This window comes from Drosophila arizonae, chromosome 3, assembly GCF_054131065.1.
Source record: "Drosophila arizonae isolate 15081-1271.41 chromosome 3, UAZ_ARI_1.0, whole genome shotgun sequence".
NCBI classification, from domain to species: domain Eukaryota; kingdom Metazoa; phylum Arthropoda; class Insecta; order Diptera; family Drosophilidae; genus Drosophila; species Drosophila arizonae.
In genome coordinates this window covers 29,638,598-29,846,256 of record NC_142923.1, presented here as the reverse complement: position 1 = coordinate 29,846,256, position 207,659 = coordinate 29,638,598, and the positions used below count along the sequence as shown (strand labels likewise).

At 39.7% G+C, this 207,659-nt stretch overlaps 24 protein-coding genes and 1 long non-coding RNA gene across 43 annotated transcripts; 11 read left to right on the top strand and 14 right to left on the bottom strand.

Annotated features, from left to right (window-relative positions):
* Positions 1-8,520: 8,520 nt before the first annotated feature.
* Positions 8,521-14,143, bottom strand: swm (Zinc finger protein swm). 2 transcript variants are annotated; one of them, XM_018003560.2, is made up of 6 exons: positions 14,003-14,143; positions 13,162-13,409; positions 12,630-13,083; positions 10,107-12,572; positions 9,667-9,795; positions 8,521-9,586 (listed from the first exon to the last, which is right to left on the bottom strand). In XM_018003560.2, exons 2-6 carry the CDS (start codon positions 13,218-13,220, stop codon positions 9,347-9,349), a joined length of 3,348 nt encoding a protein of 1,115 aa, XP_017859049.1. In that variant the 5' UTR covers positions 13,221-13,409; positions 14,003-14,143; the 3' UTR covers positions 8,521-9,346. The 2 variants fall into 2 exon arrangements, with proteins under 2 accessions (XP_017859049.1, XP_089319805.1); XM_089463679.1 differs by having other exon boundaries at positions 14,087-14,110.
* On the bottom strand, positions 13,445-16,728 carry LOC108611885 (acyl-coenzyme A diphosphatase NUDT19). The gene is made up of 3 exons (XM_018004712.2): positions 16,597-16,728; positions 14,003-16,539; positions 13,445-13,485 (listed from the first exon to the last, which is right to left on the bottom strand). The coding sequence occupies exons 1-2, from the start codon at positions 16,690-16,692 to the stop codon at positions 15,559-15,561; spliced, it is 1,077 nt and encodes a 358-aa protein (XP_017860201.1). The 5' UTR covers positions 16,693-16,728; the 3' UTR covers positions 13,445-13,485; positions 14,003-15,558.
* On the top strand, positions 14,309-15,545 carry Ctu2 (Cytosolic thiouridylase subunit 2). Its single transcript, XM_018004711.2, has one exon. The coding sequence runs from the start codon at positions 14,309-14,311 to the stop codon at positions 15,518-15,520; it is 1,212 nt and encodes a 403-aa protein (XP_017860200.1). The 3' UTR covers positions 15,521-15,545.
* Positions 16,729-16,834: 106 nt separating the features above from the next.
* Positions 16,835-18,365, top strand: LOC108611886 (acyl-coenzyme A diphosphatase NUDT19). The gene is made up of 4 exons (XM_018004713.2): positions 16,835-17,077; positions 17,132-17,328; positions 17,391-17,733; positions 17,941-18,365. The coding sequence occupies exons 1-4, from the start codon at positions 16,982-16,984 to the stop codon at positions 18,343-18,345; spliced, it is 1,041 nt and encodes a 346-aa protein (XP_017860202.1). The 5' UTR covers positions 16,835-16,981; the 3' UTR covers positions 18,346-18,365.
* On the bottom strand, positions 18,347-20,059 carry LOC108610212 (uncharacterized). 2 transcript variants are annotated; one of them, XM_018002168.2, is made up of 3 exons: positions 19,901-20,059; positions 18,974-19,839; positions 18,347-18,875 (listed from the first exon to the last, which is right to left on the bottom strand). In XM_018002168.2, exons 1-3 carry the CDS (start codon positions 19,973-19,975, stop codon positions 18,767-18,769), a joined length of 1,050 nt encoding a protein of 349 aa, XP_017857657.1. In that variant the 5' UTR covers positions 19,976-20,059; the 3' UTR covers positions 18,347-18,766. The 2 variants fall into 2 exon arrangements, with proteins under 2 accessions (XP_017857657.1, XP_017857658.1); XM_018002169.2 differs by having other exon boundaries at positions 18,974-19,833; positions 19,901-20,020.
* A 33-nt stretch (positions 20,060-20,092) lies between these two features.
* Positions 20,093-21,228, top strand: LOC149270026 (uncharacterized). Its single transcript, XR_016268953.1, has 2 exons — positions 20,093-20,988; positions 21,055-21,228. It is a non-coding gene; the product is annotated as an uncharacterized LOC149270026 (long non-coding RNA).
* Positions 21,184-22,961, bottom strand: LOC108609685 (uncharacterized). The gene is made up of 2 exons (XM_018001408.2): positions 21,856-22,961; positions 21,184-21,791 (listed from the first exon to the last, which is right to left on the bottom strand). Exons 1-2 carry the CDS (start codon positions 22,751-22,753, stop codon positions 21,334-21,336), a joined length of 1,356 nt encoding a protein of 451 aa, XP_017856897.1. The 5' UTR covers positions 22,754-22,961; the 3' UTR covers positions 21,184-21,333.
* A 124-nt stretch (positions 22,962-23,085) lies between these two features.
* On the top strand, positions 23,086-24,386 carry MSBP (membrane steroid binding protein). The gene has a single exon (XM_018002176.2). The coding sequence runs from the start codon at positions 23,360-23,362 to the stop codon at positions 23,972-23,974; it is 615 nt and encodes a 204-aa protein (XP_017857665.1). The 5' UTR covers positions 23,086-23,359; the 3' UTR covers positions 23,975-24,386.
* A 197-nt stretch (positions 24,387-24,583) lies between these two features.
* On the top strand, positions 24,584-28,328 carry LOC108610211 (acyl-coenzyme A diphosphatase NUDT19). The gene is made up of 6 exons (XM_018002167.2): positions 24,584-24,943; positions 25,007-25,251; positions 25,308-25,574; positions 25,635-25,716; positions 25,787-25,994; positions 26,063-28,328. The coding sequence occupies exons 1-6, from the start codon at positions 24,842-24,844 to the stop codon at positions 26,266-26,268; spliced, it is 1,110 nt and encodes a 369-aa protein (XP_017857656.1). The 5' UTR covers positions 24,584-24,841; the 3' UTR covers positions 26,269-28,328.
* A 17,030-nt stretch (positions 28,329-45,358) lies between these two features.
* Positions 45,359-49,305, bottom strand: tj (Maf family bZIP transcription factor traffic jam). The gene has a single exon (XM_018002159.2). It carries the CDS (start codon positions 48,873-48,875, stop codon positions 47,340-47,342), a length of 1,536 nt encoding a protein of 511 aa, XP_017857648.1. The 5' UTR covers positions 48,876-49,305; the 3' UTR covers positions 45,359-47,339.
* A 10,185-nt stretch (positions 49,306-59,490) lies between these two features.
* LOC108610215 (alpha-tocopherol transfer protein) lies at positions 59,491-66,034 on the bottom strand. 5 transcript variants are annotated; one of them, XM_018002171.2, is made up of 6 exons: positions 65,894-66,034; positions 61,156-61,321; positions 60,976-61,070; positions 60,040-60,384; positions 59,806-59,984; positions 59,491-59,742 (listed from the first exon to the last, which is right to left on the bottom strand). In XM_018002171.2, exons 2-6 carry the CDS (start codon positions 61,289-61,291, stop codon positions 59,625-59,627), a joined length of 873 nt encoding a protein of 290 aa, XP_017857660.1. In that variant the 5' UTR covers positions 61,292-61,321; positions 65,894-66,034; the 3' UTR covers positions 59,491-59,624. The 5 variants fall into 5 exon arrangements, with proteins under 5 accessions (XP_017857660.1, XP_089319731.1, XP_089319730.1 ...); XM_089463605.1 differs by having other exon boundaries at positions 65,932-66,007; XM_089463604.1 differs by having other exon boundaries at positions 65,788-65,943.
* Positions 66,035-67,085: 1,051 nt separating this feature from the next.
* On the top strand, positions 67,086-73,918 carry Top2 (DNA topoisomerase 2). Of its 2 annotated transcripts, none has more exons than XM_089465798.1 (5): positions 67,086-67,195; positions 68,422-69,003; positions 69,068-70,336; positions 70,552-72,678; positions 72,740-73,918. In XM_089465798.1, the coding sequence occupies exons 2-5, from the start codon at positions 68,446-68,448 to the stop codon at positions 73,079-73,081; spliced, it is 4,296 nt and encodes a 1,431-aa protein (XP_089321924.1). In that variant the 5' UTR covers positions 67,086-67,195; positions 68,422-68,445; the 3' UTR covers positions 73,082-73,918. The 2 variants fall into 2 exon arrangements, with proteins under 2 accessions (XP_089321924.1, XP_017857630.1); XM_018002141.2 differs by having other exon boundaries at positions 67,120-67,432.
* A 278-nt stretch (positions 73,919-74,196) lies between these two features.
* On the bottom strand, positions 74,197-76,982 carry RanGAP (Ran GTPase activating protein). The gene is made up of 5 exons (XM_018002158.2): positions 76,531-76,982; positions 75,781-76,462; positions 75,217-75,709; positions 74,923-75,111; positions 74,197-74,623 (listed from the first exon to the last, which is right to left on the bottom strand). The coding sequence occupies exons 1-5, from the start codon at positions 76,643-76,645 to the stop codon at positions 74,294-74,296; spliced, it is 1,809 nt and encodes a 602-aa protein (XP_017857647.1). The 5' UTR covers positions 76,646-76,982; the 3' UTR covers positions 74,197-74,293.
* Positions 76,983-77,068: 86 nt separating this feature from the next.
* Positions 77,069-83,949, top strand: LOC108610198 (general transcription factor 3C polypeptide 1). Its single transcript, XM_018002138.2, has 6 exons — positions 77,069-77,301; positions 77,372-77,918; positions 77,984-78,731; positions 78,994-81,036; positions 81,099-82,483; positions 82,745-83,949. Exons 1-6 carry the CDS (start codon positions 77,214-77,216, stop codon positions 83,709-83,711), a joined length of 5,778 nt encoding a protein of 1,925 aa, XP_017857627.1. The 5' UTR covers positions 77,069-77,213; the 3' UTR covers positions 83,712-83,949.
* Positions 83,950-84,470: 521 nt separating this feature from the next.
* On the bottom strand, positions 84,471-85,509 carry RpL24 (ribosomal protein L24). Its single transcript, XM_018002178.2, has 3 exons — positions 85,425-85,509; positions 85,198-85,273; positions 84,471-85,132 (listed from the first exon to the last, which is right to left on the bottom strand). Exons 1-3 carry the CDS (start codon positions 85,427-85,429, stop codon positions 84,746-84,748), a joined length of 468 nt encoding a protein of 155 aa, XP_017857667.2. The 5' UTR covers positions 85,430-85,509; the 3' UTR covers positions 84,471-84,745.
* Positions 85,510-85,584: 75 nt separating this feature from the next.
* LOC108610219 (membrane-associated progesterone receptor component 1) lies at positions 85,585-86,449 on the bottom strand. Of its 2 annotated transcripts, none has more exons than XM_018002175.2 (2): positions 86,364-86,449; positions 85,585-86,310 (listed from the first exon to the last, which is right to left on the bottom strand). In XM_018002175.2, exon 2 carries the CDS (start codon positions 86,298-86,300, stop codon positions 85,671-85,673), a length of 630 nt encoding a protein of 209 aa, XP_017857664.1. In that variant the 5' UTR covers positions 86,301-86,310; positions 86,364-86,449; the 3' UTR covers positions 85,585-85,670. The 2 variants fall into 2 exon arrangements, with proteins under 2 accessions (XP_017857664.1, XP_089321927.1); XM_089465801.1 differs by having other exon boundaries at positions 85,585-86,302.
* A 57-nt stretch (positions 86,450-86,506) lies between these two features.
* Positions 86,507-95,380, top strand: LOC108610203 (uncharacterized). Of its 4 annotated transcripts, none has more exons than XM_089465799.1 (7): positions 86,507-86,619; positions 87,103-87,661; positions 91,970-92,101; positions 92,207-92,640; positions 92,699-92,771; positions 93,504-94,769; positions 94,830-95,380. In XM_089465799.1, exons 2-7 carry the CDS (start codon positions 87,134-87,136, stop codon positions 94,965-94,967), a joined length of 2,571 nt encoding a protein of 856 aa, XP_089321925.1. In that variant the 5' UTR covers positions 86,507-86,619; positions 87,103-87,133; the 3' UTR covers positions 94,968-95,380. The 4 variants fall into 4 exon arrangements, with proteins under 4 accessions (XP_089321925.1, XP_017857642.1, XP_017857643.1 ...); XM_018002153.2 differs by having other exon boundaries at positions 86,550-87,047; XM_018002154.2 differs by lacking the exons at positions 86,507-86,619; positions 87,103-87,661 and adding an exon at positions 87,670-87,903.
* A 661-nt stretch (positions 95,381-96,041) lies between these two features.
* Positions 96,042-96,566, bottom strand: Vm34Ca (Vitelline membrane 34Ca). The gene has a single exon (XM_018002180.2). The coding sequence runs from the start codon at positions 96,484-96,486 to the stop codon at positions 96,121-96,123; it is 366 nt and encodes a 121-aa protein (XP_017857669.1). The 5' UTR covers positions 96,487-96,566; the 3' UTR covers positions 96,042-96,120.
* Positions 96,567-97,569: 1,003 nt separating this feature from the next.
* LOC108610217 (uncharacterized) lies at positions 97,570-99,201 on the bottom strand. The gene is made up of 2 exons (XM_018002173.2): positions 98,760-99,201; positions 97,570-98,298 (listed from the first exon to the last, which is right to left on the bottom strand). Exons 1-2 carry the CDS (start codon positions 98,852-98,854, stop codon positions 97,713-97,715), a joined length of 681 nt encoding a protein of 226 aa, XP_017857662.1. The 5' UTR covers positions 98,855-99,201; the 3' UTR covers positions 97,570-97,712.
* A 1,520-nt stretch (positions 99,202-100,721) lies between these two features.
* Positions 100,722-204,964, top strand: LOC108610201 (uncharacterized). Of its 8 annotated transcripts, none has more exons than XM_089466053.1 (10): positions 100,722-101,193; positions 106,454-106,969; positions 109,995-110,338; positions 145,830-146,096; positions 171,213-174,370; positions 199,447-199,554; positions 200,435-200,633; positions 200,699-200,877; positions 202,095-202,266; positions 202,321-204,964. In XM_089466053.1, exons 5-10 carry the CDS (start codon positions 173,162-173,164, stop codon positions 203,490-203,492), a joined length of 3,039 nt encoding a protein of 1,012 aa, XP_089322179.1. In that variant the 5' UTR covers positions 100,722-101,193; positions 106,454-106,969; positions 109,995-110,338; positions 145,830-146,096; positions 171,213-173,161; the 3' UTR covers positions 203,493-204,964. The 8 variants fall into 8 exon arrangements, with proteins under 8 accessions (XP_089322179.1, XP_089322185.1, XP_089322178.1 ...); XM_089466059.1 differs by having other exon boundaries at positions 106,354-106,969; positions 202,324-204,964; XM_089466052.1 differs by having other exon boundaries at positions 106,354-106,969.
* Positions 111,537-116,929, bottom strand: LOC108610208 (dietary and metabolic glutamate transporter-like). The gene is made up of 6 exons (XM_018002163.2): positions 116,714-116,929; positions 116,469-116,656; positions 115,949-116,395; positions 115,509-115,884; positions 112,076-112,314; positions 111,537-112,015 (listed from the first exon to the last, which is right to left on the bottom strand). The coding sequence occupies exons 1-6, from the start codon at positions 116,760-116,762 to the stop codon at positions 111,881-111,883; spliced, it is 1,434 nt and encodes a 477-aa protein (XP_017857652.1). The 5' UTR covers positions 116,763-116,929; the 3' UTR covers positions 111,537-111,880.
* On the bottom strand, positions 118,511-120,659 carry LOC108610207 (dietary and metabolic glutamate transporter-like). Its single transcript, XM_018002161.2, has 6 exons — positions 120,427-120,659; positions 120,147-120,340; positions 119,634-120,080; positions 119,200-119,575; positions 118,896-119,134; positions 118,511-118,803 (listed from the first exon to the last, which is right to left on the bottom strand). The coding sequence occupies exons 1-6, from the start codon at positions 120,473-120,475 to the stop codon at positions 118,633-118,635; spliced, it is 1,476 nt and encodes a 491-aa protein (XP_017857650.1). The 5' UTR covers positions 120,476-120,659; the 3' UTR covers positions 118,511-118,632.
* On the top strand, positions 132,732-137,165 carry Tehao (tehao). The gene is made up of 2 exons (XM_018002156.2): positions 132,732-134,258; positions 135,691-137,165. Exons 1-2 carry the CDS (start codon positions 133,213-133,215, stop codon positions 137,027-137,029), a joined length of 2,385 nt encoding a protein of 794 aa, XP_017857645.1. The 5' UTR covers positions 132,732-133,212; the 3' UTR covers positions 137,030-137,165.
* Hacd2 (3-hydroxyacyl-CoA dehydratase 2) lies at positions 143,574-145,397 on the bottom strand. Its single transcript, XM_018002164.2, has 4 exons — positions 145,042-145,397; positions 144,607-144,958; positions 144,203-144,548; positions 143,574-144,135 (listed from the first exon to the last, which is right to left on the bottom strand). Exons 1-4 carry the CDS (start codon positions 145,153-145,155, stop codon positions 143,811-143,813), a joined length of 1,137 nt encoding a protein of 378 aa, XP_017857653.1. The 5' UTR covers positions 145,156-145,397; the 3' UTR covers positions 143,574-143,810.
* LOC149270025 (uncharacterized) lies at positions 146,103-184,342 on the top strand. The gene is made up of 2 exons (XM_089466077.1): positions 146,103-153,622; positions 183,959-184,342. Exon 1 carries the CDS (start codon positions 148,047-148,049, stop codon positions 148,344-148,346), a length of 300 nt encoding a protein of 99 aa, XP_089322203.1. The 5' UTR covers positions 146,103-148,046; the 3' UTR covers positions 148,347-153,622; positions 183,959-184,342.
* Positions 204,965-207,659: the final 2,695 nt, after the last annotated feature.

The following is a 207,659-nucleotide window of genomic DNA, read 5'->3' as shown; positions in this document are numbered from 1 at the left end:
GCCTGTAGCATTTTAACTCCCAGCATTTGCATTTGGTCGATCTTATGAAGTGCTCACATACATATGTATGTATGTATGTATGTATGTATATACATTTGATTGTGTGTACGCATGGGAGGCGCTGCTCACAATTTTGGGATATAACTTGTAGAAGCATTTGTATGCCTGTGTGTGCCTTTACATGTGCGTGTGTATGCCTGGGAGATGAACATTGGCGTGTGCCTCCCTCAACTTAGAATGGTGTGAACGATTTTGGGTTTTATTTGAAGAGGCGCGCTTATGTTTAAGTACCTGATTTCACTCAATGATCGTGGGTTTGCCTATCAGAATGAATGTTTTTTAAAAATGTGGTACCTGATTAATCCCAGTGGGCAAAATGGGATGTGTTTTTTGAACCCTTGCACTTGTGCATACATATGCAGGTCAATTTGGCACCTTTTTAAAGATATGAATACAGGTAAACAGGTCAAATAGACCCTTTTTACAAAAATTGCATACCAAAATTGCCCAAATTGACCCTTTTTTAAAAAGAGACATCCGTTAGATGTCGTAACCGTAAACAATAAATAAATAACAAAATGTACTATATGTTTATGTTTTATATTTATTTATTCAAATGTATTATTGTCGAATAATTTTTAATTTGTTTTTACTTAGATTACTAGTTTTACTAACTATGCTATCTGTTAACCATTTACAATTTTTATACTCATTCACGAAAGTGAATCAGTATATTGGTTTTGTGCAATGTCCGTCTTGCTGTCCGTCCGTCTGTCCGTCTGTCCGTCTGTCCGTCCGTCCGTCTGTCCGTCTGTCCGTATGAACGCAATCTATTTCGGCGCTATTGAAGCTAGAGACTTGAAATTTGGAACACATACTCGTGTATATCTCCGATTTATAAAGTGTTAAAATTTTCCCGATCCGCCCACTAGGGGCGTGGCAAATCGGAAAATGCATTTTCCGATATACCAGAAATCATGTTTGTTGAAGAGCTAGAAAGCTGAAACTTGGTATGTAGGTCCGCGTTGACCACCCAAGATCACGAGCTATGGCGGATATATCTACGCCCATTGGGGGCGTGGCAAATCGGATAAAACTGTACCTCCTAAAGTTGTAAACCTAGAATGCTGAAATTTTGCACGTCAGATAATGGTATGATTCTATAAAGTCTGAAGATAAATTATAAGTCTACGCCCGTTGGGGGCGTGGCAAATCGGACCTGAAGATATAGTGATTTTTTAAATTTTCCTATATTTTGGACACTATTGAGGGCAGAGACCTCAAATTTTGTATATATACTCGGACTGATCACCCAAGACCAAAAAGTTTTGTCGGGGGCGTGGCAAGCCGCAAAAGTTTATATCTCCTAAAGTATAATAGCTAGAAGCTTCAAATTTGGATAGTTGAGTTACTGGTAGCCTCCTCTATCGATTCCCAAAAAATAATTTTTACGCCTCTTTAGGGGCGTGGCATATCGAAAAATACCCTGTAATTTTCACATTTTTTTAGGGTAAGCATTCAAACTTTGCAGTTAGGGTAACGTTATCTCTTTCTAAAAACTGACCAAAAATGAGGTGTCTACGCCCAGTTGGGGCGTGGCAAATCGGAAAAACCTGTATATTCTACAGTATTAGAACGAAACTTAACTATTAAATTGTTGATGGGATGTGAATGAGTATTCCGCAGTCGGTAACGCCCGACTGCAACGTTCTTACTTGTTTCTTATTAAAATTAACACAAATTGATTAAGCAAGAATTTTCGATGGTTAAAGCAAGGGTGGCTAGGGGAAAACCATTCATTATGAGAGATTGACTTAGCTGTAGCGTGCATGCAGTGCAAAACAATTTTTTCTTTAAGTTTTGCTATGAATGGCTTCTTTTCGAAAATTTTCTTAAATATTTCAAAATGAAGTTTTATTAACTCATAAAAATGATCAGAAGGGGCTTTCAACTTAAGGTATTGGTTTATGTAATGGAAATTTTTATTGAGTATTAAATACTCAGAAGAACACTGCATTTCATCCGAAGATTTTAAGAGATTTGAAAAATTTCGCAATCAGTTTTTTGTAATAATTTGTAGAGAAGATACCCAGCAAAATATCGTAATGCATTTTCATTGAAAACATTCTGAATATTTGCAATGGTTGCATCTAATGACAATTCAACCTCAACATCTGGATCTAAAGGTTCTTGTTCTACAGATGAATTCGTGGCACACTGCTCATGAAATACTGATAGATTTGATCCGCTATCCTTTATTATATTAGCTAACATCAGATCTTCATCTGGAATACAATTTCCAGAAATAGAAGTAGATGTCAAAATTTTCATTGAGAGCATTTTAGATATAATAGTATTAAATTCAAAAACTGTTGGGTTTGTATTAGTTGCTCCCCGACTTCTAATTAAATAAAATAAATTTTCTAAAGGGTCTTGGTTCAATTTGGATGTGGCAACAAAGAAAATATCACTGCTGTCGTTCCAAATATTTTCCGCTAAAGCAATTATAGATGAGATTGTAATAATCATCCCATCAATACAATATACTTTTTGTGGATACTTTAGGTAATGAAAATAATCTCTCATTTCCTGAAGATATTCATGGACATTATTGTTTTTCCTAAGGGCGCATCTGTAAGGATTACTATCAAATATTACATGACTGTTTAAGCAATCAAAAAGGTTATTAATTTTGTCAATGAAGATTGCTGTTGCAAGAGCACTATCTTTACAATCAGCAAACCCGCCTGAATCTACAACAGTGCGTATCGCAGCAGCTACACTGTGGCTAAAAACTTGTGTGGCAAATTTGACTTTCATTTTCTCAAAACAATTTGGACTGACATGTTTTGGAGTCAATTTCGGGCATAGGCGCGTCAAATTTTTAGTTTCAATTTCATATAATTTTCTAATTATATTCCACGAAACTGTGCCCTGAGGTGTCGAAATATTATGTCTTAAAAGAATATTTCTTAGCGATTTAACAAGATGTGGTGCATCGAATATCGCAAATATTTCTTTCTCGTTAATAGAAAAACTAGGGTTGTTGATGCCTATGCCCCATCTATCAAAAACGGCCCTATTATTGGAACCCTGATCACAAACAATGGCTTTGACCTTAAGCTCCAATGCTTGTGACAGTCCAATATTGGCCTCAACTTTAGACTTAAGATCGGAGTATTTAATTCCATTAGCCGAAACAGTATAGCTTAACACATATTTCCAATTTTCAAAGAGACCCCTTATAAGGAAAACACAGACCTGTTGACCTAAAAACCTACTTCTCTTCTCGCCATCATTTTCAAACCCCTGTATCTCGTCAAGAGATGAATTGTACTGCAGACCTTTCTTTATTTTGACTTCATCAAAAACTAAAACTGCGTATTTTCCCTTCTCGCTCATTTTTTCAACGATGCTCTGCAGATTTTCTAATAATTCTGGATTAAATCCAGGTGCTAAGTTCTTAAATAGGGCCCATCGATTTAACGATTTCTTAGATGGGAGTCTTAAATGAAGAACGTCTCTAAGATAATCGTACGCTCTGGCAGAGTAAAAATTAATATTTTGTGCGAGAACCCTTTCAGCACTATTATAAAAATGGTTATTTTTCAAAAGCATTTTGCATAATACTTTTGATTGTTCGGAAACATGTGAAAAATTATTAATTGTCGTGAAGACATTAGCAGGTTTCCTGACCTTGCGAATTCTACAAGAAAACCGCCTGTATGTAGAAGCCCGTTTAAAAGCATTAAACCTTTTTTTTAACTTAATATACCTTTCCTGTACTTTTTTTAGATCTACTCCACTTTCATAGCATTTTTTCCTATAATATACTTCATTTTGTTCCCTCTTTATACAATTTAAGCAAAAGGAACTCCTATTAGTGGCTAAATCTTGCCACAATTCATTTTTTAAATTGTTGTCAAAGGTTAGGAAATTCTCTAATACTTCCTCCTCAGATTCACTTCCAATACTTTCATTCTGCTCTTTCTCTGCTTCATTGTCTATTAAAATATCCTGATCATTGAAAACTGAACTATTTGGCAAGAAGTTTGGGTCACTTAAATTTAAGGTTGGGATTGCGTTGGCTTTTAAATTACGCTTACCAATGTATTTCCGTTCGAAATGCCTGTTACATATTTTTGCTCTTTTCCGGTTGAAATTATTGGGTAAATTGCATGCTTTTATCCATTGGTTAAAATTAATTTCATTTGATGGAAATGAAAATAACCTGACTGGAGAATTTAAAGAACTTTTTCTATAACTTGCACCACACGTTTGTATTACACATTTTTCACTACCTCTTCGTAAATCTTTTGCGCCTACATTTTTTACAGCAACGCTGGAATTAATTGTAGCACTTGTTTCAGCCATAGTCTTAAGAAAAACTTTTATAAATTTTGGCTAGTTTCGCAACAATATGATAAGCACTGAACGTTCGTTTCGGAAGTTGAGTGTCAACTAAAGTGACAAGTGCACTTCCCACTACTTTTTATAGCTATTTTGAAACTTTACGACATGCCTCTTTTTAAAAAAGGGTCAATTTGGGCAATTTTGGTATGCAATTTTTGTAAAAAGGGTCTATTTGACCTGTTTACCTGTATTCATATCTTTAAAAAGGTGCCAAATTGACCTGCATATGTATGCACAAGTGCAAGGGTTCAAAAAACACATCCCATTTTGCCCACTGGGATTAATCAGGTACCACATTTTTAAAAAACATTCATTCTGATAGGCAAACCCACGATCATTGAGTGAAATCAGGTACTTAAACATAAGCGCGCCTCTTCAAATAAAACCCAAAATCGTTCACACCATTCTAAGTTGAGGGAGGCACACGCCAATGTTCATCTCCCAGGCATACACACGCACATGTAAAGGCACACACAGGCATACAAATGCTTCTACAAGTTATATCCCAAAATTGTGAGCAGCGCCTCCCATGCGTACACACAATCAAATGTATATACATACATACATACATACATACATATGTATGTGAGCACTTCATAAGATCGACCAAATGCAAATGCTGGGAGTTAAAATGCTACAGGCAGCAAGAGCTTCGCACACAGGCATACAAATGTTCATAGTACATGCAGCATACTGTAAGTGTGTGTGTGCATGCTCGTCGTGAAAACATTTTCATTATGCGCACCAACGCTTTCATACCCTTCCCACAAATAATAACGAAAACGCATGGCAAACGGTTTGAAAAGTTCGGTATACTCTTCACACATAAGGGTAGGCATGGGCTCTCGCTGCGAAGAAATTTCAATTTGTGAGCGCTGCTTGTGCTCACATGCATACATACATATACATATTTGAGAGAGCAGAGAGCATCGTGAGAGAGAGAGAGCAAGGGAAACATTCAGCGCAGAGGGATCTTTTGTTCAACAGTCGACCATCTCGGTCGAGCGCATGAAGCGAAATGATTGTGCTTTCGTATTTTTTCGTAGCCCGAACCCAAAAAGTGAGGAGCCGAGCAAATACGAAGTGTCTGGGAGATAACTCCCGAAAAAAAGTGTGCAAAACGCTTTACACTACTTGTCCGGTCTATGTGTTCTCTGGTTAGTGTCGTCGCTAAACAGGATTTACTAGTAGTGCTGCAAAAAAATCGATATTCCGTAATATCGATATTCACGATATTTTCAGAGAAAAAGATCGATAAAAACGATATATCGAACACTTCTTTTAAATGTTAATTTTCTTGCTTAGAACCTATTATAATATTTATATTAATTATGACTTCTTAATGGATAAAATGGCAACCATTTCAAGATTAAAATAAAAGCAACAGCATCAAACAAAAACAAATTTATTCAACCGAACAAAGTCGTATAACAAATTATTTTTCATTAACTTAAACCTAAAACAGCAATTCATTAAAGCTCAAATTCACTATGCTCCTTAATATTATATTATAATAATAACAAAAACAATTGCCTCCATGGCAGTTTGAAAAAGAAAAGAAATTAAGACAAAACCCATTGGTTTTTATTTAAAAAAAATAGTTTGTTTACTGTTTCCGGTTTTAATGACGCCCTTCTGGAATTAGCAATCATTCCATCTTTGCTAAACATCCTCTCGCTCTCAGAGGACGTTGCCTCATATTTTTTATTTACGAAGTGCAAAATGCTACCGGACTTGGGTGCCAATTCACTCTCTTGCAGCGATGGATGCATGCGTGTTAAGTGATTTTTAAGGCTTGTGGTATTTCCATTTGTTTTGCAGACCTTAAAGCAATTTCTGCACACCGCACAACCATCCTTTCCTTTTTCAAAATATTTCCACACTTCGGATTTTTTGGGGCTCCCACGGTCTTATTTTCTTCATCGGAGTCCACCCTCGCCGCGCCTAAAACACACAAGCTATGATTCCAAGCTTTTCCAATAGGATATATCAATTGTACTTACGTTTTCTTCCCAAAAACTGATCAATTTTTTTTCTTTCTATTGCAATTAAATTAAATCAATCAATTTGTATACAATTTAGCAAAATTAAATAAATGCGCTTCTTACACAGTTAAAACCAACGCCAAGAACAACCATTTTTTCGATATATCGATACTAAGAAAACCATATCGATTTTTTGCCAAAATTCGAAAATATCGATTATAACGATTCCGATCCGATATTTTTGCAGCACTATTTACTAGTCATAAAAAATGGGTCGTAACTAGTGATGTAAATTTGAATGAAAACATCGATGTCGATGTCCATCAATATTTTCAAAATCAAGCATCGATGTTGGATTAATACATCGGATTGAAAGTTCGATGCATCGATCTATTTTTATTTATTTTGACTTTTTTTGGTGCTCTCATGGCGTTATAATTATTAAAAAAAAAAAATAAATAAATAAATAAAATTAAATTTAAAAAAAAACTAAAAAGTACTCAACATTATTTAACAGACATAAAAATATAACAAGTAAGAAAGCTCTAGTCGAGACTGCTCGACTACGAGATCCCCTGAACCCTTCGAGCAATTGATATTTCAATAATTACACACACACGCACGCACACACACAGGCATACGCACGCACGTATAAACACGCATTGGCTGCAGTGCACCGCAGTGACTTACTATGGGAACTTAATTGCTTAATAACTTTTTTTGTGGATGTACTTTCTTCATGAAACTGATCGATCCTGATCATAACAGAAAAGTGCGTGTATGTGTCAAAGCACAAGTCTCTAGTCTTTGAAATTAGCCATTTACAAATATGTGGATGATGGGGTGAATATAGGGGTGGGAGTACATTTTAACAAAAACGAAATTGTATAAAATTCATATAGGTACACATTTAAAATTTGGAGTCTCTAGCTTTAAAGATGTAGGAGACATAATTTTATATATTTTCGATAAGGTTTTTTATCGATCAAAATAACGGGATGAGCTATCGATTTTTTGTGATAAACTCGATATCGGCGCTATATATACGGGCAATTAAAAAAAAAAACAAATTGAAGTCCATAGCTCTTGTATCTTCTGAAATCGACACGTTCAAACATACGGACAGACGGACGAACGGACACCCAGACAGACGGACAGGGCCAAATCGACTCAGCTCGTCGCTTCCTTCTGCCTGTTACATACATTTCAACAAACCCATTATACCCTGATTTTCCATTTTCAATGGGTTCAGGGTAGAATAATAAAAATGAGATTTCATAGCAATATTTTGCTTAAGGCCTAACTTTAAAATTTTTAACATAGGAGAGATATTTTCTGCTTTCATAACAGTCTTATACATTTCACTAAAATTAAACAGAATGACATATTATTTTAGAGGGAACAGAAGATGCCATACCAACGGAAAAAAATTGATTGCAATTTCAAATAAAAATTCATACCTTCCCAAAAAGAAAAAGGTTGCTTTCAAATGGGGTTAACTGCATTCGCAGATAATGATGTTTTGCAAAACATCGATGCATCGTTCAACATCGGTATCAGCGAAAACATCGGTAAAAATTTGTTTTTTACATCACTAGTCGTAACTGTGCAAAAATATCGATATATATTTACGCTTAGATTTTCGTATTGCAGCCTAAAGGGGGCTATCAACAGACGAATTTGTTACAGGAACATATTCGTCGAATTTGCCTACTAACTATGCGAACATTTGCACAAACATGTTCGAGAAAATAATTTTAAAACAAATTTTGGATTGTGAACATGCCAGCGAAAGAAAAAAAAATCGAGCTTAATGGCAATAAATGTTTATTTAAAACAAAAGAAAGTACCTGACGAACACATGTTCGTGTAACAAATTCGCGTGTGGATAGCCCCCTCCTTTAACAATTTGTATATTTAGTATTGAAGCAATCGTGTTTCTCTACGATAGTAATCGTTAATCGCTGTGCGTCATAACTTATCGAATTTGATTCGAATCGAGTTTAATAGGCACCTTAAAAAGGCATGATACAAATTTGTCTAAGCGAGACCATGAAATATCTTTTTAATTGTGACCATAATTAGTAGTATTTCACTCTATTAAATGAAAAGAAACACAAAGTTTATGTTTTATGTGAAATTATTAGCAAATACGAAACTATTTTTTTTATTTATTATACTCTCTCTAAAACTTTGTATTCACTTCTATCTTTTTTTTTATGTTGTTTCTTAACTTTGATTTGCTTTTACCATTTTTTTGCTTAGTAATTTTTTTTGCTTTTGTTTTTTCTTTTTTTTTTCTTTTTAAGTGAACGTAAGGATAGCAGGAAAAAGTATGTAAATACAAAGTAGTACCTATATATATTTATATTTATATATAAAGATGCTCAATCAATTGCATAGTTTTTTTTCGTCTTCTAATATTGTTAGTTTTTTTTTATACGGCTCATGTTAATTGTGGACTATAAAGAGGCGCTTAGCTAATTGCACCCTTTGATCGAATGCAATTTACATATACATATTAACTCATATATTCCGTAATTATTAGTAATTTTAAGAGCGTTTTTATAATTTAATTTAAGACGTTTATAGATTATTTAGCTCTAGGATTAGCACATAGAGCCACCAACAGTTCCAAATGTCGCGTGTTTGTGTGGATTGGTGTGTGCGGCAGCTTGCCTTTTAGTCTAGAATATTGTACATTATTTTAGCATGTTTTGTTTTGTCTTGAAATTTTGTTTTATACAATTAACGATGTTTACCCTGCATGCATTTACATTCGGATATATGTATATATATAGTTATTTATATATATACATATCTAAATATATGGGTACTTGCATGTTTTGCATATAGAATAACAACAAATAGAAACACAATGTTTTCCTAATGATTATGAGCCACGTAGAGCCGCTAGACTGACACTAAGAGCAGCACATGGCGTTTAATCAACGACGCCAGGAACGATCCTCAGACTCCTCATCCTCCTCTTCATCTTCGAGCCGCAGTTCTGGCAGAGTATCGCTGCCCAGCAGAGATTCGCTCTCGCTGACCGATGAATGCAACAATTGCTTCGGATTATCCATCTTATCACCAGATGTTGAAGTAGTTAACGCTCCCGGCGACTTGTCAGCCGGTGCGCCCATGGGTACAACGGCGGGAGTTGACACCACTGGTGCCCACGATATCTGCAAATTTTAATTGGGGACGATAAGATAAGATGTAATCTAAAGCTAACAATCAATGTCGACCGTTAGTTGAGACTCACCTGCAGTCGCTTATCTTTGTATATTTTGCCACGGAGCACTGCTTGCTCGGCATTCAGACGTGTAGCGTACGAGATTATTAATTGGGGTATCTCACGGTCCACATCGTGTTTGGATATCTCGCCGAAATGCTAATAACGGGTGTATGGATCAGTAAAATGAACTAGTGAATCTGCTCAGTGTCTAGTGAACTATTATATATTCATAATGCATTCATCATTCAATTCTACTTGGCTAATGTAAACTCTGAGAACTTCTGAGTTCACGTATAATGATATTATGAGGGATTATAATAAATCAGCTACCCAGGTACGGTCGATCACTTACCATATAAAGAGTCGTAAGTAAACGATTGATTTTATAATATATGAATATAAACAGCACTACAATTCACTCCAACTCGAATAGTCTAGTGATTTTGTTTTTTGGTTGCAGCACTCACCTTAAAGTGACCCAGCACAAAATCAGCTTCCTCAGCGGCAAAGCCAGTGACCACAATTGCTTTTGGTCGACGGTCGACGCGGGTTGGCCCCTCGGGATATGTGGCACGTTTACGTGCACCGCCACCGGGCAGCTTGGCACCACCACCGCCAGACAAGGAGCCACCTCCAGTTGAAGCAGAGAGCGTGCGCTGCAGCTCTTCGAGACGCTTCTGTATAGCCGTTGTATCGTTGCCCTCCTGTTGCTGGGCAATTAGCTCGAGCTCCATATCGAGCAGTTCTTTTTTCTGTTGCTCTTTGGTTTTCTTCACGGGAAGCGTTTGCTGCTGTTGTTGCTGCTGTTGCTGGATTTGGGCCTGGAGCTGATCCTGATCAGCATGCACATCTTTGCGCAGCTTATCAATCGTTGCCTGCAGAACTTTGATCGTTTCCAACGTCGGAGCACGCTGCGCATCTTGCTGATCCATACGCTCAACCAGCTCCAGCGCTGTCTTCATCTGCTTCACATAGCTCTGGAGGAGCTCCTGTTTACGCTTGCGCAGCCCATTCGCTAGCTGGTGCATTGCCTTTTGTTGCTCCTCCTGCTTTTTGCGTATTGTCGCAGCATTCACTGCCGGCGTTAGAGCTCTTGCTACACCAGTTGCTGACGCATTGGCCGCTGTCGCGTTTGCATTGAGCTTCAGACGCATAGAGGCGGGTGCTGCGGTGCTTGCCAGTCCCTGCTCCGTAGTTGGTGCTGCCAGTGCATTATTTGTTTCTCCAAGGGGTGTGGCCTGGTTGGGTTGACTGCTGTTGTTGTTCGTGTTCGTTATCTTGGCGCTGTCTGCATTAGGTGTCGGCATTGCAGGCACGTTATGCAAATGATACTGACTCTTGCGATTCACATTCGGGTTGCCCGACTCATTGACGATGTTATTGTTATTGTTGTTATTATTGCTACCGCTATTGCTGTTGTTGTCATTGTGCCAGAAAACCTTGATGAAGCGATTATTGAGCACTGCCTCCGTGCTGCGATAAGCAACATTTGCCTCCGCATGCGTGGAGAATGTTACGATTGCCGCCTCCGGGTCGCCTTCGTATGACACTTGAATATTGACAATTTTGCCAAACTTGGCGAAATGATTGTTCAGATGCGCTATAGTGTTCAGTCCACGCGGCACTTTCCGCAGCTCCAGGGAACTATTGTGCTGTTGCATATTGGGATTGACGCGAGGTCCTAGGCGACTATTGATTGGCAGCTTGCGCATTTTGCTGGGCACATCGGCTATGGCCACACTGTCCTCCAGCTCGAAACGCCGTTTTCCCATGTCAGCAGCCAGCCCACCGCCCCCGCCGCTTCCTACCCCACCTCCAACCCCACCATCCATTACTGGTATGGGTATTAGTTGACGCTGCAACGGCGTTGTCACGGCTGTCGGATTAAAAGGGAATGGCATCATGGGCGGAGGCGCAGGTACTTGCGGCGGCTGGCCTGGCTGGCGCGCATAATCAGCAGGATTGGGCACACCGTGCGGCGCACAGGCACGCACATTTCCACTGAAGGGATTAATGCTTGATGGGCCACCCTGGGGCGGCACGGGTAGTGCCTGTGGTGGACCACCGCCAGGCTGAGGCACGCCGGGCACCCCAGCAGGGCCGCCACGTGCCCAAATCTCAGGTGCATCGGGATTGTACTCGCGCATGGACATCATCAATGCTGAATTGTTTATACCTTCGAATACCACAGGATTAATTCCATGATCCCAGGGGCAGGTCTCGCCGCGCACACAATATCCCTTTTCATCGAAGTCGCGGCAACGTTGACGCCCCATTGCAGCAACAGGATGCGATACGGGCAGTGGCATAGGCGCAGCAGGGGCTACAACGGCAGCAGAGGAGCAAGCCGCTGCTTCCATGTTGTTTGAGCTGTTGTTAATGTTGTTGCTGCTGATGTTGGCACCACGTCGCGCATTGCGCGATTCGGGTGAAATAGAACGACTGCGTGGAGAGTGGCGACTCTTGCCGAATCGTTGAGTGCGCTCATCCATGCTGCTGTTGTTGTTGCTGCTATTGTTGTTGCCGATTCGTCGCCGGTCAAAGTTGTTGGTGCTGTTGGTGCTGTTATTATTGTTGCTTCGTCTATGTCGTTGTTCACTCGTACCACCCGGCGGCGACTTATTGCGGAACTGACGCTGGCTCTTCTCGCGCTCATTGATGCGACGATCTCGCGACCGTGATCGCCTAAACGAACGTTCATTGGAACGGGAACGGGAACGAGATCGAGAACGCAAAGAGGCGCGTCGTCGGCGACTATCACGAGGCTGATTCTCCTTATCAGCGGCATAGGCACCAGCTGGACCGCTGCTGCGCAGAGGCGGACTAGCGCTGCGCACAAAGCCTGATGCGTTGACTGAGCTACCTCCACTAGTACTGCTGTGATGATGATGCATTAGCTGTTGCTGCTGGCTGTGAGAGTCTTTGGTTTTGTGCTGCAATCAAAAGGAACCCATTAGAATCATTGACGGAGTACAGTTGTCTTTACCTACATCGAAGGCTATCTTGGTGCTGTGTGTACCCGTGGTATTGGCATCTGTTGGCATTGCGCTGGACGCTTCGATGGCGGTTTCTCTGCTGCTATTATCGCTTCTTAATTGCTGTTGATTGTTATCGGCTTTTATCACAATGTCTTTTGGCGCGGTTGTTGGTGACGGCGACGGCGGTGATGAGTTAACAACAGCCTCAATCTCAGCTACACCATCTAAATCAGGTTCCAGCTCCAGTTCCGCGATGTTAGCTGTTGATACGGGCATTGGAGTGGGCATTGATAAATACTCCTCGCTGGCAATCGCATCGAATAGACGATCGACGAATCGTGTCGTCTCCTCTGAAAGAAACACATCCAATTGCTCGATCATGATGCGTTTGAGATCTTTATCCGATTTGTCTTTTTTCAGCAACGCGATTACATAGCGCGCCAAAGCCGAGGAGTCAGCATCGCAGCTAATCAAATGCAAATATATAGTAAAAACAAGAAACATTTAATAAAATGTTATTATCGAATTCAATTCAATTACTTACAGTGGTTCGAGCACAACGCTCAACCAATCCTTGAGCTTATCCGAGTTTTCCAATATCATTTTATTGAATGGCCCCAAATGTTGTATGCGTTTTGATTTATACGTTGGTCTGCGCTGTAAATTTCCTTTTTTTTGTCGTTTTAGGGGGCCGAAATATACTTATTTTTAATATGACCTTTGCCACACTCTGCTCACTTTGTCTCTGTCACACTCACTGAAGGGTGTGCTTCGTACCAACTGCACTATACGCTATACGTATATATATATATATATGTGTATGAATGTATATATATATATATATATATGTTCAATATTAGCTAAAATGCTGCAAATACACAAATATATTAGCATGTTATTTACATACGTAAAATTTAAGTAAAGTACTCGCAATACTTCGAATGTTAAAGTTTATTATACACGTTGTATACTATTTATTACTGTTATTGTTATTATTATTGTAGTTGTGGCACAAGGGTAGTACTAGTGGACTTCATTCACACTTATAGTAGGCTGTGCAAACTTTTATTTATTTTCCCATTTATTTTTACTTTACTTTATTGATATAAGTTTTCTTCTATTTTTTTGTCTGACAGCTGGCTTGAAGGCTCACCACTATGGCAGCCATTTGTTTGTGGATGTTCCAATAAGAAAGTTTCTCGATTTTGCCATCCGATACTTTGCTTGCGTACTACAGCCACACACACGCACACACCCATATACGCATATGCGACACACACATTACATTTGCACTCACACATGCAATGGCAGCAGCTAAAATTTTGCGCTCAAATTTTAGGCATTTGCTTTGCTGTTTTCTATATTTCGACACTTTCCACACATACCATATGCACTTAATTAAACTTATACAATAGCTTTTTATAATAAATAACAGTTTTTAATAGTTATTTTTATATTTTTCACTGCACTTTATTGCTAGTTGCAAGGTTGCTTTCTTGACAAGTTGGCTACTGCATATCGCACTCCCAATCGATACAATTCGATATCAAAATCAAAAGCACCTCTGAATGCCTCTAACCGATATTTTTAACGATAGAATCGTTTCATATATCATACCTAACTCGTGCACGCGCCTATTCTTTTGTGAGTAGGTTAAGTTATATTTCAGTATTTGTTGAAATTTATCTATAATGTGCAGCATTGGCGAAGATGACTTTGGCGATGAAGGTGGCACGCATGCAATGTTGCCTAGCTGCTCAGAAACTGGCATTGTTTTAAGGGCTGGCAACTGCAGCAAGTGCGGCCAAAACTCACAACAGCTTTACAAACTAAACTTTCGATCGGCTGAATGTAGTGAATGTTTTCTCAAGTATGTCAGGCACAAATTTCGCGCTGCCTTAGGAGCTGCGAAGGTGCTGCCACGCAATGCTGAAATTTTGCTGGTGATTGATGGTAGCTCAGAGTCTCTGGTGCTACTTGACATGGTGCACTTTGCTCAAACCCAAAATACGTTTAAGCGGTTGCACTGCAATGCCCGTGTTCTTTACGTTGATGCCCATTGCGCGCCCATAAAGGAAGAAGAGAGTCCTCTCCTAGCTCTTAGCGGGCTGCAGCGGCGTTATGAACCCTTTGAGTTTTATGTAATTCAATTAAATGGCGACCCCCAAAGCTTGCAGCTTCTTAAGGACTACACAGTTCGCCAGTTGGACTCGATTCTGGATCAATTTAACAGTTCGACTTCCCGTCAGGACTACATGCAGCAGAAACGTAAATTCCTCGTAGGTGGTGTGGCTATGAAGCTGAAATGCTCACATGTTTTTGAGCCCAGCATAAGTCCCAGCTTGGCTACACAGCTTCTGACATCTGTGGCTCTGGGACGCGGAGCAAGCGTTGCGTTGGATGTCGCCTTGCTGGATGATCGTCTGATGGGAGATGTCAAGTTGTTGCGTCCCTTGAAGGATCTCAATGATCAGGAAGTGCAGTTCTATGTCCATGCAAAAGAGCTTCAAGCATTTCGTGTGCATGATCCTAGTCATTATCCATTATCCAGTAGCTTGCAGAGCTTGACTAGGGACTTTGTGGCCAATCTTCAGTTGAATTATGCATCGACAGTGTCGACAGTTTTTCGGACAGGTGATAAAATTGCCCCTAAACGTAATTCCGAAGAAATTCTGGCTTCATACTGTGCACTTTGTCAATCTCTACTCGATAATAACGTCTCCGACACTTTGCTGGCAATTGAATACTCACGTGCTGTCTCCGAAGTCGGCGTAGAACTAAAGATGAAGAGCAGTTGTGACGTGTTGGAACAACGAGTCTTAGAGCGTTTGAAGGAAAGAGAAGAGCTATGTCATGCATGTCGGAATATACAAGCAGAGCTAAGTAGTGGTACCTTAATCTAATTAAATCGAAGTTTATGTCAAAGTATTTAACTATCTTTTTATAACTTGGCTAGCTGCGCATTTACACGCTTTTGCAGCGGATAATGTCCGTCAAGTGGAGGCACATTGCAAGCAAAGTCCACATGTTGAAAGCTGTATATCATATACCGATTGAAGCGCTTGGCTACAGCGTTGAGTTCACTAATAGAGCACGGCAATACTATGGATTCGTTGTAGATTTCTGGCTCCGGCAAGTACAACTCATCGCCTGGAAGCACGCCAATGAGACAGTCATTTGTGCGATAATAGATGGGCTGAAGCAGTGTAGATCCCTGTGTACTGCGGTCATATGCAAATTGTAGCAACTCTTGCCAACCTTGAATGCTCATCAGACGCGCCGTCTCGTAGAGCAGTATGTATGGTAACCAAATAAGACCCTCTTGACTTTGAAGCCAGGCGTCGGAAGGCTGTATCCAGTAAGCCGCAGCTACTTCAGTTGGTTCAAGTAACAAGTCCACGTAGCAGTTCTCCAAGGCAGCCAAATAGTAAACAGTATCATATTTGCGACTCGAGGCGGATGCTGGTGTACGCCAAATGGACCACTCGTTGAGAGCCCACAGGTCTGGGATAACAGCCAAATGCCGACACAGCACAAGAAATTGCTGTGCATCATTGTGCACTCGCTGCTGCCAATATTCCCGATCGAACAGTTGCACCGGTACCTGCGCTGGCTGTCCACCATTCAAATTCTTGAGATTCTTGCGACACAACAGAATGCCCACTTCCTCAAAGGTTTCTCGTAGCGCTGTCAGGCGAAGTGAGATATCACGTGAGAGCTCTACACCTTGGGTCATGAGCTCCGGTCTACCCATTGATTGCCGGCTGTGCAATAGCTTTAGCTGGTCCCGGGAAACTCCACATTCTTGGAAGTAGATCAACCAATCGGCAGATTCATCTGCCTGGGCATCGAAGACGCCTCCAGGAAAGACACAGTGATTAAGTGCATAAGATGTGCGCTCTGTCCGTTTCATTAGCAATACCTGTCAGTGGAAATCTTTATGTAGTTAAACATGAGTAATACTATTCTTTAGTCTTACGTTATAATCGTATTTCTTTTTTGTATGGAACACTTGTTTGCTTGCCAGTATTAAACTAGCTGAGGGCCTATATTGGATCTGATCTGTGGTAGCCATACCAGCGATTGGCAACTTGTCGTGGCGTTTGTAGCACTAAAAACTAAATAAATCATATTTTATTTTCAACCTTTGCACCGCGCAGCTGAAGTTCAACAGCTGACCAGGTAAATTGGGGATATCGATACATCATATTGTTGACATCAAACAGCTGCCGGGTCGACTGACGACTGACGGTTGGTAAGCTATCGCCAATCGATAGTTGAGTGCACTGGCAGCTTTACCATCAGCTAGATCGATAGATCTAGCTTGAATTCTATTTGTTGTTATTGTTTTTATTACCTAAACTATGCCGAAGAAAGTTGTGGATAAAATTCGTCATTCAGCTAGTCTAATACTTCTGTCCAGGGATACTAAATTTCCACCCAGCAGCTCAGATTATAATGTATGTATATTTTGTTATATATCGCAAAGTCGTAACCTATTTAAATATTTTCAGGCGCTACTCTTTACGCGTAACTCCAAGTCGACCTTCATGCCCGACGCTTCAGTGTTTCCCGGTGGCGTTTGTGAAACTGTGGATAGCTCTCCAGTTTGGCTAAGACACTTTAGTCGCTACGAAGGGAGTGCTGAGAAATTAAAGAAAATATGCAAAGGAGCTGCGAGTACGAAGGGCTCTAATGAAAACCTTAATGCGTAAAGTTGCAAAATTGAATAGTTTATCAAATTGTTGCTTTATTCTTTATTTTTTGTTATAGTGATGTTTCACTACGTTTGACTGCATTACGGGAGACTTTCGAAGAGATGGGTATTTTGCTGTGCCGCGATCGCAAATCTCTGACCAGAACCGATGGCTATGCACAATTCAATGAGCAATTTGATCGACAGCATTGGCAACGTATTGTCCATAACGATGCCAGCAAATATTTGACGCTCTGTGAAGAGTTGGATGTGGTGCCCGATCTGTGGTCGTTGCACGAATGGTCTGCCTGGCGCACGCCATCTACTTTCCAGAAGCGGTTCGAAACCGTCTTCTTTTTAGCTGCTCTCCAAGCCCAGCCGCAGGTGCTAACAGAGCCTAATGAAGTGAAGGATTATAAGGTCTGAACATAACAAGAAATAGAACAAAGCAACAGAAACTACCTGTGGGTAAATGAGCTCGATCAATGATCAGAGTTACGTCTACTCGCTAGCATCAGACTAGACCTGTCTTGATTAGAATAGAAATAGTAATTAGCTAGTATTTTTGTTTCCCAAACTTATGTATATTTAATTTCCTATCTTATATGTATATGATGACCTCAACAGTGGCGTGCTCCTTTGGACTATCTGAAAGCTGCACACAAGAAAGAACTCTGGCTGCCTCCGCCACAATATTACGAACTTTCACGTTGTCTCAACTTTCAGAAGTTGGAACAATTGCGCCTGTTTGCTCAGCACCGTTCATCCGAGAGAGACGTGGTCATCCATCCAGTAATATACAAATGTACAGATGGCTTCGTTCATCTACTACCCGGCGACGACTTGTATCCCTTAGATCCGGATGCGAGTAGCGAAAAAATTGAGACCGGAATATCAATGGCAGAGTTTCGCGCGCTGGCCAAAAAAAATTTGCATCGTTCCGAGCATAAAAATCAGCATGAATCGCAGCTGATCGTCAATTTTGAGTCAGCGGATGGTCACGTTATGCCTTTAGATCCAAAAACTCATTAAATATATGTAATAACAAATAACTTTATTAACAATTTGTAAGTGTAACATGTGTGTAAAGCATCTGTTGCAAGTGTTTGTCCACTATAAAAGACAACAGAGGCTCAATAGGTGCATTTGTTAGTTAAAAGACAAACTATTAATTGTTAAGTTTGAACTCCAAAATAAAAAGTTCCACTTATGCTTTCAAATAATCAAGAAATGGAACAGATTTTATGCGCTTGTTTTCTGGTTTCCCAACCAGTTGAGATTAGAGTAACAATATTGTATATCATATCACTTAGTTCAGAATATTTCTATAGCTGACCATAGAATCTTCGATAAGCCGATAATAAGATAAACCATTGGCCCAGGGGCAAAACTTCTACGTAGATTATTCAAAGCCAAAAACAAGGCAAACAAAGTTTTTGATCAACAGGATCATCTATTTATCGTCTTTTCCATACCAAAGCTGATACAGATAGGAGGCTTCATCGGCATGATCATAACTGCTTTCATATTCCTTTGAAGATGGCTTATTTGCCTCCTTGTGACTGCAATGCACAGCGATAGGATAGAGGGGGTGGGAGAGAATAAAGAGAAAAAGAAACGGTTGTAGAGCCGAACAATTATTAATAATTTTTTCACCTACTCGTAGGATATATAGCCAGGTTGTTGCCAACGATCATGTGGACTCTCCGGCTGCTTGTGGGAGGGGAAACATTTCTTGCATTCGACCAAGGCACGTTCAATGTTCTTCTGTGTGCTGAGCAGCACGCCAAGCTTATTGTCGATCTGCCAGGTGCTGGCGCCTACATGTTCCACCGTGTGCCCGATTGCAGCCAATTGGCGCTGCTGCGTGCTGTTTATGGAACGCAATCCGTGTTCCAACTGGTGCACCTTGCTGGCTGTTAGGCCAGACAACGCCGTCAATTCATCCAGATGGCCGACTTTGTTCTCAATTAGTCGTTGGGACTGCTCCAGCTTCTTCGCCACTTGGACGAGGGCCACTACTTCTTTGAGCACGGACTGCTTGAGCAAGTTGTCCAGCGCTGAGAGACGCAGAGTCACGGATTTGGCAGCCTGATCGAGACTACGCTCATGTTTATTCTGATTGGCATCCACCTTGGAAATCAACTGCTTGATATCCTGCTGGCCACGTGCAAGATTCAAGAGAGCCCAATCCGTTTTATTCTCAGCTGCCCGAATGCTACTAGTCAGGTTACGAATTCCATGGGCCGTAAGATGAAAATTGGCAGCTGTGCTCAACTCGAGTCTCTTGAGGCCATCTTCCAGGCGTTCAATGCCGGCGACATCCTGACCCAACAGCCTCAGCTTACCCTCAATGCCCTTCTGCGAATTACTCATGGCCTGCGCCTTGTTGTCCAATTGTCGTAGAACCTTTGTATTCTCGTCCAAAATGCGACGTATGGCAGCGTTGCTTGTGTCCGGTCGGCTATCCCCATGATTGGGAGGGGCTGCTTCTGCCGCTGCTTCACCTGCCTCTCCTTCCTGTTCCTGGTGAGGGATGACGCAGGAATATTGAGATTTGGCTATTCATTTCTTCAAAAGATCTCACCTGATCCTCTGGCTCCTCCTGAGCCCTGCTGCAGCTAACCAGGCATACAATGAGCAAAACTAGTTGTAGTTTCATGGTTTTCTGCTTATTTGATTCGCTTCGAACTGCGCCACGTTGGCGTGGGTCATGGCTTAAATAGTCAGCGTTGTAACGGAGTAGCACGTGCCGGTTGCACTTTGACCCTATCAGCGACAGCGTAAACTGCTATTATATTCTATTTGATATAAGTTAGAAGTTTATTATCTCTCTTAAGGGACACCCAATATATATTTTGATTTGTGATATCAAAACTTACGACAGCTTCCAGTCTCCATTCTCAATCAGCTACTGCTGCCCTTCAATCTTTGGCGCTTAGCTCTCAGAAACATTAAAATCAAATAGTTCAACGACATTTCGACTGCGAAATAGTTCTGAAAATATGTGTTTGGGCACGTCTTAATATTCTACTATGATTGCTTCTACGTAAAGCCCACTTGATATAGAGCTTTAAGTGAAGGTGCACGAGACGTGCCGAATTTTAGAATTTCCGGCTGCGTGCAGCTGCTGCTGCGTCGTAATCCAATCAACGGGCTCTAAAATTAGTTCATTCACTAAAATTTAAGGCATTTTAAATTAAATAATTATACACTTATATAACTTGATTTGCAGAACGTTGAATTTGTTTCGGACATAGGAACAGAAATGTACTGCATAATGGTGTATGTATATATGTATATACATATGTATGTACGTATAGCTTAAATTTGAAAACATTTCATAGGTACTGGACATTCTAGTCCCGCGTCACCAACGGCATAAATCTGATAACAGTTTATGGAAATGGTTGCATTTGTTATTTATTTTAATTTTTTGTATATAATATAAAGGATTGTTTGTGGAACACTATTCTGATATACTTAGAACCCTTTGTTTGTCGATTTAAGCAGTAAGACAGAGATATTCTGAAAATGTAACTAACAAATGTACAATAGATATACAAAATTGTATTCTTATTCTGTTCTGGCAGCCTTAAGAGAGTATTGGCCTTAACTTTGCTGTAGATATCAAACCAGTGGAAAAAATTTCATGTCACCATGAAGCGTAATTATGTATGTATAATCTGGAGTAAATCAAGAAAGAGGGTCAGCATTATTACCATTCTCTCTGCATTACAGAAATACTAGAGGTTATGTATTAATATACACTAACCCTGGAAGGCTTTCGTTTCTTATGGAATATAAAATATTTTGCTATATGACATAGTATTATAGATAAGTTTTATTTGATATCTCATATACAAAATGTATAATATAATAATAAAAACATCTATATTTTTCGATTTTTTACAATTGTCTAGAAATATTTATACATATTTGAATATTGGCTATATTATATAATTATTCGTCTGCCGTAAAATATCATTCATCAAATTCACAAAATATTAAGTTGAGGTCTTAGTAGCCTTCCGATGGGGAGTTGCTGCCGTGCCAGAATGAATAACGTCCATTTGAAGACACGTCGTGTGCTTGAGGAGAATAGGATTTAGCTGGCTGTGCTGGTGGAGAGGAACCCAAGTGGCGCGGTGGATGCTGCGAATATTGATTCTGGACACATGGCTGCGGATTAGGAGCAGGTCTCTTGCGCTCGGAACCAGATGCAGGACCGGACTGATAATGTTTGTGTGACTCTGAAGTCCAGACTGGGGGATTGGGCTTTGGCTTGGACACGACCGCTGGAACGGATTGATAGGCAGGCACAGTTTCCCAAGGCAGAGGTTGCTGCCAGGAGACGGAACTGGAACTGGTGTGCTTGGCAGGTATGGCTACATAAGAGCTGTAGTTGGGATTTCTAGGTTTGCCGAGTATTGGCTTTGAGGAAGGTACTTGGGCATAGACGCTGGCGTAGTAAGAGCCTTGAAGACAGATAATAAAGTACTTGATATTTAAATTATATAGATTGTAATGCGTTAGACGTACCCTGCTGATTGGGTTCCTTATGGCTCCAAGCCTGTGATCGTGGAGGGGGAGCTACATCTGCCGACTCAACTTCATAGGAGGGATGGGATGAAGAACTAGAATGTTTGGCATAATGAGATTTTTGACGTTGATCGCATGCCTCCAAATCCAACTCGATTCTCTTTTGGGAGACTATCAACTCTCGAAGAGCACTTTCAATTTGCCAGGAATTTAGCGGCTTTAGCTGGGACAGTGCGTGTGTTAACTTCTCAAACTGGGCTTCCTGAGTGCGATTCAAGCTAATCAGCTTACTAGTCAATGTGATCAACTTGATATTGGAATCCTCGCTAATCTCCTTGAGGCGCGCCAAACTCTTCAGTTCCACCTCGATGTTGATTTGGGATGTCTCTAGGCTATCAAAGGAACACTGCAGTCCATTCAATTGTGGCAGTACAGCGCGCGTTATTAATTTTGTCAGATCTAATATATTGTTTTCAATGCTGTGCGCATTCTGTAGTACGTGTTTCTGATACCCATCCAGTTTCTGCTCCAGCCCGCTGATTTGTTGCTTCGTTGAAATCTGCAGACGAGCCAAGCTTCCCAATTCCTTGGACACACGATCAGAATGTATACCAGACTTAAGTGTGATGTTATTCAACGCCTCCTGAACAACCACAGATTGTGCATCGAGAAAAAGGTTGAGTTTGTCCAGTTGGCCATCTACATTTTTGATCGCATCCAGCCAGCCACGTTGCTGTTCGAGGCTGTTTTTAATGTTTTCGTTTGTGGCATCGATGTGACGGAGAAGCGCTTTGGTTTCATTTAACTCCTTTGTGTTCTCTGCAAGCATTCGCTCGATACTTTGTGCACTTCCTGCACAGATGCAGCTCAACCAAATGATGGTTAATGCAAGATTCATAACTGCTTTGACTTACAAGTGACAGACGCATGTGCCTTGGGATGAAAGCTGCTCGCCCTTAAATACGCGAACCTATTGGGCAGCTGCGGTAGCACGTGTCTGTCAGCATCTTGAACTATCTAGCAAGTGAGTTTTTTGTGTTGTGGGCACATAATAAATGCATATTATTTGGGCTGTTTCTCGTTCATCGAAGTTTTTTGAAGAGTCGGCACGAATTTAAATGTCAGTGTTGATAAACCCATGTAGCTGTCATCCGTTACATTCAGGAGCAACAAGTAACCGCAGCCGATAGTATGTAGCTCTAGTGCCGATAACCGATGATTCCTTGTCGATGATTTGTTGTCAGCTGTCAGCACTACCTTTTGCAGCTGTTTAGAGAGTAGGCGCTGACTGGGTGAAAAAGAAAAATATATTTCTTCTAGAAAGAGAAGTCAACATATACTGTGTATAATAATAAATGCAAAAGTCGTTTATTTGTATTAGTGGTGTCCGAATTTCGTTTTACATTTCATCATTAAGTACGCACTGCTGTAAGTAAAGCGAAAGACGTGAGCAAAGTTCAACAAAAAACTTTCGGAGCGACAAGAAGCAAAGCAAACTTGCAAGATGGAAACCCAACAAAAGCAACAAAATACGATCGAGGCTGATGCAACAGCCGATACGTCATTTCTGGGTGCCGCATTTCGGGAAATCTTCTACAGTCCGATGAATCTGGCATTGCTGTCCATCATTTGTTTCCTGGTTTATAAGATAGTGCGTGATCGCTGCGAGGGCCCGGGATCTCGGGACTCGGCACAGAAACCGGCGGAGCCGCAGTTGCCGAAATTGCGCCGAGACTTCACTATCAAGGAGCTGCGCGAATACGATGGCAACCAACCGGATGGTCGTGTTTTGGTTGCGGTCAATGGTAATGTCTATGACGTCACAAAGGGCAAACGTTTCTATGGACCTGGGGGACCATATGCCACATTTGCCGGACGCGATGCATCACGAAATTTAGCCACTTTCAGTGTGGTACCCAACGATAAAGATGAGTACGATGATCTGAGCGACCTTAACATGATGGAAATGGACTCGGTGCGTGATTGGGAAATGCAATTCAAGGAGAAGTACGACTTTGTCGGTAAATTGCTGCGTAATGGTGAGCAGCCGACGAACTATGATAACGATAGCAACGATGAAGATGAGAATATCGACGGCGGCAGCAAGAAAGACAACTAAGTGGCAAAACGGGAGGTGTATGAAAGGCATGAAAAACTTTTGCTGCTTAACGATGATTAGCACAAAAGGCGACAAGTGGCGTTCGACTTGGCAATCTAGTTAGAATTTTACACCGAAACACACACACACACACGCATCCCTTACACCCTCAGTGTCATAGGCAAGCTGTAAAAACATCTAGACCTAATAGAAAACTATGTTATAAGATTTATATGTATGTTAAACAAACAAACAAACCCAAAAAAAAAGGAATATATATAAAAAAGGTAAAAATTATTGTTGGTATATTCAAATCAAAATTGTTCAACAAATTGTATGCTTAAATATGTAGAACAGTAAAGACACATAAACCCTGGCACTCATCGTAAATGGTCTACAAAATCACATTAAATAAAGCCAGAATAACATGAAATGTCTAAAGCTGATTAAATATATAAATATATATGTATATGTATGTACAAATGTACTTGCGAACACGTTGAATGCAAATTCTTTACTTAATAGTTGCGAGGGCTGGCTATTAGATTGTGCATAGGCTAGTCAACCGCTTTAGTTGACTAAATTGGTAGCAAATTAGTTAAAATACACTGGAGTTCCATAAAATATCTTTACATGTACATTTATATGTACATACTATTATCATAAACAATTAATGTATTTACATAGGTGCAGCTGTACCCCCGCCCTAAACATACATATGTATGTAAATTTTGAGCCACTCGATAGCTAAGTAATCGCATAGCTATCGATATCGTTGTTGTCGGCGCAATAAGGTAATCCAATCAGTAGCTAGCAACAGGTTGTATTGATAACGAATCAAATACTCGAAGCAGTCTAAAAACCTAAACTAAATATTAAGTAAAAATCATGCAAGCCAGCGGAAGCACAGCGAATTCGAGTCCTAGGTGGCGTCTTTCGGCGAGCCTCATCATAGTGACGCCCGAAGCAGCAGCTGGCGAGGATTACAATGTTCGTGGCAAATCTGCAAAGAATAACTATTGCCTTTGTATATTTAATTTTGGCATTCTTTAGGTGCTCATGTTAAAGCGTACTGATGCGACAGCCATGGCTACTAACCAAACGGTTTTTCCTGGCGGATTGCTGGAAGTGGAGGCGGATGAGAGCGTTGCCTGGCTTCAGTACTTCGAGGAGTTTGGTGTTTTTCAAGCGTCGCTGCGTGGTCTGGTCCTGATTAGCGAACAAAGGCCAACCATATTAGCTCCACAGGGTACAGGTTGCTATGATCGTTTCTTTAAACGTTCTAAAATTTGGGCGCGGTGAGTACAAGGTGCAAATTATATGCAAATTCTATCTAATCTCTGTGCTTGATTAGGGAGATAACTCTGCGCTTGGCGGCTTTGCGTGAGTGCTTTGAGGAAGTTGGAGTACTGCTGTGTCGCAATCGAGCTCAGGTTCATCAAACGGCTGCATTTGCTCAGGCAGCACAGCTGGATGCAGATTTTCTGAAGACCTGGCAAGCTCGCGTGCACAGCAACCCCAGTGATTTTTTGGCCCTATGTCGACATTTAGAAGTAGTTCCCGATTTATGGGCGTTGCACGAATGGTCAGCCTGGGCGAGTCCCGCGTTTGTTAAGAACGGGTGAATCATTCAACGAATCCAAATTTTTAATTTACTATAATGAACATTTTTACTTTTTAGTTATGAGACTGTTTTCTATATGGTCTTCCTGCAATCGCAGCCAAGCCTGCTTATAGAACCCACCGAGGTGAAGGAGGGTCTAGTAAGCCAAGCAGTTCTTCAATCTATATGGTAATCGTATCTTAATCGTATATTTATTGAACAACTTGCAGTGGCGCTCACCTCTTGAACTACTACGATTGCATCAAAATCAGGAACTGTTTTTATTGCCGCCTCAAATCTATGAGCTCGGTCGCCTGTGCTCCATCAACGATTTTCAGAAGCTATGTCACTTTGCCTCGCAGCGCGGTCAACTGGGCTGCACAATGTTTATGCCAGTGGGTTACGTATGCAGCGATGGCATGGTATTTGCGTTGCCAGGTTAACTTTAACTTTGCATTTAGCTTTAGGCTCAAGTGCTAGCTTTTAATTTCTTCGATTATTTGCAGGCGACGACTTATATGTGCCGGAACCACATTTGGTCACCAAGCCCATTGAGTTTTCTGGAACTGTTGCCGAGCTGAATGGCCGCTCCAAACATTTGCATCGCTACGAGTCTACGACAGCAACTGATTTTCAAATACATATCAATATTCCAACTTTGAATGGGCATCTGGTTCCTAAGCAACTACCAAATGAAAAGTGCAAGCTATAGGCCTTCAAGTTTAACCTAAAAATGAGCATTTCATTTTAGTTTTTGTTAAGCTAAATACCAGAGTTTCATCTAAAGTATGTATTTAAATAAAAAAATGTAAATATTAATGTAAATGTAAGGGCAAACCATGCACACTGTAAATATTAATATAATTGTATATAGAGTATGGAAGTTTAAAGTCCTTGCCATTTATTGTCCAATGGTATTTTGATTTAAAAAATAACAGTCAACAAAATTTAAGTATTAAATAATGCAAAACATATATGCTATAGATAAATATATATGTATATGAAGAATTTGAGTTTATACTTTTTATTGTAAGTGGCATATGCATATGCATTTTAATTTGTTTCAAGTTAGGATAATCTAATGCATTTATTTTGTTTTCTAAATTGTATAGAACATTACTAGTTTATTATTATTTTTATTGTAGTTTAAAATATCATTTTTATTTTAACAAATTTAATTAATTATTTATTTAAAATTAAATTTTAGTGCGTAATATACATAGTTTTATATAATTCAGATTATTTATATTTTAATCTAAAGTTTCCCATTTCATGATGTTAGCATGCTTTTAATAATTTGTTTTTTATTTCCCAAAGATCTTTCCTTTTAGCTTTTTCAGGCTATATTTATTTGAATAATAATTTCCATTCCCAGTTGCTTTAATGCTTTTTAGCCCTCCCCACTACAAAGCTTATGCTAGGCAAGAGGTCAAAGAAAATGTGTGACCTCTGCTTAGCATAGATAAGGATTCTAACTGTGACCCGCAGTTAACGGGGAGCAGCGACAAATTGTTATTTTGTTATTATTTTAAGCGGATTTGGTAGGTCGTCAAGTGCTTCAATTTAATTAGACTTTTATAGACGTAGCGCTTATTTTTAATTAAAAGAAATGGTTTAGTTTAAGCTTAAGACTAACATAGGTTAGGTTAGCTCAAATTCACTCCAGTAAATCTGTGTGCAAATGTACTTCAAAGGCGAAAAGTCGCGTATATATGTAAATAACTGTATACATTGGCATATATATGTATATGTATATATGTATATCAAGTGGGGGACGTACTGCGTCTAACCGCAAATCAGAGCAAGCAGATAATTTCATCCCATTAAGAATGCATTTAAATCAATTTGCGGTCCAACCCTCGGCTCAGTGCCGCCACCTGTCGTGTGACTTTGTGCGCTTTACCAGCCAGTCAGTGAGCCAGTGAACCGCCACCCGCCAACCCACCCATTCTCTCATTCAACTACGCTTAAAAATCAAAAACTCTCAAAAGCAATCCCACTCCCCTCCCGGTTTCGTTCGCTCCTTTTCGCTCCCTCACTCCACCTGCTGGGCTTGGTGCGTGTCTGGGTAACTGTTTGTTGTGCATTGTGCGAGTGTGCCCAGCCCTCAAAAATCTCAAGTTGCCGTAGGGGAGACTCTTCGGCTGCTGTCTGTGTCGGTAACAATTACTTCGTTTAATTTAACCTTTTGTGGGTTTTCCGGCGTTTATTGTTCTGCTGTTGCCGCCGTGTTCATTTAATATCGATTAATTATGCTATTATGTTCACAGGACGATAGCATTATCAAACAATTAACATGGCCCCGAAACACTATTTGGTGTGGTTGGCAGCGCCAGGGAGTGCCAGGCAGAGCCGGGCAACAAAGCTGCTCATAAATTAGAAAATAAATTAAAATATGCGACAAACGTCGTGCAGGCAAGCGAAGCAATGAGTTATGAGCTCTGCTGCTGCTAGTGTCTCTAAAGCCGCTTAAAATGTAATAAGACGCATGCCTGGCTTGGCAAAATTACGCCAGGACGACAGGTGCGGCAGCTACTTGATTTATGCTGGAGAAGGTGGACATATCCGTCTCCCACACTCTACTGCCTGGCTAACTGTAATTGAATTTTGAGCTCATTTTCATTTTCATTTCCGTTTTCAGCATAATGCTGATTTACGTGGTCCACTGATAAGTGTCGTGCCAAGAAATTGGCTTATTAATTGCCAGCCAGCTACGTCTAAAATGCATATCACGTACTTTTCCTTTCGGCTAGTTGGCTTTGTCAAAGCAAAGCCCAATTATAGTGATTATTGCGGATAGGCAGACTAGTGAGAGCAGCGGACAGATAGACAGAGAGTCAAGAAGGAGCACGCAGCCGCCAGCCGCCAGCCGCCAGCCGCCAGTGCTGCAAGTGACATGAATACCAAAAACAGTTGGTAATCAATGGCGCATCAAGCTCAAAAGTAATTGGCAACGCGATGCGGCATTGACAGGCATTAAAGGAATTGTCCGCCGCCACAAACGACTTCCCACGGGTCTAACTAAACACACTTGTAAGTAAAGCTCCTCCCCCGCAGGCCCAGCCCACGTAAACAGTTGGAGATTTATTTTTATTGTGCGCATTGTTTGCACTCGACTTGAACCAGGCACACACACTCATGCATACATACATATGTATAACACCCACCAACACTGCCTCGACTAAATGAGTATTACCGCAATAAATCGCCACAATTCATTTAAGGGCAATGCCGGCCAACCCTTAAATCAGCACCAAAGCAGCTGCAAACTGTTGATGAGACACACACACACACACACAAACGCATACATTCATACACACATATGTACATATATAACCGTAGAGATCTATGCCCCACACGTGCGGCAGACCGTGAACCTGTAACGGCATTTTCAACTCTCATGTCAAATTGTCACTGGGGACCCAAGGAGGAAGACGAAACATGCGCTAAGCACCAGCCGGGGGGCGATCCAATTGCTGCCAGCTTGTCGTACAAATTGCATCAATTGACTTGCGTGTTCAACATTATGTGCAAATTGTGGGTGGCTGCCGTCAGTTGGACTAATGTCCTACACGATTTTCTAATGATTTCTTTATTTAGCTTGGCTGTAGACAGCGATTTTCCGCGAGAGGAGAGAGAGAGAGAGAGAGAGAGAGAGAGAGGGAGAGGGACTATCGACTTGCATTTGCTACATACGATCCTTTGATTAGTTGGCAGCGCGGATTAAAAGTGTTTTGAAAATATCGTAAAAAGTTGAATTTCGACTCGATGAGACGAGTTGCATTGTAAACAAACATTGAACATGTAACACGAACAACAAAGAAGCGAACGAAAAGACCAAAATAAACACAAAAGCAACTATGAAACAAGCCAAACAGGCGAGAGCAATTTGCAGGTGTCATCTGAGCTTGCAGCGAGAATGTAATGGAAGTCCTTAGCATATGCATCCACACACGAGTCACTCGCCCATGTATGTGTGCATGTATGTATGCATGCATGTGTATAAATTTGCAACTCTGCATGTCGCTTGGAATGTGAGAGTGTGTGCATATGTGTGCATATGTATATGCATCTATGTATGTATGTATGTACATATTTGCGCTTTCCACAAGGCATAGCTGTAAGGCACATTCCATGTTGCTGTAAGTGCGAGCGAGAGTGCCTGCAGGGCGTTGCTATACTTTATTAAATTACGAATTATGCGCTATTGGAACAATGTATTGTTCCTTGCGTTGTCTCGCACTAATTTCTATACCGTTAACCGGCATACCTGCCTGGGCGCCATTATTGCTTTTTGTTTTGCTTGTGCATCTGTTGTTGTACTAGGGAGTCGGTTGCCTCTGCTTGCAGTTCACTTTCCAGTCTGGGACCTGCGCAAAAGCTGTGCTGGGAAACTGTTTTCGGTAGGTTGCTCTTCTTTTTTTGTTGTACATTGGGGTAGGTGGTGTCTGCTGGTATCCCCTAAGCAGCCCTTCCCCTGCCCGGCATTATGTTGTCACGGATTTCAATTGCATTCCATGGAAAGGCTGCACACACACACAGATAATTACACATACTTGCACATTCGTTTGCCATGTGCAGCATTTGCAATTTTGTTAGCGACGACGCGCCGTCACTTTTAGCAAATTTCCATTGTCTGCGCAAAAAATTGTGACCTTGTAACTTGGTTTTAATTGCGATTGTGAATGCATTTTTGAGGCGCTACGTTTGAAGTCTCAACAATTGAACAAAATAATGCAAACAAAACATGAATAAGCAAACCTCCTCTATTCATATTCTTATCGCTCCACAGACATCTCGTCTAGCAAACTTGTCCAACTGTCGAAACATTTGCTTCATCCAATTGAAGGCATTTGAGAAACTGGCCACATAGTTGAGAGACCCTTTTCAAAAATCCATCCAATTTGCCCTGCATAATGCGTAACATGTGCGTCTCATATTTCCTTTAAACGGTGATAGGTGGATCCGGGCGCTGGGCGCTGGGCGCCGGGAGCTGGGAGCAGCGTTTAAGAAACCATAAATTTGACGGCAATAACGGATAAAGTATGTTTATTTCGATATTAGGCTAAGCAGCAAACGAAGCTGGTCGTAAAAGGGCTACATAAAAAGAAGTGAAGAATCTGATAGATTGAAGTATACCCTATATTTAACAAATATTTAAATATATTCAAGTTTCTTTTTTGCTTAAAATTATATTACTTAAGAAATTTATTTTTCATTTCATTTTCTTATCGACGTTGTCGAGGAAACTTTGCAATCTCGTTAGCTAGTTATAATTTTGTAATCCCATAGACTGTTAAGATAGCTGTCATTTATATTAAGGATAAGCACAAGAAAATTGTATTCGTGACATGGTCTATTATTACAATTGAACAATTAAATATATGTAGACATTCAAACCCAATATACCCTTGCTCGCCATTTTGCAATAGGTATTGGGCATAAAAACGGTTGCAAAAGAACTGCGACATTGTTAGGGGTAAAGATTTTTCGACTTCCTTCTTAAAACTCTTTAACACTTGATTTCACTTCCTGACTATGTCATGCACAGAGTGTGTGTGTGTGTGTGTGTGTGTTGGTGGGTGAGTGGTTTGGCATATGAATATGAATTGTAATAGATTTAGATAGGGATCAGAGCCAAAAAGGGAACCAGTGAATGGAACAGCCGCACCGTAAAATCTAACAAATTGATAAAGAATAAAAAGAAAGATATCTTTGGAAATGTTCTTTTTGGACAAAGCTGCTTAGCAGCCGCAAAGAAATATTGTAAAAACTTGAAAGAAACTTGCTGAAGAAAATTAATTTATTTTTATAATGAAAAATAAAGAAAAACTTAAGCTAAATGAATTTTGGAGAGTCAATTGAAATAAAAAATAATTTAAAGCCTGAATATAAGTATATCAATATATTTGTGTGTGTGCGCAAAATCTTTTTAAGCGGGAAGCATATCGAATTTGACACTCAAAAATGAGGCGAAAAAGAAATGTAAAAAAAAATATAGGAAATATAAAGTAAAGACGTTGATATAAATTATATGGCACTTGCCACGTGTCGTTGATTGTGCAACAGCAGCAACAACAACAACAACAACGGCAATCGGTAAAGTGTGAAAAAATGCCGGCAATGGGGCTCAAGGACTCTATAATATGGCCAACACGCCCATCGCCCATCGCCCATCGCCCAGCGTCTTGTCTGCCAGTTGATGCGTGAAATATTCCTTCTTTATTTTCTCACTCGGCTCAACAGAAAATTTAATTCGTGCGGAAATTCAGTCAATTTAAAGGCGCTACTCACAGTCGCACACACATACATGTCGCAGGAGGGCGACGCCCTTGCGGCACGCCCACTTCGCCCACTTGCTGGTGGAAACCAGCAGGGTTCATTGCATCCCTTTTGGCAGAGTCCGGGCCGCTTAATCCGTTTTATTGTGGCAATAAAACTACAATACAAATTGTTTGAATGAGATTGAACAACATTTGAATTGAACATGAAATGAAGCTCGATTCGGCTTCTGATCTAAGGATTCCTCAGCAAATGTCGATATTTATAGATTTTGTGGCAAAAATGAAATTGGGTCTCGTTGGTGTTTTTACTTTTTTTTACTGCCACTTAATTTATGTTAAGAGTTGAATATGTCTGTAGGACGATTTTGCTAAACAGAGAATGGTCAGATTTGAGGACGTCAATAAACCATTTCTAGGACTTTAGGTAGAAATGCTGGGTTGACAACTAATTACAGAGACACAGCTGCAGATGCAGATACAGAATGTTCAGGAAAGAGTTGATGATTTCTCTAAGAAAGTGTTACGCTGCAAAAGACCTGACATTGGAACAATTTACCCAACTCACAAGAAACCTACAATTAATTATTTATCATAATTAAAATGGCACTTGATAACGATAGGACTTGTTCATACTTGAGAATATTATATCGGCTTTCTGGGAGGCGGCTCAAAACACTTTAAGGAAATGCAGATACTAAGATGCATTTAGAGTTGCTAACACGAGTTTAACAATTGAAACAAATAACTTGAGTTTCATGTTTGCATGACTGAAAATTTCCAGTGGCCGAAGTCTGATCATTTGAATTTCATCTGGCACAATGTAAACATATTAAAAGTTGCTTCCTTGATTACAGTTTGAGATGCACTGGATGGGAAGCCCCATTAAGAACGGCCAATAAAAATTGGTCGGAAACAAGGTCAGAAGCACCAATGGACAACGCTGGCCCGGGCGTTCTTTTATAATCTACATGTTTATGGCTATTTGCGTTTTGACCTCCGCTAAGTCGAGATAAGCCATAATTTGATTAACTCCCCCTCCTCTGCTCACTGGCCGTTGGCTGTTGGCCGATTCCGAAGCAAGGGGTAAAAATGCGTTAAGTGAATAAAAATATGTAAAACATAATTCAAACAATGTTTTTGTCCACAGCCCCACACCGAGAGAGAGAAAGAGAGAGAGAGAGCAAGGCAGGCCCATAAAATGGGATGTGTGTGCATCATAAACGGGTTGCGACACCCGGAGAGATACGCGCCCCTCGGCAGGTCGCCACTCCCCAGGGCCGTTACATGTTTTGGTCAGCTTGACCAAGCGTGTCCTTGTTTAACCAGCGATTATGGAAATTGTTATCCCGTCCAGTTGGGAGGACGGCAAAGATTTGCTCTGGCAGATAGGCCAAATGACACGTAGCCGAAACCCGCATAAAGTGGGTGACACCCTCTAAAAAATATTTGTTCACACATGTGGGCAGGACTTGAACGAGAGGCGAGCCGGAGGGCAGCCGGACAGCTGGGAGATGAGAGCTGAGGCATGTCCCTGACTTTAATGCGAGCTGACCAGAGGTCCAGTTCGCTGCAGTCACGTGTAAAGTTTTCCTTTTTCTTTTTTTGATGTTACCACACACATAAATTGCATTTGGCGCAGCGGAGAGGAGTCGGAGGAGTCCTTGGGTGCGCTATTTAAAATAAATCAAGTGGCGAGATACCAATAGCCAAATTGGCAGCCAAGTCGAAGCTCCATAAAAATAATCATAAACGTTTATCACATCGGACCGAACCAAGCTGACGAAATCCTGTGAAGACGAGCAGCGAGCGAAATGGACTTGATGGAAAAGGATAGCGAAAATTTCAGCTCAACTAAGGAACGTGACGTATCGAACTGCTTTCCTTTGTGGGTCAGCGTAAAAACTTTCGGGAGGTAGACAAAAAACCAGCCGTGAATAGTAATATCCAGGGAAAGCTAAAGACGGATGAATCGCTGCTCGAATGAGATTGATATCAAAATTGTGTTTAAAGTTAAGCAAGAGGCAATCTATAAAGAAATGAAAGTATATTTCAAGTATTTCTAATATTTGAATCCACAACTCGGAAAATAGAATGAAATGAATTCCAAGGCCTTTTTTTACTTTTTCGCTGCTGAAAATAAAGCTGAGCAACACGGCAAGAGAGCGCCACTGATGTTAGTGGGAAATGCCCGAATAGGAGATACTTTAAAGCATGAGGATTCTAATTGAACATTGCTATATCCTTCAGCATAAAAACCGTAAATATAAACATTAAATTTATTTGCAACTGAACTTCTAATTAAAGAATTTATATAACATTTGAAACATATAAGTCAATATCTTATATGTATACGTAGAACTTGAAGCTTGGGAGTCGGCATTATTGAAACCAAAAATAAAAGATCGATTATTTGAAGTAAACTTGATCTGTAAATGCAATCGCATTTTAACCATTTCCCTAGCTCAATACAAACGGACGAGAAAATATATACTTTTTTCTCATTCTGATAAGGTATATTCAAACATTTCAAACATAGAATAGAATCAGTTGTTGGGGGTAGGAAGTGAAATTCGATAAATTAAATAAATTTAAAAATGTTACAAATGAATTAAAAATTTCACAATGGATGCAATGAATGTAGAGTATGACAAAATAAAAAATTATATTTTGTAAATACAAAATTTTCATAATGTTTGTAAGAAAATCAATGAGAAGCACAGCCATAAATACAGAATAATCAAATGATCTTTAAATTATGTGCATATTTACCTTTTTAAATTATAGTCTATAGCATTTATTCTTTGCAGGTCAAAGTTATCGCACTTCATTCTATGAATTTGCCAGGAGTGTGTTCTCATAAATCCAATAGCGAGTGAGTCTGAAGGAGAGGAGTATGTATATGAGCCAAACGTGTATAGATATATGGGAGGAGCTGCGACAGTCAAGCTCTGCTTGATCCCCAGCCCTCTTTCAAGAACAATTGCCCAAAATTGCACTTAAGTGTTCTTTAATTTTCCAGTTCCGGCTGCAGATTGTGCGTGAGTCTGGTCACATTGTTGTCGAAACAATGTGCACTTAATAAGCGCAATGCAAATGTGATTTTACCTATTCACACACATGACTCAAATGCGGTGCCAAGTTAACCACACACACACACACACACACACACACACACACACACTCACACCCACGGTAAATCTGAGCCTTCTGGTTGGCAATTAAATGTTGGCCAAGCTGTGAGATCCCCCCCCCCCCCCTGCTGAAAGCTGAAAGAGCCAGCGGTACATTTACATGAAATGAGGGTCATTAAGTTGCCCAGTTCGACAGTTTATCGATGGGAATCGGCTCGCCCCCTGCTCGAGCTGTTGTTGTTTTTCTGTTTCTGTTTCTGCTTCTCTTTCTGTTGCTGCTTCTGTTTGTGCTTGTTTTTGTGTGCTAATCTCTTAATGCGTTTAGCGCACATTTCTATTTGCTTAATGAATTGTTACCGAATACATTCATTTCCCTTCCCGTATACGCATTCGCATTCGCATTCACATTCACATTCACATTCATTGATTCATTTATCCAGCTCATTGCTGGGTCATTTGTCGACGTTTGTCCCTTTGACTTTACGAACCGAGGCTATCGAGGGCTGGGCCTAAACTTTCTGCCTGGTTTCAAAACGGGCCAAACAGTCAGCTCAATTAGGCTGATTGGGGCATGGTCAGTGTCAAGTTGGGGAGCAGAGGGCAGCTGAAAGACCTGAGAACATATCCAATATTAACTTGAAGTAAAGTCAAACCTATCGTATAACACTTTCTCAACAGTGTTATACCAGTTGTAAACGCATTCACCTAACCTTTCAATTCAGGGCTCCACAATTTGAAGTGTATAACAGTTGTTACAGTCTTAATTAAGTAAATTTTTCACATTTTTTGGGTACTGCATGCCGATAGTCGAAGCTCCAATATTAAATTCTAAAATCATTTCCCAAAATTCCCGGAAATGTTAACTGAAATTTTAACAATAAAAATGACTGTTTGTATAACAGTTTTACCGCAATTGTTGTAAAATCATTTCCATAGACTCAAAGGTAAAAGTCAAACTTCTTTTTAGAACCTCTAACATTTGATTTGTAACTTATCTAATAGTCATTTAACAATTCCTCGCCCCTCTAAAGAGAGTATAGCTGAATGCATAATGATAAGAAAACATAACATTTATCAAGTAAAGGTTTATACTGTCCGGCATACTTCATTTGCCGGCATTAACGCTAAGTAATAATTTTATAATATGTATGACAAAACCTATAGAATAACTGTTTTAGTCCCTCCTTTGTTTTAGTGATTTAGAGTTGTTTTAAATGGCCCTAAACATAGTAGCCAAGGCTGTGTTGCAATTATAGCCAGCTAAAGCGTGCATTGCTGCATGAATCAAACCGATTTCCATGGAAAGGAAATCCCTTTGGTTTCCGTCTTTTACTCTGGTCGCTGTCGCTTTTCTGGATCACGCTTCACTGAACAGAAGTTCGAAAGAAAGTGGTCCAATTATTCAGCCACATATGACAGCAAGTTCTGCGTGCGTGTGTGTGTGTGTGTGTGTGTGAGTATCCTTTGTATCCTTGGTATCTTTGTATCTTTTAACTGCAGCCGCAACATATCTATAAACAATACTTTTATTGCCTGCCGAGGACGAGGTCGATGTGAGCGATATGCAGCGATTGGTTACGGCATAAATTACAATCAAAATGAATTGATATGCGTGTTAATAAAGCCGGAGCCGGCTCGGAAGGGGACGCGGCCGCCGTACAGCAGGCAGACGCTGCCAACAGAGTAGGCAGGAGACGCAGGGCGGGGGCTCAGACAGGAAGTCTGCAAGTTTGGCATGAGCCACCACGAAATGGCGGCATTTCGATTTTACGCTTTTATGATTTCTCGATTTTTGTGGAGCGAAGACCGCACCAGCACCAGCAGCCAGCCAGAGCGAACCAGAACTCTCTCCTACATGGAAGAGAGTGTGAGTGCAGTCGGTCTCTTAATTAATAAGCTCCGTCAACTTGTGTGCGTGTGTGTGTGTGTGTGTATGCGTATTTGTATGCTAAATATTTGCCAGGCATAAATTAAAGAGTCCCTGCTTATGTGCGCAGGTACAGTTGCCGCAGCAATTAGCAAACCAGCTCTGATTGAATTGTTCGCTGATTGTATAATTGTTGATGGCCGTGCTCTGCGTGTGTGTAATTCAATATTAATTAAATCATCAAATTGCATTTTGTGCGAGCACAATAAATAATGCTGATCTCTGCAATCGATTCGCTATAGGGGCACCAGCTACACAGCGCAGGGTATATACAACTTATGCAAATATGAATTGATACCGATCTGAGCTATTTAGATACACATTCCTGATGTTTCTGAATGGAGTTTTCTTCATTAGATATTATATATCTAGGGTTAACTTAAGTCTATTGCTCAAAATTGAACTGTTATATATTAAATATTTATTATATTATATATTGTATATCGTTAGTGGAGTTAAGAGATTACAATTTATTTTTCCTGTCTTCCGATGTTAAATGTAGAGAAATACCTGCTCAAAGGCGTTTTAGAAATTAAAATAATTTTCAGATTATTGAACCTTTGAGAGATGTCGTGAGAGATTTTTAAGCGCCTTCTATTCTATGGACTTCCATTTGTGGATTAGCAATGCCTAGCAGTTTTAGATATGGGATCTACAAATCGACTTCTAAATATATAGGTCTATTTTGAAGAGTACCGATAGAGTAACGATATTTCATAAAACGTAGGAAAATAATGCAGTGGTTCGGATCTTATCCTTGATACACTCGTCATTTAAGACGCGTTAGAGAAGTCCCTAAAACGCATTAATTGTACCTTTTTAAGTATTTAGAGGAGAAAATATAAACGGATGGATATAAATCATGAAATATAGGAAAAAGAAAGTAAGAGATAGAATATAATATAAATAATATAAATAATAATCTATATGTAGGTTCCATCATATTTAAGTCGCCCATTCATTCGTTCAAATTTCTCTACTCTAGATATTATTTTTTCTCTGCCTACCTTTTGATTTATTGCACATTCAGCATTAAAAACAATTTGCACAAATCACTTACTGTTTTTTCAACCTTCTTTTTGACTATATTGTGCTGTCGAAATGGAAATGCAGTTTATTATAAACATTTTATTCGAAATGAAAGGGAAAAGTGAAAAAAAGATGCGGCAATTGTAACCTCATTAAGTGCTAAAATTGTTGTCAGAGCGTCGCGGGCATTTTTTCTCCTAGTGAAAAATAAATGTAAATATATTCATATATTATATATACGTAGTGGCATATATGTTTCCATATAATGTGAGTAGTATTATTTGCCGTCGTTATCAGTTTTTAGTTGTTTTTTTAGTTTTCCGCTCGCGGTTCATTGACCGGCACAGACGACCCCATAGAATGCTGACACGGGCAGTTCATACCGTGTTTAGTTCCTCCGCACCTCGCTCTGCTCCACATACGTATTTTGCAATCGTAACGTGTCTTTCATTTAATCAGCACAATTCGCCAGGTCTTATAGAGCGCTGCTCGTAATACCCATCTCTTAACTCTCCGAGCGCCCGATGCCCAGTCAAAGTCTAGAAGAGCAAACCCGATGACTGTTTGGGATTGTTTACGGCGGGCAGGTTTCCATTGAATTCGAATTGTTTATTAGACACTATCGTGGAGCGATTTGTTTATGTTCCCACGAAGATCTAACACTTGTTTTCCCTCATCATTTTCCTTCTCTTTTCGGTAGCATGCGAAATGTAGACACGACTTGGTTTGTAAATAAATAATTTACGCTTTATAAACAACAATAGCAATAGATGAAGAAGGATTCTTATCTAATAGATCAACATACTTTTCTAATAATAATACTACTTCTATATACAAATTGTGTACTATGGGAAAAAGATTATTCTATATATCATAAGGGATTAAACCAATGCACTAATGATTGTCCAAGTCCATAGCATGAGCTACTAGTTAAAAGGAGCTAGACCTGATTTGGAATAGTTTTAAAACTACAGTTGGTAATGCATCCAGTGGGTAATGCATTCCATTGAGGAGTTCCTAAAGCAACCTTGAAAACTTCGGAGCTCGGCCGTATGCTGCATAAGTTATTCATTGAGGATCCATTAGATTAGATCCATTAGTATATCACTCCAAGCTGATCCCAACAAATGCACAGCAATAAAAGGCCTTTTGAAATGATGATGGTTATTCTAAATAAAAAACCTTGCGATTTCAAATACTTCTGGTTCTTCTCACGACTTCCATCAAGAAAACAGAAAACCTTTCAGCATCTATATCGAATAGAGATTTACTCTAAATACAATTTAGTCTGTAATAATATCTAAAATTAAATTAACTTAAATGGTATTCTCTATTTGATATATAAAGAAAACATTCCTACCATATCATATCTTATTCATTTAAATAACAATTTTATTTATGTTTCCTTTTTTTTTTTTGTATCTTAGAATTTTTATAAATTCTTTTGATATTAGACTTTTTTCAGGTGAAATATAAAATATTTGCATCTTCTTTTCTAGGAATTTGGAAATGTTACCTAGTTTATATATATATATATATATATATATATATATATATATATATATATATATACATATATTATTCTTTATCCAGATGTAGAACTGTGCTCATTACTCATCTACTCTTTGAGCTTTACTTTTGTCTTTATAGTTTTATTGCAATTTTTTATATAAGACCCAAAACTGCAAAATTGGCAGAAAGCAGACACCCAAATGAAAAATATATATGAACATATATACATACATGTATATCATATATAGCCAAAGAATAATAAAGCAAAGCAATTATGCATATATACTTATGTATATGCATATGCACATCAATGCACCTGCTACTACCTGGTTGTGGCATCAAATTTGGCTGCACAACCTTCTGCATAGAAGGTTGACCCAAAACGGGGCTCTTAAAGTAAGCCAAATGAAAACTACGCCGAGAGACTACATTTTGGCATGCAATTGGGTTCAATCTTCACATGCGTAGCCAATGAGCCGTGGGCAAAGCCCCAAGAGCAGACTACAAAAAAAAAAGGGAAACATAGGAAGGAAAGAAGTAGGAAAGCCCAAATGTGATTTAATTTATTATTACAAACGTTAAAAGGAGTCCAGTTCGAAGACTTGCTCGATTTACGGCAGCGCATCAATACTGAGCGGAGAAAGTAAGAGAGAGAGAGAGAGGGAGGGGAGAGGGGATTGACTGGCAAATGAGTTCCATTTATATCATTGGTCATTACGGAAATTATGCGACTCTGTCCCGTGCCGTCCCGTCTCGTCCCGTTCTGTCCTGTCCTGTCCTGTCCTGTGCTGTCCTGGCCTTGCTCGTCTCTGACCCGCACGGAAGCGGCTATAAAGCGATAAAGATACATGGCAAACGGAACTGGATATCGCCTTTGGGGAGCGACAACTGCACGAAAAACGAAGACAACGAATCAAGTAAGAGTGCCGCAGTCGGGTGCAACCGACCGAGCCATACTCGCTCAGCTGCTTTCTCCATTGTCCGAAAGAGATGTAAGCTTGATATTCCTTGACCATAGACGGGCGAAGCAGGCACTAAACCAATACACCAAAGTCCCATCCTGTGCGAGTGTATAAAGAACGAAAATGTAAGAAATGTGAGAGTTTGAATGACACGGAATAGTCCAGTCCAGTCCAGCCCAGCCCCGTGCAGTTCAGTTCAGTTCATTGGTTAGGGCAAGTCGTAAAAAACAGCAAAGCAGCCCATCAATAAAAATGCAAGACAATGCCACACAGAATGGGGCGCAGCGGAGGCAGAGAACAGAGTAAAAAGCATCGGAAAGCGTGTCAGACATGGGGCCAGAGTGAAATGCTCACAAGTGGGTTTATTTTCAATGGGTTTTCTTCATCTCATACAAGATGCCAGTCGGAGATATGAATATACAAGAAAAAAAATTAGATAATCGTGCTCGATTCAAACATTCGAGATAACAATTGGGGCTTACAATAGTAAAACTGTTATACAAAGTTCTCATTGCCAAATCGTATGGGATTTTAACATATTTTCATAATTTCTACATTAAAATAGATCGTTTTTAAACTGTTCTATGACTGTTATAAATTGCATTTGCCACTTATCGCTTATCCGTTCGGTGTATCTATATGTCTATGCCGAGTAATACTATAGTGTATAATACTTCTTTTTACGAAGAAAACTACAGCCGAAGCGTATTCTAGATGATGTGCGTATAACTGAATGCAGCTCTTATACATGTGTTATACAAGTGGCATACCTGTGCGGCATGTTTATTAAATCTGGCTTCTTTCTTCATCAGTTTTCATGGATAGAAAACATTAGAAATCCTTGATCGCCTCCCCCGGAGTTATAGAGCTCCGCAGGCTCTTGAGCGATGCGACGTTTGGCTCGGCTCTCAAGTGTATATCAAACAATAATTATTGAATTCTAATGCAAATCGTGCGCAGAGTCGCAGATGCCTGCGGCTAGAGAGTGGCTCGAGTGCTTGGCAGGATGTAGAATGGGCATGGTCAGGGGCAGGACGCAGCTCGTCACGAATGAAATTTATAGACACGACTCAAAGTGACAATGACAATCGAACAGGACTCGAGGTCCGGTATAATCACAGCCAAAGGGCGAGTGTGTGCGGAGGCGGTGACTGGGCAAGTTGTCAACATTTATTACGCACATACACACACACACACACACACACACACATCTTGATTATGCTGCGTACTGTTTTTATGCCTGCAGTGCGACGTGTTGACGACTTTGATGAGGTTGGAGTTTCGGGGTTGTTGCGTTTTTTGTTGCTCTGCTCATCTTCTACCTTTTTTATGCCTCAAGTGGACGGCGACGCGCTTAAGTGGCTACCCGCCACCCACACCACCGCCGCCTCGCCCCTGCCTCCCACGTCGCCAAAGCACTCCTCGCTGCGTTTTGTCTTAATTCAATCGATAGTTCACACATGTAATCGCATGATTGGGGGCTTCCTGCTTTATATTCCCAGTCTCTTTATTCTTCTTGTTGTCTATTTTTATCGTGTTTGCATGCCGCACACGTAGCGGCGACATTGTCGCAGGGCGGTGTGGTGGTGGGGTGGTGCTGCTGTTGCTGCTATTGGGCGTGGCTGTGGGGCTTACTTGTGCTGGTATTCCACATTTTTGACTTTAACCTTAAATCGTTAAGACGTCTGCATTTGGCCGCATCATGCCTCGACAGCTCTACACATATCAAACTTTCCCCTCTCTCCCCTCTTAGTTTGCTTTGGCCACTCATTAGGCTAATGAAGCGCTCCACTTGCCTCATTCTGTGGCATGCTTCAAAAGCTCATTAGTTCATTAGTTGACGCTTTGTCCGGCAAAAGTTTGCTGCAAAAATATGCTCGTAAATCTCTAGCATTTGGAGAAGGAGCAAATCTCTCTAGCAGCTTCACCAGCAGCAGGAGCAGCAGCAGCATGAAAAAGCGAAATTTATCGCGCCAAAGGACAAGTGCCAAAAAGTTTTATCCAACGCTTATCAATCATTGACGTATGTGTGTGTGTGATGGGGGAGGAGCAGTAGACCTTTCGTAGAGGATGAATTACTTTAGCAAGAATTCGTATTCGTAAAAGTTTGCTAAAAACTTGCAATTCGATTGGAATGAAAAGGTTACTCGATAACGATTCACATATTGCGCACGGATTTCTATATGAAATAGATAAGATAATTGATTAATCTTACTAGAAACGACCTGAAATGACCAATTATGTATTGAATAAAATAAAATATCATGACTGAAAATTTGATCATAAAATTATATGAAAATATAAAAAGAAATCTGAAGGAAACGAATTAAATATATAATTTCCTTATCTTTATCTATATTTATTAATTATAATATATATTGTTACTACAAAAGATGTTATGTACCGTAATTTCCGTTTGACACATTTCAGGATTTCATGGTTCCATTTATTATTGTATTGACAAATGAACTAGTTCCTGATTGATTCCGTTGAAGTCTATTAAGTCGAATGTCTATTCATTGTTTTTTGTGGCTGCGTTTAAAGCGATGCATGCGCCGTATTCATGCAGAAAGGAAAAGCAAATATAAAGAAATAAATAAAGAAAACAAAAAGAAAAGTGTAATTCGACACTTCCTGCTCGACTGGCAGAGGCACAGCTATAGCCAGGGCCAATTGGACGAGCTTGTAGCCAAGTAAAAACCCAAATGAAATCTAAATAAAATGGACAAAACATATGCTATATACATATACATACATATATGCATATATCTGTGCATGCGATAAATCAAATTCGACAAAATTTTTGCGCAACTTCAACGCGTCGACGAATCCGTCTCCATTACATAAAGACGAGCCGAAGATGTCCATGGAGCTTTTTTTGGGGTTCGCTAGAACACAGGAAACTCGCAAAACGTGGAGACATAATAATAGACACTGGGAACGACTATCAGATACTCTTTAAAGCATTTGCAATTCGATAAGTGGAAGGCAGGGCGATTTAAGCAGAGGAAGTGAGCAATCAAATGCTTGCCAATTACAGCACAGAGCGACAAATTTCTAGATGTTTATAGAGTACTCAATGCTGAAATAAACGAACAATTCGAGTCATGGGGAGCTTCAACCAGTTGGTCAGCCGATATCAAAATAAACAATTGGAAAATTCGGCTTGGTGTATTCCAAAAACTTTTATTAATAAACGCGATCTACATCTTGTTGTCCACTTCACCGAATTACGCTGAGCCTTCGGCCCGCTTCTGGCCTGAATTGTTTATAAACAAACGAGGCTTATGCCTTCTGTTCTTTATCCATAGCTGAATGTTAATGATTGTAATCCAATCCGTCCATCGCCCGCTCATGAGCATCTGGTGCTGCACATTACGGCCTCAAGTAGTGCTCTTTCTTTATGATATTCGATTTGTTTGTTGACACAGTTTTGGATCGACTCGGGCTCGGACTTGGCATCCGCTATAGATGCTGAAGCTGGAGCTGAAGCTGGATCTGAAGCTGGAGCACAGGCTGTAGCTGTGGCTCCGTTTGTTTACTTTGAAGTATCGAGTTTTGCAACTGTTGCTGGTGGTCGTTCGCTTTATCAATTGCCGACAGACCACACAAAAACGTAGTTCCATGAAATCGGTCGATCGATGTCTCAAAGTCAAAGAACAACAATTCCTTATCGCCTGTTGGGGCCTGATGCATTTTATATTGAGTGCATCAAATGGCAGTGTTGTTTCCATTTGCCCCAAATAGGTATTAAGATCTGGATTTATATCATTGAAAATCTAGGTGCTTCACTAAAAAGTACAACCCCCTATTAAAAATCTAAGCTGAACCAATTGATAGAAATTCAATTAGAAATATCAAGAATATCATTACATAAATTCTTTTAAAATTCTTCTATATAATGAAAGTTTACTTTAGTTACCAACTGAAAATGCACACATACATACACATGCACTTATAAACTCGCGCTGTGTGCAATGTGGGCAATATTATGAGAATTTATTCGTTGAATAATTTCTTTTGTGGACATACAATCTTTATAAAATGTGTGTACATTCCAAAGCACAAGTCTCTAGTACTTGAAATGCGTGTTTTACAAATTGGGAGCGAAGGGGGCGTGGTATCCAAAATCTGTAAATTACAAAATCTTTGTATCCATTAACTTTATATACAACGCAAAAGGTCTAAAAGTGTTCAAATTAGGCTGAAAAAGCCAAGTCGATTTTTCGAATTTTCTCGATAAAAAGTTATCGGATGAGTTATCGAAAAAATATGATAAACTTGTACTGCCTATGGTATACACGAGTATGCATGCCAAATTTCAGCTCTCTAGCTCTTATATCTTCTGAGATCCTTTTGCTCATACGGACGGACGGACGGACAGGCGTATATCGACTCAGCTCGTCGTCCTGATCAAGAATATATATATACTTTATGTGGTCTGCGTTGATTCTTTCTGCGTGTGACATACTTCTCACAAAACCAATATACCCTGATTTCCCATTTTCAATGGGTTCAGGGTATAAAACGTCGAAATGCTCAGCTTCGTATATATGCTTTACCTAATTCTTAAGTAATTCAATGCCGTTGATAGATCTGGCACTGGATTAATACATTTGTACAAAGGGTCAAAAATCCAACTTCTCGCGATTTTTTTTTTTTGCATCTTAGATTATTTATACAATATACGTCAAAAATTCAAACATTTCGGAAATATATATACAACATTTACCCAAGATCGTTTCATATATCAATAAGAAATACATATTAAAGATCAAACAGCTCTGTTTTATTACTTCTGATATTTATAGACGTATGCTGTAAGAGACCAAATAGAAAACGCAAATTTTCAGAGTTTCAACTTGCCGTAGATTATTTATAAATACCTGAAAATAATATGCTTATCAAATCAAATAGATTTTTTGTTTTGTTTTGAGTTAAGAACACATTGATATGGTTTTATTTTTTGTAATTTTTTTTATGTTTGCATTTATTACTAAGTTTTCATTATGCACACTTAAGAACTATTCACAATTGTTGTCGTATTCAGTATCGTATTCTTCAACATGATTTTCTACTCAATTCGTTTTCGTTTATGTTTTATTTTGCTTTAATTTGTATAGAGACATACATCGAATCGGTAAGCTTAGAATTTATACAATTTGCTTTGTATTTACATTTTGTTTTGTGTAGTGATAGATTTTCATTGAGTTAATTACATGTATTAGGACTTGGTTTAAGTTTAATCAGCTGCTTGAAGTGCTTGTGTTTAAAACATAATACAACCTTTATTAGTTTATAGTTTATGCTGCCTTCGTTTTATTGCGTTTGCAGGGTATTCAAAGAGCGGATGTGGGCGTGAATGTGAGTGTGGGTGGGGCTGTGGGGCTGTGGGTGTGCTATATGGAAACCAAATGAAAGCTTCTGCTATGAAACACGCTATACAGCTATTTAGTCTAACCCTATATATTTATAGGGTATACGATATTTGTTGTTGTTGTTGTTGTTGTCATCGGTCATCTTAATGCTAGAAAAAACTAAAGCTAGAACTAATCAACAAATAAGCGTGTGTTACTAACTCGTAATTTGTAATACAATGTTGCGATCGATCGATCGATCGAACGATCCGATTGATCATTAATCAGTAGCTGACAAAAATGTTTGTTTAATGTTTGAGTTACTTTATTTATAATCAATAATTTGAACTACGTGTTCGGGATGTGCGATCTCCATTCACTCTCTCTCTCTCTCTCTCTCTCTCTCTCTCTCTCTCACTATACGAAAATGATTATCAGCCAAAGGTTCGATTTAAATCGATTCGTGTCGCATCGATCGATAACTTAACAAGAACTTACAAAATTAGTTTGAAAATCTTTTATTGTCACAAATTGAAAGAGAAAATGTTTTTGTTTTTGCGTTTTGCTTAAATGAATGCTGAGGATTTTAAATGTTTGAAAATACCTTTTTTTGCAGTCGGTAATTGAATCGGAGGTACGCCTTCAAATAATCCATATGTGTGAAAAGAACCCCAATACTGTTATTTCGTATATGTGAACCATTTTCATTGAGTTTAATATTCCGAAACTCCGAATGTAATGTTAAATATAAAGTCAAATATGTATATATATAATAATAAACTTCATCATAGTCAGTGATTGACTGATTTACAAATTTAATGATAATTAATTTGAAAACCTATTCCTGAACTTCAAAATCTATTAGATTAGTAGAAGCTTAGTTCCCGTAAATGGTGTTATCATCTTTCATAATTATTCAATTCTAATTATATACTAAATTCCTATTCTATTTAGATTTTATAAAGTTTGAAACAAGAAAATTGAATTTTTACAGTTTTAGTAGTTTTTTTTTTTTTAATTTATGAAGGATCTGAATATTAAAAAAACTACTTTTTTTTATTTATTTCTGAAATAATGTTCCTCAATATATATATTTTTTAAAGCAATTTTCTTTTTTTAGTAAAGGTTGATTCAAATAATATAAAAGCCAACAAAAGTATTTTAAATATCTATTATTGAGAAAATTTTGGATTAGGTTTTTGATTGAAACGCAGATATGTTTGAATTTGAAAGTTGAATAGGGTTTTCATAAAATGTGTAAATACAGTGCAAATCCCGCAAAGATGTAAATCTGTTTCAATTGAAGTTTAGCTAGGACTATATGCAAATCAAGGAAAAGGAGAATAGAAATGTTGTTGGGGAACCTTTTTCACCTGTGGACTATTTCAAGGCGTCATTTACCAGTTCTAATTAGTTTACCACCTGCTGGGGCGGCCACTGCGAATTCGGATGCGGATGCGAATGTGGATGCGGATGCGGATGCGGATTAGAGTGCGAATGCGAGGCACGATGTTGCTGCGACTGCTGCAACGGATGCGAGTTGTTTGAGGTGGAAGCTGATGAGGCCGCCGCCAGTTGGCGTCATAGGTAAAACTCTGGGGAGCTCTGACTATCTGCGCCGCCGGCGGCGCCAGCGCTCGTTCTCTGCTGCTGGAGGCGCTGCATTAGGCTGTCGCGCTCCTGGCAGACACGCGAATACTCCAGCTTCAGTCGATGCAGATCCTGGTTGAGCTGACGATTGGCCTTCTCCAGTTCGTGGCGCTGATGCAGGCGCTTGGAGCGACAGTTCTGGGCATAGCCACGATTCTTGAGCGTGCGGCGCTTCTGCTTCAGCCGGACCACCTCCTCGCGTGGACAGCCATGCAGTCGCTTGTTCAGCTCCCGCACCGTCAGAGTGGTCAGCATGTCGTCGTTGATGCAATCCTCCAGCGTGGCATTGCTGTAGGCGCCGGAACAGGTGTGAGGCGAGTTATTGGAGCTTCTCGTCGAGCTGGCCGAGAGCGGGCGATACGGCTGCAGGATCGATCGCACACAGCCCCGCGAGTTGGAGGCGCTGCTGGCGCCGCTGCTGCTGCCCGCCGAGGGCACATGTGGTCCACAATTGGAGATCGTTGGATACAAGTTGCTGGGTGGAACACTGGCCGGGCCCGGGCTGCCCGCACACGAGTTGGCGGAATTCGAGTGCATATTGATAGGCAGAGCGTGCTCCAGACTGTGAAAGTGCGGATGTGTGGGGTGTTGTGCCTGCGCCATATGCCTGATGGCATGGTGATGATGACTCTGCATCAGTGGATGTCCATGATGATGTGCAGCCGCTGCAGCGGCCTGCATGGCATATTCCCGCTGACGCTCCCACTCTTCGGCCTCTTCCTGAGAGCCCGGACAGGCAAGGGGGCGCAAGTCCAAGGGCTGTTGCTCGGCACGCATCGAGTTAGGTAGCCACATCATCTCCTGGCTTAGACCCACTGTGGCTACATTGGTGCCCGAGTTGCTGCTGCGTCCGGCATGATAATGATGGGCATATGCCTGGCTGGGGCAGCTGCTGCTGCCGTTTGGGGAGCCCACCACGGGCGGCGTCTCCGGTGGAGTGGAGGGCACGCCAACAGGTACCGTCGAGGCAGCCGCAGCGGCGGCAGCGGCAGCTGCAGCAGCTGCTGCGGTCGTTGTCGACCCGGAAGTTGTATTAACCAGTACCGCTTGCCCGCCCATCGGACCGCCTACATAGCCCTCGGGAGGCGGACTGAGTGGCTGCAACCGACGTTCGTCCATGTGCCACTGATGGTGGCCTGAAAAGGAGCGCAGCTTAATGTGCGATACAGATGCCAAGGGCTCAGCGCCGACCGCCGCATCCGGAACAGCGATAGGGAGCGGCAAGGGTAGTGGCAGTGGCAACGTATCCGTTTCATCATCTACTGGCGGCTCATTTGTCCATTTTATGGGTTGAGGCGGACTATGATCCTCGCGCTTCACATGACCGATGGCGGCGGCGGCTGTCGAGGAGATAGTCACAGGTGTTAGGGTTGTCACGGTGCTATTTGTGGTATTGTTGACCCCCAAGTGATCCAAGTTAAACTCCTGCACGTATGTGTCGGCAATGGTGGGATCCTCCATTTTCATTGGATCGCCGGCTCACATGCAACTCGATTATGGGGTGGGATTGAATACGGGGTATATCAAGGGGCACACTCACACACACACTGGTCACACTTTTTATTGTAGGTCGCACTGCACTTGACTTGGCTTGGCTTAAATTCGAGAAACAATTCAAATTTGTTTCAAATTTGTTGTCAATATTTGAAAATTTGGCGCGCCCGCATTTAATTTTTGTTTTATATTTTCTTATATTCTGTTATTTTATTTATTTTTATTTTTTGCCGCTCGCTGCGTCCAGTTTCAAAGAGTTAACGGTGGCGACTGAGTCTGAGTCTAGCCGCATGCTCGACTGCAGGGTGGCCCTGGCCGCGGAATGGCCGACGCGCGCATCGCTTCTAGAGTGTTCATATGTATAGACGCAAAAACTGTCAAAGTGTGTATGTGTTTGTGTGCTAAAGAGCAACAGCAGTAGCTCCACACACTGTAAGCTTGCACGCCATTCGCTGTTGAGCTCCTGCTGGAATTGCAAAAGCTTGGCCACATCAACAACAACAACAAGCTTGCCACTGAGAGAGAGCGAACATAGGTCACCCTTTAACCGTTAAAGTTACACGCGATTTGCCTGTGGCACTCTCTCGTGTGCATGTGAGAAAGCCTCTCATCTGATGCACAGTGTCACGCTAATTAATGAACACGAATGAAATATTTTGCATTAAAATGATAATGATTTATACTCTGTTTTGTAAATGTCTGCTTCGTGCATAAGTACTCTTGAAATATATATTTGAACTATCAGCATAAATAAAATGGTTTAACAGCATCAATTACAAAATTATCTTATACATAATTTTAGGTGAACAATACTTGCAGCTTACTCTATTTGAATACAATTGTATGTTATTATCTTTTCATATATATTTAACTGTGTCAAAAGCAGCGAGCTTAGTCTGCATTCTGTGTAGCTATTCTGCTCTATTGACTATTGACTCACTGTAAAGGAATATACACGAGCATATGGAAAGCTGCGCTCTCTTCTTTCGTTCGCAGCTTCGGCTCTGTTTGCTCGATTTTTGTTGACTTCGTCGCTTGTCGTCGTTTGCTTCGATTTTGGTGGTGGCTATTGTGGAGCTTGTTGTTGTTGGTTTTGTTCTTGAAGTAGGCGTTTTTGAATTGCCATGGAGCACATAAAAAATGATACACACAGATGTACACTCAGTGAGCATATAGCTATTGAGCACTCATACAAACTCACCTTATGCTGCCACGGCTCCGCCCACTTGCTGCTGACCATGGCTTGTATGTGTTTGTGTGTGTGGATGTTTGTGTGCGCGCATATTTATGAGAAACTACCACAGAAATTCCTACATAGCCGACTTTCCAGTTGGCTGGCAAACGTTTCGGTTGGCGCTTGCATTGGAAATGTAGCAGGGCACCGTGTTGAGCCATCCTGAGGGCCCTCCACTGCTTCAGTTTTCCAGTGCATAAGTCAATGGGAGATATTTTAGTGTTGATAAGTCGCTCGATTTGTTTTGCTTGGAACTCTTTGCATATACATACATATGTGTATATGTATATGTATCTATGTATATTGTAGCAGTATTTGTGTTTGCTTTGGCTTGGCTTCTGTAAAGGATTTTGGACTGAACTGCACAGGTGCATTCTGCTGACTCGGCAGCAAATTTGGTCGCTAGCTCAGAGTTGGCCCTATTCCTTTTGGACATGGGCGTTGAGTGTTTTTTCTTCCGCTTGTTATTTTTATTATTTTGTAATTTTAATTTAATTCCTTTGCTGTGCAAATGTTTTGGCTACCCGAAACTAAACAGATTTTATGTTTCGCTTATGTAACATTATTGTGAGCTCTGGGCAGCTGCGAGCTCTGGGATACCGTGGCTTTTATGGTCAACAAACTTTCGTGCAACAAGTTTTTTTATAATGGGCGGGGCTTGTCACAGAGGGACTCTAAATTTGGGCTAACAATTGAATGATAAAAAGCAAAAGAAAGTTAAAGTCAGTTGGGATCGAGTTAAATTTGCTGCCGTGGCGTTTAGTACCGTGGAAAAAGAAGGAAATATTTTTGGTTTGTGTCTAGAAAGTTGGTCAACTATGTTTCTAAAAGTCTTTGCCTTATAAGATGATATGATGTATTTAATGTTAGTGAAATTAACAAATGTTTGCAAAAATTGAGTTAAACCATGCGCAATTTTGTTTACTTTTCGTATTACAACTAAAAATAATTTTAAAACAATGTTTTCCAAAAGATTGGGTAGATTGGGTGATATCAAAATTCATTTATGTTATGCTCATTCTAGATTTACAGTATTAATAATATTTTTAGCACGTGGAAATACACATATATGTATATGCATATATTTATGCATAAGCAGAAAACGACTTATATGCTTGTAGGTCTATGGCTACGATTTATATACCCATATCTACTATATACAGAAGGCAAAAATATATATATTTTATGGTAGGTATACATGTTTGATAATTCTCGAAATCGACAAATAGTCAGAAAAATGGATATACACTTACATTCATAAGTTATGAAGTAATGGGAAATCAGAGTATAATGGTTTTGTTGAAATGTATGTAACAGGCAGAAAGAGGCGGGACAGACCCCAATTAAGAATATATATATTCTTAATTATATATATATATTCTTAATTAGGATGACGAGCTGAGTCGATTTAGCCCTGTCCTTCTGTCTCTCTGTCCGTCCGGTCGTCTGTCCGCATCGATCTCAGAAGTTGTAAAAGCTAGAGACATGAAATTTTTTTTAAATGTCCGCATATATAGCGCGGATATGGTGCTTATCTTTAAAAATCGAAAACTTATCTCATTAATTTTTTATCGATTAAAGACCTTATCGAATATAATTATGTCTCCTACACCTTTAGAGATAGGTTCTCCCAATTTTATATGTAGACTTATATGTATTTTATAGAATTTCGATTTTTGTTATAATTTACCCTCCTGCCCAATATTCACCCCCTCACCCATATATTTGTAAGCGGCGTATTTCAAATACTCAAAACTTGTGCTTTGGGAAATTCACGCATTTTAATAATACAATCACAATCGAAAAGATTCGTGAAGAAAGTCCATCCACAAGAAAAATTATTAACAATTAAAATTCACATAGTAAGCCCACACTGCACCATGCGTGCGTGCCTATGTGTGTTTGTGGGTGTGTGTGTTTCTTGTGTAAGCAGAAAGACGCAAAGAATAATTTAAATATCAGTTTCTCGAAGGGTTCAGGGGATCTCGTAGTCGAGCTGTCTCGACTAGAGCTTTCTTACTTGTTTTCTTAGCTATCTATGATATCTACATATCTGAGTTAATCATTTTTTCAAGTAGTGCATTTTTTCAAGCATTCCGTAGCTTTTTCTTATTCTTAATTGACTTTCATGTGAGCCGTCCAAACTATCTTCCCAACTGCACACAAAAATCTGGTAAGCCGCAAAAAACTGACCACAAAATCTATGTATGTGGTTGTTTAAGACTGGAATCTTACCCTTAGACCAAAACAATCACAGAACTCCCGTCTCTAGTAGAAGGGGCGGGAAGCAACTGTGCCCCGCCAGCAGGAAACATAAAACAAAATCAAATCAACTGCCGCCTCGCCCAGTTCATGCACCATATCACACACACAAATACACACAGACACGTATTGTCGAGAAGGGGCAGATCCTTTGGGTTTGGATTGCTGTGCCATTGCAGCTTGTCAAAATTAAATTGAACACAATCGAATTATACTCCTGAGCATGCTCCATTTGTCTTTTTTTCGTATACCCTATAATGCTGTTGGGATATGTAAGATAAGTGCAAAGTGAATGCACATTCAAAAGTATATCAGACAAAAAAAAAAAAAGAAACAAGTAAGAAGGCTCCAGTCGAGACTGCTCGACTAGGAGATACCCTGAACCCTCTAAGCTGATATTCTAATTATACTGCACCTCTTTTATGCACACATACATACACATGCATCCACACGCACGCATAAGCCTGCGTTCTGCTAACTGCGCAGTAAGCAGCGACTGCGCTTGGGCTGCGCTGCAGTGTGGGCAATATTATGAGAATTTATTTGTCAAATAATTTCTTTTGTAGACGTACGATATTCATGAAACTTTCAGAGTGTAATCATATGATGAATATGTGTGTACATTCTAAAGCACACAGTCTCTAGTACTTGAAATGCGTTTTTTACAAATTGGGGGAGAAGGGGGCGTGGTATCCAAAATCTGTAAATTACAAAATCTTTGTATCGATTAACTTTATATACAACACAAATTTGAGGACTCCAGGTCTAAAAATGTTCAAATTAGGCTAAAAAAAACAAAATCAATTTTTCGATTATTCTCGATAAAAAAGTTATCGAACGATTTATCGAAAAAATAAAGCAAACTCGTACTGCGTATGGTACACACGAGTATGCATGCCAAATTTCAGCTCTCTAGCTCTTATAACTTCTGAGATCGACGCACTCATACGGACGGACGGACAGACGGACAGGGCTATATCGACTCAGCTCGTCACGCTGATCAAGAATATATATACTTTGTGGGGTCTGCCACGCCTCCTTCTGCCCGTTACATACTTTTTCACAAAACCATTATACCCTGATTTCCCATTTTCAATGGGTTCAGGGTATAAAAATCTTAATTATAAATTATTACTAACTGGACTTAACTCAGAAGACAAAGAACTCTTAACAAGAAGAAATTAAGGCGATATATATACCATTAAAACGAAACTCAATAAAAACAAAATGCAACTCGTATTTACCAAAGCAGTCGATTAACGGAATATTCATTAATTTATAAAATAATACATTGTGTTAGTTTTATACCTATTTCATATATGAATATAGTTTGATTGGAATTTGATCACTGAATTTAATTTTAAATGGTTTTATTGCAAATTTGCCTAGGCGCGCTCTACAAATGATTACAGGGCATATAGCAGTCGACTCACACTTAGCGTATTTTTGTTCATTCCTCACTTGGCCCCATTTTACTCCGAGTGTCTCGCCTCTTTCTCCGGGCTGCCGTGATTTAAGCGTTGCGGTTAGCAATGTGAACGAGAGTCAACATTTATTTCGGTTTCGGATAGACAACAATAACTGCTGCACTTATTCATATTAAAAAGGGTTAAAGGTGTGCAAATATTTGCTGGCGGCCAATTAAAATATTTTAATAATCAGCGCAAGCCGAAGCGGCCGGAGTGCCAAACGGTATTTCGCAGGCTAACCAGGCCAAGCAGGTGGCGGGCAGCAGGCGGCAGACGGCAGGCGGCAGGACACGTGTGTCCTTTTAAGGGAGAAGGGAAGTCAACTGGCAGAGATATGGCAATTGTTCCTTTATTTACTCTTTGCCCTCATGCCGAAAAGTATGCTGCGCTTTTTATTGAAGTTCATTCGCAACTAATTCGCGGCTCAAGTGCCGCGACTTTTGTCTGTTGACTAAGACCTGAAACTAGAGATGCGAGCGTGAGCCACTGCATGCACGAATGCAGAAAAAAAGGATTCCGTGAAATTAAGAATCTGAGCATTTCCTACATCCACTATAAAACTACGATTTACTATTTGTGTACATGATGTATAATGTATGATATACTACGAAGAAATAATTTTGATTATATACTATACAGATTCATATATTATATAGAGTTCTTTACTTTTGTTGCATATCTTTCTCGAGTATAATAAAGACAATATAATTTGATATACGATCGAGATGTATGAATTCTATTAAATGAACTCTTTAGGTTAATTCATGATGCGTGTCTTCGTGTCACGTCACAGACTCATCCCCTTCGTATGCCCCATTTGCAGATATGTCTGGTTGTGTGCTCGTATTTTATCCATTGTCATGAGCTATATCCAGTCAAATATTTGCATGACGAGTCCTTTTCAATTGCATTTCAATTGATTCCCGCATATTACGTGAAATGTTTATTACGCCGGATTAGGCAGCATTAAAAGCGCATAGTTGTCCTCCTCCCTTCTCTGGTTGGATCTTTACTCTGCCATATGATGTGATTGATTGTCAGCCAGTCAACCACACACACACGCGCACACACTCATACACACACTCACACACAGATACTCTCGCTTCATCTCCTGGAGTGCAGTTTAAACATGACGAAACATCGTGTTTTATCACAAATGATTTCTGGTAAATCAACAGAAAATCGATTGACAGTGTTGACAGCGTCTGAAACAAAATGCAAAAAAAAAAAAAAAGAAAACATGTATAGCTTCCCCCTTCTGCTTGCCCGCCCCCTGTCGTTCCTCTTCTTTCCACGTGAGCTGCAACCAGCGGGTTGACTCGTCGCGACGGGGCGGATTTAATGAGAAAGAATGTGGGGGATGCGCACGAACCGGGGGAATCGATATTGAATGAATTTATTTATCCAAATATACACGCTCTGCACGGCCTAGCAGTTGTCTCGCCTGCTTCAGGGCCTGATAACTGTTTTAACTACTATACACAACTGGAAAACCTAGTGTTACGCATTCTTTCAGATGGCAGACAGATGTGGATTTTGCGTAGCTGTTATAGGTAACTTTTATACACGAGCATAGAAACTCTTGTGCATTGCAATATTATATTAAATTGAATATATTAGTACACTTTACAAATTTGGGAAGAAAATTTAGTGAAACCAATAGTCCCTCTTAAGACCCTGCCATACTTGTATGTATATATACATATTTTTACCTTTGTATATCCTCTTGAGGCTCTCAGGTGATACTGAGCCCATAAGTAGCTGCAAGAATCTCTTTCAACATTTACTTATGTATATATAAAGATAATTTTTTTTATACCTTTATTTTAATTAAATTTGGCGATATTTTATTATTAGTATGTCTGAGAGCTTTACGGCTTTAGGTATTTGGAAAACATTAGTCACGTTCTACACATAACTGTCAGATTATTGAAATTTGTATATGTCAAACAACAATCTCTTATCCAACTACTTCACTACCATACTAGTAACTTCAATAAGTTAGTTGACAAATCACATTTTCGGTATAAAAGCCGCATATGTTGAGGGTTAGCTTAGAAATTGCAGAGTTATACGCCCATAATCCATGCTTCTGGCTTTCAGAAACTCTGTTATATTTGTGATAAGACTTTTACTGTATAATTTTGGGTTCCATTTTAATAAGAAACCTTAAAACCGCTTTAAAAGTGTGTGTGAAGGATGATATACAAGATGAAAGAACGGATATAAAATCAGACTATGAAACGGAATAATGCGGGCTAGCAGGTGCTCAAGATTCCTTCAAGTTCCTTTAAGTCCGCATATGTTTATGTTTTCGTCAATTTAATTTCAACTCTAGAGTAATATTTGGATTGATTAATTAATAAACACGTTATGTTCAGCAATCGAATGACGGTAATTTTTCTGCAATGATTGAAAGCCTTTTATATAGATAACCTGACGTTAGGTTATTCATAACTGTACTAAATGATTTTATTTTGTTGGCCTTTGTTAGATCCATCGGTTATCTTTTATAATCAATCTGATTTTTTGCTTGAAATGTGATTCGATGAACTTGTTAAGTAATATATCTTCTTCCTCTGCCATACGCAACAAGTTTTCATTTTCTTTCGATATTATAACAGACAATAATACTTTGCTTAGGACCTTAGCCCTAACCAGTTTTGCCACACTTCAAAAATTAACCATATTATCCAAGGGCCACATTTGTGGGCGTTACCCAGCTGTCAAGTTGTCAGTTGACTCTGACATTTGGACGTGGTGTACCTGACCTTTTCACACACACACACATGGAAAGAGAGAGAGAGAGAGAGAGAGAGAGAGAGAGAGAGAGAAAGAGAGGGAGGGAGCGCTTAGAGGGTTGACAACCCTAAACTGTGTGCGTGTGTGCCTTGCGCTTTTGTAATTGTTTCCTAATGAGCTCTATAACCACTCGTCAATCCGTCACCCCGTCACCCTATCAGCCCGTCTCAACGCTCACCCCTCCCCGACCGACCCATCCATCAAACAACGTCGTTGGCTATCATCGGGCGCCGTTTATCATTCACTCATTGGCACAGAATCCAACAAAGGACAATAAATTATGGCCAGCGATTTGTAAACAACATGAACTCAGACAAACTGACCTCGGCTCGGGGCATACTCGCTTGTAGACCCTGCACGGTCCCATAAATAAACTGCTGGCCAAATATAATTGAAATATTTGCTGTCAAAGTGTTGACTTCCGCTCCGGGCCCGGCTCCGGCTATGGCTGCGTCTACGGCCACGGTCTTACTCTCACCCGGAGCGAAGGTGTAAACTGTATGAATGGCGCCTCGTTATGACCCTGGTTAACACACACATACACACACATCACACACAGATAGTCGACAACAGCATCCTCATCGATGCTTGATAAATGTTCGGAAAATATATCTCTTTACAGCTGCTCTACACTTTGCCTGGGGACAAGTCCTGTGCGTGCCGAAGTAATCATTGTGGCTTAACTTGGAATTAAGTTATAAACGCTGGTGAGCAAAGAGCACTTCAGTGAGATTATTTTCATATGGCACATGGGATTACATATAGGATTATAGTCGTACTCAAGAACATCAATTTACTAGGAAATAGACTAGTTCTCAAGTTGATCTTAAATTAAATTAAATTAAATTGTCATATTTTTACTCAATCCATCATGATTGCTTAGCGATTCAAAAACTAATTATGAACTCCAATGTTGATAGTATTAAGTACAATATAAAATATAGTCAAGAATCCGATTGTCGATAGATTGCGAACATAGATGACTTGCATATGCATGATGTGCAACAAATATATTTTATATTTTAGTTTCGGTTTAAATAGTCTGAAATGTTATTGCGAAATGAATAAAAGATTTTCATCAATGTAGTTTTCTTTTCTATGTTTATAAGAAAAATTCTTTTTAGCCTTAATTATTCTATTGAATTTTAAGACTAAGGGAAATGGATGCCACATTTGTTACTCTAACAATCAATTCAATGCAAATATTGAAAAGAATATCCACCGTTTTGAACAGCTTTATCTATTACCTGCATAATTAAAGCCAAACTCGATTCACGATATTCAATCTTTTCTTTAAGAAACTTTCTCTTCGACTTTTGCATGTGACATATGTTGTTTGGAAGTGCACACGGCTTCCCCTGCTCCGAATACCCTTCCTGGAAACCCCGCCCCAGCTATTGACGATAAAATACAAATAAATTTTTGTGTTCGGCAGCCATAAATTATATTCAGTTCAGCCTGGCCACACGTGTTACACGGAGCTGAGCTAATAACGGGACACTGTCCGTCTATTTGCCCCACCCCACCTACATCTGAATGTAGGCTATGTTTTCTATCTGTTCTTTATACATATTTCTTACTCTCTCTCCCTCTCTCACTCTCTTCCACTCTCTCGCTCTGTTTTTCTTCTTTCTGCATCTTTGTGTTTTTTGGGATACTTCTCCCCTATAAATATTTGAGCAATAAATTTTTTAATCTTGTCGCTTTAATCGCCCAAATGGCGCACACATAGAGATTATGTCCGGGGCTCTAGTCCGGCGACCCCTTGGCACCAAAATCAATTTCACTATCGTTTGACCATTCGCTAGGGGTGGAGTCAAATTTTGTTACTAGACAGCTTCCGTTGCCCAACAAAAAATTCAATAAAAAAACGAGATATATACATATATATATATATGTGTGGATATGGATGTGTGTATGTATTTAGCATATTTGTGAGGCGCAAAAATATTTATGTGCTGTGCTGCATTTGATGCGTTGTCCAACACTCAATTACCATAACGGCAAATCACGGCCAGTGCTGTCTATCTCGCTCTAACGCACTTTTGCATATAAAACACATAAAACGAACATGTCGTAGAGGATTTCTTGACCGGAACCAATTTTCAATATGGACCGGTTTCCTCATTTGATCTCCCCGATTCTTTGTTGTTGTGTTTATTTTTTTCTGGTGGGCAAATGTGCGGCGCATTAAATTTTATAGCATATGCCAGACCTAACCTCAAAGTGTTGGGGCTGCCCTAACCTCATAATGGATATTTGTGCATTTTGATTAATATATGCCAAGCGTCGTAATGGCTCATAAGACAAATTGTAAATGTGTGGACTGGGCTAAATTTAGGCGAATGGTGTGCTTGAGTCGAGGGTACGAAGTATGCCTCGAACAATTGAAACAAATAGATAACATAATTGCTAATTATGATTGGTGGTTTGCTCAATAGGAAATCTACAAAGACCTATATGTGTTGCTCGAAGAACAGTTCCGGACATGTTCAATCATGAACTTGAGTATATCTGATGGGCTTCATTAGAAAATATAACTAAAAAACTTTGCGATTAATGCAAGTCTGTCAAATATTATTATACTTGATATTATTACTATTATGAAACAATATTTATGTGGTTCATTTGTTAGTTAGGTAACTACTAAATATTTTAAGATTAAACTGATATGCATACATATAACTCAGACACAGACTCAGTTGCCTGCATAATACTCGTCCATCTACAGTAACTTAACCGCCCGTTTCTGGATTTTAGCTATTGAGATTACTATAATAATAATCTGTGCTTTTTTAGGACATATAAATATATATTAATATATTTTGTTTGTTTCTTTATTTGATATGCTTTGAATGTACCTATCGAGTATTTCAAAGTTAAAATGGGATTTTATCAAATGCACCTGCTTCCCTAAGTCTATGAAAGTACTCAAGTTTTCAAGATCCAGTGCGTTTAGCTAAAAATAAAGCCCAATTGTTCCATATCCTTTTGGATTTCGCTTTCCGCGCACTGTTGCTCCAGCATATCCAACCAGAGCATATAAGGATAATCCTCATGTAGACCGCCATACCTGGGGTATATATGAAATATATTTAGAAAGTTATATAGTTAATTATATTCATGGAGACTATACCGCTTGGGCAGGTGCTCCGGATATATATGCTTATGCAGGGAGCTCATATCGCTGCCATGTATATAGAGTTTTTCTCGCATGGAGGCGTTGAGGAAGGGCTTAAAGATCTTAAATGCCGCATTGAAGAGCCAGTTCTGATTGACTATGTGCAGGGCCGCCGTGCGCAAGGGCATGGATGTCTACAGTATACATAATATAGAAATGGATATAGGCAAACGTATATGTCTCACTCACTACTAGTAATGCAATCATCTTCTGTGCCACGCTGGGACTCAGGTGCAGCAGATGCTCGAGTGCGAGGTCCTTTAGATCAAATATGGCTACGCCGCCCATTATCTGGGAAATGGGCTCAAGGGAACCCAGTTCTTGCAGAATTATAGTTGCGCGAAATATGTCATCCACAGTCACGCGATTTGGTCGCCAGCGACCGAACCGGTAGATCAGTATGCGATGTCCCAATTGATCGCGATATGGGGTCACAGTCAATATATCATCGTCGCCCAGATGACGCAAGTCCAAGGGACGCACTTTCTCATAGTATTTTTTGTTGTCCTCGCGGAATTTGTAATAGTTGCAAAGCTGTTTAAGGGGGGGTAGTCGGATAGTCGGGCATTAGAAGACAAAAGGTATAAGGAATGCTAAAAGGCATTACGATTGACTGTAGTACAATCTAAAATTCAAAATCCAATAGCTAGCATAGTCAAGCCACTCCCCTAATCATTCTGCATCAGGTGTCAGGTATTTTGTATTACCCGTACCTCCTTGTCATTATCGTTTTCTAAGCCCGATGTCAGACTGGCCGCGATAAGCGATGCGCTGCTATAAGCGATAATTATCGCAGCGATCTGCAAAGCGATGGCACGCAACGAAAACACACGTATCAGAAAAGCTTTATCACGCGATAAAGCGAGAAAACGACTCAGGAATGCTTTCTCGCAACTCGCTTTACTTCTCGCTTTGGCTCTCTTCTCGCTTCGCTTGCACTCTGACCTGTTTTAAGCGACTACATGTAAATCTGCATGTAGAGCTTTCTCGCTTATTGTCGCTCCATATTATCGCATCGCTTATCGCGGCCACTCTGACATCAGCCTAAGATATTCAGTAAATACTCTATTACAGCGATGTCCCAACCACTCAATCACAATTAACCTATTCTGTAGGTAAACCTACCAATCTGTAGCTATTCTCTATTTTCCAGTAGCGAGTACGCAGAAATTTTTGCAGGTACTTGTCATCGTTCCGATGGGGCTGACAGTCCTTGTGCTCTATTAAATACAATTTTTTTTTTTATTAGCGCAGGTGCACATATATATTTGCAAACTGTGCATGGGTATATACTTATTTACATACCCAATATATAACTGCGAAATGCATCGATTTTTTCCTGCTTGGTCTTCGGGCATTCTCCTTGCTGCTCAGCTACGAGGCGTACGGGCTCTGGTATTTCCTCCTCCGTAACGTTCAACTTGTGCTCAATGGCGGGCATTTTCCGACCGGTGCTACTCTCAGCTGAGGCCTGTGAAAAGAAAAGTCGCATGAATTGCTTTTGTATATATAATGATTAGTTACTTTTCAATCAACAAATAAAAGAGAAACTTAAAGAATTTCGACACTAGAAGCTTTCAATTGTTTGATCTCTTCAAATAATTAAATAAAACCTTAATTCAATACAAATTATACACTTTTCACAGCTTAAATATTTTAATACCCAATAATAAGTAATTTTCAAATTAACAAACAATTACAATTTTATAATAGGTCAATTAGAAATAATCGTTTTTCTCCGTTAAACGATACTGGTCGTCACGCTATCATATCTAAGACAGCCCTTCAAACGCATACTTAAATGTTGCTAGACTAAATGTTGCCAAGAGCGAATGTTGCTATGCTAAAATGTTGCTAGACTCTCAGCCCTGCCAAATTTTGGTTGGAATGAATTTAGCTAAGCGCTTTCGCTAACTGCGCACTGCTCTTATATGCTGCTAAGCCTGATGGCTATCTGCTAAATAATTATTGCCCCAAAATCTTGCTCATCCTAATACTGCTATATGAAATGTGACACCACATGCTATTATTATTAAATCCTACTAAGATGTCGCTTGCTGATGAGTATCTCGACTTCATTTTGCGAGCGTTACGCAAATTTGAATTGCATATCACTTATAGTTATTTCAGTTGCATTAATTAGCTGCACGTTAGAGCACAGAACGATATATTTTATATTCATCGACACGTATTTCACGTACTCGTGAGCAATATTTAGCTTTTCCCTGGAAAAGTGTGCCTACAATTGTGCCGCCTACAATTGAGTTTGACAATGATGACACAGTGAAGTCTGACTTTAAAGTAGAGTTTCATATCCTCCGCCAGTGATTAGTAGCACGCAGTATCGATTATAATATAAGCTGCTTCGATTAAGCAGTCTTCGAACGATTCGTATTAATTTTTTATTTAAGCTTAGGCAGAGAGTATCCTTCATGATCGAATGAATTTAATTATATATGCAGCTTGATTGAAAATTGAACGATCCAGTAAGCTGTTTACCATGTTAAATATAAATATGCTATGCTTTGATCGTGCAGCTACATTCGACTTCGAATTGGAAACTGAACTCGACGTATCGGACCAAATGCCCCATACAACTCATAAACACAAGCAAATAAAATGCGTGATAACAAAATGAGCCAGCGACTGCGACAGCGATTATCGCTTTGACCCAGTGAAGAAAGCCTCTTCCTGAACCCAAGCGAACTCGATTGCTCAATAGCCCTGATAAGAACCGTCTCTGATGTCACTCCAAACTTTTATACTTTTATACCCTGAACCCATGGAAATTGTGGAATTGGGGTATAAATATAAGAGGTAGAGACAAATTTGAAATTTTATTGCAAGTCTGTACTCGATCTTTTTTTATTATTATTATTATTTTGTATTAATATTGAAAATGAGTTAAACAATTATGAGTTAAAAATTATACGTTAAAGTCTCTAAATTTTGAATACAGATTCGTTTAATTTTAACAATTTATTGTAATATTATTATCACGGTCTTTAAGTGAAGATAGTTCACCTACAAGATTAGTTATTAAGCAATTAGTTCCCATAGTAAAATTTTACTGCAGCCCATGTGTGCGCTCGTATGTGTGGACGTGTGTGTGTGTGCGTGCCTACTTTGTCTCTTGTGTAAGCAGAAACCAAAAGAAGATATATTTAAATATCAGTTGCTCGAAGGGTTTAGGGGATTACCTCGTCCAGCAGTGTAGCCTAGATATATTTACTTGTTATTTTAGACTCTTACATACATATATACATAAGTATGTATATATGCTGACATTTGTGGAATATTGCGCTGATTGATTTCGAGTGTAACAAATATTTCTCTGAATATTGACATCTTTTAGTGATTGCAAATTGCTTAAAGATCAGGTCGAGCCGTTTTGCATTACAAAGTGCATTTGGCTAAACAAAAATTAAGTAAACCAAAGTCCATACAACTACATACGTAGGTAGGTGTTTGCATTAGCTAGAAAATAACACCTTAGATGTTAAATAAAAAACAGGTATCTTACCCGCGCTTAAAATATGAATTTTGCATAATATATATTTGAAAAATACTATTCGCTTTTAAACTGTCGATAATTTGACGTTGTTACTTAAGCATAGGTTGACTACCAAAAATAACGAATTTTCAGTTTTACTGAATACACTGATTTTAAAAATTTCGGACTAGTTACTTCTTTCCTTTTCATTATATGGCTTGGCTGTTCAGGGTTCAAAGATGAGAGTATCTCTCAGTCGGGTTTCCCACTTATTTCATTCAAAACAAACAATGTAGTTGTTATCGGGAGTGCCCGGTCAGAATTTACCCTGAACCTCGGCTAATCTGCGTTTCCAGACACTCTATATAGCTCGTATCAATGCATGTACAAAAGAAAACAAAAGCTGTACACGCTCGATCCGAACTTGCACCTTTGCAATAAAATATTATTTTATTTTACAACAAATTGTCAATCGACGGCTCGATTTCATTAATAAGCTTTGTTTGCATGTTATGATTCTATAAAAATCGATAAAAAATTATATGTCTACGCCCACTAGGGGCGTAACAAATCGGACCTGAAGCTATAAGATTTTTAAAATTCTGCTATATTTTGAGCACTATTGATGCTAGAGATCTGAAATTTGTTATATATACTCGGGCTGTCTATCCAAGACCAAAAGGCTATGGCAGATATATGTCCGCCGACAAGGGGCGTGGCAAACCGCAAAAGATTATATCCACTTTAAGAGCTAGAAGCTTCAAGTCTATAATAGTGTTACTGGTAACCTCCTTTATCGATAACCCGAAAATAATTGCTACGCATCATTAGGGGCGTGGCATATCAAAAAATACCCTGTAATCTGCACATTTTTGTAGCATAAGCATTCAATTTGACAGTTATTATACCGATAGCTCGTTTTAAGAACTGACCAAAAATGATTTATCTACGGCTACTAGGGGTGTGGCAAATCAAGAGAAATTAAATTGCTAATGGGGTGTCAATGAGTATTCTGCAGTTGCTAACGCCCGACTGCAACTTTCTTACTTGTTTTAATATTATAACTTATTGTGAATAGTATTGGAACTAAAAAATAATATATAAAAGTGTAGATTGATTGTAAACTTGTCTACTTAAATATTTGTGAATGGGTTTTTAATATGTATAGGTATAAGATTAGGGTTAATAGTTATTGAGGATAAATAAAAAGGAGGAAAAAACCCCGTGAAAAATAAACTAAATTATTACTAATTGTTAATGTCAAATCATTTACATATCTACATATATAAGAATTTTATATATAGTTTTTCGTAACATTTGAGCTAGCAAAATTAAATAATGAAATCGAATGTAAAATTCAAAGCTTCTATTTCCAAGCATTTAAAAGTCTAAGCATATATTTCACTGTGTTATTTAGATTAGATAGTGAGAGACGGGTGGACAAATGGAATGAATAAGGCTAAGTTGCCCCGATAATATATTGTACATGTATATTCTTGATGGGATCGCCCGCGTCGCCCTCGCTCATTTTAATGTAATGCCATGGTAATCCAAGCTAATTGAAAATATGATAATAAGACTTCCGTTTGGGTTATTATGTTTAATTATTTTGACTCGATAACTTTTTAACGTCACTGCGGATGTTTCAAGAGTAAGTCCTACAATTTTTAAAATTATGCATTTTCTATTTCTAGGCTATAGATTATAGCATTGGTGTACAAATTTAAAAAATCGAAATTTAGATAAAAATATGAAGACTTAGTGAAGTTAAAAATGGCATAAACGAAAAACTTTTAATAAAGAAAAGTAGTCAGGTATAGTAGTTTTATAGGTTTTTAATTGTCACGTTTCAAAGATTTCAAAAATTAAAATTTGAAAATCATGCTTAACTGAATTAGTTTTATTGTCAAAGGTCAAATTAGGTTGAGGATCTACGGAATAAATAACTATCCGAAATAGAATCTGTCTAATACAAATAATAAATGTATTTTAACATGCCATATACGAAATAAAAAACTTTCTTTGCAGCAATTACGAACTCAAACAATTTTGAACACTCTTGTGACAAAGCAAAGATCAAAGGCTTAAAGATCACATTCATATTTCTTAGTACGAAACAAAAATATATAAAAATCGAATTACGTGATGAATTGTTTGCTTGTTTATTTTTTTGTTTCGTGCATTATCGAGTTACAAATTCCATGTCTCAGGCTCAAATCGCAAATATTGACTGATGCGCTTACTTTTAAGATTCTCAAGTGAACTAAAATGCACTTGGAAAGAAAGGTTAAGGATTAATATGTCGTTATTTTGTTCCCAGAATGCAAAATGTTGATTATGACTCAATTTGCTGAATTAAAAGTGAAGCAACACTGAATGCCTTCATTTTATTATATCCGAACATAATATACATATACTGAAAAGACCAGCTTAACCAGACGAACCCATGCAAAAATTAATTATTTGTAAAATTTTAATTGTTTGTTGTTGAATTATTGGTGTTCACCGCGCACAAAATATCTTCTGATATTATCTCTTCATTATAATTACTTTATACTCTAGATCGTAATTGAAGCGAAGCAACTGACAATTCGAAATGTTGCACTAAGACTGACTCAAATATCGTCTAGAACAAAACATTTTATTCGCCTAGCACTCTCAAAAAGACTCAGAAACCCGGTTTCATGCCTGCCAACGAGTTAAATTAAAATCATCAAGTTCTATATGCAGTAAAATGTTACTTTGCAACGACGCATTTATACACTACTGTATTAAAAAAGAAAAAAAAAGGATTTTAAAATTATTTGTATTAAAAAGTTAATTATTGAGGGATTTACTCTACGGAAACATTTCCACTTCATTAGGGTACATTGTAAATTGAATATATTACGTTAAAAATGTAAAATATTTCAATCACTTTTTACATTTATCTTACAAAGTCTCTACCCACAAATGTTTTAAGTGTACTGGAAAATAGTTCATAGTCAATTTAACTCATTGTTAGGGTAACTGCATGTTAAAAGATGTCAGTGAGAGTGAAAATAATATGTATATATGTATGTACATACATATATGTGACATTAACTGGCAGTAAGTCGGAAGGCTAAAGATGGAGGCCAGAAGCTGATAATTATGTTTCCCATTCGTGTGTGTGTGTGTATGTGTATGGGTATGGATACACTTGTAATAAAAGATGCTGTGCAAGTTCAATGAGCTTTAATGACGTCACGCATGTAAGAATATACAGCGGAGTAACTGTCATGAGCGATTGCTAACAAGTCTCGCAGCTCTTATTGCTTTAACATATTTCAAGGTATTTTGCGCATCTCTCTGATAAATCTGAGCAAAAGAGAAGAAACGAGTTTCAGTTGCAAGTGCAACGAACATTTTGTTGCCGCTGGTCAAGGTCAGGTGAAAAACTAGTTTGTTTTCTTCTTTTTTTTTGCCGGCCACGTATATTGTTGTATTTTTCCAATTTGCATTAATTATGAAATATGTTTTACCAACGACAGATGGCTAATTAACTCATACTTTGAGAAAACTAACTCAAAAAATCTAGAGGTTATTAATTTTGTATAGTATGATGCCATTTAATGTAAGGTAGTTAAAAATAATATTATTTAAATATAACTGCCAGAAACGAATATCGAATAAAATAAATTTCTATGCCTCAATTTATTTATTAAGCAAATGGCAGCACTCGTTTTTTGGCTGTCGCAATACAAATTTAGCATTGCCCTAGGTCTGGCAACATTCGTCAGAAACTAATCGATAAGTATCGAATGTAAGTCTGTACTGATTACTGCTTGGCGACGAACGACGGGTTTTCGTGTGGCCAAGAAATTTTCACAGGTCTGATTTTAATAGTAAAGTATATTTTTAATTTATTGTTACAATCAATTTATTGAGTGTGTTAATAGTTAATAAGTGTTTGCTGCAAAAACGTGCAGTAAAAATCTAAATAAACCACAAACCCATATAAATTAAAGTTCGGCGGCGGCGTCTACTGTGTGTGCACAAATTTTGCAGTGGCTGCCGCGCGTTGGTTTCATTCGAGCGACCATTAACTTCTCAATACTAACTCAGAAGGTAAGATGAATACTGTGAAACATAATTAACGTGAATAGTGAACGTGTTGGGGGAATATTTCTATAGTTTTTTTTTTTTTTTAACCGAGTTTGCCCGTTGGCGTCGAATTTGCAAATTAAAAATGGCGCTGCCGGTGTAGATATAATTTGTGCGTGAGCTGTGTATACGAAATACCTTCACACAAGCCACTAGTTTAAGTGTTTTAAAGGGATTAGGAAAGCATTACATATTTAAATATTGCTTAATATTAATATTAAAACTCCATCAGGGAAACCGGCACAATTTCTGCACACAGATACACACGCGCACACAGAAACAAAGAAAGACCCTCACATAAATTGGCGTAGTTTGGCTTTTTATCTTTTCCCTAAAAGTATCTTATGCGGATGTATAGCATTGCATAATGCAAAAAACATTTCTGAATATGTATATCTCAGCCTCTTTATTTTTTCGCGTTAGCAAATCATTTCTGAGTTGTTTTTGTTGCTGCATTAGCAGCCGGCTCAACTGTCCCGCTAAAAGACAGGGCTGTTATGCACACACACGCATTGCCCGCGCCTTTTTGCATGTGTGGCGACTACGCTGCGTTCGCATGTCATTAGAAAATGTAGTATAAGTAAAAGCAAGAAATCCTAAATACTCTTGATGTGAATACATAAATTACATTGGACCATTTTAAATAATATGGCGTATATTAACCCTAACGTTTGTCTAGTTTTCTGCGCGCAAACTAACAATTATTGAGTTAGTTAAAAACCTATAAAGAGGACAGAGGTGGTTGCTATATTTAGTTATATCTTTTTGTTTCTTTTCTTTCCGACCGACTGGTAAGAACGTTTTGTATTTCTTTGTTCCGTCTTGCTTCCACTTATGATTAATCACAATTCACACTGCGAGCTTCTATTCGTAAACACATCAATACCGTTACAATACAGTACAGTTATGTTATTGTTTGTCAGACAATGATTTTTATGATTTCTGATTTTTAGCACGTGCATCATAGGAGCAGCAACATGGAGAACGGCAAAGGCGCCATGTCCATCGAGCAGATGTATCAGAAAAAATCGCAATTGGAGCACATCTTGTTGCGTCCAGATTCGTATATTGGCTCGGTGGAATTTACAAAGGAGTTAATGTGGGTACACGATGCAGAAAAGAATCGCATGGTACAACGTGAGATATCGTTTGTCCCGGGTCTCTATAAGATCTTCGATGAGATACTTGTGAATGCAGCTGATAACAAGCAACGTGACAAGTCTATGAATACGATCAAAGTTGATATCGATCCTGAACGGAACATTGTATCCATTTGGAATAATGGACAGGGCATACCCGTAACTATGCATAAGGAAGAGAATATGTATGTGCCCACAATGATTTTTGGTCATCTGTTGACCTCATCCAACTACAACGATGATGAGAAGAAAGTTACAGGTGGTCGAAATGGCTACGGTGCCAAATTGTGCAACATTTTCTCAAATAGTTTTACTGTGGAGACGGCCACAAAGCAGTACAAAAAGAGTTTCAAGCAGACCTGGGGTAACAATATGAGCAAAGCTGGTGACCCAATTGTAAGTTAAATACCGATTTTCCAAACTGAATTTCAAGCTAATTAAGAAAAAAAAATCATTTCAGATTAAAGACTTCAATGGCAGCGACTATACACGTATCACCTTCAGTCCAGATCTATCGAAATTCAAAATGGAATCTTTGGATAGTGATATTGTTGCGCTAATGTCGCGTCGTGCCTACGATATAGCCGCTTCCACCAAGGGAGTGTCGGTTTTCTTGAATGGTACTAAGGTTCCCGTGCGTGGTTTTAAAGAATACATTGATTTGTTTGTCAAGAATACCGATGATGATGCTGGCCAGCCCATCAAAGTGGTCTACGAGGCATGTGGCGAACGATGGGAAGTTGCCTGCTGCCCTTCAGACCGTGGCTTCCAACAAGTTTCCTTTGTTAATTCGATAGCAACTACAAAGGGCGGACGCCACGTCGATCATGTGGTTGATAATGTCATCAAGCAGCTAATTGAAGTGCTCAAGAAGAAGAACAAGAATGGCATCAGTATAAAGCCATTTCAAGTACGCAACCATTTATGGATATTTGTGAACTGCTTGATCGAGAATCCCACATTCGACTCGCAGACCAAAGAGAATATGACACTGCAAGCTAAAAGCTTTGGCTCGAAATGTACGTTCTCCGAAAAGTTCATTGCCAATGTCGCGAAGGCGGGCATTGTGGAGTCGGTGTTGGCATGGGCCAAATTCAAGGCCCAGAATGATATTGCCAAAACGGGTGGCAAGAAATCCCATAAGATCAAGGGCATACCTAAATTAGAAGATGCCAACGAGGCAGGTACCAAGAACTCTATCAATTGTACCCTCATTCTCACCGAGGGTGACTCAGCCAAATCATTGGCCGTGTCCGGGTTAGGTGTGATTGGACGTAATTATTACGGCGTCTTTCCATTACGTGGTAAGCTGCTGAATGTGCGAGAGGCTACCTTTAAGCAGCTCACAGAAAATGCTGAGATCAATAATCTATGCAAGATTATTGGCTTGCAGTATAAGAAGAAATATTTGACCATGGATGATCTGAAGACGTTGCGTTATGGCAAAGTTATGATCATGACAGATCAGGATCAGGATGGCTCTCATATTAAGGGCCTACTAATCAATTTCATTCACACTAATTGGCCGGAATTGCTGCGCTTGCCCTTCCTCGAAGAGTTCATAACTCCCATTGTGAAGGCAACGAAAAAGAACGAAGAGATTTCATTTTATTCACTGCCTGAATTCGAAGAATGGAAGATGGATACGCCCAATCATCATACGTACAATATCAAGTACTATAAGGGTCTCGGTACTTCGACCTCTAAAGAGGCTAAAGAATATTTCCAGGTGGGTCTTGTACTACTATTAATGATATTTATTGTATTTGTTTCTAATTGTTCCACAGTCACCAGCCAATAACGCATTACCATTTTCTCAATGCTTTACTTCATTACTCTACCTTCATTATACTCATATATTTTCTCGATTGTCAGAAGTTTTAGAAATTCTTGATGTCGATTTGCTTTGTCAACAATAATATAATATTCTTTAATCATTTAAAGGACATGGAACGCCATAGGATTCTGTTTAAATATGATGGTCAAGTGGATGATGATAACATTGTGATGGCCTTTGCCAAGAAGCATGTGGAGTCTCGCAAAACCTGGCTCACCAATCACATGGACGAGGTAAAGCGTCGCAAGCAGTTGGGTCTGCCAGAGCGATACCTCTACACCAAGGGCACCAAGCATGTCAGCTACTCAGACTTTATCAACCTGGAGCTGGTACTGTTCTCCAATGCGGATAATGAACGCTCCATTCCTAGTCTAGTGGATGGCCTAAAGCCTGGTCAGCGTAAGGTGATGTTTACGTGCTTCAAGCGTAACGACAAGAGGGAGGTTAAAGTTGCTCAGCTATCCGGGTCGGTGGCCGAAATGTCAGCATACCATCACGGCGAGATGTCCCTGCAGATGACTATAGTAAATTTGGCGCAGAATTTTGTCGGATCGAACAATATCAATTTGCTGGAACCTCGCGGTCAGTTCGGCACACGTTTGACCGGTGGTAAAGATTGTGCAAGCGCTCGTTACATCTTCACATTGATGTCGCCTCTTACACGACTCATATATCACCCATTGGATGATCCTTTGCTGCAGTATCAGGTGGACGACGGCCAGCGCATTGAACCCTTGTGGTATATACCTATTATTCCAATGGTCTTGGTGAATGGCGCCGAGGGCATCGGCACCGGTTGGTCCACTAAAATTGCAAATTACAATCCACGTGATATGATCACTAACTTGCGTCGCATGATCAACAATGAGGAACCCTTGCCATTGCATCCATGGTACAAGAATTTCACGGGTACTATGGAATATGTGTCCGACGGACGTTATGTGCACTCGGGTAATGTACAAATCCTGCCTGACAATCGCATTGAGATTACGGAGTTGCCAATTGGTGTTTGGACACAGAACTACAAAGAGAACGTCCTAGAGGTTCTCTCCAATGGCACCGAAAAGGTTAAAGCGATCATATCTGATTACCGTGAATATCATACGGACACAACAGTGCGATTTGTAATTACTTTTGCACCAGGAGAATTTGAGCGTCTTCGGAGCGAAGAAGGAGGCTTCCATCGCGTCTTGAAGTTGAGCTCGTCAATATCCACAAATCAGATGCACGCGTTCGATGAAAATAATTGCTTACGTCGCTTTCCGACACCCAAGGACATTTTGGTGGAGTTTTATAAGCTGCGCTTGGAATATTATAATAGACGTAAGGATTACCTGGTAGGTCAGCTGACAGCGCAAGCAGATCGGTTAAGCGATCAGGCACGCTTCATATTGGAAAAGTGCGAGAAGAAGCTGGTGATTGAGAATAAACAGCGCAAAATGATGATCGACGAGCTGATTAAGCGTGGCTATCGTCCGGATCCCGTGAAGGAATGGCAGCGACGCATCAAAATGGAAGACGCCGAGGCGGCTGAAGACGACGAGGAGGAGGAAGAGAGCTCAGTTGGGACCAGCAGCAAAAAAATTAAAAAAGAAGTGGATCCCGAGAAGGCATTCCAGAAGCTAACAGAAGTCAAGAAATTTGATTATCTGTTGGGCATGTCCATGTGGATGTTGACCGAGGAGCGTAAGAATGAGCTGCTCAAGCAACGCGATCTCAAGATAGCGGAATTAGATAATCTAATGAAGAAGACTCCTAGCCATCTGTGGCTGGATGATCTCGACAATCTCGAACAAAAACTCACCGAGGTCGAAGAGAAGGAGAGATTAGAAGAGCAAGGTATTAATCTCAAGCAAGCCAAGGCTATGAAGGGTCAAAAGCCAGCGGCGGGTCGTGCCAAGAAGGGTGGCAAATCAGCAGGCAACGCGGACATCTTTCCCGACCCAATTGGCGAGCGCGTCGCATTCAAAGTCACCGATGAAATTATTAAGAAATTCCAAGCAGCCACAAACACGGCCGTCAAGACAAAGGAGCGGATGACCAAAGTTAAAGCTGTTAAGAAGGAGGAAACAACGGCCGACAAAGAGGTGGACGATTTCGATTTGCTCGTCGAGGGCGGGGCCCCAAAAACCTCGCCAAAGGCCAAGAAAGCACCTAAAAAGGAACCCGCAGAGAAGAAGCCGAAGAAGCAAAACGGCGATGGGCTTAAGCAGGGTAAACTGGACTTTAGCAAGGTAAATTAAGCGTGGTAGTTGTAATTGATCGATTAGTAAGTTACATATCTATTTCTATTAGGGCAAGAAGAAGGAATCACTCGACAGCTCTGGTGAACTGGCCGAAGAGGTTCCACGTGTTGAGCGTCCAGGTCGCCGTGCAGCCAGCAAGAAGATCAATTACTCCTTCCTCATTTCGGATGAAGAGGGCGAGGAACACGACGAAACCAACAACGATAACGACGATGATATGGATGATTCGCCCATTAAGCGTCCAGCTGCTAAACGACAACGAGAAGATGACAGCAGTGGAGGAGCCAAGAAAAAGGCTGCGGCCAAAAAGGCACGCGCTTTGGATAGCGAGAGCAGCGACGATGATGTTGTTGGTGTGGACGATGACGATGATTCCGATTTCGAAGCATAAGCCAACATACATATATACATATAAATATATATATATAAGCATTAAGTGTTAATGCTCTTAAGTGGCCGCTCGCAGATCTACTCCTGGTATCTTGTTGCAAATATCTTACCAAAAAGTAAAGCAGAGAGGGACGAAGAGAACACATGCACAGAATGCAAATTTTATTTTTAGGGCAACTACTTTAATAAGTAAAGTAAGCAAGTATTTCTTATATAGCAATGCGAAAAGTTTAAAAAATTAACTACAAAAAATACAGAAACCAAATCAATTAAGGGAAATTTTAAATAACATTGTAACCGATGTTCCAAAAATGTATATCCCACTTTTTTTTACACTGTTTAACAACTTCGCAACATTCTATCACTGTAATTTTAACAATGCAAAACCAAGCGATAATCCACCAATACCATACAAAACTCTCAATCTATTATGCACACATATATACATATATATATTTATATTTATATATATATATATATATATATATATATATATATATATATATATATATATATATATATATATATATATATATATATATATATATATATAAACATAGTGTGTAGTCACATACAATACCATATTTTCCATGTAAATAAAATGTATTTTACGCAGGCATCTTAAAAAAATATTTCGAAATGTGTATTAGGGAACAGGGAAAGCCTGCTACATGGTTTTTTTTATTGAATATAGAATTTGTCAACGTCAATAGTTTTCTATTCCATAGTTATATATTCATTTGTTTCGATGATATTTTTATTGTACTTATACGGACAGTTCTTTATTTATGAATCTATTTAAACTATATTTTGAAAATAAATCCTGTAACGTCTTTAAGTTATATTATTTTTTATTTCTACATAGTGATATGAGTTCAAATTCCTTCTATGAGAGTAGAGTCTGGTGAATATTTTAGATAACTATCATATATTTCTTAAACCGTATTAGTTGCAAAGACAAACAATTAATGGTCATTTTTAAATTAAAAAGATATTTAATAAAATAATATACACCTAGAATTGTATCTTGTGGCCTTATTAGGGTAGAGGTGATTCCCTTGATTTAGGCTGGATACTTATTCTTTCTCGTCCGAAATGCATAGAAAACGAGAGTCGTAAAATATTAGATATTATATTTTGTTTTAAATACTTCGTATATTTCAACGCATGAAAACATATTTTTCTTCTTAAAATCTTACTCTAGTGTTACTCGCTAAACGTCGAGTTGATCAAGAAATGTTTTAAAGGTATTCTTAATGTTATCATTGGCAAAGCTTTCTTTTTTGATTGCCTCGCGGAGAGCGTACCGGCAGCTTTTTAGATTGTATTCGCTCTTGAAGCGCTCCTCGCTGCGCAACAGACCTAACTGAATGAGGTAGTAGTCCAAGACTCGCGATTCCTGCTCTGTTTTGATGGCGTAGTCAAAAGTGGCCTGATAGAGTGATATGGCCAGCTCCAAAGCAGCCGGCGACGTTTGAGCAAGATGTCCGCACTTGAGCGTCGTAAAGATAAGCAACAGCAAGTGATTATCCTCGCTAAATAGCTGTAAAGAGAGTAGAATTGGTTATCTAATTGATCGAAAGTATTTATGTTTTATCTAATGCCTAATGATTTCATTAAGGATAATGGAATTTTACAAATGTGCCTTGGGGTTTACCTAGTCTAGTCTATGACCCAATCGATACAAGTCGAAAGTCATATAACAACTTATACCAACTGATACTCATTCGATTTTGTGAATCCATCTCTTTGCTTTGTTTGCATAATGCAATTAATTTGAATAATGAAATTTATTGGGCTTTCTGTTCCTATCCATCGTGCCCTTACAGACACAGCGCTTACATTGATTATGTTGTGGAAGGCCTCCAGCTTATTATTGGCCTCCAGCGAGTCGAATTGCTGCAGTGTGCAAGGCCGTTGACTTAGGCAAAACTTTTCGGGAGTGCAGGCTTCGGCAGGCGATTTGTTGCCATTCTTGATGGTCATATCGAAATTGTTAGGGGCCTTGTTGCAGTTGCTGTCGTTGAAGAGCTGTAAAGAGTAAATCCATTAATCCAGTAAAGCCATCAATCATTAAGCAAGCCTGACTAAACATTTCGTTGAAATGTAGTCGAGCAGGTGGTTTATCTGTATTACCTTGGTGGTATAAGCGTTGGTGGTCACGTAGGCTTCGTCGTCATCTTCGTCTACCTCTTCTGTTGTATCGTTTGGATCGTATTCTTCATCATCATCTTGGTCATCGTCGTCGTCTTGGTCATCAGAAGCTTCATCGTCGTCGCTGTTCTCGGGTGTCACATTGTCATCATTGTCAGCGCCATTTTCCTCGCCCTCCTCTTCGGAAACCACTTCGTCCAAAGACTGTAAGGCAGCAGCATTCTTGCATTTGGCCATTTGGGCAACGATTTGCTCGCTCCCATGTTGACCAAAGCAATTGCCATCCAGATTGAATACACGCAGCTTGGGTTTGTGCTGTACGGCCGTCACCAGCACCAGACCGCCATCATAGTTGATGTCATTGAATCCCAAATCGAGAAGCTCTAAATGCTCGTGGTTCTGCTCCAGAGCCTCGGCGAAATGGTAAGCGCCATCGGTCTTTAGCAAACAGTCGCCAAAGTTGATTTCACGCAGTCTGCAAGGGAATAAAAATGAGAAATTTGAGGATGGAACGTTTGGAAATAGCGATCCGATTTTTACACTTACAGCGGAGTATGCTCAAAAACTTCGGCGATCTTAGCAGCTCCACGAACACCCAACGTATTGTCATTCATGTTGAGGATTCGCAAGTGGGGATTCTGCTTAAAACTACTCGCAAGTGCAGCGACGCCAACGTGATAAATGGAATTCTGTGGAATTGTAATCTCTTCCAGCGTTTGCAGTACTTTGAATGTTTTTGACAAAGCCTTGGCGCCGGCATTCTCCAAGCGATTGCGTCCCGCCACAAAGACCCGCAATTGCAGCGGTGTACCCGCCTCCTTGGCATTCTTATGGAGATCGATGAGGGCAATGGATAACATTCTTCCGCCCTCAGGACCAAGGCCACAATTATTGAGGTACAACTCCTGCAAGGAGTAGCAGACGGGCGAACGTAGGAACTTCTCCAACCCGGTCATTCCGTTTGGACCAAGTGCGTTGTCGCTAAGATCGAGCACTGTGAGCTTGGCCCCAGCTGCAATTAAACCAGCGCCCAAATGCTCTAAAGCCAGTGGAATCTCGTCCTTGAGACGTCTAGTAAAGAGGTTTTTCCACAGAGCTTTGCGAAATTCTGGATGCTTATGGAGCGCCTGGCCAATAGCTTGCGCGGCTTCCACGCCCAGAGTGTTGCCATCGAGATTGAGATAGTGAACTGTGGATTGTTTGTTGAGCGCTTCAACTACGGCTTTAACTGTAGATGTTTGACAAAAGTGATGAAGGTACATATTACATTTTAAAATTTTTCATGGTTCAGCTTACCATCTTCGGCATTATTCCAGGTCTTGCTCTTATCTTGGAAGGAAATGCCCTGCTCCTCGTTGAGCTGCGCAGCCATACTGGCGAAGCTGAAGTTCGACATGGACGCGTTAGACATTTTCGCTTTTTATCTATTTATTAATTATTATTTCTGTTAAAACTGTATTTTTTCGTATTTTAATTCTTGTTTTTTGCAAGCTTGTGGAATTTGCGCTAACCTCGCAAAAGAGCGCTAGAATTGACAGAAATTGCGGCGTTTGTTTGCAGGCAGCTGCATCTTTTTTGACAGCTGCTGGCTGCGACAGTAGCTTGGTCTCACTCTAACACAGCCGGCTTACGTATTTTGCAACACTGCAAAAGATCTTTGCCAGTAGAGTTTATTTGAGATTTGAATTTACTCAGATAGACAGTTAACTAAGCTATTACGGATATATGCTATTTTTGGTCAGAATAATTGTGTGCTACTGTGAACAATGTGATTAATTTCAAGAAGTATTTTTTTAATGTAACTGTTTTGTTCATATAGAAACCGAAATGTGCAGCAGTTCATTTCTGATCTGGTTCTGAACGGAACGGTGTAGCTCTAATAGAAACAGCTGTTTAATGTGACGCACTAATCAATTGTATACTGAATAAAATTGAAATGCAAGTAAAGTAAATAATATTCACATTTATAAACATTGAAAATGTGTGCCGCATACGCAAGTGGCTCCTGGATAAATGCTGTTTTTGATGAAATTGCGCTAGAAGGCTTGGACGGCACCACATTACCATGTAAGTGAAAATATAGTAACTGTTGAAATGTATAATAAATACATAAATATGTAAATATGTTTATATGTAGCTCTGTGGCCGCTGTTGTCTATAAGACTGTACGGCGGGAAGTCCTTGCCAGATAAGTTGCATCAGCAAATATGGATGCTATTATTACGGTCGACACGGGAAGTAAGCTTCTTCATATTGCCCGAGGCGAGGCCGTTAATGCCGCTATATAAGCGCACCAATGATCAGGATGTGGAAATCGGAATGCCTGTAATACCAGAGAGCTGTCCATTTTTGCGCCTGCCTTTCGCTCCCGTACAGGATGGCAATATACGGGGCAACTGCAAGGACTACAAGACCCGCCGCCGTATATCTGTGGGCGAATTGAAGGCATTGTCTGCTGCAGAAGCCACCGAGAAATATCAACAAAAGCTGGTCGTAGTAGCAAACCAGGAGCTGCGCTTGAAGGCGCTGAAGCCAGCAAACATGCTGCTGCCCCGCGAGCTAACCGTGCAGCATTATGTGTTTCTTGAGACTGTGGGACGTTCACGCTATAATGGAGAAACCACACGGGGTCCCTGGTCGTTGACCAACTATTTCAGTGACCCCAGTTTTATATTCTATTTGAAGTGAGTTGCCAAATAATGCATAACAAGTGTATTTTCGTCTCAAATAATATTTATTGCCAACGCAGAAATGGGTTGCAGAAACAGCAACTGGTTGTCGGACAGGCCTATACGGAGCGCCATAATGGACGCAACTTGATCTCCAACTTGGTCATGCTGCCACGTTTCTTTCGAATCTACAAGACCTACACTCAGGTCACCATGGAAAAGTTTTACACAGAGATCAAAGCGAGCCCGCATCAGTATATACCTAGCTGCGAAGTATTGGAGCGTATACCGGATCTATCCCATTCAAGGCTTAAGAAGCTGCTCGTCTCGCACACCTTTCGCAAGATCTTTGAGACGGCGCTCATCTATCCGCCAGGTTCAGCGGGCAGCGGCTCAAAACCCCAATCAAAAGGCAGAAAAATGTCGATTGTGCGTCTTCGTAACCCCAACATGGAGTTTGATGATCTCAATCAGCTCGACCAGACTGAAGAGCGGGAGGACAAGGCGCCCGATGAGTTGCTGAGTCAGCGACACGCCCATGTCAATATGCCCCTCGAGCTGGAGTGCTTGCGTGCTATCAAGCACTTTGGTACGCGGGGCATGAGCACCCTCGAGCTGGGTCAGTATGTGTCCATCAATTTTCAAATTGCACGAGGTGTTATCAAATATCTGATACGGAAAAAGAGAATCAAGAGCTATACAGAAACATCCGGCAAAAGTCGCATTACACGCTTCGTGGCAGTTGGGACTCAAGCCGAGGCGATTTACAAGGAAAAGGAGGAGCAGCTCGAGAAATCGTTGTTGCAGCTCCAGTGCCAAGACGAACCGGTAATGTAGAACACGATTCGATGTATGATATATCTTAGCTTAAAATTCCAGCAAATGTTAACTTTTTGCAAAATGAATATTTTTTGATTTCGGAACCCTGTGGACACGCCCCCAATGGGCTTAGATCTTCTAGCAGTTTGTCCTCGCAAGCTCAGGCATCTAATTGAAAGCTTCTGTAGAAAAGATTTGGCACGTCCCTTGTGCCTATTTTACGTTTACCTCTTATAAACTCAACTGAAACCTATTTTCACTCCTATTCCAGACTATCCCGAAAAGCGTGGACATCACGGTCAACGATGTGCCCAGCATCAAAGCCAATGTGCGTGTTATGGAATTCTCGCTGAAGTTGTACAAGGGCAGCGATAAGGAGACGCCACGGCACGTGGCACGCAAGATAATAATCGTGCGGCAAATCGACAAGAACTGCATTGTGAACACCATTGACCTGGCGCGCGCCGTCATGGAATCGGAGAAGAACATTGGCACACACGAGAAAATATGTCGAAAGTCGCTGTTTCGACTGCTGGAGCGAATGCAACGTATGCGCATCGTGAATGTCTACGAGGTGACCTTAGAGTACGAGCAGAACGTGCGTCTTTATCGCCTGGTCACCCATCCCAAGATCGATCTGCAGCACGACCAACTCAAGCGCGAGGTGTTGCGCTTAAAGAACAACTTCCACTTGATAACCGAGGAGCGGCTATTGCGGCCTGCCCAGCTGTTGCGGGGCAAGGAGCGGCGCGAGCAGATGGAGCGCAAAAAACTACGCCTTGAGCGCCAGCCCCAAGACGTGCCGAAGCCATCGGCACCCAAGCTCCTGGTGGCCTGCGTCCTACACGAGTTCCTCTTCTACTTGCAGTGCGAGCAGCAGCGCGGTCAGACGCCGTTGCAAATGAACGAGGAATTGCTGCAGCGGTGGCAGCGCAGCGAGCCCTCGCTGATGACGCGCGAATATCTGGAGGAGTGGCAAGCCACGGAGTCAGAAGTGTTGCCCTATACGCAGGAGATTAGCTGGCGCACTTTTATCCCGCCCTTGCCCAACTACGAGAAGCCGTCGGGGTGGCTTTACTTCATGGATGCTCTGGAGCGCATGCCACTCTCGCTGATGCTGCGCATCTTCCGCATCGACCGCGATGTGGTGGAGAAGCTGCGCCCGCAGCTGCAGCACCCGGTGCGACAGCACTATCTGCTCCAGCAGCTGCAGCTGCAGAACTTGATCCCGCGATTCACGCTGCAGCAGCGTTACGTGGGCATGCTCCGTCTGCTAAACAACATGGGCCTGCTGCAGGTCAGCGAGCGGCAGGCGGGCCGCGACTCGCTGCAACGCTGGGTGTATCTAAACAAGCGTACCAGCCTGCTGGACACCACCACGAGCAGCGGGCACAACTACAAAAAGATTAATCCGGACCTCACCTACGAGCGCCTCACTTACGAGTTCACCAGTCGCGAGCAGGTGGCCAACTATTGGGCGAAGCTGCAGCACGTGTGCATCTACACCAAGCTGGGGTTCCTCAAGCACCGGGAGCGCAAGGTGGGTGGCAGAAAGGAGAAGCGCCTGCCCTCGCTCAGCTTTGTGCGCACGACCGACTTTGAGGAGGCAGAGAAGCTGGATGATGGCAGCGTGCCAGGGGATCAGCAGGGTGCTGCGGGCCTCAGCTCCTCGCTCTTCGCGCACCAGTTTCGTCACTGGTCGTGGGTGAAGCGCAACTCGGTGCCAGCCCCACGCTCCACTGCATCGAATGGCCGGAAGGCAACAACATCGATTCCCACGCGCAAGCGCCTCAGCTTGGTTCGGTTGAAGCCAGTGCCACGATTTGGTAAGACACGCGGTGCGAGCTCTGCGGAGACGCGCAAGCGCAAGACCGGACCACGCGACGACATCGATCGGGACGCGTTGCGCAACATGCGCACCTTGCGCGTCACGTGGTGTCCTGCCGAGGACCGCATTCTCAAGATGGGACGAGCTGTCTATTTGTTCATTGACGCTCCGCTGCCCGCCCTGGCTCTGTACAGCGTGGGCATCATTTGCCGGGACGTGATTCGCAGATATCTGAATATTAATAACAAGACAACGCAGGCCTGTGTGCGACGGCTGCAGTTCCTCATCCGCATGAAGCGCGACCAGCCGGATGTGCGCAACTGGATCTATATGATGCAATCCCACCCGGAGTTCAATGCCATCTACAATGAACGCTTTCTTCCGCAGCTCAAGCAGGAGTATCCTGCGCGCAGCGAACAAGTCCAAGCGCTGCTCATACACTTTGTGATCATACTGGAGAGGCTGCATCGCTTGATCATTAACGAGGTAGGCAGTTGTCCCACTTGAGTAGTATCTAAACCAAGCTAATCCCCTTATTTTCTGTTAAGGACTGCGTCTATCGTCAATTCCTGCTGCCCGACAACCTCGAGGACTACCGCAGCCGGTTTAGGGAGTGTGTTGGCTCGAATGGGGAACAGGACATGCTGCTCTATGCCAATCCCAAAACGGAGACTGATCTTCAAATAACTGTTGTCTTCTGCGTACAGCACAGCCTCCTGTGCTGCTCGAAGGATAAGACGCTGTTCAATCTGCAAGCCTTTGAGATCTACAAACACTATTCTGAGGACGTCTTGAATGCTGCTTTCAAAAAGGCGCGTGCAGATTCCCTTCTGGTGGCCGTCAAGCGTCGCCATATCCAGCATGTGCATCGCCTGATCTCTGGCCCTGGGCATTTGCTTAGCTCCAAGTACAAGTACAGACTAGTGTGCCAAAAGTACGGATACCTGGTCTACGAAGCCTATTACGCATTCGAGCGTCGTTTCCATGAATCTCCTGGCTTGACCAGCCTAGATTTGCCCTCGCCCAACTTTGCGCAGCTGCTGCTCCTGGGCGAATGGGTGGCAAATAATTGGTTGAACTTGACTCTGCAGCTGCCCGTGAATATACTCAATGTGGATACGACCAGCATGCCAGTCAAGACGGCAGGGTCCGCGTCCGATCGCATTTTGGACCACTATAGCAGCATATTTGACAATGCACCGCAAACGGAGTACTCCAAGCGGCTGGAGAGTGTTTGCAGTGGTCGCCCGGCCTCTCGTGTTCGCTTCCACCCCGCAAACCTTACGTATCGTCTACAGAGCAGCATCTATAATCAGCTCAATAAGCTACCCATGCGAACCATGCACTTCTTCTGCGCGCTCGATGCACTAGGGCAATCCGTGAACATTAGCTGTGCGCGACTGGAGCACGGGGAATGCCCCTTCAGCTGCATAATGCACAGTGGAAACTATCTAAATGCCGTGGAGCGCATCATCTACGAGCATCGCGCCATATTGCGTCAATTGGTGGCCGATGCACTGCCTCAAGTGGCGCTGCAGTTACAGCTGGATAGCTCCACATCTAGCAGTACCACATTGACCGTCTCCACAGGGAATCTCATAGCACTCGTGGAGCAATTAGAGCAGCACTGGCGCCAGCTGCAGCAGCCGCAGGAAGTCAAAGATCTGGGCAAGCGTTTAGCTGACTCCACGCTACACAAAAAAACAGATTGGCATTCGCTCTGCAGTGCGCTGCTCACCTACGAGGCCGGCAAGGAGGACAGCGGAGAGCGTGCGCAAGATTACGAGCCATCTCTAAACAAGGAGGAGCGTGCACGCGCACAGGACGTCTTTGTTGTGCACCTGCCCACGATCCACATGCAGGAACTGGAGCATCCGCAACTGCAGGCTAGACAAGATGAACTGCGCAAAGCTGTACTCGACAAGGTGGTCAAGTAAGTGATTTGCCGCCGCTTGCTCATCCCCAATCCCATCGGTTCTCTACCGTGCCCCTCCCTTTGCATTTTCCTAAGTGATTCTCTTTTGCTCTCAGCTCCAATTTCTTTCTCCATATCGAATGCGTTCCTCACTGTGATTTCAATCACAGAGGATATTTATATATCGTTACATTTAAGTAATCTTGCTGCTCCCACAGATGAGACATCTCACTGCCATCTTTATCTAGTCTCATATCTCATCTTCCTGTTTACTTTCAGAGCCTCCTTCTGGCGATATACCGACAACAGCTTCGAAACGCTGCTGCCCACGCTGGAAGGGCTCAACTATGAGGCACAGGCCATTCAGCAGGTGAGGGACATCTTGGAGCACATACAGGAATATCCATTGGGCGTTGAGGGCGTATCATTGCGTCGCAGTTTCCCCTTGGGCGAATTTCTGCTTGAAGCGCTGCAACAGCTGGAGGCGCATGATCTGATCAAGCGCGTGGGAGTTGCCAGCTACATGTACGTGCATAAGGCACACATGCGCAATTGGGTGGTGCACACGTTCCACATAAAGCGGCTGGAGCGGGAGCGTGTCCAGAATCGGGTGTCTGCTTCGCCGGCAACATTGCCCGGGGTGGTGGGACAGAAGAGGCAGATGGTGGATCAGAGCTTGGATTTGCAGCCAAGTTGTAGCAAGAAGGCCAGACTGGATGAGGAGCCGCAGCAAAGCAGTGGGGAAGACACGGATAGTGAGGAGGCGCTGTTGCAATGTGCACGACGTTCCAAACGCATGAAGAAATCTGAGACGAAGACGAAGACCGAAATGAAGTCGGATTCGGAAGCCCTAAGGGATGTAATTGCCATCCGGCCGCATCCCTGGATTCGAGTGAATGCTTCGCTCAATCGCCGCGTCCTCGATCGTTGGATGGGTGCCTTGCTCAGCGAGTGCATAACAAGGAATGGCTGCACTGTGCACAGCTTATTCCTTCGCTTTCCCCATCTACTGCCTGTCGACACAATGCTACTGCTGGAGCTGCTCTGCGATTTGGGCTGCCTTCGGCTCGTCGAACTGGAGCCGCCGACGGTGCATCTGGAGAGCTCCTACGACGATGACTTGCAAGAGCGCCCTGTTACGATCCTCTACGATCCCAAGTACACCTACGTAAAGGTCCAGACAGATGCCATTGGACAGCTGACCAACTTTATAGGGCTCAAGAAGTACACCTCGGAGTTTATTTAAAATATAACTAACTGTACTCCCTAACAACCCTAAAAAATGGATTCTACTTTAAGTTACGTTTACGAGTGGAATAGAAGATGAAAGAATGGACAATTAAAAGAGCAAGAAAAGTAAAATAAAATATACTAAGAGGTACATATGCATTGCATATATGAATGTCAAACCTGAAAGCCTCAGTATGTTAACTCTAACGTTTGATAAAGGAATAAAATATGTAATACGTTTCATATCATCCAAATTTTGATTTTTTCTATTTACATACATTTACTTAGAGGTCCAAATAAAAGAAAGTATATTTGAGCGCCAAGTCTATGGGATCTAAATAATATTGCAGTTTATTTGAAAAAAAAAAAAAAAAAATGCTTATCGAATGGGAAATTTTTCGAAGGGATTTGGAATAGAAGCTAATGAAAATTTTGTGGACGTGAGGCTTCTTCTCGACCCGAATCCGAAGATAGAGCGTTTGTAGTTCTCTCTCCACATGTGAAGCAATACCATGAGCAAAATAGTTTACTCATGGGCTCTACTATGTTAGAGGGGCCTGTAAAGTGGAATTAGTAATGTGTTCGTCAAACCGTTTAGTAAAATAAATCTTAGACAGCGAATAGTGCACAATTAAATGTGGTTTGCAGTACTTAAAAAAAGTGAATTGAGGTAATCTTGCATATCAGACACGATTGTATCTGCTCCAACCATTGCAGTCAATCTTCCGTCACAATTTGTATGTACGAAGCTACATAAAATGTAATACGTCTGTAGTTTCGATTTCATCTACGTTTTGTCTTCTAAAAATTTATTTGATTATCGTTCGCTTTTTCCCTCGCATTTTCGTTTCACTTTTTGTCCAAACAAAAAATACGCGATGGCGTTTTTTTTTTTTTTACCACTACAAAAGTGCATTTGTAGCTTTTGTTTTTTAATTAGCGTTTCACTAAAATTTTTTCTTAAATCATTTTTGATGTAAAATCCGCGTTGCACTTCACTTGCACAATCGAGCAGCCAGTGGTTTTTCTTCTACATTTTATTGTTGTTGTTTACCGCTTGCCACCGACGCGAGGGGCCGACTTTTGCGTCACCTTGGTGGCCTTCTGCTTGGGCGCTGATTTCTTGGCGGGTGCTGGCGCGGCGGCCTTCTTGGCTGCCTTAGCGGCGCGCTTCTGCTCCTTGGCTACCTTGATGGCCTGATCCCGTTGGGCCTTTCGCACCTCGGGTTTCATGTTGCGCTTAGCCATAATCTCGGCAAGCGAGGCACCGACGATGGCGCGCTGGAATTTCTGTGTGCGGCGAGTACGCTTCTTGGACGCCTCCTCCTCAATACCCTTACGGTGTTTACGGCGGTACAGCACAGTCCAGGTGACTTTACGGGGATTACGCTTCATCAGGTAGGAGCGCTCGCACTTCTTGTCCAGAAAGGTGAAGGTCTAAAAATTTGATACATATTGGATTTATTTGTACAAGTTGAATATATTGTTGTTGTTTACTATACCTTGCCATCGACTTTGACCATGGTCTTGCCATGGCCGGGGTAGATTTTGTACCCACTGAATGCACACAAGCCAATTCTGAAAATAAAATGTTTTGTTTAAGCATAGTCTGAATAAATACTATAGCATAACACCAAGGCACATATCTAAATGTCATATCAAATGCAAAACAATTATGGCTGCACAGTGATGTACGTATATTTTGAGAATTAATATATTTTCTACGTACTTCATCTTGCTGGTCAAAAGTGAAAAGAAACGGAAGTTGATGCGCAATTTGACAGCCGCTGTCACATCTGCACAGCTGATGCCCAGTGCTAGTTAGGTGTCAAAGCGCAGGGTTGTATTTGCAATGGTGCACAAGACATGGCGCCTATTTAAACACGTCGTTTTTTGACTTGATATATATTATATATTTTTATTTTGTATGTGATCGAGGCTTGTAACAACAAATTTTCGTAATATCAGTTACATGTTATATTGTGCCCAACTGTTGTTCAATTTGGCTCTTGCTGTCTTCTTCATTTTCCCCATCTACGGGTCGTTCGTCTTCATCGTCATCATCATCGGAAACCAAACGGCCAACAAGTGGATATTTTTCGCTATACTGTTGATCCCACTCCACTAAAGTGCTTCTTTGCTGTGCTGTTAGGTCACGCATATAATCGAATTCCTGATTCTCATTTCGTTCCGCTGTGAAGTTGATCAAATTCCGCGATATATCACATCCGGCCCATTGGGGATAAGCTCCAGTCTGCCCATACACTTGCTTAGCACACGATACATCGTATATATTGTAATTAACCGCGACTAGAATACGTCCATCCTCACGAGTGCCATTATATTTGAGTAACTCTTTAACAGTAAAATCACGTCGTAGCGGTGGTAACTGCGATTTTTCGTTGTCTGTCCCGTAACCAAAGAAATTACGAACGCGATTCAAATTGCGACGTTGACGTGATATGTTCACCACTTTATAGAAAACGAAGGCCGAGACGAGTAGTAGCGTCAAATTGATGGGAGTATCCTTGATGGTGTTGTATACATTATAGTACCAGGGTAATTTTGCTTCGAGCGACTTTGTCTGTCCATTCTTCTCAGACATGTCTGGCGAGCTGCTCAAATTAAGTAAATATATTTTTAATTTAAAAAAAAAATCTTCACTCACCCAATGATCTATGATCTGGTATCTACATGTAAAGACAGAATAAATTTGTACTCCAGAAATAATATATGACAAGTTGAAGAAGCCTGCTTTAATTGAAATTGAAATTTGAAAATCTGGAAAAGGGTAAACAGAGTTGTAGTACGAGTTAATATTACCGTTTTCCAGCACTGGGCCGACAGCAACGCTGAATCTGCAGCCCTGCTTTCCGTGAATTGTCATCGCAGGCGAGCCCGCAGTATAGTCAATAATTTCGAAAGTAATATACGAGTACATCTATTTGCAAATCAACGAGTCCAAAATGTGCCTAATTTTGTGTGACAATTTATTTTTCGTGCAATTTTGTAAATTTACCGCAATTCAATAATTATTGTTTGTGAAAATATGTAAATTAGTATCAGTTATTGCGACGCATTCAGCATTGATTCGTTTGGCTTGTTAAGTGGCAGGAAAATGGTTGCAGATATTGTAAACAATATACGATGGAATGCGACAATTGCGTAGCTCGTGATGAATTCATGCATTGCATAAAAGCAGGCAATTTTTTATTAAATTAACGTAATATATAAAAAAAAAAAACTTTTTCACACTATTTCCTGTGAGGTCTTGTTTTTATAAAGCCAAATTTAGCTGGCAAAAAGCTAGTTCCAAACTAGAGCAGCACTTGTTACATGCACTTTTATTTTAGTGAGTTTGCTTAGCTTTGTGATTGCACTGCTGTTGTTAATGTTTTTTTTTTTAGTTTGACATTTTAACGTACATGTATTGGCAATATGGATCTAGAGGAATTTCTAGCGCTAGAGCGCCAGCAGTTGGAATTCGATCGCCAGCGTCTGGCTGCAGCTAGCAACACTCTTCAGAATGGTGCAAACAATTCGCAGGGCGTTTGTCCTGCCACCTTGTTAATGCAAATGGAAGGCTACAAGCCCAAGCAATGTCAGCGCATGGCCAACAAAAGCCACAGCGAGTGCAATGAACTCGAAAAGGCCTCGAGCTCGGCCTTAGCAACGCCTAACCGTAACTCCGACCTGCAGCTACAGTTGAGCGTAGAGGAGAACTTGCCGGAACTGAAGCTGGAGCAGGAGCCGGAGCAGGAGCAGGAGCAGGAACAGCGGCACCAAAGGAACCCATCCGCCACCTCACCACTTAGCCTAAAGTCGGCCAAGGAATTTGTGAATCAGCGCGAATTGCTTATTGGCAGCGCGCGACAATATAAATCACCAAATACGACGTATCGTAATTTGGAAAGCGAGCGACCGCAGAGCGTGAATCGTTTGCCAATTGGGAAGCGAGCGACCGGCGTAAGTGATTAGGCATGGATAAGAGAGAGGGACGGTGTCTGCGTTTTGGTGCTTGCCAATTTCAGTTGTTCACGCTCGATTGGCGAGACGCCCAAAACGTAGCGCTCGTAAGATTATCCATAACTATGCGAATGTCTTTACGGCTCGTTGAGCCGCTACGAGTGCACGGAGCAGCGCCCACAATATTTGGCTTTAGTTGTCAGAGGCTTTTCAAAGTGAATCGAGTTGGGCTTTACCGAATTGTGAGTGCGTTTTACCTAATTAAATGGGATATTTTGTTGAAACACGACTCTTACATTTGTTCAGTCTGTTTAAATAAGTTCAAATAATGTTTAGGATATCGAAAGGAAAACGAGAATTGAATACATATATTGATTAATAGTCAAGTTGATTCCACCATATGTGTCTGTTGGACACATTTTTAGAATTTAGAGACTGTTGCTGAAAAATCTCAATGAATTCTAGCTTTTCTCTATTTCTGTCGACATTTATTTTAGATACATTCCAATTTGCCCGCTGTTTATTAAGGTCAGAACAGTGAGTATTAAATTAGGCGCGCTCAGCTTTATTTGCTTCGGATTGAAATATCACCAGAAATATAGTTGGTTTTCATTTTTCACAATTCACTTTTCAATTTTGAATTTTAAATTTTTCATGCTTCGGTTTCGCTTTTCAGCATGCATGTTCATAATAATGGCAGCTCATGAGCCTTGCGAGGACAGCAGAGTCAACATGCTCTATGGTGGGCTAACTGGGCTAATGGGTTTTTCGACTTTGTTATTTTGTCTTAACACAGTCACAGTTTCAATTATTAAATAATTCAATTTTTAACTTTGAAGCGTAATGTCCTTCATGCGTTGGGCCTCATGAAAGCTTAATGCCCTTTACACTGTTACTATTCTTGTTTTCTATTGTTGCTGTTGCTGTTACTGTTGTTCTTGTTGTTGTGGCTGTTCTTCGTGCTCCAGTTGGCATTTTGGCTGAGCGTTAGCGCCAGCTCGCCTGATGAATTTCGTTTGCGCAGCTCAGTTGTAATTTGAAGCTCGTTTGTTGCGTTTGTTGCTATTTTATTTGTGGCCTGAACTTGAAAAGCTGCTGAACAAATAAACTCGTTTAATTATAACAACCAACAACAACAACACACAGTCATATAGGTGAGCAGCAGGCGTGGCATCAATACAAATTGTCTCTAATTAAAACGAAATGAAAAGTGTAATGAAAATGCCTTAATTAAAGCAACGCGCAGCTATAAAGAAAACCAACGTAGTTCCAGCAATGTGTGTGAAATACCGGTAGTATAAGAGAGTGAGGCAGAGAGAAAGAATTTTATATAAAATGCAGGCAAAAAAAAAAAAAAAAGAACACACGACTGGAGAAATTGCTGCGTTTTAAAAAATATTTAGCATGGTTCGAACGTATACCCTGCCTAAGTATGGGCATATCAAATGGTTGAAGTGTTAAGTTCTTAATGACAATCGTACAATTTATGAAAGCAGAATAAATAGCAGTTCACTTCATTTTGTTGTACATCAGTTTAGTTAACTTAATTAGCAACTTCGAGCCCCAAGTTGTGTGAGCCCAATCTTCGCATAAATCTATAAATGATCTAAGCCTTTTGTTATTAAGCCTTTTTATGATTAATGCAATTAAAAGATGTATGTATGCGCATGTAGTCTATATCTCCTCATGCTATTCCCTAAATATTTGTACATAGTAGGTTTAGATGGCTTCGTGGTTGCTTTTTAAGCTTTTTAAGTGCTTGCATTTTTTAGCAATTTTTTGCAATTTTTTGTTTGTTTGGTCAGTGCATGAAAACTGAAAGCGTTTGGTCATGCAATTTCCGTCCACAAAGTGCATTGTGCCATATTTGATTTGACGTGCCGCGGCACTTGCCCCTAGGCTCGGGCACTGCGGCGTGTTTAGGGGCTGGTCATTTCCGCTAAAGCATTTCATTGCCAATAGCTAATGACAATTTTGTATATGGATGATTGATGAGGTGAGCTAAAAGCTCATCAATACTCCTATAGGTCCCTAGCAGTCACAGGGTCTGGAGCAGGAGCACGAGCAGGAGCAGGGCTCAGGCCACTTAAGTCATTAAAGCCATAGAGAAAGGAAAACGAAGAAAGGGACGCGACCTGAACAAGGTCAGTTATATGAAAGTCCCCTAATTAATTGTTCAGCATTACGAGTGCGCGTGTGTGTGTGGGTGAGTGTGAGTGTATGCGAGGCCTCTATGCGATTTAGATTTTTGTCATATCGCTGCCCGCAGCTAATGAGTCGTTAAAGCTAATTTGGAAAGCGTGACACCAGACGCTTTTCACTCCCACTGCAGGATATTTTTGTTTTTAGTTTTGAGCGCCACATGCTTAAAATTCCATGAAATGGCCTTGAACTTATGGTGTCTGGAGTCCGCAGCATAAGCAGCCCCAAGAGGCCAGATCCTGCTGCTCGCTTTTACACGCATTTTCCTCGGCTTTCGCACTTTTCGCGCCCACACTAAAACAAGTTTACCCACTTAGTTAACCTAATTCGAACGGGACACGCAAAGTGGCGCCCCAATGAATGGACGTAGTAAAAGTTTGATAACGCCAACGCAATGGCTGAATAACTGGAATCGTCTACTTAAATGTATGCCAAAGCCTTTACTTTCTATACAAAAGTCGTTGGCTCTAATTTGATTTATAAAATCAGTGGAACAGTAAAATGATTTTCCCTTCTTGTCTCATGGAATCAGAGATAGAATCAGATATCCTATAAGGAAATGAGAGATCATACTGTGAGACGAAAATATAAAACTTTCTGATCATATATATTTCTGTTGGCACAAGCACTGACACAGTTTTCCAGATGAGTCGGCATTGCTGTCTGTGTATATAAAACGCCATTTGCTCCACTGTGCCAGCGCCTAGGTATTTTAGATCAACGCAACTTAAATGCAATAAAAGAAAATGTTCATGCCCAGCCCATACTATTTATTTGCACACTTCCACTGATTGGCAGAGCACTCCTTTAGCTACGCGTCATATTTATAATATATTTATATATATTTATACACGCCTATTTTCGTTGATAGTTTCCTTGACCTGAATAACAAAGTGCTAGAGTATGCAAATTACTCAGCGAGTGTTGACGGAATGCTAGACTAATAGACCAATCCCTAGCAGTTGGAGAAGTAATTCTCGCTGCAAATTAGCCTTTAATTATGCTAAGAGCTGAAGCATTTAATCAACTGGCCCAAGTTGTCGCTGTCAAGTGATGAAATTGTTAAAACTAACTTTAATTAAGGCGAACATCAAGCTGAAGTCGGCTGGAATGCAAGCACCTAGTTCATATTGTGGAACGCCTCAAACAGCTGAACCTTGTTGATAAACACTCAAGGGGCATTGCCTTTGGCTTGGCTGATGACGCAGCTATTGCTCTAGCTCCTGCGACGCCCCTGTTCATAATGCTCCTTGCATGGCAATACCCTGTACCGACGGGCTTTAAAGTTAATATCAGACTTTTGGCTTTGTTTAGTGAATAAATCTTACACGTATTTCAATTACTTAGCGCTATATGCTTTGACTCCATTCTATGTTATTGTATCTGTGCTATATTTATTGTGTATATCTACTTAGGATTTCTGCTTCTTTATCAATGAATATTTCGTCGGTTTCCTTATCATCAGTAACAATTCCATCTTACCTACCTTTCATTTTTCTCTCAATCTGTATTTAGGCCTATTAATGAATGTTCGACTCTTTATGTCTGTGTTTTTGTCTTTCTTTTTCTATTGCTATTATATTACCAATTATTCTTAAACTGTTTAAAGTGTTTCATTTGAGATTGATGCAGCTTATCTAGGATATTTGAAAGTCAAGCATCTATATATCTGAAAAGTTGCTTATTTTCTATAACAAAAAGTAAAATCTTATGCCAACGCTGCACGCGATGTTCGACGTCGACGCCGCTGTCAGCGTCGCCGGCATAAAAATTATGTGGCAGAAGGTGCTGGCAGTAGGGAATGTGCTGCCCTCGCTGGAGCAGCTCCCGTCGCAGGCAATAGGCTGACCCCAAAAGGCAAAGGCAAAGCCAAAGGCAAAGAACTACGACTGGGCAATAATTTGCAGCTCTCCCTCTACTAAAAAGCGGCTCTCATTAGGCTGCCCACGCACCACCGTGGCGTACAAAATGTACACGAGCTTTCTGCTGGTGGTTAGTGGTGTCGCCAAAAGCTGAAAATGATTTATATAACGCACACAAATAAATACAAATCTCGCCGCATAATGTGAATGCTAACTGAGCGCGCTCTCTCTTTCTTTCGCACAGGATGATATGGAGCAATGGGTTACGGACACATTTTATTCGTATTTTCCCGGCTTCAACAATGAAAATCAGAAACGCCAAAATTATTTGCGTGAGCGACAGCGCGAGAATCAGCAGAACTTGCTTAAGCACCAGGTAAGTGCCATGAACTATAGACCATAAACCATATCGCGCCATCGGGTATGTTAATCCGTGTTGGATTTATGTGACAGCCAGTAAATTGATTTGTGTTGTTTCTAGATGCTGCACCCGCCATTGGCTAAACAGCGAAGACAGCTGAAGCCAACCACAGCAACGCCAACAGCAACTTCAGTGCCGGCCGGAGAGGAGCTGCAGACCACGGCGCGCTCCAGTCAATCCAGCACAAGCACAAACCATAGCCGAACGGATAAGACTGACCTAGAGTTAATTGTAAATAATAACCCCAACTATGTGCCGCCGAAAATACGTACGGCCACGACACGCCAGCAGCTGCTCCATGATCTTGGCCACGTTGAGCTCTCCAACATTGTCTCAGGCGATGGCATCAACGAGCGCAACATGCGCAGTGCCGAACTGGAGACGGCTCGCAAGAAAGAGTACCAGCGGGACTTGATGCAGCAAATCGAAGAAAAGCGTCGGTCCATTGAGATGCTACGAGAAAAGGAACGGCGACAGGAGGAGGCGCTGACCAGGTGACTATTGTCGAGTACTTTACCAGCCATGCTCAACCACTCTCCTATTCTTGCCTAGGCGCCTGGAGGCACAGCTCAAGACGATGCACTTGGAGGAGCAGCTCGAAAAGGAAAAGAAGCGAGCTGAGAAGGTTGGTTTAAAATCAAATCTGACGTCTGTCCCCATAGATGGCTTTATTCTGATCTATATGTCTACAAATTCGTTTGGATCAAACACCCCAATATTTGTATTTGTAGGATTTGTAGGAATTTGTTGTCTGCATATTAATGTCAACTTTTTAACATCTTGCCTTAAATATTAGAATCACGCTCTTTATTTTATACACTTATTTCTCACTGATTGCGATCATTAATATTAAAACTAAAATTCTACTTTAATGTCCAGATAATATAATTTCAGATTATATTATTCGATTTAATGTTCTACCTACGTAATTCCAGCATTCATTTGCTTCAAGTGAATTTTAATTAATTTTGATTATATTTCACACATTTATTTTTTTAACGATTAGAATTTAAAAAAATATTTTTTATTCTCACATCAGTTTCGATTTCTTAAAATAATTAATCTAAACTTTTGAAGGAATGAGAAATATTTTCGATATCCAGTTCCTATCTTATTTTCCATTAGAAATTCGTTCCGTTAGTTCTATACTATCTAAGCTCGTTTCATAGCAAAATATATCTCACATTATTTGAAAATAGTACCGAAATTAAAATTATTCTGCAATATATTATCCATTCCGATATGTCCGTTAAATTAAAATTAAACAATTTGTATTGCTGGCCGCTTGATTGGGTTTCGTATATTTCTTATGCCGAGTGATTTGATATTAAAAGTAACTGATGAATCGCTTCAACAGGCACGTATTGAGACGGAACGGAACCGTTTGATGCGCGAAAAGCTGCTGGCCAAACTGGAGGAGGACGCGCAGCTGTTGCATGCGAAGGAGCTGAATAATTCAAAGGATATCAAAGCCAACAGCACCAACAACAGCATCAACAACAACACCAACATCAATAACAACAGCAATAATAATAACAGCAATGCCAACACAAACAAGGTCTACAAATATTTCAGCAATTCAGCACGGCACGAATATCGACGCGGCCAGCCGTTGCCGCCGGGCGTGGAGCTCGATTTCGAACTGCCTCAAATGGCGAAGATCGAGCGCGAATGCTTCCACTTGTGCGAGAAGATCTGCCCGCTCTGCGACGAACCGCTGAAGAGCTATGAGAGCTGTTGCCTGCGATGCCAGCGCAAATTGGCCTTGAAACTGAAGCCGCCGAGCAGCGAAGCGCCGACAGCAACGAGCGATGAGGCGACCGTGGAACCGGCTGCTGCAGTCGATCACAGCTGCCAGAATAGCTACGCGCTTGTGTGCTTGAAGTGTGAGCGCCTGTACGCCATGTGTGGCCAGTGTCTGGTGAAGAGCGATGTCTGCCGCGCCTGCCAGCGAGAGCGAAATGTCTGCATGAATTGCCGCCGCAATCTGTGCTCCTTTTGCCTAGAGGAGATTGCCTGCGGTCGCGATGCCGAGCGCACGCATATTAATGAGCAACTGGACCGGGAGCAGCCAACAGAGGATTCGTTTCGCGTGCTGGAAGTCAATTGCCCGCCGGCAGCAGAGAACAATTGCTCTAACCTAGCGGATACGACGCCGCCGCCGTACTCCTTTAATATATCTCCCAACTCGGTGTTTCACGAGGACTATAAGCCCACGCCCGTGAAGCCATTGCAGCTGGATCAGGAGCCGCTGCCCACCGTCTCGGGCAGTGCGAACAACAGCTTCGAGGTTGACAGCGCCGATGAGCAAGCCATGAAGCGGGTGAGACGTCAGACGGATCAGCGCTTGTCGCGTTACCTGAAAAACTATGGAGACTTGGCACTTAAGAAGCAGCAGCAGCAGCTGGAGTTGCGCAGCAAAAGTGAATCGCGTCATCGCGGGACACAAACAACACCACAGACCTTGGGAAGGCGCGATATCGTTCTACACGAGACTCCCACGCAGAATTTATCAATGCCTCTGTTGCGCGAAATGCCCAAAATGACGCGCAAAGACGCGGCCCCAACGCTGGATGGCAATCGGCAGCAGCAAAAAATGGACAATCTCAAGAAGCGCTGGGAGGTGTGTAGTTGCTCATTGAGCCTTAAGCATAAATAGTAACCTATTCTAATATCAATCCAGGTGCCCGTCGTGCAGAAGTTCACGGTGTCCACATCGTCCCCTAAGATCCTGACACAAGTGGGCGCAATACGCAAGCAACTGCAGGCGGCGCGTTTCTATGATGATGGCCAGGACGCCGACGACGACGACGACTACTGAGAGCTAACGCCAATTTTTCAACAGCTTCTCGTGAAAAATTGCCGATGTTTAGTTGATGTTCAGTCGAAATTGCTCAGTAACAATAATTAAAAAAAAAAAAACATTTAGTTTTCTCGATTTCTCTATATACTTTATATATTCATTGCCCTTAAAAAATTGTGTAAATTCGGTTGATTTTAAGTTTACCATAGATAGTTTTATATTTCCTTCCTTTTACATTCTCACTCCATTTTATTTCGTTTAGTATATTTGGCTATCCAAAAACTAATCACTGAGATATTTATTATATGATATATGATACCATGTGCTTCTGCTGTTAAGCAGCTATCAAGTTTACGTAATACTTAAGTAAAAAGTTTGTTAATGTTTTTATACATATACATATAAATTAAATGACATTGTATTCAATTAAATAGTTAATGGTTTTTCAATACGTAAATATATTTAAATATTTAGAGTTTTTCATTCGCAAAAACATTGGAGCAACTAGCCGCAAAGTGCATGAGACTAAACCATTTTATTAAGATATATGTATATGTGATCGGAAACTCGTAAAAATATTAGCCTATATACGTATCATCATGGTCTTATTGTATCGTTAACAAGAGTATCAACGTCTTCGAGGCTTCTGTAATTAATTCCTCTAATTAAATGTAAGTCGGCAAATATCAATGTAATGATCAATTAATAATTGTAATTAATTCAGGAAGCTTTGGACTATGAACTTGTTCTTCTTGATAGTTCTCACATTATTATTTACATATGTGTTGACATATAGTTCTCTATGAATGAAGGCAAAAAGTTTTTTTTTTTTTTTTTTATGAAAACAAATTTTATATTTAAACTGTTCTACTAAAAATTCAAGAGATATTTTTATGATCAGCATTAATAATATAAAATTCTTCTTTCAAACCTGCATTTAGAAACATACCATATCTATGCTCCGTATGACTCATTATTAATTTTCCAAGAAGCGGGAGGCTGATATCTGAAAAGTAAAGTGTAAATGTAGCCCCACTGCAGTGGGGCCAGTCCACTGGCGAGCCATTGCCAATATTGAATAATATACTAGAGTTTTCAGTTTTGAAATCGTGGTTTATTGTCTTGCTTTCGAAATTGTCGAATCAGATGTATCGCCGAAGGCGTGTGGGATTTACCAACGTAGGGGGCGTGGCGCGTAGATAGGGGCGTATTGGGTGTAGGCCCCAGCTGATCCATAGCTTGGAGCTGGAGCGCTGCATGGAACTGGAGCTAGGTTGGGCTGGCAGCTGAACAGATAGTTCTTGGGGCACGGCGGTGCGGGAATGGAGACGGGTGCTGCCTGGGCTGGAGCCGCGTTAGCTGAATAGGATGGTGCAGCTGGAACAGCTGGTGCGCCGTAGCCCTGGGGAGCGGGTGCAGCGGCAGGCTGGCCATAGCCACCCCCATAAGCAGAGCCCAGCATCTTCTCCTCCTTGTCAGCGCCGGCAACGGATGTGGCCAAGAGGCAGGCAACAGCGGCGAGCACAATGAACTTCATGTTTGGAGTTAATTTGGGTTTCGGATTAAGTGCGGAACTTTGGCAATTGCGAACTGCGATATGGACTGCACCAAACGAGTGGCTTTATATAGCAGTCCACGGCTGTGGCGAAGAGAAATGCAAAGCCAAGCATTGACCAAGTTTAAAAGCGCTCTGAGCTGATTCAGCTCATTTTTTTACTGGTCGAAAGAAACTATTCGACTTTTTTATTGTGGGTCTGAGCGCATATTTTATTTTACTTTTTTTTCTATTTCCGCAATTTGTATATTACAAAATCTTTAAGAAGCTCTTATTAGCTTAAGTCTTTTTACTCTGTACATGAATTTTCTATCTGTAGTACTTATAGAGTTATTGGAAATTGTTGCTTTGCTTTTTCCTTTTAAAAAAAGCAAAGCAAAAAATGAAAAACAAACGGATTTACTTGATAAGAGAAAAGTGAGTCGTTTCTGGGTGTCTGGGTCTATGTCGGTATAATGGCATCGAACAGGCATTAAATAAGCAAATAGGCTGATGCTATTTCATCGTAGGCAACAAAATTAACCCCAAATTTCGATTGCTGATTGCTGAGGATTAGTCCTGAGTCAAAATCAAGTTTAACTGACAATCTTGTCAAGTACAAGTTTTTCAGCATTACTTTTAGTTCAGAGTTCCAAGTGGGTCACAGTGTTCTTTTAACAGTTTGCAATTGGAGCAGCAAGTGTCCAATGAAGGGTGCCGCACACAGCTCCACACAGTCACGCTCGCATACGCACACTCACGCATACATACTCTTACACACATTCAGCAAAGGTTTGACTTTGGGCTTGCCAGTGCAGTTACTTAGCTGATTTTCGTATAAGAGTTGGAATATAAGTTGAGTGTAGGGGAAAAGTATCAGAGTATAAGAGAGAGGCAAGTGTGTTAAGAATAGCTTGCATAAGCTAATAGCCCATTGGGTTGCTAGAATAATAATAAAAAAAAAAAAAGAAATATGTAGATATAGATGTAGTGTAGATAAAGATATAGATATAGATATATAGATACATAGATATATAGACATACAGATATATAGATATATAGATACATAGATATATAGATTTCAATCGATTTCAATTCTTTTTTAATGCTTTCATATTTCTAATACTTTATTATTTATATATATAATTAATTGGGACATTGATAATATCAGATAATACCAGATTCGAGATATAGATGTCTCTCAACTAGGTATCATGCAGAAGTATCCTTTACTTTAAGCCCTTTATGAAGTATACTAAATTGTTAACCACAGTCGAATCGCTGCCACTCTGGTTATTTGTGGTCGTGGCTCCCTGCAATTCAGCCACCAAAATAAGACGATGGTTCGGATCAGTCTTCAAATGACTTTTCAAGTCCACGTCGTCATGCATTTGAACGTCGGTTTTATCCACACTCTGCTTCATCTTGCTCTCCTCATCGTTGTACTCGGCACTGGCCAGTAGCTGGCTATAGGCCTTCTGTAGATTGTGCTCCTCAGATTTATCAAGGAAATTCAGCAACTCGGTGATCATCTTATCGTGCTTGTGCGCCTGCTGAGAGTCATATGGTGGAGGTTGTCGCGTTGCGAACTGCGCTCGATAGCCCGACTTGTTGTCCAGCGGTTTTAGACTCACACGATACCAGTGCTGATCCCTAGAGTCTTGGCCCAGCAGCGCATACTCAAATTGTGGCGTAGGCCTGGGCGTGGGCGTGGGCGTGGGCGAGGGCGTAGTGGCCGGAACCCCCAGTCGATCGGTCGTGGCAATTATGCTGTTATTACACATAGTTGAATTGGCCAATTGATCGTGTTTGTAGCTAGAAATGCATTTGGCTTCGATTATAAATTTAAGAAAGCAACTTACTCGAACCCCACTAGTAGAACTGATTGGCTCAGTTCATATTCGGACGAAAGAGAGAGAGCTTAGACCTATCGTTACTAAGGTTCGCGAGAGCCCAACTCAGTGCCCCTAATCACTAGAACTCTAGTGTGGGAGCGCTTAACTTGTATATATTACTATACTAAATATTATGCTATATGTTACTATATATAAATTAATATTTAATTTGTTTATAAATTTAGAGCACGACAGTTGAAAGTGTCTTACTTTTATATACCCTATCCGAACGTATTGGCATAAGTACAATACCACATAATATTTAAAATTAACATAATATTTAAAATAATGAATGATTCAAGATGGAGGACGACTTTTTCTAATAGTTATTTAAGTATAACAACCGCAATTCCCCAAAATATTCAGTGTCTTTTCACTTACCTCAGTTGATTGTAGCGAGGCTCCTCGAGGGGCAGCGTTAGAGCCAGGCCCAGCAGAGTGTAAATGATAGTGCTCAGTGCTTGTGGCTCCCACATGTTCCCAACTACCCAATAACTGCTGCTCGTTTGTGGCTTGATGCTTTGTTTTTATAGTCACAGCAATAGCAAAAGAGTTGAATATGTTCTGGGTATTGAGTTTCAATTGCGAGCTTCGAGTTCGTTGTGCGATGCGGGTTGTAAATGAAGCTGCGACTACAAGTATTATTTGATTCCAGAAATGAATTGCCCAGATAACACGCTGCTGCTTTCCTACAGCATAAAATCAAGCTTTTGTCACGTTTGCAGTGTTTTCTTTATTAGCCGGCAAATTATTTACATTTTGTTCGGCTCGAGGTTAAACTTTATAAAAGAAAGTAAACGATTTTGCAATAGAAACCGAAATTCTTGATGAGATTAATAATATTTAATTTATACTGGGCTTCTCATATTCATAACCCACTCAGCAGCTTCACCTTTGAACCAATTTACCGACATTTTTAAGGTTTTCCAAAAATAAATTCTGTTGTACTTTGTTGACAGAAGCATGTTCAGTAGAATTTACTGCAATTTGTGTTCTATTTATAAAAGCTAAGAAAGAACCGTTAGCTTTTGCTGTGTGCTCGCCTCTTTGCTTGCATTTTTGTGTATCATAATTATAGCCCACAGTAGCAAATTTAACTTTATTAAGTGCGGAGCAGTCTTTTGGGCTTACGGACATTGCAATTAAGTGAAATGAGATAGTTTTTGAGAAATGTCACTCGGAAAACAATTATCTGATTATGAAAATGACCGTATTTCTCACTTTTCGAGTCAGGAGAGTCAATTTCCAGTATTTCACGAAACTTGAAAAAAAAGTCGTGTAAATAAAAAAATAGAATAATTGAATTATAAATTTAATAATATCAATAAAAATATTTGCTTAGATTTTAAACATGGCATTTTCTTTATATGTTGTTCGCAAAATCATACAGGCAAAATATATAGATACTTTCATTTTTCGTGATCTCCGAAAATCGGGGGCTTAGGGTAGCTGCCCTAGAATCCTCCATGAATCATGTCCACATCCTTCAGAGGCTTCTTGCATTATTTAATATTCAGACGAACTGTGCTGATATAAAATTGAAAGCTTGCTATATTTAAATCAACCTCTCTTAAGGCAAAGTGAATAAAAATGCAGTATTTAAAATCTTTTACTTCATGCGTCGTACATGCACTCCCTCAAGACACCTAAGACATCATTCTCATCCCTGGAATATTACGATTTCTAAGGTACTCAGATTGAGCCATGAGTGGGCGGTCATCGTCTTGGTTAAATGTAAATAATAACAGGCTAATGGCGAAAATGGGAAAACTTTTAGATGGAAATTGCATTTGTAGTTGCGACAGTTTCTTGACTCGAATTGCATTTTATTAGAGGCTAACAATTGTTTGCTTAAGGAAACGCCACTTACCAATGGTCACTTCCGGTCCACGGAAAAAGTAGAACGGAACGAGCAACATTTAATGCTGTCTCTGTCAGACGTAGCACAGCGTTGCCAACACGAATTTCTATATTATTATCAGTGAAATTGGCGACCTTTGCTAATGGTCTGCGAGTGGATGGGGGCCGGGGGTGCTTGGGTGGCCTTTAACTGTTAATAAACACAGAAATACTTTCACTTCGCCCAGCGTGCGTACTATGCGCGTGCTCTCACGCTCGCAATGGCCGCTCTCGTTTTTATCTCTCTCCTCGCTCTTGCTCTCGCTCTCTCTTATTCGCTCTCTCTGAGCAGCTGGGACCAGCTCAGCTGTTGTTGTGGGCGACATTGCCATTTGCCTGTTGGCGTGCAAGCGTTTGGCAATTTGCGCGCGCATTGACCAACACTGCCACACGCACATACAACACACATACGCAATGTTGTCCATGAGGCAGCAGCAGCTGCAAAGCTCGGCGCCTCGACTCAGTTCGTTTGGCTTTTGGCTCGGGCGAAGTTTTTGCAAACGCCAGTAGACAATCTTTCCTCATTTCGTTAACACACACAGACACGCAGCACAACAGCAAGAACTGGCTTCAAACCTTCAAGCAACAATAACTTAAAGTATCTTAATCTAACTAATAAATTAATGTTAAATTAATCATATCTATATATGTAACCACAAATAAGTTCAATAATGTCTAGTGCTTCAAGAGCTTAAACTGTGCATCTGTCTAACGGTCGTGTTGAATTATTAATCTAATTAATAACAAAACAATAAAAATACTAATAAACATTGTGTGCACATTCGAGCAAAATAATTATATATAAATATATATATATATATATATTTATACATATGTATATGAATATATCTAATGTCTCCTGCCGTGTGTGTCCTGTGCGTATCCTTGCTGTACTTCTGCTAGCCACGAATCGAGAGTACGTAAAAATAAAAAAAATGTATCTCTTATCAGCGAGTTATGCGCAAATAAGCTGATAAAAAAGCTGTCAATTGTAGCGCAGGTCGAATTGCATGATTTTAGCTATGATTTTGCTTCGGCTCTGACTCTGACTGTAAAATAGTTATTTTATGTCGGCAAAGCAATAGAGCTTTATCTTATGCATATAGAATTTTTTTCCGTTTATCCATCGAACGGTTGTTGATTGAGTAATTGGATAGCCTTTGCTTGTTAGCCCAGTATGCTGACAGTTTCGACTAATAATGACATTATAATTGATCTGCTGCGATGTCCGTCAGCTAAGCTGCGAGAAACGCCAAGCACAACAAGTATCGCTGAGCAGAGTCAATATTTTTTTAGTTCCCAAGGAGAAGCGACCTACACGCTTCAATTATTTGCATATATCATTTGGGCTTATCTTTATTTATTTATTTATTTTCTTTTTAAATTTTATATATATATTTTTAACTTTATACTATTGTGTTTTTATTTAATTTAATAAATATATTTACTACTATTATCTGCATATTGCATATAATTGTATATAATGCATATATAATCTGATTTAGAGTTTCAAAAGTGTTTGCAATTACCGTTTAATTATGTATATTATATATTTATATTTAATATCATTTTTGTACTCGACGCTTTTAATACATTGTTACATACTAAAATTAACTGAAATTATGATAGATTTAGAAAAGCCTGATAATATTCAATTCTTATACTAATAAAATTGTACATATATTGATAAATAAAAGATAATAATAATAAATAATGTATATATATATAAAATATATTGGTATATAATGTACCGATATATATGTATAACATATATGTATATTGAGCTCTCAAACGAAATTTAAAGCTTTCGTAGAATTTGAGTAGGTTTTCGTAGTTTTTCATAGTTTTTTTTCCTTAGTTTCTTTCTAGTTTCCTTCACTCAGTATGCTTGGTGCTCTTATTTTTAATTAAAACAAATGTTTGGTCAAAGTCGAGTATGGAATTTACGTAGACTGCGTGTTCAAGTAGCGTGTAAAGTAATTTACCCACCCAGCAAAACTTTTGTGGACGTTTAATTTTAAGCGCAAAATAAATAAACAATCGCAGAGGCACGACCAAACGCCAAAAAGTCCTTCAAAATGAGCTAAGTTGAGTTTCACTTCAGTTAGTTAGTAAAAACAAAAAAGAAAAGAATATGTAAGAGAAAAGAGAAAAACAATGGAAAATAGAAACTTGCCATTACTTTCGTTTTTTACTGCCCCAGACTTCTGGTACTGTTGTTGGTGCTTAGGTTAGGTTAGGGCACATACACACAGCTAGATGGATGGTGGGTGTAATACCTGTGTCTATGTGAGTGCGAGTGCTTCCGTATGTGTGTGCTCGTATGTAAAAGTCTAATCGTCCTTCAACCATGTTTTATAGGGCAAAAGCGAACGAAAATCTGCCCAGTATCTATAATAGATTTAAATATATATATAAATACTCGTTAATGAGCTGCTTCGATTTAATTAATTTTTTTATTACAATATTTTCTTTCTAACAGTTATGTTGCTTTTAAACTGTAATCTCTCTATGGAATATATATGTATGAACTATAGTTTAAATCTAAGATCGTATTGGGATTACTGTAGCTGCAACTGTTGCAACTTGCAACCGACAAATATTGTTAGTAAAGTAAAGTCTGCAGTTCTCTAAAATTTCAAAATATTAAAATATGTATTTCATTGAAATTATTTCTTTAATAATTAATAAATAAAAAAGTCTCTTTAAAAGTGAATACAAATTCAAGCTTCTCTATTATATGTCCTTTAGTCATAAATTATTCGCACTATATTTTTTGCTGGATATATTACCTTTTACCTGGAGTAATCGTACTATATAAATTCTATATCTAATGCTCACATACTTACCTTATCAAATACTATATTTTATATAGCTATTTCAACAAGCTTATCTTATTTTATTTTTCTAAAATAATTTTATAACCGATTTGTATTCCTCAATCTATACAGTAATCTGCGTAATATATACAATATTATACACAAGCATACTTACATACATATGTATGTTATATACATATATCAAGACTTTAGCAATAAATAGAAGTGTATTTATATACTATACTTTTCCTCGTGTGTGTGTGTATGGAGGACTATTGTTGTGTTTGTGAGGTCCAGAGGTGTACAGGCGTAGCCATAAAAATGTAGCCCTGCTTGCTCTGAAGACATAAATTGCTGTTTGCTGTTGCTTGTGGTTGTAATGAATATAAGACGAACGTTTCATTGCCTGTATTTTGTATTATATTGTATTGTGTACACACACAAACACACGCACAAACTGCCACACATGTAAGTGCTCACAATTGCTATTTGGTTCAAGCACAAGCTTCAAAACTTGCCTCAGCTTTTTCTTCTGGCTGACAACAGGAAACTTGTTGAAGCAGCCAATGCAAAAAAAAAAAAAAAAAAAATAAATAAATAAAAATAAATAAAAATAAAATAAATAAATAAATAAAAATAGAAGAAAAAAATATTGCAGTTTTTGGCATGCCATAAACAAGTGCAAGATTTTTAAGTACTTTTTCTTGACTGAGGAACATTTCGCTTTTGATTTCTTGCTCCAATTGCAGTTGGCAACATTTTCCACTCGCTTTTTGTATATATTTCCAGCTTCTAGCTTTTGAAAACTCGGTGGCAAAGCAACCAGTGTTTCCTATGAGATAAGCAGCTTGGGGGTAGAGGCTGGGGCTGTGGAGGCTGTGCAGCTGCTGGGCGTGGGGGCGCAAGGACACACGACTCTGGCTTTTGCGAGCTTGGCCAGGCGGCACGTACGAGAGCCAGATGATAATTTTGTTGAATATAGCAAAGCAGCAAAGCAGCATATAGCTGAAACAGCCAGACGTATCCAGAGAAGAGGCGGCAGGCTACATAGAGCAATGGGGAGTGTTAAGCGTTGAGCTGCTATGCAAAACAGATTAAAGCTTCGACTTGTGCAAGCCCCAAGAACTGAATGCATTAGCCGTAAGCTGCGATTCTCAATGTATCGTACTTGGCTTCCATTTATACATGCTTTCCATTATATATATCTAGATAAATTCATAGTTGAATTCTGCTGTTTCAAGTGTTTTCCATTGATATGAATTTGTTTATCTATGATCTTATGGAGCTCTGTGCAGTATAAGCGAATACTATAATAGCTTGTTATCTCAAAGTAGTTTTTCACAAAAGAATTTATTTGGCTTGCCAATTAACTGGCCGAAAGTCAATTGGCGAAGTGAATGGATTGGTGTGTATTAAGCGGAAGTAGTGCGCGAGTTGTGTTGTGTCTGGGAGGAGCTGAATATTCGCTGTTTGTTTTCTCTTTTGTGAATGCTGAGCATGGCCATAAGTAGGCGCTTTAATGGGCCTGGTCAATGCCAAAGCACAGCCCAAGCCAAAGCCAAAGGCCAGCGCGTATTTCTTTCAAAGTCGTCATCGCGTGGGTGGGTTTGTGCTTCGAGCTTGTGGCGCGTGCCAAGCCCACAAGACCCGGCCATATGTGTGGCCTTTGCATTGCCCAACTGTCTCAGCAGCAGTGAAAAACAGAAAGTAGTTGAAAAAAAAGAGGCTGAAATCTAAGTAAATTCCTTGAATTCAGTTAAAAAAAAAAAACAGAGAATAGAAGAAGGCCACAGCGTGCCAACATTTGGAAAAGTTCAAGTTAAGTGCAGCACAAGCAGCAGCAGCAACAGCAACAACAACGTTTATGAATATATACTCAGCTATCAAGTTTTGTTGTTATAAACAAAAGTCGAGTAAAAAACGAAGTCTCCCATAGGAAACGCTCTCCTTAAAAGCCTTGCGCGCGCATTTCATAGAGGCAGACACAGAGAGAGAGAGCGCGTGAGACTGAGAAAGAGATAGAGATATATAACGCTTATAGGCAACAGAGATAGAGACAGAGATGGAGAGAGAGAGAGAGCACGCAGTGACTCTTCCCACAGGAGCTGAGACGCAGCTGCTCAGGCATCTGGAATTAGTATACAAAACGCAAGCAAGCGAGACACGTGCCACAGGCAGCAGCCGTAGTACCAGGTGAAGCAGCATCATCAAAAAGCGCGCAACTGTTGTTGAAAGTGAAAATTGTACGCGCTGCCTTTAAGAATTCGTTAACCGGCCAATGCGGCGAATGCGTAATTTCGTATTACCATTTTATTCGCCCCGCATGTGTACGAAATGCCTGTGCGAGGGAGCTACTTGACTACCTGAATACATTCCGATTACTGAGGTTGATGAAATTGCTCAAAGAGCAATACACGCCTAATTATCGAGTACCGCTCTTATACCCAGGTTTAAGACTCTGACCATCTGATTATGATTGGATAAATAAGCATCACAATAAGTTTTCGACTGGCTTTCCCTTTTTCTTTCAACCCATATTCTGATTATTTATTAAATTGTGTTTCATTACACTTTGCCCCAAAGGCGAAAAAGCTATATTGGTTCAGTGCATTTTCCGTCTTGCAGTATGTCCCTTAGTGAAAACCCTTTCTATACTTGATGCTATAGATTTGAAATTTGGCAAATACATATCGTGAATTATCGTGCATTTTCATTTTCAATTTGGATACCCTATAGTTTTAGAGCTACAAAGTAAAATCGGTTAGTTGAGTTACAGAGAACCTCCGATCGATAGTACGAAATGCCCAGTAATTTTCATATATTTGAATCTAGAATTACAAATTTACGTTGCCATAACGTCATATGTCTACGGCCACGCCCCCAGTAGGATGGGAGCAATATTTTTAACGCCCAATTGAATAATTCATATTACATTTTCTCATTTTCAATGCGTTTAGGGTATAAAAATCAAATTTGGGAAGAGAGTATCACGCTTCAGTTTAATGTATTTTCCAACACAAAGCTCAAGTTGCCTTGGAATACTTTCAATGTATTATCGGGATTACAATCCAGATTTGAAGGTTTCATTTGTTTATGGCCCAACTCGTGGCACTTTGCCTCCAATCCGCCTAAGCATTTCCTCCTCTGCAGATAGTTCTCTGTGGGCTGTCAAGAAGGCTATCCTTTGTGTGTCCATTCTGAATGTAATGTTGTATTACTTTTGTGCCGTAAAATTGAGATGTCGTGCGTATTTCTAGGATATTTCACGTTTATGCAAATTATGCGCTTTGCAAGACCAAACTACGGCAAGTCAAACTCGAATTAAAAATCTAAAAGCAAACCTAAAACTTTGGCCAGCTACTTAACCAACGATGTCTTTGATAACAATCCGAAAAGTTACCCGAAAAATATAATGAACAAACTGAAATAAAAACGCACTAGCTGCAAACGGAAAACTGTGCGAAGTGCTATCAAATAAATTTTTCAGCTGACACACAAGAGCTGTGGCACCAAAAAGTCAGCAAAAAAAAAAAAAAAAAAAAAAAAAAAATGTGCATTAAAAATTGCGCCAACATACACTACGGGGGCAGCAGCAACAACAGCAACGACAACAACAACAACAGTAGCGAGGATAAAGTGCCAGAGGAGAACTTCATTCAGTTGGATTTTGAATTGCGATTGCCACGCAGAGGCACCAAAGGTCCTAAAATATCGAGCTTTAAAATTTTCATGTGCTGTTGCTATTTTATCATTATTGTCTTGATGATCTAAGAACACACAAAAAAAAAAATCGAATCGACAATGGTTGACCGAAAACAAAAATCCAATTGGAACCAAACGTTAAACATTCGCAAATAAGCTACACGAAAGCAGGTAAATTATTGTAGCCTACTTTAAGGAGCTTTGCCGAAAATATTCGTATTACACCTTGAACTCGTTGAAAATGGGAATTCAAAATTTAATCAGGCTTTTGGTATAAAGACATCGATATAGGAAGCTTTAATAATCATATCGAAATATATGTATGTATGTTTCTGTGTGCTGTACGTATGGATTATACATGATACCCGTCCATATTATTAATACTGTCATCAGTAGCAACTGTGAAGCAATACACCATTTAATAAAACTTGCATAACAGAGACTGGAGAGTCTCAGGTTTGTTTACATACAATTTTAAGTAAATATAATTGATCACTTGAGTACCTAATGTCCGAGGCGTTTACTTAATTATTAATAGTTTCAAATATCCACAATCGTCAAAGTCAGTAGAGAGCCGATGATCCAATTAAAAAGCTTGTCAGCAATTCTTATGTGTCTGTGTGTCGAGGTCTACATTGATGTGTGTGTAAATCAATCTGATTGGCTTTACCCAACAATTAACTCAGAGAGGTTAGAACTCATTCATTTATTAAACAAAATTCATGCGTGACGAGGTTATAAATAGAGTACAGGGCTTTATAAATATAAGGCAAGCCATACGAGTACTCACACGTAATTGAATGTAGTAAATACGTAGTGTTTATTGAACTCTTTTCTTCCTCTATTTCGGGCCCTCTAATGGTTTCTATAGAGGATTGTCTGCACATATGCCCACTAAGATACGCATTAGAGTATGGTATAAATGATTACTTTGTGTTTTAAATTTTATATTTTCATGAATTAAAGCCATAATTATATTCATGTAAATATTTTTTTATTGACCTGGAACTGTATTTTGCGTTCATCGAATGCCGCACTTTGCTTTATTGAAATTAGTGTTAAATTGATTTATGCCACACACGCATAAAGTAACATATTCTCACACACACATACATGTATGTACACTTATTACGTATACTTACCGTAGCTGACTTTGTTTGTTTGCTTGCTGATTACTCATACGACGCGTGGCATAGTTTCATGAAAATTGATTTTACACTGTGACAAACAAAGTACAAAGCACAAAGAGCTCGCACCCCACCCACCCACACGCATACATAACACCTTTTCATGTATATGTGGTCATTTATTGTTGTTTCCACTTTTCAATTCACATCGCTGACCCACATGCCTGCTGGTTGTAGTTGTGCTCCTGTGCTGGAGGAATTTTCATTTTTTGGCTGGCATTTGGTAGAAATTATGACACTCGGCCATAAATATGGCCTGCACGGCGAGGAAATTCATTAATCAAAATGGCATATATAACAAGCATACGCATTTTTTGTAAATTTCATTTAATTAATATATGGCTGCGAAAGCTGGAAAAGTTTTTTATAACCTTCAGAGAAATCTCATGTATGTATGTATATGGTTCAGGCAGATATATTTACCACTGCAAATATTTTAAATGTTTTAAATGTAAATTTCAGTCATTCTCTTTTGAAGCACTCTTTAATTATGGAACAAGGCTAAAGTGAATTTAGTTCATCAGAAAGGAAATATAGTATACTTCGTCAGGTACAGTGAAATCAATTACGCACAAACCAATTTTTGGGAGAAAGTTTCCATTGGAAAACGAGAAAATTTGCTGCTACGTTTTATGTGGGCCATAAATGCAATGTGCTCATAGCTCACATATTCACATATGGGAGGTTGTATGAGGGTAGCTGGTGGGTGGTGTACGATGGTCCGTTGCGAACAGCTCTCGTAAATGCAGAAATGTTCGTCCATTGATATCAACGCATATATTTATTTTTATAATATCATGTTTTATGGCCACCGTAAATATGCATTTCTCTCTACTTTTCCCTTAAGGTTATGTTTGAGTTTCGACCCGTATATCCTTCTGCACATGTCTAATCTACATGAAATATTTATTGCACCCCTTATATGGCTCACACATGGCTAAAACTTAAATTAATTCAATGTCAATCCATTTAATCTGCGGAAAAGCCACGTACAGACTAAAGTGCCAAGCAGACCATAGCCTAGTTCAAACTCTAGCTAAAAGCTAAAAGAAAAAGCTAACCATATACATATATCACATCATGTTGTACATTACTATAATATTTTTAATATTTACCAACTTACTATATAAGATACTTATTATTAAATGCATAAGTTAATAAGAATTCGCATCTCCACCTCCGCCTTTACCTCTACCTCTACCTCTACCTCTACCTCTACCTCTACCTCTACCTCTACCTCTACCTCTACTTCTACCTCTACCTCTACCTCTACCTCTACCTCTACCTCTACCTCTACCTCTACCTCTACCTCTACTTCTACCTCTACCTCTACCTCTACCTCTACCTCTACCTCTACCTCTATCACTACCTCTACCTCTACCTCTACCTCTACCTCTACCTCTACCTCAATCTCTATCTATATCTCAACCTCTACCACCTCTAGCTCAACCATCGCCGCCACTTCATTTCATGCCCACACCTAAGCAAATTCAAACTAAAGTATTTATACCATTGTACTACTAAAGTATTATACCATTTGTGGAGACTTCCACGCCTTATTACGCCGTTACATAGACTATACTCTGAATACCCACTTTCAATCGGTTCAGGATATACAACAAATAAACAAGATTATATTCTACTACCAGTAATAGAATCATTCTTTTTCTAACGTAAATACGCTTCTATGTATCCTCTGCACACATAGACATTATTTTAGTTTTATGTGTTTGGCTAAACCCTTTATTCTTTGACAAATGTATTACAACCTTGTTGTTGTTTTCGTTGTTGTTATTATTATTATTGTAGGAGTTGTTGTTGTTTTTGTCGCTTGTGTTTTCGGCGCTTACGCATGCATTTACAGTAAATTATACGGAATTGTCACTCATGTGCGACGAAGGTCACTGAATTTCTCTAGACACAAGCTTTGAGGACTCATGCACAATATGTATATATGTATATGTATGTCGATTTCAATTATATTAATTCTCGTTCTATTTCTTTTTCAGCTTCATAGAAGTCAGCTCCATCTGTATAGTTCTACTCAATCTAACACACAGTTCAAAAAATTACTTCAATGCCTAATTAAATATACGCATAGATATAAATATATTTGTGAATTATCAGTGCGTGCTCCAGAGATCATGTTTAAACATTTGTTCTCTGCAAAAAATTATCGAAAGCAAAATTTACAAATGAAAAAGTGATGTGCGGAGTGTGAAGTGTAAAGTTAAAAAAGTATTATGGAATGATAAGTCTTACATTGTGCTTAAATGAAAAGTTGGCATTGGATTGGAACGTAGTATAAATGACCTTGAAATGATCGCAAGCTCGAGTCGAATGAAAAACTAGGGTAAGTTTATAATAGAATTTGTATATTAAAGTTCAATGAATTTCTATAAAGTAGTTATGGTTTGTTCCAATCAGTTCAATTGAAGAGAGGGAAAAATTACAAATTAAAATGTTTTAAATACCCTCCATATAAATAATATTAAATATTTAGATACTATTTAAATAATACACGTTTGTAGGTCTGTCTTTGCTATTTACATAATAAACTTAAATGTCGTAATAGAACCCTAGACGTATTCGTCCTTTAACTAATACTAGTATAATGTAGCATCTCACTATATAATAACAGATAAAAATATTTGATCAAGCCTCGGCGTATCGAATTCTAGTTCTAAAATTTTAAATAGTACTAATATATGTATCATTTATTGGAACATACCTCCTAGGCTCATTCAACTGTAAAGTAAATCGATAGTATTTAGACATATACTCTAACCGTAGATGATTATCACGTATGCTCTATTGTTAATCTAGAATTCTGTTGGACCCCGTAGTTTTTAAAGTTTAATATATAAAATTTTGGTAGCTAAAATTTGGCAATAGAAACACAATCGGATTTGTTGCCAAAACATGTCGCAATTGTGCATCATTTATTTTGAGCGCTGTCTAAGGGGCGTATACGTAATGCATTCGCACGAAGCTGCTAACAGCGAGTATCTCTATTTACCAAACATCAATATTTAATGTCACGCAAATTGTCAAAATGTTGACACAAATACAGCTGAAAATGTCCAAGGTAAGGCAAACAAAAAGTTGCCAACAGAAATCATAGACAGTCAACAGTTCCCCAATCGTATGGGTATATGTGTGTGTGAGCATGTGTGCGTGCATGTGTGTCGGTTTGATGTTTACCAGGCCATTCACGCTTCAGCCTGCTTGTGTGTGTCTTTGTCCTCTCGGTCCTCCCTGCCTGTGCGTCCTGCCAAAGGCACACACGATTTCAAACATGTGGGGGTAATTGTTTTATGGTCCTCGCGGGACAAACAAAAACAAATCTAAAATCATTATTTTTTAGATTTATGAGTTTAAGTTTGATTTAATTTTTGCCCGACTCTTAAGTGTCCTTGCTATAGAACTAACATGAAAAGATTTTAGTTTTGATTCACAGCGTAAGACGCGATAAATTTGCAGAATATTTTGTTGTTTCTTGCAATTAACACGTTACAAGGGGTAGTCAGTCCCGGTTTATATAATAACGGTTTATGAGCACATTTCGTCAGGTTTATTTTGTAGTTTGTTGTATAAGAACATATTTTAAAACTGTTTCTTGACATAAACTGGTACGATTTATAATACAGGTTTTTAGACTAATTGAATTCCGATAATTGCATAGATAATTCCGATAATTGCATAACCATACGGTTAATACCAGAAGATGAAGAACTAATATGCTTTATTAACACATTTTCCTCTCCCCCTTTGGAAATAAAATTCATTGTAGTCCCATATACGCGCATACAAATAGGTTCACATCAGTAGTTTCTTTCTAACTCTCTCTTCGTCAGTAATATACTGTACTCACGGAGTGCTGTCATTCTTTTAGTTAGGCTGTTTTCGCTGGGGCATTGGGATCGTACGACTGTACCTCGGCTGTACCCCAAATCCAAAATACGATGGCTGACAAAACCAATATAACAAAGCCCAGCCAGAATACGCCATGCCATTGATCTACTGTCGTCTGTAATTTCCAATAGTGAACGAGTCTAAAATAAAATGAATTTCCGTAACTTTAACTTACTTGGGGTGTCATTAATCCAACTATAGGAGGCGCTGCCAGGCCAGCCAGAGAGCCAAGCCCGTTACAGATGGCAGTGATAGTGCCCGAGAAAGTGGGAGACATATCCATTGGCGAGAGCTTTTGGCCCACATAGTATGCACCCATTGTAAACATAGCCAAAACAAAGAGTGCAACCACTACATAGACGTCGCAGCCAGCGTACGACGCTGCGACTGTTAAGCCTCCTGGTCCAATGGCACCTAGGTAAGGAACATGAAAAATGTATATCAATTAGGCAGGACTCTGAACAACTGTAAAAAGCATTAGAGCTCTCACACATGTATCTTACACATTTATGTACACACATACTTTTAATAAACAGTCGGGCGTTACCAATTGCAGAATACTCATTCACAGCCCAAACGCTGTTAATCACCGAGTATATTGAAAAATTGAAAAACCATCGATAGCTATACCCTTTTATATCTAGCACATCATTGGAGCTAGGATCTTTAAATTACTTGTATAATTTAGACAATTCTGATTTTTGTTAAATTTTGGATACCGGATTTAAGCTAGCCGCAGATCCACGCGATTTTCCTATACATGTGCAAACATGCATCGTTTTTTCTATACAGGCCTTTTATCATTTGCTAGGAATTGCGATTGACTTCTGGATTTTCTAGCCGTCACTGTAGTTTTGTCAGATGACTCTCTGTTATGAAGTTATTCTATTTTAGTAAAGGCTACGCAAGTCGTGATGGTAGAGTAGCGAGAGAGGGTTCAATTAACTCTCTAATGTTTTTTTTTTTTTTTTGTATATATATTGTTGTTTTTATAAATTTGATATTTTATTGGGAAGGTGCGAGCTTGACTGAATGGCACTCAATACTTTTCGTTTTCTTTGTCGAAAATTTTTATTAGTTTGAATTGGTTTCTGCTTAAATAGCCCCAAAATGCCTATGCGTATACATATACATACATACACAAATACATATGTATATACAATATAAGTCTAACCGCACAACTGAAAGCACTCCAGCCTTTCTTCTGCACGCGCTCATTGGTATGAGAGGAAGTATGCACATATACATATATGCGTTCTCTAGCATATTCTAAGAATCTCAATTGCGATTGATTTATCTTTTCATTGTTTTTTAATTTCTGGCTTTTATTTGTCATTTCGTTTTAAATGCTGAAAGCAGAGGCGCCGGCAATCTTAAATTTAGTTATGTTCAGAAATATCCTGTTGGTTGTGGTGCGAATTCAAATTTCAGTGAAAACTTTATTTTTAATTGAAAATGTATGTTATTATATATTATACAGTAGAATCCGGTTATAGCGACACTCAAGGGACCGTCGATTTTATGTCGCTATACCCGGAGGGCGCTTCAACCAGAAAAAGTAAAAAATATGTTTTTTCATTTTTTTTACGGTTGCCATTTTCGTAATAGCTATTACTATAAAACAATTTAAATTTGTAATCAAAACAACCATTTTTTATAAATTTATTTCAATAACATGGTTTAGAAACATTTTTGTGACGTCGGCATTGTACTTTGTCTCTCTCCCTCTCTCTGTCTTAGCAGCATTTGTGGCGTTGCTACGCACACAAGCAAGGGTACTGATTACTGATCAATACATACATGTATACATTGCTAACAGTCTTTTTATGCTGAAACTTTATTATCACGTCGTAATAACCGGTGATTGACTCAAAAATATGAAAAAAATCGTCGGCATAAGCGGATTGTCGTTAAAAGCGGAGACGTACTAAGCGGAGGCTCCTTCATATAAGTTTGTATGGGGGCATAACCGGTTGGACGCTTTAAGCGGAGTCGTTATAACCGGATTCCACTGTAATTTAATTTATATTTTTTAAATTTCATATAAATATATCTCTTTCCGTCTTATTAATATTAATATCCATTAACCTTTTTTTACTCATTCACGAAAGTGAATTAGTTTTAAGGCTAGAACGCTGAAATTCTGCACTTAAGCTAATTTTATGATTCTATAGGATCTAATGACAAAATTATATGTCTACGCCCATTAAGGGGTGGCAAATCGGACCTGACGATATAATGATTTTTTAAATTTTGCATATCAAAAAATACCCTGTAATTTTCACATTTTTGCAGTTAGGGTACCGTTAGCTCATTCTAAAAATTGACTAAAAATGAGACATCTACGCTCAGTAGGGGCGTGGCAAATCGGGAAGAACTGCATTTTCTACAATACTTAGCTACTAAATTGCTGATGGGATGTGAATGAGTATTCCGCAGTCGGTAACGACCGACTACAACGTTCTTACTTGTTTATATATGTAATTGGCACACGCAAATAAATTTCTCAGTTGGCCGCTACAAATGCCGATTCACCACGCCTCTAGTGGGCGTAGATTGTTGTGGTTCAAAGTTCGAACCCCGCAGAAAACTTTTAATTGTTTTTATTTTTTCCAAAGATTTGTAATTTAAATTATATTTTTTAAATTTCATGAAAATGTTACCGTGTTATTAATGCCTATTAAGCCTATACGCACACGCACGTGACATGAATCGCAATTTGACACTACAAATGCCGATTGCCACGCCAATAGCCAGTTTATAGAACGAGCTAACAGTAACGTAACTGCAAAATTTTATTGCTTACGCTCAAAAAACGTGAAAGCTTTAGGGAATTTTTCCGATATGCCAAATTTCAGCTCTCTAGCTCTTTAACTTATATGATTTCTGGCATATCGGCTTTATTAGCGCCGAAACAAATTGCTTTCATTGCGGAAATCGTACAGAGCCGCCATCGGTGAATGAGTATAACAAGTAAGAAAGCTGGAGTATAACTACAATCGAGGTTCTATAAATACATATGATGCATATCATATTATATGCATATTTTGGAGACTATTTAAAGATTAGGATATATAATTTTATAACTGATTTTCGGTAAGATTACAGATCTTCTGAGACCGACGCACTCACACATACGGATATACGGACAGATGGATGGACGGACGGACGGACGGACAGACGGACAGGGGTAAATCGGTTCAGCTCGTCAAGAATAAAATCACTTTGAGGGGCATGGAACGCCTCCTTCTGCCTGTTACATACATTTTAACAAAACCTGATTTCTTATTTTAAATGGTATGTATCTGAGTTACTACAGAAAAAAATTTCTCGAGGATTTCTAAAAAATTGTCTAGTGAATTCTGCTAAGGCTCATTCATATATTTGAACAGTATAGGAGTCGGTATTAAAAGTATGGAGCTAATCAAAATTCGATTTAAAGTACAACAAAGTAAATGAAGTAAACGTTTTTAATCGATTAATTGAAACAGAAACCTATCGATTATTTTACTTAACCTAGCAGAGTTGAATGGGAACTGCATTTAAAAGTCATGTCAAATCTCTGTACGACGGTACGAACCGACGGATAGGCTGACTGAATCACTCACCAATAAAGTTAAACAATTTTCGTTCCAAATTTATAGACATTCTGCCTGTGCGTATTAGCCAATCGGTTAAAAAGCCACAACTAATCGAGCTAATAAACATCGCAACGAAAGGGAGAGAGGTCATGATGCCATTTGAACGTATGGACACCCCAAGCACGTCTGCCATAAACTTGGGTAGGCAGGTGATCATAACATAGTAGCCCCAATCGTGTCCTATCTGAGCTACAATTGTTGCCGCCAATGCCTTGTTAAGTAACAGCTTTTTCCAGGGTATCGGCGGCCTTTCAGTTTTCATTGGAATTTGCTCTTCTAGGTAAGCCTTCTCCTTCGTTCGGATCCATGGATGTGAGGTGGGAGTGCTGTAGCAAACTATAAGCTGCGAGGATACGAGTGTGAAATATCATAAGCGGACCAGTTCAGTTCCCCAACTAAATACTTACGAAAAGTATTACCCAAAGAATTGTTAAAGAACCAAAAATGTAAAGGCATGCAGGCCAGTGCATATAATGCAGCATGAAGCCGGAGCCAAGGTTGCTAGTGACCGTTCCTGCGGTCACGCCACTGTAGCAGATAGTGCCCAATGTGCCACGCTCTTTTTTGGGCACCCAATGGGAGAGCAGAGTGGTCATAGCTGGAAAGAGGGGTCCTTGCGCGAGTCCCATTATGATACGCACGGCAATCAAGCCCCATTGGTGGCCGTAAATGATTGCGACTGGCGTTAGGCAAGTGGAAAGGGCGGATATTAGCATGCCGGTGGCTAAGACCCATTTCGCTCCGAATTTGTCAGCTAGTATGCCACCAGGGAGATGGGTTATTATATACCCGATATAGAAGCTACCCAAAATAAACCCTTGCAATTCCTCAGACCATTTGTATCTGCCTGTGTACTATAATCAGAAAAGGAAGTATTGCTCAATATAAAACCGGAATAATAAATCATCTCTGCTTTCGCGCACTTACATCCGCTGCATGCGATTGGGCAAGTGATTTGTCACCCGGACATACCGATCCTTTTGTAGAATTCGATCGAAGCTTAGGCACAACCAGTTCGACGATTACATGGGATAATGAAACACGATTCGTATACGCGAACAGTAACGCCAAAAATCCCATCAGAGCCACAGCAATGCGTTGCGGGACCAAGCAGCCTGGTCACGTTGTCATAATCATTAGAATAGATCTTTTATGAAATATATTTGCCTTACCCTCGCCGCACTTGCGTCCCCATTCAGGTCTTGTATCTTCCTTATCCATTTAAGCGTTATGAATATAGTTCATTTTTCAATACAAAAAAAAAAAAACTTTTAACAAATTTTGAGCTTATTGATAATTTTAACTTTATGTTTATATATAAAAAAGTATACAATTTCCATTTGTGTTGTGACATAAATTATACACATACTGTGACATATTCCATGAACATACTGTTTCTGGACAATTTCATTTCAAAATATTTAATCACATCAACAGCCACGATAAGATGTCATCCGCCAAAATGCAAAATCTCGAATGAATTTTGCGATGCTCTAACCGTCGCACAAGATATACGAACGGTCTCATGGATGAATACGGTTCATTCACGCGATGCACGTGTATGTATATGTGCATAAAAGAAGTGCAGAATGATTGGAATATCAGCTTAGAGGGCTCAGAGTATTTCCTAGTCGAGCAGTCTCAACTGGAGCCTTCTTACTTGTTTACATTATAAGTGATTGCGTATCAGTGATGCCAATTTGTCCTTTTTCCGGACAGATCTGTCCTGTTTTTAAGGGCTTTGTCCGGAAAAAATATCAAACATCCTCTATCCGGAAATCTGTCCTTTTTTTTGTGATTGCGAGTCGTGTTCATATTTTCCCAGTTGGTTGGTAGTTTTTCCAGTTGATCGGTTGTGGATGCAACAGATTTCTATTAATTAACATTACCGAACAGTTGAACAAAACTTTAGCATAAAATATACTAAATTGTGTACACACACTTTCAGTCTCTGGAAACATGTGTGAGCATTTGTGGCCTGTGTGCGTAACTCTTGCTGCCTGAGCAAATTGTAATGTCCAAAATTTACCATTGATTGGCCTTTGATTGAGCACATACATATGCATACATATACATATGTATGTATGTATGAGATGGGTTAATAATAGTCTGGCGATTCAGTAGTTTGTCAATTTTGTATGGTTTGAATTGTAGAGTGACTGTCAAATGAGCCTTTATGACTTAATCAGTAATTTCGACGTATTTCATTTCCACTTGAAGTTTTTGTAGTCCACTAGCCTATTGTAAAGCGTTTAATAAACATATTAGTGTACCCCGATAAAAAATATATATTTGCGTGAAGTGGATACCCGTAACACCAACCAACCAGTGGCACAATGATCTTTACTGCCAAAATTACTGATTAAGTCATAAAGGCTCATTTGAGAGTCACTCTACAATTCAAACCATACAAAATTGACAAACTACTGAATCGCCAGACAATTCTCTGGTTCTGGTTCTGGTTCTGTTCTCTGGTTAGTGGTAGGACGTAGTCCGACGAATCGACATTGTATATCGACTCAGTTGAGCCAAAGATCAAGCGAACACATACTTTATGGGCTCCGTCACGCCTCCTTCTGCCTCTTTCATACATTTGAAGACAAGCGTTATACCCGGATTTGCCATTTTGAATTTATGCAGGATATATAGTATATATGTATGTAGTATCTATCATGACTATTCATGGACTGAGAACAGCTTATCCATTATCGGAATGCACTTTAAGGCGGCAGTTAGAATTCCGTTGCCGGAATGAATGCGTTAATTAAGAAATATTGAGCCGCCCAGCTAGTCTGGTCACGCTTACCGGCCGCCCACTCACACACGCACACGTACACCTCCGTTATATCGATTTGTGGGACCTATCGTGACACCTTTATGTTTACGCGATTCATTAAAAGGGGAGACCGACGGCAAATCGATGACAATTTAAACGTATCTTAATGGAGCAAATGAATGACAAGCAGGAATGAAAAGGTATGCGAAAGTTAAATTATTGTGTCGTAAAAAGGGCGTAGAAAATAGTTACATCATATTACATATATACAAATATCATAAGTAGCTTGCAAAGTCGATAAAAAAATTTCAGGTATTATGTAAACGCGTCCAATGGTATGTGCGACCTCTTGCGTCTCCTATGCCTTGGGATCCTTGGATCGTAGGCCTGGCGATCGGCGGTTCCCCACACCGCGAATACGATGCCTGAGAAAGCCAGAATAGCAAAGCTTAGCCAGAATACGGAACGCCACTGCCTCATTGTAGTCTGCAATGGAACAGTTACATGGTTGTAGGGCTCTCTAGCTTTATATATATCAAAATATGTATATGGTTTACTGATCGATCAGTTCAACATACGTCGGTTGTCATGATGCCAATAACGGAGGGACATGCCACTCCGACTACCGAGCCCAGTCCATTGCAGATGGCCATAATGGTTCCCGAATAAGTGGGCGACATGTCCATGGGTGTTAGCTTTTGGCCTGCATAGAACGGGCCCATCGTGAACAGCGAGAGTGTGAAGAATGCCACAGCCCAACTCTTATTGCATCCGACATACGAGGCTACGACCATTAGCACTCCTGGTAGAAAGGCGCCTAGGGGCACAGAAAACTTGTAGGTATTCGGCACAGCCTTGTGAGACTAAGCACGTTGGACTCACTAATGAACGTGAATACTTTTCGTTCCGCATTGAGCGTCATTCGTCTGGTGCGTATTAGCCAATCGGCTAGAAAGCCACAAATCAGAGAGCTGAGCCACAGCGCAATGAAGGGCAAGGAGGTCATGATGCCGTTGGAGAGTATAGAAAACTGAAGGACATCGGACATATATTTGGGCAGGTAGCTGACAATCGCGAAGAAGCCCCAGTCGTGCCCCATTTGGGAGATGGCCAATGCAATCAATGCCTTGCTGAACAATATCCTCCTCCAGGGTGTTGACAGGATCTCCTTCTGTACTGGTATGTGCCTCTTCAGGTAAGCCTTTTCACCTGGCCTGATGAATAGATGCTCGTTGGGTGTGCTGGCGCATATTAGGACCTGTGCTAGAGACCATTAGGGCGGGAGTTGGATTAGTTGTAAATGCACAAATACTGACAAATGCGATCATCCAGAACATTGTCGCTGTGCCAAACACTATGAGGCACATCCCCCAGGGAAGGTAGTGGATCATGAAGCCGGAGCCCAGGTTGCTTACCACGGTGCCGGCGCTGACTCCGCTGTAACAGAAGGCGCCCAATGTCGAGCGCTCCCTCGGGGGCACCCAATGGGAGAGCAGTACGGTAAGAGCCGGAAAAATCGACCCTTGTGCTACTCCCATCAAAATACGCACAGCTATCAGGCCCTTCTCGTGGAAGATTTCAACTATAAGTGGAGTGAAAATAGTGCACAAGGCAGAGCACAGCATTGAGATGCCCAAGACCCACTTGGCACCGAACCTGTCGGCCAGCATGCCGCCTGGGATGTGGGCGACAAAGTAGCCGATGTAAAAGCAACCCAAAATAAAGCCCTGCAGCGACTCGGGCCACTCGTGATTGCTTCTTTGCTGTGATCGTGGCGCGCTTGAATTACATAATGCTTGCCGAACGGTAAACATATTCACTCAACCTACATGCATTCTGTCCGCCCTCACGCCGCCCTCGGGCTCACATACCCCGCTGCCTTTCCGATCAATCGGCTCCGTTCGATTCTTGTGCGCAACCAGCTCAAGGATAATGTGTGCGATCGATACACGGTTCGTAAAGGCGCAGACCAGTCCAAAGAAGCCCATTGTCGCTACAACAATGCGTATTGGCAGGAGGCACGCTGGCAGGGTGGGCGTGGTCAGAGGAAATAGAATGTTAGCCTCAACGAGTAGTTTTTCGGAGCATCCGCTTTCGCACGGTATTCACCTCTAGTGCATCGGTTCTGCCAAATGGGTTGTTTGCCAACCGCCATCATATTGTATGTCGTCTCTCCGCAATTGGCCTACGTACCATACATAATTTTCACATACAATTTTGAAAGGAATATTTGCAAGCTAAATTGGTCAAGGCAAATAAAATAATGATATCCATTTTGCTTAAACCTATCGTAGATATGTCTGACATATTTGACAATTGGCATAGAAACAGACTTATACATTTTACACATTTGTATGTGTAGGTACATTTATTTTGAAGTTTATTCACAATGCACAATTGATTCTGCCTTTTCGCTGAGTTTTCTGAATCAAGTAATCGTCAAGTACTATGTATTACGGAAAATTAAAGGACCTCATTTTGCGGGAGTCCCATGAGTTGATCGCAATGTCTTTGAATTATTTGAGGTTATATTGAGTTTTCCAATATCGAATTTTCTATATGCTCACCATATTTCTATTAGACTTTGACTTAACATCCTCTCAAAAACTATTCAACATGGGATCGTATTGGCGAACGAGATTACAAAGAATCGTTGTTCGGGTCGAACAAATCATATTGATTATAAAATTTCATGAAATGATATTGTTTATTTGAATGCAGTAACAGTTGATGAAGTATTTATTCAGTGCTGCCTTTCTTCTGGCCTTGCGAGTGACTTTTACTAAGAACACTTTCTCCCCTGAAATACTGGCCTTTAATTATGCTGGAAAATGTAGCTTGGAAGAAACTATTTGCAACGCTAAGGCCTGTCATGATAAATTAGTCGAGTGGAATGCTTACATAATTTGAGTAGGCTCGCCTGAGGAGTCGCTGCCACTAAAAGCAAATTGGTGTAAGGCAAATACGAAATCGTATTTCATGTCAGACACGACAGTCGTATGCCACACATGACCACATATGGAAATACGTGTAAGGCATCTACTTACATGTACAGACACAGATACAGATATAGACCCACATATGGAAAACAAGTTGCATGCATTTTTTTCCCCCTTACCGTATTATTTTTATTTAGCATTGCATAATGTGAAGCAGTAAGTGCATTTATTTAGTCATTTTTGAGTCAAGCACAAATCTGTTCTGGAAAATATGAATAAGTTAGCTGGATGTTTCAGCTCTGGTCCAAGCTGTAGTTGCCGTAGTTGCAAGCGGAAAGCCGCACATTGAGAACCGTAGCCAAGGCTTAAATAATGGCAGGAGGTGGAAGAAGTCGGTCGAGAAGAGGCCACAGGGCCACTTAAATACCTGCGAAAGTTTTGCGCGCTTCCGTCGGAAATTGTTGCACATGCTGAAAAAATATGCAAGTGGCTTGCTATCAAATCTTCTGAAATGCACAGTAAGACAAGGAAATGCCGAAGGAAATTCATTTTCTTTTGAGACGCGCAGCGCAAAAACTTGCAAGGCGAAAAGAAAAGCGCCAGCCACCGCACTGTGAGCCGGCCCTTTGAGTTTGTGCAGCAAAATGTTGCACAAGTGGTCGACACTCGCTGCGCTTTGCAAACAGCAAGCACAACAGCAGCAGCAACATGAGCCCAACAACAAGTAGGCGTGCCCGAGTCTTGAGCCCGACTTTGATATACCCTGTTTTGAGAATTGGCCTTTTGCTGAAGTGTGAAGTAATATTCAACAAATATTATTTCGTAAATTAAAACTGAAAATTAATAATCATCTATTTTCGGAAAACATGTTTTATTTTTAAAAAGCTATTCTGAGAAACACTCCAGATTTGCGTAGATTCATTTTCGGTTTAGAAGCTAACTTTAGGAAGAACTTTAAGCAACTGTTTTCTTCATGGCACTGAGTAGTCTTTATTGGCTCTATATAAAGATTACTTCATTCTTCTTGTACTTTTACTTTAAAATAAGATAAATCTATTTCTCTTCGTTTTAAGAGATTAATGAACTTGTTTAAGTAACAAACAAATAAATATGCTTTTTGTTAGGCAATCAGAAGCCGAAGAAGATATCTAGTTGAAGTCTGAAGAAGATATATAGTTTCCGAGTTCTATTAAGGTTTGAGAATAAAAACTCACTTTCTTTAAATTCTGACATATGCATAGCACTAACCCCCTATGCCCTCCCTTGCCACTCGCAATGGGTATTGAATGCAAGGCAAAAAGAAAGGCGGGAAGCTCGTTAAAATTACAAATAGAAGCCAAGTGGCAGAAAAGTGCGCTCAAGGACACGCTTGGCCGTCTTCGGGACTGTGCATAGGGAAGGGCGCTGCCATGTGTGGGTGGCCAGGTGGCGGCTGGCTGTTCAACCGGGTGGCAACCCTGACGGGCCATTGGGGCACTGCTGTCGAGTCATGCAATGCAATTGACGCAGCAACTGAAAGTGCAACGCAGCGGCATTTGAATTTATCACGGCACCGAGACCGAGACCGAGACCGAGACCTGCGCCAGCCTCAATTACCAAATGTTCTATGCCAGCCCAACTGGGCAACGGGGCAACGGGGCAACGGGTAGCAGGGCGTGGCATGCGTGTTTGCCAGCGCATTAGCTAAAAAGTTTCTGTTTCGATAAACATTTTTGCTGCCGTTTGTTGTTGCTGTCGCATTTCGAGTTAGGCGTATACAGACGTGGCAGCATTTCTCTCAGCCACCCATTTCGCTTAACGAAAATCAATATTTGTTTATTTGTATGTTTGATATCATTGATACTCAGACATCTTTTTAATGTAAAGACTGCAGGACTTCAATCTTGTGAATTTTTCCTGAATTTAATATTATATATGATTAATTTAATCTTTTTATTAATATTATTGAGTTCATATCACCAAGAGAAAATAAAGTAGAGTATTTTGAATTAGGATTTGTCGACTTACGTTACGGTTACGTTGTGTTACGAAGTGTTAATTTTTAATGATGAATCACTTACAGCGGAAGCGCGTATAATGGTTGTTGATAATGAAATGATTCCTTACTGCTTTCACTGCATTAAAAGGGCAAATCTTTGTACGCCCATTGATAGATGTTTGTCAGCTGATTCATAATTCGAAAACTAGTGGTACGGCATTCTAGTTGCCAAGGCATAAAAATGCAGAAATAAATCGCCAATAAAGACAAGAACTGACATCATCTCAATTATGGATGGGCAATAAATAAGAGACAGGGAGACACAAATGCCAATTAAATTTGAATAAAAATGCACTCGCATGAATAAGCGATGCGTCCTGTGGTAAGTGACGTACGAACACTTGCAACAACCGACACACTCACACAACACATGCACACACAATGCTCGCATACCCACACATTTCCAACTCACACATAGAATAACACAGAAACATCCTGTCACGCAATGTGAGTTTATTTTGTTTGCTTGCTGGGCATCGTATCCGCATCCACATCCACATCCGCATCCGCACTCGCATCCTTTTCTTCCCGTTGCTATCGTTTTACGAGCTTGTAAAAACAAATGTGCATAATTTGTCCGCACAAATCACAGGCCATGCCAAAAAAAAGGAAATGCAATTGCAGCCCAAACTGCGTACTGCAGTAGATCAAGGATACTGCACTGTTAATTTGGTTGCTAATTGAGTGAAACTGCCGTTGTCGCAGTAAGCTAAGCATTCAATTACCTCATATAGGACTTAGCATACAGTGGAATTATATCGAATAAATATCGAATGAAATTTTATGCGTGGCGTGGAAACATGGAATTCTGATGGTCGCCGTAATTAGAATGCTTCAAGTTTTACAATATGCTACATACATATATATTTCTTAAAGTCTTCAAAACAGCCCATATCATAGCGTCGATATCATAATCATATTCCTTATTAGAAGTAAGATGGGTGTATTTCTATGTAGTGTCAATTTCAGAAGTGGCAGGCAACCAGAAAATGAAGTGGGAGACTACAGGTGTACAGGACTAGTGTTGGAGTTGTGCTATTACATACTGCTGTTAATAGCATAGCACGGCGAGGTGCTGGTAGAGCACGTTTCTTAGGAATTGATGCAGCTGAAGACATTTAAAATTGCTCACAATGAAGATTGAAAAACTACATATTGAAAACCACAAGATTGTGTGATGCGCATTGACCAGCGATGTTATGAATGTATTTCACTCTGTAAGGATCTCCTTGATTTTCGAGGGCTTCACATTACCATTCTCACGGTGCCTTATCATAATCGCCAATTGACGAAAAGACCGTACAAAGAACTTGAAGAATCCATTGGTCTAGAGTTTCTCAGAAGGAGAAATAACGGTTAAGTTTCTGCAAAAATTGCATAAATTATATTTTATAATTAAAGCCTATTTATTTTGTAAAGCGTTGGCGATGAGATGAGGAGCATTTACTTGCATTTAGAGAGCTAGCAACAAGCATACATGTTGAGTGTGTGAGAAGTTGTAGTTGTGTTGGTTGATGCCACTGATATGACATGCATAATGGCTGTATAAGAAACATCAGTTTGCTGTCGAGCTGCCGCTCTTCCAGACTGCGTAGCTTAAAGTCGGTCGGGATGGTCGCGCAGCTCGGTCTGAATGACATAATCGAGCGCTGCAGTTTCCTCTGCTTCCGTCTGCTGGCATGGAGTTCAAGCAGCTTCCTGCTGCTTCCTGTTATGAGTTGACGATGTCATGACACTGGGCCCAGCTGCTCTTACATAATCAAGTACATACACAAACGCGCGCGCACACACACATACACTAGAGCATGTAGACATTAACTTTTTCTCAATTTTACTATCTCGTTGGAAAAGTTCTTAATTAGGCTGGCGAGCGAGCTTAAGCGGGCGTGAAAAATGTAAAATGCGAAAAATACATTGCGTTTTCAGAAGACACTGAACGACTGCATGATACTCTTCTCACATTTGATCAGCTCTATAATTGTTCCCGAGATCTAAAACAATGAAATTGATCGTTTTTTTTAAATTCTGGTTTTGATTGAATTTTCTGTTTCAAAAGTAAACGAAGACAGCAAATATTATGCCTTAGTTACAAAGGTAGTAAATATTTACCAGTAAATATTTACCATAGAGTTTAACTTGGTACATATATTTATTTATATAGAATAGAGCTTTACAATTGAATTGCATGAACTTGACCTCTTCAATTGCCGTGAAATTGAGTGTAATTAGGAGAGGTAGGCGGAAGGAAAAGCTAAGCTCTCACAAATTGTAAAATTTTTCAGTTCACTGCATCAAAATGCCAAATAACCAGCTGCAAAACTTTGTGCATTACGAATCGCTCGCGCAGCACCTTTTTCACATCTCATTAAGTTTCACTAGCAACAACAACAACATTGTGGCTTCGTGCCTCTCTCTGTGTGAGTGTGTGTGTGTACGCCCCCATGAGTGTGGGCTCTTGTAATTTATTGTATGTTTGTCTTTCACTCGACTGCATGCAAGAGGAAAAACTCTGGTGCAGCATTTGCATATTTTCTGTTCGTTTAAGGGCGCGAAATGTTCATCAGCGATGGAAATTATAAATGAAAACAATTTGCTCCCAAGTTTTATAAACAAGTCAAGCAGTAAATTTTTCTTCTAAGTGATTGCAAATAATTTTAATGGAATATATATTCATACATTCACAAGCATTGCTGCTTATATATTCTTGTATTATTGACTTAACCTTTTTGATTTAGGATAAGTCTATGTAAGATTATATTTCTACTTAAAATGGAATATAATAAAAATAAGTCTAATATAGCAAAAATTACTCTACCTCTTTTTGGGATCTACCCTAAGAACTAAATAGAACTATGCTTGGGAAATATAACTGTATGAACTTAGAAGCTCATCAACGGTACATCCAATGCACACACGTGGATGATCGCTTTTGATTCACAAAGCGATATGAGTCATTGGCTATTCGATAAGTTCAGCAACTCTCCTTAATAGACCGCTCAATTCGACTAACTTTCAATAGTATGGCATATTAAAAAAATATTTTCGCTATATTACGTATACGCAGCGTTGTGTAGATACCAGCACGTGTGCTTTATGCTGGGACTGTTACGGGCAAGTTGCAGCATTTGCATATTTCTTTTTCCCTCGCATCTCAAGCGGACTATGTTGCGGACGAGGCACATCACTAACTTGGCCCACGATAAATGCAGACAACGAGCGAGCGCAACAATTTTCGGTGCAACTTTGCTGCTTATGCAAATAAAAGTGGCAAGAGATGACTGAAAGCTGTGCGCACACGCACACACATGTACACACACACACGCCCAGGCAGACAGTTTGCATATGTGTGCGTGAGTGTGTGCTTTGCTCTTGGCCAATCGTGCATAATTTATTCGCTGCAGTTGTTTTGGCCAACTGTTTGTAGATTCGTGACTCTGCAACGGTGGCACAGTGGGTCACATAATTGATTACTATGTACATTTATTTATATATTAGAGATTATAATTAATACAAAATCGAGAAAAAGTTAAGACATAAGCACTGGCAACTAAGGCCCTCGGCAGGTATAAGCTATAGGTGTCACTATAAATACAGAACAATCCGATTAAAGCGATGTTCAAGGGACCGTCGTCAAATACAAGTTTTCTCATATAGGTTTCTCTGTAGACCAGAGTTTTCGCATCGATTAGAGTTGTTAATTTTTTAACCTGTAAGTTAAACGCAGTAAAAATAAACTCCTAGACCTTGAAGCTTGAAACATTTCAGTGAAACTGTTATCGAGCTTCAGTTAATTCTTAAGCGAAGCCATTGCTACGTAGTATATCAAATTCTTAGGCCGGGAAACAAAACAATAAACAATTTGTTTACTAATCTTTATTTGATATCCCATTATGCAGTGCAGTGCAGTTTGGGCAACTTTGTTTTTCCATGAGCTTCAGTGACTGAGTAGTTGGGTGCTTAATGCTTAATAATATTAATATTACTTGCAGCTTCTTGGATGGCGAGTCAAAAGTTGATCCTTTGTATCCTTTGCATGGACAACAGCCAGCAGTAGCTCAAACTTTCGCTCAGCTCTGAAATTAAGAAGAAAAAACAACTTGAAGTGCTTGAGCTGCTCGGTTGCTTGGTTTGCCAGCTGCTTAGTCCTTAACCAGGCCAACAGCCTTCAGGTATACACATATATATCTAAATATGTATGTGTCATGTATATGTATATATTTGCCATTCACTCTATAGAAGGATGTCGTATACAGACACAAGCTGTGCGCGAGCTCAACATGAAACTTTGCTGCTAAGAAATTCGCTTTTTCTCATTTCGCAGCATGCATACCCTGTGTGCGTGACTGGCGTGGGGTATGATGGACTCGAGTATATGAGTATGTAGGGTATAGATATTTTCACTGTGTATCGGCAAGGAACTTAAAGTTCAGTTATATTCATATACATATATGTATATATAAATTTTGCTGCGTGTCTCCCAGTCATCACTTTTGTTTATTTTACTCGACAGTTTTTGCTAGAGCATTCGTCGCAGTTGGTGTCGCTCGCTCTTTATTTTGTGTTGCTGTCGCTTCATGCGCCGTTGCATTTGAACACTTGCGAATGTCCCTTACATCTGCATCCAAAGTTGACAGCGACGCAGGAGGAAACAGCAGCAGCAGCAACAGCAAAAGCAGGAGCAGCAGGAGGAGCAGTCGTAGCCGTTGACGTCGGCAAATGTATCTGTTTAATTTCAATGCAACCTTGAACATATAACAGTTGATATGTCAAAGGATGCTGCTCAATATAAAATACAATATTTCAAATATAAATATAAATTTATACAGAAATGATCAATATATCGTATATGTTGTCTTATACCAAGCGGATACAACGTAAAAGACATTTTAGTTATTAAGTTGATTTTTAGCTACAAGATTTTCTAAAATTACTTACCTTAATAAGAATTAAGAGAACCTTCATTGAATCTGATTCATTGTGAATATGTGTATATGTATGTATATTGGTGTGATCTTCATTTAGGTGATTTATTGAGCGCCAACAATCGCATGTCCTTTGTGATATGCATAGACAAACATGTGGATCGCGTTGACTGCTTAGCCAAGCTGAGAAACTCTTAACTAATATCTGGGTTTTTCAACGGCCATAAAAACATATTTCTACTTTAAAACGTATATCTTCAGCCCATTCCCTTCAATAGGATTCAAGGATAAATTCGTTTCACTTTATGAACGAGTATAAAACAAAAGCAAAATTGAAATAACAGGAAACATTAAACGAATGTGTCACGGTCGAAATTTGTTGCTGGATTTTAAAAAGTTCACCAAAGGTGAATTTCCGTTTGCTCCTATATAAGAGCTGTACGCGAGCATTCGCCAATTCCAAGGATGGGCGCACAACGAACTCCTATTAGTTGGGTAAATCGGATACTGAAAAGAATGTGATTCAGGGCGAAAAGATTGTTTAAAATAAACACGAATGGGTCTCAAAATGAATATGAAATGAATGCCGTTCGAATAATTAATAATATCAATTGCAGACAACAGACATGAGAGGAGAAAATATGAAAAGACATCAAAAAAAATAAAATCTTATATTCAATATATTCAATATCCTTTCAATCTGGGGTTTTCGTCATTTTCAACTTTCAACTAAAGTCTGGATGCACAAATCGGAAATAAGAAATAAACAGAAAGTTCCAATCATTCTGTAATAAGTTTTCCTTTATAAAACATTATATATATGAAGAAGCTTATAAACTACCCTCGGTCCTTGTATGAATAGACTCTCTACAGTCCTTCCACAAACTGTCCCACACAGATTTCGTTATGCAAATGTGTGCTGAATGGTTCGCCGGGTGGCAATGAGAGGCGGTCGAAGGCGACATCAATCAGTTAGGGCTTGAACCACTTAAATGGGCATTTCACATAAATGTCAGCACTAAATTGCCACACACAGACACAAATAGCCACATATTTATAATATACATGTACATATATACGCAGACATATAGATACTTCATTCTACTCTTTGGCTAATTTATGTCTGGCCCTGGCACGTGGCTCGCTACAAAGGGAGGGAAAGGGCCAAGCTGAAAGAGGCTGAAGCAACTGGCAACTGTCAGCTAATGCAATTATTATGGCAGCTTAAGCCAGCCAGTGGAGCCAACAGCACCCACGCTTGCCTTTCCTCTGCTCCAACTCGCAATGCAAACTTTTGGCATTAGTTGCATCTCAGCTAGTTCCAGATGCTAAAGAAAAAGCAATGCAAATTAAATCAAAATATGTACGAAACAATGTCCAGAGCTAAGCCTATTGAATAAATAAACAGAGCAGCAGCTGCAACAGAAATCCGAAATGCGGTTCGAAACAAATTTCATTTGCATCGCAGCTCTGCAAAGAAATGCTCCTTGTGAATAGCCACAGTCAAGCATATCCAAAAGATTTTTCGAGTTCCGCTATTCTCAAGACTTCTGAAGTCAAGTATAAGCAATATTGTTATAATAATAATAATAATAATAATAATAATAATAATATTATTATTATTATATTAATTATTATATATTTATTATTATTATTAAGGATTTGCACACAAAATGTGTGCGGGCTGTCTGTTTAGCTATATTGAGCTGTAGAAATTCTGGATGGTCTTTAACCATTTTCAAAGCTCCAAGCAAGAAAAGCAAAAGGGTGGTATAACAAGGAAATATGATATTTATTTATAGGGTATTTTTAGCTCATACTCTGGTCCTTCTGCGTGCCGTTCTCTTATGCTCTGGTTGCACTCTCGAGAAAATCAAATTAAATAAAAACTGTCAGCTTTGCAAACAAAATCAACTTTTGGTTTCAAATCAATGAACCTACATAAAACCCTCAACAGCTTTCAAAAACTCACAGACCAAGTTCGCAGCAATCGCAACGATGCGTATACGCAACATGGCCGTGTGTGTGAGCTTTGCGTGTGTGTGTGAGCTTTGCAAGTTGATTTCTGGGGCATGAAATCAACAGACACTCTAGAGTCGAGCAACAATTGCTTTTGATAGTCACAAAGTTGTTTGCTTTCGTTATTTTTAGTCTAATAAATTATTTTAAGCGCTATGCAAACCTACCAAACGGTTCAAACGAGATGCGAAATAGCAAGAAAAGGGAGCACACACACATATTTTGGCTCTATGTTACTTAGCAGCAGCAAAAACTCGAAGCTCACAGAGAGTGCAGTAAACACTGATAAGTACATAGCGCAGTACGGGGCGTATGCGTAATTTGTCACCTGTCTAATTGCTTGTGAATGGTTTCTCGTGCTCTCTTTTTTGCGGGTTGTATGTAGCACGCGTGCACAGCTCTACCGAGGCCTTCATCTCGTATACCTACAATACCAGTTCACTTTCCCTCCGGGAGTCGGCCAAAAAGTATTAATTGAGTTTCAGCCCGTCTTCGTGAGATTGTATTATGAAAAACTAGCAACACGGTGTTCAATTTGCACGTGGCTGGCACTACAATTCGGCAGGTTTGCACGGGGTCCTGCGTGCGACAGCCTTGCAGGAGTTGAAGGCCAGCCGCGCTGCTCCAGCTATTTATCTGATTGACTTGGCCTTTAAGCGCTTAATTTTTGAGTACTCGCACATGTCGCACGTTCCACCTCTCCCCAAGGCTTGAAATTTCTCCTACCAAACCCCAGTCAGAGTTCGTGCTCGGCGTGGACCTTCACCCAGCTGTCAGGGTTTCTTGTTGTTGTTGCATTTGTGGGGGAGGCTCCTATACCTAAATATTATGACCGCCTCGTTTAACTTAAGGTTTACCTCAGACAGGTATTTAAGAAAGATTTATTTACACAAACCGCAACTAAAAACGATTACAAAATCGATTTTTTTGAACATTCACTGAAAAGAAATTCTATATTTAAAGAGTGCTCTAGTGGAGACTGCTCGACTGTAGATCCCTTAGCCCTGCAAACATGAGACTATCTTCACAAAAGATTCAGGGCGTGATAACAACAATAACAATAACAAGGCTGGTTTGCTTCCGATGTGGACCCAACAAGGTGTGGTATCCATAATCTATAAATTACAAACTTCACTGCAGGAATCTACACAATATATCTGAGATCTCTATCTCTAACCGTACTAAAATTACGCCCAAAAATCACAGTCAAATTATCGATTATTGTCGATTAAATAAAATGGCAGATGTACTGGGGAAAGGTAAATCATTCGACTGCCTGGTATAGTTTTATTTGCGTGTTTCTTTTATCTTTTATCTAGTGCAAATAAAGTACAGGGGAATCCCAACAGTTCAAAGAGGCAAGCGACCAGCATTTTCTACGAATGACACAGTTGTACGATTTGTCATAACTTTTATTTAACGACGCTCAATTAGCCTATTAGGCATTAATGTGGCACTATATTTTCAAGCATTAGGGTATTCTTCTTATTTCTGACGTTTCTGTTCAACGAGTAGATATCATCAGCTACATACTTTTAATATTTTAATTATTCTGCCAACACATTTTGTTTCATTATCAAAGATAAAAGTAATATTCTGTTTCCGCGCGATTGATCAGGTCTTATGCGTTCGCTTGCTTAATATAATTAAAGATTGGCTTAACACTTGGATAGAACTAATCCCGTTAAACGAATGAATGCAGAAAAATAGTGAAATGAAGCGTCATAACTCCTACCGACTGACCGATTAATTTCGCTTTGCATCAATGCACACGCCAAATATCGTTTACATTTACTCAGTCATCAATTTACTCCAGTTTTTACCCTACTCCGATTGGAGGAAATCACAAAACTCTATGTAAGTGCTCAAATGTTGAGCAACATATTTAATAAATAAGCCCTAACAAATATTTGCTTAAGTGCGCACAGCTTTCCAGCTAGAGCAATTGTTATTCATGTGTGTCTGTGAGCACGGCTAAATATAAATTCGACATAGACTGATGTGCTTAGGGTTAGGGGAACCTCCTAGTCGTGCACTCCTGATTGGAGTACTCTTACGTGTTTGTTTGTCGATAAGAAACTTTTGGGAGCTGCAAATGATTAATTTGTTCAAGTTGAACGCATTTGATAACGATTCGTTGTGATTGCTCATTTGAAATATTGAAAGATAAAAGAATGTATCAGAGATAGTATATTCTTATCATCTTCCTTATCATCTCCCATCTTCGATCCAGAGCCGAATCTTGTACGCTGAGTATATTATAATTGTAGGGGAAGATTCGAGCCGTTTACCTGTTTTACTCAATTTTATTCAGTTATGAATATATGATGTATGTTTCAACTATTGTAATTATTTCAGATATACGTCGTCATAGAGGCATGCCGGACTGCGGCAGTGTTGTATAATATATAATTTGTGTAACAGTCTAGAAAAATCTAATATGTGATATATAAGAAATCGACATTTATTGGATATAAGGATAGGAATAAATTTTATGATTATATGATATGATATGGAAGAGTAAGCATGTACTGAGAAATGCATATCTATAATCTGTGACTGTGAAGACAGTTGGACTTAAATAGTAAATATTTGAGTTATTTCTACATTTTCCACTAATGTGATTCACAGTATCGAAAATATCGGCAGATACATAGATATATCAAATTTATGGGCTTGAGCTATAAGATTGAGGCCTACGACGCATTTAAATCACGCCTTCCATTCAATGTATTTTCGGCTCACGGCCATATATCGTAGATATGAGTATTAATAGTGAAGAAGAAAGTCTCCAGACTGATAAGGCGAATACTGATATAGAAATGAGCTGAAGCATTTCGACTGCTTAGTCAGAGTTGAGGCGTCGCCTTTGAAAGTCGCGTCGAGGTGCGGAATAAATGTTAGTGAACAGTGGAGCACAGGTGTCTGTGTGTGTCTGTCTGTGACTGTGTGTGTGTGTGCGTGGAATGCGGAGAATATGCTCGACTCTCGATATCTTATCGTCGTGATTTGCGCGGCTGCCTGCGCGAATGCTCAGATCGTACCGCTATCGAACTATTGCCGTCATGTGCACACCTGGTGCACCTGCGAGCCGCAGGCGAATCTCGTTCGCATCTTCTGCCGGGAAGAGTACGCCATGATCTTGCAGATCGCGGACACCGGCTATAATATAGCCATGAGCTATTACGCCAGTGGGGATATACACTGGCTGCCGCGCCTCAATATCAGCCAGGTGGCGCAGTTTGAGTTCGACGCCTATAACTATTGGTCGGACACGTTCTTCGGAGAGCTCTTGAATACGCTGGGCGTGGAGCAGGTGCTGAGCATACAGTTTCGCGACCGCAGCTTCCAAGCAGACGTCCAGCTGAACCCCGATGAAGATGCCTTCGTATTGGATATGGACTCGCCAGATGCAGGTGGCCAAAATGCGAGCACCTGGCTGTTCAGTGAGGTGCCCATGCTGGAGTACTTCAAGTACGAGAGCCATCAGCATGTGCTCAGTGAGTCCATATTCCATGCCTTCCATAACCTGACCACATTGGAGCTGCGCCTGTCCGTGCATCACCTGCCATCGCGTCTGTTCTCCAGCATCGCGCACAGCCTGCATACCCTCTCGATATCGAATCCCTACAGGCTGCTCCTTCAGCCAGGCGTGCTGCAGGAGCTGCGCCAGCTGCGTAATCTGACTTTGCAGCTTGCCCGCTCGCCCGATAACAGGTCCAAGCGGCGACTGTCGCCCTTGTTCATTTCCATGCCCCAGCTGGAGGAGCTGCACCTGACGCGAGCCACCAGCTACGTGAATTCAACAATGCTTCGCGGCAGCTACAGCCTGCGCCTCATTGGCATCAACCGGAACCCGGAACTCACCGAGCTGCCCAGCGAACTCTTTCACGATCAAGGCAATCTTACCGTGCTCGACTTATCCCGCAACGGCTTGGCCAAGCTGCCGATGGATCTCTTAAACGGGCTGGCCAAGCTGAAGCGGTTGGATTTATCGAACAATAGGCTGACTAACTTATCAAGGTGGGTGCTCATCGCGCAAGAGCTGAAGAAGCTAAAAACGGATTATTCCAAATCTCACACTAAGTCGTTTTCTAAACATATGGGAAAGTCGTTATATCATATAAGCATAAAATTATACTTACCGAAAAGTACTAGAGACATTTATTACAAATTTGATTTTCGTATTTGCCAGTGATTACTTCTTTACAAATTGCTAAGACCATATTTATACATATTATCATATCATCATAGATAGAATAATATTCAACTGACTAAGTAGGGAATATCCCGAAACTAGGAATGTAAATACCTAGATAAGTATTTAACTTATTTATTGAGAATAAGTGCTAGTAATAATAGAAAACATGTTTCACACATATGCATAATTAATACAATTTTCCATAACATTTTTTGTTTAATAAGAAATATCTTTTAGTATCTCAAATGACCAAATCATCATTTTAGCCACAATCAAATAGTTACTTTAGTACGTTAATACGCATTAGCTAATAGTTGTAAGAAAAAGTATTTTTGTAATGTCTGTAAAAATATTATTTGTTTCAAATTACTGTTTCACATAATCCCATTACTTGAGTAGTTGAATAATAATTACTTGGTGTTTATAATAGTGAATATTAAAACAAGTAAAAATGTTGTAGTCGGGTACAACTGACTGAAATATACTTATTCACTGCAGAAATATTATGATTACTGTTTGTGAGCTCCCGAACGAAAATATTGAAAGATATAGATGTTTCTGGTTTTCTACACTCGCAGTATGTATATATAGTATAGTATATATATATAGCAACTTTTTGTCGTTAAAGTTATATACAAAATTTGTTAATCTGGATTTATTTTGACGTTGAGGATTCAAAACCGTCTTTTGGGTATGACACACGTCCAGCACGCAAGTGTTTTTTAATAAACAGGGGATAGGAGATAGAGGAGATCAACAGATTCAGTTTCTTAGTTCCTCAATAATTTTAGCAAATACACATTTTTCTGATTTTCTACGTTCTTATGGGCATATATTCCAGATCCCGAATCGGGGTTTCCTTCGAATGGGGATGATATCATACAGATAAAATTGTGAATGAGTATAATAATCGAAAATATTTCGTATACCAAATATTTTTCAATCTTTTAATATTGGGAATCATATGTATAGAAAATGGTTTTAAATCTTTAAATGTTGGGAAGTACTTAGTAGTTAGTTCATTTGATAGTTATATCAGTAATTCAATAATAATACAATAGTTGTGAAATAAAAATTTTAAGTACGAGTATATGAAAAACTTAAATATTTCGGTGTAAAAAGTATTTTGAATAATAATTATTATTGATTAATTAAAATTGAGAATTCACTTAAGCAATTCGAGGACTATGATTAAGGTGTAAATATTTATGATGGTGTGGTTTTCTAACCGTATTAACTCCAATTGTTCCACAGTGAGTTGTTCACGTCGCTGACATCGCTCTCCACGCTGATGCTCAATCAGAACCCGCTGACCTCGCTCGACCCCAGAACCTTCGGGAATGTGCGCAGTCTCAATCTTGTGGACATGCGCGGCACTCAGTTCTACGGAATCAAGCTGTGGATGCCCTTCGAGGCGCTGGTGTGCACCAATGACGACGTCTGCCAGTACAAGTCGGCGGACTGGGAGTGCGATCGGCAGTGCATTTGCTGGGTGCAGCGGCACACGCGCCAGCTCTTCGTGGACTGTCGTGGAGCGCAGCTGACGGAGCTGCCAGTGCTGCCGCAAACAACGCTGGTGCAGACAACACTCAAGTTGAGGAACAACAGCATCAGCCAGCTGCCGGATGCCAACGCCACTGTGGGCTATGCGAACGTCACCAAACTGAGCCTGGCCGACAACCAGCTGAGCAGCCTGAATGCAGTCCAGCAGCTGCCGAGTAACCTGAGTTTGCTGGATGTCCGATTCAACCGGATTACTGTCTTCGATCAGGACTTCATCAACTATATGACCAACAGCACCATGAACCTGGCCCTGGGAGGCAATCCGCTGAGCTGTGACTGCTCGGCCCTGCCGCTGCTCGGCTTTGTGCGCGCGCAGCCCCAACGCATCCAGGACATGGGGGACATCTACTGCAGCGAGTGGCCGGATAGGCCGTTCCAGCAGTTGGACGTCGGCGAGCTGTGTCCCTCGTATGTGCTGCTGGTCGGCTGCATCTTGGGTGGCCTGGTCATCGTCATCTGCCTGTTCAGCGTGGTGTATCTCATCTACCAGCAGGAGCTCAAGATATGGCTCTACAATCACAACCTCTGCCTCTGGTTCGTGTCCGAGGAGGAGCTGGACAAGGACAAGACCTACGATGCCTTCATCTCCTATTCCCACAAGGACGAGCAGCTGATTGGCGAGCTGCTGCCCAAGCTGGAGACCGGCCTGCACGCCTACCGCGTCTGCCTCCATGGCCGGGATTGGCTGGTCGGCGACTGCATTCCCGAGCAGATCGTGCGCACCGTCAACGACTCGAAGCGCGTGATTATCGTGCTCTCGCAGCACTTCATCAACTCGGTGTGGGCGCGCATGGAGTTTCGCATCGCCTACCAGGCGACGCTGCAGGATAAGCGTAAGCGCATCATAATCATCCTGTATAAGGAGCTGGACCACTTCGAAGGCATCGACAGCGAGCTGCGCGCCTACCTCAAGCTCAACACTTATCTCAAATGGGGCGATCCCCTGTTCTGGAGCAAGCTGCGCTATGCCATGCCCCACAATCGGCGCGTGCTCAAGGGGCAGAAGAAGCACGCGGGGCCGCTCATCTGATACGCTCTCAACATGCATTAGGCTAAGCTCATTTTAAAGTCTTAATACATTTAATATTAGTGTAGAACGTAACTCTCTCTAAGCTAACTAATAATACTCGCTTAAATACATGAATATTTTGATTATCTTTTTGAAATCGTTTTTTGATATTCACAATCTTTTATCAACATAATTTAATTAATTGTAGCCCCAATGAAATGTGTATAAATTATGACATAGCCGCCTCTATTATCAACAATGTTGATGTATAATGGAATATATTTGTAACAACAGCCCATTGAATCCGTGTTTGGATCTGCTCTCCTCTCACCTAACATACAATATTCCATTAGAGTCCATGTTATTGTTCGTGACTCAGAAGAGATTTAATTAAATTCCGGGTCATAAATTCAGTGTCGCATATTTTATATTTAATTTTGAAAGCTGACAGCCTGCCAGCTAGCCAGCTAGCCAGTCAGCTAGAGAATTGGCTGACATGCAATACATTTTAAAATTTATTGCAGAAATTTATATTTTTATTATTTTGTTGGCTAATCTTCATCCGGAAAGGGTCAACTGCGAAACAAAGTACTTCTCTAATGTTGGCTCATAACTGTTATACTATACAACAGGCAAGCCTACGAAATTACGTATAGCCTTCACTTTTAGCTGTTGAAATGTTATACTGGGATAAATAATATCCATAGCAGAACGTCTCTACAACTGTTATACTGTGACAAATGTAACAACTATTTGTAGCTTGTCGAAGTATAACTACAACTTGAATCGAAGCGCTCTGTTATACTGTCATGCTTGATGGATTGACTAAACTGTTATACATGAACAAATGGTCGAAATTAACAACTATTGATATTGTCATCGAACTTATCCGTCTTCCGTTCAATAAAGTAGCCTAAATATTTATTCAGGCACATGCTTCAAAGACGAGCCTAGCGCCCAGTGCCCAGAGCCTAAAGGCTCTAATTATCCACTTCAGTTGGTGCGGTTGTCCTTCAAAGAGATTGAGAGAGAGGGGGAGAGGAAGGGAGATACTATGCAGCCCAAGGCAAGTGGAAGCCAATTTTCAGCCAGTCACTGAATATATAGAACCAAGCCAAGCGATGGCAAAAATAAAAATAAAATAAAAAACCGTTTGACCAAGTTTCGCTGTCAGCCCTTTTGGCCACAAGTGCTTGGCCTTTTGGGCAACAGAGCGCCAGGCCAGGCGCGTCTATGTGTGTATCTTAAGTGGGTCTTGAAGATTCATTGGGGGCGCTTAAGAGTGCCATAAAGTAAGTGCAAATGCAAATGGGGCGTAGACAATGCCTCCAGTTAATTTTTAATATCCGAATAAAAGTTTCATCTTATACGATGCTTAAATAATATTTCAAGTAAATAATACCAGCTGGAGCAATGTAAATACTTGATATGAAATTTGTTAGGCATTGTTAAAGTTCTCGCTATTCCTGTTCCAATTATAGCTGTAAAAACAAATGCGTTTTGTTTCACATTAACCCAAGCTCAGCGGCTTATGGCCAACTAATGAAAATTGATTGCTGGACTCACGCCTCGCACATGCCACGCGCAATCAATTCAGCTCGTTTTTCATTCATACATATATATGTACGTATATGTATATCTATGTACCCAGTGCCAATGCCTTTTCAGTTATCACAAACATCTGTTTGCAGCTGCTCTCCATTTATCATAACCTTCGAGAACACTACCATAGGGGAAGCGGCAGAGAAGCTCGACTAGTAGATACCCCTTGCTGGAGCTGAATTTTCCCATCTGCATTTTCATTTGGAATAATACGTGGAAGCAGAAACTTAATTTATAATAATTTAATTTCGGCCTCCGCGCGTATTGAAAACTCTCATTCTATGACTATATTGAAACATTATATAACTGAAACATATTACTTAAATTACACTATCTGTCCATAGAGAAATTTGATTGATTTGAGTCTAAAAGCCAATCCCATATTACATTCCAATTGATATTGCGGAATTTATATTTAATATATAAACATATATATTTCATAAGACTGCAACCAGCATACCCCTTTTAGGCATACATATGCAATATGCTGTTAAAGGTTAAGATCGAATAGAACTAGTCGAAAGCAGCACAGCCAGCGGTCGTACGTGACCTATCCGAACGTATACTATTTGCAAGACTGTTGTCCCAAACAGTTGGCAATAAACTACCGAGCCACAACTATGCAGCACAGAACTTGGATGCCTAACACCCAAGAGATTTAAGCCGAGCATTATAAGTGTATACATATATGCCACGTGCATAGGGGGGAGCTGGAGCCCCTTGCCCCATTTGTATGCCACATGCATAGGGGTATTGGGGCCTCTTCCCCATTCATTTGCCACACATAAAAGGCATCGACAGCGCGCCAATTGAGAAATTCAACTAGCCACGCATAAAATATCTGTTCCGCTCGTAGTCATATATTATATAAGCATATGCATTTGGTATACATTGATATGTGCCCTATAATATACTTGAACTTGTTTGCTGACAAGAGGAACAGGAACTGCTGCCAACTGCAGTCGCCTTTGATTACATTTGATTCGATTGAGGTTTTCTCGATTGCTTTTCTGTGGCATTGAAATGCCTCTGGCTCAGCTCAAAGGTTACATACATATGTACACTTTATATATAAATGTATAACTACAACTTTTACTACTGATTATCATTTGTATTAATTATGAATTTCTTATGCATATAATAACCAGCCGTACTCGATCAGGATATACTAGATTACATATTGTATATATAATATATATAATTGTGTAATTATAGTTTACAAATCTGCTATCCCCAAGTAGAAAGCTAGAGTATTGTAATAGTTGGCATTGAGCAAGATAATTGAATTGAAATTAAATTATCATCAAGTTAAAGTCGAAAAAGATCGCCTGCAATTAAATGTGTTTATGAGTGGGTTTGTCTGTTCTGGCAATTTTCACGTGGTTTTCACTATTGATTGACATTCAATAAACCAATTGATTCCATTGAAAATCTCCGAAATATCGAAAACAAATTGTTTTGAATTATAGTTTTATTTTATCAATTGGTATTATAATCCAATTTGCAATGAAACTTCTATTTTTATACCCTGCAGGCACTGGGATTGGCAAAATGGGGTATTATGGTTTTGTTAAAATGTATGTAACAGGCAAAAGGAGGATGCGCAGACCCCATAGAGTATATATAATCTTGATCAGAACGGCGAGCGGAATCCATTAAATGCGTCGCCTTCAGAAGCGTTAAGATCTAGAGACTTGAAATTTATGTAGGTGATTTTGTTTTAAAAAAATCGACAACTATTTCTGTTTTATTGTTATCGATTAAGAATCATTTCGAAAATTAGTTATAAAATAAAATCTCCCACTTTATTCACACTTGAGTGTCCAAATCTGAAATTCATGTATATAAAGAGATTCAATTCAAATTCAAATTCATTTAACACAATTTCCAAGGAATAAATAACGAAAATAACTAGAGTGGGTATTATTAAAATCAAATTGATTGTTCCCCAGTAAAAATTTAATTTATCAGTTTACAACTGATAGCAAAATAGACCTTTTGACCATATCACATATACTATGTGAAAATTGATAGCAAAATGTAAATAAGGAAAATTATTTTATATATAATTCTGTTGAATTAAAAAACCATTGGAACTTGTTGTGCCGTGCTGAGAGTTGAAAATATTTGGTATTTGCGAACTACGAATCTATTGTATGCAATACTATTATTGGTGTGCGTGAATATGAGTGTCCAACGGAAACAAAAGCCGGAATGCAAATGAATAGTTCTATATGGAGAGCAAAAGCCAGGAATGCTTTGCTTTAAAATGTCGCTTTGGTGTGAGGGAAGCAAAGTCAATACGAGTCGTATAGATCGGGTAAGGCACAAGCAAGTATAAATGCACCAGAAACAGTACCAACTCTATAAAGAAATCAAAGCAATTAAAAGTGAACTAGTAAATGGGAAAAATAAACAAATACTCGAACTCGAAGGAAATATATAAGCACACATATTTATTTTACTTAGCTGATAATAAAAGAATGAAAGAACTTAACACCGGGCTTTCCTGAGGAATTGATGACGCAACCACTGTAAAACACCAAAACTTAATGGATAGCCCAGACACGAGCACTCCTATTAATAATTATATATCTATTGATTGTCTAGGCTAACCAAATAAAGTACATTTTGGGAAAGTGCCAGGCATCGTTTCGGCTTCCTGTGATTCAAGCTTGGCTTTTTTCGGCTGGTTCAAAGCCGTCGAGATGGCACCAAAAACTCTAATCGGGCTTCGGCAATCTGCATGGTGATTACCAAAACATCGGCACCCGAACTTTATAATGTATATAATGTAATGGAAGATATACATTATAAACACTTTCTAGTCGGCACTTTCTGATCTTGCCTAATATTTGGGTAACGCGGGTGTACGCGGATCACTTATCGAGCCGTATAAAATTGGGTTCTCAACCTTTTAAGTCTGCCTGGTGGCTCAATGGCCATTGGTATATTTGGGGAAATATCTATTAGTAATCTGAATAAAGCTAATACGAAACAAAATGCTGACAAATCTGAAATGAATAATGAATGCATAAAATAAATTATAAGAGATAAAAAAAAAAATTGAGTTTAATTTTTATGAAAATAAGCCATTCTCCTTGAGATTTGTATGAATGTTTGCACTGGTGTAAGTTAATCGGATTTCAGTCGAGTCAACTCACTATATCATTGAAAATGAGCGTCTCAAATTAAGCTTGCTCTAAATAATAAGGCATGGCTTTGTTGTCAACGTCTACAAATAGCCGTTAAATGGGATTCTAGTTTGATTGGTCAGAGCTCAAATGTCTCAGGTAGCCTAATTAGCCAACCTAGACCATTTTTATAGGGCTATTTATGGCATATATACATAGTATACCAGCAAAGACTGAAAAAGTATGCCACTCAATCGACTCAGGGCACAGAAGTCACAAGTCATTCAATTTGTGGGGGGCTGCAGCTCCTGTCAAGTGTCATATGCTATGGCTGGTCAGAGTGATGAATGAACTGGCGCACAGCGTGCACTAAATCAAAATATTGAACAGGACTCTGCTGATTGCTGCACTTTCTCATCTCCTTTAATCCCCGCCAGCTGTCGAGAGCCATTGGCTCACGCATTTGTCTCTGCCGGCACAAATCGCACCAGCTACTTATTTCATCCAAAATAAAACAAAGTAAGAAAATCAATCGACACACACACACACTCACAGCTGTGTGCGGCACATTAATCAAAAACTCATTTCGGCCGACCAAGGTCCTGGGCAGAGCCTTCTGGTCGCGAAGGAGCTGAGTGTGATTAGTTGTTCGTTAACCCCGCTGCAGTTCAGTTCAGTTCAGTTCAGTTTAGTTTTGGTTCGGTTCGTTTCGTTTCGTTGCGGTTTGGTTCTTTGCGTTTGGGTCTAGATTTTAGTCTCTTTCTTCCGGGGTCAATACTGAATGCTCGAGCAAATTGCATCTAGTTAGGTTACGAACGCATCGAATACTCTTGACTCCCCAGAAGCACGATAAGGTGAATTAGTGTACTACAAAATTTTCCTCTTAAAATGTGACTTTTAATTTGAATTTAATAGCTTGAAGTGAATATATGGCCACTTGTTCATATATGCTCATACACACTATAAACACGTCTTCTAGGAACAGAGTATTATGCAATCGGTGCCAATAGTGCGTTTGGTTTCTCGGTTAACGGTAGAAACGATTTAATTTTGCAACGTGAATTTATGTGGCGGCCGTCGTCGGCTCCTGCTGCGGTTTGGTTGCTCGATTGTGGTTGAAGGCTATTGTAATAGTCAATCAATTAATTTCCCCACTGTGCGGAATTTATCATTCGAAATTCGTCCTTTGGCATTAAATTGATTTAAGCCTAAGAAAAAACCCAATATAATTCACCGAACACAAACAGGCGCTCATGCATTATTGAAACCTCGATTATAGTTACACGTGAAAAGTAAATAACAATTGCGTCAGTTGCCGAGCAAACACAATTTCAATCAGAGCTTCGAGTGGGTGCGAGGTGGGCCAGAGGGTCAGTCAAGCAGCAAATCATCGTCAAAGAAAGCTGGACAGAATGCTAAAGCTGAATGCAGGAGATCTTTTGGTATGTGCCTCCCTTAATACTTCACGTTGTCGTGCAGTAAAATAAAATACAATTAAGATTTTAATCCAATCTCAAGTCCAGATACAAACAAGTGTACGGATGCCTAGTACTAGGAGAAATAGTTTATTTATATTAATTATTTTCGTTTCTTTTGGATTTTCTCTTTGATTGTATTATTATTTTTCCCGATTTATAGCTTGTAAGGCTCACTTTATTCTAACTAATCGTGGTCCAAACGTTTTATGAGGTCTATGAAGAAAGGCAACCATTTCCGCCGACTGATATCTACTTTGAATAGCTAGCTCAAAATAATTACTTTGGATAAATTTATACATCTAATCATTAATAAACATTTTGTTTTCAAACTTTCCCCCAAAAACGGAAACATTTGATTGCATCAAAATAAAAAAACAGTTTTTGTTTATTATTTTCTATGTTGCATATTTCGGCTGTGAATTGCGTAAAGTCAGACAGTGCATATATGGTATGCATGTGTAAAAATCATATAGGCGCAAACTCTTTCAAATTAAACGAATAATTACAAATAAAATACAACAAATAGAAGTTGAATGAAAACACAGAGTGTGTGACAGTCTTATCCTAAAGCTAGCGAAGATAATATTCTTAGTTAACTTTTGGTTTTGCTCGTCCACGTCCCAACTTCTTAGCGCGTAGCTTGGACATGTGGGACATGACCATAAAGGTGCCGGGCAGGGCGAGCAGGAGCAAATAGACCTTTAAGAAGAGCACCATGTCAAATGTCCAATTCCACTTGTTGGGCATATCGACACAAAAGCGTTTCGTCTCCTCAATGTAGGGGATGCTGCGCAGCAGTATGACTCCCTCACAGACTAGGCCCATGGGATAAAGGGGTATCCAGATGGTATAGCGCAGCCAAGTAAGCAGACCATTGTCCCTCTTAACCAGCTGGCTGACATAATAGGGATAGCTACGGATAAGAACCAAATGATTCAATCATCTGCACACATATGCACATGTATTGTAATGGCATTTACCGCACAATCTCTACAAGCGACCATATAACAAAGACGTAGAACACAACCGGCTTGGCATGCATACGCGGTTCCATTTCGATCATTAAAAAGAGCACAAAGTTCCGTCCAGAGATTTGAAAGAAGGGCATCAAAGGGCTGCCCTTTGTGTAGCCAAACAGGGGATGCATTACCTCCAAGTATTGCATGAGCTGTACAAATTTGAACGATGTTCCCACATATTCGTACGTATGCTTCATGCTCTCCGAGCCATCGCGTATGTAGAGCACACCCATTATAAGCAGTATGTGCAAATACCCTACAAACATGGCCAGATTGTAGATGATCAAGTAAACCTTCTTCGCATGTTCTGTAGAGGAGGAATGAAGGAATGATTAGGGGCTCTAATTAAATGACTCCTTTCTCACCTTTCACATATCCAATTTCCTGCTTCTGCAGTTTGTTATACTCCTCCACATAGTCCTCTCGCACATCTCGTGTTCCCTCACTCAGGTCCCCATCGTCCTCCGTCCGCCAGCGATCAAAGTCAATGCGAAGCCAGTGCGGCTTTTGAGGCGTTGCAATGAGTCGCTGCCACCAGGCCGGCTCTGCTTTTCGTATTTGCAGCTCGATTTTATGGTCCGTGACTGAAAAGGTCGCCGTTTCATCATCGATGGGCAGAAAGAAGCGCATCTGAAATTTATAAGCATTCCGACCACGTGCTCCATGCCCGTTTGCAGCAAACGAGAGCGTTGTACTGGTAAACTCTGCAACGACGCCCTAAATACAAACAAAAGTATCGAATGCCGGTTAGACTAGTTCCGCTACATTTACATTATTATTGATTTTTCTCAGTGACCCACCTGCGCATCTTTGAGGTCCACTTTGAGCAGCAGCTGACCTTTTGTTTGCGACCAATACACAAATGGACTTAATTCAGTTGGGGCCATTGAATTGGCATTTGACATGGGCGACATAATTTTTGTTCGTATTTTTAACTTCTGTCTGCGAAACTTTTAAATGCTTGGTACGCAGCTCATACTCGCAGCTTGAAACTGAATGGAAGCTGTACTTCTTTTAATTAGTTATACTCATTTTCTCTTTTGCTCTAATAACAAATTGTTTTTAGACATTTTTATATTTATATTCTTATTAAATAAACTCTCTACTGTGAAAAAAGTGTGTCCAAGCACATCACAATTGAGATCCTTGGAAAGTTGGCAGCCCTAACGATAGTTTTAAGCGTTTATCGATTACGTAAAAACAGCCCTGGTTGCAGACACTATCAAGCTAACTGCTACTACACGCATAGCATTCAGCTTGAACTTTTGAAATGCGCGCCAACATTTAAATTTAACTTCAAAACTAATTTCAATAACAATTGTGTAACAACATGTAGCAATGATTTGTTTCCTATGTTCCCTTCGTGCTGTCTACGGTTTTATAGTTTGTATTTATGACTGCAGTAATTGCAGCCAAAACAAATGCACTGAGCGCTTGTAGACTACGACTCAACCACAAGCATTTCAAATTGGCGACGTTTTTTGGACAAGACAATGGAGCATACGTGTTATAAGTCAGCTTTATTAACTATATTTAATTTTCGCTAATCTCTCTCTTTCTCTCTTATTAACATTCTCTTACTTTGCAGCTTGAATGCACAGATTTCGATATAATTTATGCACAAACAAAAACGAAGCAACAAAGAACACGAGCAAAATGTTACGTTTTCTCAAGAACCGTTAGAAATGGCCTAGACAACACCGCCCATCGACCCATCTATATAACTAACCTTCCGTATATGTACATATGTGTTTGTGTGCGTACCTATGTATGATTGTATGTGTGTGTGTGCTCGCTCACAGTAATGACGTCATGCTTTCAGTATAGCTCGTTCATCAGTTAAACATGTATTAGGGTAAGTACAAAATATGAATATCTAAGCCAAATAATCCAGATAAACATTGTAACAATTGCAAAGTTCTCAATGGATGTCCATCCTACTAGGGGGAAATCGTTCAATATATTTATTTCATATTCGAATCGACTTAATATATGTATATTTGTACCTTCTTTTGATATAATTTTACTAGCTATCCATATTTTTTAAAATCGATCTATACATTATATTTATTATGGGATTAAATGTTATTTACTATTCAAACTCAACAAACGAACTGATTTATTTCTTAGTTGAGACAAGGAGCTCCACACCGGTTTGATTCATCTCCTGTTCCTTTGGTGTTTTGATTTTCTTCGTTTCTCAATGTAAGCCAGGGCTCCTCTATGCTAATGGGACGTGAGATTCACTTAAATGTGCTCGATCCCATCAACCTCAGATGCATCAAGTCAACGCACTTCTCAGGTCTAGTAGCAAAACAAAAAATAAAAACATGGCAGATATATGTAAAGAAAATGATATTTCGACTACTTCCGCTTCGCTTTTAATGTGTTTTGTTTTTGTCGTTGGCAGCTGGCAATGGCTAAGGTCAAGTAAACAAGTTGCTTTAGAAGGACGGGAGTAGGAACATTGTTTAGAAGCTGCCATTGTCGCCTCCCACCAACACATACATACATGCATGCATACGCAAATATGTGTATATGCATGTGTGATTGCGTGCTCACATGACTCAAATTATAATTGTCGGCCAGAGCAGAGCGGTAAATAAAATAAGTTACACTCTGCGTATATCCTGATACATTACCAATGCATATCAATACAATGTATGTATATTATATATATGTCCTTATCTATGAATATACAAGGGTGCATACATACATATGCTAGATGCTTTTGTTCTGTTCTGTTAGGAACTCATTTCTAAGGGAGTTCCTCCATAGCATAGAAAAGTAAAGAATCAGTCAAGGATAAAACATACATGTATATATTTTTGTTATTGAATAGGGTATCTGACAGTCAGAACAGCTTTTTATGTTGTATATTTTTTAGTATGTTTCATAATTATATTTTAACAACAAAAATAATATTTCCATGTTTTCCGCTTGTGACTGAGTCGTTTTTTTATTTGTGCTACCCACTAAATATTTGCTAAATTGGGTATATTGGTTGAGTGCGAATACATGGAGCGCAAATGGACCATATCATCCACCATATGAAAAATTTCTACTATTATTAGAGTTTATCTCTTTTAATAAACGAAGAAGCAAATCTTTGCTGTTCCTCGAACGCTAAGTTTTACTTGGATTTAATTAATTAATTAGTTTCGACTTATTAGTTATTATTTTGGTCACTAGTTACTAAAGAATAGAAGCATTTATGTATATCGCAAGGATATAAAAGAATTGTGTACAGGGTATCTGCTAGCCTTCACCTTACACTAAGGAGGATTTTCACTTGCTTTTTTTTTCGTTGTTTTTTGTATTTGGGAAATGTCTTGCGCACGTGTTGGATAAACTAATACAAACAGACACATACACACGCAGAGAGACACAGCTGGCAGACAGTCGCGTCGGGCATTAATATTAACGTTAAGGCAACAACAACAACAAGAAAAACAAAAGACTCATCAAACATGCAGCGTTTAGTACGCAAACACACAAGCTCGCACACACACACACACAGATACACACATACACGCATATAAGGAGACAGTCAGTCTGTGTATGTGCGTTAGAGCGGGACAGCTTGATGGCTTGGCCATTTTGTTTTGCTGTTGTGGCTTTTCCGGTGCGTTTCGCAGTCGCTGGCTGGCTTTTCCGCCGCGTCGCTTTTCAGTTGGCAGCGAGCGTTTTCTTCGATCAAAACGGCGACCGCTTCTGCTGTTCATTTGCACTCTGAGTTTGATTTTGCGGTTTCTGTTCGTGTGTGCGCGGTGTGTGTGGTGCGTGTGGTGCGTGTGGGGCAGCCATGGCTCTTGTGGCGCACCGCATGATGCTGTCGGCGCGCACTCGCCGCACCCATCAGCAGGTGGCGCGCAATAAGGTGGGCGTCTTGCTGGTGCCCAGCGTGGCCGACTACTACGGCAGAGAAACGGATCAGCCGCCGCAGCAACAGCAGAAGCAGCAGCCCCTAGCCACGCCCACCCAGCTGGAGCTGCAGACCAGCAATGACAGCAGCAATGCGAAAGTAAGTGCAACACGTTGCAATCGCGAATGTGGCTCAAATGCAATCGTGTTAAGAGAACTAGAAGAAGAAGAAGAGCTCTGAGCACTTGCAAACATTTGCTGCCTTTCAACTAAAGTCAATTTCACCCATACAAGAAAATAGAAACTAAATAAAATGAGAGTCAAACGGCTGTGCTTGACTGGCTAATACCCTGACTCACTCGAAACGAAGCAGCTTTGCCTGTATTCGGAAAATATTAATATTTGTCTTAAAGGCCTGAATGATGAGTAAGAAGTAGCATAAATATTTTCGACATTCTTTTCTGATTATACATTTTTTATTTCAAACTTCACATATTTTATCTCTCTCCCGCTAACTTACCAAAATTATTCTAACATCCATTTAACACATTTTCTAAAATTCGAAGCATAAAGCATTGAAGCTATAAGAAATATACTAGGTCAATTAAGAATGAGTGTAGAATAGTAGAATGGGGCTTACGAAATTCTATTCAACAAGTTCAGCTGTTCAGTAGAACACCGTCCATATACGTATGTGGTTTATAAGAATGAAACATTCTTCAAACTTATTCGGATCTTAGCACAGCTCTCTATTGTCTGTATATATGTGTATATAGTGTATGCATATACATATATTAAAATACACACTGCATATACCATATGTAATATATTCATATATAGCACACGCAAAGCGAATATACCCGTCTTACACGCTGCCCGAACGGGTACAATAGGCGATAACATAACACCCACCCATGAGAATGTTTATCTAGTTTTCTTTTTCATTTTTCGCTTCTTTTCCTTCAGTTTTGGCTGGCGCCAACTTTATGCGGCTCATTGTGCCTAGACTCAAGTTGTTGTTGTCGTATTTGTTGTCGTATTTGTTGTTGTATTCGTTGTTGTTGTTCTCCTCCATTTACATTTCTTTCCCATTTTTTGTTGCTGCTGGTCGGGATTCTGCTTGGCTTGGGGTAGTTTTCTTCATTTTCTGAGCACATCTTTAAGAAAAACAATATTTGGGTAAAAGGAATATTGACATATTATATATGTATATATCTTTATTTATACGCAGACATTATTTACATATTTAAAACGCTAAGCTAGTGATATTTTGAAAGCTTGTTTGTTGATCAAGATATAATTATTTTAAATACATTTTATTTTACACACATAGATCATGTCAATAGTTTCCAGTTTCTATAGATGTTTAGATTATTGTTGATTTACTCAGGTTTGTTAGTTTGATGTAACACTTCATATAGTTCCCCATATTCACACTCGTGCATAATCAAGTGTTTGCAAACGTGTTTATTCTACCCAAGCATCACATAGATTATAGTATGTATATGTATTTAACTACGGAGTATTTGTTTATTCAAACCCAAGTCGCACATATTCATTGAACTTCGCCCATATATTATATGTTATTGGGTACATAAAAAAGTCTCGTTTCTTTTTTTTCATTTTGTTGTTCGATTACATTTGTCAAAGTGTCTGATTGACCAATTGAATTATTGATGTGGGCAGTTCGTGAGGGGCTGGCGATAAGCACTGAGGCAATTCAATGTGATTCGGTTTAGTTGCGTTCCGCGATGCCTCCCTGTTGATTACGCCGGTCCAACTTTCTGTTATTGTCCCAAATGGAATTTTTAATGGCCGCAGCGCCTAATAGGAAAGGTGTCGCCATTTGTTTTGGTCTCCCAACTGCATGGCAATGAAAGCGAATCATAATTTATTTAATCGAAGGTAAGCGCAGACTGAACTGATACGAAGTTTACGAATCAATAGAGCAACAGCACTTTTACCTCCTCTGGCACTCTATATATAGACAAAGTCGGTTTCCTGATTTAGTTCAACGTGCTGCCTAAGGCACTGCGGTCTGACAAGTGACAATGGACAGCAGCCAATAAAATTAGAATATATTCAACTAATTACATTGCTATACGTTGATATATTCAAGCTAGTTCACTGAAAGGTCAATGATTTTCAGGTGGAAAATTAATTTAAATAAGTTCTTGAGTTATATCCAATACTAGCCACAATTTACTGTAACACCAAAAGATGCCGGTAATATTATTTTACCAATATCAGAAGTTGGAATTTATTTTATTTTTAGTTATAACAAAAAAGCAAAAGAAAATAATAGAAATAAATAGTATAAAATAATAGATATAGTAATAGAAGAAAGTTTTAAAAAATTTGAATAATTAATAAGTTTTTAGGGTATTGTGACGTCGGGCATACTTTTATACCTCAACTTGAATATAGTCGTATTTCAATAAAATTTTTTATCTGTGCATGAGCTATTGACCCAGGGCAAGAGCCTGATTTGAAGTAGCTCACACTCGAAAACGTATTACCCAGGACAGTTACCAGAAAGCTTTCACGAAAGCTCGGAGAGTGTATAAGGAAAGGAACCAAGCACAAAGAGCTTTCGAGTATAAGAGCTTTAATAGAGAAGTCTGCGTTCACATCAACCGGCAGGATAGTTTCCCTGGGGGCTTTCTACATATATCGAATATCGTCTACTGAAAAGTGATAAATGAAGTTGAGGAACGGCAGTTAGCACGGAATTGCTTTTGTTTATGGCAAATGTTTATCACATATATATGTGCATTTATATGTAATATCAATTGTTTGTTTTGCCTGGAAATTGCGCGGAGTAAAGTTGCAGCAACTGCCTTTCGAATTCAGAGTGGGGAAATGTCTCGAGCTCAGTTTCACGCCAGCAATAGCAGCGACAACTGGCTGGACGGGATCGAACAAGCTGGCCAATTTATGGTATTACGGCATCGAGCCCGCCGCCTATGTGGAAGTAAAGAGCAGCTACCTGTCACCGTCACACCTGCAGCTACAACTTCTCTCCAGCATGGACAACACCAAGGAGCAGCAGCTGGCCGGCCAGGAGGTCAACAAGATCATCAGCCAAGCGGCACTAGAGCACGAGAGGAAGAAGCAGCAGTGGTTTATGCAAGCCCAGACCCAGAACGTAGACCCCAGCAAAGCCAAGGACAACAACAAAAAGACCAATCAGAATGCGTCTGAAGCACCCTACAAGGTGTAGCATAAGGAGTACACCACCTACTTGGCCTATACGTATATATATAAATATACATACCTAACATATTTCAATAAAATCGAAAAATAAACTCAGTTCAATTAGTAATCTCTATAGGGCTTGAATCGATGAATATAGCATGCTCTGTATTACATGTCGAGCAATATCTAGTCTCGCATTCAGTCAGAAATATGCATGCTGAGGATAGTCTTGGGAAAATGCCTTATTGTGAAGTTGATCTGACGCAGCCTCCGGGTGCCCATGAGGTCGTCGATGGAAGGGAAGCGGTCCCGTGGACTGCGTCGACTGCTGAAGAGCGAGTGGGTCTTGAGATTGACTCGATTGTGAGGCAGGCGCACGAGGAGCACGAGGAATTCGCATATCGGCGTGGCATAGCAGAGATATCAAGGCGAGCGGTACTTGTAACCACGACATGGCCGTCATATGAACCTGCCAAACGCGACTTGAATTGCTTACAGCCGTTGGTGACCGTCGAAGATCTCAAACGGCTGGCTGATTTGCATATCTGAGTGGGCTGCGCTTGAGGAAGGCCCATGTGCATGCAACAGGGACATGAATTATTGAGAACGACCCCTTAGAACTCACGCACTTGACATCCACAAGCTCAAGAGCAAAGCGACATGTCAAAGACATAAAATCAGCTGTCAAAAACTAATTTGGAGCTCAATAAATAATTAACAACTGAAAGAAACTGTTTGAGCGCGTCGCCGAAGCGAAAATACTCTGCAGATAGTTGGGAAGGAATTCATAGCTTCCTTCTTGATATACATTATTGCAAACTAGATTCACATATATTTATTTTCTGAAATACCCTTCACTTTATATCCACTATAATCTACTGGAAGCATTTAATTAAGAATGCGATGATTATGGAAGCGCATGAATAGTTCAGTCCCTTATGCATACTCTAGCTGTAGCAGGGCCAATTGTCATAATTTATGCATCTCGATTCAGCCAGCGATTTGTTCCTTTCTAAAACTTTAATTAAGTTTAACTTATCTTTGCGTTACACATGAGACCAAAACCTCTCTCGCTCTTTGTAGCTCACCGGCTCTCCCTTGCGCTCTCGCAGAATAAGCTCAAATATGCAAATGAATGTGGCGCTGGGCACTTCGAATGCGGCTTTACGCCCACACTGTCACACACACCTTTAAAAACATGCATTTCGGTCATGTTTACAATGTCAGCTAGGATAACATGCAGACACACACATACACACAAACGCAGGCAAAGACACAGACACACACCAACACTTGTACAAAAGGGCGCTCAGTGCAGTTGAAGCTTTTGAAGAGAGAGTCGGCCTTAGCAATGTCGGGAAATTAGGGCAGAGCATAAACAGCTGTTCGTCAAACTGAAAAAGAGAGTGGGAGAGAACTTGAGAGAGAGCGCACGCATGCAACGCCCACTCACACATAAACACACACTTGTACGCAGCTGACTGAGTGAGCGTGCACGAGCTTTTAACGAGTCGGTCGTTACCTGGCATCGCTACGTCTATATGTATATGTGTGCTTATGACATGTAAACAAAGCGCGAGTTCTACTACTGCTACTGCTGCTGCTGCAATGCAGAACGACTGCTCAGCGACCGAGCGACCCACTTCGTGTAACGGCTTTCAATTTCGTTCAACCTACGACGAAGGCTACGAATGGCGAATGGCGAATGGCGAATTCGGCTTCGCTTTCAATTTCGTATTCGTAATTCGTTGCTGGCCGTTGGACGGCTCAGTCGTGTTTTTGTTGTAGCACCTCGCGCGTGTCTCGCGTCGTCGCCGTCGTCGTCGTTACCGTCGTCGGCGTCAGGACCAGCAGCAGCAGCAGCAGTAGCAGCCGCAGCAGCAGCAGGACTTAGCACAAGGAGTGTTGTTCCGAGGCTGGGTCCGCGTTCTCGCCAGCCGCGTCGTGTTGCCCAACAACAAATAATCTAAAATTTAAAAAAAGACAATTTAAAAAAAAACAAAAACAAAAAAAAAAAAAACAATAAATTTCTATACATTTTTCTACTCGTACGCAACAATAAGAGAAAAATTTGTAATCGCAATAAAAAGTTGTTCAATTCAGTGCAATTCCAAGTGCAATTCGCCAATCCGTAATTAAGTTTTAATGCCTTAGATATGTAGAGTATTGTGTATCAAATTAAAAGTAACGACAACCAATAATAATAAAAAGAAGTTTTGAAAACGTCGCCTTATAAAAACAACAGCGAAGCTCGTTAATAATTCACATGGCTGCCGATGCGAATCCTTTGAATAATAATGCTTCAATGACCGTGCAAAAGTATGTGCATCACGAATCCCAACACACATCCATATGTATATGAATATATTTGAATTTCACAACAATAACAATAACGAAGAATGTACAAATTGTCTCGTCCGCCAGGACATTGACTCTGTCAATTGTAGTGCAACAACAATCGACAATATTCTATCAATATTCAAAATAAAAAAAAAAATAAAAAAATACAGATATTTATTTTTATATATATTTATATGTTATATCATATTTTGATGTGTATACCTTCAATATGCATCAAAATATATGCAAAAATATATGCCCACCTATGATGTGTTCATTTTAAGTCCAGGAAATAGCTGGAAAAGCTGTGCAGAAAAATTTTAATATGTAATAATTTATATATAAATTCGTATACATAATGAATAAAATATAAATTATAAAAGAAATTATGAAATTAATTAATAAAAATAAATTAAATTACAAATAATACTAATAATTAGATTTATCAATTGAACAATCCATCAATTATTAATTAAAACGATCAAAATCGTTAAATTTACGATTGTTGGATATAAATAAATGTAAATACAAAAAAATGGTTGATGATGATATTTAAACTAAAAATAATTGAAAATAAATAATACTAATTATCAAGGAAATTAAATAATATTTATATCAAGAAATACAATATATGTATATAATAATACAATAAATAAATGAAGCCCTCGATTTTTCAAATTGTATGGCACGTCAGCATTTGCGGCATGGCCTCTAAACGAAAGTTCGATATCGTTATTATCGATATCATTGAAATCGATAACTAGATCACTTCACACTGGATCCACGCATGGCACAGAGTTCTTGTTCACATGTTAACAAGAACAGATCAATGTGGCTTAATCAAGGCGTCTCTTGATCCTTATTCTGTCCGTTACAAATAGAGATATTAGCTAACACTATAAAAATATTGAAACAATATATATATATAAATAAATCAGCTGACATCGGAAATCGTGCAAAATAAAAAATAAACATGTAAGAAAATATATATACGCTGTTACAGTATATGTACATATAAAATGGCGGCTAACGCTACCACATGTCAACAACAACAGCAAGAACAACAACAATAGCAGTGACAACAACCACAACAGCCAACCAAACATCGAAAGTTTCAACAAGACAGCGTGAAAAATGATAATGACAGCCGCAACTGTGGCAAACAGCCGCAGGCCAATGCGAAAGTGAATTTGTATATTTATGTATTGTGCATATGTATGCATGCATACATATAGTGGGAATACATGTACACGGAGCGTACAGTGCTCAGGTCTGCTTAGAGTGCTTCGGCTGGGTGGAGTGCAAGTTAATTACCCACACATTGCATTGATTTTGATTTGTTTACTCAGCATTAATTGCCAATTAGAGCCACCTTTGAACAGCCCGCACGTTGCGTATACGTAATGCGCGAGCCCCCCGCGAGGTGGGCTGGCCGGCTCCCTCGTTTGCAAGCAATTACGCTAATTTCAGCCACTTGATTATGGGTTGAGCCCGAAGAGGAGAACAACAAATGCAAATGCCAAATTTCTGTTTGTCCCAAGTTTTCTTCCAACTTTCGCGCGAAGCTTCTGTTGGGAAAATTCCCATTGAGAACAACTTTCAGCTCAGTTTGTTTGTTTGCTATTTTCTTTCGGTTGTTTATCATCACATGTTTCACCTGCACGCCCCTAGCCCAGGCCACCCTCCTGACTTTTCCGCAAAGTGTTGAGCCATTCAGCAGTGTGTGAATGTGTCTGTCTGACACCAACCTGACTCACCTTTGGCCTTTTTGGCAGCCTGGAAAACTTTAAGCGCGCTTGCCAACACGGCAGGAGTGATATAATAGCATGTAAATATAATTTGACTAAGTGAGACATTGGCAGAATCCACAGAATGTTTTCCGCTATGGTCATCCCTTGCCTCTAAATGTGAATCTCCAAAGTAACCTAACTGCAAATAATGGAATTCTATACAAAAATAATGTCGAAAACTGAAGATAGTTGAGATAATAAAATGGGAATAACATTTTCAAGCATAGGAATGTTCAATTTGCATTTTATGTAATTCTATTATTTTATTGGTAGAATGGGTTCCTTTAGCTTTGTACTCCATGTCTCTTTTAGAACACATTCAAGTAAATTGAGACTTGAGACTCTCAAGTTGAGAGCCATCATTAGAAATGCTAAATTCGATATGGCAAGGGATCAGCTCTTTTTCGATATACACAGAATTTGAAATTATCGAGAACTATCGAGAACGATTTTTTCTTCAAGTGGATAGAATTTTTTTCGATTTCGACTGTAGTAAGGCAACTCGTTTGGATTACTACTGAGAACATTATCTGGTTGTAGAGAAAGCTGTATTTTAAGCAATATGTGTACAATATATATTATATTCCTTATAAACTCACATCTAATCAGAGATCCGAATTTCTCAATGGACAGCGCATAGAACCGAAATTCTCTTTTCGTTCGTGAGCGGGTATAAAAAATTGTTGCTATTGAAATTATTTGAAGAAGTTTTGGCAAAAACTAGACCAGAATATGACCTTGTCGCACGCGTATTGCAGTGTTCAGGTTTTTATACTCATTCACGAAAGTGAATCAGTATATTGGTTTTGTGCAATGTCCGTCTTGCTGTCCGTCCGTCTGTCCGTCTGTCCGTCTGTCCGTCCGTCCGTCTGTCCGTCTGTCCGTCTGTCCGTATGAACGCAATCTATTTCGGCGCTATTGAAGCTAGAGACTTGAAATTTGGAACACATACTCGTGTATATCTCCGATTTATAAAGTGTTAAAATTTTCCCGATCCGCCCACTAGGGGCGTGGCAAATCGGAAAATGCATTTTCCGATATACCAGAAATCATGTTTGTTGAAGAGCTAGAAAGCTGAAACTTGGTATGTAGGTCCGCGTTGACCACCCAAGATCACGAGCTATGGCGGATATATCTACGCCCATTGGGGGCGTGGCAAATTGGATAAAACTGTATCTCCTAAAGTTGTAAACCTAGAATGCTGAAATTTTGCACGTCAGCTAATGGTATGATTCTATAAAGTCTGAAGATAAATTATAAGTCTACGCCCGTTGGGGGCGTGGCAAATCGGACCTGAAGATATAGTGATTTTTTAAATTCTCCTATATTTTGGACACTATTGATGGCAGAGACCTCAAATTTTGTATATATACTCGGACTGATCACCCAAGACCAAAAAGTTTTGTCGGATATATGTCCGCCCACAGGGGGCGTGGCAAACCGCAAAAGTTTATATCTCCTAAAGTATAATAGCTAGAAGCTTCAAATTTGGATAGTTGAGTTACTGGTAGCCTCTTCTATCGATTCCCCAAAAATATTTTTTACGCCACTTTAGGGGCGTGGCATATCGAAAAATACCCTGTAATTTTCACATTTTTTTAGGGTAAGCATTCAAACTTTGCAGTTAGGGTAACGTTATCTCTTTCTAAAAACTGACCAAAAATGAGGTGTCTACGCCCAGTTGGGGCGTGGCAAATCGGAAAAACCTGTATATTCTACAGTATTAGAACGAAACTTAACTACTAAATTGTTGATGGGATGTGAATGAGTATTCCGCAGTCGGTAACGCCCGACTGCAACGTTCTTACTTGTTTTTTTTTTCAGTCCATAACCTTTGGTCAGTCGACCTTCAAGGCATCACTTTGCCTGCTCTTTTGATTTGTGCCTCCTCCTCCTTCTCCTCCATCACCTCCTCTTCTACTTCCTCTTCAATTTTTCGTTTCGTGCCTGCGAACCATATTTCAAAATTCAATTTTAGCCACATGGCCGAGCAGCCAAAATAGTGCACAGTGTCCAACAACACACAGACCCAACGCATGTGTGCGGGGCTAAAATCTGACTGGACTAAAGTGGCTTGTGGGCGTGGCATTTGTGTAGGTGGCAACAGCCCAACGCGCCGGCTGCGTCAACGAACGTGGCCATAATTCAAATGATGCGCCTGCTAACTACTTAATGTTATTAGTTATGTCTTTGTCGGCAGGCGTTGCCACGCCCCCATGCAACCGGACAAGCAGGCATTAAAAAAACGACTGCCATGAGTTTATGCATGCCCATGTGTGTGTGTGTGCGTGAGTGTGTGCGTGATATCCTTGTCGCTTTCAGTTAAGTTTATGCTGATGTTGTTGATTACAGATGCGACTGCGGTTTTTTGGCTTATCCCCTAACGCAGGGTCTAATGGATTCGACATTAAATATGATTTGCAATTATTAGAGCATGGCCCCAATTGCTTCTCAGTCAATTATGATGTTACTTTGCTTTTTAAGAGTTCTGAAGAGAATAAAGTTCACACGATACAGAAAGAGAGAGAGAGCGAGATCTTGAATATGCACTAATATTGGTGAGAATGTGGACTGTCTGGCGGAAAGAGAGTCGACTGAAAGTTGCAGCTGCTTGAAAGCTGTGACGACATTTGTGGACCTCGAGTGTGGATCGCATGAATGTGGATGTTAAGTTCGCTGTGCTGTACTCCAAGAGGCTTCACTAAATTAGTTTTATTTGAAAATTAGTTTTGCTTTCATGCAAATCAAATGACGAAATAAGAGCAGTCGCATTTCGCTTAATGTGCAAAATCAAACTTGAAAGGAAAGAGCATTTGAATTTCTTTAAATATGAGAGGAGGTTACGCCTTGTTTTGCTGGCTGCTCAAGCTGCCATCGTTGACATTTTGTTTTCAACGTTTGCTCTCTGGGTTCGTCCTTCCTTTGCTACTTCCACTTCCAGTTCGACTTCCACTTCTACTTTCATTCTTTTCTGTTCTCCTCGTCTGTGTGTCGCTGGGCCTGCGGGAGCTGCAGGTGCTGCATTTAAAATGAAATATGGCAGACATTTTTGCGGCTGAGATAAATGCGACGCAGTTTGTTTGCGTTTTTCGTTTCTGCTGGCTTAGTTATTAGATTTGGCCATCTTCCTTGCAAATTTCACGGCCTGCTTACAACTATACGATTCGATAGACGAATTGAATTTGACAGCATTCCCTTCATCGGGGTATGTTGATTAGATTTGCCAAATAGTAATTAAAATCGAGTGTCAAATATGTTTTTCGTTCAATATTGAAATTAATTTTCTGCAAGCCATCTAATTGAAGGCCATCAAAATTAGTTAAAAGAAATCAATTATTTAACTAGCTTCAAACTCGTAAAGTTATTTCGAAGTGAAAACTGCTGAAAGTGCTGTTTTTAATTTTCTACTTAATACAGCCCTACATTTCCCTCTCACTGGCTGTATCCCTCTCTCTCTCTCTCTCTCTCTCTCTCCATGAAGGCAATTAGCTTAAATCACAGGCACTGCCAGCCAATCAGGCAATGCGCAGCACTTAAAAACTTCGCAAAACTTGAAATGCAACGGAGCCGAGCACCCCGGAATACCCGCTCCCTGGAGCCGCCTCTACAGGGTGTGCGGCGACTCTTGCAACGGGGTCATAAAAATCTATGCGCCGTAACAACTTGGCAGCTCTTGGATCTACGCCTCAGCTTCTTCTGTTTGGCTGTTTGGCTGTGCATATGCATTAGGTGAAGCTGAATGAAAGAAGAAAGAAGAGAAAGGGAAACACAAAAGAAAAGGGCATCGAAACTCAAGTGCAATGGCTCTCAATTGTAGCGGCTCGTTAGATTTTAAAGCCGGCATATTTATCAGGTTGAGCATTTTGTCGGTTGAGGTTCGAGTCTCGGGTCGGGATTAGGGTAGGCAAACAGAAAGATTATTTGTATTTGGCAAATTTACGCTTATCGACATCGACACTGTGGGTGGGCAAATGTTTTGTAATGAATCAGCCTTAGCTCTACTCAGGGTCCTCACTCTCAGCCTCAGCCTCAATCTGCTCTCATCCCGGTCTTTGGGTTGTTTATGGGCGCAACTTGTGTGGAGATCTACTGAGATAGGCCTGTCATTTATTAACTTGAGTTTGCATTTAAGCCTCTGGCTCTCAGCGCCCAAAGGGTTGCAGTGGATGTGGCCTAAGACAACAGCAGTTAACGTTTCTGGAACTGAATAACCGGCGACCCAATGTGCAAGCTGTTTGGCAGGACTCTCATTTATATAAAACACTTGTTCCATAATTAAACAGTGAAGCCTGGCACAGAGAAGTCGCGACTCGAGCTGTGGCTTGCTGCTAATGCGAAACTAATCCTTTTTTTTTATGTCAAGTTAATAGAAGAGCTGAAGAATATCTCAAACTCTACATGCATATACTATATATATTATTATAGTAATTGAGTGATTGTGGAGCATAGTTGTTCGATTTTTAGTCTATTGTAGTGTAGCCTCTTTACTCAGGTTTCACTGTAGCCGCTTCTCGAAATGCGCCTCGTTTTTCGCCGTTTTTAAATGCCAACAAGCCGTAATGACTAAGCACCTAATTTACAGAGCGAAGACTCTGAGCTACGGCTAAGCATTGCTTTAGTCAATATGCCACCCAAAAAAAGCACCATTAAATTCCTCCATCCTCCATCCTCCACTCTCCACCCTCTCCACCTCCCTTTCGTCCCCTGAACCGAATAGCCTCTTGGCCTTTGCGAAGCGCTTTGCTTTGTTCTCCCTGCCCCGCAGCCCGCCTTAGGCCTTGTTTGTTGCCTACTTATGAGCGCAGCCCACACACACTCAAGCCGTTGTGCATGTGTGTGAGTGTGTGTGTGTTGTTGTGCGCCAGGAAGCAAACACTCTACGCTTCTACTTGAACGTAAATAATTTTTTTGTTTTTGTTTCGTATACCCTGTTAGCATAGCCGAAGAGGGTATATAAATGTCAACTGCAACACTAATCTAAAAAATTCAAATCGAAACATTTTTTAATACAGAATAAGAATTGAGAAAGAATTAAGTAAAACATAAATATAGTAATAATAATAATAATAATGGAATTCAAGAATACATAAATATTACAATAATAATAACTATAAATCAATAACTACAGGCTGGCAGAGTATGTCCAAGTCGGGCATCTCCTAGTTGACTCGTTCGCCTTTGTAGCCGGAGGCTGCGGCTTCAGCCCCGGGCCTCTAAGGCTGTTCTCTGCCCTCCAACGCAGCCAGGGTCACTTTATTTCATATTATTTAATTTTATTCCTTTCGCTTTTCTAGCATTTCTTAATTTGCATTCGCGAGGCTGTTGTGTCTTTTGTCCTGTGCATTTCGCATTCGCATTTGCCTTTGCCTGCACTGTGAATATGTAAATTACAAGAAACCAACTACAACAAAATGTAGTAATAATAATTAAAAAACGTGGGCGTGACGCAAATGCAAATCCAAATCTAAATGCAAATGTGGCAGCCTTCAAATCGTTGACCATGTTCCTCTGGCTAATGCCAGAAATGAATTGGCATCTGTCGTGGCTGCTGTTCCACCTAATTGGGTTACATGCTCCCCTAAGACACACGTGGGCGTGGCAGTTGGCATGTGGCATGTGGCATGTGGCATGTGTAAGCTGCAAGTGCATTGCTACACTCGCATCTTTGCCGCCCACTTTTAGCCAATGACACGTGATGGTACTTTGGGCACACTTCATTGACACACACTCACAATTACACACACACACACACACACACACACACTCATACACCTCTCGAGATATGCATACATAAACACTTCTTGAGGTCGCATCTCAAATTCAGTTCTCGTCTCGCAGTCCGTCTAGTCTGTGGCGTTTTGTCTTTCTTGTGTTTTACTCTATTTTATCCGGGGAAAAGAGCAAATCAATGTGTTGATTAATAATTCTAAAGCCCTCATGTTAATGCAAAATGATCCTCAGCCTATAACAACAAATCACGAGTCTTGTATACACCCTTTTGTTATGGCATTTATCATTATTTAAATGCAAAAAGTATTATCAAAGAAATACAATAATCAATATAAATGTTTTTTATGTTATTTCAATTGCCACACATTTTGTACAGCGTATGGCTACTAGTTAGGGGTGTTCCTTTTATTTACATAACTTGGCTTAACAACTATTATAGCATTGCTTCGAATCGCACCAATTGTTGTTGACGCAAAAGACAGATGTAAGACACAAGATTTGCTCTGACTGGCCGCTTTCACAGGCCAAATACAAATCCCTCTCCCAGCTTTGGCTTGATCCCAGTACATGTGTTTACAATGACCCAGCACGTAACGAATAATATGTATATAAACATTCCATATATGTATATGTGTATTTGCATGTATCTGGCTCTGATCGAACTGTGAGAGTTGGGTCAACATGCCCAGCGAATCGAAGCGTCAACAAGATGGAATTTTGTCATTTACCATTTACCATTTGCATAACGCGTTGCTTTTCCGATTTTCACCTGGCTGCCTTCAGCTGGCTGTGACTGGCAGTTGACGTCCTCAGCGTGCTGAAGGGCAGCGGGGCAACGGGGCAGCAGGAGCACAGGACATGCTGTGCAGTAGATAACAATGACAATGTAACGTGGCGCTGTTTGTTGTCGCTCGGTGTATTTACACAGCAATTTATTTGTATAGCCGAGGATTGATCCACGCCTCCTGCTGGGTGCACAGTGTGCAGTTATCACAGTGTGGCATTATCGCGTCGCATGTCGCTGATTGAATCAACAAGTCTGGCTCGCTATTAATTACGCCGTATTCATAGCCGGGGCAGGCCGCTTCGAGAGGCTTGTCTTTTGTTTCAGTGGCCCTGGGACTTCAGTGGGGAAATCAATCATTCGCCAAGTGTGTCAATATGTCAAGCATTTCTATTATTTTTATGCTGACCCTTGTGGGTCGGGCTGCTTCTATTGCTGCGTGTCATTTGGTCCGCTCAAAAGGTTATATATAATATTTTATCTGCCTCCACTTTCGATTTGGATTGTGTTTTGCCTGTCTAAACAAAGCCAACCTCATTTTTTATTGGTCAACAAAGGCGCCAGCAGCAGCAGCAGCAACAACAACAGCAACAACGACAACAACAACAAAACTGACCTCAATACACAAAGCAAAATAAATTGCGAAATTTTTACTGAATGCAGAAAAGGATGCAAAATAAATTCCGAGTCCCTTTCCGACACCCACTCACACAATAAAAAGGTCAGACACACACACAAAGAGAGAGAGAGAGAGAGAGGGAGAGAGCAGAAGCGGTTGCCGGAGAGGTACGGGCCGTGACGTGGGCGTTACGGAAGCGGAGTCAAGTGCAACTATTTTGCAGTTGAAAGCTTGAAGAAAAACTTCCACTTTATGGCCGTTGGACAATCATTTGTATACATTGAGACTCTTCATTACAGCTCGGCGCCATTTGCATTTATCTTGAGTATAGTACATAATGTTCTGTATTATCGATTAGTAAGTAATTCGAGCAGGCATCTATGATAAAGCTGAAATAGACGTTAATATTTTCTAAATACCGTTTTAATCTCTTTTAGTGAGACTATTGTCATTTAAGCTTTAGAAAGTGCTAATCACAATGTGTGTGACAAATCCCTGGAAATAGTTATATTTTAATTTGGGCGAAGAGGGCGTAAATCTGAAGTCCCTAGGTCTGATAGCACTCAAGCTGCGCTTAACAAAATAACTATATATCGATTATTTTCGATAAAGAATAAATGGGATACGTTATCGAAACAATATGATAAGCTCATACTGCGTTCGATATACTCGAGTATACGTTTTAAACTATAATTTCCTAGTTCTTATATCTTCTTAGATCTGAGAATATAGAGTATATGGGATCTGCCACGTTTCCATTTATCTGTTACATACATCACAATAAGCTTAGGTTGGCTGTTAAGCCAATTGATAACTTCTTGATTAACTCAGTCGCTTGTAGAGCGCTAGTTAAGCAAGTCACAGCGCAGTCAAATTTCAAATTGAATTCCCAAATGCTTTCCTGGGCATCATAAAATGCTGCGACTGCTCGCATGGCTGGGCGCCGCTTTTTATGATGCACTCGGTAACTGTTGCTTACGGCGATCAACTGTAACGGCGACACTAACCTGCGCTGCCTGCAACTGCAACTGCAACTGCAAATTGGGAATGGCAACTGGCCCATGGCTGGGGAGCCAAATGTAGCCATTAAGGCTGCACATAAAAGGCAATAAACACAGTCGCTTCATGGCGTTCTTTATGCCACTTTGCATCGAGCTTTAAATGCCTCGAATGTGGCGATGTGGGGAGGTGGGACTCAGAGTGAGCCACCGCTCGCAGGACACAGCAGCAGGAGCAGGAGCAGGAGCAGGAGCCGCGCCGCCCCAGCGACTGCTCTTGTTTTGTGGTGTTGTAATTTATGTATCCCCCTTTGCTGTTGTTGTTGTTGTGGTTGTTGGCTTTATGTGATATTTGCCCGGGCTGCCTGCGCCTGCTGCCTGTTGCCTTTCAGCCTATCGGGCCATTGGCCATGGCGTCGGTGCTTTGTCTTAATCTAATGCCCATTGCGCCATTCCATGGGCCTTAACGGCTTCAATTAAGCAGAAGTGATGGCACATGAGGTTATACGTAGACCAATGGCCACGTTCATATATGAATCAATAATATTGTATTGTGTATCGATGTGTGCGTAGTGAGAAATAGACGCACAGTTGCTGTGGGCATGAAGATGAAAATAAAAGCAAGCTCATCCAGTAATAATCTATACATAATAATTTATCTTTTAGTTCAAGTTCCTTCAATCCTAAAGGTAAATAGCAAACTGTGAAAGTAATATAAACTATGGCAATCTATTGCACTTAGTTTCATTTGCAATGCCAGAGGTTAGTTAGCAGTAGGGTTACGAGTTTCATAGTCTATTATTGGGCATGTCAGGTGGTGCTAGTTTTCCATTCAATGTCAGTGGCATGAGCACTCGAAGGCTATGGTGTAGGAGGTGCCAAGAGTGGAAGCCTTTTATGCCAGTCAGCCAGTTCGACTCCAATATATTTTAATTAAAATTGTGCCTACATTTGATATCAATGCTGGAAAAACTTATGAATGACAGCAGCCGCTGCTCTGCTCTGCTCTGCTGCAATATGCGCCCTTTCGCCAACTAAATGTCGGCCTCAAGTGTTGACGACGATGAATAGAAAAAAAAAGAAAAAAAAAAAAAAAATAGTGGAAAAATAAAAAAGTAGAAAAACGCGAACGGAAACGGAAGTAGACAGCGAGGCAAGCGACTGAAGCAGGAGCAGACAGCTGTAGCGGAAGAACAAGACGAGGCGTAGATAGCTGCTTATCGAGGCAGCTCCAACTAGCAGCAGGAGGAGCAGCAGCAGGAGAGGCAGGGGCAGGGAATTGAGTTTTGCCACTTGCTCCACTTACATAAGAAATCAAACGTTCTCTTTGCCAAAAATACCAAAAATGGCCCCAAAACTATGGGGAAAGGGGGCTACGACGTTGGGGCAGTGGAAGCTCCTGGAACTAGTTTGCTATCAAATTGATATGTTTTCTTGCACATGGAGCGCGTGCCAGCAGCAGGAGTAGCAGCGGCTATAATAAATGGAAATGATATAATAATAATAACAGTATAAACAGCAAAAAGTAATCGTTTAACATTTCGATAATCAATAATATTTCCGGTTGCTGGCTGGTTACAAACATATCCGGCTTACTTTATACACATGCAAAGAGCGTAACGTATTCGCCAGTCAGCCTTTCAATTTTGTATGTGTGTGCATGTGTGTGCATGTGTGTGTGTGTGTGTGGGTGTGTGTATGCGTGTGTGCCAATTCTATTGACACATTTGCATGGCAATGGCTTTGAAATTGTTTTGCTGTAAATTCGACGAAACCCCAACGCCCTCGAGTGCTTCTCAATATGTTCTCCATATGTATCTGACGTTACACTCTCTCTGTCTCTCTCCCTCGCAAAATAATATTGACGAATTGACAGTTAGTCATGCGTATGCAAATAGCCATTGGGAATGTCATCAACCTGTTATTGCCTCCCTTTCGAAAGCCAGACATATGATTCAATCAAATTCTAGACAAATATATTGCACCATAAATAGGTCGTGCTTAGAGGGAAATTTATGAAAATACTGAGAAGGGAAATAGAATTTAGTGGGTCTTATTGGTAACTTTTACATCTTCATCAACTTTTCTTATACAACATATCATCTTATATGTATATTCGGCAGTCTAACTAATCGATAAGGTCTATATTGATTCTGTTATGCCTTTCGATACCTTCCCATCGCCATCACATCGTAATCAAGGATAATCTATTCAATACCGTATTCACTAATAAGATGTGATCATACTAGCATATAGTTGCTCATCTATGCTGACTCAGGGTCACTTATAAAACTTTAGTCATCGATAACAAACTAATATGAGATACTTTGGGCTCTTCTCTTGCTTCATCACTACACCAATACATCTAAACATATCAAATATGTTAATTTATCGGCAATGAGTCCGGCACCATTCACAATATATAATTATCTTTTTTGGAGCTCTTAATTAGCAATCCATTTGATTGCTAGTTTTGCTGCTTTTTGTGGCACTCAGCAGCTGCGTGATGTGTGCAGCGTTTCGTTGGGAGCGGAAGCAAACAAAGCGCTGGCCGCACGCCACAAAAGTCAACTGGAAATAAATTTAAATTTTAATTTCAATCTCAACAAAACGCGCACACACAAAAGCCAAATGCGGCAGCCAGCCAACGTCGATTGGCGAGGCTTGCTGCGTAGACAACTTTACGTGCCACAGCTGCCACTTTTGTTTCTCTCTTTCTGTGTGTGTGTGTGTGTGTGTTTTGTGTCTATGTCTGTGCTTCACTGGCTGTGTGTGGCACGCACTGGCAGGTCCCTGCTCGGGCGCCGCCTGCTCGCATATCTCTGCATGCATATTGCACGGCTGGCCAAACTTGCGCATAAATGACTCAATCGTGGGCATTCCCAGAAGCACAAGACTCCGCTAAAACGCCAAATTTAACTCATACAGAAAGAAAATATGATATATGAAATAATTTGATAAAGATGAAGACAAGAAGACAAACCTAATAAATGTAGCAGTAGTGGCAGATCATACAAATATATTCTTGTTCAGGATGACGAGCTGAGCAAATGAAACCCTGTCCGTTTAATTTCAATCGATTAAAATCGTTATCGAAATTCATTCAGTACATTTTTGGCGAAGGATTTTCAGTAACTCATCAGATATTTATGTTTAACTCTTAACCAATCTGAATATAAATTTGAATAATTCTTCTTGCGACAAACATTGCCTTTTCTATACAAAATTATCTCTCGCCTCTCTCGTATCCCAATACTCCACGTGAACTATTTATGTGAGCCCTACGTATGTATAGGCTAGTCAACTTTTTGAATCCTTACAGTATCTCGAGATCTTCATCTATAACCTTAATCTGTGGGAATAGATGATATATCAAATATGATAAAAACCATTATGAAGTAAAAATCTATATTCATAAAATATATTATTTATAGCTCTATAATAATCTGGCATGCAAACTTTCATAAATTTTATAAAACCTCATGAGAATCAGAGAGATTTTTGGAATGGCCAGTAGTCTGGGGCTTGTTTGTGCGGCTAAAAGGGGAAGATACTCTCTGTATGTGTGTATGTATGTGTGTGTAATTGTCTGTGTGTGTGTGTGGATGTTAGATATGCATGCGCCATGAATGAATAAAGCGAAATCGCTTGGGCTGCTTTCCACCTTTAGCTGAATGCCCAGCTGCCTGACTGCTCCTCTGGCAGTCGCATGACGTATACGCCGCGATGTCTGCCTGGAAACGTCAGGCCGCTCTCATACATAAAGTCTCCTGTGGCCGGTTCGTCCGTTCGCTCGATTTGCGTAACTATGCACGAGTTGACTCATTCACATGTGGGTGGTTCTGTGGGTGTGTGGTGGTGTGGTGGTGCGATTGTGTGGGTGAGTCTGTGTGGTGTTTACGCTGCGTGTGGGTTTTTTTTAAGCTATAATGCCTCACTAGCCTGACCAAAACAGCATCAGGCTGTAATTATCCAGCTTGCATAATTTGGCCTCATGTTTTGCTCCTTTCTGTTTGTGCTTTTATGTTCGGCTTACTGAGTAGGCGTCTGGCCACGCCCCACGCCCCACGCCCCACGCCCCAATCTGCTATTGGTTTGCAATCGTATTGATTTTTTGCCAGCCGCATGGACTGTTGAATGCCATTCGGTAGCATTAATTGCTGTCATCTAAATTCATATTACACGTGGCCCCATTTTAATTGCCGTCCAGCACGCGAATACTGTGTACATTGCAAATAATTGCCAGAACTTTCTAAGCTCCCGTTTCACTTATCACAATTTATTATTGACATTTTTCTCAATTATTCCAAGTGCTTACAATGCAGCCATGAAATGAGCTCTTTGTGATTCTTATGCAAAATTATTACGAAAAGTATAAATTGGACAAAAACATATATGTATTTTTGCTTAACTGTGAAAAGTAAAATCATTGTATTTTGTATAATTGTATACAATTGTAAAAAATACAACATTATTAGGAAATGAAAATTCTTAAGCTTATTAAACTTTTTAAGTTTGAAATATTTGTGTGTTTTAATTTTGTGTTAAGGTCGAATCAATTTGTTTATTAACTAAGATATATACATATATTGACATGTATGAGTATTGAAATTTCGTAAGTTTAGTAAACTTAAAAACTTATGTAACTTTTGATTGAATTTTTAACGCTAATATACAAATTCAATACATCAATAGGCATATGATCCGAAAAGCTTTATCCACCTAGCTCTTATAGGTGGCTTAGAGATTTCGTAGGCGCTCAATAGACCTGAAGCATTATAGTGTTTAGTCGTTTACGTATGCATATATAACTGAGTACAACTGTATTTTAAATATTTAATTAGAATTCTGAATTAGTCGGAAATATACTCATGGACATTCTGTTTCACCGGAAGATCAATAGAACATTTGTCCAAGTGGAATAGCTTTGACTTCCAGTGTTTGGCTTTCAGCAAAAGAAACAAGTTAAGATGATCCAATGACACGTCAGCGCACTTTCTGGCTTACTGTCATTTATCGTGACTGGGCAGCTGGCATGCTTAGCTATATAGAGCCACATTTGGGCTTATGTGTATAGGAACTGGGCCGTAATGGCAGCCGTTAGCGGTCGTCGCATTTATTGTCGGGGCGTTGCCGTGGGTCTGGGTTTTAATTAGCCTTGAGTGCGTGTGTTGCGCCAAAAGGCAGCAACAAATTGTTACATAAGCCACAGGCCAACAAAGCGCTTTAAGGGCCTAAACATTGTCGTCACTCGGCCAGCATTTGCAATTGGCCAATTTACGCAGCAAAAAACACAAAACACAAAATACAGAAAACAACTCAAATTTAATTGAAAGAGCAAGAGCAAAACGTTGAAATGGCTGAGCAAACGCGCGGGCGTACTTTTGACTTATAAGGATATGTTCGCGCTTATTATGACCCTGAATGTTGCTGCAGACCAGGTCGCCGAGTCATGGCAAATGTTAAGGTTGCCGAGGTACAACCGGCCGAATAGAACTGGAATCCAAAAGGGATTTTAATTCGCGTGTTTACGACAAAATCGCATGTGAAGCGCGTTAAAGGATCCAGCAGAGGCAAAACAGCAAGACACAACGCGGAAAATCGTGAAATTACAAATATTTGCGAATACATGAAAATATCTGCAGTCACATTCAAGCAAAAGCTGCACAGACGAGACCGAAGATAAGCAATGACGGGTATGCAGATACCCCGCAAAACAGACGAGGCCGAAGATAAGCAATGATGGGTATGCAGATACCCCGCAATAGTCAGAAGTAACTTTCCAGTAAATTAACCTTTTCAGTAGTGCACGAGAAGATAGATACCCTGCAGTCCCCATCGAGAATTATTACATCTTATTTATTTTACTATCGTAAGAGCTATAATAATTAGGGCGAGCGACTGTATATTTTGAATATTCCCGCGAAAAATAAATTATTTGATTTAAGTACCAATACACAAAGATCGTGTATAACCACTACACTACTCAAAATAGGTAGGCAAAGCTTACACCAACGATAAGAAATTATGAAAATATGCATTAGGATGGGTGTAGCGTATAATAAAGATCTGAAAAGAATAGAGAACAATACTAAAGCGAACACCATCATTGTCATAGTGTACTCTAGGGGATTCAGCTCTAGTTCTAATCAATCTTTAGTTATATTCTCACTTGCTAATTATCGCCAAGTGTTGGGCAACTAACAAAATATAATTTATGGAATATTATAGAGTAATATATACCATTATAGAGCATTTGAATTAAAATAATAAAAGAATAAATTGTATTAAAACGTGCATGGAAAGCACAATGAACATAGCTTCACTGTACTCACCTCGTTGGCTTGTACAAATACTGTGAGAATCCTTTTTAAGTACTCTACACACTGTAGTGCCTCCAATATTTGGTGCATTTAACAGAACTCGACGGTTCAGAGATTTTTGCTCCATGTATACATGTGTGTGTTTGTGTGTGCGATTGGGTGAGGAAAGTTTGCCTTCCATTCATTTTTATATTCTTCACTTCTGGCTACAAGATGATTTCGCTCTATATTTTTCTTGCTCGACGGAACTTGAAGGTTTCCAACCGAAAGTCAAAATAAAAAGTTTGCGCATTTTATTGTTTGATGAGTTGTGAATGGGGTGTGGCCAAAGGGTGTGGCGATTGTGAAAATTGTTTTCAATGGATATTTCATCGCTCTCCCACTGTGCTCTTTACTTTTTCAACAATCATCCATAACGAGTCGCGAAATTGATTAATGATGGATGAGTGTAAAGCTGTATTCAATTGAAAGGAGCGAAGCACCAGAAATTTTAATCTTTAATATGTAATAAAAAGTTTCGAGCTGCTTTGTTCAGCTGAACGATGTTTGGCGTTTGATATATTGCTTGTTGAAGTATTGCCATATTTAATGTTGAAAATAAAACTCTGAATGGGATATTATTATATTGTATTAAAATATTTTTAACCTTTGTTTTCTATTAATATTAAAATATTTCTATATCATGAACCCGTTAAAAATGCAAATACAGGCCACAATGGGCAAATTATGCATACGTGGGATGACAGAAGAAGGCGTGGCATATAAAATATTCTTTATCTCGATTATGTGCTATATTTATCTGAGCACCGTATGAGCTCAACGATCTCGGAAGCCGTAGATACTTCAAGTTTACTTTTCTAGTCTAGACTTTTAATGTATTTAAATTGCAGCTCAAAATTTAATTTACGGTTTCTTCTGTCCATTTAAGTGTGTGGGAATGAATCGTTTGTTATGGAAATACACATAATTGAAACGAAGAATCTCTGATATATTCAATTCATTATTTTTTATTTAAATATAGTGTTTGGCGAAAATTCCATTACATATTTAATATATACATATATATTTTAAATACATTAAAAAGACTTTTTTTCATCCATAAAACTTTATTATCTTTTTGAAACGCTTAAGTATCTCCTAAAAATATATTTTCTTGAATATTTGATGATTTCCACATAAGATATAATGTTGTATCTATTTGTTGGGGCATGCCAATGAGAACTTTGCAATACGATGTTTATCTATTTTTAAGAATCCTATTAATAGTTATTGACAACTAAATCACTTTTTCTCACACTCTACATCTCTGACAATCCACTTTGCAGCTTAGCAAATAGTTTTAGCATTAAAGATGCGTGTCTACCATAAAGATTCGGATTGATTTGAATGCTGTTACTGTGTTTATCGATTATCGTCGCGTTCCTTGCAGTAAATCCGTCTTTATACATAAGTTTAGATAAAACGAGAAATTATTAAATTGAAGAGCCTATGAGAACATGTTGTGCATTGCCAGGGATATCAGCAACATGAAACTAAAATGCAACAAATTTAGATTTTAATTTTAATTCACAATACTCGAGGAACAACAAACAGATTGTGAAAATGTAGTCTAGCCTGATCTGTACTAAGGAGATTATCAATCGTTGAGTATGTGCATGTCTCATTCAACTGTGTGTGTAAAACAAAATAGAAAATAAATGAAAATAGAAAACAGAAAACAGAAACAAAAGCAAATCGTAAAATTTAAAACGTGCTTTAGAAAGCTTCCATATTAAACTGAAGTAAAAGCGAAAAGCAAAATATTCAGATACAAATTGAAACATATATATATTCTATTCAATTGTTTACATGTCTTTGTATGTGTGCTTGTGTGTGTGTGCGTTAGGCCCTAGACGCTTTTTGTACGCTAATGGACACTAGTTAGACAATTACCAAACAAATATTTATATGTATACATACTCATACATACATACATATATACATACATACATGTATTTAGCAGATAAGCAACGTACACTTTATGTATATACATAGCTAATCCAGGCAGCTTTTAGCTTTTAAAACTATATGTATAAATAGAGAAAAGTAATTCAATTATTTTTATCATACGGCCCGCGTGGACAGGAGAGTTGACACAAAGGATACACACAGACAATACGCCCCGAGAAGTATGCAACAGAAATAATTCGATTGTGAAGAGCGCATATTTTTGAAATGTTTATAGGCAGAGAGGATCGTTAGAGTCGTTGCACATATTTATAGAAAATCAGAGAACCAGAGCCCAAATATAACATTTTTAAAATAGACACCAAGCGAAATACAATTTTTTGACATATATATACTTATATATATTTTTTGATAAACCAACAAGAACAACAAGATCAAGAACAAGAACAAGAACAAGAACAAGCAATGCACAATGTATGTATTCCCTAGCCTAAGTTAAGTCTGCGAATTGCTTTTGTATGATTTTGTTAGTTTATATACACGTATATATGTATTTGAAGATTGTTATACCAATGGAAAATTTACTTTTGATGGTTTCAATGAGGTTTATTTCAAACAACGTTTTGTACATGTCACTCGGTTGAAGCTTAAGCAAGAAATCCAAAGTACAATCATTTTTGTCAATACAGACACAAAACGGTAAGAAGACGAATGAAATCAAATATTCTAGATACTACACTAAAGCAACCTAAGCGAAACTGTTAGAGAGGATAGTCACATCATATTAGTCATATATACAGGGACAGACAAGAAGAAGAAGAAGAAGAAGAAGGAGAACAACACAACTACCACATAAACAAACAAATTTTGCTAAGAATTTTAACGTTTATTTTTCCAAAAACACGCTTTATAAAACAGAAAGTGAAAGAAGATAAGAATTGCTTAAAGTGAGGTTAGAAACACTAAAAGTGAGGTTAGAGTTGAAAGTGATAGCATACAAATATTTGTGCTTAGAATTGAATCGGCTACAGTGAGAAGAGATAGTCTCACAAGAAATTGTTTTTTAGAAAGGGAGAAAGTGAGGTTAAACCAGCAAACAGTCAGCTTAAACTGCCCAAGAAGTGAGGTTAGCTCAACAGTCAGGTCAGGCAGCCACTCGATTCAGTAAGTTTAGTTTAGCCTAGCTTACAACTGCCAAGTATTGCAAAATAGGAAGGCGCAGCGCAAATCGATGCTAGATCTAAGCTAAGGAAAGTAGAAACCGAATGTTTGTTAAGCGTAAGCCATAGAGTAGATCCAGAGCCTGTATACCTAAGCAGTAAGCAACATGTATGCAGCTGCTGGCGGCGCCTCCTTGGCCTCGCGCCAGGCGCGCCAGCGCCAGCGACAGCAGAAGAAGAACCAACAGCTACAAGCGAAACTACATCCACCGAAACCAGCTGGAGCCGCCGTCGGCCTCGGCGTCGCTGATCATGGCGGCGCCTCGACGCCGACGCGCAGCCAGTCGCGGCAATTCCACCAGCTGCCCACCAGCTACTTGCGGGCGCCGCAGCAGCCGCAGGGCCGCAAGCTCAGCGCCACCTACACGCAGTCCCGCTCCCTGCTGCCCATCGAGGAGGGGACGGGCGGCTCCGACACGCAGTCGGTGCTCCAGCTGCGCATGCACTCGCACTCGCACGCGCACGCGCACTCACACTCGCACATGCCCGGGCACGCCCACGGCCACGCCCAGGGGCTGCAGGGCCACGGGCACAGCCATCTGCACCACGGCCACGGGGGTCCCGTGCAGACGCCCTATCAGCAGTTCGCCTCATCACACGGACGCGTCTCACCGAAGCTCGTGCACCGGCACAGCGGCAGCAGCGCTGGCTTCCCGCCCGGAGCGGCGGCAGAGGGACAGCTGCACAAGTCGGCAACGGCGACGCTGCCGCTGGTGTCCCAAATGGAGGTGACGCCGCCAGCTACTCCTGCGTTGCCATCGGCTGCGGTCGGCGTTAAAACGACGGCGATGTCGATGCTGGAGACAGACGCCACGCCCAGCACCTCAGCGGCGGCGGCCGCCGCCGAAGCCGCCGTCTCCGAGCCCCAATTGGAGCTGGCAGGCGCGGCGGCCATGTTTGTAGCTCACCATGATGCGATCATTGTAACGCCGGCCACGCCCATGGCCTCGCCCGGGCACGCCGCCGCAGCGGCAGCAGCAGCAGTGAAGCTGCGGCGAGCCGACGACGACGACGAGCCCCACGACTCGGCCGAGCGCCAGCCCCTCACAGCCTACGACGAGGACGAGGCCATGCAGCCGCCCAGCGGCCCCTTGGAGCGCAAGTGCAGCGTCTATCGCATGCGTCGCAGCGACGCCTTCGAGCAGGGCGACCTCGGCGTCACCAGCGGCCTCAAGCGGCAGCTGCGCGAGCTCCAGTTCCAGCAAACCCAATACGAGCCCCTCGTCAGCGACGAGCCCCAGCTGCTCTTCAAGGGCCGCAAGTTCCAGCTGTGCGCCTACTGCGAGGAGGGCATCTGCGTCTGCGAGCACATCGAGGTAAATGCGGTCCAAGTCAAGCCCCAGCTTGCCCAGCTATCTATGTATATTATCTAGTATCTGTATCTGTATCTGTATCTGTATCTGTATGTGTGTGTGTGTGTGTGTGTGTGCGTAATCTTAACTGTAATCGTAATCTATTGCTAGCTAACCAATGCATGTTCCCCATTCTAAATGTCAGCTGTGTACCTATTTTTATAAGAGCTTTAACTGAGGTTGGCATGCCCCAGCGTATTATCATATATATCGTATACCGTGGAAACTACTATATGTTGAATATTCTAAATTATCATATATATCGTATACGTTTTAAATTATATTTTACGTATTGGTAAATAGCGAGCAAGTTGCTTAAACAGAGATGAGCTCAAGCTTGTCTAAATATCACACAGCGGAAGGCCCAAAAAATGCTGGAACATAATTTATGTATAAATATTTTATATATTATGTAATATTGTGATTGTTATTATTATTATTATTTTTTTTTTTTTTGCATTCTCTGAATTTTGCATCGGTTGATCTACTGATTAAAATTATTAAAAATTTCAAATCACATGACATATCGAAGAAATACTGTCAAACTGAAATGAGTTTCACACACAAATATTTTGCATTTGAAATCTTTCAACTTCTATGAAAGGCGATGATAAATAACCTATAATCTTTGATCAGCACTCTACTCTATCTCAACATATTATGCAATAACTAATGGGTGAGAATGTCGGATGAGTGAGCTGCAGCGATTTATGATGAGCTTCGATTCTGAACTGTTCTCCCCTATTTGCTTTGAATTACGATATTTAGTTCGCTTTGGTCACTTTGGAGTGGCTGTCTCAAAGTTTTCCATGTTTTTCGTGGCTTTTCACGTCTTCAGTTTATATATATGTATGTGTGTATTGCTCTATTGATTGGCATATCTACAAAATGTTCTGCTTCATCTTTGAAGGCAGCTGCTGCCAAAGTCAACAGCTTCAATTGACCCACTCGGAAAAGCACAACAAAATGTGTCCTTTCGTTCCTTTCAGTTGGGTTCGTCTAATATTTTTCCTATAGCTAACCTCGTTTTGAAGCGATGCCATAACTGGCGGCAACAACAAAAACAACAACAACAACAACAAATCGGAAGCGCATAATGTGCCTTTGTATCGGGCTGATAATGCGACGACTACTAAAAGCTTTGGCAAGCTCTTCCATACGAGCGCCCACATCTTGCCACGCCCCCAAGCAGATGCCAAATATTGTGCAAACGGCAGTCCTCAAATGTGTGTCATAAAAGTGCAGCATTCGGTGGCTTATGATGTGTAACGGTGGTGCCATGCGGTGGAGCAGTGGTGCAGAGCTACACTGGCATTGTGGCTCAGTGGATCAGTGGTGCGGTAATGCAGAAGCTGAGCGGCTCAGAGCTGAGGCTTTCAAGTTTCGCTCTTAACGAGCTCCACAGCAACAAATTAAAAAACTTAACGCTCTGCAATTATTTGACTTGCATAAGCAACTATAAAATAAAGCTACAAAAACCCAAAAACGGAAAGCATGTCGGAAAGTTGGCTGGCTGTGAGCTGACCGACTGTCAGATACCCACTACTTGGAAAACGTAATTATTTAGCAAAATACTTTTTCTTTTGTATCGTATTGTGATGAATGCGTCCCATACTAAGAGTCTATATAGAATTTCTTGTATTTTGCTAGCTGTGAGCTGATCGACTGTCAGATACCTACTACTTCAAGAATTTCTTTTTATATGTATACTACTTGGAAATGTTACAAATGTTGAAGTAATATCATAAGTGATGAATGCATCTCTATTCTTAGCTAATGAAAACTTGTAATATGCTAAAAGTATTTTAACAAAAAAAAAAAGCAAAATACTTTTCTCATTTTACTAAATACCTGCATATGATTTATGATCTTACTATCTCTCTTTTTCTCTCTCCTTCTCTCTCGCTCGTCGAGAAATTCTATGACTGATCTACACGTTTCTTATACTGTATATCTTACAACCTTATTGTCTCGTCACTTTACGCACATATCTAAAACATGTATAGGTCTATCTTCCGCCTGGGCTGCCTTAGCACAGCCTCTCTGCAGCTCACGTTGCTTACAGAGTATTGAAATTGCACAAATTAAACAAAACTTTTGCACAAAGCAAAATCGCTTTACCCCAACTAAGTAAAATGGTTCCACCAAAAAATATAAAAAATACAAAGGAAAGCAAAACAGGAAAAAAACGAACGCCGGCTAAAATTTATTATATTCAACGCCCACCCACGTCGCATCCTCCCTTGCACCACCCTTGTGCCACCCGCCTCCTGCACGTGCTGAGTGGACACTCAAGTTTTTAAGAGAGTCATAGATATATATGTAGTACGAACTACAAGTACGTACTATATATGTACTATATTCATGCCAGATGTATATATGTATGTATAAGTTTGTATATATGCTTCCCTCACACAGCAAGCACAAGAACAACAGCTAGTAAATTAGCTGGAAAATAGTGGAAAAAGTGTGCGGCAAAATGGCGGACGCTGAAAATGTGAACGAAAAGTGCAACAACAACAACAGTAGCTGTGAAAAAAGTCATAAAAGCAGGAGAGCAACATGAAAATGAAAATGAAAATGAAAATGGCAAATAACGTGTTATGGAAGTAAAAAGCTCTACGAAAGGTGTAAAACTGTGTAGAGCTCTGTAGGTCTCTAGTTCTCTAGCCTGAATTAGCTGCTAAAGCGAGATGACAGCATTACGATAAGCAACTGCATTAGGCTTAATTACGAGCCCGTGCAGGATGACTGATTTCACAATATACGTAGTATCTTTTAAATAAAGGAACGTGGAGACTTAGCTCTAATCGTGTTAATACATCGTGGAACTGAGACTAACCTTGACTTCCTGAAATATGGAAACATATCATAACTAATGATGGCAATTAGAATATCGCAGCAATGGCAAAAAAGATAATGGTGGATGCGTGATTGCACGATTTCGGTAAAAATAACTTGAACTTCGTTAGGAACAACTTAAATTATTGCATACATAAATAGATCAATCGATCACCAAGATGACTCTCTGCCCTGTTTATTAATATGCTCCTTGCAATCATTGAGCTCCTAAGCGACGCATTGGTTAACTCGTGAGCAATTCAAGTATATATCATTTCTGAAGTGCAGCATTAGCAGAACTAGTTAATGAGATGAGCGATTTAGTTCCATTTTGTGCGGTCTCTGCCTATCGATTGTTCAAGCATATCGATAAATTCAACCGCATGGCTGTCCAAAGCAATTTGCCGAGTTTAAACGTAACTCTGACCAATCAACAAGATTCTGTGGCATTACAATTGAATCAAATCGTTAACGCTCAACTGCACAGCCTTCGTTTTGTCCATTTGTCAACCGCCGGCTTCCTCTTCCTTCCGCTATTTTTAGGGCATCTCTATATGCTCCCTCCCTCTTCCTTCTATAACTGTCATCGAGCAGCAATTTAATTTTCAATTACGTGAGGGCTGCCAAAAAAAAAGACTGAATGCGAACTGCACACCATTCCGAAATTGCAGTCTCTATAATTACTCAAACTGTCGCCTGTGGCACACTATCTGCTCGACCACGCCCCATTCGCCCATTCGCCCATCTACCCATCCGCCCATCTGGCCATCTTCTCATCGACTGGCTTTTCACAGGCTCTTCATCATGGTCAGCCTGTTGGCTGGCTGACTAAAATCAGCCCCACGGAGACTTGTTGGCCACGATTCGTTGTTGTTGTTGTCGTCGTATTTGTTTGTCAGGCTTGTCGTTTGTTTCTTTTTTGTACAACAGTGACTGCTGTTGTTGCTGCAGTAATTGCAAGTGACATATTGAAGCCCCACTTACCCCATTTGATGCGAATACCCCGCACACTGCCAACTCCCCTGACGGCGCACGATTAAGCGACAATCAGTGTGGACTCTTGAGTTCGCTTTTTATTGCATACTTTGCGGCGGTCGAAATTGAATTTCAGTTGCATAATTCATTCACTCTCTCGCACACACTCACACAGACACAGAGAGTGCACTATGGGTCAAACGCCCGATTTTTTGGAATTAATTAATAACTTTTGAATCAGTAAAGATAATTCAATTTGTTTTTTTGCATTTGACTTTTGTTTGCAACACGCATTTGTGATGAAAAAATGAGCGTGGTATCGCCCCTCTTTCATATTATTAGCTGTCATAACTTTTTTGCTTTTTAAGTAATTTACACCAAATTCACATATTAGATGTGTTTTCATGTTTCAAAGACCCTGTAAAAAAATTATCAAAATCGGCTAACTATATCATATAGTTTTTATATGTAGAAGTTGAGAAAAATCTTTTTCAAGGAATAAAAGGTTATATTTTATGATTTTAAGCACAAATAACATTAAAATATATCTCTTTTATTGTTAATCAGCGTATTCTTCATTATCTGAAGCTAGCATACCATAAACCTCAAAATTTGAAGTGTCCTGCCTTTCGAACAGGCTTATTTCCTCTTCCTCACCTGCGACGAGGTTAGTTGCTGAAAAATGAAATTGCGTAAAAAGTGCGCAAAAGTGCACGTTGAACTTATAGGTCATAGCTCGGAATTGAATATTTTATAATATGGGCGTAAATTCATCGCTACAAAATGCTACAAACACAAGTTTTCTCTTATCAAAGACAACATTTTATTTTTTTAATGATGTCAAAAGCAGCTTTTTGACTTACTCAAAACTTCACATCACATAAAGATTTTGGACAATACAAACACGTAAAAACAAAGAACAAGCCCGATTCTATATTTTCCACCACAAATTTTGATCTAATTGCCATTATTTTTATTTCAATTGGCGATTGAAATTCATATAAAGTTTTTACAAAACTGATAATGTGCGTGTCATGCATAACAGCTCTGTTTAACAGCAGTTTTGTTAGCAGATCGCGCCTCTGTTAAAATTCTGAGTATGTAACATTTACATATAGGGTATTCCTAATGGATTGGCATTAAAATTTTGTACATTTTTTCAACTTGAAAATAAGACTTTTTTCCAAAAAATCGGGCTTTTGACCCATAGTGGAGTGTCTCTGTGTAGTTGTTGCCTTCTTTGATTCGAGATAAACGCAACTCGTTTATTACATGACCACATTTAAATTCATTTTCGATTTTTTGCTTGGCTCTTGTAGCGGCGCTCTTTTAGCAAACATTTATCTTCAATAGCGTGAGTGTGTGGGTATGGGTGTGGGTGTGTGGGAGCGTGTACGTGTGTGTGTGTGTCCATGCGCTTCGATTGTTGTCGCCGCCAACGACAATAAAAAGCATTTAAAAAGACACAAATTATAACGCGTTTACCCACAGAACTCAATTGCATTTGACATTTTTATGGCCCACAAATTATCGAATCGAGAAGTTCTGCAAATCACATTCGTCTATAGAACAGTTTTATGCTGTGGATAGCTTCAACAACAGCGCAATGTGCGGAAAATATCAAAACAAGATATCCTAAGAGAATAAAATCAATTCGAAATTTAGAATCGATTTCAATGAAACTTTATATAGCCGGATGGTTTGAGTTTGAGTCACAATGAGCTCAATCCATACACAGATTTACACTTTATCAGTCGCTACTTAGCAAGTCCAGAAAGTTAAATCTAAAGCCCGATATTTCCAACGCCTCTCAAAATTGAGTCTTTAACTAAATGCGATTCTCTTCGATTTCGGCAAACACTTCACATACAGCTCGTTATTCAGTGCTTCCGATTCGTGGCTATAAATATTATCAATTAGCGCGCCGCAAAACAAACGAATGCAAATGGCTCAATAGCGTATGCTCAATTAACGCTTGGTTAGTCCGTGCAAACTTGGTTTATACGGCTGAATAAATAACTCTCAATACACACACGCCCAACACCCGGCGGCCAACACCCAACAGCACACACACATACACAGAGAGTGAGCATACAACAGTAAATAGCTCGCAAGATATATGATTGCTTTGGACAATCAAATAACATGGCTTTCATCGAGGACAGTTGCCATTTCTCACGTGTTTGTGGCATGTGGCATGCGCCGTGTGGCATATGCAAATTTTTCGAGGCGATTCACTGGCTTTAATTACCTGTAGACAAGGCACTCGACACACCCCCGGAGCATTCGACCGCCCTCCGCCCCTCTCCCAGCAGACATGTGAACAAGACACCGGGCGCCGTGCCAAAAATGGCGCCAACAAGAAGACGAGAACCGAGTGTGGAATACTGAAAGCGGAACACGGACTATATAATACGGAATATGGAATACGGCATACGGAACACGAGAGCTGGCAATTCGCATTAATTAGCTACTCGACTGTCGACTGTCGACTGTCGAATGACCGGACCCAATCGTGCAACATGTTTCCCCAGTGGGCGGGGCAGAGTCTCATGGGCTGTTCAACAGCAACTGCAACTCAGCTGCGGCTCTACGGCCAGCTTTTGCATATGCAAGAGTCAACCTTTGAGCTGTTATTGATTCACCTACCAGAATACAGTCGTATTTAAATGTGAAAGTTGACTTTGTGGCAAAATCAACAACAAACTCCTTTTCCCTCTCTTTCTCTCTCATACCCACAATCACATACTTTCCCTTTCGCTGGGGATGTCGATAGTTTTAAGCATTTAAATTAAAGCCATAGCTTTAATACGTTTAAATTCTGACAGAAATATTTGTGCTTACAACGAGAGCTATCTTAACGGAAGCACTAGTCCTCTTATAAGTCAACAGAAATGTTTATAAATATATTTAAATTTACAATTCTTCAAGGCTCCTAAAGGAAAGATTTCTCATCATCAAAGTAAAAAAAATATATATATATGTGTGTAAAATAATGATAATACAAATGTTTACAGCTGGAAAAATGTTAATAAAACTATTTCTTCAATATTAAGTTCAATTCTATCTGAGAAACTCATTTCTCAAATTTTTATTTCATGGAGAATCTCAAATGGATTCTCTTAAAAACCAAAAGATAAAACTTATGATCTAGATTTAGTTTGGTGATTTGATTTCTTTTAATTTGAAAACCAGAAAGAAACAAATAGAAACAACTCATACGAATCGTTTATTTAATTGCTATGCAATATGACTTGACTGACTTTTATTTGAATCCTTGCATCGAATGCACTGCACTCCATTCTGTTGTCTCTGCTCATCCGGTTGATTGTGCAAGCAGAGCCTATTTAAATCTTTGATTTATGTAGATTTTAATAAATGGGAAAAGTTGTTTCGTTTTAATGCACTCGGCCAAATTGGAGACTGCAAAGCAATGCTTGGTAAATGTCAAAGGAATACAAATGAAAGCAACAAATATAAAGTTATATATATGTGTGTATGAGTATGCAGATATATATCTACAATTATCTTTTATACGCACACATTGACAAGAATTATGTGGCAAATTAATTTTCATTGCATTCTTTTGAGCGCTTATGTTGTCAGCGTGTGACACAGTTGCTGCAACAACAAGTTACAACAGCAACAACAACAACAAGTGAAGCTGCAACATGTGTAGTGCCCAGTGCCAAAAATCTCTCTCTCTCTCTGTGAGTGTGTGTGTGTGTGTCTGTGTTTAATTGCAGAAATGTTGCAATCTTTTAGGCGTTGCAAGCGAACAGCTTTTGTTATGTCAGCTGCATCTGTGTATGTGTATAAACATAGTTACATATGAATGTGTGTGTGTGTGTGCGTGTTTGTGCGTGTGTGTGTAGGTCTCTGTGCGCCATGTTATTGTCTATTAACGGCCCTGACTGCAATGCTGCTGCCATGTTACTGTGTCCCTGTGTATGTGTGTGTGTATGCGTATATGTGTGTATGTATGCTTGTGTGGCATGAATCTGTATTTCATTAAAATTTCATCTGCATCGTTCAACGAGTGACTTTTTCCGCTTTGCGCTGTTGAATTATTGAAATTTGTTGGGTTTTTGCCCGTTTGCCACTTTCTGCGCGCTTTCGTTACGCTACGAACTTGCCCTTGGGCTTTAGAGCTAAAAAAAAAAAAAAAAAAAGGCATAACTCTGAAGTCAATGGAGCTATTGTCGACAAACTGAATACTCTGGTGAATGTAGGAAATAGGAGCGGAGCATTTAAAATTACTACGAATGCCACATGAATCATAGCTAAATAAGAGAGGCTGTGCTTCTCTGTCTAACAGATAAATAATAACAATAATAAGAATGTTTACAATTACTACGAGCAACGTATAAGTAATAGTAAAGTAATAGATGCTGCGCTTTTGCTTAGCAGATCGTAAAGGATCAATTGTTAACCTATGTCTTTATATATTAGCTTCGTGCCTCTGTGATTTATTCTATAAGCGGCTTTTTGAATATTCCTTGATATTTTCTCTTGCAACTCCTATCATCTCATGTATTATCGTTCTATCGTATCGCCGCGTAAGGTAACGTCTCTTATATGACTACTGGAATTCGTTGCGTGCTTTATCCCATTGACTCATTTCATCCATTTTAAATTGTAATTCAAATATGAATAGTGTTACATACTAAGCGCATAAGCCAGCATACCCTCTACAATGCTGTAGTGGATGAAAGGAAAAAGTAACTTCTACAAAAACTACAAAAGAGCTGCTGCATTTGCATATGAATTCTTGCAGCTGTGGCAGTTGCTCGGCAACTTTTCCGATTTTTCCGAGCCGCGAAATGGTCTCTGGCATACTCATGCATATATGGCATGCCTCACACACACTTACACACATGTGCTTAGTAGCTGCATCTCTTCTGGCTGGCATTTGAATTATGGCTTAGCAGTGCTGTAACAAGGCTTGTGCGAGGCTTGGCCATAAATATTTTGCTCTGTTTGCATTACTCACGAGATTCTTGTCGAGATTTCGCCGAATGGCCTGCAAAACTTTGCACTCAACTCGTCTCGGCTTCCGAGCTTTGAGCAAATGAATACTCTACACGTGATGATGAATGCGAATGAGCTGCAAATTGATTCAGAGCCGAATATCGGATGAATGTCAATAAATAAATCTTGGCTGGAAAATTCATCCAAGCAAATGTCGAAGTTGTGCAATAAGCAGTATTTCCTGAACAGCGACTGAACAAATGTAGTTCGGAAATGTATTTCTTAAAAACGTGGGTGCTACATGACAACAACAAAAAATTTATGAAATTAAAATGGCATTGAAAATAAACAAATAAACAAATACAAAATTGTATGATAAATCAATAAACAAATTGTAATATAAATTTTTAATATAAATGGAGAATTTCAAATTAACAAAATAGCCAGTAAAAATGTTGGCCAAAATGTTGCCACAGCTTTCTCTCTCTCTCTCTCTCTCTTAATATTTTGAATTTTAATCTGTGTAATTGCATCGTTGCTTGATTGAATTCCAAATTTAATGCATTTGCTCTTATCACGCACATGTCAGGCTGTCAATAATAATCCGCTTAGAGCTGTGCAGTCAATAAATAATTGACATCTCCTCATTGCACTCTGAGTTAGGAAATATCCGTAAAGCCCAGGACTTAAAATGAACACATGTCGACAAGTAATCAAATCGTATAACACTCTTCTAACGAACATGTTTTCCCTTACACAAAACAGAAAAGTTTTGCAAAGCTATAGAGAGTTACTATTCAAGAGAAGCAAACTAGCAACTGCAACTCATATGTGATACGAACTAAAAATATTTAACAAATGAAGATATATTCTACATCAACATGACGACAGCTGGCAGCGGAGCGAAACAAATAAACAAATCAAATCGTCTAATTAAATTAAATACGAAACGCAGTTGACCACTGGAGAGCTGCGTGCTAAGCTTTAAATATATTTTCTACTTACATGGAAACTGACAACAAAAACAAAAAGAAACCCAAAAACAAAAAACTCAAACGCACCAAATGTGATTGAACAAAAAATAAAAATTACTTAAGCAACAACAAAAAAGAAAAAGAAAACTATTTAATAATAATTAAAAAAAACAACGACATTGCCTTCTCTCATTTACACGCAAAACGTAGATCGAAATCGTAACTTAAAAACAATCGTTTATCGATAGGATTTGAGATACCGTTAAATTGATAGCAATAACAGTTTTCTACGTACGCATTAGGTGTAATTTAGTTAGGTAATGCATAGACTCACTCGGGCAATCAATTGCGGTTACGTGATAGTGTGCTTACGTTAACGTTGCGCCAAAGGCCTCTGGCAATATATAGAGATCAATAAATGTTTATAGCTTACAATGCCAAAATACAAACGAAAATGAAATCACCAGCGAATACGTTGCTGCGTAACGTTAACGCAACGTAGCGACGCAGCAACACGGCGTTACGCTACGCTACGTAACGGACCAAAATAAACACACACACAGCAAAAGAAATAGACGCAAGCAGAGCAATCACAATTCACCGGCTCATTACCGTTACAAAATCAACACAATTGAAAACAAAAAACAAAACATCATCTCGTTACGCGCATCATTACGTTGGGAGCCGCAGAGACTGCGTATCGGCAGAGCATCGCTGGAATAACACATCGACAACGACGTAACGGAGCTAGCCAAGCAGAGCCGACCACTGGCGATCAACGCAGCACATCCTCCGCCCGCCATCCAACTGCGCCAGGGACCCACACACACACTGACGCAGTTGCTGAACACAACTACAACTACAACTACAACTACAAGAACAGCACAACAGCAACAGAAGAAATATATACTTTAATACTCTTTGCTTCTATATATACAAAATATATATACTTATATATATTTCTATATCCTCCTCCTTGTGCCTAATCGAACGAGCGCTCATTATACGATTTATTTCTTACGAACGTTGCGTTAATCTAAACCCCAAACGTGACAATTTCGTACGCAAGCGATTGATTGATTGATTGATTGATATTGCTATTGATTGACTTCGAACTCCAACTGTATATTGTTGACGCGACTTTTAGTTTTGACGTTTTTAAGCTCCTAAACGTAACCTGTATCATCCCATTGATTTCGTACTGACGCTAAGTTTTACGTAACGTAAACGTTCTTACTATCTAGACACACTCACTTATATATATATATTTATATAGATATATAGATATATATGTATATTTTGTAACGACTACGCGCGGTAACAGTTTTTTGACCGTTCAAAACCGTACAGCAAGTAAAAAAAAAGAACAACAACAACAAACAAGATGCAGGCCGCATTGATGCTAAGATCGAAATCTCGGGTGGCGAGAAGAAGAAAGCTACGAAAATTAGGTGGAAGACTTGAGTTGCCTAGTAATGTAGCAACTAAAGAAATAGCTCCATTTCCTCGTTATCCACCTGAGTCATGGGTAATAATATAAAATACCAAATAATTACAAAAAAGAATATTTAAGAAAACTATACTTAATTATAATAATATACTACACTCTCTCCCTCAATATAAACGAATAGAAGGCAAAGTACTCAGAAACCAGTTCAATTACTTTCTATCTATAATTCAAAAGTTATCTAAACGAATAAGTAATGAGCGCTAAACTCTATCTTTCCATCTCTCTCTATCTCTCTGAATTTAAAAGCCGTCAAATGAAAATCATCAGCTAAAACAAAATTCTAAAGCCCCAACCTGAATCCAATCCAATTAAATGATAAACCTTAAGCCAATACTAATTAACAAAAAAACCCCACTCTCTATACTATCTGACTATCTTCCCAAGTTCTTTAGCTCTCTCTCTATCTCTCTCTCTCTCTCTCTCTCTCTGTATACTATATCTCTCCCACGACTGTCTCTCCTTACCTCTGCCTCTATCTCTTTCCGCCTAGACACACTCCATTTTGATTTCGTCAAGCCCTTCCCCACAGAGCATTTGTCTTAGTTTTATTTTATGTAGTGTTCCTAGAGGTGAAGCACAAGCTCTACGCTAGGTTTAACAACTAGTTTTTCTCTAATCCAAAAAGTTTGTTTGGCAATAAAAGCATATAAACATATATAGCATATATGCAGTATATACCCGACAGTAGATCTATCAACTGCTTTGGAACGAACCTAACCTAACTCTTGCTCTGTCTTTAGTCTAGTAGTGAATAAAATTCATATAAGAAACTCTAGATATACCTACATAGATTTTATTTCAAGTCTTGAGCGCTCTGCCAGCCAACTACCTTTTGCGCTGTACAATTAGCTTAAATTCACATCTATTTTTCAATTATAAATACGTACCTATATCTATTAATATATATCTTTATATATAACTCTAGCGCTTTTGCTCTACTTCTAAGACACACCACCCAGCCACCTCTTTCTCTGTCCCTCTCCGGCTTTAATTCTGTCTCTATCTCTATCTCTCCCACACACTCTCTCTATCTCTGTCTCCAACTGTCTATCTATCTGTAAACTAAATATGACTCTATAAATGCTCTATTACCGTTTATCCTATCTATCTATATATCTGTCTCTGTCTCTCACGTCACCCCACCCCCTCACACCTAGCTTTATATGTAGTTACTGTACTGCCCTGTACTGCACTACCAAACCCCAATCCCAATACACTTTCGCCTTTTGCACCAGCTTTAAACAAACCGTAAACTGAGTACGCTCTACCTCGCTCTCTCTCACTCTGGCTCTATCTCTCTGTCCCCCACTCTCTCTTTCTGTCTCTCTAAATAAATATATAAACAACAACGTGTGTAGCTTCACTCTCACTCACTCCACAGAAACAAACAAAACAAACATATATATATATGTGTATGTTTATATATATAGTGCGCTCTTTCTAACACACACGTTGCACCTAAACTCCCTTTAATTAACTAGCCCCGTAGTACTTAAAACAACAAAAACTATCAAGCAAATCGCTTCTAATTACTTTCCACATTAACTTAACTCAAAACTAAATCAACTAGAAATAAAAATCGAGCTATGAAATATCAAATACAAGCTATCTACATAACAGAATATAAAGCACATCAAACAATTTGCGAAACACAAACACCACACAAAAAAAAAAAAAGAAGAAAACCCACACGATCACCAACTTTTCTTTTGTAGTTTCTAGTGAGCAACACACATAAATGTAAATACATACTTATTGTTTCACAAAACTTGATGCATTGATCAGAGCGATCCATGGATCAAGTTTCCTACACGCATTGCTCGAGTTTCTTCTGTTTTGGTTTCACTCACACTCACATTCACACTCACACTCGTACATCTACTATTTCTGTTCTGTTCTATGTTCTATACGCGCTGTCACTTTCGCTTGCTACTACTTACGTAACGTGCTACGCATACGTAATGTGCGTTGTGATACATTCTCTAAATGACACTAAATTAAATTCTATCAAAATAAACACGCAAATCTTTTACGTTTTACGTTTTCTTTACATTTCTATTAATAAAATAAAATCAAAAATCGAAAATCGAAAATCAAATACTGACACCCATCTTTTGCGTCTCGTTGTCGTTGCGAAAAACGTAAAACAATCATCACATTACGTTTACGTAACTCCTTGTATAAAATTGCGTAACTAGAAAAACACATACGTGACAACGCCACCGGCGCCACAGCCGGAGCCGCCGCCGCCACCGCCGGAAGTAAGTGACAAATCACCCAAAAATTCACCACCCACAAAAAAAGTAAAAAATACATATGCAACATGAGTTCTCTTATTGTCGTTACGTGTTACTTATTATTTCAATTTGTATGTGTGCGTAACGTAATGGACACTTACGTGACGCAATAGCGTTGTTCCATTCACGTTGCCGTCTTGCAGTTGGTTGTAATTTGAAAGTACAATGAAAATGCCTGTAAATAAATCCATTGCTTTTGCCTGGACTACTCTCACCTCGCTCTCTATTTATCTCTCTCTATCTCTCTATCTCTCTCTCTAAACGTAATAATTACACACATTTTTTATTTGACTTTAATTTTTTGTTTTGACGCCTTGCATATAGAATATTTAAAATATTCTGTTGGTCTGCATTTTGTTAAATCATTCTATTTTTGTTTCCGGATGTGCCAAAGGCCAATAAAATATTTTAAATATTTTATAGACTGCAAAACAGGGCCGTGCCTGCATCGACGTTGCCAAGAAAGCGAAAGAGCATTAAGATTGCATTGAATATCTACAGGCATTTTCATTGCTTTGATTTAAACGAGCCACTCATCATGTATATCATTATACTATATATATGTATGTATATATGAGTACGTTATATATACGTATACATATACGACATAACCTTATCCTGCCACATCCCGTAGAGTGCGCAAAGAGCGACTATACTGCAAGAGCTGCCAACCTAATTTAAGTCACACGTGCGAAACAATATGTCAGAGACTGCCAACTCATGCCATCCACACATTAAATTTATATAAGCCGACGAGCAAACGCACACAAAATATTTCAGTATAAACTATGTATATATAAACGAACAAACGAAATGCATAAAAAGCTAAATAAATATAAAATTCGGATTTATACAATAAGCTCAATGTATGAGGGGTTACCATGGGTGATGATAAAAATATAAATTATTAAAATCTTCTAAAATCTAGTTGAATGTGATTTCTTTTACCAATTTCTTACACAAAAGCTGCTATGGATCCATTGTAGTCGATTCTATATTTGCACTACTAAAACATATCTGAATAAAAAAAAACCTATTTAATCGCAGCCAATGACCACTGAACCACTAAACCGCTCCTGTGCAGAGAACATAGCCATAAATTCGTGCATTTATAGCCGCATGCAAATGCGGCGTGGCTGAATTAATTTAGCATTAGTGCAGTGATTAGCATAAATCAATTTGGGCAATCAACAAGTTGAGTGTGTTAAGTATTTGATGATAGATATTTCAATAGTATTTTGTGTGCGCTTTGCGACTGGGCTGAGGAGTTTATCATTTCAGTTCAGTTGGACGCTCATCTTAAAGCTTCTGTTTGATTTGTAGTCATTCCGAAACGAAACGAAATGAAACACACTGAACACTGAAAAACACCCAACATTCAAATCAACATATCCAATGATAAACGAAAAGAAAGTATGCCACATTAACTAACAACCAGAACGAACCACCAACAAAAACAACAAAAAGTACCTAGAGAATACAAAGAAACACAAGTAACACACACACACATTAGCAAACAAATATGCATTTAAATCTATAAAATATGACAAATGGTATCAAGTTTTCCCAACAAGATTCTGTAAAGCTTACTTGCCTCTCATTCCCGTTTTCGATCTAGGAGCTCAACTTGATTCAATTGCGAAAATTGTTCCACAAAGCCAAAGTTTAGCAAATAAAACAAAAAGTATCTAAAACACCAAAACAGAACAAATATAACAATGAAACAAAAATTGAATGTTTTACAAAAAGCATAAGAAATACAAAATACTTTTCGCTTTGACATTTCGATTGGGGAATGTCAAAGAGGAAATGGAATATTGTGACCCAAATTGAAATGCAAAAGGATTTTATTGAATTTTTGTGGAACATTCACATGTTGAAGCAAGCGCTGAAAACTAAAAAAACTAAAACAAAAATACCAAACAAAATACCAAAAATACCGCAACGATACGCGTTAGTTTAAGAGATTCGGGGATTGTTTTATTTTGGTTGTTATTTGTTTTTTCTAGTCATTATTGCCTTTACTTTAGTTGTGGGTTCTGTAAGTTCTTTTGCAGCACTCTGGGTAAGTCGGAGATGGCGTATTACCTACATACATAATAATCACATAATATACTGTGTTCTTAGTAGATCTAGCAAGCCTTTCAGTTTAGCTTTGCCGGCCCCAACCATTTGTACAAAATTTCCAAATCAAAAAACATACCAAGCAAAATCTTTAAAAAATCAGCCCATTATACAAACTACATAAAACTTTATTTAATTTTGAGTTTCGCCTTACGTATTTCAGCAAATGAAAGAGCTATTAAGCAAAATTCCAATCAAACATTTTCTTGGACAAATTTTCCAAAATGTTTTCAATTCACAAAGAGTTGGTGAGCTTTCTGGGCCATAGAATTCTATAGAGCATACTCTTGGGCGCATATACCCCTACATTCAAATCCGTGGCATATTAACTGATGGTGCATACTGTGCACTTCACATTAACATACCCTGCAATTTTTGATTTCTCTTATTTGAACTCATGTTGCCTCACAGACACTTTGTGGCACAAACAAATTGCGCTTAAATGGAAAATGCTTCCTTTTGTGGCGCTCATCTCTAAGCTATTCTTTGATACACACTTACATACACAGACATATACACACACACATATATATATATATATACAAAATACAAATTGCTTATCGTTTCTACTATTTTCTCTATCTCTTTCGCTCTCCTTATTCGAAGCACGCACTAAAATCGAATACAAAAAGTCAAGTAAATACTCACACAACACATACACATACACATATACACACACACACTTACACCTTACTCTTTTATTTATTATCAACGCAGGTACGCGACATCAAATTGCAATTTATCATGCGCTTTCTTTCTATATCTCTCTCTCTCTCACTCACTTAATGTGTGCAAAGCGCTTACGAATCAAAAATTTCAGATAAATCGAAGTGAGAATTAGGTACAGTCTAAAGAAAATATCATCATTATTTATATATATTGGTGTCTAAACGTCTAACCGCAACGCTCTATATCTCTCGCTCTGTCTCTCTCGCTCTCTCACTCTCTATCTCTCTCTGTCTAGCTCTCAATATCAATTATTTATATAAGTATTGTAAAACTCTTAAATGTATCTCACTCTCACTCTCACCCGCTCTCTCGCTCTCTCTCTCTCTTACTTGCTGTGCTGTGGCCCATGCTCTATGTGATCAAGACATTAGCTAGGTCTAGTAGTATAGCTTAAGTCTGCTTGTATGTATGCGAGTGCGTCTGTGGGTGTATACGTGCGTGAGTGTATGCGCGTATTGGCCTATCACAACTATCGTTCAGGCCAATTAACTATCGTACTATCGTAAACCAGTACAAATATCGTGTCTCTTGCATGTTTGCATTGCCTGGCGCTCTTTAGCATGAAAACAAGTGCAAACAATTGTCTTTTCTCTTTCTCTCTATCTCTCTCTGTCTCTCTCTCTAAATATATCTTTCTCTCACTTTATATGCATTTCTATCTCTACGCCCTTAGCTCTATTTGTGCGTTGCTCGCATGCGCTTAATTATACAAAATTGTCATTTTTAAATTTTATTTTTCGTTTTTTTTTTTCCACTTCTGTTTGTTTTTGGCTTGACATGTGGGGCCTGTCAGTAATTGCATGACGATTTATATGAAGGCCGACGTTGGGGCTGCTAACCTGCTGATGCAATAAAAAAGCTTACACTCACTTACAATTAACTGAACTAATGCACTTTCCGATAAACTATATTATTTCCTTGGCCTTGGCAACGTTTTCTTGAAATATTCTAGGGTATTTTTAAGCCTCACTCTGGTAGGCACACACTTTGAATAAGCATATAAGTACATATCATGCTAGGCCTACACAATGTGCCTCTTAGCTCCAGTCTTCCATCGAATCCGTATCAATTATCCCATGTACTCGTGACTATATAGAATCTGAGGCAAAATCTTAAGATTTTCGATGTAATTCTTCTCGCTCGCGCCTGTTTATGTTCGTGTCTAAACATTGTGGTAAGCCTTAAGTGAAATCAACGAATATTTATTTTTGACTTTAAAGAGTATTTCAAGTAAGTAATTAATATGGATACTTCTATCTAAGACTTTATTATGTAACACCCATAGCTTGACTGCAGCCTGTCGCGATGTCAAGCTACAAGTTTTGGAAGCTTGCTGCTGCCACAGACCATTTCCTGGGACAAAATGCAACAGCCGCACAGAGCTGCAATCAAATGGAACTGAAATGGGACGGTTTGCACAATCCACTCCCTCTAACCCCAACACGCCCCCTTTTTCATCCTTCTTACATGCTGCCTTTTTCTGATTGAGAACTGCTGAGTGAGCTTCAGTGCTTGGCGCAGCAGTTTCTTAAAAATTTTATTGCAAACAAATTATGTAGCATATTTCTCAGCGCTCTTCCTGTCTCTCTCTCTTTCTCCCTCTCTCTTTCGTCCCAGTCTTCCGCTTATCCTCTTTGGCTGGTGATTTATGAAAGCCGCTTCCACTTTAATGTGAAATTAAGCGCAGCCAAATGCGAGGGTTTCCTGATCGATGGCCACGGGCTTTTTCCATTTTCCCATTTTCTATTAGTTCTTAAGTCCATTTGGTCCATTTGCCAAACTCGCTCCTTGTTTCTCTCTCTCACTCTATTTCCTGTCTGATTTGTCTTCCTCTGATAATCAACTTGCGATATGCCTTCAATTAGCTTCGACTTCTTAGCCAACTCAGATGAGTTGCCTTTTTTGTTCCCTCTCTCACTCTATGAATATATTGAAACTGCTTTGTAAATAATCAGAGATATTTGAATGATATTATTAAAAGCAAATGCAAATTTTCAGATTTATTTTGGGTCCTACAATTATTATACCCCTTACATATCGACTAAAACAGAGAGTATTCATACTCAAAACTAAAACGTCGCGACGTTTGCATTTCATAGTCGGAAGTGCCACAAAAGAAAAGCTAAAATAACCGTTCGTTTCCGCTGGGCGTACGCCCTAAAAGAGAGAGCTTGCACGCACACAAATACAGCTGCGTATATGTATATATATAACACATACATATAGTGGTCACACACTCTCTGTATAACAGTCTGCGGCGCATTTAGCCGCAAAACGACTTTAATTTGCGGTGCCCACGGCTTAGATGCTTGGGCCCTTTTCCAGCTCCCCTTGGGGCCGGGCCCCTATGAGCGTATCTGTAGACCATGCGCCACTGGTCCAATTCCGATTCCGATTTCATTATACAATCTGAGCTTTTGCCGGCGCTTCCTGCTTTCGTAAGCGAACTTGGACCATTTCATTCTTTTGTGGTTTTTCCTTAAAATTGTTTTCGGTTTGACTTGCTCTGCTTGCTTACACACTTTCTGCCTCCTCCTCTCTCTCTCTCTCTCTCTCTCTCTCTCTCTCTCTCTCTCTCTCTCTCTTTCGCACTCACTTTCCCTTTGTGTGCAGTTTTTCTTTGCAATTTCCGCTTTGATTTCGATGCGAGTGTGCGGCCTTCATGTGTCTGTCCCATGTGTCTGCCCCATGTGTTGCATGCGTTTTTAGGGCTTTATGCGTTTAACACAGTCCAAATTGAATTTCGTTGCGATTGCGTTTACGGGAGCATAAGAAATGCTGAAGCGACTGGCAGTGCGGCTAATTTGATAAGCAGTGCAATGCTTTGAAACAGAATATATACGGATTGAACGTCTTTATTTGACGTCTAGCCCAACCAAGCTTAGACTGATGTCTTAGGGAACAATTCTGGCCAGCGTTTACATTGGGCTGCATGTGTGTGTAGCCGGATACGTTTTTTGCGAGCGCTGCTTGAGCCAGGGTCAAGCATGTGCGGCTGCAGCCTGTGAAGGACCTTCGAGTGGGTCACCTTGCGGTTGTGTCCTTTGAAGTGGCCCAAAGCATTATTATTGGCCATAATGAACTGCTCCCCTGTAGCAAAAGCTCCGGCTATGCCTGGACCTCGCTTTAATGCTGCTTTGTATAGCTTGTTCACTGCAGGACCGCCGCTTCCTTTGCGCCTGGACCACTTGTAAACTGGTCGTAGAGACACACAACCCATTCGCCGCATGAGCTGCGAACACCTTGAAGGCGTTCCGGCCTCAGGGCTGCGACAACTAAACAAAAGAAGCATCAACGCGGCACGGGGCGTGGCATTCAGTGTCATTTAGTGAAATTGCCCGTAATGTCTATCTCTGTGTGTATATGTGTGTGTGTGTGTCCCTGAATGGCAGCAGCATCTTCTACAAGCCCCTCACCCCACTTTCCACTCAGCCGCATTGTCTAAAGCGCCTTTCGTGAGTTTTACGTTTTTCCATCTTTATGCGCTTTTCCGTGTGTCAGAGCCAGCTGCGGCTGTTTCCTCTACTCTGCTCCTTTCCGCTGCCTCTGCCTCTGCCTCTGCCTCTGCCGTTGCAGTTGCATTTTTCATTAGCCTGCGCAACTAGAGAGCTTGGCTCGCAGCCCACCTGTACGCTAGCAGTGCCAGCAGCGCATTTGATTGTTGAGTTTTTCAAGTGCTTTTTACACTTGATTCGATTCAACTCTCCTGCTCCCAGCTCAGTCGAGACGAGTCGCCTCGAGTCTGCATAATAAAGTTTGCTCACATGCCAAGACCCGAGCCGGGACCTGGAGTACGTGCGCTACGTTATGCATGCTAAGTTATGGGCCCAACTAGGGCCTTCCAATCTGTCCGTATATCTAAATATATCTATTTACTTGACAGCTCTTGTGGCCTGCAATAGACATTTGCACTCAACATAAAAGCGAATTGCCAAATCAGAGCTGATTCGAGTTCATTTTCTGCTTGCGACTCGAATCATCTCTATTTATCAATGGGATTATGAAATAGCTTTGAGAATTAAATAGTTTATTTGACATACTTCATTTTAAACTGTGCAGAGCTTTAAGATTTACACAATATAGAATACCTACACTAAAATATGAATTCAGTTTTGTACAAGTATAAAGTACAGAGCATTCTCGAATTTCAGGGAAAGAATAGTTTACTATTCTATATGGCAACACTGGAACAGTTGATCTTCACTTACCGAACAACTTTTGTTGAAAGTCTCAAAAATGTCGTTGTCACATTAAACTAATGATGATATGATTGGGATATTGCCAGTGTTGGACAACAGCAAGAATTTATTATTCACAGTGCCTAAAAGATTCTTTCAAGTACTGACGGATTCATACACAACTGCCATCCATAGCTCTTACACAATATAGAATACCTATACTAGATTGTCAATTCAGTTATGTACATACATATATACACTTCAGAACAATCTGAAACTTCAATGGCTGCATTTTGACGCCTAACATGCTAACAATATCGAGCACTTAACCCGAGCTATGTCATTCGAGATTCCGGGTCGGTTACAGTCACAATTGTCAGCTAAATTATGATGTCGACAGGCGCACGATGTTGATTAATGATTAAGTCTTAAATCAAGCAGAGCCCATTATATATTCTGGCTGTCTGCTTACGACAAGTGCGCAGTCAACAAAGCCCCAGCACCAATCTGAGCAATCGGAACAATCAATGAACCACAATAAATTGCTGTCATTAATGTGCGACATTTCCTGCTGTGGGCGAGCCCCGCCAACTCCTCCCTGCAGGAGTAGGCTCCAAGTACATGCTAATTTGTGGCAACAGAACAATTTATTATTATACAACAAAATCAATGGCGACCATCAGGGCCAGCAACAAATGTCACAGCCTACAACTATGTTAATTACATACTGTTATTAAACAAAAGTTTCGCTGTAATCAACTCGAGATTTAGTTGCTCAAATAAAAAAAAAAAAACTCGATGAAAACAGAAATTTGAATGGGAGAGGATTTTTAGTTCCGATATATTTCCTTCAAGGAAAGTTTCTCATTTATTTTATATTTCCAACTATATAAGTACATGAACTTCATTTCAAGTTTAGTTTCTTAGGTTATTTAATCTCCCTTAGGCAAGACTTCAGCCTTTCAGTCATACTTCCGTGATTCAGTTTGTAATAAAGAGGATTCAAGTTTTCTTTAATTCGCTTCTGAAATGATAAAATGTTCTTCGCCTCATAACTTGTAGAAGAATTTTCGCCAGTAAAGCGAGCTTATACATATTGTTAGACCCCGGCATGACCGCTTTGCCGACAGCTCTTCGATTAGCCATAAAAGCGTTTAAAACTCAACATAAAATTTTGTAGGGCAGCTTTCGAGGCAGCGACGACATTGTAGACATCAGATTGGCTGGCATTGGCTTTCGTGTGCGCTGTTCATTAGCGTTTTGTCACCCAGCAACAACGACAAGAATGGGTAGTAACAAAATCTAGCTAAAGCTAACAAAATTTTAGCAGCTTTTCACGTTACGGACGGTTAAGGGAAATGAGAGAAACAGGCGAGGTTAACAGAGAACCCGCATGCGTTAGCTACTACAAGTCGGGCTCTTACTATATACACACTATATATACATATGTATATATAGAGTACACAGAGCTAATATACGCAACGATTAGATGCCAAAGGTCAAAGATTAATGAACAACTGGCGTGTCAACTGTAAAGTGTGTGCAAAATATTCTTTTCATTTGGCGAGTCTAATATGAGCAGAGAAATGTTCGACGCGTGGACCGGCGAACAGCTGTAGTTATTATATTGAGTTAGCTGCAGAATTGGCTACAATATTGCCATATCCATATATGTATATCCTTACACACACACATACCTACATATATATAGAACAAGACTTTGTTTATTGAACCTCCTTTTCGACTGCGTGAATGCGTGTCAGCTAGTTATGAGAGGTTGGGCCGTGTGCTCACCGTCATTCGTCAATCAGAGTCGCAAATTGTTGATTACACCTACGACTACAACAACAACAACAGCAACGGGAATACGTCGAGTCAAGGGCAGTTCCAGTTACAGACAGCTACAGCTACGGCTCTCATATATGTATATGCTTACACATATATATATGTATGCATGTGTGTGGCAGTCAGTCGGGGCATTACACACAGCTCCAGCCAGTGCCGATCGATAGTGTCCATGTGGCTGCGATTTTGCACACGAAAAGCAAACGAAACTAGAAATGAGAAACAGAAATCGTACTAGAAAAGCAAACGGCAGTGCCTGACTGTATGACGCCCCGTCATTTGGTTGCACTTATATAACTTATATATAACTTTGTTGCTTGAAGTGGCCGATGAGGAACACTTCAGTATCCAATAGTAGTTGTATGCGATCATCTTGGATTTCATTAATTGGAATTGGGAATAGTTTTTGTTAGTGTATATGTGTGCCAGCTTTGTGTGCTTTCATTTAATCAGCAATCAAAGAATCGATAAATATCGATTTCTTCTCTTTTTCGCTGTATTTCTAAAATTAAATCTATTATACTAGTTCTTCGATAATCTAATATACACATATTTCGATATTTCTGGGTTTAACATGTACATACTATACTAATTGCTGATAGTCGAAATATGAAAAAGAGAAAGACATGTAAACCAAGAAAACGATTATAATTCTATGAAGATCCCCTATCAAGCAATATGAGCTTCTTCTAAGGACTCTGTTATTCCACTTCCTTATTTCAGTCTTTCTTACATGTATTTATCGATATGACATTGCTCCAAATGCATTTTTAAATAGTATAGGGTATCCAGAAAACCTTAAAAACTGAAACGAAAGTCAAGCGTGCAACCTGAGACTTTCGCATACACCGAATGCTATATATGTATGTGTGTATGTGTGTATATAGGGGCGACACCTATATATCTCTTCTTTATATATAGGACACTCGCACTCTGTATGTATGTATGTATGTATGTGTGTGTGTGTGTGCGTGTGTGTGTGTGTGTGTGTGTGTATTTGTGTGTCATTTTATTTGCCTTATTAGCAACACGCAGCATATTTTGTAGCTGCTTTAGGGGCAGCGCCTTGTTTATCGGCAGAGCCTATAGAGCCTTGAGGCTTTCTGTAGCACCCGCAAGTCGCGACTCATTAGTAGGTGTGTGTGTGTGTGTGTGGGTGGGTGTGATTAGATATTGCTGTGTGTGCAGGTTAAAATGGCATTGACTTCTGTTTGTCTGATTTTAGCAGCAAGCTTACTTTAAAAAGCAAATAAATAAATCATATACATATATCAGATATCACGATTATTACATGTCATGTCTACAGTGGAGCAAAGTGCTTCAAGTTGAGACTCATTCCAACGTTCCTTGCAATATATTGGGAAATGCGTAAAGAGATCTTGTCCAGCCTTAATGATGAGCTCGCTTTGCCGAAAGGCGCCAATAAATATAAATCGCTATGATTTTTGATTTCTTTTTTACTTTGCATGATGTGATATGATATGATATGATGAATGAAATGTAAATACATTTATATGCGATATATAAGATTTACGCTATTTCAGCTGCGGCATGACGATGTCTATGTTTCTCTATAATAAAAGATTTATGCATAGGTTACTTTAATTGTGTTTGGAATGCAGTTCAAGTTGCTTCTTTACCCTCAAACTTTGATACTTTCTTTGATTATTTGTTAAGTTTTATTTTGACAACTTTCACTCTTTCTACCTAACCAAAGTATCCTAAGGTTAAGTCTTACTGTGCTTATCCCTTAATCTGTTTCCTAACTGTTTACTGTTTAACCCTAATCGATGTGTGTTCATGCATTTTTAAGAAAAGCGACAAAATATTTACGAATACTGTGAGAAGTCAAAGGAAAGTGAATCGAAAATCTTTATCCAATTGGCTCAGCTCAGTATTTTAACTATAATTATCGTTATTCTTGTTACTATTATTCTTATTAAATTATATTGTTGTTGTAATTGATGACGAATTCTTAACCGCAAGCAAAACTATGAAATACATTTATGAAATTGGATTGAAAATTATATATAAAAAACTATATATACATATATCTAAATTTGATTGCTTTTGCATTAGTCGTTGAACTTGTGAAATGAGTTTGTACTGTTTCAGTTTATTTTGATTTACTTTTCCTGTATGCTTTTGAATAAATATTTATATATACTAGTAATTGAAAGAAGATTGAAAGATAAATATGAAATGAACCACCGCTCTCTCACAGTCGAACTAACCACAGTAACTGTATATATTTTCTATGCATTTGCCCACCACCAACACCACCACAACAACCAACCAAACAACCAACCAACCACTGCCACCGTCAACAACAACAACAACACCACCACCACAATCTGCGTGTGCGTGCGCGCGTGTGTGTGTGTTTGTATGTGGGTGGCTGTGTGTTTGTGTATGTGCGTCGTATACGTCGTCATCGCTGTAATCGATAAACGATAAACTCGCCTTTTGATGTTTCGTATGCTCTCGTTGTCCACATATACCTCAAAATCGATCATCCGATCACCACCCGATCGATATATATACATACATATATGTGCCCACGCATATATATATCTATGTATGTCGATCTGCACAGTGCGCTCAGGGACGGGCCGCCTGGCTGGAGCGCGGCCGTCGCTGCAGCGTCCAGGAGCAGCAACAGCAACAGGCCACCTGCCATCGACGCTGGGTGAAGCGCAATCGAGTAAGTTCATCACGTAGAGCCACTCACATAGCGCCGTGTACATACCCATTAACAACAACCTATATACATATATACTTAATTATATATGTATGTCTATATTTCTATATAGATGTATATATACAACAGCAATCACCGATTCACCGAATCACCAATCAGCAATTTGTGCAATTCCTCTTCTCTTTTGATCTCTCGCACACAGCCTTTTCCCTTTCCAAGCGCATTATTTATGTATTTTCTTTTTCTCGATCACACCTCGCTCCTTCTCTTGTGCTTTCGCTCTCGCTCTCGCTCTCTTTCTCTCTCTTACCTCTCTCGCAAATGTTCAGCGCATTGGACGCCAGGTGGCTTCAGGATTATTCAAACTTATAATAGCCATTAACCATTTACTTAATCAAGTCCCAAATAAATAAAAAAAAAATACACATTTTCATTTAACTAAGATTTTCATACATTCAGCCGAGTGCTGTCCCTATCAGCTATAAAATTCTATAAAAACATTGATATACGGGCAATTCCAAATGACAACAAAAATAATATAATCAAATCTCCAATCTGTTTCCTAAATATCAACAAATATGATTTAAATTATTTTGCATCATTAGACCCTAGCAAATCTGTGTTTCTATAATCTAAGATTTATTTCAATATTTATATAAACATTTCTTATGTCTAGCTGGAAATGCCTATATGAATTGAAATTATAGAATTATAGTTATTTATAATTTCTATTACTAACATCCTAGATAGTATCATACGTTATTGCTGATCATCAGTTAGAAGATCTCAATTATAGATGCATTGGGACAGCACTCGAATATCTATGGAAAGACCACTAATAATATATATACGTCTATGTATGCTCATGTGTTTCGCTCGGCAGATCCAAGATGCCTCATTGGGCGGTTCGTCGGACGATGAGGACTTTCTGGGCGTACTACGTGGACCCAGTACCTTTGCGAATGCCTTTCTCTATGTGGGCCTGGGCACCGTTGCCTTGGGTCTGGTCATCGCGTTCGTCGGCACCGGCGAGAAGGGTTTTAAAACAGTGGAACTAAGACTTATAGGGCCCTCTCTAATAGGCAATATACTGTTGCACCGATTCTACATAAAGCAATCTGTCTTATTTGAGCTTTTCCTTATCCAGGTTTGGGTCTGATCTGTTGCATTTTACGCATCCTCTTCTGCATCTGCCCATCCCACTGCATCTCATCCAGCAAGAAGGCCCGCAAGAAAAATGGTAACAAGATCGATGCGGATCACACGACCTCCCTGCTCCGCAACGAGAGCAAACGCGTTTCCATAGCGCGTGGACCCTCTATTCAGGTATGATTGAAAAGTAAATCCAATTTTGTTCTGCAATACGACCCACTTTGTCCCACATTCTTGCATCCTGCTACACGGTAGTAATCCATTTTATCTGATAAAAATAATTTCTTATACTAGAGCTTAGAGTCCATCGATGGTGGTATCACTCGATAGATATTGAAGCGATGGAAAAAACACCGATACTATCGATGGTTCAGTCTTTATCCATCGATGGAGAACACCATCGATATTATCGATGTTTCCATGTTTGAAACATTCTTTTAAAATTGTTTAAGCCTCGCGAATAAAATTCAAAATTGTTTATAATGATTCTAAAGAAATTTTGTAACTTTCCAAAGGAAACAATGATTTTTGAAGTTATTGTTTTTTTTTTTTTTTTTTCTTACACAGTAAGTGATTCTTGTTGTTAACTATAGATATCATGTTAAAGTTATATCTTTTTTGTTTTTTACTTATTTTTGTTTGCACGAAAATCTTGGTTTTCTTTGAAGTTATAAAATTACTTCAAAAATAATATTAATAACCGTTTTAAATTACCGGTCGAAACATCGATGGTATCGATTGTCGATTTGCCATCGCTGCAAAATCCAACGAGTGGTGCCACCGAAATTAAAGACAAAATAAGAGCGATTTGTATTTTACAATGGTCCAAATATTTAATGGATAGCAATAAATGTATAATTAACTGAGAGTCTCAATCAAATTCTTCGTAGAGTGGATTTACACTCTAATACAGATGACGGCTAAATTTCACTTGAATAGATTTATTTTCTTATTTGTAAAATAATTCTTATTTGTGGAGATCCGAATTTAATGGGTATCTTTTAGTCGAGTATTGTTTTTTTTTTTTTTTTAGTCTGTTGTTGATACTATAACTGAATACGCTCTAAGACATGTAATACTATATTCGCAGCGAATTTACAATTAGCCATCCACTGTTAATAGACACTATCACTCTAACGTGTTAGCCATTTATTATCGTATAGCATGAGAACTGTTAATTAACATTAAAAGCGCACTTTTAACATCGCTCAGCTAAACAACAGTAAGAGCGCTGTTAGCGTACTGATCAAGTGTCACGATTGAGTGAGTCTTTTAACAGTGCTCACGGGTATACTGCAGAGTCTATATATGTATATGTATGTTCCTTTGGAAGTCCTTATCTTTGTTATTCTCGGCTAGCAGATTTCTGATTTTCATTTGTGATTTTGCAGCCAAAGTATCCAATTGCACACAAACGCAGCCAGAGCAAGATGCTCAATGAGGGAATGGAGGCACTGCGTCAAATCGCCACCACATCGCTCTTCATGCAGAACGAACAGAAGACGGCGATAAATCGCGTGGTGCCTATTATAAACGAGCCGGAGAGCATGGATCATATGGGAGGTGAGTGATTTATTAATTTATCTACATGAATCGATTCTAATGTTAATTTCACAGCAGATGCGCCGCTCGAGATGAAGAAGTTGCAAACGGCGCTGAATATGTGTGAGATGAGCGACGAGGAGCAGGAGGAGCATGTGCAGCAGTCTGCTAAGCGTACAGCCGCAGTAACTGCAGCAGCCACAGTAACCACAACAACAACAACAAAAACTGCCGTTACGAGTAGTACCACCAAAGCAACAAAAGCAACAACCCTGAGCACCGTGGACGAGCGACCCAATAGCAAATTGTCGCGCCAACGCGTTGCCCTGCAACAGCAACGCCAGCAGTCGCAGCAACAGCTGCAACTGCAACAGCAGCAGCAGCAACAGCAACAGCAACAGCAGGAGCTGCAGCACCCACAATTGGAGCAATCGCAGTCATTGTCCTCCTCGTCCACTGTCCGAGACTCTCTCGATGGCGTCGTCGTTGTGGAGGAGACCTCGCTTATGGACACGGCCACGCCTACAGTGGCAGCTAAGCCTCTGCCCCCGCCCACAGCACTGCCCAGCAGCAGCAGCAGCGGCGCCATACCCCGGCTCAAAAGCTCAACGGCAACATTCAGTGCGGCTCGACCGGGCATCTCGACGGGCGCCACGCCCAAAACAACGCCCACCACCAGCAACACCAGCAACAGCTACAACACACGCCTCACCAGCTCCCAGTCGCAGCCGATGAGCTACGATCTGCCCCCAGCGCTACCGCACACCTATTCCGCGACAGCCACGGTGCGTGGTCCTCTGGGCATGACTCTAACTGGCTCCAGCAGCGCCTATGGCTCGCCTGCCAGCCGCACCACTGCGACCACGACGACGATCAGCTTGCTGCCCCTGCCAGCACCGCCAACAGCTGCAGCAGCAGCGGCAACATCAGCAGCAACAGCAACAGAAGCAGCCACAACCAGCATACCCGGCCAGGTGCTGGAGCCTCAGTCAAGGATGGCCACAACAAGTCTGAGCATATTGCAGCCATTGCACAGGCCAGTGACGGCCCACTCGTCAACAGCAGCAGCAGGAACAGGAGCAGCAGCAGCAGCAGGAGTCGGAGCAGCAGCTAGAGCGACGTCAGCGGGTAACAAATCACAGCCGTCATCCGCCAGCCTCACAGTGGGGCGTGGCAATCAGCTGCTGCTGCTGCCCAGTAAACTGGAGCCGGAGCTAGTGCTCAGTCCCTCAAAGCTGGGCCAGTAAAACAAAATATTAGTTATGATTTAGTTAGGATTTCATGCAGCCGCAAATAAGCTATATATATGTATATATATATAGTTCGGTATGCCTGTAGTGTGCGTGTGTGTGTATGTGCGCGAGTGCGAGTGCGAGTGCGAGTGCGAGTGCGAGTGTGTGTGTGTGTGTGTGTGTGCGTATCTGTAGCTACCTAGCACTCTATTTTGAATGTGCCACAACAAATCTGAATGGAAATACCAGAACATGCCCTATAAACGCCCATCAGTCATGCTCCGATTGGCCAGATCCTTCAGCTATATATACATATACATGTATGTATGTATAGTATTTCTAAATACAATAAACAATCTCTTGTCTACTTTTCCGAATTTTATGATATACCCGGATCTTTTGGCTTCTCTAAATTTCCCTGTATTTCCGAGCGTGACTGAAGCCCTTACAAGAAGCTTTCAGTGTCTATTTTCCGATTATAAATGTATATACTAAATACTTTGGCAATATATTTTTTCAATTTCTCTATGGCAAGTGCTCAGCAAATGATAAATTTGCCAAATTGACATTTCGCGCGCTGTTTAAAATCTAAAACCTTAATTAGCCAGTCCAGGGTATTATAAAGTTTGTATACCAAACATATCGTTACAAAAAATATACAACAAATAATAGAAAATATTTCTAAACAATAACTAAAATCGAAACAAAATGAAATGAAAATGATAGCAAACAAAAAAAAAAAAAAAAGGAAAGACGTCGTCCAGTTGATCAACTAACATAATATTCATACAGAAATAGGTAATGTGCATGGCCGTGTAGAAGCGAACATTATATACAAATATATACATATGTATATATAACATATACATATGTATGTGAAACTAATTAGATTTGTATGCAACCCGAAATTGAATATCGATGTAGTTGAATGCAGCGGATGAAACTCGATTAACATTAACATACATTTATAACAAAAGACCCAGAGCTAACAGAGATGTAAGAAATGCATATGTGTCGGATTATGTTAAGTGGCAGCTCTTAAGCAATACCACTGTTGTCTGGTTAGTGGCAATACAGTCAGTCGTCTGTCTGCAAGCAGATAAAAGTTTTTAATCTGCTTAATAGCAATGCAATAATAAAAATTTAAGAAATTATTTATGTTTATTAAATATACTCGATTTTATGATCAATTATTTTTTCACTTCTTAAGGCAATTTTTTAAGAGCATCAACTAATGCAACTTTTGAACAATAAATCCGAAAGTAATCAAGATTAGGAATCATCAATTGCACCCAACAATCGGATGTAAAAGAAAATGTAAGAGCAAAGCAAAAGCTATGAAAATGGGCAAATAATAAAAGCAAAACCTGCAAAACGAAAGAGAGAAACGAAACAGTTGAAACTAATAGAGAACTATAATGAAAACAATATATGAATTAGTATGTATGTCAGTAAATGTATGTGCAGAATAAAAACAAAATACCTAACGCACAAGTCTTTACATATAAATACATTTATGATTTTACTTTTAGCAGCCATTTCAAATGGGAATCATATTAACAGCAACTGTTAAATGACTATTCAATCATTCAATCGTGCTGGCTAGCATTAGAAAATCACGCTACGTAGCAGCACTCTGGTTAGTGGTAGCAGCCGACATAACAGACTCTGTTAATTAAAATTTCGATAAGTCTGTAAATTGCTCAATTGGTTATACAATTAGCAGTTCTGTTAACTTACTATTCTGTTCATTGCGTGTTATTTTTAAAAATTTTTTGCGCGCACTTAAGCAAGTCCCTTCAACTTCTTTTAAGCAATAAAACTAAAACATGAAATGCTACCTTGAATCGGTAACTTTAATGAGAACGGTTATTTCTTTATTCATCTTACCGTTTAATTTTAAACTACTGATAGTCTCAAGTTAAAGCCCCTCCAAGTATGCAACCAAAATAGTATGCAGTTGATGGGCGCAGCAAACTTGTTAAAATATTTCGAGCAGAATGGTCACCCAAAATCTGTTATGTGAACAGGCTATAGTAGGTAAGAAGTTCCATAACATAAACGCAAGTATTCAATTTTTTTTATTACTGTATTCATGCATTCCATTTTGTATATGTTGAAATTTGTCTGTGTTTGCCAAAGTTCTGTTTTACATACATATATAAATATTTATATATATATGCATATGGTATAACGTAGAATAGAAATATTTCAGTATGCTAAGAGCGTTTAAATGGGACTCACGCAAGCTACTAAAAAGAGGATTTCGATTTATCTGCACATTTATATATATGTGTTACATATGTATAAATGCATGTGAGTATGTTTGTTATACTTATCAAAGGATCTACTACAACAATAATATCAGTATCAGTTATATATTTTTTGTGTACCCATTACCAAACATTTCTTTTTGTCTCATTTCAGTCTTGCCTTGTCACACGACTCGGCTTCTCAATACATCATCATTATACTTATCATCATGATCAATTAAATGTTTACACATTGTGAATAATACCTAAACTTTGGGAACAGCATCCAAGAAGTGCTCAGATTTCACAGTTATATGTATATATCCTGAACTAATTTAATATAGTATAATATTTTGTTTGTTTCTTTTCTTTTTGTTGTGGTTTGTTGACATTTAAAGAACTACTAATGCTTGAATTCTAAATTGATTAATTGTCATTTCTAGGGATTAACGTAGACACCGAATAAAACATGACTACTAAATCGTAAATGTTTGTGTTTCATGTATATATACATATAAATAATTCTGTATATATGTCTCTATTGAACAAATTTAATATTGCTTCTCCATGGATCTCTGAACTTGATCTTAACTCGGTTCACAATTATCTTAGCTGCTTCAAAAGGCCTACGGGCGGCATAAAGGGCGCTAGTTTTTCATTTTGACCAAAAAACTTTCCTTACATATTTGTCTTTAACGCCTTTCCGTTTAAAAATCCCTGAAAATTGCTTTTGCTTAGCTGTCGAAAAATTCTTAACCTTTATAATCTTTTTAGATGACATTAAATATGTATTGTATGTTTCACATTAAAGCAATGTTTGTTTCTTGTCTCCTTATCTCCCGTTCTTCATATTCCTGATCTTATTAGAAGAATTGGTGAATAATTTATATACATACGTACATGTGCTCTAAAAGCAAATTTAAAACTGCGTTTACTTAACTAGATTAAATTATCTTTTAGACATTGATTTATCACACCAATTTGTATATAAATATATATATATATATATATATATATATATATATATATATATATATATATATATATATATATATATATATATATATATATATATATATATATATATATATATATATATATATATATGCATATACCATTTACAGATATATGTATATGCTGGCGGGTAGTTTTTTAAATAGATACAAATCTTATATTTTCCATTAACACAAACATACATTGTATCACCCTTGCGCTACAGTGAAGCCAGACTTAGTATCTACCAAGAAAACACTATGCAATGTTCAGAGTACTCAAAGTACACACACGTGCCCAAAGTATTATACCTATACGTATGCTTTATATAACTGTAGTATTATAGAGCTTTCTCTCAGTTTCGTAAACGCATCCAAATTGCATTTAGCTGAATCGGCTTTACAACTAGTATCATAGCTTTTTTGTGAGTATTGCTTTAGTTTTTACAGGGTTTTTATGTTCGTAAATACAGATCTTATATGTAGTCTATATATCCTAAATATGAAGTCTATTTACAGTTGATTGTGGCTGCAGTTGTTCATAAAAAAAGGAAAACTGAAAAAAATTAATATTTAATCACAATTGCGAACTGATATTTAAATAATGCTTTCAAAGGAAAAAACATGATTGTTGCTTTTGTAAATCATAATTTATGCTTGTATTAAGTGGACATAATCTTAAAAGGTAGATCCATATAGAAATTAATCGATATCTTTTGATTTTGAAATAGAAATAAAAATAAATTCTTTGCTAAATATTTAGTTTAAAATAAGCGAGAATCGATAATCAATTTGCATATCTTTCAGCCTGACCGAAACGCTCGCACAGTGAGGCATGTCTTATAAAACATATATCCATATGAATGTATATAAACATATATCTAATGTATATATAACTGAGGACTAGAACATATTTCATTTGAGACTTCTAACCAGTT

What these genes read in the sequence shown, in the direction of transcription:
- Tehao (XM_018002156.2), top strand. Translation starts at nt 133,213, where the DNA reads ATGCTCGACTCTCGATATCTTATCGTCGTGATTTGCGCGGCTGCCTGC. An exon ending in AGGCTGACTAACTTATCAAG is followed by an intron (nt 134,259 to 135,690) that starts GTGGGTGCTCAT and finishes ATTGTTCCACAG; the next exon opens with TGAGTTGTTCACGTCGCTGA.
- Hacd2 (XM_018002164.2), bottom strand. Translation starts at nt 145,155, where the DNA reads ATGTCGCCCATGTCAAATGCCAATTCAATGGCCCCAACTGAATTAAGT. An exon ending in GGAAATTGGATATGTGAAAG is followed by an intron (nt 144,549 to 144,606) that starts GTGAGAAAGGAG and finishes CCTCCTCTACAG; the next exon opens with AACATGCGAAGAAGGTTTAC. An exon ending in TCGCTTGTAGAGATTGTGCG is followed by an intron (nt 144,136 to 144,202) that starts GTAAATGCCATT and finishes TCTTATCCGTAG; the next exon opens with CTATCCCTATTATGTCAGCC.
- LOC108610201 (XM_089466058.1), top strand. Translation starts at nt 173,162, where the DNA reads ATGTATGCAGCTGCTGGCGGCGCCTCCTTGGCCTCGCGCCAGGCGCGC. An exon ending in TATAGGGCCCTCTCTAATAG is followed by an intron (nt 200,634 to 200,698) that starts GCAATATACTGT and finishes TTCCTTATCCAG; the next exon opens with GTTTGGGTCTGATCTGTTGC. An exon ending in GAGCATGGATCATATGGGAG is followed by an intron (nt 202,267 to 202,320) that starts GTGAGTGATTTA and finishes TTAATTTCACAG; the next exon opens with CAGATGCGCCGCTCGAGATG.
- LOC108610203 (XM_089465799.1), top strand. Translation starts at nt 87,134, where the DNA reads ATGGATCTAGAGGAATTTCTAGCGCTAGAGCGCCAGCAGTTGGAATTC. An exon ending in CAGGAGGAGGCGCTGACCAG is followed by an intron (nt 92,641 to 92,698) that starts GTGACTATTGTC and finishes ATTCTTGCCTAG; the next exon opens with GCGCCTGGAGGCACAGCTCA. An exon ending in AAAAGAAGCGAGCTGAGAAG is followed by an intron (nt 92,772 to 93,503) that starts GTTGGTTTAAAA and finishes TCGCTTCAACAG; the next exon opens with GCACGTATTGAGACGGAACG.
- LOC108610217 (XM_018002173.2), bottom strand. Translation starts at nt 98,854, where the DNA reads ATGTGGGAGCCACAAGCACTGAGCACTATCATTTACACTCTGCTGGGC. An exon ending in CCTCGCTACAATCAACTGAG is followed by an intron (nt 98,299 to 98,759) that starts GTAAGTGAAAAG and finishes ATGCATTTCTAG; the next exon opens with CTACAAACACGATCAATTGG.
- LOC108610211 (XM_018002167.2), top strand. Translation starts at nt 24,842, where the DNA reads ATGCAAGCCAGCGGAAGCACAGCGAATTCGAGTCCTAGGTGGCGTCTT. An exon ending in CAGCTGGCGAGGATTACAAT is followed by an intron (nt 24,944 to 25,006) that starts GTTCGTGGCAAA and finishes GGCATTCTTTAG; the next exon opens with GTGCTCATGTTAAAGCGTAC. An exon ending in CATGGTATTTGCGTTGCCAG is followed by an intron (nt 25,995 to 26,062) that starts GTTAACTTTAAC and finishes GATTATTTGCAG; the next exon opens with GCGACGACTTATATGTGCCG.
- RanGAP (XM_018002158.2), bottom strand. Translation starts at nt 76,645, where the DNA reads ATGTCTAACGCGTCCATGTCGAACTTCAGCTTCGCCAGTATGGCTGCG. An exon ending in CTGGAATAATGCCGAAGATG is followed by an intron (nt 76,463 to 76,530) that starts GTAAGCTGAACC and finishes AAACATCTACAG; the next exon opens with TTAAAGCCGTAGTTGAAGCG. An exon ending in CCTTCCACAACATAATCAAT is followed by an intron (nt 74,624 to 74,922) that starts GTAAGCGCTGTG and finishes CTCTCTTTACAG; the next exon opens with CTATTTAGCGAGGATAATCA.
- Top2 (XM_089465798.1), top strand. Translation starts at nt 68,446, where the DNA reads ATGGAGAACGGCAAAGGCGCCATGTCCATCGAGCAGATGTATCAGAAA. An exon ending in GCAAAGCTGGTGACCCAATT is followed by an intron (nt 69,004 to 69,067) that starts GTAAGTTAAATA and finishes AAATCATTTCAG; the next exon opens with ATTAAAGACTTCAATGGCAG. An exon ending in AGGCTAAAGAATATTTCCAG is followed by an intron (nt 70,337 to 70,551) that starts GTGGGTCTTGTA and finishes AATCATTTAAAG; the next exon opens with GACATGGAACGCCATAGGAT.
- LOC108611885 (XM_018004712.2), bottom strand. Translation starts at nt 16,692, where the DNA reads ATGGCTACCACAGATCAGATCCAATATAGGCCCTCAGCTAGTTTAATA. An exon ending in AAAAGAAATACGATTATAAC is followed by an intron (nt 16,540 to 16,596) that starts GTAAGACTAAAG and finishes TTCCACTGACAG; the next exon opens with GTATTGCTAATGAAACGGAC.
- LOC108610212 (XM_018002168.2), bottom strand. Translation starts at nt 19,975, where the DNA reads ATGAAACTACAACTAGTTTTGCTCATTGTATGCCTGGTTAGCTGCAGC. An exon ending in AGGAGGAGCCAGAGGATCAG is followed by an intron (nt 19,840 to 19,900) that starts GTGAGATCTTTT and finishes ATCCCTCACCAG; the next exon opens with GAACAGGAAGGAGAGGCAGG. An exon ending in CCTGGCTATATATCCTACGA is followed by an intron (nt 18,876 to 18,973) that starts GTAGGTGAAAAA and finishes TGTGCATTGCAG; the next exon opens with TCACAAGGAGGCAAATAAGC.
- Vm34Ca (XM_018002180.2), bottom strand. Translation starts at nt 96,486, where the DNA reads ATGAAGTTCATTGTGCTCGCCGCTGTTGCCTGCCTCTTGGCCACATCC.
- RpL24 (XM_018002178.2), bottom strand. An exon ending in TGGTCAAAGTCGATGGCAAG is followed by an intron (nt 85,133 to 85,197) that starts GTATAGTAAACA and finishes TCAAATTTTTAG; the next exon opens with ACCTTCACCTTTCTGGACAA.
- MSBP (XM_018002176.2), top strand. Translation starts at nt 23,360, where the DNA reads ATGGAAACCCAACAAAAGCAACAAAATACGATCGAGGCTGATGCAACA.
- LOC108610207 (XM_018002161.2), bottom strand. Translation starts at nt 120,475, where the DNA reads ATGATGGCGGTTGGCAAACAACCCATTTGGCAGAACCGATGCACTAGA. An exon ending in GCAGAACCGATGCACTAGAG is followed by an intron (nt 120,341 to 120,426) that starts GTGAATACCGTG and finishes CCACCCTGCCAG; the next exon opens with CGTGCCTCCTGCCAATACGC. An exon ending in TGTTCTGGATGATCGCATTT is followed by an intron (nt 119,576 to 119,633) that starts GTCAGTATTTGT and finishes TCTCTAGCACAG; the next exon opens with GTCCTAATATGCGCCAGCAC.
- swm (XM_018003560.2), bottom strand. Translation starts at nt 13,220, where the DNA reads ATGATATTGGAAAACTCGGATAAGCTCAAGGATTGGTTGAGCGTTGTG. An exon ending in GCACCAAGATAGCCTTCGAT is followed by an intron (nt 12,573 to 12,629) that starts GTAGGTAAAGAC and finishes TTTTGATTGCAG; the next exon opens with CACAAAACCAAAGACTCTCA. An exon ending in TTGTGCTGGGTCACTTTAAG is followed by an intron (nt 9,796 to 10,106) that starts GTGAGTGCTGCA and finishes ACCCGTTATTAG; the next exon opens with CATTTCGGCGAGATATCCAA.
- Ctu2 (XM_018004711.2), top strand. Translation starts at nt 14,309, where the DNA reads ATGTGCAGCATTGGCGAAGATGACTTTGGCGATGAAGGTGGCACGCAT.
- tj (XM_018002159.2), bottom strand. Translation starts at nt 48,875, where the DNA reads ATGAAAATGGAGGATCCCACCATTGCCGACACATACGTGCAGGAGTTT.
- LOC149270025 (XM_089466077.1), top strand. Translation starts at nt 148,047, where the DNA reads ATGGCTCTTGTGGCGCACCGCATGATGCTGTCGGCGCGCACTCGCCGC.
- LOC108611886 (XM_018004713.2), top strand. Translation starts at nt 16,982, where the DNA reads ATGCCGAAGAAAGTTGTGGATAAAATTCGTCATTCAGCTAGTCTAATA. An exon ending in CCAGCAGCTCAGATTATAAT is followed by an intron (nt 17,078 to 17,131) that starts GTATGTATATTT and finishes AAATATTTTCAG; the next exon opens with GCGCTACTCTTTACGCGTAA. An exon ending in ATGAAGTGAAGGATTATAAG is followed by an intron (nt 17,734 to 17,940) that starts GTCTGAACATAA and finishes TGACCTCAACAG; the next exon opens with TGGCGTGCTCCTTTGGACTA.
- LOC108610198 (XM_018002138.2), top strand. Translation starts at nt 77,214, where the DNA reads ATGTGTGCCGCATACGCAAGTGGCTCCTGGATAAATGCTGTTTTTGAT. An exon ending in AGTTTTATATTCTATTTGAA is followed by an intron (nt 77,919 to 77,983) that starts GTGAGTTGCCAA and finishes TTGCCAACGCAG; the next exon opens with AAATGGGTTGCAGAAACAGC. An exon ending in GTACTCGACAAGGTGGTCAA is followed by an intron (nt 82,484 to 82,744) that starts GTAAGTGATTTG and finishes GTTTACTTTCAG; the next exon opens with AGCCTCCTTCTGGCGATATA.
- LOC108610208 (XM_018002163.2), bottom strand. Translation starts at nt 116,762, where the DNA reads ATGGATAAGGAAGATACAAGACCTGAATGGGGACGCAAGTGCGGCGAG. An exon ending in CCCAATCGCATGCAGCGGAT is followed by an intron (nt 116,396 to 116,468) that starts GTAAGTGCGCGA and finishes TTCTGATTATAG; the next exon opens with TACACAGGCAGATACAAATG. An exon ending in AAAATTGTTTAACTTTATTG is followed by an intron (nt 112,315 to 115,508) that starts GTGAGTGATTCA and finishes TTCCTTACCTAG; the next exon opens with GTGCCATTGGACCAGGAGGC.
- LOC108610219 (XM_018002175.2), bottom strand. Translation starts at nt 86,300, where the DNA reads ATGTCTGAGAAGAATGGACAGACAAAGTCGCTCGAAGCAAAATTACCC.
- LOC108609685 (XM_018001408.2), bottom strand. Translation starts at nt 22,753, where the DNA reads ATGAATCTTGCATTAACCATCATTTGGTTGAGCTGCATCTGTGCAGGA. An exon ending in TAAGGAACCCAATCAGCAGG is followed by an intron (nt 21,792 to 21,855) that starts GTACGTCTAACG and finishes TCTGTCTTCAAG; the next exon opens with GCTCTTACTACGCCAGCGTC.
- LOC108610215 (XM_089463603.1), bottom strand. An exon ending in ATTTCGCAGTTATATATTGG is followed by an intron (nt 61,071 to 61,155) that starts GTATGTAAATAA and finishes TGTATTTAATAG; the next exon opens with AGCACAAGGACTGTCAGCCC. An exon ending in AGATGATTGCATTACTAGTA is followed by an intron (nt 59,985 to 60,039) that starts GTGAGTGAGACA and finishes TGTATACTGTAG; the next exon opens with ACATCCATGCCCTTGCGCAC.